Source organism: Bos indicus, chromosome 11 (genome assembly GCF_029378745.1).
Source record: "Bos indicus isolate NIAB-ARS_2022 breed Sahiwal x Tharparkar chromosome 11, NIAB-ARS_B.indTharparkar_mat_pri_1.0, whole genome shotgun sequence".
NCBI lineage: Eukaryota > Metazoa > Chordata > Mammalia > Artiodactyla > Bovidae > Bos > Bos indicus.
The window spans coordinates 103,933,858-104,204,641 of record NC_091770.1 but is presented as its reverse complement, the minus strand read 5'-3'; the positions used below and the strand labels follow the sequence as shown (position 1 = coordinate 104,204,641).

The following is a 270,784-nucleotide window of genomic DNA, read 5'->3' as shown; positions in this document are numbered from 1 at the left end:
CAAAGATTCTGGAACGGAAAAAAAACAGGCCAAGAAATGAGCAAGTGTAAGAAAGGATTCCCAGCCTTGCCAGCTGGCAGCCCAAGGCATAATCAACCAGTGAGATGCAATTTAACACCAAGAAATCAGAAGAAATCACCCCGTTTAATCACATCCAATATGGGTCCCAGTGTGGCTGGGAGAAGGGCATCAGGCAGGGTCCTGGAAGGAAAATGACAGATCACTCAGATAAAGGAGCTCAAGAAGGGTTTAGTAGTGGGGGATTTATGAAGACCTGGGTCCAGTGAGGGGCCCAGGTGAAGGGCAGTGATGAGCTGTTATTGCCACTGCTGGGGTGAAGAGATGAGACCCCAGAGGGAGACGGCTGGGTCCCAGGAGCTGGGACGCGATGTGGAGAGAGGAACCTGGCGGGGGGGGGGGCCCAGGGCGTGAAGACCCCCAGCCCTCCCCTCTTCTGCTTCAGCCACACCTGAGGAGACTGGAAGGTGCCTGTGGCTGGCGTCTACACAGGCAGAAGACATGTCTGCTTCCTACCTGCCCTTGTGAGTCTCACACCACCGCCACCCATACAAGGGAAGGACCTGACATTCAGGCTGAGTGGAGCCCACTCTGGCCTGAGCCCCCCGTGCTGGGGTGACAGCCCCCAAGGGAGGGCAGGCTCACTGACAGCAGAGTGCGTCCCTGGCTCCTCCGAGGGGAGACGCACAGCCCATAAAGTCTGCAGGGTCTTGGAGCATGCCAGGGCACCCGCCCACCCCAAACTTCTCATCAGAACAGAAAGAGCAAAGCAAGTGAGAAGAATGTGGTGGGAGACGCGGCTGGGGTCGGGAAGGTGTGCCCGGTCCTGCCCGATGATTCCAGTCCCATCACGAGAACCGGGGCCCTCCCCTCCCCGCGTGGGAGCCACACTGCACCCCGGCTCTGAGAAGGGGGCGTGGAGGGTGAGCTGGGACTCGAACCCCAGACCGACCCCGTTTCGGGTGGCAGTGGAGCAGCGAGGAGACACACCCGAGGTGGCCCTCGCCGCCCCCACCACGGGTCCAGTCGGCTGGTCCACCGGCCCTGCTTGGAGCCGAGGGTGGAATACCGGCCCCTCCAGGCTCCGTCAGAGGCAAGGAAGCTGCCCAGCCCCACCCCTCTCGAGGACGGGTGAAACTGGCAGGGCTGAGGCTCTGGAGACCAGCACCCAGGCCCCGGGGGGCCCACCGGGAGGAAGGGTGTGATTTCTGCCCAGTGCAGCCCTTTCTGCTGGGACGGCCACGGCCTCACCTCCAGCCCCTCCTCACAGAGCAGCCGTGCCAGGCAAGCTGCCTCACCCTCACCCGGGAGGTGAGCAGACCCACGTGGCTCAGAGCCCCACGTGGAGAAACCGAGCTCGGAGAGGCTGGGCTTGGGGCTCATGCTCACCCACTTAGGAAGCAGGGGCCGAGGTCCAAGCCCCTCCCCTCCTCCTGGGCTGCCCCAGGGCACTGTGGCCAGAGCTCCATGTCCAGGCCCAAATGTTGGACCCGCCCAGATGGCAGGCCTGACCCAGGGGTGGATTCTGAGAGGATGAGACTGGGCCTGTCCTGTTCCCCTCCCTCCCAGCATCATCCCCCTGCCTGCACACAGTAAGTGCTCAATAGAGGAGTTGGTCTGACGGCGTGGGCACTCAAATAGGTTAAACGACTGCAGAAAAAGTGTTGCTGTGATTTTGATCAAAGTGTTATATGACCCTCCTGGTATCCCGGAGGCGGCAACATTCAAGCTGGGCTTTGTAGGGCACATAGGAGTCCATGTGATGGTGCTGGGTAGACAGGGCATCTCTGGCAGAAGCACCAGCAAGGGCGATGGCAGTGGGGTGTGGCCTTGGGAAATGCCAATCCAGGGCCGGCGCTTGGCTGCGCCCCCGCCCCCAGGTTGCCCTCCATCCACAAGGCCCCTGGACGCAGCCAGGGGTTCCTGCTGGGGAGGGGCTCTGGCCTGTGTGGGTTCCTGTGGTGAGGGAGGCTCCAAGTACAGTGAGCCCAGGGCAGATGGGTGAGAGGGCTCTGCCTTTCCTCTCTGCAGAGCCTGGCCTGGGGAGCGGCTCTGGGCCAGGATCCCCTGGGCTGTGCATCAGCTCCGTATCCAGCCAGTCTCGCCCCTCACCACCTCAGTTTCCTCATCGGTCCCACAGGAAGGCTCACCATGGCCAGCAGTCTCAGTGGGACGTCGGGAGCAGAGGGAGGCTCTGCATTCTCACACAAAGGTCTTTCTTTCGTTCAACAAACAGTCGCTGTGGCTGGTGCTGGGATCCCGAGACGGAAAAAGCACAGCCTTCGCAGACCTTCCACTGTGAACAGAGCAGCAGAACCTGAAGGGACCACAGATGAGGCGGCGCCCGAGAATTGGGGCCACTAAGAAAAGGAGCAGGTGTCGACAGAGAAGAGCCGGGGCCCGGCAGGGGAGGGGGCGTTGCTGAGGGCGGATGAGCCCCTCTGTGTGGGTGTGTGTGTGTGTGGGTGTGTGTGTGTGTGCACACGCTCAGTCGTGTTCAACTCTTTGCAACACTGGACTATAACCTGCCAGGCTCCCCTGTCCACGGGATTTCCCAGGCAAGAATACTGGAGTGGGTTGCCATTTCCCTCTACAGGGGATCTTCCCAATTCTGGGTCTGAACCCCCATCTCTGGCATCGGCAGGCCAACTCTTAGTGCCACCAGGCTTCTTTAGTGGAATTCAAAAAACCACGTGTTTTTTTTTTCCCTTGCAGACACTGGCTCGGGAGCAGTGTCTTTCAGCACAGAACCATGGCCGAGGCTCTTCAGGTTACCCCAGGCCACCCAGGTGGGGAGGTGGGGGGCGAGGGAGCAAGTCCAGGGCGGGAAGGAGCCTTTGGTTGGCACAGCCCACCCCTCACCCCTGCACTCAGAGACCCCGAAACCGTGCTCAGCTCTGCTTCCCCTCATGGAACCCTGCTGGTCACCTCGCCTCTGAACCCCCCCCTCGTTTGTGACCCCCTTTAAGATCTGCCTCTGGGTGGTGGGGGGCGGGTGGCCGTGATGGGTCCTGACAGTGGGCAGGCCAAGCTCCTGTGTTCGGTTTCTGTGCCCCGGAGGAGGTCATCGCTGAGGGCCTGGGTGGCGGAGCTCCCCCGGCAGCACGGAGACCGTCCTGGTGGGGGAGGAACAGCTCCCTTGCTGTTACGATGAAAGGTCTCCCACCGCACGCAGACATTAATGTCATGTCCTGACGTGTAAGTGTCAGTCGCGGAAGGGCCGCCGGCTGCATCTTCTATTAGCAGGAGGAGCATTAGGCCTTCACTACAGCCTGCGCTAATGGAAGCTGACGGGTGACAGGAGAGGCCCTTGCTTCTGGGTGCGCGTCGTCCAAACGGGTAATCTCTGTTCTTATGTCCTTTTTCAAAGCAGGGTAGCGGGGGCCTGCTCGGTGTGCGCTTGGGAGCCGGCACGGTCCCGTCACCGCACAGCCCAGCAGGCACCCCCGTCCCCGAGCCTCAGGCTTTCTGCTGTCAAATGAGTCATGTAAAATGAGAGTTCTCGCCTCCCAGGACTGTCGGGAGGGCTCAGTGATAAGAAGACCCCGAACGTGGTAGCTCTTTGCAGCGCAGTCCTGGGTCCAGCTCCATCCAGTGAGAGGAGCTTGGTCTTCTTGGAAACCTCACCCAGCTCTGAGTTCCCAGATACCAGGGGCTTTGGCTGTGTCTCTGCCTCACCCTCCCAAGGGCACATGGATGGATGGACGGATGGATGGAGGGAGGTACCGCTCGGGTTTGCTCCTGCTGCAGAAAGGTTTGATTGGGAAACAGGATCACATCCCAAGAGCTCTTGTTAAAGCGTCTCAACAAGTAACAAACGTCTGAAATGGAGGAAACAAGACGCCTCCGGGGCCCCGCCTGGGCCCCCACCCTCGGGAGGACTTGTCCTGAGACCCATTTAAGGAGCCTTGAGGGAACCTTGTCAGAGCACCTCAGTCAGTGCCCAGGCTTCCTCGTTCAGCAGCCTTGAAGACTCCTAAAGAATGAATGATCAAGCTTGCTGTCACATTTTAAAACATTGCGGTAATTAAAAACCACCAGTCATGTCTGTTCAAACAGACGAGGCTGTCTGTTCCAACCAGGGCAACTGGGATCACCCACTCACCACGTGTGGGGAACGCTGGCATGCACACAGCACACCCGCCCACTCCCGACCCCCTGCACGCCTGGTCGCCTAGCCTTCTCGCTCTCACACACTTCGATGCCTCGTTATTCTCCTGGTCACGTCCAGACATCATCCAATCCAAAGTCCTTGATCTAGGATGGGAGTGCACTCTGCTAGCCCACATCACAAAATAATCCCAGTGTCACAGCATTGCCCATCACGGAAAAAAAATATATTTTTAATTATTTGTTCTCTGAATGGACTTGACCCGCAACCTAAATGTAGTGGCATCCGTGAACCTGCCACCAGCCCGTCAGGTAGAATCCGCCAGGAGTGCAGACCGAGGGAGCAAAGCAATTCAATGGGCAGACAGAGGCTAATGTGGCAACTGCCCGAAGGTATGGACAGTTTCCTTAAGGACTTCGGTCATTTGGCCCAAGGCCCGTAACCTTGGAGAACTCACCAGGGGGCCCTTCTTGGTGCCCAAGGTCCACCATCAGCCAAAACAGAGGCTGAGGGAAGTGGGATCCCCTCTGGGCGGCCGTCGGCTGCCCCTTCTGAAAGCTCATGGACTTCCAAGGCTGGAAGCATGCCCTGGGCCAGGTCAGCCAGTCTTCTCCTGCTGTAAGTGATGGCCAGCTGCTGCTCGGACACTTCTGGAGATGGCGAACTCACCCCCTCCTGAAGGTTTCCAAAGAGTTGGAAAGGCTTTGGGCCATTAGTCTCACATCCTGGCAGAAACTTCACTCCTCGAGCGCTCTGCTCCTCTGCAGGACCAAGTTCAGGCCAGAGATTGCAGCTGGGCAAATGCCCTCAGCTCCCAAGAACTTAATTCAGTCCACCCGAACTTGCATGTGCTGTGCGTGCGACGTGGCTGTGAGTAGAAGGCTGAGTCCCCACGGTGAGGTCATGGTCCCTCCCCAGCAGGCTGCCCGGACTTGCACCCAGGAATTGTGTGGCCATCAAGGTCCTGGCTTTACCGTGTCAGCCTCAACTGCCAAGAACCCCATTTGCTTTCAGTGGGAAACACACCTTTGTGAATTGCCACGCGTGATCAACGTGCTGGGATTTTTTTCGACCAACTTGGCCATCTGTTGGCTTTGAGTTCTATCCATGGAGCTCTGCGTCGCGGAAAGATGCTGGAGCCGGGGACATAGTAGCTGCCGTAGACTGAAGTTGCCATGCAACCGAAAAGCAGATTGTAGTGGAAGGAATGCCAGCGGGGTGGTGCCAGGCCGTTCCTCCCACCCCCGGGCCTGTTTTTGGCCGACCTGAGAGAACTGTGTGTAGCTCTAATCCTTTTTTTTTTTTTTTTTCATGCACGGGAGAAATTGCTATTTAAGGAAATCTGAAGGTGAATTGTTTCTATAAAGTCAGACCAATGAATCCTCATTTCCCCCTATTTTTATTTTTGGAAACGAGGTTTTTGCTTAAAATGAAGCCACGCGTTGGTCACACAAAGAACCAGTTTGGTGGTGATCACGAGGCATGGTTATCTAAATAAAATCCATTCAGTGCAGCCACCTCCTGGCCAGTCGTGTGACCATGGGTAATCCACTTCACCCTCTGCTACCATCTGCAGACTGAGGATAAGGTGCCTGCCTTACACGTCAGGGGGGATGTTCAGGCTGGTTTTAATAAAATGGGCTCGGACTGCAGCGTCACAAGCACTAGGAGTGCATCTCTCTGCTCAGCCTGTGAGGAGACCAGGGCTTCAGCAGGTCAAGAGCTCTAGAGCCTGAATCAGCCTCCGAGATTTGCAGCTGCCCAGACCCACGTCTGTGAAATTCCGTACAGTGAATGAAAAGCAGGCCTGCGGAGAAGTGGAAGGGCCTGCGAACGGGTTGGTAAGGAGGGTTTGGCACTGACGCTCCTTTTAAAATTCCTGGCACACAGTTGCTAGGATCCAAGAAATCTTGAAAAAAAAAAAAAGAAAGAAAAAGTTGCTCAGCAGTCAAAATGAGGATTTTGACTGGAAATGTTGATTTAAAGGATTCCTATGCCGACTGCTAGGGCGCTGAATGGCTGGCTACTTTGCATCTCTCTCCCGGTTTCCTCTTTCTCTCTCTTTCTCTAACTCCTTATATGGAATTTCTATTCATATTTCCACCTATTTTCCTAGTTTGGGGACAACGTGGAAAATCTGGAAGGAGACTGTTAGGAGCCCATGCTTGACAACTGGTCCAACCCAACACTAGCCTGCTGCTTTTAAAAGCCTCGATCTTCAGCTGCAAACTTAGGCACCAACAGTATCCATCTCGCTGGGCTGTTGAGAGGAGTAAATGCAGCGATTCAGGACAGGTGTGCAGCTTTTTGTCTAGAGCATAACGATGTTTGTCACGAGATAAGTGCCTGGTGGATGCAGGCACAGCTCACAGTCAATGAATGGATTAAGCACAGCCACTGGTCCCCTGGGAAATGAGGCAGGTGACACTTAATTACCCTGCTTGGAAGGGACAGAGATACTCGCAGGGCAGGCTCCAGCTCTTCTCGTTAGTTAAGAGGAACGAGCTACTTGCCTGGTTTGTTATAAGGAAGCACTCCAGAGTCAAAATTGCTTGAATAACTCTGGAAGATCAGACAGGCACCCCTGCCAGAGCGGCAGGGGCGGGCTGCAGTGGAGTCTGACGCTTGGTTTGTAAGCACTCTCCTCTCGGCCCTGTCTGGCTCCAAGCAAGCTGCATACCCTTCTGTCCTCAGCCCATTTGTAAGGTGGGAGTGGACTCCCTGGAGGTCGCTTTACCTCTCCTGTCTGTTTTCAGTATTCTCATCTCGAGAATGGGCTGAAGTTACATGTTCTTCCTACCAGCGTAGAGCTTCTTATAGAGAACATTAGGGTCAATAAGGGGCTTCCCTGGTAGCTCAGCTGTGAAGAATCTGCCTGCAATGAGGGAGACCTGGGTTGAGAAGACCCCCCTGGAGGAGGGCATGGCTACCCACTCCAGTATTCTGGAGAATTCCATGGACTTGTATAGTCCATGGGGTTGCAGAGTCGGACACGACTGAGCGACTTGCACTCTCTCTCTCTCTCTGAGGGTCAATAAGGGCTTCCCAGGCGGTGCTAGTGGTAAAGAACCCTCTGCCAATGCAGGAGACATAAGATGTGTGGGTTTGATCCCTGGGTCAGGAAGATCCCCTGCAGAAGGGAATGGCAACCCACTCCAGCATGCTGGCCTGTAGAATCCCATGGACAGAGGAGCCTGGTGGGCTACAGTCCATGGGGTCGCAGGGAGTCGGACACGACTGAGCGACTTAGAACACACGCAAGAGTCAATAAAGCAAGCATGCAAACAGTGCTTTCAATGAGCCTGGCATGGTTTTCCGTGCTTATACATTCTAACTCAAAGCCTTTGAAATTCCAGAACTTTCTCAGTTCAGGGTCTCTGTGGTTGCAGCCTCCTCTGGAGTGTCCATGGGGACAGAGGTCACAGAATATTCCGTTCAGGTCAAGAACCTTCCATCTGAAAGTTTTCTCTGGTACCCAGCCCAAAGCTGCCCCACTTTAACTTCTGACTGTTGGTCCTGAGTCTGTGTTTTGAGGTCCCGAGGAAGAAGTCCACTCCCTTCCCCTATGAATGCTCTGAGAGGTGCAAAGACAGCTATCAGGCCCCCAGCACCGGCCAGCCCAGTTCAGGACCAGCACTGCCCCCTTCTCTCACTTGCTCTGTACCTGCTAACCAAGAAAATGGGGGTGGGGGGAAGGGGGAGGAATTGTGATAAAGGCAAGCATTTACTACGCACTCATTGTGCGCCAGGCACCTGGACGAGGTTGAATTTCATTCTCAGACCAACCTTCTAGGCACTGCTCCCAGTCCCATTCTGAAGATAAGAGCCAGAGGGGCACCCCAGTAAGGGACTTGCCCCAAGGTTGCACTCTTGGTAAACAAGCAACTTCGGTCCCGGTCCGAATCTCAGCGCGGTGGAAACGGGGAGCGCAAGGAAAGCAGGCGAAGAGCCAGCGAGCCCCGCAAAGCGCGGCCAGAGTGTGGGGTCACCCCCAGGCCGGCGGGAGGTCGCGAACCCCCGGCCCGGAGCGCACCCGCCGTCAGCACCAGGGACAGCTCCCAGGCCGCTCCCCGCAGCCCCCGACGACGCCGCGCGCGGGGCCGGCGGCGCGCTTCTCGCCCGGCTCGGGCGCGCGCCCTCCCCGCCTGCGCGCGCGCCCCGCGCCCGGGACGCAGCCGGAGCAGCGCGCGTGCGGCTCGCCGGGAGCCAGCCTGGCGTCCGGAGCCGCGGCGCAGCCGGCGCTGGCGAGGGGCTGCCGCCTGGGCACGCAGCCGCTTGCCGCGGTCCTCTGGAGCCTCTCCCGCGCCCGCCTCGCCCGCCGGGCCCCAGCAGGCGCCGCAGCCGTGGCCTGGGCATGAGCGGCCGCTACTAGCTGCGCCTGGCCTGGGACGGACGCCGGACCGCCCCGTCACGTGCGCCCAAGTCCTCGGCCAGCCGGGGCCGCGCCGTTCCCATGGTTCAAGGTAAGGGCCGAGCGGGCGCGCGGGTCACGGGGCGCGTGGGCAGAGGAGGCAGGCGGGGAAGCCCAGGCGCAGTGCCTACTTGGTCTGGAGTGCCCACCGCAGCCTGCCCCGGGCTGCCTTGCGCCAGGCTCCTGTCCCGGGCAGCTGCAGGGCCGCTGACACCCGTCCCATCCCTGGCTGCCCTCAAAGTACGCGCCTGTCGAGGAGGTTGTGGACAGAACCGGAGGTGGGCAGCGAGGGCCTGAGGAACAGGCGGGGGTACCCACGGTGCCAAGGAATGCCTCGTCTCCCTCCTGGCGGGGGGATGAGGGATGCTGGAGAGGGAAACTTTCCCAGGGGAGCCTGGGCCCTGTTCTCTCTGCCGCCAGGGGCTGAGCCCTTTGTTTACCTAGATCCGCCTCCTGCGAGACACCCTGCTGGGGCCAGACGTGCGGTGTCACCCATTCAAGGCACTCAACACCCAGGAGAAGAGGGGCATTGGCCCTCCTTGACAGATAAGGAAACCGAGGCTCAGGGAAGTTCAGCCACTGCCCCAAGGTCACACAGCCAGTAAGGGGTAGAGCTGGCCTCAGACGCACCCGCCTGCTGCCCGCCTCACTCCCACCTTTGTCTGTCCGAAATCTCAGTTGAAGTGGGGGAGGGGAGACCAGTCTGGTATTTGGTTTCTCCAGTCGGGGATGGAAAGACGCTGCGAACACTAAAAATCCTGCCCACCCTTCCAGCTCTGTTGTTTCAACTCACTCCACGTCCCATACTCCCAAGGCCAAGGGCCACCTGGGCATGAGGAATCCTGCCAGTGGGCAGCCCCCCGCAGCTCTGAGACTAGGATCTTGAGGGTCAAGTTCAAGGACCCATCTGGAAAATGAGGGAGCATCCTGGAGGCCGTAGCCCCAGCATGCCCCCTCGCATGCCTGCAAGAAGCTGGCATGGGAGACAAGGAGGGACCCCCCCCCCAACGCTCTCCAACCAGGCCAGGCCAGGCTTTTGGGGAAGGATGGCTTCCAGGAGCACTGAGGACTTCCAACCCCCCAAAGTTCGGGCTTGCCAGGAAAACGCACGTGCCCATCTTCCCACCCTTCTCCTCCTCCTTGGGGGGCATTGGGTCTCGGTGACCAGGGCTCTTCTTATCTAAGCAGGTGGGTGTGAGTACCTCCTGTGCTGGTAGAGTTTGTTTAACCTCATGCATGCTGACCACTAGCTTTCTAAAGAGCTTGTGTGCTAGGGGCTTCTGAAACATGCGTCCTGCTCCTGAAGCTGGGGCTCAGGCAGTGTGGGGTTTTCTTCATCCTTTCTTTTATGTGGCAGCGGCCGGCTAGGCACCTGGAGAACAAGAAGAAAAAGACAAAGTAATCCCCATGCCCTGGACCCTGCAGAGCTTCTGTCTCCCCGTGGACTGCATTTCCAAAGGGGCTGAATCCCGGGGATTCACTGGGAAAGCTTGGAAATGGTTTCCTGAAGGGTTTGGGCTCCAAAAAGGACCTCCAGGCTCTCCCAGCCTCGGAGCTCCCAGGATGCACAAGAGTAGGGGTGGGGAGCTCCGGGGAGCCCTGCCGGCCTTCCTGGAGCAAGCGGATGCTCTGCTCCAGGCTCTTGCCCACAGAAGGATTGCCGTTGCTCCATCTTCGCCTCTCTAGCGTGGGGAGGGGAGAACATGCCCACCCCAGAGCTCCCGTCCAGCCTCCAAGGCTTTGAGCCCCCAGACACCACGATACGTCAGCACGACAAAGTGGATGAGGGCACTGGGCGGGGAAAGACAGCCACAGCTGGAGGAGCCGGGGTTTCTCTGCCCAGTTCTGTCCACCTTTCTGGGTGACCTTGGACAAGTCGCTCTCTCTCCAGACCTTGGTTTCCCATCTGTGAAATGATGGGGTGAATCACGTCACGTCCCCCGTGGGCCATTGCAAGTCTGTTCATCGCAGCCCCAAATGGAGCAGGTAAGGCTGGATGGGAGGAGTCGAAGTCTTAGAGGAGTTCAGTGGGGTTTTGAAATCTCAGGGCTGGCCTGGGGCCAATCCCACCAACGCCACTTCCCTCTCAAGTGAGGACCCCAGTCTTGTATGTCTGGGGGCTGGTTCAAAGTCACCGACTCCCGGCGCTGATTCTGGGCAAGCCAGGTGGTGTGTCCGGCCGGGAGGCTACAGAGCCCTGGGACTCATTCCTGCAGACAAGCCTCTGGGCTCCAGCCACACGGGCTGGCTCTACGGAGTGATGGCAGCGGGAGCCCAGAGGAGTGATTACAGCGGGAGAGGGGGCAGATGGGGCTGCAGGAGAGCTTCATTACATCTCAGTAAATCATCTCTGACTTGAGGCTTGCCAGGCGGGAGGCAAGGCAGAGTGGCAGCCGGCCCTTGTCCAGTCCTCCACGGCAGCCCCCAGCCTGTCTCTGTCCCTGGAGCAGCAGGTCCACATCTGTGCATCAGGGAAAAGGCAATTCCCATGGCAGAGAGAGTGGATTCCAGGCTGCTCTGGGCAAATCACTCGGACTCGTCATGTGCAAAAAAGGGGGTGCTCCTGCCTCCACCCCCACCCCAGCACATGGGGGGTAACTGAGAGTCCCGGCCGCGTCACTGGTGCCCGGAGCCTAGTCCAGGGTCGGCCCCGCTGAGGCCACGCGGCTGGGCTTCTCCGCCTGGCTCTGCTGCCCTCCTCGGCACTGGCTTTCTTTGCTGTATCTCAGTCCCTTTGGATTTGCTCCAGAGGGGATTTGACAAGCCCAGCATCTTCGGGTTGCCAGCTTCTCTCCTTGCACTGTGTAGCAGAAAGGCTCCTGGGTGCCCAGCTTGCGCCTGTTTGTCTTTGCAAAGCTCTTTGTTCCTTTGGGAATCAGGTCCCCTCCCCACAGAGGCTCACGGTGGCGAACCTCCCCGACCTGCTTCCTGGGGGAGTCCGAGGGTGGAGGTGGGGATGGAGGGACTGCAGGAGGAAACCCAGGTGGATGGGCCAGCCTGCCCTGGGCAGAGGGTGAGCAAGAGCCCCGAACTCAGACCGAGGCGTGAGTTCCAGGCCCAGTGCTGCTGCGCCCCCGTTGTGAAGTGGGGACTGTGGCCCCTAATTCCCTGGGAGCCTTGGAGGATTAAATAAACAGTCCTGGTGAGAGCCCTGGGATTGGAAGTGGGGAGCAGGTGGGAGGTCAGATCAGGCAAGGCTTGTGAGCCCAGCTCTGTGGGTGGGCTTTCTCCAAGGTCTCCAGGAACCACAGGTGGGAAGAGCCTTGGGAGGACCCCAGGCAGATCTGGCTCTCAGGGGCGCAGTGTGGAGGATTCCCAGGAGGGGGTGAGGCTGGAGGCAGGGAGGCTTGGGAGGAGACTGCAGCATTCAGCCAGAGGAAAGCAGTAGCAGCCTGGGCCAGGAGAGTGAGAGGCGGGCAGGCGCCAGGCTCAGCTTTCCCAGATGGCAGAGGTGAGAGAGGGCTGGACCAGCCCGGAGGCCCAAGTGGGGCTGATCAGGGGCCTGGGCAGTGGCTCAGCTCAAGCCAGGCTCTTGGAGCTGCAGCCTGGCCTGCCATGCCCCCCAGCCACGAGGACAGGTGGACAGTGTGGCCCGGTAGGCAGGAGCGCAGCCTTCGGGGCTGACTGGAACTGTGTCTTCAGTGGAGTTGCTTAGCCTCTCTGGACCCCAGGCTCTCCATTCACAAAACGGCAATAATAACGTCCAGTCCATACGCTGCTGTGTGCTAGCAAGAACCTTTCTCCCCAGCCGGGTCTACCCTGGGGCAGCTCCTGCTGGTGGTCACGTCCGGGCTTGGCCACAGGCTTACCTCGTGGCTGAGAAGCGGGCAGACCCCACACTGGGACCACATGGTTCCCTGACTGTCACCTGCGTCTTGATTCTACCCCCACACTGGGACCACATGGTTCCCTGACTGTCACCTGTGTCTTGATTCTACCCGACCAGGTGCGTGGTCTCTGCAGGCAGCCGTAATGGCAGAGGTGGCCCCTGGGGGCACTCCCAGGCCGGTTCTGTCTGGCAGCTGGGCCTCTGTGCGGGCCCTGGGTCCCTGGAGACTATTATTACCACTATTTGCAGTATTTAGTTCCACATACCATCCACAAGCATGGGCTTCCCGGGTGGCTCAGAGGCGAAGAGTCCACCTGCCAAGCAGGAGATGCAGGAGACCCAGGTTCGATCCCTGGCTTGGGAAGATCCCTTCTCTGGGAAGACCTAGTGACTAAGGAAGGACAACAGCAACCATCCAAGCATCAGCTGGAGCAGTGGTCCTCCGCAGACCAGCAGCTTCAGCATCCCTGGGGGCTGGTTGGGAAGTCAGGTCCTCAGGCCCCCTCCAGACCTGCTGTAGAACTCTGGTGCTCAGCAATGTTTGAGACACACTGTTGTGGAAAGCATACTCTACGCCAGAACAGAAAAAGGGCTGTGCCTGCAGAAAGCTCTTGTAGGTGATGGTCTACCTTATGCTCCTCACGTTATTAATGAACATATATTCATTGTAATCTACATTAAAGAGTTTTTTAAATAGAATAAATGCATGCCTGCTGTTAAAAAAATAAATCAAGCCATCCAGCTTTGTGACAAAGTAAAGGCACGGTTCCGGCTGCAGCCCGCACACCTGAGCTGGGCCGTCAGCGTCGCTGCAGCCACGCTGGCGTCCCCGGGGGCTCCTCTGCCTCCCTTGTCGTTTCATTGGCTGGTCTGGAACATCTTCCCACGCCAGCACCCCTTTCTCTCGTCGAGTTACCTGGATGCTTCTTAGTTAGCAGGCTTTCGTCTCTGTTGTGTAGTTTGTACAGATTGGTTCAGTAATGCCCACAGGGAGTGGCTTGGGGCGGGAGGGAGGCACGGCCTCAGGTGAGGGATGTGCATGCATTGAATGTCTGACAGGGCAAGGGCAGTTCCCGGTGGATTGTACCCTGGGCGGGCACTGCCCGGGTTCAGAGGAAGGCACCCTGCGAGCTGGGGCAGTCAGGGAAGGCTTCCTGGAGGTGGAATTCAAGCTAAGCCCTGAGAGATGAGCATGGAGTGGACAGGAGCACACACGCTGGAGAGATGGCGCGTTTCTGCCATCCCTCAGATGTGGGGGCACGTCTGTTGGTTTTGGCTGGTAACGGGGGACCCACTGAAGATGCTCTGGGTTTCCTCACCTCTCTGCTCCCCTTGAGAACCACCTGGGCTCCTTCCTGGGGGTCTCCCTGGCTCGAAGCACTTGAGAATGTGCTGTGATTGAAGTTGGTTTCCCCACCCACGGCCCCCTCTCTCATCCTCTGGTCTCTGCCGGGCTTGAAAAGGCGCACGCGCACACGCTCGCGCACACACACCCACACACACACACACACACACACCCTGCCCCTGGGCTGAGGGCACTCTGCTGCAGTAAATGAAGGACCCACTGCTGCGCCCCCGCCCCCGGCCCCGCTGCGGCAGCTGGGTTTGCAGTTGCTGCCGATGCACCCCGAGCGTTAATGCCTGTTGTTTTGCCAAGCGTGGGAGGAGGCAGGAAAGCCTGGGGCTGCGGTGGGGACCTTGGGGGTGTGTTTGACCCACCGGAGGAGCGGGGTGGCCCGGGAAGCATCGTTAGTTTATCTGGAACGCTGTCCTGGGCCTCACCTTGCAGGTGGAAAGGTCATATTTACATCCTGTTTTCCAAATTCTTCCACTTGGCTTTGGCAAATGTGCCCACACTCCGTCCATTCAGGGGCTCTCTTCAGACAAAATTAAAACGCTCACTTTTCCAGTTCAAAGGCGAGCCCTGGATCCTTTCTCCGCAGGGGGCCCTCCCCCCAACCACCGGCACCAGCCACTGCTCCCAGAACCCAGCAGAGCCGCTGGCTTAGAGAAGCACCCACATGGAGATCCAGGAACCACGTGTCTTTTCCTGTCGGGGGCTCCCCCTGAAACACCACAAAGCCAACCATGGCTCTGAGAGGGCCGACCCCAAGATGCGATGATCCAGTCCTGGCTTGAAGGAAGACAGTGAAAAGAGTCCGTTTCACCACAGAAAATGCAGCCACTCTTGTAACTTTGTGAGCGTCTGGTATTTACCTGTGTTTGGGGTTTGTTTGGTTAAAGTGCTCATTATGCAGAAGGCTCCTGGCTCAGTGCAAACCTGTTTACAAAATGAAAAACATAGTCAACTTTAATTGTCATGGAACTTCTTACACGAGAGAGTTCCCCCTAATTACTAAACAGATTTCTCTTCCCCAAAAATATTTTGTTTTACAACGCTGCATCTTGAACAATCACTTTCACGGTGGCTTTGGCTTCCCTGGTGTTTCAGACGGTAAGGAATCTGCCTGCAAGGCAGGAGACCCAGGTTCGATCCCTGGGTCGGGAAGATCCCCTGGAGGAGGGCACGGCAACCCACTCCAGTGTTCTTGCCTGGAGAATGCCACGGGCAGAGGGACCTGGCGGGCTACAGTCCACGGGGACTGAGCAGATGCGACTGAGCGACTAACAATTTACCACCGCTGGGCTGTGTCTGGTTTTGCTGTCTGCCCTCTGCGTCGGTGCATTTAGACATCAGGATGAGGGAAGGTGAGGCAAGGAGGAGGGCGTGGGGTGGGGATGGACGGGGACTGGCTGGGCCGCAGGTGCAGTGGGAAGCTCAGAACAGGCCCGGGCTTGGGACCCGGCCCACGCTCCTCCCGCTGGTGACCGCAGGTGTGTGATTGAACCTCTCTGGTCCCTACAGACGGGGCAGTCATCCGCCTCTCACAGTGAGGGCTCGTCGTCACCCACCTGAGACCCCGCGTGCCAGAGGAGCGTGACACATGCAGCCTGGTGCTGGACTCCGGGGTCTCTGGCTCTGGTGGGCGGGGCTGGAGCTCAGATTCTCTGTGGTCGCGTGTGTTGGTACCCCGTGTTTATGTTCATTCGTCTCTGACTGTTTGCAACCCCCGGGACTGGAGCCCACCAGGCTCCTCTGTCCACGGGATTCTCCAGGCAAGAACACTGGAGTGGGTTGCCATTCCCTTCTCCAGGGGATCTTCCCGACCCAGGGATTGAAATCGCGTCTCCTGTGTCTCCGGCATTGGCAGGTAGGTTCTTTACCACTGCGCCACCTTGAAAGCCGTCCTTGCTGAGGCCAGCTCCCAGACGCCTGGTACAGTCCAGGGGCCCTGCAGGGGACAGACCCTGCCAGCCACCACTCCCAGCCTCATCACTGACATCCCTTGCCGCACTTACTTCCATTCTGGAACGTTCGAGACCCTTGTCCCTAGGGGTCCTCCTGCCTCTTCGCCTCCCTGCCTGAAAGGTCCCTGATGGTTGGCACAGGTCTGCCTGTTAGGGAAGCGACCTTGACCTCATGCCACCTCCCGAGGAGGTCAGGTCCAGGACACGCTCTCGGCCGGTGAGCACCCGGCTCTGCAGCTTGTGGCCCCTGGCCTCCTTCCGTCTACAGCCCAGGAGCCCATCAAGAATGGTACCTGTCGGTCTGGCTCACCAGGGAGCCCAGAGCTGGCACCCAAGTGGGGCACTTACAGGTTTTGTTGGGTGGCTGGATGTTTCTGTGCCATTCTCAAGGTCAAGGTCAGCCGCACCTGCTGGGGACAGGAGGGAGCACTGGCCTCTGCCAACTTTCCCTGGACTGAGGACCACCCCCTCCCCCGACATCTCAAGTCAGAAGCAACACCATCCAAGCCTGTTCGGGGAAGCAAGGCTTCAGAACGTACAGAGATAGGAAGTCAGCCCACCTGGCAGGAGGTCAGCCAGCACCCGGGGTTGTTCCAAGCAGCGCCCACCGCCCTCCAGCGGCAGAAGCGTGATCGTCAGACGAGGTGCTGCTTGACGGCTCCAGACTCACGGCCTCACTAGGTGGGGCCTCGGCTCCTGGCCAGGCCTTGGGGGTTAATGCCACTCTTCACTGACAGCGACTCCTGATTTTGAAAAAAAAATCATTTAATCTGCAAGACGGGCCCTTTCAACAACACGCCTACACTCACTTAAAAATGGCTGAGCCCAATTTTTTTTTAAGGGAAAATGGATGTAAACAGATTGCTTCGAACAGAGTCTTCGCTGGTGCCTGGGCCAGGGAAGACTGCCCAGGGCATCTGAGTGGCCCCCAGAAGTGGAAAAGGGGGTTGCTGAGTTGACTGCGGTCGCCGAGGGTGGAAGACGGCTTGCGGCAAGTTTGCAGCTGTGGTGCCGGCAGGCCCGGTGGGCAGTGGAGCTTCATAAACCATCAGACGAATGAAGAGGCGAGTGAGTGGGCACGGGGTGAGGATGGACCGGGGGCTGACTGCTGCCCTATGAGGCCTCTGTCCCCAGGGTGGGGGCGCACAGGCCGGGGGGCCTTCTTCAGGGGCCCCCCTGGCTTGTACTTGGAGAGAACCAGCAGTGACTCCAGGTAGGAACAGAAAGCTTAGCATTTGACTGAGCATCAGAGGTGGTCCTGCCCTCCTCTGCCCCACTAGGGAGAATTGGAGATCCAACACCTCGGGTTGACCACCTTGGATGAATTGTGGTTTCAAGAGAAGAAAAGTTCCCGTACTGTTCACGGAGCAGGTGATTAGGCCAGGTAACGTCCAAAGGCCCTTCTGAACCTAGGAGGAGACGGGGGATTCCGCTTCTCGGCATCTGTGGCCCAGGCATTCTGATTTTCTAAGACCACAGGACATGGGTGCTTGGGTCCCGGGAGTCCCTGATGCCACCACCTCAGAGCAGCCTCTTTGCACCTGCTCCGCAGGTCCCCTGGCTGCCCACCCACCCTTCACCCTCTGCCCCCCCTTTCCCTTCCCCACACCCACTGCAGACCCTCCCTGAAGCCACAAGGCAGACGCTGAGCCTGACTTAAATGAGCTGCACTGGTCAGAGACAAGGGCCGGGGTCCAGGGGGCTTTCCGTGGCAGGTGCCAGGTCCCCTGAACTTAAGGGGTGTATCCAGACAGAGTGGTGGAGACACCGGCCCCCAGTGTGAGATGGTCCTGCCTGTGTCTTCGGAAAAACCCGGTGGCTTGATTTTCCTTTGCCTCTGCTCATCTGCTCTTCAATCGCATTAGCACCGCACACACAGACCTGCACAGATGTGCACACGAAACCTACACACACGTGTACGGCATACGCAGGCAGATACACACATGCACACACACATACAAACACATACACATGTGCCTGCCCCACCCCCCATACACACACACGCAGCTCCAGGGCAGGTGGCCCGGCCTGGGTTCAGCAGGAAGGGCTGGCCCTGGCCCCTCTGTCTGCTCTGGGTGGTCTCCAGTGGGGGTGGGAATTTCAGGGCCACGCCGGGTATGCCGGGCGGGAGTTCACAAGTGCACCAGCTGCCCAGGCCTTCATCTCACTGACTGTGGTTTCCTGGATGGCCCTGGTCCCCGGTCCTCAGTCCCCACCTGTAGGGAGGATGGCATGCTGTCTTCCGAGCCCACAGGGCTGCTGGTGCTTCAGGGATTCCCTGCCTGAAAAGCCAGCTTACACTGGAGAGAGCCGTAAAGTCACGGGTGCTGTTCTAAGTAGCCACCAGAAACCGTGCCGGCCGGTGGGCGGGCGGGGGTGGGGGGCACGGGGGAGGGACAGGGACCTCCTGGCTTGCTTTCTGCCCTCCTCGCTGCCTCCAGCCCAGCAGCCAGGCGCCTGGTTCCTGGGCCAAAATTAATTGTACAAGTGCCCTTATCAACTGGGTTAAAGGGAGCCCCACCTCCTCACCTCGGTGCGTACGGCTTTCAACGGTAGCCATGGAAACTGCCTGTAACCTTGTGAACAGCTAAAATTTATATATTTTTTGGTTGGTTGTTTTTAAAAACATTATGCAGATTTCCTTTGTGCTGTCACACACCTGTGGGGATAATGAGGGGAATGCAGAGCACAAGGTCGTCATGCCAGCATGCCTCCACCCACCTCCTCCTTGCTCACTTGGCAGGGCCCGGGTCCCAGAAGGCAGGGTCCCCAGTGGGGTGAGCCCCTGAAGGGCCACTGCTCCTTTCACCTGGGCCTCCCCCAAGACAAGCCACACTCCACCTGGCCTCCCCAAAAGCAGGGAACTTCCCACGTGGCTCCCCCCCACTGCTCAGGTAGGGTCACTGGGAACCCAAACCCAGCAAGAAAATGAGACTCCTCCAGCAGCAGGTCCAGACAGCGTGTGCAGTCTGGCAAGGAGCTGAGCTGTGGGCCCTGCCCTACAGGGCTTTCTAGTCAAGAAGAGGAGACAGTGCTCATACTGTCCTTTATTTCACCTTAACGTCAGAAGGGTGTTCTGCTGGGTAGAGCATTCTAGGTTGGTGTGCCTTCTTTGAAGATGCTACCCACTGTCTCCTGGCTTTCATCATTTCCAGCGCAAAGTCGGCCATCCTTCTTGCCTGTATCCCACGGCCTGTGCCCTTTCCTCTCAGATTTTGTCCTCATCCCTGGTTTTAAGGAGTTTGATGTTCCTGGTGCTGTTCTCTTCGTGGTTCTTCTGTTTGTGCTTCTGAGTGTTTGGATCTGTGGGTCCATAGGTTTTCACCCACTTTGGAAATGTTTCATCCAGGACTACTTCTGATCATCTTTTCTGCATCCTCCTTCCTTTAGGATTTCCAGTTACACATCGATGAGGTCACTTGAAGTTTCCCACGTCTCACTGAGGCTCTGTTCACTTATTTGCATTTTGTCTTTTCTCTCTCTGTGTTCATTCTGGATACGTTCTATCGCCGTCTCCAAGTTCACGGATCTTCTCTTCTGCACTAAGTGAACCAGTGTATTTCTCATCTTAGACGTCGTGTCTTTTTTTATCTCTAGAAATCTGATTTCGTTCTTTTTAACATCTTCTATGTTTCTACTTAACGTGTCCAATTTTTTCTCTAGTGTTTCAACATGTGGGCGACAGTTACGATAACTATTTTAATGTTCTTGTCTCCTAATTCTATCATCTGTGCCATTTCTGGGTTAGTTCCGGTTGATTTTTCCCTTCCGTGTGGATTGTATTTGTTTTTGTCTGCATGCCGAGGAATTTTTTACTGGATGCTAACCTTGTGTATTTTACCTTGTTGGGTGCTACATCCCCTGTATATGTTTGTGAGCTTTGTTCTGGGGTTTGGTTGTTACTTGAAAACAGCTGGTTTCAGCCCTAGCTGTTATGCTTTGGGAGGCAGGAACAAAGCACATTTAGTCAAAGCCCTCTGAATTTTCTAACCAATGCTCCAGGAATTATGAAGTTTTCCTCTCTGATAGGAGCAGGAACTATTCCCAGACCTGTGTGAGCTTCCAGTATTGTTCCCTAGAATCTTTTCAAATGGTTCTTTCTCTTAAAAAAAAAAGTTTCTTTCTCTGACCTCAGGGAGTTTCACCCACATAGCTGTGCTGACTGGTATGTACCTGAGTAATCAAGGGGACCCTCTGCACAGATTCATGGTTCTATGTAGCTCCTCCTGCCTAAGACCCTGCCGTGTGCAGTAGCATCACTCAGCTTCCTTGGAGTCAGCTCTCTCTCCCCAACTCAGGGGGACCACCAGGCCCCACCTGGATTCCCCTGCCCTGCAGCCTGGAGACTCACCAGGTGGGGAGCCTGGACACTCTCACCAGGTGGGGAGCCTGGACACTCTCACCAGGTGGGGAGCCTGGACACTCTCACCAGGTGGGGAGCCTGGACACTCTCACCAGGTGGGGACCCTGGACACTCACCAGGTGGGGAGCCTGGACACTCTCACCAGGTGGGGAGCCTGGACACTCTCACCAGGTGGGGAGCCTGGACACTCTCACCAGGTGGGGACCCTGGACACTCACCAGGTGGGGAGCCTGGACACTCACCAGGTGGGGAGCCTGGACACTCTCACCAGGTGGGGAGCCTGGACACTCTCACCAGGTGGGGAGCCTGTTCAGTCTGGACTGTCCTCATTCCTTGCCCATCTCTTGAGGATGGGCCTTCATCGCCTGATGCCAGTGCCTTGGGAACCATTGTTTCATAGATTTTGTCCTGGATACTTAGTTGTTTCAGGCCATAGGCTAAATCTCAGCCCAGTTCCTCCATCTTGGCCAGGACCCTGATTAGCCAAGGCTGCTCCTCAGGATGTAGGTTAGTGCTCCCAATTATGAGGGGAGTCTCAGTATCACCCCCACTTGGTCAGTGAGCACGCTGAGACACAGAGGAGTTAAGCAGCTTACCCAGGGTGATGCCGAGCCTGGAGGCAAGTCCTGGGCCGCACCATGCTGCCTCTCACAGGCAGGAGCACTGCAGACTCAGGGGTTCCCCATCATGCAGACACCCAGGCCTGAAGCCTCGGGGTCCCCAGGACTCCCCCCCACCGCCCCCCATCCTGCCTCCCAGTCACCCCCTTCTCTCTGTCTCCACCCCTCTTGTCATCTGAAGCCTATGCTAGCCTCCAGGTGGCCCCTCCCACCCTGCCTCTGTGCCCAGCCACCCACCCCACAGCCACAGAGTTTTTAAAAAGCAGAACTGACCTGGTGACTGTCCTTGTCAACACCCTCCCGAGCCTTCCTGCTGGATTCACTCATTCATTCATCACTTAACTGAGGTGATACGAGCCACTGTTCTGGGCACCAGGATACAGCAAGAAGCAGAACAGACAGAGCCCCTGTCCTCAGTGACTCAGATTCCTGGGAGAAGAGACAGACAATGAATGAATGTATCATGTGTAAAGGGGTAAGGGCTGTAAGGACGAGCCTCTTGGGGTACGGGAGCCATGGTGGGGAGGGAGGTTATTTTGGACAGATGGTCACAGAAGGTCTCTCAGGAGGAGAAATTTGAGCAGAGACCTGCGTGCAATGAGGGGAAGAGCCACACAGCCTATGAGAGCAGGGCATTGTAGGCAGAGAGGGCAGTGTGCAGAGGCTCCACGGCCACCGTGGGCCTGGCGCGAGACAGAGCAGGCCCGGGGAGCAGGCAAGCAGGAAACTCGGGCCCAGAGGGGTGGGTGGGGAGGCGGAGCCCCAGGGATGCAGCAAAAAAGCACTCAAAACACAGAGGGGATGCAGTCAGCAGGGCTCTGTCAAGAATCCCTGCATCTCAGGCCAGGCTCGGGGCTCCCCAGAAGTCCTGCTCCCTGAGGACCAGGAGGAGGCTGGCACCCTGGTCCTGTTCCCTGCCGTGACCTCCACACGGCACAGGCTGGCACACTGCCCACACCCACAGATGCTCGTGGAGACTGGCATGAACATCTTGTTCTGAAGATGAGGACACGATGCCCGTGGTCGCCCTGGCACTAGGGCGAGGAGCCTGGATTCACCCCCAGGTCTGTCTGACTCCCAGACAGACCAGGGCTGTCGCCTCCCCGGAAGTCTGCGCTGACCGTGACCTCTCTCTGAACCATCTCGCTCTCATCCCCAGGTGCCTCTGTTCCCCAGAGCACGAGGCAGCCCCTCCCGTCCTGGAGTCAGGACACGGGGACTGGCTGTCGATGCTGGGCTGGGTGTTTGTTCAATCACTGTGCGATGCCAGAGGCGGCCGGCGTTTCTATAAAAGTCTCGTCCCTCCAGCTTGGCCCCGAGTTCTGCCTGTCACTGACCTTAAGCGAGTGTCATTCTCTCCTTGAGCCTCAGTTTCCTCATCTGTAAAATGGAGTCAATTATTCTGACTCCAGGGACAACGTGTGTGTGTGCTCAGTCACTTGGGGCGTGGCCAACTCCTTGTGACCCCAGGGACTATATCCTACCAGAGTCCTCTGTCCATGAGATTTTTCCCAGCAAGAATAGTGGAGTGGGTTGCCACACCCTCCTCCAGGGGACCTTCCAGACCCAGGGATTGAACACATGTCCTCTGCATCTCCTGCACTGCAGGCAGATTCTTTCCCGCTGAGCCACCGGGGAAGCCAAGGATGATGGTGAGGCTTAAAGGATGTGACCTGCGCTGTCTCCCTGGAGCACCAGCAGCGCAGGCGCTGTCCCCGTATGCTTTCGCAGACGGTAAACTGAGGCTCTGGTGCAGTGAGGCTTTCCTGATGCCATAGAGCAGGCCAGGAGCGGAAGCAGATGTGGTCAGGGCCTCCTGGGCTCAGCAGCCTCAGTCTCCCTCCTCTGCTCACCCCTCTGGCATGAGCCCTTCACAGCCGGCTTGAGCCTCTTCCCGGAAATGCATCAATGGCTCCAAAGTTTCCATCTGCCTCCTCCAGTGCTTAGCTGCCAGGGGCTCTACTGTGGCCAGTGCACAGCGCACAGGGGCACAGACAGCGCCTGCTGTTTACTGGAGCCTGTGCATCAAGGGCAGGCTGACAGTGCGGGGGCTCCCAGGGCCTCGCGGGGACTGGCGGGAAGGCGGCGGCTCAGGACGAAAGCACAGGGTATGCAGAGCACAGCTGGGTGCACAGAGGGCCAGGCTTCCTGCAGATGGGGAGACCTGGGCATCAGCCGGCAGGGTCAGAAGGAATCGGCCGCCTGGAAGGAAGTGGGCAGCGGTCCCAGAGGCGTCCCAAGCCGAGGGGCCGTGGGGCAAAGACAGGCCTGTGCCCCCACAGCGCAGAGGCAGGGCATCCAGGCTGGCCCTAGGGAAGTGGCTTTATTCAGAGCCAACTGGGAGCCACTGCGAGTCCAGCCTTGCTCTGGGGCCCATCCTTCAGGACAGCAGTCCTCCAAGCGAGCTCCCTGGTCCAGCAGCAAAAGCAGCAGCCCCCGGGCATGCTCAGCCCACCTGGACCTCTGAGCACAAGCTTCCAGAGGAATCCCTGCAGCCCACAGCCCCCCAGGGGAAGCCAGTGCGGCCTAAGGTGAGAATCTCCAATTTGAGGGGAGCCCTCAAGGGGGCAGGCACTGGCTGGGGAGCCAGTCTGGCCCAGGGTCCAGGAGGCAGGAGGGAAGGGGGTGTGATGGAGCGCTGAAGCCTGGTGTTGTCTCAGGGCCATTCCTACCTCTGACTCACCCAGGCAGACAGTGCCCTGAGGTTAGGCCTGGGTTGTGGGGGGGGTCCCCAAGCCACAGTGGTATTGCTCTGTTGACCCTTGGACACCCATGGGCCCCTCACGGAGAGGGGAGGTCTCAGAAGTTGGGGTCGGCGCCAGTACATAATAGACAACAGACATGTCAAAGGAACTCAGGCAAGTGGCCAGGACCAGCCACAGTGTGGGTGGGAGGCTCATGCAGGTGGGGGTGGCCAGTTCACTTGGATGCCTTAGCGATCTGGTGGTGGTGGGGGGTCATGTCACTGTGGCCCCCTCAGGCCTGGGCAGTGGCCAGCTCTGTAGACAGGGGAAGGACCCCAGGCAGGCAGGCCCCCCAACCTTGGGCTCACGGTCACGCCTGGCCCCGAAACCCTGCCCTGCGGTGCCCAGGACAGCCGTGCGGCCGCGGGGTCGGAAGCCCAGCCTGCCACGGGTGGGCAGTCCTGGATCACCGGGGACAGGTGCCCTGCGGAGTCTCTGAGCCTCTGTTTGCCCCCCGGGGTCTGGCTGAGTCACGAGGGTTTTGTGGATCCCAGGGCTGAGCTGCAGTCCTGGGCCAGGGCCAAATTGGGTCCTGCTTGTGCCCTGGGCAGACCTGGACACGCCGTGTCTGTTCCTCGCCCGTGCTGAGAGCTCCTGTGAGGGCGAAGTGAAATGCGGCAGGCAGAGCCCTTGCCCAGCGCTTAGATTTCGTACATGCTTAGTGATCAGAGCTCTGGCGGTCCCAGGAGCCCTGGCCGGGGCCCCCTCCTGCACAGCCACCCAGCCCTGAGCTGGTTCTGGGGACTGTGCCCAGGTCTTCGACAAGGAAAGTAAAAACAAAGTTGTCTGGCAGCAGAACCCAGCTTCTGCACATGGTTACTTTAAGGGAGAGGAAAAGCCTGCCGCTGAGCTGGGGTTCCCTCGGGGGTCTCAAACCACCCTCCCAGGAAGCCCCTGAATGGGGCACCCCAGTGCCTTTCTCCTGACCGGGACCCCCACCCTCCGTGCCCTGACCTGGCCTGCAGTGCCCACCATGTCTACCATCCCCTCCACCTGCCCAGGACATGCTGGGGGCGGCCGTGCCAGAGCTGGGGGCCGCAGGGCTGAGAGCCCATCCCTCGCTTTCGCACATTCAGGGCCTGCTCAGCCAAGCCGTGCCAAACGGACCCTGACTCAATTCAGTCCGTCTGCCGCGCGGAGCCATCTCTGTGTCCTTGGGAGGCCCTGCCCCCCGGTGGCAGATGGACTGCCAGGTCCCTGCCTTCAAGAGGCTTCCATTCGGAGGGGGGCCGGGAGACACGTGTACCCCGCCACCCATAGGCAGGCAGGGGTGGGCTGGGCGAAGGGGGGACCAGACAAGACACTGACCTGGGGCAGTGCACGCAGGCTCAGCCCTGCTCCCTGCCTCAAACCGTGTGAGCTGTGTCTCGCTCTGTTTCCTTGTTGGCCAAGGGGACCATGACAACCCTGCTCAGACCCTCGTAGGGATTCAGGATGCTGGTCACGGATGTAGTGCCCGGCCTGGCACAGAGGAGGTTTTCAGGACAGGACCCTGTGCTTACTGCTACTGTGAGGCCCAGGGGAGCCACCCAGGGTGTCAGAGGGACGCCAGGACCTGCCCAGACTTAGGCTCAGGAGCCCCAAGGGGGTGGCATGGGCAGGAATGCCAGGTCCTGGGACGCCCCCGCAGCCTCTCTGCTGTGTTAGTGTCGCTGACATCAACAGCTGGGGGGCTCACCAGAGAGATGGGCCTGAACTGTGAGCATCTCCACAGCATGCAGACTCTCTCAGGCCACGAGAAGGGCAGGCCGGTGAGGTCTGGGTGCTGCTGAGCTCAATGTCCAGCTGGGGGCCTCACCCTCCTCCCCCCCACCCCCCGCCCGATTCCTGCTGCCACCTGGGGGCCCAGAGACACAGTTCAGGGTCGCTGGCCTGTGGTCCTCCCTCTGTGCAGATGTCAGGGTGACCCTGAGCCAGGCTCCCCCTCTGGGGGCACAGCCAGCCGTTGGCACGGTGAGCAGGCAGCGATGTGTTCACAGCCTTTCACACCCCCAGGCCGGCCCCCAGGGAGCCAGGGGTCCAGCTTCCTTTGACCGCAGTCCTCAGCACGTGCACCCTGAATTTCTGCTCCTCTGGATGAGCTGGGCAGTGGGGGGAGGCAGGGGCTCCGGGCTGGACAGCAGCAATCACAACTCAGGCTTTAATTTTGCAGTAGATTCTGAACGCCGGCCTCACAAGAGGACCCTCTAGGCCAGGCCTCCCACCAGGACGACTAGGCACCGCCCCCCCCCCCCCCCGGCACCACCCACTGTCCCAAAGGACAGGGAGACCCCGGGCAGTGTTGGCGCAGCTCCTTAACGGAGGCCAGGAGGGGCTCCTCCTGCTGCTCCCTGGGGACAGTGCCCACATGGGGACCATGCCAGAGGGGCCAGGAAGGCCACCCAGCTGGGGGTGCCCAGGCAGTGGGGAAGCCGGGCCACCCGGCCCACTCATGTGTGGCAAACCCCTGCTGCCCACAGTTCCCCAGCCACCAGGCCCTGGGGTCCACCCTGAAGGCTCTCCTCCTGGACTGCAGGGCCACCGGCTTCTTTCCTCAGCTCCAGCTGTATCCCCAGCAGGCGAGCAGGGCCACAAAAACGGGGTGTCCATCTGATTGGGTTTTCCTCTTTCACGGTGGGTTGACTCAGTCCTCCAGCCTCAGTGGACCTCTGGGAAACTCGAGTTGGGTGATTGTGCAGAGAGATGCATCTAAGCCCTGCTTCCCACGTGGTCCGGGAGTAGGGTGTGTCCTGCGGTCCACCCTGGGGGAGCCGGGGTGAGATCAATGCGCAGGTGCAATGGTCACCGATGTCCTCCTGAGCCCTGACGATGCTGAGCTGAGACCCGGAGGAGTGGCTCCCCATGGCACCCCAGTCTCCCTCCCCACCCCACTCTGGAGCTCTGCCGGGATCCCACTAGGAAATTCTGGTTCCTCCTGCAGAAGCTCGAGGAGCCTGGCAGATCTTTCATTCACAGTCAGAGCCCCTGAGTCCCTGCCGGGCACCCTGCTCTGGGCTGGGCAGCAGAGCCATGGACCGTGGGCAGGGCCCTGCTCTTGCATTGCTCACCCCAAGAGGCTCTTCAGCAGGGTTATGGGGAGAGCTTCTGGACATTCGTGAACCCCAGAAACGGCTGGCAAAATGGGACTGCCCTGTGCTCTTGGGCCCCTGGAGGAGTCCAGACCACAGAGCCAACCAGCCCGAGGCATCCACAGTATTTTCTGGACACCGGTAACCCGGCCCCAACCCACCTGGCAGTACCAAGGCCCGCTGCTGCAGGCATCCTCCAGCCTTGGGACCCAGGGTGGGCACAGGCCCGGCTCACTAGGTCCTGGTGCCCAGCTGGCCCGGGTGCTCTCCAGGCTGGGCTGATCTGGCTGAGGATGGAGCTTGGGGGTGGGGAGGGAGGCGCGGGGGGCCATTCCAGGTGCGGTTGGGCACAGCCTCTCCAGGCTCCAGGCCGCTCCAACCACCCACCCCCACCCCCAGCCAGGCTCTGGGTAAGATCTCCAAGACCGGCCGCAGCGATGCGGAGCGCTTCGCCGTCTATTTATTACCAAACGCAGGAATCTGGGAGCCCGCGGAGCGTGAAATTAGGGCCAAATGTGGAGGAGGTCTAGACAGGAACTCCGGCCACTCCCGGTCGCGGATGGCGGGGCCCTTGGGCTCCCAGGAACCAGACAGATGCTGCGGAGGGAAAGCCCTGGACCAGACATCAGGGCGGGGAGAGGCTGGCGGGGGGCGGCAGACCCGGGTCCCCAGCCATGCTCTGCCCTCTGCCCTCTGCCCTCTGCCCTCTGCCCTCCGCCCCAGCCTTGGCTCCCGGTCTAGAAAGGAGCAGCACCATCGCTGTTTGGTCTAAGGTGCTGCTAGCGAAACAGGCGGATTCCAGGGCCGCACTTAAACCCACTGAGGCCTGGGCCTCTGCAGGCTGCCCAGGGTCTGGTCCCAGAAGTGGCTGGACGGGTTGAGCCGGAGGCCCGGCCAGTGCGGGGGGTGCAGGGCTGGGCTTCTCCTTGGCTCCTGAAAGCGGCAGACTGAGCCTTCAGGAGGCACTGCTGTGTGCCCTGCAGCAGGCAGGGCCTGGCGGGCGGGGAGGGGGCGCTGCCTACAAGACAGACTGAGGAGGCTCAGTCCTTGGTCTTCAAGACAGGGAGGGGTGGGATGGAGCTAGGGGAACAGAGAAGAATCGGAGGGTCTGAAACGGGGCGGGCCATGTGGTCCAGATGGCAGCCACACGGGGGTCTTCTGCCAGGGGAGGGGCTCTGGGGCGGGTGGCGGGAGGCAGGTGGGGGCGTCTGGCTCTGCTGCCAGGCGTTTCCTGCTCCCACCCCCACTCCCTCATCGTCACACCTGCAGGAGACAACCAGAGCCCGCACAGCGGCGGCTCCCCGGAGACGGGCTGTGGGGAGGGGGCTGTGGCCCGCCCAGCCCCCCTCCACAGACTCCGGGGCTGCGGGTGCCCAGAGGGGGCCCCCCTCTCTCAGCTTGTCCCTGTAAAAGCCGGGGACGGGACCAGGAAGCAAAGCCGTTTATAAAGCTTTAAAACCGTTTATGGTCCCAGGGGGCAGATTAACAATTCAGCGCAATCCTGGCCAAATCGTCTTGGCGGGCAGGCAGGCGTTGCAAAGAGACTTGGGGTGGGGGCGGGGGCCGGAGGAGGCGTGGCAGCGGCGGGCGGCTCCCCCAGGCTGTCACTGGCCCCGTGGCCCCTCGCTGTCCCTCACCTTCCTCTCCCAGCCCGGACCATCAGATAGCCATCCTTCCGGGATGGCTCAGAAGCCTCCTCTTCCAGGAAGCCCCCCATGGTTCCCCGACACAATAGCACCCCCTGAGCCCCAAAGCTGTCTGCTGGTCTCTGGGGTACTCAGCCGTTCGCTGGGTTAGCCAGTTTCCCCCTAAGCTCCCAGGCGAGTGTGTCAAGCGTTTGCAGCCCTGCAGGGGTTTGCATCCTGATATGCTTGAATCAGCAGCTCCACGTTTTCACGTTCGTGATCCTGAAACTCGTACATCTCAGTTATCCGGACCCCTCACAGGCAGGGCCAGTTAAGGACGCACACCTAGATTCTTGAGGTCCAGAGCTGACCGGAGTCGGTTCTCTACCTCCTTCTGTACCCACACTACAGAGGAGCCTACGGAGGACTCCGAGGCCCAGAGGGCCGCCTGTGACCCAGGTTCCCTGTGGGCATATGGCAGGGTGCTCCCCAACCTGGCCGCCTGCCCTCGTGGGCTGGACAAGGGCCCCTCAGACTGCTCGGTGTCCCGCTGGGCAGAGTCCCCAGCGCAGGAAGAGAGTGGGAAAGTGACAGCTCAGCAAGGCCTGGGCCTTGGGGAAAGGGCCTCTGGCTGCTGTTCTTCCCCTGACTTGCTGCGGGAGGTCCCGAGTGTGCCCCCACCCCACCCCGCCACTACCCCTGCACTGGCCTTGGTCTCCTCCTACCTCACCCGTTAAACAGAGGTGTGGGACGTGGTCCTTGCAGCACTGGCATCTGAGGTTCTGTGAGTTGCTTTGAGAAGTCCAGGAAGGCTTCCTGGAGGAGGAGGCGTGTTCTGAGCACTGATGGCAGGGCAAAGCCTGCAGAGGCGGAGGGGAGAGCACCTTTGGGGTGGGGCCGGGTGAGGGTACAGGGGCAGCTGGAGGGTGGGGGTGAGGAAGCCACGTCACTCTCAGGGGCTGATGTCAGGCTGGGGCATAAGCAAAGCTGCCGGGGGTGCACGTGGGCGCCTGCTGCCGGGCCTGGTCCTGGGACCAGCGCCTGGCTCGGGCGTTGCTGCTCCTCGGCATGCCCATGTCTGCAGAGTGAGGCTGAGGCACTCTAGCTGGACGGGGCGGGGGTGTCGGAGCCGAGGCTGCTGACAGCCCTGGGCGCCTGGCCTGTGCCAGCACCCTCCCATCACGCCGCCAGGCTGCCCGCCGCTGGGGGCCCCCCACTCAGAGCCAGAAAGACCAAGGGGCCATCTGTGTCAGACCTGGGAGGGGGCTGTGTGGCCACGCCTTCGGGAACCCGGTCGAAAGTTTAGATGTGGAGAGGGAGGTGCGTCTAAGTGCAGCACACCTGCCGTCTGTAGGAATCCTCCATGCGCTCCCATTCTGCAGAGGAGGAGACTGAGGCCCAGAGAAAAGGAGGCATTTGGAGCCCTGTCCTTGCAACTGGCAGGAGACGGGGCCACGCGGGGAGCAGCTTACATGCCGGGGCGGGGTCTGGTTTCACGCCTGTCCTGCCTGCCAGACTTCTCTCCCACCCGGCGAGTCCCCTTGTCCACGAGGCAGGACCATGACGAGCTTTCTGGGATTCAAGTAGCAGAGACACACGCAAGGCAGCGTGTTCACAGCAAGTCACCCCATGGGCCCCAGGGAGGGCTGGGGGCCTGTACACCGGCCCACAGCTGGCTCACCGTCCTGTCTTCCCGCGGACCAGCTCCTCCGGCTCCACACTCAGGCCGCCCTGCTGCAGCCTGGGCACCCATGTCTCCACCCAGGGCCAAGGGAGTAGGGACTGGCCAGTCTCCAGGCCCCGGTTCTGTTTCCTGGGAGACAGAAGAGGGCCGGCCCAGCTGGGGTGGGGGGAGTCCTTTCCACCCCGTGCCTGGCAAGCGGTGTCCAGAGGGGCAGCAGCATTGGGCACAAGGCTGCGGGACCCTCTGGGCCCGGAAGGCCCTGGGTTCCCTGCGGCAGGGAGTGGGTCCCCCGTGGCCTTCAGCTGTGATGGGCCCATTAATCTGAAACAACACGCATGCTTCACGTGCGTGAACTGATGGGGGCTGGACTTTGGCTCAGCCAGCGGGACTGACTTTGGCCAACTCTGAACCTCAGTCTCTTCATCAGCAAATTTGGGGTCCCAGTGCCTCTGCTACCCCCCACGACCCCCCGGGAGGCCAGGGAGGGCCGCCGGGGCCCCTTCCACTGCCCGCTGTCTGGCCACCCCAGGGTCAGGCTGAGATGAGCTGTGCCCTGTGAGTCCCCGGAGGGCAGTGTGTGGGCACGTGGGGCCCGGTGCTTCGCCGGAAGCTGCCCGCTTCGCTTTGCCTCACCTCCATGAAGGGCGTGCAGCGCACATGGACAGCAGGCCTGGCCCCTGGCCCCATCCCCCACTGGCCCCCGCCTCTGCACACCCAGCTCCCCGGATCAGGCCCCGGTCGGCCTGCACCCTTGGCAGGGCTGGTGGGCCGGCTGGCCTCAGCCACCCTGGGGGCCAAGGGAGGTCGAGCTGCCCAGCAGGGTGCCCAGGGATGCAGGGGTCCCTGGGGCTGCTGCTTCATCTGTGTGGCCTGTGCTGTGTCTTCCTGACCGGGCCCCGTGGGCCCAGCTGTCTGGACCTGCCTGTCTACACTTCTGTCTGTCTGAATTTGGAGCTGTCTCTGAGTCTGGGTCTTGTCTTGCTGCTCTGGGCCTGTCTGGATCTACCTTTCTGTGCCTCTATCTGTCTGCTCGGGGTCTGGGGGCCCCTCCCCGCGTGGCCTCTGACACACAGCGCTGGCTGGGCCCGACCCCACGGACACGTCCACATCCTCCTCCGTCTGTGGACTGGGGTCCACGGCGCCCCTGCCCAGCTGCTCCCTGCCAGGCTACCTGACCCTGCAGATGAGCCTATGGGGAACCCCTGAGCCTTCAGCCTCGCCACGCGGGGCTCAGGTCCCCTCACCCCTGACCCTCCGACCGCCAGACCCCCTGAGTCTCCCGACGAAAGCCCCATCTGTCAGTTCTTCTCGCACATTCCTGGAAGAAGGAAAATCAGCCCAAATTCCAGCAAGTCTTTGGCAAGGCTTATCAGCAACTTTAGAAACGTGCACACCACGAAACTCTTCACTGCGCATTCCTAGGAACCTGGGGAGTAATGCAGCTCCTGGCTGAGTGAGCGGGGCCCCTCCACATGACGGGGCCCATGCCGGGGATCCCCGCAGACAGTCTCTTGTCTAGAAGAACCTGGGGCATCTGGGGAGAGACGTCTCCGTAACCAGCGAAGGTGCGGAGGGTGCAGACAGAGTGTCACTTTCGTTTAGGAGGGGGACGGAAATCTATATTTGCTTACCTTTTTGGAAAGAAGCCACAGACGGCAAACCCAGAACTCAGTGAAACCGTCAGTCTGGACAGAGCAGGGAGGAAGCAGGACCTCTCTGAATGCACCTGGTTTTATGCTTTTGACTTTGGAACCAAATGTTTTCTACACTGAAAAAAGCACACGGGCGACTCCCTGGAGGCCCAGTTAATGAGGATGTCCCCTTCCAAGGCGGGCAGGGCTCCCCGGTGGCTCAGACTCTGATGAAGTCACCTGCAGTGCGGGAGACCCGGGTTTGACCTCTGGGTCGGGAAGATCCCCCGGAGAAGGGAATGGCAACCCACTCCAGTGCTCTTGCCTGGAGAATCTCATGGACAGAGGAGCCTGGCGGGCTACAGTCCATGGGGGCTGCAAAGTGTCGGACACGACTGAGTGACTGACACTTTCACTTTCCAAGCAGGGGGTTGCAGTTCCATCCCTGGTCGGAGAGCTAAGACCCCACATGCCTCACAGCCGGAAAACCAAAAAACTAGGAGCAATATTGTAACAAATTCAGTAAAGACTTTAAAATACTAAAGCCACCTTTAAAAAAAAAAGCTAAGCTACTTTTAGGTCCCACATTAAATCAGTGTGTGTGTGTGTGTGTGTGTGTGTGTTTTAAGACAGTAAAAACTAACTGAAATAAATGACCCTAAATATTGAGGTGGTGGGGGGAAAAAAGAGCATACTAAGAATTATTTCAAGTGACTTTGAAACAGACTTTTTACTTCACACCCCTAAGGGCACAAAAACAAAAAGAATAAGAAATACCAGATTCCGTTCAGTAAGCTTGTTAGTAAAAACATTGGTAAGGATACTTTTAAATGGGAAAAAGCAAGTAAGTAATGAAGTGTATGTTATGAGGAAATAAAATTTGCACTGTAAAAGTCACATAGACATCACATTTTAACATGGGAAAACCCCCTTCATGTCTAATTTTAAGTGGAAATATCAGTATAACCTCATGTTCATTTTTCTCTCCCTTAAAAAAAAAAGTCTTTCCTAGATCTGGCCACTGAAAAACCCCAGAACCATTGCAAAGCCAGAAGCAACTAACACCTCTAGGGCCCAGACTGTGGGCTCTAGAACCACTTCCCCCAGCAAGAGAGCCAAGCGTCCCAGGACTGCAGCAAGAACTGGGACATCTTATGCCTAAAAGCAACGTGCCATGAAGGGTTAGCGGGGTCCCACAAAACTAACTTTGGGGCTTCGCTAGTGGCTCAGTCGGTAAAGAATCTGCCTACAACGCAGGAGACCCAGGTTTGATTCCTGAGTGGGGAAGAACCCATGGAGAAGGAAACAGCAACCCACTCTAGTATTCTTGCCTGGAGAATTCCATGGATAGAGGAGCCTGGCCGGCTACGGTCCACGGGGTCGCAAAGGAGTCGAACATGACTCAGCGACTACACCACCACCATCAAAATGACACTGGAGCCCACGTGGAGGCCAAGCCCGTGGTCCCAGTGAGATCATTTAAACGTCAAAAAGAATAACGACTGCAGGAGATTGAAACGCATCGAATACGTATAAACCAGTGGGAATAAGATGGCGAAACGGCCACGGCCCTCACGGGGTGCCAACTTGTTCTGAAAACTGAAAAATTTACAAGCTGAGCATCTATGCTTTTCCTCTGCAGACAGTCTGTTGATATTACCAGCTACGTAATAGGGAAGATTCTTTAGAGAAGAGTTGGAGCTGATACACGCAGGACAGGTGATAGCCTCTGAACAGTCTCTGTCTGCAACTCCTAACGAAACAACAGATCCCTCAGGGATTCCCAGCTGCTGCTGAAAGAATGAGGAGGAGCCGGCGGGGAGGCCTGGGCAGCTGAACGCCCAGGCTCATCCCAACATCGCGATGAGAGGAACAGCGGTCCTGGGGCCCTGAAGGTGGAGTGGTGGGAAGCCAATTTAGAGGGCAGAACCGTGACAGAGGAACACGGGAAATGCTGCTGGAGGAACTGCAAGCCCGTTCTCGTACATGGAGAATTCTGTGAGATAAATGACCCAGTTTCTTCTGTAAACAACCTGCAGGGAGCAGGAATGAAGGGGAGCAACAGTCAAAAGAGCCAAACACAACTGGATCTGGATTTGAACAAGCCGACTGTGGGAAAGCATCTTGGAGATGAGCGGAGGCTTTTTAAAGGTCCTCACCTGTCAGATTCTGCGCTGAAGTGTTTGTAAATAAACTGATGTGCTCTGGGATTTCCTTTAAGGAACTCAGTTGCTCCTTCCATGTTGTTCCCTGGGGTCAGGGGAATGGAAGGGATTGGGAGTTTGAGACAGGGTGTACTCGGCAAAGCCCCTTGTTAAACCTCGGTGACCTGGAATGGGCCACAGTGGGAATATTTACACGACCCACAGGTTAAGTTGCTTCAGTCGTGTCCGACTCTCTACCACCCCATGGACTGTAGCCCGCCAGGCTTCTCTGTCCTTGGGGATTCTCCAGGCAAGGATACTGGTGTGGGTTGCCACGTCCTTCTCCAGAGCTTCTTCCCGACCCAGGAATTGAAGCCAGAATCTCCAGCAAATTCTTTATCTACTGAGCCACCAGGGAAGCCCTTAATTCCCTGACCCGTGATCAAACCCTCGCCCCTGCACTGGCAGTGTGGAGTCTTAACCACTGGGCCACCGGGGAAGTCCCTTAAGAATTTTTTAATGTCAACAGCCTAAATATAAAAAGGGAGTTGTTTTTCAGTTTTGAAAGATGAAAAACTTTTGAAAATCGGTTGCAGACCATTTGAATACACTTAACACTACTGACCTGGACATTTAAAAATGGTTAAGGTGATAAATTTTATGTGATGTATAATTTGGATATTTTAAAGGAAAGGGATCGTTTATGTTATAAAATGGAATATGGTTCAAAGTTATGTTGGAGAAGAAATTTTAATGATAAAGAAAAATGAGGGTGAGCTGGTTAGGTGATAAAGCAGGTTACAAAGCCGTGCGTTCAGCCTGACTGCACTGGGGTCAGTTTTTAAACACGTGAGCTGGTCATCTAGGGTTCCCAGGTGATGAAGAACCTGCCTCCCAGGAGGAGATGTCAGAGACGCCAGTTCGATCCCTGGATTGGGAAGATGCCCTGAAGGAGGGCATGGCAACCCACTCCAGTATTCTTGCCTAGAGAATCCCATGGACAGAGGAGCCTGGCGGGCTGGAGCCTGGCGGGCTAGAGCCTGTGGGGTCACAAAGAGTGGGACAGGACTGAAGCGACTGAGCACGCACGCACACACATGTGCACGAGCCACTCGCCCGAGCTGCAAGTGTGCCAGGCTGAGCGCTCACGTAGAGGCCGAAAGCGAGGGTGTGTGCTGCCAGCTTCCCCTCCTGCAGACGCGGGAAGTGCTGGCACAGGCAGGGTCCCTCCTGCCCCGAGCCCCTGCCTCCCGCCGGCCCAGGGGTGCTTGTTTTCCCATTTAGAGCACTTGCTTGGCGTCCTAACCTAGGACAGGCTCCTGCGATGAGCTGGCGGTGAAGGTGGCGGGGTGTGTTGCAGGCCGCTGATGGAGAAGGGGGCGAATGACAGCCGGGACAGTGGTCATCACCGGCGGCATCTTGGCGACTGTGATTCTGCTCTGCATCATCGCGGTTCTGTGCTACTGCCGGCTCCAGGTACTCGGGGGCGTGGGGGTGGGGTGGGGAGGGAAGCCCAGAGCAGGGCCCTGCAGAGGGCGGGGGCCCCCACCAGGGCCAGGCCTCCAAGAAGGTGCAAGGCAGCCAGCCCTGCCCAGCCTCCACGTGTGAGGGCTCAGTGACAGCTTCCCAGACTCCCTGCGAGGCGAGGCTGCAGAGGTTCGGAGAGGGTGAGGGCCTTAGCGGACGTCACACAGCTGCCAGGAGGGGCGCAGTGGTGAGCCCTCGGGCCGCGCCTCCCTGCCCTGCCCACCCTCAACGACTGTGCTAGGCCCTGTGTCTTCACGGGAGGAGAAGCCACGTGTGCAGGGCAAGCCACATGTGCAGCCCGGCCCCCTTGAGCTAGACTGGGGCCAGCTCTGCCGCCTGCAGGCTGCCTGAACCCCGGCCCCCTGGGCCTCAGTGTCCCCACCTGCAGATGGGACTTGGTCCCTGCCCCTGCCCCGTAGTTGCTGTGGGGCGAAATGAGTGAAAGCCGCTCAGTCATGTCCGACTCTTCGCAACCCCATGGACTGTACAGTCCCCGGAATTCTCCAGGCCAGAATTCTAGAGTGGGTAGTCTTTCCCTTCTCCAGAGGATCATCCCAACCCAGGTCTCCTGCATCACAGGCGGATTCTTTAGCAGCTGAGCCACCAGGGAAGGGGTGAAATGAGAGAACCCCTCCTTTAGGGACGCCAGGAGTCCGGGGCACCTGGGCTCGAGCTCCCCTCCGTGGTCGAGATGGGGACATGGGTGTATGACGCGGGGGCATCCCGGCGCCCTCCCGGGCCCGCGCGGGGGCCGGGGGTCACTGTGGCCCTCTACCCACAGTACTACTGCTGCAAGAAAGACGAGTCGGAGGAGGACGAGGAGGAGCCGGACTTTGCGGTGCACTCGCGCCTGCCACCGCTGCACTCCAACCGGAACCTGGTGCTGAGCAACGGGCCGGCGCTCTGCCCGGCTGCCGCCTTCAGCCAGAGGTCCCCGCAGGCCCGCGCCCTCTGCCGCAGCTGCTCCCGCTCCGAGCCGCCCGCCTTCTTCCTGCAGGAGCCGGAGGACGAGGGCGTCAGCAACGGGGGGGAGCGCGTGGCCTACAGGAGCATCAGCCAGGAGGACGTGGGGCCGCCGCCCGGGGGCTTTGGGGGGCTGCAGGCGCTCAACCCCAACCGCCTGTCGGCCATGCGAGAGGCCTTCTCCCGCAGCCGCAGCGTCAGCACCGACGTCTGAGCGCACCCCCGGCCCCCAGCAGAGCCTGAGACCATGGTGGGGGGGTCCCCGCCTGGCCCCGGGCCCCGAACCCAGCGGTCCTCGTGTGCCTGTCATCACAGGCACTTCGGGGCTCCCTGCAGGGGTCAGACCCAGTGAAGGCCGGTGGGGCCGCCCCAGGCAGCAGCCTCCAGGGCCTGGGTCTGCAGGGAAGCAGGCGTGATGCAGGTGCGGGTGGGGCCCCCAGGTGCCCCAGCTGCAGAGTGAGGCAGGGCTCCGGGGTGCGGACACCAGGCTGCAGATGCCAGGGCTGCCGTCAGCAAGGGGCCAGGGGCCGGGGCCTCCGTCGCGGCCGCCTCTGCCGCTCGGCCTGGCCATGCCCCTCCGTCCCTGGGTCTCGGTCTACCTACGTGTCCAAGGATGAGGTGGTGGCCACCAGGCTTGGGGTCCTGCAGCTCAAGCCTTGGGGGCCAAGTCTCCTGTCTCCCCCCACCCCCAGACAGCCTGGCTTCCAGGGCAGCTGAGACCCTGCTTGAGCCCGCCTCCCCGCTGATGCCCGGAGAAAAGGGGGTTTCTCGGGAGGTGCAGCCCCAACTGGCTTTTTGGTGAAAATGGAGTGGGGAGGAGGCCCTGTGCCAATCCTCCCACTTCAGAAGTAAAACACGCAGCCCACTGCTCAGCCCTGATATGGTTGGGCAGACAGAGCCTCGCACCAGAGGCGGAAAGACCCACTGATGCCCCGTGGGACCTGAGACATGCCCTCGGGTCCACAGGGGGACAGGTGGGTCTCAGGAAGACCTGGGAGCAAGGCCTCAGGCTGCCCTTCCCTGCACCGGCCCCAAGCACCCCAGCCCCCCAGGCGAGGACAGCTGAGCTCAGCCCCCATCAGGCCCCCTCAGGCCTAGCGGCTCCTCCCTCCACCCACTGAGAGAGCTGCCCCAAGCCCAGGGGCACCTACCGTGGGGGACACAGCCCCCGACTCAGAGGCCCTGTCTCCTCTCTCTGCAGCCTGGCCCCCAGAGCCCCTGTCCTCTCCTGGGCCCGCTCTCGCGCGCTGTCTCTCTGCCTCTGGGCCCTGCCATGGAGCGCCCCCCAACACCCCCGTAGGGCAGCCCCCGTCTGCCCAAGAAGACAGACCAAGCTCCCCAGCCAAGCGGCCTTCCCGGAAGACAAGCTCTGGGGCCAGTGGCTTCCCCCCGGTGTGGGCACCACAGCTCTCGCTGTCTCTCGAAAGCGCTGCAGAGCTGTGACTCTGGACGTGAGCAGAGTGAGGAAGACTTACTATTTTGGGCATTCTCGATTTTTTTCCCCTCTTCTTCCCTTCGCTTCCTGCCTCAGTTTGGACTTGCTAATGGATTCGTGCCCAAGCTTCCCGTTCCTTTGTCAAACCCCAGAGTTCGTTTCTGATGTATTGGCTGAGGGTGGGGGTGGGGAGGGGGGGGTGGGGGAAGGGTCCGGAGGTGGCCCTTCCCGTGGCTGTTCTGCGTGGTCTCCTGTTTCCTTTTCTGGTCTCTGGCCTCTGTATAGATTCCTAGATCCATCTGACATCACCAACACGCACACACCCATCCAAGCTCTCCCTCAGCTCCGCCATGGAGACGGAGGGGAGCTGCCCGCTCCCCGACAGAATCGAGAGCCAATAAAACTCCTCTCTGACACCTCGCGTGCTGTCTTTAGTCCGCCTGGGATTCCAGACCGACCCAGACCCCTCTCCTGAGGTTCCTGGGAGGGGCCACATCCAGCCCAACCCAGACAGAGTGGGCCCTCCCTTCCCGTCCAGCCCCAGGGGTCAAGGCTCTGCCCAGAGGGGCTGGTCGTGGTCGCAGCCACGTTGGATTTTGACTTTCCTGGAGTGACTGTATCGATCTTTCAAGATTGGAAACCACTGGCCTAAAACCCTTGAGGTCCTGGAGAGTGGGTTGGGGGGTGAGTCGCTGTGGCTCCTGGGGCGAGTGACTGGCCTCTGTGGGCCTCGGTCTCACCATCCACACGATGGGCAGCAATGGCACTGGAGTCACAGAGCTCTTAGGAGGATTAGAGGAGGTGCTGGCGATGCTTTGTGCGCAGAACCTGACCCACGCGATGCACGCAATGAGTGCTGGGGTGGGGAGTTGTCAGGAGAGGAGGAGGGGGCAGTGGGCAGGAGGAGCAAGGCGGGGAGTGACTGGGCGTGACGGTGGGGTGTGTCAGGGAGCCCTGTGCCCCTGGACTGCCATGATCCCACCTCCGCTGGAACCGAGCTGCTGACCTTGAGGGAGCCCACTCCACAGGCCTCCACCTTCATGGCCACACACCCACCTGTGACGCTGTCCTAAACACTGCAGCCCACCCTGCTCTTATCCCGTTTTGGGAACAGAAGGCTCTGCACCCCAGCGAAACAGCCTGACAGCCACTCACCTCCCCAATCCCTGCCCCCGACGGAGACCCTCCCCGTGGCATACGCGCCCAGGGCCGGCTCACTGTCCCTCAGCCGGTGGACAGCCAGACCCTCCCTCCTCCGCTGCAGCCAAACCAAGGTGCTTTCAGCATCGTAAACACCCACCCCTCTCCCTGGAGGCTGTAGAGTCACTCCTGAGGCTGGACCAGCCGAAACATCACCTCCTCTGGGAAGCCCGCCGGTGTCCCAGCACCCGCCAGTCCAGATGAAGTGGCTCGTCTAAGAGGCCCGGCAGCAGTAATGAGGACCGTTTCCTGAGCCCCCGACGTGGGCCCACAAGGTGCCCCCCACCCTGCCTGCCTCGCCCCTTGTGTTCTTACCAGCGCACCCCAAGGTGGGACCATTCCCCCCAGGGTGGGGAGGTCCCTTGCGCCCTGCGGGCCCCCAGGCCCCGCAGCAGTCGGGAGGCACGAGACCGGCTCAGTTCTGACTCCAGCACTGAGTCCAAAGCCCCTGAGCCCCTCCCTGCAGGCGCTCACTCACCTGTCACCTTTTTCTGTCTGCTTTCCCCGAATGTCATTCCTCAGGGAAGACACTGCAGTCCAGCCCTAGCCGCCCTCAGCCCCAGCCCGACCCAGACCCGGCCCCGGCCCCAGACCCAGCCCCAACCCCAGTCCCGGACCCAGTCCCAGCCTCAGAACCAGACCCGACCCTGGACCCAGACCTGGTCCCGGACCCAGACCCGGCCCCGGCCCCAGACCCAGCCCCAACCCCAGTCCCGGACCCAGTCTCAGCCTCAGAACCAGACCCAGCCCTGGTCCCAGACCCGGTCCCGGATCCGAGGCTGCATCAGACCTTCCCGGGGCGGTGAGCCCAGAAGACACCCTGCCCCTTCTTTCAGAGCCCCGGATAGCCCACGATGCCGCCATAAATACGACCACTTTATTAACATACAGAGATTACTGACGGACAGCAGCACAGCCTCGGGGCCGTGAGAAAGACGCCCCTCCCGGGCATAAAGTGCGGTGGGTCCTTCCATGCCAGGAGCTTCGATGGGCAGGCGAGCGATGCTAAGTTGTGAGATTACAAGTACCCTGCAGGAGTCACCGGGAGGGTCAGGGCCTGAGGCTCCCCCTGCAGCCCCTGCCGTCTCCTGGGCCTGCAGCCCCGAAGGGAGACGGGGCGATCCCGGGCCTCTGGGGGGGCGGGGAGCCATCCTCGCAGCTCTGTCCCGGGGTGAGGGGGGCCGACGGGCGCGCCGGGGGTGGGGGGCTCTCCTGCCCAGGGAGAGCAGGGGCTCAGTGTCACGTCTTCACAGCTGGGCGCCCTGCAGGAAGGTGTCCATGGAGGGGCTGCTGTGCCCCAGGGACAGGGTGCTCAGTCTCTGAGGGGCAGCTGCCGGGCCTAGGAGGGGGGCGGCCGGCAGGAGTGGCAGCAGGCCTTGCTGTAGTACCAGTGGCCGCAGAGGTTCACCTTGATGGCCAGGGCGCAGTTGGTGCCCGGCTGGTCCTGGCAGCTGTCATCTGGGGAAGGGACCACAGCGCATCAGCAGGTGGTGGGGTGGTCGGGGGGATGACGCGGCAGGACCCCCGCCCCGCCCCATCCACCTCCTCTCCTGGAGCTCTCCCTTGTACCCCTCGCCAGGGACATCAGGACCCTACCGGTGATGTGAAGCGCTCACAGGGAAGGTGGATACCCAGGGACCAGGATTTGGAGGAGGCCCTGACCTCACCCCAGAGGTCTGAACATCCCCGGGAGGCCCACCAGTCCCCTCCACTCAGTGGGTCCAAAATAGAGCTCATGGCTGGGCCCTAGCGCCCACCCAGAGCCTAGGACGCGCCTGCATCTTCCAGGTGCCCAAGCCAGAGAGCCTGCTTCAGGCCCTTGCCACCCTGCCCCTGCGTGGCCAGCTTGAAGGTGCTCTGGATGAGTTTGTCCAGGCCCTGATCCTTTGCCCCACCACCGCATCTTCTGAAGCCAGATGCTCTTTGCAAAAGGGAGGGTCTCGGCCTGGCTCCTGGGGGCCACAGGCTCCAGTCAGATCTCACCTGCCGCCCTTCCCACCCACAGCTCCCAGCTGGACTTGGCCACTCCCAGAGAGTGACTTCGCTCTCCGCCCTGCCTTGGTCTCTGGAGCCAAGAGATGCTCCCAGGTGACTGCCTGTGCATCCCTCAGGCCCTGGCATGGCTTCAGAGTCTGCCTCCTCACCTGGGGGCTCCGTTGGGCAAGGCTGCAGGTCGCAGGCTTGTCTGCCAACAGGCTTCACCAGCGGGTCGCAGCCCCGGACAATGTCGGTGCCCTGGTAGCACTTCACGTCGCGCATCCGCACGCCCACCCCACACGTCTTGGTGCACTGAGCGGGGAGAGACGGCGTGACCACAGCCCCCGGTGGGGCAGGGGCCCAGCCAGAGGAGTGGTGGGACTCTCCTCCTCTTGCCAGGTTGCTGAGTCTCCATGGACGCGGGACACACGGATGCTCAGGGGCTCGGGCAACCAGATGCTGCTGCCCCCGCCCCCCTGCCACGTACTACTCAGCTTCCCCGTGAGGGTGTGGACCCCCCATCTCTCCCCCCAGGCAGGTCCTTTGGTTCCAGCTCTCCAGCGTCCTGTGCTGCGGGAGGCTCAGGACACAGAGGGCCACAGCCCAGGGAGAGACTGGCTTCCCGCTCCAGTTAAGAGCTGGGGGCCAATCAACTACATCTTCCAGAGCCAGCACCCCCACCCGCAGCTTCCTGTCCAGATGTTCCCCTCAGAAAACCCTGCCAAGCTGCCCAGAACACCAGGGCCATCTGCTGACCCCAGTTACCCCGCTGGCCTCCCACTGAGATCCTAAAGGCGCTGGCTCCCTCTGGCTCCCCCTGCTGTGGGTGACCCCATATCACCCAGGCTCAGCTGGGACCTGAGCCCTCGGTCTGTGGAGGTTGGGGGTGGGGCTCCAGTCCTGACCACCCCACTCCACCCCCCACCAGTTCTATTCACAGAGGCCCCGGGAGGGCTTCCAGCCTGATGCCTGCACCCAGCTTGAGGGAACCAGCCCAGCCTCGGGGACGGAGCCAGACAACAATCGGCCTTTGGGGGGATGCCCCAAGGCACCCGCAGCCATCCCCCACCCCCCAGAGAGAACGCACATCTGGCCTTTCCTAGCTCCCACTCCTCCACCCTGGGTGGATGGCTCAGAAGACACACTCTTACTAAGCCCCTGACCCAGGCAGAGGCAGCCACAGGGGGAAAAAACCCCACCGCAGCCAGGGACAAGGACGCAGAGGTCCTCCTGCCCACCGTCTGGTCACCCCTCGCCCACCCACTCATCAGGGTGATGGGTGCCCTGCCCCCGTGCCCCAGGATCCTGGGCGAAGACCCATCTGGGCCTCCCCGTCTGGCCCCCCTACCCCGGAAGCTGTGCATCCCCGGGTGGAGGGGGGCCTCCAGGTGGGGGCCGGTGATGCAGCCCAGGAGAGAGGGGGGTGCGTGGGAACCAGCAAAAACGGCCACCGAGACGCACCCCTGGGCTGTAAGAGTGGAGAGGCCCCGCTCCACGCCACCCTCCAGCCAGAGGCGGAGGAAGGAGCCCACAGGCCAGAGTCAGGCCGGCGGCTGCCACTCCTCCTGGCTTCCCTCTGCCCGGCGCGCACCGTCCTCCCACCCCCTCTGCCTCTCTGATTCTGTGTCCCTGCCTTGACTCCGGCTCCCCACCCTCCCAGTTCCCACTCGGGATCTGTCTGCCCCATGGTGAGTGTCAGGCACACAGGCCTTCAAGCGCGTGACTGAAAGGCTTCCACAGGCAAGGCCAAAGCGACCTGGGCCGATAAACGGGCCCCGGATGAGTGCGGCAGGGATCCCAGAGGTGAGACCCGGGAGGACTCGGAGGAGGCAGCCCTCGTGCTCGCCAACGTGGAAGCGCTGACCATCTCTCCAGGGAGGGAAAGCCCTGATGGAGGCTGAGCCGGGGGACGTGAGGGGCACTCGGGGTGGGAGAGGAGGTCTTTCGGCAGGACCAGAGATCAGGCCTGGCCTTAGGACGGCCAGTGGAGGGCTCACCTCCGACCAGGGGCTGGTGTACCACTTGAAGCAGGGCCTCTCGAAGCAAGTGCTCTCCTCGGGGGGCTTCTTGGCCAGGCCACACTCGGGGCCGCTGCGCGTCTGCGGCTTCCCGTTGGCCAGCTCCATGCACAGGACCAGCCTCTTCTTCACGCCTCTGCCACAGGTGGTGTTGCACTGGGGTGAAAGGGCAGACAGGTTAGGGGTCAGGGGCCAGAGGTCAGGAAGACCAGAACACGGGGCCCACAGCCATGCCCGTGAAAACGGCTCAGTCAACGGCAAGTGGGTAACAGCTAAGATCAATGACACGCTGGCTGGGAACCTGCTGGTCGATAACCGCATGGCCCCAGACAGATTTGATCAGAAACAATTTCACAGAAAAACCATCTGTTGTGAAATAAAGTGGTCAGTGACCATTTGCCTGGTGATGAATTAGCTGATAGCAATCTGCCTGAACCAAGCGTTTGAAAGCCATGTGGTTGGGAACCATGCGTCTGAAAACGGCAAGCTGGTGACCTTGACGGGTCACCAGAGGTCACGAGAACAGGCGGATGCACAGGGCCCGGGCCCAAGGGTGAGTATGGCCCAAGGACTCCCAACCCTGGGCTTCCACCTCGGGAACACGGGGTCGTGGGAAACGGATCGGCCGTGCACGCCTCACAGAACATTCACTATTTAGATCTGGGAAGTTTTAAGCGGTTTTCTTACCTTTCTTGGTTTTTTTCTATTTCAAGTTAGTGTTTGGCGGATTGTGGCATCATCATGTCCAATTAATTCCTCATTTAGCCAACCTGTCATTCTGGCCACCTGGCTCTCAGCCAGTTAAACGCTCTCCCAGACAGAGGGGCCCTGCTCGCCGGGCAGGGGGCACTCACCCGCTCCCAGTCCTGGGCCAGCCAGTGGGCGGGGCAGTTCTTGTCCCCACAGGGGTGGATGGCCAGGGGCTTGGTCTCCATCTGGCACTGAGACTCGGGCACGACCCGTCCATCGCTGGTCTTGCAGTACACGTGTCTGATCATGCGGCCCTGCCCACAGCTGCCGCTGCACTGCAGGGGGACACCCGGGGTCAGAGGCAGAGCCCCTCCCAGGGCCCCCGGGCCTCCTTCCCCAGAGAGAAGAGCAGCGGAGGGGAGGGGGGGTTGCCACGGTAACTGTTTTAAATACCACGCTCTGTTCTAATTATGGAAAGATGGCAGGCTCGATGAAAAACACACCTAAAACCCCAGAAGAGTCCCCTGTGCACCCAGCACCCAGAGGGGAGCGCAGTGGACATCTGAGCATCTCACCCAGGTGGGAGAAGAGAGAGAGGCAGGCAGGGAGCTTATAACGGGGGCATCGCAATGGGACTGCTTGTGTTGGTTCAAGGTTCTGATCCCCCATAGTCACACGGGTCAGCCCCCTGAGCACCCGGCCCTCACCGGCCCCCAGTCGGAGACAGTCCACTGGCGGTCGCAGGGGGGCCCTGTGCAGTCCTTCTCCCCCACGGGCCTGGTGTTGGGGTCACACAGCTTCTCGTCCTCCGAGCAGCGGATGTCCCGCGTCACCACGCTTCGCTCCCCACACTTGGCCGTGCACTGCGGGGAGACGGCGGGAGGGCGGGCTCGCGGCGGCCCTAGCTGCATGCAGACCCCTGCCCAGCTCTCACCCGGCTCGCCTGGCCCCCACCCAGGCCACGGCCCACGGCCCACGGCCCCCACACAGCCTGGCCCCCACCGGGCCCGCTCGGCTCCCACCAGGCCCGCTCGGCCCCCACCAGGCCCGCTCGGCCCCCACCCGGCCCGCTCGGCCCCCGCCCGCCCTGGCCTGCGCACCTCAGACCACTGGGACATCTCCCACTGCGGCCCGCAGGCCGGGCCCCGGCAGGTCTTGCGCTCTTCGGGCCGCACGGCCTCGGCAGCCTCACACAGGTCGCTGTAGACAGAGCTGTCGAAGCCGGGCGAGAGCATCTTCCAGCAGCGCACGATGCGGAACTGGTAGCCCTCACCGCAGGTGCGTGAGCACTCGCTCCAGCTGCTGGTCTCCCACCTGCCTCGGGAGGGCACGGCCTTCAGTGACCCCCACCCACTCCCAGCTGCGACCCCATGCGGTTCCCTCCAGCCAGAGCACCTTCCGCTCCTGCTAACTCCAACTTGGGGTCCTGCCTCAGTGTCCTGGGGCGCCCAGCCCCACTGAAGGGAAGAGGGGACCCCCATGACTGCACACCCAGCTTCTCAGAAAGGAGCAGATACATAGGGAGCAGAGGCCTGGATGGACCAGAGACCCCAGGATGGAGCAGAGACCCCAGGACGGAGCAGAGACCCCGGGACGGAGCAGAGACCCCAGGACAGAGCAGCCCCCTGGACACGGCATGGCAGAGCCCCAGCTCACCCGCCCCCCAGCACACACCCTGTCCGGGGCCTGGTGGCAGGTACCTGGGCTGGCACTCCCTGCCTGCGCAGAACTCCTGGACGGGCTCGGGCCGGGTCAGGGCGTCGCAGTAGCTGTCGTCCACCTCGATGCCGTCATAGCGGACGCACATGGCGTAGGTCGACAGGACCCCTGAGTTTAGGAAAGGGAAGGGCGCCTGAGCCCACTGTGAGCTCTGGAGGCCGGCAAGCGGGCCCCGGGGCCGCGGGCGATCCACCCGGCCTCTTGCGCTTCCTGGTTTCAGTCCAGAACAACGACAGGTAAGCTGAGCAGACTGTGGGCGGGTCCCAGCGAGGCCGGGTCTGTGCATCTGAGCTCCCTCCCTGCCTGAGCCCAACGGCCTGAGCTCCTCTCTGCACAGCCTATCCTGCCCAGGCTGGACACCCAGTGCTGCGTCACAAACCCTGAACTGAAACGAGGAGGTGATGTGTTGGTTGCTTCAAGCGTGTCCAACTCTGCAACCCCATGGACTGTAGCCCGCCAGGCTCCTCTGCCCATGGGATTCTCCAGGCAAGAATACTTGGGAGTGGGTAACCAGTCCCTTCTCCAGGGGATCTTCCTGATCCAAGGATCAAACACAGGTCTTTTGTATTGCAGGCAATTCTTTACCATCTGAGCCACCAGGGAAGCCCAAGAAGTCTCAGTCATTTGGGCTTTCAGTAAACTCAGAATGGCCCTCACAGAGGCTCAGAGGCAAACACAGCCAGGTGCCACTCATTTTCATTCATTCAATGACTGTTACGTGTGGGTAGATGGATGGATGGGTAGGTTGGTGGATAGGTGTATGGATGGATGATGGATGCATGGATGCGTAATCTAACCATTCCAGCCCCTTCCAGACTCCTCAGATATTATATTCGACCTTCAGGTCCTCCCTGCCCTCCCATGGCATGCCCTAGTCCTTATCAAGCTCCCTCTCAAACTTTCTTTTATCATTTTTGTGATTAAATACCTGCTACTCTATAAATCTCGGGCTTCCCTGATAGCTCAGTTGGTAAAGAATCCGCCTGCGATGCGGGAGACCCCTGTTCAATTCCCGGGTTGGGAAGACCCGCTAGAGAAGGGAAAGGCTACCCACTCCAGTATTCTGGCTTGGAGAACCCCATGGACAACGTCCATGGGGTCGCAAAGAGTCAGACACGACTGAGAGACTTTCACTTCACTTCATTTCACTCTATAAATCCCGTGGGGGGACCATATGTAAAGGGCCAGCCCTCAGCTAAAATTATTCACTCCTTGACCGCCACCTCCACCTTCTGCTTCTCTGGTCTTCCTGCCCCACACCCCCATGCCAGGCACCAGGCTGACACAGGGGCCAGGCTCGCTCCACAGTGCGTGGTTCCCTCCCTGCCAAGGAGCCAGGGCAACTCGGGTGAGCGTGAACACGGGTGGGGTCAGGGGCTGGGGTTGTCTTTATTACCAGCGCATGCATGCCGAGGGGCAGGGACCCAGCCTTGCCCGATGATCTCCCCTCGGGGGTTGCCCTGCCCTGTAAACCAAGAGCCCCTGCTAACTCGCGCTCCCTGCCCAGGGGCGCGTGTCTGAGAGCCGGCAGCTCCTGCCTCTCCAAGCCCCAGCCTTGGATGGAATGAAAACAGCCTGGGAGGCAGCCCACACGGGGATTTTTTCTTTTTTCCGTGAGGGACGAGCCAGGTTGCAATCATGGCTTCCCCTCTGCCAGCGCTGGGCTGTGTCGTCTTTAGCCGTCGCTGAGCGGGGGGCTGGCTTCCTGGCCAGGCCTGCTCAGAATGTTCCAGAGACACCACTTCTGGGGCCCAGAGAGGTCCAAGTCTGAGGACTCGCAGCCCCTCAGCAAGCATCTGCTCGTTCTCGCCTCGTCATCAGGGCAAACAGGAGGTCCTGATCAGGAGGGACGGGACTGCTGGTCTCAGCGCCGTCCCCGGCTGGGGGTGACGTGAGGGCGGTCAGACTCTCCAGGCCTCCACTTGCCACTCACCCGCTCCCGGGAACCCCCCAGGTGGGACGGGAGGCACAGCTCCGGTCTTCTGGACACCACCTCACGGCGTCAGTCCTGAGTGCGGGGCTTCTCAAACCTTCTTACCGAGCCCTTCCTCTAAAAGGAAGGAGCAGGAGGCCCCGACGCCGGACTGGGTGGGCCTGTTCTGCCCGCAGGCGGGGGGTCTCAGAGCCCGTCCACTCCACTCCCCTCGCTCTGGGCCAGGGGGATGCCGAGAACCATCGGGAATCATCCCGTGTGACTCAAGCGAGGGGTCCAAACTGATCCACCTGCCTTTCTCCCCCTCTCAAGAGCATCTTTAAGGAAAAGAAAGAATGCTTGCTGCTATGGCTGCGATGGCCGGGGCTCAGGACACAGGAGACCTGCTGATCACCAGTGACGTTTGCACAGGCCCCACAGGCCACAGAAGGTTTGTAAACCACTACCCTCTCCCCCGATCCCCCTAGGGTCGGCGACCCGAAAGGGGGATTTCAAGAGGAGCCCGCCACAGGGTGTGTGGAGGTGAGCCATCCTGCAGGGACCCCGGCTCACCACCTCTGTGGAGTGCCGCCTGGACCCCATTTGGTGCCTCCAGGCCGACGGGGAACCCACTCTAGGTCAGGGCCGCTCACTCCAGTCCCAGACGGGCTCGTCTGAAGGAGAGCGCATCCTTTCGGCAGAGCCAGAACCTGTCTTCCTCACTTCCTTTCTTCTTGCATCCTACTTCGCACCTCGGGCCGCCCAGGGCGGGCCAGCCCATCCCCTGCCCAGCACTCTGTGGGCGTCGAGACACAGTGCGGCGACCTCCCTGGGGACCACCTTCTGTCCAGGGCCAGGCTCAGCCGCTTGCCACCAGGGCGGCTTCGTCCAGGAGGGATCTCAAGCCTTGTCACCTCCCAGGCAGGGACATGTCCAAGGGGAACAGCAGACGCTCCCCACCGCATGTGCTGTGGCCCCCTCGGCACGCGTGGGGTCCGACGGATAACGTCGGGGCTCCCGATTCAGAATGGGACCCTGCCCTTCAGGAGCAGGCTCTCAAAGCGGGCTCCTCCAACACCCCGCCCCAGCACTCAGCCCCGACTTCATTCCCCGGACCAGCGCCGTGGCTGCTCCAGGCCCCGTTGGTGGCACGCAGCAGCAGCAGAGGTCCTGCTGATGGCAGCCAGCTGTCAAGCTTTGACCCTGATTGCTTTTTTTTCCTTTCCCATCTGCCCCTATAACCACGTTTGGATAGGTGGATGTCCCATCTTACAGGTAGAGAGCAGAGACTAAGAAATTAAGAGTGTGGGGTGTGGATGACCAAATAGTTCATCCCAAGCGCTTACCACACCCCGACAAAGCCCTCCTCGAACCCTCCAGAATATCAGGGGCAATCTCAGCCCGTCACCTGCCCTGCATGGGGGAGGAAGGACGGTGTAGCGGGAGCGGGCCTGGCTTCCCGCCCGAGACAGAGAGCCGGTGGCCCCCGCAGTGGCCCGCAGAGCCACGTCCCCAGCTCCTTCCCTGGCCACATCTCCTGAGATGCTGCACCCCCACAGGCCCCCGGCTGCCCAGGGCCCGGTCAGCCGCTTGCTTCTTCCGCCACACTGGCCAGAGCGGGCAGGGGCTCCCAGAGCTCTGGCCAGCTGGGGTGGCAGTGCAGGGGCAGGGGCAGGGACCTCGCACGTTTTGAGCAGCAGCAAGCCCAGTCTTGCACAAACACCACGTCCCAGGTACAGATACGGCAGCGCCTGGGGTCCCCCTGTACTTGCCACAGGCCGGCACCTGGGTCTAACGTCCAGCCTTACAGGGAGGGGACCACGCTGGCGGCAGGTGGGGTCCTAGCCTCCAGGCTGCCAGCCAGCGTCTTGGTGCAGCGGCGGCCGGCCAAGTGAGCAGACAGACATCGGCTCAAGCCCTGGCTTGACACCTACTGACCGCAAGTGTCTGTCCAGGCAACCCCAGGGCCTCCGATACCCGCCGCTGTTTCCTCCCCAGACGAGGCCCTAGAATCTGGAAAGTTTCCTCTGTCATAGTCCACACGGGCCTACTTTCCCCTTCTCCTCACCACCCGAGGTTTCCTACGTTTTAACCAAGAGGAGGCTTTTCCTAACAATGTACTGAATGCGGAAAGATGGACGAGGGAGCCTGGGGGTGCTGACTGACTCCCACCCGGCTGGACCCTTACGTGGTCCAGCGCGCGGACGCCCAGGCTGCCACCGCGTCCCGCCACATCCCGTGGGCCAGGAAACCGCTAGATGAGCTCACCGCGGGCAGTTCGGGGCTACAAGCAAGTGCACAGGCCCGACGCCCAGACTCGCGCCCGCCGTGGAGGTGGGCTCTGCGGGCGCCCCGGCCCGCCTCGGGTACCTGTGGTGCAGGTGGAGCTGCAGGGCTCGTGGGACGACAGCTTCCACCGGTACATGTCCGCGGGGCTCACGCCTTGCTTGCGGGACTTGGGCCTGGTCCTGAAAGCGGGTGAGGCAGAGAAGGGCTGAGTTCCGGGGAAGCACAGGTTCTCATCACTGGGGCAGGGGGCGCGGGTGTGTGTACCTGTCCTGAGCCCCTCCTCCGGGCAGAAGGGCAGAGCCTCGCTGCCCTTCCGGGGACCCCAGTGCCCACTGTCTAGAGGGAGCACCCCCGGGGTGGCAGGGCTAGGAGGGAGGGGGAGCTGGCATTTTCCATCTCAACAGCGGGCTGAGCACACGGCCCTGCGGCTGTCGGGGCCCTCCAGTGGCTCTGGGGGGCGTGGGTGAAGAACTTGGGGCTCCCCACCATCGTAGTTGCCCCTTCCACACCCACAGGCCTCTCACCACCCCCCCCAGCAGGAGCACGCCGATGACTCCTCCCCCATCCCCGGGAAGGGGCCTCAGAGGCACCTGGTGTGCGTGGAAGGCACCGGAATCCTCTCCTGCAGCCTTCCCCAGCCGGGATTCTGACTGAATGGGGGCCCCCTGGCCACCGGGCCTCCGGGGATCAAAACAGACCAGCCCCGGGGGCAGACGGGGGAGGGCCGTCCCCTGCAGACGCCTCTGCCCAGGTCTGAGAGGGCTGCTGAGCAAGGGAACGCCTGGCTGGGTCCCCGCCAGCGACGGGCTGGGATTCTTGGCCGGAACTCAGGCGGCCCGGCCAACTATTGTTAGGACTGTTTGCTTCTTTGAACCAGTCGGTGTGCTGGGCCCAACCTCGGGATCCAACGTGCCGGCTCGTTGTGGACTCGGCAGGAGCTGAGGGAGGTGACAGAGACATCTCCCCGAGCCCAGCATCTGCCCGGAGAGGCAGCCGCCCCCGGAGCCAGCCGGGGGGCACGGGGCGATGGGCCCACCGCCCAGCCCTGCTTCGCTTCCTATCCAGAGGGGCTGACGGAAGACCACCTGAAGCCGAGACCCTTGCACGGGGCACACCCACAGGGCCCTTCTGGGGACCTCTGTCACCCCGGAGGTCAGGCTTAGGGGAGGGTTTGCAGAGTGCACATTCTGAAAGGCTTTCCAGGGGCTTCACGGCGGTCCAGCAGCTAACACTTGGCCTTCCGCTGCAGAGGTTAAGGGTTTGGTCCCTGGTCGGGGAGCTAAGATTCCACATGCTTCATGGCCAAAATACCAAAAACCCATTAAAAACAGAACCAATATTGTAACAAATTCAGTAAAGACCTTTAAAAGATGGTCCAGAGCTACAACAGCAACAACAATAACAACAAAAAATTAAAAAAAAAAAAACCTTTAAAACTAAACAAATAAATAAAAGGCTTTCCCGTCAATTCTGTGAGAGAGACCTTGGTTTGGATTTGACCGGGAGTTTGCCTTCCAACTTCTGGAATTTCACAAGAATGGCTCTTACACTGCACTTGTGGCCTTGAAGGCACGTCCTGCTCTGAGAACCAGGAAATAATCTACCCACGGACGGACATTAAGTCATGAATTCACTGATGTGGTTCCATGAGCCCAGGAAGGAGGCGAGGCGATGGAGTGGATAGCCTACGGCAGTCTGTCGCTGGGTCACACCCGCCGAGACCCCTCGCCGGGTGGCCTCACCCTCCCCACGTCCAAGCCTGCCCCGGCCTTGCCGCACATACAGGGGGCATCGGAAGGTCCTCCCCTATGCTCCTGAAAAGTGAGGGGGCCCTTTCAGATGGGCCCCCACCCACCCGAGACCAGGCAACTCTGAACAAAGGGCCCACAGCGCCTCCTTGGGGAGGGAGAGCCGGATGCCCCGCACAGCGCAGTGACCCCCGCCCTCCTGTCAACGGCTTCCAAATCTCCCCAAGAACAAACAAGGACCAAGGACTTCAGCCCCCGCCCCGCCACCTCACCCGTGGAGGAGCCGCGCCATCTTTATCTAATTACACACTCCTGGGCCAGCAGGCAGCGTGACTCATGGTGGAGAGACAGCAAGCCGTTCAAAATAACCCTCTGGGTTTTCAGCACCAAAGATCTTTCTGGAGGGGCTGCCCGCCCCAGTTCACACCAGCGCAGCACAGGAGAGGCCCTCCTGCTCAGAACACGTCTTTGCACAACATCGCAAGCCTATAATGCTCTGCTCTCTGGGGAGAGGAGCACCCGGGAAGTCGCTGGACCAAGAGCCCGCCACCGCCTCCGTCTGGAGGGAAGCTAGCGCCCACTGATTGCCAGGCTGGGCCGGGCATCACGCAGGGACACTCCAAGTCCTTCATCTGGAACTTTCTCTGGATGGCCTGGATGGTTCCTAAGAGACTCGGAAAGAGCTTTGCTTCCCCACCCCCACCCAGGCTGCGAGAGAGACCCCATGTCTGCATCCCAGCCCTGGCGTCTGGAGTCAGGCCTCCCCTGGTTGTTCGAGGTGGTTCTAAGAAGGTGAAAATAACCTTGCTCTCTGGACCACGCCTGGATTGCGCCCTCCCTGAGCAGACGCGACTTCCTGTGTTTGGACAACTCGCAGCGCCGGGGCTATTTTGGCCTGGCGGTTTCCCCCGCCGCCTCCTCAGCCCTTTATCTCCAAAGACCATCTTTGGTCTCCGCCAGCGGTTCCTTTGAAGCTGCTGGCGGGCAGTGGCCCCATCTCACCCCGTCGGGACTTTCTGAGCCCTGATGGTCATTGTATTGGTTCCTGAATCCCAGACATTCCCCTAAGGGCCCAGGAGTGGGGGCGGGAACCCACAGGACCAGATGGAAGAGACTCTTTAAAATGTGACCTAAGGACCGGAAAGCTGCTACCGTGACCCGGGCTGGGGATCCTGGGGATCCTGGGGTGCCTGAGCTGATGGCCCTGACGAGCCTCCAACAAGCCCCTCACTCAGGGACAGGGCACTGAGGTCCACAGAGCATCATTGGTGTGTCCCAGTCCCGTGGGACTCAGGTGTGCGTGTGTGTGCGTGTGTGTGTTCGCGCGCGCGTGTAGGGGGGCCGAGCTAGGACGGTGACCCAGATCTCCACTGCACTTTCCGGGCCTCTAGCCACGTTAAACAGCAGCCTGTATGTCACCTCCGTAAACCCATTCAGGCAGGGACTGACCATCGGAGAGCTGGCCATCCTCACACCCATGTCCCAGGAGGGCCCATCCCCCAGCCCTGGAGGCTGAGTGCATTCGTGACCCTTCCTCTTTCCTGGTTCCTGGGTAGGTGCCCTGGATAGAATTCAGTCCTCTGGACACCCCTGAGGCTGAGAAGAGCCCCCCAGGCTCAGAGAATAAGTAATCGGCTCCAGGTCACACAGGCAAGTGCAGCTGATTCTGAATCCCACTCAGACTCAGAGCCTGTCCCCCTCCAGCCGCTGGGTCCCACACATCCCTGAGGCCCACTCTGCGAGCTTCTGGACCCATGTCGGGCCAGCAGATGGCCTCAATGGGCCTTGGGAGAGGAAGCAGAGCCTCAGGGACTCCGGACCTCCCACTCTGTCCACATTTGCAAAGTCTCCCCCTCAGAAGGGCCCAGATGTGCCGGGGAGTCTCACGGAGCCTCAGAAAAAAAAAAAACACCTTGAGAATAGGGCCAGAAGGGCACCTCCTGTGGGCTCAGGGGCCCAGCCCCCCTGCTCTTGTCCTCTGGGGATGAGTCGCCTCCAACCGTGCCACCTTGAGAGTGAACCCCAAATACTCCATCAAACTCAGTTCCCTAAGGATGCTCCCCCTCTGCACACCCAGCCCTGGCGAGGGTTCCGCTGGCTTGGTGTCTAAAGCCAACGGGTTTAGGTGGGTCCGCAGAAAACAGGACGAAACAAAACCCATTGGGCTTGTTCCGGCCTCCAGGCCCTGCCCACACTGGTGTCTGCTGGGCCGCCTCTGTCTGCTTAAACAGCCTCGCTGCCCTGCGAGCCTCTGGCCGACAGGGGCCTGGTCACCAGGATTGTCCTCTTGGAGGGACAGTGACAGCAGCAGGCCTGGAGACACCCTGCTCCCAGCTGGCCCCAGCCCCAGGAGGCTCCTGGCCTCAGACTCCTCCAGGGCCAGCTGTGACCATCCAGGCGTCCCCAGCCGTGACCGTCCAGCCGTCCCCAGCCATGACTGTCCAGCCGTCCCCAGCCGTGACCGTCCAGGCGTCCCCAGCTGTGACTTTTCAGGTGTCTGCAGTGTATCCTCACCGCTGGACCCTCCCACATCCCAAACCCAGAAGCAGCTCCAGCCAACGCCGCAGAAGGCCTTGTTCCCAGTGCCTGACCTGGGATCTGGCCCCTGGCTGGGGACCCCACTGGACCAACCCCAGGTCTCCTCCCTGGCCAGCAGGGAAGGTTGTCCTGAGCCATTCCACCTTCAGGGAATGTCCACCTCGTGCCTGATGGCCATGTGCGCAATGACCGTCCAGACAAAGAACCATAGGACGCCAAGCCTCCAGGCTCTGAGCCCCAAAGGCATCACTCACTTACCTCTCTGAGCCCTACCAGTCCCTAAAGACAAGGGGCTGGGATGAAAGCCTGCCTCTGTACGGGCGATGCTCAGCCCCAGGTGCACAGGACTGTCCACCTCCCCACTTCCCAGCCCCATTGCAGAGCAGGAACTTCAACCCATGGTACTAACTTGTGGGAAAGACGCTAAAACCCAGGCTTCTGGCTCCCCGAGGGGCCAGGCAGGGGCGGCCCCCTCCCCCTTACCTCTGCCCAGGCCCCCCCACCCCAACCAGCCCTGGCAGACAGGGCAGGGGAGGCCACCTACCTGGCCTTCTGCGTCCGGTTCCCGGCCAAGGCGGGGAGGCTGGCGCTGGCGTTGGGAAAGGGGGCCTCGGAGGAGGTGTTGGCCAGCCTGTCACTGCTCAGCTCCAGGTAGGACCCATTGAGCAGGTAAGCTCCGGCCCCCTCGCTCTCCTCGTAGTCCAGGTAGAGGCTCTCGGCTGGGGAGCCCCTCGGGGCACCCTGGGAGAAGATGCTGTTGACGGTCTCGTTGAGGGAGAGCTCCCTGGAGTCGGAGCCTGCGCCCAGCAGCTGATCAGAGATGGCGTTGGCCGACAGCAGCTCCTGGGAGGCGAAACGGGCGTCGGCCTCTCGGTCGTCCGGGTCTCCCACCAGAGCAGTCAGGGTGGCGTTACCGTCTACGGGGGAGACGAGTGCTCAACCTCCCATGATCCCTCATGGGGGGCAAGGGTTGCCCTGGTTGCAGGGGGTGGGGGGGGCAGGTAGTGCAGACCAGGGTCGGGGGGGCGGGGCTGCAGCAAAGACCCGATCCAGGAAGCACCCAGAGGCAGGTTTCCACCCCGTGAGAGGACCCAGATCGTCCAGCGGAGGCCCGCAAGCCAACCCAGACAAGCTCTCGTTGGGGAACCTGCTTGAGCTCAGCAGGGGCGTTGAATAGGGTCTCCCCAAATGCATGCCTGCCCCACAACCACAGAATGTGAGCTTCTGTAGAAATGAGATCTTTACAGACTACAGAGCTCCAGAGCACATCACTACAGGTTTAGAGTGGGTTCTAACAGCAATGCCCCTGTCCTTAGAAGAACACGGGGAGACACACGGACACAGAGGAGAAGCCGGCTGAAGACAGAATCTGTGCATTTCTGTGGCTTTATGGCCCCAGCTTGCAGTCGGTTGCCACCACAGCCCCGGGGAACTAACAGTCTCCGAAGTGTTTTCTACCTGAGGACTCCGAGGGTCTCGGAAACATGCCCCCAAGTTAGCAAGCACATTCTTCCCAAGCCCAGTCCACCCTCCGCCCTTGGCAGGAGTGATGGTCGCGGCCAGCCCCCCACAGCCCTCAGGAGCACAGCCCAGCTGCCAGCCTGGGGCTCGGGGACCCCAGTCCACCCCCCAAGTCTCCCCCTGCACCTACTGCCACTTCCCCTGGAGACCGCCCCACGCAGGTCCCCTGCCTGCCCCAAGCCCTCCCCTGGCTCACCCTTAACTCACTCCTGGGCCCTCAGTCCAGGGGTCCCCCCCACCAAGGGCTCGAGGTCCTCCCTGTACCCCTCAGTTGCCCATCACTCCCTTCCAGAGCTCTCGCCGCACCTTGCTGCATTGTCTGTCTGTCTGTCTCCACCAAGTGGTCAAGAGCACAGGCTATAGGGTCTGACCCTCTGGGATTTGCCCCCAGCAGATGGGGATGGCGTGACTTGGGCAAGACCCCTCCCTAGGGCTCAGTCCCCGCTTCCATCAAGTGGAGATAGCCTTACCCGCCTCGAAGGAGCTGTGTGGGGGGGCACCCCTGCCCCGCAGCCCGCGCGTGACCAGCACCGCCGCCGCCCTCTTCTGCGGGCTGCGGGCTCTGAAGACCCTTCACCCGAGGGCCCTCTCCCTAGGAGCCCCCCCGCCCCGCCCCTCCTCCTGGTTACCTCGGAAGCCCTTGCCCCTGGGGGGCCCCTCGCAGGCCCTGCCGCTGGCCTGCGCGCACACCTCGTTGCTCTCCTGGCCTCTGCTCAGACCCAGCTCGATCCCCGGGCCCCGGTGGCCAAACAGGCGGTTGTCCAGGCCCAGCCGCTCCGAGGAGGCCTGGCCGAAGAGGGAGGCGTTGTGCTGCAGGAAGCCTGCCAGCCCGGCCCCGTCCAGCTCCTGGCTCTCTGCGCTGTCAGAGGTGGGATCCGAGAAGCTGTAGTAGATGGGCTGGAGGCGGTGGGTGTGCGGCGGCTGCAGCAGCGTGTACTCGAAGGTGATGGAGGGGCTCTTGCCATTTTGATTCCACACCTGGGGGCGGCAGGAGAAGACGTGGGACCCAGGCCCCTCCCCACCCCAGCCCCTTCCCCACCAGCCTGGAGCAACTGCTCAGCCCGCCGCCCATGAGCCCCTTGAGGATAGGAGACTCTGGTCCCAGAGCTGCCGAGGGTTCCCAGCCACGCACAGGCCCACAGCTGAGTCTTTCCTGGGGACTCCTCCTTGCCTGGAGGACGCTGCCTCGCCCGCCCACTTAGCGCCACGAGCAGCCCGTGGCCAAAGACGGGTGAACACAGCCCGGGACCAGCGGACAAAGCCCAGGCACAGGCAGTCAAGGGCGCACGGGTAGCAGAAGTGTTTGTAAGGTAATAAAGCCAGTGAAAACCCAGCCTGCGTTTTACCGTCACCACGTGCCGGCGGTCCTAAGCAGTAAGACTGGATGTCCCCACCACCTGCCCCCTGGCCGCGCGGAAGGGCCAAGGCCCAGGCCCCGGAGGGCCCCCAGCATCACAGCTGGTGGGGGAGGTGCTGAGGCTTCTGTTGCGACTGCATCACCACCAGCATCTCCCCGGCCTGTCCAGCTCCCACCCCCACCCCCCGAGGGCTCGCCTGGTCTAAGTCAGCTGGTGTCAGAAGCCCCAGGAAGTGGGCTCTCAAATAGGAGTTTAGTGTGGGGTTCCCCGCCATCGGGGGTGATTCCCTGGCGGTGCACAGACCCCTAAGATCCCCCCCACATGGGGGGCTGGGGAGGATACAAGAGGAATGAAATGTGCTTTGGGTGCCATGTCTCAGGTGTTGGGAGTTGGCTTGAGAAAATATAAGAGTCCATGGAGAAAGACAGTGGAAGGCTAGGGTGACGTCACCACCTAACCCGCAACCTAAGGCCGAGCCAGAGGGCCTCCTCGGTGTCGCATGGAGACACGCACGTCCCCCGGTAGGACTAGAAAGTGTACCGGAGGCCAGAGAACCAGGCTGGCTTCTCCACCTCACCAAGAGCCCGACCCGGGGAAGACTTGGAGCATGGGGATCTCAGTGAATCTGCTTGAAAATTTTGAAATCTCAGATTCCCCTGAATCTCAGGGCCTGGAAAGCGGTCGTTCCACCCCTGCGACAGCCAGCCCCCAGCCCTCGCCAGAAGATGGCACAGAGGTCTCTGCCTTCAAAACCCCACCAGCCTCCCTCAGGGCCGTGCCCGCCTCCTCCCTGGACCACCCGGCTGGGGGCTCACGCTCAGACCCCTTTTCATCTGCTCAGGGTGGCCATGAGGCTGCTCAGGGGAGAGGGGCAATCTGTCACGGGCCTGCGGGACCAGCTGCCGGGGGCAGCAGAAGCTGAGGCCGAGTGAGGCCTCAGGAGGAGTCTCCCAGGGGAGCCCTCGTTCAGGATGAGGGAGGACCCACAGTGGCAAGAGCCCCAGGAGGAGGTCAGGCCGACACTGAGGGACGATCCACTCTGGGACCACTGCGGCAGACGGCGAAAGAGTGAGCGCCGGGCGACTATTTTCTGTAGGATCGCCTGGAGGACACGCCGTCTGCCGCCGTGAAAGGAAGTGTGACGGCGAAGAGCCACCTGCACCACTCAGAGGGGCACCCGAGGGCTGGTGTCGGGGGTCCTCGTGGGCCGCGGCTGGTGGCCAGAGGTGCTGCTGCGTCTGCTCTCCAGGACAGTCAGAACAAGGGGGCTCAAGTACCGTGATGAGCCGGAAGGTTGCCACGGTAGCCAGGGACACATCTGGACACAGCTGATAGAACAAAGAACGCCCTGGGGACAGATGCGTGGGCCCAGAAAGGTGCATCTCCATCCATCCGATCAGAAGAAATCGAGGGTGGATACGCATGGGGCAGAGGCAGCTGCCACATTAAAGTATCCACCCCTGCTCTATCTCCTGGATCACTTTTTAGACCCGGAATCCACTGAAGGATGGAACGGCCAAGTCCCCAGGAAGAAGGCTCCCCCAGTTCTTTCCCACAAAAACTCACAGCTATTTACGTGGTGAACTGCTCAGTGGAGAAACAGACACCGTGGAACCTGGGTCCACGTGGTCCTCGTTGACCAGGGACCCAAAGCATCATTACTACCTCCCGTTACTGTGAGAACACGTGGGTGACAGCTAATGGCCCCAAGATAACCCTGGTCTGATCCAGAGTCCGTCCACTGTATCCAAGGCTCACCCAGCCCCCAAACGCATACTTGGGAGTTGGCTGAACTCTCATGTTGGCTCCCTGACCTGGGAGCGAGTAGCTATACCATAATTGGGAAGCCTGTGAACCTGAGTCCCAACCTCATCCAAGAGGGTAAATCAGAAACCACATCACATCCTTGGGGAAAACAGAGAGATCGGTGCTGCTCAAAGACCTCAAGGATGCGCGGGTGCTGACCCCATCAAGGCCCCCATTTAATTCAACAGTTTGACCCCAACGGAAGCAAGACAGAGCCAGGAGGGTGAAGGTGGACTGCCACAAACTCAGCCCAGCAATAGCCTCACCTGCAGCTCTGGGACCGACATGGCGGCTTTTCTAGAGCAGATTAATGCTCCCTCTAGCTGACCGTGTGTGGCCATCCGTCTGGCACATTCTCGTCTGCCCCTTCGTGTGTGTGGCTCTGCTCCAGGGCCACCCTGACTCACCCACTCCCTGTCACAACACAGGACAAAGGGGTCTGAACCATCCCACTCTACATGACCTTGATCCTCTAGGTTGACAACATCATGTTTATCAGATGAGTACTCCAGATGCTCGGAGATTAACCACTGGGAAGACTGGCCCCAAGTCAGTGAAAATCTCCGGGTCCAATCATCAAGGGCAGGAAAGGACCTCTCCTTGAAAATAAAGGGGAAATGACCACATCTCACGCTCCCCCATCATGAAGAATTTTGGACACAACATATTCCATGTCTGGGAGTACTGGTCCAGTCCATACACAGGATTTGCTTTGAGTGGGGTCCTGAGGGGGAAGGGCTCTGCAGGAGATCCAGGTGGTGGTGCATACATCCTGCCACCTGGGCCATAGTACCCAGCAGCCCTTGCAGTAACAGAGGAGTCTGTAGTGGAGAAAGATGGACTGCGGAGTTCCTTCCAACCTTAGCTGAGAAAATGATGATGTAGACCCTAGCGTTCTAGAGAAAGGCCATATCACCTAAAACAAATAGATGTGCTTTGGGAAAAGCTCCTGGCAGGCTACAAGGCCCTTTGACCACAGACCATCAAGTGACCAGAGCTGGACAACGTAACACAAGGCCCCACAGCTCCGTTAAGTTCCGGGGTTGGGAGGGCCCAGCAGCAGTCCAGGCTAGAGCGACAGAAAGCTGGTCAGCAGGTGACCCAACTGCCATCATCCACGACTCTTGCACCAGCCTCCTGTCTTAGCTCATGGCTATGGCGGCGTAGGGTACCCTTCTGACAAAGTCAGAGAGGAGGACAACGGCCAGACTTGACGCGAAATCAGGTCAGCTTGGTCTGGGGGTGCAAGCTGAAAATGAGCTCTGCTCCGGAGCGACCCTGCAAAGTTGCTGTGAAAGAAAACCCTCCCAGTCAGCTTCAGGCAGTGCGTGCAAGGTGGTCACCCAATTTGTGAGGAAGGCAGGGTGGCCCTAGGTAAGAATAAATGCTGACTCATGGACAGTGCAATTGGCTTGGCTGTTGGTCAGGCGCCTGGATGGAAAAGATTTTAAGATCAGGGAGGAGGTGGTCTGGAGAAGGCGCGCCTGGGTGGATGCGGGGAAGAGGGTCTCTGGTTCATCTGTTAGTCCCCTCGGGGCAGCCCCCACCCCGGGAGGGCCCGAAACAACCAGGCAGGAGACAGAAGGGGTTTGCTGGCTGACACGGGCCAGCCTGTGGCATCAGCCAGGCGGGCGGGCTCCGTTCCCGCCATCTCCCTCAGTGTCCATGAAGGCCGGCAGGCCTCCGAGAGCCTCAGAACTGCCTCTGAGCACCCCCTGATCTCACTGACAGTTCCGCTACACTTCCAGAGCCGGGCACGAGGTGGCAGTGACCTTCATTTCCGGACAGGAGCCCTGGGGAGAGTCCTGGCAAGCTGGGCCTAAAGGCTGCACTCTCCTGCCCTCTGTTCGGGCCCCCACCCTGCTACCAAGCCGTGAGCATCCCGGGGCCAGCATCGGGGGATGGCTGTGACAAGCTCTGCCGTGTCCTTGGCGCTGAGGGTCTGGGGAGGGGAGGCGAGGACCACACAGGTGAGAGGGTGAGCGAGCGAATGGGCCAATGAATTCATAAGTCACTGGGAGGCCAGTGAAGGAACTCAAGTCTGAGTGAGGGCTGGGATGAGGGCGTGAATTAGCGAGTGACCGGGGGAGCGAAGGAACCACCCCAGGTGCGCACCATGACGTTCAGGCCCTGGTTGGTGGGCCCCTGTGCCACGATGTACTCGATGCCCGTCTCATACACGTCCATGGGCCGCCGGTACTTGACCACGGTTCCGGCGATGTTGAAGTTCTTGGGGCTGTCCACCTTGAAGTTGCCGTTGAAGAAGAAGTAGCCGGCTTCATCTGCAAGAGCTGAAACACCACAGCTGCCCAGTCACGTGTGCCGGGGTTGGGGGTGCAGGGAGGGGGCTGAAGGGCCAGGAGGAGCGGGACCCCACGCTCGGGCTCTCTGGTTAGCCTGGCCCTGTGACCCCCAAACCCTCAAAGCCGGGAACCTCCATGTGGTGTGGGAGTGGCAGGCTCCGTCTGCCACAGCATGTGGCCCTGGCCGGGGAGACGTGAGTCCTCATTCCTAACTAGCCTAAAATAAACAAGGGCTTGTCTAGATGACCCAAGGGTGGCTGGCCCAGGGCCCGCTTGGTCCTGCCATTCTGGTGGCCTCGGAAGGGCCTGGGGATGCAGGGCGATGAGGAGCGTCAGGACCGAGAGGCCAGATCTAGACACACGCTGGACCACAGGTGTCACCCAGGTTGGGGCCAGGCCACCAGCCCGGCTCTGCTAGAGATTCCCTGTGAGCCGGGGGGACTCACCACTCTCAGCTTCCCGCCCCGACGGGGCCCACGCTGAGAGACTGCAGCCCTGTCCCAGCGTCCCCTGCAGGCCCTACCAGACCACCCCAGGCAGACCGGCCCGGTGCTCTTGCTGGGAGCGTGAAACTCTGCCAGGCTGGGAGACCTGGCTGCCCCTTCTCCCAGGCAGAGCTCCCAGTCAGCCTCTCTCTGAGGCAGGGTGTGGTGGACACTTGGAACCGAGGACCTCGGAAGGACGTCTGCTCCTGGAACTGGAACCCCCACCCCCACCAAACACCCCTGGCAACAGGCTGGAACGTCTGCCCGGAGCCGGGCGGCTGGCCCTCCCCAGGGGCCTCGGGGCTGGCGGGGGTGGGGGGCTCCACCTCGGGGACACCGTCTCTTCCAGAGGATGTCCCGTTCCAGGAACTGGCCTGAGGCGGGGAAGAGCTTAGTTTCCAAAGCTCCTGATGCAACACGCACGGCGGAGCCCGGCAGTTAATTTATTATCAGACAGACACAGCGAGCAGCCTCCGCCCGCTGGAAGAGCACCCTCCGTGCAGCACCATCAAAAACAACGGGGCAAGAGCATGGGCCAGGCGAGGGGACCCGCGGGGCCGGGCTTGCGCACGGGGTTAAATCCCCGGCCCGCGTCCAAAACCCGCTTCCTGACAGTAATGACCTTCCTTCCTGCGGCTTCCCCGGCGCTCCGGGCCGCCCTCGGTATTTCCACGCGTCTGTTTCAAGAACGATGTCTTTGCAGCCAGCTCTGGGAACACGGTGTTTCCTGGCCTCGCCGCCCTCCCCCGCGGGCCACAGAGCAACCGGCCTGGCAGAGGCCGGGCTCCCGCTCGGGTCCGGGGCTGGGGCCTGGAGCCTGCAGACCTGCCGGGTCAGCGGCTGGCGCTCAGGGGCCCAGACCCTGGGGCTGACAGCCTGTGCAGGGTTCAACCCGGGGACCTTTAGCAAACAGCCCACCCCCATGCCAGCACTCCCTAGGAAGGGTGGCTGCACCCTGCCAGCCCTGGCCCCCGAGAAGATGCCTCCAGAGGCAGGGAGGTGCATCAGGCTTCGGGGACAGCTTGCCTGCCTGGGTCCCTGGCCTGCCTGGCTGAGATCAGTTGTCAATAACTATCCTCCTCGGCCAGAAAGGGCTCCCCAGGGGTACAGACAAGGTGCATGGCCCCACCAACCTCCAGCCGCACAGGGAGCCCTTCCAGACATGGTCACCCAGGTGGGCCTCACTGCCTTGGCCACCACGCAACTTACTCCAGAATCCTCAAGTCAGAGACCCCACCTGAGTCCGGCTCCCCACCAGAATGGCCAGTGGCCAGAACATCAACTCCAGGCCCCAGATGGGAGCTTGCATCCCACCCCTGCTTCTTGTCACCCTTGGCTTCCGACTGGCTGCCCACTTCCATCCTGCTCTGCCTCAACCTTCTCACCCCCGGACTGTCAGTCCTCAGACCCTGGGGCAGGACGGGGGTTCAGAGATGCCGCCTCTGGCACCTCCAGTTCTCTCCCATGCCAGGCTGCCCGGAGACGGGGCGCTCACTACCTGAGTCACAGCCCCCTCTTGAGTCAAGCTGCCCGGAGTGTGAGGTCTTTCCACACCTGGGACGAGGTCAGCCTCCGATGACTCCCCAGCCCCCACCCCATAGACACTTACACACAGGCAGAGTTGCGGCTTCCAGGGCCACCGCTCTCCTGCAAGGTCAAACGCCCCCCATTCACCCACCACCCCTACATCTCACCCCCTGTAAATCCGCAAGCCCGGCGAGCCTCCCGGGCCCCACATACACACCCAGCACGTCCGCAGACTTCTTCCGCTCCACGATCTGGATGTCTCGGGCGCCAGCCGGGATGTGGGTGACCAGAGAGTAACCTGGGGGAGAGGACAGCGGTGAGCCACGGGTCGGCCGTGACCGGTGCCTCTCGAGAGGAAAGCAGCTCTGGATGGCGGTCACCACCCTCTTGCACTCCTGGTGGGCGAGAGGCAGTGTCTCAGGGCAGCCTCGTCCCCACCCAAGAGCTGCACCCAGGCCCCCAAGGGGCGAGTGCACAGCGCTGTGGGAACCCCCTATGAGTCTGGAGAGCTGACCAGCCTCCCCAGCACGGCCTGAGCGGTACTGGATTCCAAGACACTTTCCTATCGAGGCCATGGGTGCCACGCCCAAGTACCTGCCCTGTTCCTCCCGAGGGATGCCACAGGCCCCGCAGGTCATAGATCGGCCAGAGTCAAATGTCCTCGGTCCTGCTCTACCGCTATCACCAACGTGGCTCTGGGCAAGCTGCTGGAGCCTCGGGCCTCCATGTTCTCATCCGCACACAGGGATGACGGCCCCCACGCTCGGTGATGGAGGAGATTCTGGGTAGCTCAGAGTCTGACCCTGAGGATGCTCTCATTATTATTATTTTAGAAACCCACACTGTCATAACATCGCACTGATTTTACAGGCTTGCTACATTAGAAATGTAGGTGAGGGAGCACGCGGCCCCAGCTCGGGGCCTGTCATCAAAGGCCCCAGCAGGTGAGGAGGCAACCACGGAGATTCCCACAGAGCCCCCTACAAAGGGACCAAGGGTTTTGGGGGCAGGGTCTGAGGAAGGGGGTGCTGCTGGAAGGTGGTAGAGGGTTCGCTGGGGAGAAGGAGGGGAGATTTTTAAAGCCTTAAGAATGAAAAGCCTTCCAGGAGAAGATGGTGAGAAAGTTCTGGAATCAGGTTTGCTGGGGCCGACCCTCAGGTCACCTGAGGAACATGTGGGCCCCCCGGCAGATGAGACGCTTCTACAGGCTGCTTCCCTTCACGGGCACCTGAAGACCCTGAGCTTGTCCTTCCAGCCAGCAGGGTGCCCCTAAACGCTTCACTACTGGCCCTCTTGGTGGGGGCGCAGGTGCTGTGACCTGCAGTGCTGGCCTGATTCCGGGGTGCAAACACTTCCTGTCGCAGTGGCCAATTTCAAACTGCCAACCGGTGTCGCTGGGTGCAGGGCTGGGGAAAGGGACACAGTCATCTACCTGCTGCCCTAGTACTTCCGGCTGCCACAGACTCAGCAATAACTCTCGAGGTAAAACGATTAGGAAGTGAGGACCGCGCTTGTTCAGTCGCTCAGTCGTGTCTGACTCTTTGCAACCCCATGGACTGCAGCATGCCAGGCTTCCCTGTCCTTCACCATCTCCTGGAGTTTGCTTAAATTCACATCCACTGAGTCAGGGACACCATCCAACCATCTCATCCTCTGCTGTCGCCTTCCCCCCGACCCTCAATCTTTCCCAGCATCAGGGTCTTCTTCCAGTGACTTGGCTTTTTGCATCAGGAGACCAACATATTAGAGCTTTAGCTCAGCATCAGTCCTTCCAGTGAATACTTAGGGTTGATTTTCTTTAGGATTAACTGGTTGACTTTGCTTAAATATCTCTTATTTAAATGAAGGTTTGTGCATCGTTGCTTAGTCGTGTCTGACTCTCTGTGACCTGTAGCCTGCCAGGCTCCTCTGTCCATGGGATTCTTCAGGCAAGAATACTGGAGTGGCTAGCCATTGAAAGTCTACATATCAGTTCAGTCAGTTCAGTCACTCAGTCGTGTCTGACTCTTTGTGACCCCATGGACTGCAGCACACCAGGCCTCCCTGTCCATCACCAACTCCCAGACTTTACTCAAACTCATGTCCATCGAGTCAGTGAGGCCATCCAACCATCTCATCTTCTGTCATCCCCTTTTCTGCTGCCTTCAATCTTTCCCAGCATCAGGGTCTTTTCCAATGAGTCAGCTCTTTGCATCCAGTGGCCAAAAAATTTGGAGTTTCAGCTTCATCATCAGTCCTTCCAATTAATATTCAGGACTGATCTCCTTTAGGATGGACTGGTTGGATCTCCCTGCAGTCCAAGGGACTCTCAAGAATCTTCTCCAACACCACAGTTCAAAAGCATCAATTCTTCGGTGTTCAGCTTTCTCTACAGTCCAACTTTCACATCCATACATGACCACTGGAAAAAACCATAGCCTTGACTAGACGGACCTTTGTTGTCAAAGTAATGCTTCTGCTTTTTAATATGCTGTCTAGGTTGCTCATAACTTTTCTTCCAAGGAGTAAGCGTCTTTTAATTTCATAGCTGAAATCACCATCTGCAGTGATTTTGGAGCCCCAAAAAATAAAGTCTGCCACTGTTTCCACTGTTTCTCCATCTATTTACCATGAAGTGATGGGACCGGACTCCATGATCTTCATTTACATATACTTATTTTTAAATTAGCGACCAGCTCACAAGATTCTTCCCCGTGGTTACCATGCACACGTCTACCAGGGGACCATGTGCGTCAGTTCTTAGGACCTCAGACCCGGGATCACGCTGTCTGGGTTCAGACCCAAGTCTGCTCTTTTGGCTGGGTGGCCTTAACCTGGTTTCGTAGCCTCTCTGCTTCCACACCTGTAACATGACAGCAGTGTGGGCCTGCCCAGAGGAGCTGCTGTGAGGTGGGAGCGGGGCAGGCTTGCTGCGCGTGGCTCTGTGCACAGAAGGCACTTGGAAGAAATGTGTGGGACTGGCTCCGTGTCAGCCCCCAGGCCCCCAGGCTGAGAGCTCCGTGCAGGCACGGGCCCCCGTACCCTCTAGCTCCCGGCACACAGGTGGTGCTCAGATGAGACCACTGCCCGAATGCTGCCTCTGCTGTGTCCACACCCCGGGACCTGGCAGAAGGTCCTGCAGGCAGGTGTGTGCAAGGAAGGGAGGAAGCACACGACGTCTTTGCCCACACTCCTTCCAAAGTGAGCCCTGCAGAGAAAGTGGCCTGTGCTCACTGTACCTGTCAGGCATTATTCAGAGCCCTGTCCAGCTGGGCCTCCGCTAAGACACCTCTCCTTTTCTTACCCTGACCCTCCTCAGTCGGCGTGTTCATCCCTGGGTCCCACATCCAAGCTCTAACACTAACTCCGAAATTATACATCTGCTCCGCCTCCAGGAGAGGCACGGTCCCAACAGCCAGGTCCTTGGGGGCTCTCCAGGGGTTGGTTCCAGTCCAGACGTGCCTTGCCTCTGTGGGGGACTTCAAGTAGGCAGTTCCCACCCTGCACCTCAGTTTCCCCATCTGCTAAATGGGTTTTGAGCTGCCCTGCCTCTCCCAGTCCAGAGGCTGTGATAACCCAGTTTAATCCCACAGCATTAACCGAGACCCAAGAATGCCTCCAGTTTAACCCCGAATATTATAAGCGACATCCCTCCAAAAGCGTCAAGTCCCAGCACATGCACGGACCCCCTGTCGGCCCAGCCCGTAGACCCCAGAGCTGGGTGCTCCGGTGAGGCCGCTGACAAGCCGCGGCCTGGGAAAGAGAGGGGCCGGCTCTGCGCTGGGTCGGCCAGGCCGGTGGGACCCAGTGCGTCCTTTCAGCCCTGGAGACTTGGGTCTGAGAGCTCAGCCCCCAGAATCCATGTGCCCAGGCCCCACCCTCAGGTCAGCAGCGAGGACTGAACGCGTGCCTCAGTTTCCCCCTGTTACGAGCGGGGCTAATACCTCCTTGTAGGCTGTGCTGAGTTGGAGGGGGTTCCCCAGCCCCGTGCGTACCAGGGCACCTGGGATCCAGGGGTGCGAACACAGAGCTGCTCTCAGTCCTGTCCCCAAGGGGTCCTTCCAGAGCTGCTGGGCCAGCCCCGCCAGGCCTGGGCAGAGGATCGGGGGGGCGGGGGCCAGGAGGGGAAGAACCCTGCACGGTCACTCGGCGGCCACAGGCAGGCTGCCGCAGGCCCTGGACCCTGGGCGCCAGAGGCTCTTACCCAGGTGGGTGTTTCCTTTGCGGTAGTTGCCCGTCACGTGGGTGCAGCTGCTCCCGTCGCCCTGGCAGACGCCGCACTTGTCCAGCGTGTGCGTGGAGAAGAGAACCCCGTCACAGCCGATGGGCTGCAGGAAGGGAGGCGGAGAGGCTGCTGGGAGGGCGCCGAGGTGAGACCCCGGGGCCGCCACTGCCTGGGCGACGGGGTGGGCGGCGGGCGCGAGGGCACCGGTGCTTGCTTCTGCTACAGTGTTGAACAACCTCACATTTTCCAGACACGCAGACCCCGCGCAGGTCGGCGAGCTTGCAGGACGTGCCGTCGCGGGCGGGCACCATGAGCTGCCGCTGGCCATCCACGGTGGTGCAGTGCAGGTCACATGGCTTGCTGGAGATGTGCACGTAGTCGTCTGCGGGGAGACGGGGGTCTCAGGGCGCTGCAGGGCCGGAGTCAGGGACCCGATGGAGACAGCCCTCTGTCCACGGCACAGAGGGGGACACTGAGACCTGGAGAGTGGAAGGGACTTTGCCCAGGGCCTCAGGGGTAGAAATGGGGACTGAGATGCACGTGATCTGGCCCAGAGTCCAGCCTCTGCTGCCCTGTGAGTAGTGGGCAGCATTCCCTCTGCAGGAGGTCTGAGCCGACTTGGTGGCCCCAGGCTGCTAGTCCTGGGGACCCTGCACCTCCTCCGTGAGCAGGAGAAGCCAAGTCCGGTACACTGTTGCCTAAACTCCTGGGAACCTTCGACAAGATCCCCCACTCCCTCTCGGCCTGTTTCCCCAACTGCCCACCCGCTGGACAAGGGCACTCCCTCCCGTGGTCCCCAGGGGCTGGCCACAGGGCTGGATCCCTGCGGAACAGGCCCCTGCTGGGTGGCCCAGGGCTGAGGTACCCGGATAGAGTGGCTTCCACTGGTGCCTGCGCCCGTTGTACACGCGGGAGTTGAAGGAGATGCACTGCTCCTCGCGGAAGCTCCTCCCGTCCGGCGGACACTCCTGGGAGCAAGAGGCAGGGAAGGCGGCTCTGGGAGGAACTCGGCCCGACAAAGGCATTTTTGTCCAGGCTGGGCAGGAAGTGGCTGCAGCCGGCACGGCTGTGCCAGGGCCGAGGCCCGCGGGGTGGCCTCTCCTCCCCACTCTCAATCTGTCAGGCTCTCTGGAAGGAGGGCGGGGGCACCGGGCCTCCAGGCCCACGTGTGCTGACCCTCCCGCTGCTGCGGGCTGGATCCCGTCACCCCCCACCACCCTGGCCGTCTCCCCCGCTGCCCATGGAGCTGCGGGGACACCAGCCTGGCCTGTGCTCTCCCTGCCTCCTGTGGAAAGGGGCCCATCTGCGTGTCTGCAGCCACAGCCACGGGGCCCGGGACATGGGCATTGACTGAATGGGCTTGACTTCGTGGAAGAGGAGCCCAAGGAGGCCAGAAGCCCAACTGGCCAAGTGTCCCTCCTGTGCTCGAGTCTGGAGGGCAGCTGACCCACGAGGCTGACCCAGAAGCCAGTCTGCTCACTTCCACCGACCCCTGAACTCCCACACGTGCACACAGACACAAGGACACACAAGGTCACCTGTCTGCCCCCCCCACCCCGCCCTGGGGGTGGGGTTCAGACTGGCTCGGGCCCCATCATCGTGAAATGCCTGGAGGCCAAGCCAGAGTGGTTGCTTCCAGCCAGCCCGGCCCGGCCACCTTGCTGCAGAGCGAGGTTAACAGAGAAGGTTCGGGGGCTGAGTGCGTGGGCACGGAGGGGGTACGTGGGGGCTGCAGCCGGAACGGGGCCGCCTATGACATCAAGCCTCCCTGGGAACACGGTTCACCCTGGGTGTAGGGGGGCACAGGTGGCCAGAGATCTCAAACCCTGAGGTCACATGAGAGCTCTGCCAGCAGAAGCGGGTCCTTCCCGCTCAGATGCCCGCAGCCCGTAGTGGGCACCAGGGACTTGACTTGAGGCAGGGAGTGGAATTCTGAGCCTGGGGACCCCCACCCCCACTTCTGTTCCTTGGGATGCAGGGGGCAGGCCCAGGACAGAGTATCCACAGGGCTGGGGCCACCGGGAAGCCGTCTGGAGTCCTGCCTGTGACGGGTTGTGGGGGGTGGGCGGTGGTCCAGCCAGGTGGGCCTCACCTGCACTCTGCATAGCTGGTACCTCTTGGACGTGCCCGTGCAGGTCCGGTTCCCGGCACCTGTGACGGACGTCTTCCTGGAGGGAGGACCCGGGCTGTGAGCTCAGGTCAGGAGTGGCCAGCTGCCATCCTGACCCTGCTCCCAGCCCTCCCCTGGACCGCGCCCCCCAGCCCCGAGCCTCTGCGGGCTCCTCTGACCGAGGCCTCCTTCTGCCCCACTCCATCCCCGCTGCTCCAGCAAAGCCTGCTCCTGTCACAGGCACCCCCATAGTTTCAGGGTGCGTCTCAGCCTCTTCCTGGGGGAGGGGCAAGGTCCCGTTCACATCTGAGTCCTCAGCACACAGTGCACAGTCTTAGGCCACAGAATTAGTGATGGCAGAACAGCGTTCACCATGGGCCTGGCCCTCTGCTAAAGAGCGCGCGCACGCGCGCACACACACACGGTCTCGCATTCTCAGAAACGTCAGGTGGGCGCGAGCATAATCTCCGCTCCACAAAGAGGAAACTGATACTCAGAGAGGTTAAGTGACTTCCCCAAGGTCACACAGCTAGGAAGTTGCAGACGCAAGATGTGAACACAGGTCTGGCCAGCAGTAACCACCGCACCGTAGGCTTACCCGGTGTTTATTCACCTCGGGTCTTCAGGAGAGAGAAGGCCAGGGTGGGCCTGACCACTCCTGAAAGAGCCCTAGGCAGGTCCTCTTTCCCCAGTGCCCCAGAGAGGGATGAACTGCAGGACACTCTTGCCTGGGACCCGACAGAAGCCGTGTCCCCAAGGGAGGCCAGTGAAAAGACTGACTGGCTCAGCTGGCCTGTGCAGCCTCAACCTGAAGGCCACGTTCAACCCGGGCCCCCCACCCAGCAGCTGCTGCCCGCCTCCCCACCCCGCTCCAGTCCGGGCGGCCACCCCACGGGCCCCGCCTCCCCGCCCCCTGCAGTCCGGGCGGCCAGCCCCACGGGGCCCCGCTTCACACCAGCACCTCTGCTGTAGGCAGTGCCGCTCCTGGGACGTCACCCCAGCCCCGCAGCTGCGGGAACACGCCGTCCATTTGGTCCACTCTCCCCACCAGTAGGCGGTGGCGTCGGGGCCCACCTCCAGGCTGTTGGACGTTGGGCTGTTGTCCTGGGTGAGAGGCCCCACGACGGTTAAAAGGAGGCTGGAGCACCTGGCCAGACGGGCCTGCCGACCCCGTGCCCTGGACGGGAGGACACAGCTCCCTGGGTGGGTTGCTCGAAGCCCCGGCTCAGACCTCCAGGGGGGTCTCCGAGGGACCTCCCAGAGAGCTGAGCACCTCAAGTGCTGCCTAATCTTGAGATCTGGAACCTTCTGGGGGCTTCGTGGGATCCTGATGCCAAACCTAACCATCCTCTCTGGCTCCCAAGTGGCCTGTGGAAAGGTGCCAGCCAGCCTGGGCTCTGCAGGACCCAAATCCACCTGTCCACACGCTACACCCCGGGCCTTCATGCTGAAGGGGAGCACCCCATCCCCACAGCCCCCAGCCTGCCAGACTGGCAAGGTTGCCGGAGTGGCCAGAGCCCCCGCCACCACCCACCCAGGGGCTGGCCTGACCGGCATGTAAAGCGTGCTCCTGGGAGCAGAGGGTGCCCCCAGGCCCCTGCCCTGCATCTTGCCATGCAGCTCTCGGCGTCAGCCCATCTGGGTGAGGGCCTGTGCTCCCCACTCACCGTGGTCCCTGTGGACGACACGCTCCCAGTCACTAGGGCCACAGCCAGCAGGGGCCAGGCCCATCGTGAAGACTGCCATTTGCCCTCCATCCTAGGAAGCAAGGCCACAGTCACTGCCAGGCCAGGCCCAGCTCCCCTTGCAGGCGGCCAGAGTCTGCTTTGGTGAAAAACCCCCCAGGGGCACCCCCAGTGAGGCCTGAGATTATCTGGGATCTGTTGGTAGTGGCTGCCTGCCAGCCCTGTTGGGTGGGCTCCGTGAGTGATTGGAGATGCCTGCCATGGGCTTGAGACCCTAGAATGATGGTGTGCGTGCTAAGCCCATTCCACCAGATCTGAGGGCATTTGGGGACATGGGCCAAGCTTTGACTTGGAATACCTGAGCTCCTTGGAGGATGCCTGGGGAGAAACCCAGGGACACAGATAGGCCCAGGCTTCACCCCCTGGATGAAGGAGCTAAGGATCAGTCTATTACCTCGGCCGCTGGACCTGGCCCGAGCAAGAGCACCCTGGGGTTTTTGTCTGCTTAGCACTTGCTGACCTACACGGGAGAACGATCCTTCCCACCGGCCATGTGGAGCTGCTGGAGTGGGTGTGGGTGTGGACTGTGCCAGGCCCTCCCTGGACACAGCTGCTCCCTGCCTCGGAGGGACCCCAGGCTGCGCAGAGCCCAGGCACCTCTGTCCCCTCCCTCCCAAGAGAAGACACGCAGCTCGCACCTCTGGGTTCTTGGCGTGAGGGTGACCCAGGGCCACCCTGGGGCTGTTCCCTTCCCGAGAAGTCCAGCACCCCCAGCCCAAAACATGGCTTGACCTCCCTGCTACGGTTTAGTCACTCAGTCGTGTCTGACTCCTTGCGGCCCCATGGACTGTAGCCTGCCAGGCTCCTCTGTCCATGGGATTTCCCAGGCAAGAATCCTGGCATGGGTTGCCATTTCCTTCCCCAGGGGATCTTCCCAGACCCAGGATCGAACCCGCGTCTCCTGCACTGGCAGAAGGATCCTTTACCACTGAACCACCGGGAAGCCCATACTTGTCCTCCCTGCCAGGGTTCAAATCAAGGGCTGCCTCCAGCCTCCTGGGCCCTCAGCCTCCCTTCTGTGCCCCTGAGATAGAAGTACCAGCTGGGGGCCCACAGTGACCTCTGGCCAGGGTCTGTCTCAGGTCCTGAGTGTCGCTTGCCAACGGGTTGGAGGAGTTTCGGAAACCCCCAAGCCCACCCCCTCTAGCCCGGAACCAGAGAAGGGAGCCCGTTTGCCCAGAGCCACACAGCATCTATGTGGCCAACTAGCCCCCAGACCCCAGAGCAAACAGGGATAAGTTCCAGGGAAAGATAGCAGAAAGCCCCCGCCACCGGACGCCTGCCAGCCCTGAAAACAGCTCCTCATCTGCCCCCTCTCCTCCATCAAACCCTCACCTCCTCGTGGGCTCAAGCACCTGCAAGTGTCCAGGAGCTACGCCAATGCCAGCCTCGCACCCCAAGAATGTCTCTCTGCCCCAGATGGGGCAGCAGTCCACCCCGGAATTTGGAGCTGAGACCTCGAGATCCGCGACTGCCCAGCCGCCTGCCTGCCTGCCTGCCCGCCCACCACCCGGGGGCTGCCCCTCCCCCGCAGGCCCCCACCTGCACCCCCACCAGCCCCCCTGCCAGCACGGACCCCCGTCGGCAGTCCCATTGGCTTGTCTGTGGCCCCGGCTCCTGCCGGCAGGCTGAAGACAGGTGCTGAGCCGGCCGCACACTTGGTTTTCATTAAGGCTCCCAGACAGCCGTGGCTGCAGGCCAGGCCCGGCTCACGCGGGATCCAGCCCTCCCTGGGGTCCAAAAACAGCCGCCACCGGCCAGCGGGAGAGGCTTGCCCTGCAAGCGAGGGCTTCGGGCTCAGGGAAGCTACAAGCTGAGGGACCCCCACCCACTGCCCCGGGCTGGGCTCAGAGGGTCTGGACCCCTCCCCAGGAGCCCCTGCTCCTGTTATATAACGGCTCCCCGAGGGGCCAGGGGCTGACCTGCAGACACTGGGGCTGCACCTTCATCCTGGGCGGGCAGCCATGGGAAGGGAAGCCAGAGGCGGGGAGGTGGCCTACCTGGCCGGGCTCGGCAGGGTGTCCTCGCGGGGGAAGGGGCCGCGGCCGCGGGCAGGCTAGCCAGGTGCGCGGTGCAGGGGGAGGCTGGGACGCTGAGGGCCGCAGGCTGTGCCTCTCTCCCTCCTGTCTGCTCCCCCGCCCCCTGGCCGCCTCCCTCCTCCACTTCAAAGCGCACCCACGAGAGGGGGTTCCCAGGGAGGCGCAGCCCAGCGGCGGCCGGGCGGGCGGGCGCGGCGGCCTTTATAGCTGTCAGGCAGACGGGGAGGAACTCACACTTCCCACCAGGCTGCTCCCCCGCCCGCCGCCCCGCCGGCCGGCCCGGCGCACACTTTAACCCGCTCCGCGCCTCTGGAGCACAGCCAGGCCGGCCCAGCTGCCTGCCGCCCGCCGCCGCTGTGAGTGGAGAGGCCGCCGGCCCGGGGACACCACGCGGGACCGTGTGTCTAGGTGTCCAGACAGAGTGGCCGCTGGCCCAGGGTCACAGGGGAGCTCGGTGGGGAGGGTGGGGGAGCAGAACTGAGCCCCAGGCTCTGTCCGTTGGATGCCTGCCTCCCTGGGGGGCGGGGTGGGGGGGGCGATGCCGTCTCTGCCCCTCCCCAGAATGGATCCTAGGTGTGTGATACGGCCATCTGATGGCTGGCGCTTACAGATGGTGAGGCTGGGGTCGGGAGGGGACACCAGGCTCTGTGGTCACCCAGCCAGGCTTGGAGATGTTTCTCCTGAGCAGCGGAGGGACTGACCGAGACCCAGCGCAGGCCCCAGCCAAGGGTCCGGGGACGGGACAGGAGGGCCCACGGCCCGCGGACCAGACAGCTAGCATGGCCGGAGCCAGCGGTGGGGGGGAGGAGCGCAGAGCTTTACAGATGTTCACACCAGCTTGGCAGGGCACACGGCCTGGCTGGGCGCGCGCCAGCTGGGCAGCCCCTGGCAGGCCGGCGTGGGGCTCCAGCCTGCGTTCCTGCTGAGTCAGAGCGTGGAGCAGAGCATGGAGCCAGCAGCACGCACTCCGGCCGCACCCCCCTCCCTCCCCGGCACCCAGGGGCCACCCCAGACACTGCAAGTCGCCCCGGAAGCAGGCCAGGCCCCCGCCCCACACACCAGGCCCTCCGGAGCCCGGCACACAGGGGCACCTCCACACACGGTGGGCGTGGAAGGGGGCGACCCCGGACACTGCAGCCATCCCCGGCCTCTGTGCTGCAGATGGCTCACAGTGGCGCCTGGAGGGCCCTCCCCCTCCTGCGTCCTCCCTGCCGGAAGGAACTGCAGCGAGCTCCTCCAGGCCGAGAACCATTCCACCCCTGGGGAAGCTCTGCCACCAGCAGGAGCGGCGGGGGAGGAGAGCCAGCAACCTCGCCCGCTGCCCTGCCACCGTCCTGTCCCTCCTGCCTGAGTCCTTTCTGCCTGCCGAGAGCTAAGAGCTCCCCATTTTACAGACGGAGAAACTGAGGCTCCGAGACCGCCCAGGGACGCCCAGGCTCGCATGTCTGGTAAGCAGCACAGCCCAGCCCCCTGGTGAGCACATCCCCGCCACGGCAGGCTCTTGGATCGGGTTCATCCTCTCCAGACTCTGGGAAGGCAGGTCTTATCCATCTCTGGTTTTTTTCCCCTGGGGCCCCTGGGATGTTCAGTGGAACCCAGGCCCACACTGCCCCCTGTTGGCACACTGGATAGCAGACACAATGGGACCCGTCACACAGCACTGGTGAGCGTGCACACGCACATACACATCCATGCACACGTATGTGCACACACATACAGGGGCACACACTCACCGACCCCCTCACAGGCACCCTGCTGATCACTCTCGCGCGCTGGGGCCTCTGCCGGCCCCACCCCGTCCCTCCAGCCAAGCACCAGTGCTTTGCATCCCCAGTCAGAGTCCCCAGCTCTCCGGACATAGCTGGATTCGCGTCCAGCCAGAGCCAGAGTGACTAATGGTTTCCCGTGGGAGGGACCCTACAGCCAGCCGGCGCAAACACCCCAGCACCTTCTCTTTGCTCAGTGGGACAGCGCCCGGGAGGCAGGATGCCACCCTGGCTCTGGGACCTCCAGCAGGTGTGTGACCTGGGCTGGCCCCCCATCCATCCCCACCCCACCCTCAACCTCCAGGAGCTGGCCAGGGCTCCCCCTCCCGAAGGGACACCAGCATTCCCCCAGACTCCAGACCCACAGGGAGCTATGACCACGGCTTGGTCCGCTGGTGGTCTGGGGGAAGGCCCGGGGCCCTAAAAACCCTAAGAATTGCGGGGGGTGTTTGGTGATAAAGAATCAAGCACAGCCAGGAAGCACGACCGAAGGCCTTGTCCTGTGCCCAGCGCAGAGCTGCCATCAGTTCCGCAGAACCGGTCAGGCCGGGCTTCCTGGTCCTCACGTGCCCTCTGGGCCCACCTCGTGGGGCTGCAGCCAGACCTGGACGGCAGATCCAGAGGATCTAAGTGTTGGCGACCAGAGCAGCAGCCCAGGCTCAGAAGAGGCCACGCCTGGGATCCATACTCTGCCATCACCATTGCTAAAGGTTTAATCACATCATCTTAGAATTTGTGCTCTGGGGGTGACATTGCATGGGGCGATGGAGCCTCTGCTGGGGGGCCGCCCACCCCTCGTACCTCTCAGGTCTGCCTCGTGCCCCCTGGGGAGCCAGGCTCAGGCGGAGTCTCTGGTGGAGTCCCAGGCGCTCACGCCACGACCTCCCCGGGCCCAGCGGAGCGCAATGTTAAGAGGGAACGGCCCTGGAAGAAAGAGGAAGCTTTGACCTGTTGGTGAATGAGGGGCTGCCCGTTTCGCACTGAGCCCCAGGTCACCCTCAGCTCACCCCAAGCTCACCCGGGGGCCCTTGGAATTGCTGTTTCCCAGCCCTGACGATGCCCAGGGCTCCCTGGGGTGTCACAGAAAGAAGTGGCTTGGAGCCCCCATCCTGGTTCCTGCCATCCCCTCCCTGGAGTCCTTGTTCACACCCATCTGGATGTTCCTGGCCCTCCAGATGATCTCCTGAGCACACCTCCTCCAGGAAGCCCACCCGGCAGCAGCCCAGCACTTTGATCAGGCTTCCCGACCCATGGCTGGGACTCAGTGCATCCCTGGCACCTACCAGGGCCCAGCATACAGAAGGTGCTCAGCGCGTGGAAGGGCAGATTTGTCTGGCAGCCCCTGACGTTTGGGGTGAGGGGGAGGTGTCCCTACCACTCTCTGTGTAGCCCTGGTTGAGATGCTCTGGACACCTGGGTTTTTTTTAGAGATTTTTCACCAGACCTGGATTTCTGAAGAACTTGGAAACAGGAAAACGTGCACATTTCTGTGGGAAGGTGAGGTGAAGCGTGGAACAAGGCGGAAGGAGAGGAGCCTGCTCAGGGAAGGGATGGGTCAGGGAGGAGGAGGGGCACAGTGGGCCAGGGGTGACCGGCTTGGCGGTCCTGGTGGTTGGACAGTCACGCTGGGAGCTGGGCCCTGTCCTGTACAGCCAAGTGTCCAAAACAGAGCTCTGAAGGTGGGGGACCAGGGCCAGAGATCCTGCGAGGGGGTCCTCAACTCTGGCACCCAGAGGCCCGCCAACGTGGCCTGGAGGACCCCCACCCTTCCCCGCCACGTCCTGCTGCCCACCCAGAGCCTGGAGCACCCTGGGCCACTTCTGGCAGCGGAGCCCTTCTTCCCAACGGGGACCGGGCCACCAAGGGCCGCTGTGGCCAGTTTGGAAGTGGTGGGCCAGGGCCGGAAGAGGACCAGGCCCCAGCAGAGGCCCCAGCGGCCGACCCCACCCCCAGAGCTCTCCGCCCAGCCCAAGGCAGGCCCAGCTTTCTCTGCTCTGGATCTTCCCGCTCCGGGAGGACCCTCCTCCACAGACCACTGCGGGTCAGCAGCGCACGTGTGTGTCAGTCGCTCAGTCGCGTCCGACTCTTCGCGACCCCACGGACTCTATTCCGCCAGGCTCCTCTGTCCATGGGGTTCTCCAAGCAAGAATACCGGAGTGGGTTGCCATGCCCTACTCCAGAAGGTCTGCTCCCACCCAGGGATCGAACCCGGGTCTCCCACCTTGCAGGCGGATTCTTTACCATCTGAGCCACCGGGGAAGCCCCGGGGATCAGTGGGCTGGACCAGAGCTCTCCTCCTCCCTCCTTCCCAGCACTGACGTTTTCTGTTAGGCCAATCCTGACGTTCAACCGGGAGCCTCTATATGTAGGCCTCCTCGCTCTTAAAATCCACAAGAAAGAGGCTCCCTTGTCCCCAGATCTGAGAGAAGGATGGGGCCCTGGGGGGCCCTGGCACGACTGGGGCGTTAGCTCTCCACTGCAGCTCCAGGGACAGCCCACCGCCAGGCCAAGGGGCTGGGCGGGACCTGCGTCCTTGGGCTCCTGGCTTACACAGCCCGCCCCGATGTGCAGGAGCCCCCCAGGAAGGCCAGGTGCCCAGGAGCTCCGTCCCATCTCAGCCTCACTCTCCCCTCTGCACAGAGAGGCGGACCCAGTGAGCAGCCACAGTGGGGGGTGGGGGCAGGGGATGACAAGCCTGTGTCCCCGTCCCAGCCCTGCTCCCAGCCCCCAGGTCCCTTGGGCAGCTGTCTCCGTGCATGGGTGCTGAGGTCCACCTTTCAGAAGAGAATCCCCCTGTAATGACCCACATCGGCTCTTCGCTGCTTCTCGTGAACAGACACACAGTGCTTCCTGGGCCAGCTGCTCCCAGAGCCCAGCGCACCTGCCCGTGATCACAGCGACCCTGTGGGACAGCAACGGGCGTCCCTTGCGTCGGTGAGGAGACCGAGGCTCCGGGCCAGAGGGCACAGCAAGGCTGTGGAGCAAGGAGGGCAGAGCCCTCGCCTGGCTCACCCGGCAGCTGTGCAGGAGCTGGGGGCAGCACGAGCGGCTCGCGTCCGGCCATCAGCCGGACACAGCGTGCCTGCTGTCACGGCGCCGGTTGTGGAGGTCTGGGCTGGCACTCCAGCCTGGGGGCCCCAACAAAGGGGTCAGGAGCGTCAGTGCCCAGGGACGGGGCGGGGGGCGCCTCGGGGGATCCCTGCACCCAGAGCCAAGGCCTGCCGTGCTCAGAGGTGACCGGAGCTCTAGGCTGGGGCTTCAAATCGTGGAGGACGCGAGTGCAGCAGCTGACCCTGCTCTGCAGGCCCAGCTGGGCAGACAGGCAGCTGTCCGGGAGGCGGGGGCCGTGTGGCATTCCGGGCATTTCAGCACCTCTATAAAACCTGAGCGGGGGGGGGGGGGCGGGTCGGCTCCCCCTCCCCGCTCCCCAGGCTGTTGCTGCCCAGTAAAATGGCCCACCCCACCCAGACCCTGCTGGGTCTCACTGGCACCATCTGCTGGGAAGAGGGGGCATGCTGCCTGCGGTAGGGGTTGGGGGCCTCGGCCAGGATCAATGCCAGCCTCCCCTCCTCTCTGAGCCTCAGTCTTCTCCTCTGTAAAATGGGGAGAGAGAGAGAGACGTCCAGCCACTGACACAGCCCAGAGGGACAAAATAGGAAGAGAGCTTGGCACACACCAGCGCTGAATGAATGTCTGTGTGCGTAAATGGTTTTCAAGATACACAGGGTGGCAGGGCTGAAAATGTGAGAGCTCCCCACCCCATCTCCAGGGGTCAGGCAGGACAGAGAGCTACACTGTGAATTCGGACACAACCCCCGGGGGCGGGCACCCTGGCAGGAGGATCCAGGCGTGCTGCCTCTGGGGTCTGCGTTGACCCCAGCACCAGCAGGTGAGGGTGGGGTGGTGGGGGCCGTATCAGAGGCCAGCTGGCAGGCAGAGCCCCGGGCAGCGGGGAGGACGGGGTGCCAGCTCACGTCTCTGCTGGCTCCGAGCCTGCCCAGCCTGAGCTGGGCTCCCAGCCCTGTGCCTCCAAGGGCAGTGCCACCCCCAAGCAACCAGCCTGCTTCTTCTGCTCTGCACCCCCTCCCAGCTCCCCAGGCGGATTGCTGCCCCCGCACCAGTGAGAACGGAGGGTCATTCCAGCCCTGTTCAGAGCAGGAGGCCTTCCCCCAGGCCAGCTGGTCTGTCTCCAGCCACCAGGTCTCGGCTGGGAGCACACGCAGGCTGCACCCCGACCTCCATTCTGTGCTCCGCCCCTCTCCTCAGAGGTGGTGAGGGGGTGGTCTTCCGCCCCAGCCCCTTGCCCCAGCCTGGCCACCTGTCTCCCTTCTTCAGGGCGGGCCCCTCCTCAGCCCCCTTCCTCCTTAATCGCTACAACACATGTGCAACTCCCCTGCCCCCCAGCCCCTCCCCCCTTCTCTTTTTCCCTTCCCCAAGCTCTCAGCCCTGGCCCTGGTTTACAGCTGCAAAAAAACACACACACACTCATGCACAAAACCAACTGTGGAATGTTTTCCCGCTTCCGAGTGGGGGGTTGTGGCCCCACAGAGCTCTGTCCTCGCACCCGACAACCAATCCATGTCCACACCGTGCGGGTTCTGCTTCTCCTGGAAGCCGGGGCTGGGGGGCAGAGGTGGTGACCAGCTCGCCGGGAGTCGCCTGCCTCTCACCCAGAGCCGCACACACGCACGCACGGCGGGCCTGGTTCTCCCATTTGGAGCGGCACGGGGCTCCTAGGCGCCAGGCTGAAGCACGCTGCCTGCCTCCCCCAACTTTGATTCATTCCTTTCACAGAGTCATTCATCCAGCCAGTGTCTGCTGACCACCCACCACGTGCCAGGCTCTGCCCGGGGCTTGGGCGGGGAGCCGGCCAACCATGCCCCGGGCACACAATCCAAGCAGCTCCGCACAGAGGCGCGGGTGCTCGGATGGGAGAGAGCAGCGTGCTGGGGCCCAGTGCAGAGCACTTCGGCTTACCTGTGCCGCGTGGCGAGCCTTCCCCACAGACTCAGAGGTGGAGGAAGTGTGCTCTTTCCAGGAGGGCAGGGAGGCCAGGAGGAGGTTCTGGGCGCACAAGGGCGGCTGGGGGTGCTGAGGGGAGATGGCCCCGGGTTCTCCTGGAGACCTTGGACTTCACACTGAGGGTGTGGGTGCAGCTGAGCAGAAAAAGATGAGACCACATGTCCCAGGTAGGACTTTTCACTGCAGGCAGCAGAAACGGGCTCCAGCCAGCGTACCGCAAAACAGAGTTTTCTGGAAAGGTGTGAGGGAGCTCCCAGGTGGAAGGAAAGGCGGAGCAAGTGCACCCCGAAGGCCAGGAACAAGCCGGCAGCCTCTCCTCCAGGCGCCGACTGGCGAGTGTGGGCACCCCTCAGCCTCGCCCCCCACCCACCTCCTGTTTTTCCCATTCTCCAAATTCCAGTTCCCAGGAGAACAAAATCCAGAGTAGCCACCCAGCGACCACAGGAACAAGCCACGTGACACAGGTGGGCGACTCCCAGGGACATTTCGGGACCGTGAAAGAACGCACCCGGCGTGCGTCCGTTTATCCAGGCCGAGACAGGTGTCCACAGAAGCCAGAACAGAGGCTGCCCCTGCTGGGGACTCAAGGACCGCGCTGGAGTGAAGGGGGCACTGGAGCCGTCGCACGGCACTTGGCAAATCCCACCAGCCTGCGCGTTCTGAATCTGTGTGTTTTGCTGCGGTGACATCCTTACACCATGATGAAACGCAAAACGTGTAACGAAAGCTGTCCTTTTGCTGACAACAAGTAAATCAATCCAGCAGTCCTTCCAGGGAGAGAGTCAGCCTGGGTAACTCACACAGAGTTACCCAGGGGTAACTTGGCCAGAGGATGGGGGCCCTCTGCCAGGCAGTTCCCCCCAGGCCTCTTCAAAAAGGGAAGAGTATCTCCTGAAGGCAGGGGAGCACTGAGAGGCCTGGCGGCGGCCTCGCCTCCGGGACCCTGATAGAGAAGTTCCTGGTCTGTGCACTTCAGGCTTGGATCAATGTAACCAAACAGAAAGGAATGTTAGTTTCATTCATTTAGTTACCAAGGAAACCTGTCTGGGGCGAGAGCAGGCGAGCAAGACCTGGACAGGGGCTGGTAAAACGTGAGACTTCGCTACAAGGCCCTTGTAGCGATTGGTGGTGTGGTTTGGCCACTGAGCTGTGTCCAGTTCTTACAACCCCGTGGACTGTAGCCCGCCAGGTTCCTCTGTCCGTGGGATTTCCCAGGCAAGAGTACTGGAGTGGGCTGCCATTTCCTTCTCCAGGAGAACCGGCTAACCCTTGGGTTCTCCCACCTCTTGCCCCCCTGTGGACACGTGACTCAAGAAACAGAGTCTGTTCTTTCTCATTCTGGGCTCCCCAGAGCCCTGGGGAGGGGCCAGGGTGGAAAGTGGCTGGATGTTGGGGACTGTGCTCACGGGGGACTTTTCTCCAGAGCTGCTGCCTCAGAGAAGAGAAGTATGGTCTCCCTGAATCAACAGCTCTGACCTATCCCCCAAAAAAACCAGAGACGAGTGCTGATCACATGGTCCGTCAGCTGTTGGACCCTCCCCACGAGCTTCTCGACATGTGCGCGCCCATCCCTGCCTCCTTCAGGCCATTTAAGCCGCAGCTGCCACTGGGGCCCCCACTGGAAGGAGCAGTCCGTCTCCCTCTCTTCTCCCTGCCCTGGGGACCCCGGCAGCCGGCACCCCGCCCCTCCTCCCCAGCCCATGGGGACGCTCATGGCCAAACTGCTCCTGCCCACCATCAGCAGCCTGGCCTTCCTCCCCACGGTCAGCATCGCCGCCAAAAGGCGGTTCCACATGGAGGCCATGGTCTACCTCTTCACCACGTTCTTTCTGGCGGTAAGTCTGCGGGAGAGGACCCCCATCCCCCCAGAGCACCTTCCCAGGGACAGAGGACAGGGGCTGCCTTTTTACCACTTTCCTGTGCTGGGTGATGAAGAAAAGTGATGGGGGGTGAAAGAGCCCAGGAGAGAGGGCTGGGGGACCCCTTCGCCTCCCTGGACCCCAGCTTTCCCGTCTGGGCCAGGAGGGCCCTCCAGGGCTGGTGTGAGTGAGACCAAGCCCACAGGGGCCAGGGACAGTCGGTCCAGGCCCGGCCCCTCCAAGCTTCCCCTTCTCTTGTCACTGGCCGACCCCTCCAGGCGGCTCCGGGTCCGGCTCCCCACCCTGCTCCCTGGTACCCCGGGCCCCACAGGGGAGCTAGCAGGGCCCGGGGAGCGTGAGGAGCCAAGGAATCTGCCTCCAGGACGCTGCAGCTGGCCTCGGCTCGGGACGGCCTGCTCACGTGCGCGCGTCTCCCCTTCGTGGGGCCTGCGCTCCTCTCTGGGCCCTTCTCGCTCTATTTATGCTTCTGGCTGCTGGCTCTCGGCTCCCGCTCCCTGCCCCCGCCCCCACCTCCCCGTGGGTCTCCCTCTGTTTCTCTTGCTGACTCCCTCTGGGCCTGCTTCTCTTTGTTTCTCCGCCTGTGTCTGGCTCCCTCTTGATTTCTGGAGCTGTACGCCCATGGAACAGACTCTCTAAGTCTCTGGGTCTCTCCCTCCCTGGCCTCGTCCCCCCCCAGCCTCCATGTGTCTCTCTGGCTCTATGGATCCCTCCCGCTGGCTTCTGTCTAGCTGTCTGTCCACCTCCCTACCTATGTACTCTCTCTGTGATCCATCCTCCATACAGATATGTGATCAGTCGCCTCTCCACCTGCCTGCTCAGCCATCCACACACCCACCCATCATCTCTCTATGCCTTACCCCCGTCCTGACCCCTTACCCCCGTCCCTCTGAAGCTCCTTCCACCACCCTCCCCAGTGGACCCCCGCGAGTGGCCCCGCTCTGACTCCCCAGCATACTCCATCAGTCCCAGCCTTGACTGAAGCCCAGCTCCCTGAGGCAGCATGCTCGGGGGAGGTGAGTGACCCCGAGCTCTGTGCGAGAGGTGGCCTGCCCCCTGCCCCAGGCAGCTCGCTTCCCCAGCAGCAGCCCCTTCCTGCTTGTTCGCAGCATCTTGTCAACAGCCACTTCCCTCCCCCTTCTCAGGACCCCGGCTTGGGTGAGGGCCAGGAGGTCTGTCCCGCAGGTGGGAGACTGGGGCCAGGCAGGCAGGGGGCTTCTCTGCAGGGACAAGGGCCTGCAGCCAGGGAGAGGAGCCGAGGTCTTGTCCTCCAAGAGCCCACGATAGACCCGGCCCAGGAAACCATGGTCACCGCCGGGCCCCCCCGCCTCCCTGCCGGGGTGAGCTGGCCCTGCAGCTGCCTCCTAGGCCCGCTTCAGAGGCCAGCCCCACCTGCCCCGCCCGCCCCGCCCCGCCCCGCCCCGCCAGAGGGACAGGGCCAGCTGCCTCCGTGACGAATGTCCTCTGGCCACAAAGCCTCGCTCAGCCCCTTTCTCTGGAGCCCCGGAGGCACCATCGCTTCCTTTGAATTCTGTGCTGGTGTACAGCCATCACTGTCTCCGCTCCTGCCTCCCACGTGGCATCTTCTGTGTCCCAACCAGAAGCCGGACAGCGCGCTGTGTACTCAGCCGCGTGGGCTCCCCGGCCCACGCCACCCTGCGGGGCAGGGGCTCTGACCCCACTTGACAGAAGCCCCCGCCCTGGCCCCAGGGGCCATCAGCCACCCCTCCGAGCTCAAGGCCAGGACCTGAGGCCATGCGTTCCCTGCCAGGCCCCCAGCCCCAAGCCCCACCCCCACCCCACCAGTGACACACGGAGCCACGTCCTGGCAGACGCAGAGGCCGAGTGCCCGCTGCCACACCTCCCTGCTCCTTGGCACGTGGTCCCTCCCCGAAGCTGACCTGCCCCACCTGTCCCGCAGCAGTGAACCACGGGCCCGGGGGGCAGGTCCCTTCCTGGGCCAGCTCTCCTCCAAACCGCTCCAAACCCCGCCTCCTTGACTCTGCATTCACAGGCAAGCCTTTGGCCGAGGGCAAGCCAGCTCTGCTGCGAGCTGGGGTCACGGCTGGGACAAGGCAGACGGGAGCGAGGGCACAGCCCGCATCCAGAATTTCACAGCGATGAGGTCTTCCGCCCTACACAGTGACCCGTGCTATTACGGGTGCATTGAATACAAAAGAGATAGCCAACGTTGGGCCTGGGTAGAGCTGGGGGAGAAGGGGACCCGTGTCACTCTCAGAGTCTGGCCCTGCCTGCCAGAGCCGTGCGGAGGAGCAAGCGTTCTCCTTCCTCTACCCTGGAGGGGTGAGCACCTTGATCAGGACCCACCTGAAGCTTCTTCTCTTTCCTGCGCCCAACAGTCATATCCATCACCTGGCTCCTCCCCTTCAACCTTTTCTTTCCCTGTGTCTCTTCAAAGGGCACGGCACCCAAAGCTCAGCATGGTCCTGTGGTTAGGTCTGACCGGACAGACAGGAGCAGCACTCTCTCCTCCCCTGCTCTGGACACTATATCTCTGTTAATGCCGCCTCGATGCCCCGCAGCTTCAGGTTGCGGACAGCTGCAACCGGTGGAGGCTCTAAGCTGCCCTCACCTTGGCTCGATGCACAGCTGACCCAGGGCTCCCCCGACCGCAGCGCCCCTGGCGTCTCCAGACGCGGACTGCTCTCCTGCACACCTCCCCATCCTGCTGAGCCGGGTTAACCAAGAGTGCGTTGTGCTGCTCCCCAAGCCTGTTTATGCCCTTGAGCTTGTCAAAATAATTACATCACGTAATTAAATATTGCTGAAAATGATGAAACGGGTACGCCAAAGGAGAGAGTTGTCCAGAAGTAAGTGGACGGCTTTGAGAATACCGGCACTCTGCTTTCGAAGCCGATGTTGAGAGACGACCATAGGAGTCAGGCCAGGGGCTGAGAGGAGGACGCCGAGTTGGGTGGGTGTGGGGTTGGGGGGGGGCATCTCTGCCATCGGCCCTCACTTCAGACAGAACCTGAGAGCCACCAGCCGGCCATTCTCAAAATGGGTTCCCTTCTGGCAGCAGCCTGGGACCAGCCCGGGAGCCTCTTAAGAAAGCAAGCCTCCAGCCTCCACCCTGCCCTGCTGACAGGCCAACTCGCAGGCCAGGTCTGCGCCTGCGTCTTCACCAGCCCCCCCAACCCCGCCCCCAGGGCTCCAGAGACTCGGTGGTCAGAGGGGTCACTTGTGAGAGAGGAGGTCCCCACTCTGACCTGGGCAGAGCAGACTGGTACCCAAGGGAATAGGCTCTGGCCTCTGCTGAGCAGATGCTGAGGGAACGTGTAGATCATGTGGGACTCCCCACCTCAGTGGGGCTTTGGGGGACTCTATGGGAGAGCGGTTCAGAGCGCCCCCATCTTTCAGGTGGGGAGACAGAGGCCTGGGGCCGTTCAGCGGCCCGCCCAAGGTGCTGGCTCGCAGGGCCTGGGGCCCCGGCGTCCTCGCCTCCCTGCTGACCCTCCGCCGTGGCTCCCGCAGCTCCACCACGCCTGCACTGGGCCCGGCCTATCGCTGCTCTGCCTCCTGCGTCACGACATCCTGGAGTACTTCAGCGTCTACGGGACGGCCCTCAGCATGTGGGTCTCACTGATGGGTGAGTGGCCGCCGCCCGCAGCCCAGCCCTGCACGTGGGGGTCAGGATGCCCCACTGCCCGCCGTCCACCCAGGCCGGCCGCTGACAGCCCACCCCTCCGCTCCCCTGTGAGAAAGCACATGCAGGGCGTCAATGCCTCGACTCCCATCTTTCATAACCTTTTGAAACTGTGCGTCTAGAAAAGTCCCCTCACCTCACCCCGCTCTCTCCCCCGCAGCGCTGGCCGACTTCGATGAGCCCAAGCGGTCGACTTTCGTGATGTTTGGCGTCCTGACCATCGCCGTGCGGATCTACCACGACCGCTGGGGCTATGGGGTGTACTCTGGCCCCATCGGCTCGGCCATCCTCATCATTGCAGCCAAGTGGGTGCGTACGTGCGAGCCTCAACGCTCGGGCCGCCTCCCCTGGTGGAGGCTCTTCCCTCTCGGGGTCTCAACCCACCTCCCATCTCACGGGTCGGCAGGCTGGACACGGGGCCTCAGCTAACACGCAGGAAGTGACCGTCGGCCGCCCCCGCCTTGTGGACCCAGTTTGTATCATGTCTGGACTCACCAGCTCTGGATCTGACCCGAGTTACTTAATCTCTCTGCCTCATTTTCCGTATCTGTAAAACGGGTGTTACAGTTCAGTACCTGCTTCACAGGGGTTGGTTCAAAGATTAACTGAGATAATGCACCTTAAGGACTGGCACAGAGCCTGGCTTCTAGTATGCTCAACAAATAGGAGCTGCTATTATAGTCATTGTTATCATTATTATTATTGAAGAGAATGGCTGGTTTAGAGATGCAATGTCAATTGGAAATGGCCTGGGTTAATCTGGGAAGACTTCCTGGAGGGGGTGAGCCTCGAGCCTGGTTCCAGTGAAAAGGGAGGCTGTAGTGTGAGGTCGACAGGAAGACGGGACCACTCGTGAGCGCCCAAGAGGCCTGAGCCACAGTTTCCAACACCTATGGCCCTTCGCTGGGCACACAGGGATCTAGCGCTCACAAGGCCTTTTACATACAGTCCCCAGGCCTCCCCACCCCAAGGCCCTCCTGGCTGCAAGGGCCGAAACCCACTCAAACTAGTCCAAGTGAAAGAGGGATGCTTGGCAGAGTAGACCCAGGGTACTTCCTGGGCCACCAGGGCAGGGTGGAGGAACTGCACCTCGAGGGGACCAGAACGCAGACCTGGGAAAGAGGTGGGGCTGGGCAGGAGGTGGGAAGCTGCCCACCGACCCACTGTGCAGTCTGGGGAGGGAAAATGAAGTCCTGGGGGTGAGCTTTCCAAACGCCGCCCTCCTCTCTGTGCCCAGAGAGTAGAGGATTTAGTTTGCCGTCTGGTTAGTGAAGAAAGCAAGGCTGGGAGGTCAGCGACTTAACAAGAAGTCACAGCAGGACAAGCGAGGCCAGGCTGTGACTCCTCACATCTCGGGGAAGCCAAGCTGGCCCCACGCTGACCCAGGAGGCCCTCGGAGAGGCAAGGGGAGGAAGCGCGCTGGGGTCTGACTTGTCTGGACCCGAGGAAGGGCCGCGTTAATTAACATTCTGGAATTCGTAAACACAGCTCCCCTCACTGATAATTCACTCCCTCCCTGGCAGGAAGTGGGATAAAGGCTCCTCGTTCTGCCCTGAAGGGTTGTCCCTCCTGCAGAATCTTGACCCGTCTGGCTCGGGGCTGGATTCTAATTAGCCGGGAGTGCGGTCCCTTGCCCATGTCCCTGTGAAGCCCCACGGGAACCCAGGCTGCCTGCCGCCCTCCATCTGGGGCTCAAATTGTGTTTTCTAGACCATTGAATGTGGAGTTTATTTTGGCTTTTCCAGGGCAGTTGTTTCCTGGAATGAGGGTGCATTTTTCTCCCGGAGCCTCGTCCCTTCTTGAGCAACGGTCAGGGAGAGGAAGTGCAGAGATGGGTGACCAGGCTTGGGGAGGGGCCAGGCCGGGCGCCCCCTGGGGCAGGGGCCTGGAGTCCAAAGGTGCTGGGCGGGCGGAAGGAGGCCTCCTGGGTCCCCAGGCGCCTACGCCCAGAGTCACACTGTCTAGCTGTGTCCACACACCACCTGCGACTTTGCAGGTCCTGAGTCCTCACCAGTGGTGGAAAATTCCAGAAAACTGAACACCGGATATCGGTGCGGAATTTATTTAGTGGCAAAACCAGCCCTGACCCAGCAGGAAGCTACTCACAGTCTCTGTGTGAGCCACTGGAGGTGGGGTGTCCACCACCCAGAGCGTGTGTAACGGCGGGTTCCCTTGCTGGAATCCGAAACGCCCTGCCGGCTGTAGCACTCGCGGTTCGGGTTCTCAGGATGCGGACCTGCTTCTTCTTCATCTGTTTAGCAAATGTGAACCCGTGTCTCTAATTCCTACTTGAGTCTTACTCTAGGCAGCCCAGCTGAGGCATGGCCGTCTCACGTGCTGGGCAGGTTTGTCTAAGAAATGCTACGATGAGTCGGTCCACTCTGAAAGTGGCTAGAGGTCTCGCAGGGTCGGCCACACGCGCCCCACGCTTTCCTGCGGTCACGCTGGAGGGCGGGTCCCACACTGCCGACACCCCTTTGCTCGAGGACACCGCGCCACTGGTCTCCTCGGGTTGGGCACTTGCGAGGGTTTCTCCAAGAGGCAGACGGGGCAGGGGGTCCTTCTGGGGTCAAGGGCCCGAGGGCAGCCCCAGTCTGCCCACCCAGGCAGGGTCTCCTGTGGGTCCTGCAGCTACGGAGCCCAATGTGCCTGGGCCCCTCCCCGAGCCCTGTTCCCCGCCCCACCGAGGTTGCCCGGGGTGCGAGTGCCAGCAGCTGGGGCCTAAGAATCTCCCTCTGGCCCCCGTCCCCGCAGCTGCAGCAGATGAAGGAGACGAGGCGCCTGTTTCCAGACAAGAGCGTGTACACCCACCAGATAGGCCCTGGCCTCTGCTTCGGGGCCCTGGCCCTCATGTTGCGCTTCTTCTTCGAGGTACTCTGGGAGGGGTGGGGAAGGAGCCCCCCACAAAGGCCATGGTCAGCCCCAGCCTGCTTGGCCTGAGGCTGGATGGGGCCGCACCCCTCCAGGAGGCTCCAGCAGCACCCGACTCTTGCTGACGCCAGCACCCCCGTTCAATCACAGCCTGGTCCTTCCCTGGCACCACCAGCATCTCCAGGGGCGGGGGGTACAGACAGCTTGCATTTGGTTGGTGCACAGCCCTGAAGGAGCCACACCTGGAGGAGGGGGGAAGAGGGGAAAGAGGGGAAGGCATGGCGGGAGGAGCCCCACCCCACCGGCAAAGCCCTGTGAGTCAGCACAGACCTGCGGTGGTCTAGGCGTGGAGGGCAAGACCACCGTGGGCTGGACAGTGACAGGAAGCCTCTTGGAGGGGACACTTGGCCAGACTCCCAGGGACGAGCTGGACGGCTGGGGAGGGGCCCGCTGACCCCGGCAGGTGCCAGGTCTCACCAGGCCCGAAGCCGAGGGCCCAGGGCAGGCAGGAACGGGTGGAGGAAGACGGGCCTCGGGGCGGGGGCCGAGCGCAGACGGTCCCGTTCCGCCCCCGCAGGACTGGGACTACACGTACGTTCACAGCTTCTACCACTGTGCCCTGGCCATGTCCTTCACCCTGCTGCTGCCCAAGGTCAACAAGAAGGCCGGAAGTGCAGGGCCCCCCGCCAAGCTGGACTGCTCCACCCTCTGCTGTGCCTGCATCTGACCGTGCGTCCCGGCTCTGAGCCCCGCCCTGCCCTGTCCCCGGCCTGCCGAGAGCGCCCCATCCTGCCCGACCTGAAGGAACATCCCTCCTCGGAGCCTGAGGCCTCTCCAGGGCTTCGGGAAGCACAGGCCGGGCGCTTCTTGAAAATCCACGTATTAGGTTTGTACTGGGTGCTAAGCACCACACTGGAAAGAAAAGAATTTTCTCCCTTCTCCTAGGCCAAGGTCCTGGCAGATGGGAGTATCTGCAGAGCCCCGGAGCCAGCGTCTGTCCACCCCTCACCCTGCCCAGTCCCAGCGACAAGGGGCCTGCCCGCCGCCCCCGGCCAGGTGCTTCCCACGTCACCTGCCACCTGCTTTCTCTTGGCAACCAGTCTCCCCATTCCTGACCCGTGCCCTCAGGCTCGGCGCGCCAGGGTCAGCCAGGCTCCTCGTCCCTGGCCCAGGCCTGCCTTTCCCTTGCTGCCCTCCCTGCCAGGCCCCTGAATCAAGCCGTCTCCATGTCCTGTTCACCCTCATCATTTCATCAAAGCAAGTCTGAATAGATGACAAGTTCAAGGCCCAGATGTACCCTACTTTGATGGGGAGAGAAGGTTGGAAAGTGATGTAGGGTTAAGATTATAGTATGAAAGTCACTCAGTCATGTCCGACTCCGCAACCCCACGGACTGTAGCCTGCCCGGCTCCTCTGTCCATGGGACTCTTCGGGCCCAGAGCCCGAGATGGCAGCGCTGACCTCAGCCCATGGTCCCCGGGGCCTGGCACCACTCCAGGCACCTCGCTCTGGAGTGCCCTCAGGGCTTTCGAGATCCCACCCAGGTTGGGAAGGTGGGCCCGGGTCCGGAACCCCAAGCGAGACCGCCAGGCCCCCAGGCTGGTCCCACGGGGCAGGGCTCGCCCCCGTGTGCGGAGGTCAGCCGGCTCCCGTCCAGGGCCCGCGGGCACCACCCGGCAGTGGGGGCGGGAGCCGGCTGCCCAGACATCACCTCACAAAGCTGAGGCTCCCAGCTTCCCGAATGATCTGGGCACATCCGTCAGGCAGGAAGTTACCTACACCTGTCTGGGGCCTGTTTGTGTTTCCAGACGTGCAGCTACCCACGTCTGCGCCCACCACATGGGGCAGCCCCTGGCGTGTCCTCAAGTCACCCCGGCCATGCTTCAGGGGCCGGGAGAGAGCTGGCACTGAGGGCGGGGGACCAGGCGGACCCCGCAGCCCGGCCCCTGTGTGTCTGCAGACCCCCTTGACTGCCCAGGGGTCCCGCATCCTGGGGGCCTGGACACCCGCAGCCCGGCCCTGGCCCCACCCCTTTCTGTCTCCACAGTCCGCTAGCGACAAAGCAGCCCGCCCGCACTCAGGGTCCTCGCCAAGCCTCGTGGGGCGAGAGCTAGCTCATCGCAGCTCCAGGGCCATCAGCCAGACGCGTCCCCACAGGCGGGCACAGATACATCAGGACCCCGGCCCAGGGTCGGGCAGGTAACACCTTGATCAGCCTCGGGCCTTGTTGTGGGGGTGTGAGCACACGTGTGCACACACAGACACACACACACACCTGAAGAGACTTCAGGTGTGCCCCTCGGGTCCCGTCTCCCAGTTCCACAGTGGGAGACTCACGGCTCAGCACCAGGTGGTGAGGACAGACTCTGGGGGCTGCACGGGTGGAGGGCAGCCGGGCGGCATCACTCCATAAATCTGCAAGGTGGCTGGCCTCTGCCCACCGCCTCCCGCCATCCCCCAACCATCCCCCCAACCCATCACCTCCCACCCAGCCCCCCCGCAGGCCTCCCCAGCGAGCACGCCCCGGCTCCCAGCCCCGCGGCAGTGCAGTGCCTGGAAAGTTGGAGGCCCCAGCCTGCTCCCGAGCAGGGAGGAGGCAGGGGCCTGCCAGGCGCGTAGGGGCTGCACCCACAGGCTGCTCACTGCGGCTGCCCTGATTTATGAGGCCGTCTGGGAGCCCGGCCAAGTCTGTAAGTCATGGACAATTAGGAGGCGCGCTCCAGGCCTCAGCCCTGTCTGCCTCTCGGGCTCCAGGCCCGACTGCACCCCTCCTGCGCCCCGCTGGCCCCCATGGAGACCCCCTCGGAGGGTCCCAGGGGCGGGTCCTGAGCCCACTTTGCAGATGAGGACCCTGACGGCTGGGGAGGTGGCAGCTGGCCCTCATCCCTTGGGCACGGACCACTGATCTGGTGGCAGTGCCCAGGGTCTTGCCAGACGTCCCAGAGGCGTCTTCCTCTGGCTTGAAGGAACACTTTGGCATCTTGTGGGGCGGAGGGGTCTACCCAAGGGTCAGAGGGGAGTGCCCAGGAAGGGGACCTGGAAGAGAGGCAGCCCCCCCAACACCCCAAGACTGACAAGGACCAAGTGCAATGGCCTTCAGGCTCCAGCACCTCCAGTCGCAGTGTCAGGGAGTCCTGGGGTCTTCAGGTCCCTGGAATCTGAGACTCGGGTCCCTGGTGCAGGGAGCGCCCCCACCCCAGGCCATCCCGGGCCACCCTGGGCTCCAGACAGGACTGCCCCTCCCACCCAGCCCCGAGGCAGGGAGGACTGGGGTCCCCAAGTTCTGGGATATCCAACAGTGAGTGCCTGAAAATGTCCTCCGAGATGTCACTGGACGCCTCGAGCGGTGGCGTGCCACGGAACTCGCTTTGACGGTGGAGATGTTCACCCAGCCCGGGCAGCGTCCGCCTGACGCACAGGCCCGTGAGCCTCTCAAACGTGCCTGGCAGAGCTGGCTCTTTAAATGTCAGCTGAGTCTAATTGATCTGAATGTCAATAACCACATGGGTAGGGTTGCAGATAAAATACAGGATGCCTGGTTCTATTTGAATTTCAGATAACAGATAATTATCTTGCCTCAGTGTGTCTTAAATTTGGAGCACGCTTGCGGGAGACCTACTTAAAAATGATTCTATTCCTCTGAAATTTAAATGTAACCCAATGTCCTGTGTTTTATCCAGCCCCCATGGCTAGCAGCTCCCCACAGGGTAAGGCATCTGCAAAAAACAAAAGGATAGGCATCTCCCTGGACACGTGGGTTTGGGTGCCCAGGGTTCAACCAGGCGACACAGGCAGGGAGGCTGCAGTGCCCAGCGCAGGCGAGGCGGGGGCTGGGCGGGGCAGGGGCTGGGCGGGTACAGGCCCACACTGGCCTCTCGGGGCCTGGGCTCGGCTTCCAGACCCTGCAGAGTAGTCGATGCCCTGGCCGAGCACACGCGTGCCCCAGGCCCATGCACACAGCCCCCTTTCCCCAGCACACTCGGAGCCCCGTTGCGGGAGGAGGAGGGGGGCACGGCGCACACCTCCGTCGGCCCAAACGGAGAAGAATTATAAACATTCGCAACAACGTAGACAAAACAGTCTATTGTAGTGGCCCCTCCGCCTCCCCCCAAGCTGGGGCGAGGTGGGCATGGTGTGGGGAGGGCTCGGGCCCCCGCCAGGGCGTCCTCTGTTTGCACAAGCGGAGGTGTTTTCGTCTGAGGGCAGTCTGCACGCTGTGGCCTTTGTCGCGTCTGCTACTGAGATTTCCTGTCTCTGCTCTTCTCTTCCCCAGCAAGACCATCTGAAACCCAAAACTTTTATTGCCCCTTTTAAAAAAGGGCTTTACGCCATCTCCTGCATCCCGGTCTGTTCCTCCTCCTCCTGCTCGGGCTGCTGTGATTGTAGTTAGGGGAGGCCTGCTGGGTGCCGGTGCTGTGGCAGGAATTCGCCCTGGTCTTCCCTGCAGGGTCTTGGCGGCAGGAGCTGCAGGGAGGAGGGCCAGGTATGTGGGCAGGACGATTCTGCAGAGTCGGCAGGAAGCCCCGGGGTATAAAACTCAGGCCTGCAGCTTAGCTGGTTAGCACAGCGGCGAGCTGAGAGCCGCGGTCCGCAGAGACGCCCGGCACATGCCCCCCGGGGACCTGGCCACCCCCCTCGCGGCTCTGTGCTCTTCCCATCCCTGCACCCGCTGTCCCCACCACTGGGAGCGGCAGCCTCTCCCCGCCCGGCTCTCGGGCCCATGAGGGTGAATTAGGTCAGAGGCTGGCTGGACTGAAGAAGTCTCGGGAATAAAGGGAAGGAGGCAGGAGCAGGAGGCGGGAGGTGGGAGCTGGGGGTGTGGGGAGGCAGCCAGGGTCCCCCCTGTAGTTTCCCCACTGCGTCCCCACGCAGGCTCGCCGAGTCCCCTGGGTCCTCTCCCCCTCAATTTGTCCATTGTAGTAGCCCTCACTCCTCTGGGTTTTGCTGAGATTAAACGAGATCGTTGAATACAGAGCAGTGGCGAGCATCTCTTTAAACGTCATCGTTTAGTGGTCATCGTCACTTTCATCATCCGTGGTCCTGTCAAGCAAAGGAGTCTCTAGAATGTAAGTGAAGGATCCTGACCCTCAGGGGACGTCCACCCCCACACACTCCCATTTGACAAGGAAACAAAATGCTCAAAACAAGCGTTTATTATGCATGAAGGGATTAAGCAAGGCAGGCTGCTCGGAAGAGGCAGGTTTGAGACCGAAACTAGAAAAGCAAGTGGATGGGACCACGTGGGCCTGCACACAACTGGCTCTCGGACCTCTCCGGTGATGGCTTCACAGTTCCTCACTCCGAGTCTAAGCATCTCCCTGAGCTCCTGCACCCTTCCTGAGAGCGGTGAGAAAACCACTGCTGACTGGAAGGACAGACGGTGCCAACAGCTGAGAGGGGAACGGTCCCTGCTCCCGTCGCTGGCGTGGGTGCCACGGAAATCGCTGAGACGCGTCCCGGGGTCTCCAAGGAGCGCCGGCTCGTTACGTCTCAGCACAGGAAGAATTCAGTGAGAGGCAAAGCGAGAGATCAGTGATTTAGAACAGGACGCTTAGGAGGCTTCCTAGTGGGTGGGTGAGAGGGGGCCGCACTCCGAGAACTTAGTGGGCTGCAGTTTTATAATCAAAGGCAAAATGTGGAGGGGAGAAGACCGCCTTCTTCGTCTCTCTTGAGGAGACATCACGCTTGCGTCATCAGCTCCTCCTCCACGTCAGGCAGCAGGGTTTCCTTGTCCCCACATGGTCAAGCCAGGACCGTCACGGCACTGTGGAAATGAGCAGAAGGTGGTAACATGCGCTAAAAATGGCAGATGGCCTGAGGTTTCAGTGGGATGCCACCTTTCCCTTATACCCTTGTTCCCAGTGTGCCCCGCGGAGATGTCCTAGGAATCATTAACTCGCTGAGCTCCGGGGGCCGGATGTGGGGCTCACGCCACCATGGTTTTATGGTCCCGGGGCACGTCTCGTGCTTCCGCCGCACAGCTTCGTCGCTCAGCCAGCCAGCTTGGTTTTGTGGTCACGCGAACCTGCTTTCTTGAGTGATCATTAACTTCCACGGGTCTCCAGTACTTTTTTTCCTTTACTTGAAATCCCCTAGTGGGATTAACTATTTAACCACCCTCTACTCTGTCCCTAACACCAGGACTGGGCTTCCCTGGTGGCTTAGTAGTAAAGGATCCGCCTGCCAAGGCAGGAGACACAGGGCATGCGGTTCGATCCCTGGGTCGGAAAGATCCCCTGGAGAAGGAAACGGCAACCCACTCCGGTATTCTCGCCCGGAGGATCCCATGGACAGAGGAGCCTGGCGGGCTACAGTCCATGGGGTCGCAAAGAGTCGGACACAACTGAGCGCAAATCACCAGGACAAGAGAGGTGATTTCGTCTGGCGACTCAGGGTCCAGAGTTGGAGGAGGAAGCCGCTGCCCCGCATGGGCACCGAGTGGTCCCCCAGCCCCTCGCTTCCCCAGGAACCAGGCAACCTTCCAACTCCCGCGTTCTAGCAGGGGCAGCAGAGCCAGGAATGAGAGGCCAGGGCTGGGGTCAGGAGCGTCGCTGCAGAGGGTGTGCTGTTCACTGACTTCAGGGAGACGGGGCAGAGCTCCAGGAAGAGGGTGAAAGGTCAAACAGGTACATCTGGGAACCGCAGGGTCTGAGTGGCCGTGGACGGCCGTGGGCAGGGCGAGGAGGAGAGTAGACGGGCTGGCTCCCAAGGGCCCAAAAGGCTCTGTGGGAGGACTTTAGGGGGTCAGGTCCCACTGCTGCAAGAAGGGGGGCAAAGCCCAGGGAAAACAACAGAGGCAACCGCCCAGCAGGAGGCCCCGGTGGGCCTGGCGAGGGCAGAGGAAGGGGGCGTGGGGGAGAGGGCAGTCCCTGAAAGAGGGCAGGCAGTGCGTGCGCCAGGCTGGCCAACGCCCGCTGGCTCCCTGGCTGCCCCCAGGGAGGTGGGTCTGCATGCTCTGAGAGTCCGGGGAAGCCATCGGAAGCTTCTGGATGGCCTGGTTTTGTCAGGGAGCGTAGAGTCTCGGTCAGCCCCAGAGTCCTTGGCCCCTCGCCCTCCTGCATGATTGTGGGGAGGCAGGGAGAGAGGTGAGGACCGGCTGGCCCAGCGGGCAGCGGGTACCACCCATGCCAACGTCATGCCCGGAGGGGCCAGGAGGCATCTGAGACCCTCTGAAGTCTGAGAGCTCAGTTGGAGGGTCTGAATCCGCACCCAGCTCACACTTACCCAATGTGGGTCAGACCAGTAAACGGGCACCTCTTTCCATATCTGCTGTGGTGAGGGCTGGCTCACAGCTCCTGAAGAGCCCACGCTTGATAAACGGCTGGCCTGTGACCTCAGAGGCTTTAGCCTTGACCCCTTGCTGACTTGTCCTCGCCAAAGCAAGAGAAAGGGGAAGGGGCTGGCTTGGAGTGCCCACTCCCAGGGGCCATGCAACCTTAGGCAACCTTCAGCTCCCAGTACCTCCAGAAACAGGGGCCCCTGCTCATCCTGCTGGGGCTGTCCAGTGGCACCTCCCCTGTGCCCCCCCGGCTCAGGAGGGCCTGCAGAGGCACACAAGAGCCCCTTCCACCAGCAAAGCGGAGCCATGCTGTGGAGTGCCACCCACCTCAACGCATAGCGGAGAGGCAGAGCCGAGCGGTTCCACCCAGCCCTCTGGGAGCCAGGCCACAGCTGGAGAGACTCAGGGCCCAGGCCAGGAGGCAGCCAGAGGCAGCTGTGACCACCCCACGTTCAGGGCCAGTCTGGGGGAGCCGCGGAGAAGGAAGTGGCCGGCGTGTGCCTGCAGCCACACACCCAGCCTGCCTGCCGCCTTGTCTCCCATCAGAGCAGCCAGGCCCCCGGCTCCTTCACCGGGAGCCTTTCGTTCTCCTCACGGGAGCCTGTTGGCCGAGAGCCCCAGGCGGAGCCAGGCGAGCGGGCAGCCATGGCCACATCTGGAAGAGGTTTGGCAGAGCCCCGGGCCCCCCGCGCCACAGCCGCCAGCCTCAGAGCTGCAGCTGATAAGCGCCCGCCGCCGGCTGGGACTCCAGGAACCTGCTAGGCCCAGACTCACAGCCCTGAGTCCAAGGGTGGGCGAGGGGGGCAGGGGCACGGGGCACTGTCTGCGCCAGTGCCAGAAATCGCATCACGGCAGGGCCCAAACAGCGACCAAGGTGGCTCCACGGGCCAGCTCATCCCCGCTGCAAACGCCTGCTTTTCTGCATGAGGTTCCCAACGCCTGTGTCCTCAGGATGGGCGTCGTCACCCCCCGCATCAGACTCCAAGGCCTGGAAGGGGCTTGCATACCTGTGATCGCCCCTTCGTCCCCACACATCTTGGCCATCCCCCTGCACAGACTGGCAGATGCGGATGGCTGTGTGTGGGTGTATCTGGGATCTCAGACCAAGAGGTCTGAGACTTAACCCCATCTGGCGTGGGGTTTCCCCATCCAGCCCGGACATCCCTGGGCTTCCTGTCGCCACGGAAGCCTCACTGAGAACCAACCAGCCAGGCCACTGGGCGCTGCACTCTGCCGTGAGTGCTCAGGGCACTTGGCTGCTGGGTTCGTGGCCACATCTGTGCAGCAGTGACCCTCTCCAGCTTCCCGGGGGTCCCAGGGAGCCTCCTCCCTCCCCCCACCCCCGCCCACCGCCAAGTCTGGGGCATAACTGATCAAACTGGCAACCCTGGCAAACAAACCAGGGCAAGAATCAGAAAAGGAGCAGGAAGCGAAGGAGGCGGAAGGAGCTGAAGGACGAACGCAGCCCACACCTCGCCTGCCGGACGCTTGCCCGCACGGCTTTGTGTTAATACGAACTGACTCCTGGCCCCTCAAGCTCCGAGACAAGCCCTGAGATCTGCCTTGCTTTGATTGCCAGGAAGATGTGTTCTTGATTCATTTGTGGACAAGGGGAGTCTCAGGCTGTTTTATCGTTGTCATTACTGATTTCTGACTGGTCCTGAGTTCAGCCGATGCTTCAAAATGGGCTGTGGTCACTTTACGACCGAGGGTGTGTGGTCAGTTGCCCTGGGGGCCCTGGGGGAGCCTGGTCACACTCTGGAGGGTCCACAGGAGCTGGCGAACCCAGTGTTTCGCTCAGACCGCCTACGTCCTGACTCAGTGGTCGATGTCACTTGCTTGTGTCTGGCGGTCACTCCGTTGTGTCTGACTCTTTATGACCCTACGGCCTTTGTACCCGCCAGGCTCCTTTGTCCATGGGATTCTCCAGGGACGAATACTGGAGTGGGCTGCCATTCCTTCCCCAGGGGATCTTCCCAATCCAGGGACTGAGCTCGGGTGTCCTGCATTGCAGGCAGATTCTTTACTGCTGAGCCGCCGTTTAGAGGGTTTGTAAATCTCACGATCTGGGACACACAGCCTTTAGAACAAAGGATGCCAGAGCAGCTGGATGTCCACAGTCAGAAGCCTCACACCCTGTCCCAAAAATTAACCCAAAGAACCAGAAAGCTTCCAGCAGAAAACATAAGAGAAAGTCTTTGTGATCTTGGGTGAGGCAGAGATTTCTAAGATAGGACACCAAATGTGCAATCCATCCAAAAAACATCAATAAACTAGACTGTACAAAATTTAAAGCTTTTGCCCTTCAAAAGACATCATTTAGTCAGTTCAGTTTAGTTGCTCAGTCGTGTCTGACTCCTTGTGACCCCATGGACTGCAGCACGCCAGGGTTCCCTGTCCATCACCAACTTCCAGAGTGTACTCAAACTCATGTCCATTGAGTCAGTGATGCCATCCAACCATCTCATCCTCTGTCATCCCCTTCTCCTCCTGCCCTCAGTCTTTCCCAGCATCAGGGTCCTTTCAAATGAGTCAGCTCTTTGCATCAGGTGGCCAAAGTATTGGAGTTTCAGCTTCAACATCAGTCCTTCCAATGAACACCCAGGACTGATCTCCTTTAGGATGGACGGGTTAGACCTCCTTGCAGTCCCAGGGACTCTCAAGAGTCTTCTACAACATATTTGAAGGACATATACAGAATGAGGGCTTCCCTGGTGGCTCAGATGGTAAAGTGTCTGCCTGCAATGCAGGAGACCCAGGTTCAATTCCTGGGTTGGGAAGATGCCCTGAGAAGGAAATGCAACCCACTCCAGTACTCTTGCCTGGAAAATTCCATGGACAGAGGAGCCTGGTAGGCTACAGTCCATGGGGTCATAAAGAGTCGGACACAGCTGAGCGACTTCACTCACTTCACTTTGTACACAATGAAGACCTTGTATCCAGAACACACAAATAAGCTTTTAAAACTCAGTGAGAAGACAGACAGCTGAAGAAAAAAAATGGGCAAAAGATTTTGACACTTCACCAAAGATTTATGAATGGCCCACAAGCATATGGAAAGATGCTCAACATCGAAAGTCAACAGGGAAACGCAAATCAAGCAACAGTGAGATACCACTGCACACGCACTAGGGTGGCTGTGATCACAATGACGGCACTTCATGTGGACAGGGTCATCCGGTTCCACAAGAGAGAGCCCGAGCACAACCACGAAGACCCGGTGCAACCAAAAATAAACTGGACTGTCGTGAGGGTTCCATTCACAAAAGCACTGGGTTTAATGTGGGTGGATTTATGGCGTGGAACCTGCACGTCTAAACCCGTTTTTTGTGGCCTCTCCCTCTAGTTCTGCTGAATTTCGCTCCATAATGTATCTTGAGGTTTTGTCAGTAGGCACACTCAAAAGAAGAACAGTTCGATCTTCCCAATAAATTGATTTCTGTTTATTATTAAGCAAGGAATGAACGACTCTTTCTTTTTGACTTACAGGGTGTTTTTCTTTTTTTCCCCCAAGCCTTAAACTGTTTATGTTGCATCGGGGTATAGCTCATTTTAGTTAAATAGTCATCGGAAGGACTGATGCTGACACTGAAACTCTAGTATTTTGGTCATCTGATGTGAACAGCCAACTCATTGCAAAAGTCTCTGATGCTGGGAGAGACTGAGGGCAGAAGGGGAAGAGGGCATCAGAGGATGAGATAGCTGGATGACATCATCAGTGCAATGGACATGAACTTGGGCAAACTGCGGAAGATGGCGATGGACAGGGAGGCCTGGCGTGCTGCCGTCCACGGGGTCGCAAAGAGTCGGACACACGGGGCGGCTGAACAACAGCAGCACAGCCGGGTAACAACGCTGTGGTTATTTCAGGTGGGATAAAGCGTGTTTTCCTGATGTGAAGACAGCCTTTCCAACATTCTCTGGCTTAGTATTTGCATAAATGCTTCCTGCTATCTTCTTGTATCTTTATGTCTTAGGTAAGTTTCTTACAAAGATCAGCTGGGTTTTGTCCTTTTTATCTGGCCTGAAATCATAAAGAGTCATCACTATAACTTTTAACTGTTCTATTAGTTTCTATGTATTGTGATTGCCAATATAGGTGGGCTGATTTCTGCCACCTTATCAATAGTCTGTCTTTTTTATGTCTTGCTCTCTCTCTCTCTTTGCCTTCTTCTGGATTCTCGAGCGTCTTTGTCCCGCCTCCCTCTCCACTGGTTTAGAATTTATGCACTCTATTTCCATTCTTTTGGTGATTGTTTATTGAAGTCGATTCTAAATTAACACTTTTTCTTCTCTTTCAGAGCCTTTTCGTTCCAACTGACCACACACACCCCGTCCCTGCAGCTTAAGGCCGGCCTAGCCTTGCGTTTCGCACTGTCCCCGTTTAAATCCCGCACGGCACTTTTGCCGTCCACGCTTGTCCGGATGTGCCCACGCGCGTCACAGCGGCTTGGACTTCCGTCCTCTCTAGCATTCCCGTTGTCCATCTGGGGTCACTTTCCTTCCTCCTCAAGTGTTAAAGCTTCCTCAAGCGCAGTTGCTCGTGGGACACTTTCTTGGTTTTCCTTTGCCTGTTGCCGCTTTTCTCTGTTGACTTCTAGGCCAGGAGCCTTCCGCTTGTGGAGTTTTGACGATACCACTTCTCTGTTTTCAAGCTCCCGTTGTTGCTACTGAGAAGTTGGCTCTCAACATCAGAGTCCTTGAAGGCGACCTGTGCCTCCTCTCTGACTGTCTCAGGGCTTCTTCTGGCCTTGGTGCCCTGCATGTCCTGAAGTGAAGAGGTGTGGATCCCGTGTTCTCATGGTGCTTGATATTCCTTGGGCCTCTTGTGCTCGACATTCCTTGGGCCTCTTGTGCTCGTGGTCAGCTCTCTTCCATTAAATTTGGAACCGTTTCAGCCTTAATCCTCTACAAACCCTGCCTCTGTCCCTGTCTGCTTCTCTCTTCATTCTCTGGAGCTCCAGCTAGCAATATATTTACCCTCTCACTCCAGCCTCTGTGATTTTTTTTTTTCATATTTCCCAGGTGAAATTTTCCTAGTTCCTTTGACTTTATCCTTCAGGTCACTAATTTCTCGCCAGTTGTGTCTAAGCTGTTGTTACATTTATCCTCTGATTTTTAATTTCAAGAGTTAAGTATTTTGTACTTCTAGGAGTCGGCTTGCTATTTACTGACATATTCAGGTCTCTTTTATTTCTTCTATAAAACATATTCACTTTGTTTTCTGGGTCTGATAGTTTTAATATCTGAATTTTCTGCCAATCTGACTCTGCATGCATACTCAGTCACTCAGTCGTGTCCAATTCTTTGTGACCCCATGGACTGCAGCCCACCAGGCTCCTCTGTCCATGGAATTTCCCAGGCAAGGATACTGGAGTGGGTTGCCATTTCCTCCTCCAGGGGATCTTCCTTTCCCAGGGATTGAACCTGCATCTCCCGTGTCTCCTGCGTTGGCGGTTGATTCCTGACCACCAGCGCCGCCTGGGACTCTGCCTCTGCCTCCTATTTCCGTCCGCTTTCACTCACGGCGCTTCGTTTACCTGTGTATGTGAAAGTGAAAGTGTTAGTCGCTCAGTCGTGTCTGACTCCTTGTGACCCCCATGGGCTGTAGCCCGCCAGGTTCCTCTGTCCATGGGAATCTCCGGGCAAGAATACTGGAGTGGGCAGCCTTTCCCTTCTCCAGGGGATCTTCCCAACCCAAGGATCAAACCCAGGTCTCCTGCATCGCAGGCGGATTCTTCACCAGCTGAGCCACCAGGAAGCTTTGTACTTAGTGAATATTTACTGAGTTGCTCATTGGCTCTGGGACTCTGTGAAATGTCTCTGAGGCTTGAGATGAAGGTGAATTCCTTTAGAAAGTGCTTGCAGGACTTCCCTGGGGGTCCAGTGGCTATGACTTCACACTCCCAATGCAGGGGGCCCGGGTTCGATCCCTGGTCAGGGAACAAGAGCCCCGCACCACACCTGAGTGTTCCATGCCGCCACTAAGAGCGCCCACACGCCGCAGTGCAGCTAAGACGGGGGCGGCCAAGCAAACACACGGCTCTTTTTAAAAAAGAAAGCTCTGGCGGTCTGAGAAGCCTTTAAACTAAAACCTCTCGTTTGAAGTTTGGGGATAACTGAGAGGGGATGGATTCAGGCTGCACAGACCCCGAGGGTGAGTCTGGATGATGGATTCTTAGAGCCCAGTTCCTCCTCTCCTCAGTACCAAGGCCTGAGGCACCAGAGCCGAGGTGCTACCTGGAGGCCAGGTGGGGTCCCAGCATAGCTGGACGTGAGGTTGAGCCTCGGGAACCCTGGATGCATCGAGGTGGTCCTCCCTTGGGCCCCCAGTACGCCCTCTCTGTGCTTTGTTTTCTGACCCTGAGATCAAAGGGAGTCAGAAAACAAGAACAGCAACAATAAAACAAAACAAACAGACAAACGACGCTCTGGTTTACCCACCGGGTCGGAGACGCTGCAATTCTTCCAATTCAACATGAGAAGACAGGTTGTTCCTCGGCCGTCACAGACAGTGAACAACAGAACCAGCTGCGCCTGCTGGTGACCACCAGCTGCCATCCGCCAGTCAGCGGGGTCACACCCCAGGAACGGCACGCCCTCGCTGAAGACCACCCAGCGCCCACCCGCTCCCCTCTGACAGTCCTCCTGGCCGACACCGCACTTAACTGACACTCCATGCCAGGCCGGCAGGAGGGGTGCCTGGGCTCATGACCGTGGCTCTCTCCTTCCTAACGATCAATCCATTCAGCACTTTTGCTTGTACGTGGGGGCAGCAGCCTCGTGTTCCCCGCTCAAAGCAGAGCCAGTTTTGGCTTGGCTGCTCCTCTCTGGGCCCCCACTTTTGCCACCCTTCCCTGAGGACTCCACACCTCAGTCAGCTCAAAGGGTCTCCCAAGTGGCTCAAAGGTAAAGAATCCACTTGCTGATGCAGAAGCCACAGGAGACACAGGTTCAATCCCTGGGTCTGGAAGATCCCCTGGAGGAGGGCATGGCGACGCTCTCCAGTATCCATGCCTGGATAACTCCATGGACAGAGGGACCTGGTGAGCTACAGTCCATGGGGTCACAAAGAGTCAGACACGACTGAGCGACTGCTCACACACACACGCGCACACACGCACGCAGCCATCTCAAGGCAGTGTTCAAGAAGCCCCTCCCTGGTGGTCCAGTGGTGAGGACTCTGCTCGTTCACTGCTTAGGGCCAGGATTCAATCCCTGATCAGGAACTAAGATCTCACAAGCTGTGCAGCGTGGCCAAAAAAAAAAGATAGCTTTCAAGATGAATATCTTATTTTACTCAGAATGTGTAGCTGCTTTTAGTGAGAGGGCGTGTACAGGTTCTTAACTGGCTGTCGTGATGGGAACAGATATCTTTTGCCTTTATTTTACAGATGGGGAGACTGAGGCTTAGTATGTGCGTGCATGCACAGTCCTGTCTGACTCTTTGTAACCCCCATGGACTGTAGCCCGCCAGACTCCTCTGTCTGTTGGATTCTCCAGGCAAGAATACCAGCATGCTTTGCCATTTCCTCCTCCAGGGGATCTTCCTGAGGTAGGGATCGAACCTGAGTCTCCTGAATTGGCAGGTGGATCCTTTATCACTGAGCCATCTGGGAAGCCCAACTGAGACTTGGGGACACTCATAATTCACAGACTCTAACCTCGGAACCCAGACACCCTGCCTCCCGGGTCTGTGCACTTAACCTCTGCCATTGGCTTGCAGAGGCTCCGGCAAGTGCTCAACAAATGAGTCAGTAACTGGTGAGTTCATTCATTCATACCTCAAATATTCACTGAGCTTCTTCAGTTTGCCGCACGGTCTGAGGCCCTGAAGATACCGCAAAGGCCAAGGGTGACATCACTGCCCCAGAGAGTTCACATTCCAGAGGCCGTCGGGGATGGTCAGAGGCTCTGCATCTCCGCAGGGACCTCCGCCCGCACTGGCCACTCCAGCGGGGCCTCAAGTCTGGGACCCCTCCTCTAAGTGGGACCCCATTAAGAGGAGTGGGGGGACCCCCCCCAAGCGCTTGTGCCTCTGGGAGGCCGCGGAGGTGACCCTGCTGACCATGGGAACCCTGGGGTCAGGCCAGCTCTGTGATTTCCCAAGGTTCATGGCCAAGCTGGCCTTGAACCCAAGCCTGTGGTTTTCCACCCCGTCTCCATCAAGGTGAGAGTTCCAACAAGGATTCAGATGAGCGATTCCAGGCTGACATCTCTGGGCCCAGGAAGGGCACAGCGGTCGACTGGCCTCCCTCTGCTGGTGACCCTGGTGGTCACGATGTGGGAGTTGCCAGCCATTCCATCAGAAGCTGGCGCCACCCCTAATTTAACTAGAGTGACGCCTTTGCCTGCAGGCGAAGGGCACCCCAGAGACTGGGCTGTAGACAAACCTCAGCTCTGACGTTCCCCAGAGAACTTGGGGGTCGGCACTTGCCCACAGTTCAGCCAGCCAAGCAGGCCTCGGCCTCCACCCTGTTACCCCCTAGACTCTTGGGTCCCCAAAAGGGCCCCCACACCTGTGTTCCTTGGTCAGCCGAGTGGCAGGGGCGGATGGTGGTGCTCCGCAAACAGCTGGGCACAGCTGCCTCCCGAGGACACTGCCCCCGGCATGCCTGGAACACAGGGTCAGACTCCATTCATTCCCCGCACGGGCCCCGCTCCAGCAGGCCTGGCCAAGGGACGGCGTGTCCTGGGGGAGGGCTGGCCCCCGGCTCAGCCTGACAAAGCAGCGGCGGGGGGACAGAGCTCCAAACCCGAGGAACTCGGGCCTCCTCTCTGCAGCTGCCGCCCCGAGCTGGGCGCTGTCTGTGGGGCAGGGTGGCATGCTGGCCCTGGAGTGGGGAGGTGGGGGACGGGGAGGTGACCCGAGCTTCCAGAGCCTGGGGCTGTGGCTCCCACTCGCCTGCTCCAGAGCCAGCACTGGGATCCGGGGACCTGGTGCAGCTTGTCCCGGAACCCTGCACACAGGCCACCGCGGGCCATGGGGCACTGCCCTCCCAGCCCCCACCCAGCCAGCCAGGGGCTGGGACCAGGTCATCGTCTGTCTCCAGCTAGAATCCCCATGTCAAACCCACCTTGCCCGTCAGATCTGCAGCCTCGGGTGGGAGTGGCGGGGGCGGGGGCTAGCCTCAGTGGCTCCCTGGCTCTGTCCTGTCACACGCCCACCCTCACCCTCAGAGCACTTTATGCCTCCATCGGGAAGTGGGGGGAGGTGAGTGGATGTTCGTGTGTAGTTATGATGTGTGTTGGGGGAAGGGGTGAGGGATGGGCAGCAAGGTGAGTAGGTGGGGGGTGAGTGGGGGAGTGAGGGGGGTGGACGTCATCTTCCCAGCACCTGGCCGGCCCATGTGCTCCTCTGAGCCCCCCACCACCTGCTCTCATCCTGCCTGCTTCCAAGACCAGGCTCAGCGCCTGCCTCTCCCCTGAAGGCCTCCCAACCCGCACCGTCCCCCGCCCCCCTCCCCTCTGCCGCTCGCCCCTCGGTTGCCAAGGCAGCTCTTGCATCCAGGTGTGCATCACCCCCGAGACCCCTACACCCGCCGCCCCACCCCCGCTGACCTGGCCTGCCCTCAGCTTCCAGGCCTGAAGCAGCTGCCGCCGTCAGCCTGCCACAGACAAGAGCTTCCTGGTGTTTTCAGTTTCACTTTACTTTTTTTTTTTAACCACATAAGCAACACACAGGTAGGCACAGGTTTGGTCAAAGCAGCCATTTAACTCTCTTACAAAATGGGAATTCCCCGGCGGTCCAGTGGTTAGGACTCTGCGCTTTCACCAAGGCCCAAGGTCACTTCCTGGTCAGAGAGCTAAGATTTCACAAGACGTGAGGCCAAAAAAGTATAAATAAATAATGACTCCAGTCGTTGTAGAAAAATTCAAACGTGGTGAACAAAAAGACCGTCCAAAGCACCTGAGGCCGCTGGCACTTTTCTCTGCAAATGGGGGGCTGGAGAAGTGCCGAGGCGCCAGGTCTGCTCCAGAGAGCTCTCTCCATCCCCAGACGACCCTAAGCGGGGGGGGGGGGGGGGGGGGGGGGCCTCTCCTCACCACTTACAGTGAGGGGACAGAAGTGCTAGGTCAAGGGTCAAGGGCGCCGATGGCTGGGAACCCGTGGGAACATCACCGGCTGTCTCTCCTGTGACCACGCCCCGTCCCTCTGACCACGCCCCGTCCCTCTGGCCACACCCCCACCTATCTGACCACGCCCCCGTCCCTCTGACCGCGCCCCCATATCTCTGACCACGCCCCGTCCCTCTGGCCACACCCCCATCTCTCTTAAACACCTTCTAGGTTCGCCGCTGAGTCCTTTCTCAAGTCTATCACCTCACAGGGTGGACAGATGCTCTGGGTTGGGGGGCCCTGTGGGGACAGCCCGGCCCCAGGACCCCTTCCTCGAGGCCAGGCTTGCTGCCCCCACCCCTGGCTGAGGCAAGAAGTCCGGCTCCTGACAGAGGAGAGGCCAAGTCCACTCAGCTCAGTCTCCCAGAGGCCAGGGGCTGGTTCCAGGTCTCTGAGGCTGAAATCCAGGTCCGCCAGCATCGAGGGAGCAATGGAGGGGTCCGCCCGGCAAGGACGCTTCCCCGACCTCAGGTTGAGACGGGGAGGGCTCCAGCCGCAGGACACGCCCCTGCCCTCGCTAGGAGGGGCACAGGTGAGCTGGACTTCCCACTTGGCAAGTCCTGTCCAATGGACAATATGAGCATCATGAGACTGTTGCCCCAGCAGAGTCCAGGGGGACCAGTGCGCTCAGCACACACAGAGAAAGCCAGGGCCATGTCCTGGAACCAAGCCACGTCTGGACCCTGAAGAGCACATCTGCAGGCAGAGAGGGGGCCACGGGGCAACGGTCAGAGGACATGCCTGGACCATGTCAGTCTCCAGCCTCGGTGGGCGAGCTGCTCCGGGGCCATCCTGCTGTTAATACACTCATGCAGGGAGCACATCGCTTCTGCCGATGGCGTGTTCATACGGACCTCATTCCCAGGAGATGGTCACCGCGGCCTCTGGCGAGCTGAACTGGAGGAAGGCCAGTCAGCCACACACGTAGGCCGCTCACCTGGTGGATGCTGGGGAGGCCTGGGCCTGGCCAGGATCCCGGGCCGTCCAGCCCACTCTCATCCCCTCCCACAGCCAGGCCTGCTCCTGGGGAATGTTCCAGAAAGAGTGGGAATCCAACCCCAACAACCAGCGGCCCCCTCCTCCTCTGCCACCACCGGACTCCAGATCTTCCACTGCAAGCAAGCTCGTGGCGCCGTCCCTTTAAGGACCACGGGGACCCAGGCTCCATCCTTCAGGCCTCAGAAAGCAAACCCAGCTCCTCACCTGAGTCAGAGCCGGGCTTCTCCAAGAGCCCTCTCCTGGGGCGGCTACTCTGTCAGCCCCGAGACCTCAGTCTTGCACACCGGACAGCCCCTGAGACCCTGGCCTCCGCCGGGCTCCCGTTTCACAGACCTGCCAGGAGCTGCACTCCCCAGGGTCTGCATCTGCCCAGATGGAGCCTCCAAAGGCTGGGGGTGGCGGAGGGCAGGCCCCTCGGCTGCTTCTTTCCCTGAGATCGCAGCCACGATTCCAAACACACAGGGCTGTCCAGGCCGACAGACCAGCTGGGAGCCAGGCCCCAGCTGGGGAGACAGCGGACACACTCCACGAGGTCACTCCACTCCTGGCTCAGCCCCAATGTCCAAGGCTGCCCCTCGACAGCCCGCTCAGCCTCAGGCTCCAGATGCCCCGGATCCCGCCCTGGGGCCTCAGGAGCACCCAGCCTGTCCCCGCAAGCCAGCACCCAGACCCCCACACGGGCGTTTACATTAAGCTCAGGCGCCCTCGGTCAGTGCCAGGTGTGGGTGGCCCCCATCCAGGCCGGGTCCCGGGCCCCCTCCCACGTGCCCTCTTGCCGAGCTTCTGTCTCCCCCAGCAGACCCCGAGCGCCCGCAGGGCAGGGCCGGTCCGACCCCACCGCTCAGCTGGGAGCTGGGCACGAGCAGTCCCAGAGGAGGGTGTGGCCGGTGTCCCAAAGCCCAGGGCCCCCAGCCGGCCCGTCCTCTAGGAGGCGGGAGCACGCACACACATGCACAAACACACATGCGCACGTGTGTCCAGCCACCCGTGCATGTGCAGTGGGCTTGGCCTCCTGGCCTCCCTTGCGGGGGGGGGCAGTGAGCATTCTGGGCCCCCTGAGAAGAAGAGCCAGTGGGAAAACAGGGTCGACCACCAGCTCGAGCAGGGAAGACCCCTGCTCCGGGGGTGCCGCCCACGGCATGCACAGGACCCCGGTCCCCAGACATTGGGGTGCTCAGCCTCCAGAGCCTGCTCAGCTTCCACCCCAGCTCCTCCCCGCAGAGTCTCCCGGCCCTTCTCCCTGGTGGTGGTGCTGAGGCTGGTAGAGAGGTCGGGGTCAGAAGCTCGCCCAAGCCCAGGAGGTGCGCCCGCCCACCCGGTCAGGGCCGCCGGGCTCCCAGCACCAGGGCCGCAGCCTTCCTCCATCTTTCTGCCTGTGGCCAGTGGACGTTCCTGAGGGCTGGGCAGGGGGCGGAGGGCGGCCTGGGCCCGGGATGAAGCCCACCAGGTGGAATCCAGCCTCCCACAACCCCGAGGTCCTCCCTGGGACAGCGTGGTGTTCCTGGTGGAGACACTGGAGTTGAGGGGCTGGGGTGCAGACCCCAGGGCCACACAACGGAGCCCCTCAGAGAAGATGGCCCGGCCTGGGCTGCTGTCGTGGCCTCTGGTCCGTGGCGCTGAGCGCAGCCTGGGGGGAGGGGGAGACCCCTGGGGGCAGATCCGGCCTGTTCTTTGGAGCCCCCGAGCCCTGCCCACTGCAGAACAGGGTGAGCCCACCGCCCACAAACAGGGGGCAGAGCCTGGGCACAGAGCCCTGCAGCCACCTCCCAGCACGGGACGTCAGCTGGTCGCAGGGCAGCTCTGAGCCTCAGAAGACAGACTCCCCCCGCCCCTGCGTTGCCAGGAGCGGGTTTTAAGTGTCTCCACACAGACCAGTGCTCCAGGGCGCCAACGGACAGCAGCTGCGAGGGACGCCCTCTCTGACGCCTCCTCCTCCTCTGCCTCGCCAGGGACTCCAGCGGTCCAGTCCTGGGGGACCCCCGCTGGGCGCCCAAGCCCCCTCCCCACCCCCGATCTCGAGGTGCCCTCGGGTCTCCCCGGCGGAACATTGTTGACATATTCTAAGCCGTCAGCAAAACAAGATGAAAATTCAGTAATTGCTTTTGGCAGGGAGTCCCTGGGCCAGCACAGGGGCCAAAAGTAACCGAGGAGAGGGTCCCAGGCCACCCACAGCCTCAGTGTGGGCTTCGTCTGAGCTCTGGAGAGGGGCCCCGCCGTGGGCAGGGTGTGCGCAGGGTGGGCTGGAGGGACACGGGAGTGGCAGGGACAGAGCGAGGCTGTCGCTTCCAACACTGCAAAGCAGGGAGCGTCCAGCCGTCCAAAAAAATGTAATGTCATACTCGAGCAGGAGGAGCAGCTGCTGGGCCACTCGGCGGCCCACAAATAGTTGGCCGTGTCCCGGGAGAGGGTGTTGGCTGAGGCCGTGAAAAGGCGGAAAAAACGCCAGGCTGGCCGGCCACGCTCGGCCCCAGCCCCGCCCTTCCCAGGCCCGGCCAGTGCTGGTCACAGGGGAGGGGCGTGAACCCCAGGGTGGTGGGAACCAGGGTCGTGGCGCACCTGGCCAGGGCAGAGGGTGGGGTGGCTGGGGGGCCCTGGGTCTGACCCTTCCCAGCGCAAAGGCCAGAGCAGGAAGGAACGCGCTTCACCGGTCAGGCCTGACCCAAGTCCACATCACAGGACCAAGCAGGGGCAGGAAGCCAGCACAGAGACTGGTCAGCCTCACCCTGGCCTTTGCTGTTGCCTCTTGGTGCCCCAAGCAAGACACACCTGCCCATGAGGCGTGCCCAGCTGGAACCCCAAGAACGTCCCCAGAAGCATCTGCTGGGGGCTGTCTGGCTAGCTCTGTGGTGAGGAGGAGAGCAGAGGGGTCCAGCCAGGGCCGGGCTCTGGGGACTGGCCACCCCGCACCATGGAGAAGGCTTGGTGCCAGCCCCTCCGCCCCCACCCCTTGCGGGGCGGGTTTCCAGCATCACCTCCCTCCTGCCTCTCTCACTCTCACCTTGCCAAGGATGCAGGGCAGGAGCAGGTCTCAGACACGGGCCCTGGAGGCCCCCGGTCCCAGTGGGAGGCCAGGCCAGCTGTCCGGGTCCCCTCGTCCTTCTCCCCCCAGGAGATGCCTGAAGGCCTCTGAGGACCATTCCCCAGTGCCCCGGTGCCCTGGGGCCCCAGCACAGAGGGAAGAGTGGGCAGGGTCTGGAGCACACCCATGAGCCCGCCCCTTCAGGCTCCAGGCCACTTCCACAGGGAAGGAGGAGCTGATGGCCAGTAGCCGTTAGCAGCGCTTAAGGCTGCGACACCCAGAAAACCAGCTCGCACAACAAGGTGCCCAGCCTCCAGTCCCCAAAGAACCAGCTCCTGCTTCATCCCTGCTCATCATCCTAGCCTGGGCTCCCACCTCCTGGTTGCAAGAGGGCTGCTGCATCGCCGGGCAACACAACTGAATTCCAGGCAGGAAGAAGGGGATAGGACCCGAAGCCTTGCTAATCAGGAAGGTGGCCCTCCCTGGACACTCTGGACTAACCACACCCCTGGCCAGAAGGGACTCACATGGCCACCCAGCTACAGGGCAGCTGGAGGACCTGTGAGTCTAGTAGGCACGCTGCCACCCCAGGCACCATCAGGGCCCTCCTGGGAAGGAGGCAGAATGGAGTAGAGGAGCAGTGTGGTCCCACTGACCCGCGGACTGATGAGGAAAGGAGACTCGGTCTGGGGCTCGCCCACCGCCACAGAGCTGGAGAGAGGCCGGCGGAGAGGAAACCACGGGAAAGTCTCTCCCCCAGGACGGGGCCTCCAGGCTCTGGGGGCTGTTTGAACCCTGCCTGGCAAACGCCCACAAGCTCACACCCAGGCTGCGAGGAAAGAGGCCAGCTCCATGCCATCCCCAGGCTCCTATAGCAGGGCCAGACAGAGCAAACACACACACACACGTGTGCGTGCATACATGCCTGCTTGTATACACACAAGTACATGCATGCGTGTATGCTAAGTTGCTTCAGTCGTGTCTGATTCTTTGCTGCCCTGAGGACTGTAGCCCACCAGGCTCCTCCATCCATGGGGATTCCCCAGGCAAGAACACTAGAATGGGTTGCCAGGCCCTCCTCCAGGGGATCTTCCCGACCCGGGGATCAGACCTGGATCTCCTGCATTGCAGGCACCAGGAAAGCCCACACAAGTACACGCATGCGTGCAAACACAAACGTTCATGGTGCACATGCATTCACATACATACACGGGTGTGCATACGTACACTCACGCACGCATACAGGCACACACGCGAGCACGTGTACGGAGACTGAAGTCCATGGGTTCACGTGCGTTACGTGCTTGTACATGTGCGGTGCACACGCGTGCAGCCTGTGGGCACAGGTGTGTACACGCAGACACACATGTACACACACATAGTCACACACGAGCTGCCAGCTCCCAGCCCCTTCCCTGCCAAGGGGTTCGTTCCAGGAGCAGGCCTCCAGCCCCGGCCTGGCCCTTCCTGTCATCCTTGGCAACGTCCAGCCCGCCAAAAGCCTAGACTTCCCCGATCTCAGGCATCTGGCTGCCCCAGCACCGCTGGAAGAGAGGGGAGACGGGGCGGCAAAACCCCAAAGGGAGCCACAGGGTTTATGAAATGGTCAGTGAGTCACACAGAGCAGTGCTTCTCCACAGGTGCAGTTCCTTCTGGACCAGCTTCGGACAGACGCCCATGCCAGCCTCGGGTTGGGCGCGGGGAGTGCAGAGGGGGCTCCGTGGCCGGGAAGAACCACAGGGGCAGGCCGGATGCCCTGCAGCAGCCGCTGAAACCGCAATGAAGCCACGCGGCGTTTTCTGGGGCGCTGGACAGAAATGCAAACAGGAGGCTGCACACAATCTGCCCTCCCCCTGAGCGGGGCAGCAGGCAAGGCTGAGGCCTCGGACAAGGTCCGGAGGGGCCGCTTTTCCCTGGAGAATGGAGGATTCCGCCTCAGGAGGGGTCCTGACAAGTGCTTATTCAGTGAGTCAGGAGGGTCCCAGGGCCTCCAGCCCCGACCTGAAGGTCTCCACGGCCCGCCCATCTTCCCCACCAAGGCCCAAGGAGGACCGCTGTGGGGCAGAAAGGCCCCGGCCCCTGGGCAGACGCCCCTTTCCCCGCCCCACCCCCCCGCGACCTCCCCCCACCAGGCCTTGCAAGCAGTTCTTCCCCACCCCCTCTGCCTCCTTCCCGATGCTTTTTCAGGAGATCATAGATATGCAAACAGGAAAAGAACGCAAATAGAAAATGGCAAAAGAGGTTCTCTCTGGGTAATGAAATGTATGTATGCTTGTCCATAGTCTCAAATTTTAAAAAATAGAACACCTTCACCTCCCAGGCCCTGATGGAAACCCCAGAGGGCTCTCAAATCAAATGGCGTGATTCTCAACTTCAGCCACCAGGTGGCGGCCAAGACCAGCGCATCCCGCCTCGGACCCGTCTCAGCGCGGGGGAGGGCGTGGGGCTTCCTCCCAGGGTTCTCTGGGTCCCAGGAGGTAGGAGAGGGCGACACCCGGAGGGAGACTGTCAGCTGCGGAGGGGCCACAGAATACCTCCCTACCGGTGGGCCCTCCCGACAGTGCCGAGGGGCAGGGACTGCCGCCCTCATTGGATGACTGGGGAGCTGAGATTTGGGGCGGGGCAGGGCCTTGTCCACCCTCCAACTGGCCAGCGTGGACAGAGCCTAAGCTACAACTCTCCTCTCCCAGCTCGATCTAACCCACTCCGCAGATACCCAGGGGTCACCTGGCTTCTCCTGCCGCGCTCAGGACGGCAGGGCCGGGGTGCGCACCCACCTGTGGCCTGCAGCAAACCAGGATGAGCCGGTTTTGAGCCCAGTCGGCCTGCGCACTCGCAGCCACCCCGGACCTTGTAGTCCACCTTCCGCGGCCAACCCCAGGGGTGAGGCTCCAGCAGCGGCCTTCTGCAGCCGAGTCCAGGACTCATCGGGCTTCCTGCGCTCCAGTGTTCCAGTGGTGGGGGGCCCTTGGGGGCCTCCTGGGGTCCCCCTGGGGCTGCCACAGGCAAGGGCTGAGCCGCTGGGTGCAGGGTATGGCCCAGGGCGCAGCTGGGAGGCTGTGCCATGCCCAGCCCAGGGATACCCTGCCCCAGCTCGGGAACCCACGTCAGCAGGAGTCTCGAGGGGGCCGGTCCCATACCAGCCAGACAGAAAGCAGCAGGAACAAGAGTACCAGGGCTGCAGCCAGGGTGAGAGAGGGCACCAGGTCCGAGTCCTCGGGGCCGGGAATGACGTCAGCCGGGGCATGGTGGGGGGCGGCCGGGGCACCAGACAGCTGGGTGTCAGAGACCTTCTCCCCGGGGGGCCCAGGCTGGCCCATCTGTGAGGAGGAGATGAGGGGCAGGACTTCCTCTGGGAGGGGCCCACCTCACACCCACCACCCCTCCCATCCGTCCCCCCATCACACCAGGAGCCAGGGGCCAAGAGGTGCCCCCGGACAGTGACTCCCTGAGCCTCGATGTTTTCCTCTGTGAAATGGGGATGCGGAGGACCACGGAGGGAGGGCAAGGACAGCCCCGGGGGCTGCCAGCGGCCCCGCCAAGCTTCCCACCTTCCCCCTCGAGATGACCGGGCCGGAGGCCAGGTTCAGCCCCACAGCTCCCTTCCTCGGAGACCTTTCCCCCTGTGCCAGGGAGTCTGGAATGCAGCTGGGTTAGTTTCCTGGGCAACTGGAAGCCAGCAGACTCGTCTGGAAAGGCCCTCCTCACACTGCAGAAGCATTCGCAACAAGACTACCAGCTGCTCTGCACCCGCACGGCAGTGAAGGACGGGAGCACCAGGCTGTGTCCATCCGGCAGATAAGAAAAGTGAGGCTCGCTAAAGGGAGAGCCTCCTGGAGCAGGTTCCCAAGAAGCCAGAGTCTGGCAGAGAGGGTCGCGGCGGCCTGAGACCCTACCCTCAGCCTCCAGCACAGGGAGGGCTAGGTTTGGACTAGGTCGGTCGCTTGTTAAGCTCCAGGCCCTCGATCAGCCAGCGAGGTCCAGGAGACACGGAGTGTCTCTGCCCAGCCCCTGCCAACCCCCAGCCCCACAGTTCTGCAGGATGGTTACCTTCAGGCCATCAGGGCTCCCGCGTCCTGGGAGAAGCCTACCCCAGAGCTGCCATGTTCCCAGGGACAGGGGCCAGTGGGTGGCGGCCTGAATGATCACCTCAGCGGCCTCCTCTCTCCTCTAAGGAAACCACCCACTCTGGGGCTTCCCCCAGGGCGTGGCTACAGCTGGAGGCCGCCTGAGGCCCCCCGCCCCACCGCCAGGTGGGTGTGTCCAGGGCCCTCCCACCTGCGGAGCCAGGTGCCTCCTCCCCAGACAGCGCTTTCTGCTTCTTCTAAGCTGAGGCTTCCACGTGGGGGCTGAGGGAAGAGGGGATCCTCCTTCCAACTCTGCGACCCCATGGACTGTTGCCTGCCAGGCTCCTCCATCCATGGGATTCTCCAGGCAGGAATACTGGAGTGGGTAACCACTTCCTCCTCCAAGGAGAAGGGGCAGACTCTAAATTCCAGTTAGCAAGGGGCTTCTAGGCACTGGCTGTGTGCCCATGCTGTGCCAGGCAGGGGGGTGGGTGGAAGATGGGGCATAGGCCCACCCCAGCGCCAGGGCCAGGTTCTGGAGCAGCCCATCTGGGGCAGACTCAAGTGGGAGGGTTTGGAGGCCGGAGGACCACAGAAGTGATCTTTGCTGAAGGAAGTTATCCCTTACTGGCAAAGATGTTCATCCCATTGCTAATTTTAAAAGCGAAAAAAGGTAAGGACTTCCCTCGTGATCCAGTAGCTAAGACTCCATTTTCCCACTGCAGGGGGCCTGGGTTTGAACCCGGGTCAAGGAACTAGCTCCCACGTGCCAGAACTAAAGATCCCACATGCACAACTCAGATCCAGTCATTCAAATAAATAAACACTTTTATAAATATATTAGTTTAGGGGGGAAAAGGCAAAAAGGTGTGAAATAACCTTAATACCCATGAAAAAAGACTCCTGAGCAATTCCAGCTTCATCCACTTAAGAACCTTAAAAATCCCCTAAGAAGGGGCTGTGAACAAGGAGAATCATACAAGATTCATCCTTTTGCCCAAAACTGAAAGTGGCCTGTCCAGGAGGGGACCCTCTCCCCCTGCCCTTCTTCGCTATTTCAGCTGGCCTAATAATTAAATGGACACAAGACAGATCAACAGGAGGAAAACTAAACAAACTGAATTTCATGCATACGGCGCTCTCGTAGACACAGAACCCAAAGAAACGACCGAAGGCGGGAAGCCTTCAAGTTATTTAGACAAAGAAACAACAAATCTGTCAAGAACTGACAAGACAAAGACCCTTAGGCTTGGATACTAGTTACTGAAGACACCGAGTAGGGCTTGTTACCAGTTTTCTTGCCCTGATCCCCGTCTCTGGGGATAAGCCTGTCTCTGCCTCCTGGTCAGGAAGCATAGCTTCCACATGGGAAATCTATTCCCGACTTTCACGGGGACAGAGAGTAGGGTCAGAGTCTCCTTCTTGCGTCCACTGCTTTTCTCAAGTAGCTTAAATTCAGAGTCATCAGTCTGCCACTTTGGCGTATTTTAGGGTGACTTGCCCTGAGCCCCGTGAAACCCAACCGCCCGTAAGAGAATGGCAGTCACACACACAGCAGCAAGAAGGGAGTAAGCCACCGGAGCGCACAGCACAGATGCATGTTGCAGACGTGCCATATAAAAGCAGCAGAAAGGAAGCGCCACTCTGCAGGCCTCTTTCTATGAAACTCGAGGAAAGACTAGTGTAATCGGCAGTCAGAGACAGACGCTCAGCAGTGGCTTAGGGGTGGGTGGGGGGACGCACTGACTGGGAAGGGGGATTCTGGAGGATGGCTGTCTGTCTTGATTGGGGCCCCAGGGTGACACAGTTGTCAACTCATCGACCTACACACTTAAAATGAGTTCATTTTCCTGTGTGTAGATTGTCCTTCAATAAAGCTGATTTTAAAAGAAAAGGAAAAAAAAAAAAACCTGGGGGCTTCCCTGGTGGTCTGGTGGTTAAGAATCCACCTGCCAATGCAGGAAACATGGGTTCAATCCCTGATCTGGGAAAATCCCACATAGAAAAAAAAAATTAATGGGAAAAAACTGGGGGGGAAAAGAGCCAAAAACAAGAGCAGGGGTCATTTCAAGAGGTTCAAGAGGAGGGAAATCCAATCCATGAGGACAGAAGTCAGTGATGGGACCTCAGGAGGGCGCACATGACTGGAAAGAGGTGCCTGGGGCTTTCTGGAGGTGGTCAGAAGCTTCTTTTTTAATATGTATTTATTTGGCTGTGCTGGGTCTTGGTTGCCACATGCAGGATCTTCAATCTTCGTTGAAGCATGTGGGATCTAGTCCCCCAACGAGGGACTGAACCCGGGCCTCCTGCATTGGGAGCCCAGAGTCTCAGCCACCGGACACCAAGGAAGCCCCAGAAGCCTCTTTCGTGATCTGAGCTGCAATTCCTGGGAGGCACACAGAAGTTTATTCATTGTGCCGTATGTCTGAGATGTTGCTACTGGGCTCAGATTTGACTGCTTGAAGCTTGCAATCCGATACTCAAGAAACCAGGATTGTCAGGAAAGGAAAGCTTGCTTTGTGTACAAGGCCAGAAACCTGGGGGAGAAGGCCAACTCGGGTCCAAAAGCCCACTCCGCTTGCTACTCAAGGATTTTCAGGATTTTCATAGGTGATGGAGGGCTTCCCAAGTGCTGGCTGCGTTGTTCTCGGTCACTCAGTCCTGTCTGACTCTTTGCGGCCCAATGGACTATAGCCCGCCAGGCTCCTCTGTTCATGGGGATCCTCCAGGCAAGAATACTGGAGTGGGTTGCCATGCCCTCCTCCAGGGGATCTTCCCAACCCAGGGATCAAACTCAGGTCTCCTGAATTGCCAGTGGATTCTGTACCATCTGAGCTACCAGGGGAGCCCAAGTGGTAAAGAACTGGCCTGCCAATGAAGGAAGCATACGAGACACAGATTTGATTCACATGTCACCACTCCAGTATTCTTGCCTGGAGAATCCAATGGACAGAGGAGCCTGGTGGGTTACAGTCCATAAGGTCACAAAGATTCGGACACAACTGAAGCGACTTAGCACGCACACATAGGTGGAGGGAGGGGGCTACATACCGAAACAGCACAGTCAGCTCCAACAATCATCTTGAAATCGGTCACACAGTGGTCTCATCAGCGTCATCCTCAGTTCAGTTCAGTCAGTTGCTCAGTTGTGTCCGACTCTTTGCGACCCCATGAATTGCAGCACGCCAGGCCTCCCTGTCCATCACCAACTCCCGGAGTTCACTCAGACTCATGTCCATCGAGTCAGTGATGCCATCCAGCCATCTCATCCTCTGTCGTCCCCTTCTCCTCCTGCCCCCACTCCCTCCCAGCATCAGAGTCCTTTCCAATGAGTCAACTCTTTGTATCTGGTGGCCAAAGGACTGGAGTTTCAGCTTTAGCATCATTCCTTCCAAAGAAATCCCAGGGCTGATCTCCTTCAGAATGGACTGGTTGGATCTCCTTGCAGTCCAAGGGACCCTCAAGAGTCTTCTTCAACACCACAGTTCAAAAGCATCAATTCTTCGGTGCTCAGCTTTCTTCACAGTCCAACTCTCACATCCATACATAACCACTGGAAAAACCATAGCCTTGACTAGACGGACCTTTGTTGGCAAAGTAATGTCTCTGCTTTTGAATATGCTATCTAGGTTGGTCATAACTTTCCTTCCAAGGAGTAAGCGTCTTTTAATTTCATGGCTGCAATCACCATCTGCAGTGATTTTGGAGTCCAGAAAAATAAAGTCTGACACTGTTTCCACTGTTTCCCCATCTATTTCCCATGAACTGATGGAACCAGATGCCATGATCTTCATTTTCTGAATGTTGAGCTTTATGCCAACTTTTTCACTCTCCTCTTTCACTTTCATCAAGAGGCTTTTGTGTTCCTCTTCACTTTCTGCCATAAGGGTGGTGTCATCTGTATATCTGAGGTTATTGATGTTTCTCCCGGCAATCTTGATTCCAGCTTGTGCTTCTTCCAGCCCAGTGTTTCTCATGATGTACCCTGCATATAAGTTAAATAAGCAGGGTGACAATATACAGCCTTGACACACTCCTTTTCCTATTTGGAACCAGTCTGTTGTTCCATGTCCAGCCCAATATGCTACTGGAGATCAGTGGAGAAATATGAAGAATGAAGGGATGGAGCCAAAGCAAAAACAATACCCAGTTGTGGATGGGACTGGTGATAGAAGCAAGGTCCGATGCTGTAAAGACCAATATTGCATAGGAACCTGGAATGTCAGGTCCATGAATCAAGGCAAATTGGAAGTGGTCAGACAGGAGATGGCAAGAGTGAATGTCGACATTCTAGGAATCAGCGAACTAAAATGGACTGGAATGGGTGAATTTAACTCAGATGACCATTATGTCTACTCCTGTGGGCAGGAATCCCTTAGAAGAAATGGAGTAGCCATTGTGGTCAACAAAAGAGTCTGAAATGCACTACTTGGATGCAATCTCAAAAATGACAGAATGATCTCTGTTCGTTTCCAAGGCAAACCATTCAATATCACAGTGATCCAAGTCTATGCCCCAACCAGTAATGCTAAAGAAGCTTAAGTTGAACGGTTCTATGAAGACCTACAAGACCTTTTAGAACTAACACCCAAAAAAGATGTCCTTTTCATTATAGGGGACTGGAATGCACAAGTAGGAAGTCAAGAAACACCTGGAGTAACAGGCAAATTTGGCCTTGGAATATGGAATGAAGCAGGGCAAAGGCTAATAGAGTTTTGCCAAGAAAATGCACTGGTCATAGCAAACACCCTCTTCCAACAACACAAGAGAAGACTCTATACATGGACATCACCAGATGGTCAACACCGAAATCAGATTGATTATATTCTTTGCAGCCAAAGATGGAGAAGCTCTATACAGTCAGCAAAAACAAGACCAGGAGCTGACTGTGGCTCAGATCATGAACTCCTTATGGCCAAATTCAGACTTAAATTGAAGAAAGTAAGGAAAACTGCTACACCATTCAGGTATGACCTAAATCAAATCCCTTATGATTATATAGTGGAAGTGAGAAATAGATTTAAGGGACTAGATCTGATAGAGTGCCTGATGAACTATGGAATGAGGTTCGTGACATTGTACAGGAGACAGGGATCAAGACCATCCCCATGGAAAAGAAATGCAAAAAAAGCAGCGTCATCTTAAGTACAGTTAATTTTCAGTTCCATTCTTGGCTTGGGTCCATTTCTTTGAGGCCAGTTCTTGGAACTATGCAAGATGCAGCACCTTATGTCATGGCTACGGTCTGGTCATCAAGGAGTTAACTCCTTCCACCTGATGGGGGTTTCAGAATCAGCCAACAGCTCACAGGAGATGACTCAGAGTATTATCTATAGCCTTTGAGGAGGAACTAAGAGGTCCTTGACTTTGTTTAATGACTAAACTTTATTATTTTTCCTGTTTGCTTTTCTTTGCTTCTGTATTTTTTTTCCCTTTCTCTGAATAAGTTCACTCTATGGCTAACGTTTTTCTATAGACAAAAGGCAGGTGAAGGACATCAGGGTGGTGTTCTGTCCTGGGAAAGCCCCATCGGGTCCTGCGCAGGGTCAATGTCTTTTATCTCAGTTTTCAAACTACAGTCATGAGGACCACACAGTGTTGTAGCAGGAGTCACCACTTATTGGGTATGCTGAGTCCAGAGACTATGTCCTTGATAGCAAGAAGAAAATGCTTAAAAGACAGTGTGAAGTGTCACACGATCTGATGCACATTCAGTGTGCAAATATGCAAACAGGTACGTGGAGAAAAGAGGGGAAGGTGAGGCTGTTGGCAGAGCGTGTGGTTTTCCCACGTCTGTTTTCTCTATTCTAATATATATGGTTATACTTTGATGAGTATAAACGAGAATTGTAACAACTTTTTAAAACTCTTTGCTATTTTGACAGATAAAATTTGGAAATAACCCAAATGCTCAACAACAAAGGATCGGTTTTAAAATATGTGTGGACATCCATTCAGTACAATAGGGTCTGATTCATCTTCCTCTCTCCTCTCTGGAAAAGTCCAAAGGGAGAGTTGACACTAGTAACTCAAGACTTTTTGTCACTGCTGTGTGGTGTGTGCGTTTGTGTGTGGGTTGGGTTGGTTTTTTTGTTTGGTTGGTTGGGGAGGTTTTTTAGGTTGGACTTCCAGGGAATTTTCAGTTTCTGCTTTTTCTATTTGTAAATTGTATCTTATTACCTGGATGATTTGCTACAAGCCCAGGTTACTCCCCCGTCAGAAATGGGAAAATATACAAGTCTCGCCCACGGGAACCACCACTCCCTCCTCCTTCTGCGTTCACGCCACACCCCCTGGCTGAGGTGGCCCTAGATCTGGCGAGCCTGCCGGGTCTCACCGCGTTAGGGGACTGCGGTGACTCCAGACGCATTGTGGCAGGCCGAGAGGGAGTGGAGCGCAAGGCGGAGCCCACGGCCTTCCTTGGAAGGGGCACAAATATCCCCTGGGTGACCCTGACGCCTTGCGGCCCCTCTCTGGGTTTCAGCTTCCTCCCTCTTATACCAACTGGGCCCCGGGTGGGATGCAGGGATGCAGTCTATGCCCCCAGGGCTGGTACCCAGCTTGAACCAGGCCCCCCACGACTTCCAAGTGTCTCCCCCCCTCGAAGGGCTCCTATCTGCCTAGAGAGCCCTGCCACCTCCAGGGGCGCACGAGGGGCCTGCGGCATCCAGGGAAAACCCTGCCTCCCGGTTTCGGTTACTCCGGCCGGGACGCGAGTCGGCTCCCGGGGAAAGCCCGGCCGCCCCACCCAGCTCGGCGCCGGCATCCTCAGCATCCGCACCACTCGCGGCCGCCCCATTGGCCGACGCCCGCTCTGCAGGGCCGTCCCGCAGCCAATCGCGGCCGGGGGGCGGAGCTCCGGGCTCCGCCGGATGCTCCCATCCGCTGCGGCCCGACGCGCCTCTGGACAGAGCTGCCCCGGCCACTCGCGGCGCGCCCGGGCGGGAGGAGCCGGTCATGCAGGAGCCGCTGCTGGGAGCCGAAGGCCGGGACTATGACACATTCCCCGAGAAGCCGCCCCCGTCACCAGGGGAGAGGACGCGGGTCGGGTGAGAGTCGGGCGTAGGGTCTGCGGGTGGAGGATGCGGATGGCCTGGTAACCTTCAGTGGGCAGCGGGCTCCCCGACCTTGGGCCTCCACTGACTGTCTGGGAGTGGCCACCAAGGGGCCGCCTCGTTCAGACACACTAGTCCGGGTGCCCCCGCCGAGTACTAGGCCCAGGCCCCAGCTGGCAGAGACAGGGCCATGGACGCCCAGAGAAGGTGAGGTGTTTGCCTAGTCAAGCAGCAAGCTTTCTTGCATGGCAAAGCTGGGCGCAGACGCCAGGGCTCCTGTTCTGGGAACGGCGCCCTGCACCGGTGTCCCAGCCCCAGCGATGGGCTATCCTCATGCCCCGGGGGCTTCCCCAGGGAGCTGGGGCTCAGCCCCGGGAGGTGCCAGTCTGACCAGCTCTTGACCTAGCTGTCCCAGCACAGCCATTGTGCTCAGGCCAGGCAGCAGTCAGAGGTGGGGGGACTCAAAGATCCTGACGGCTCTGCACTGCCCCCACACACACTAGGGTCCTGCAGAACAAGAGAGTGTTCCTGGCTACCTTCGCTGCTGTGCTGGGCAATTTCAGCTTCGGGTATGCCCTGGTCTACACGTCCCCCGTCATCCCCGCCCTGGAGCACTCCTCGGATCCAAACCTGAATCTGACCAAAACCCAGGCATCCTGGTTCGGGGTAAGAGCCATGCTCTGAGCTGACAAGGGATAGGGCAGGGGGACCGGGGACCCACTAAGTTCTGTCCCCAGCTAGGAAACCAACCCCCGCCCCCCAGACAAAGCCACAGGACCCCCTCCAGGGCCCTGGTCTGCCCCTCCCCCATCCACTCGGGTCGGCAGTAGAGGTGGGGGGTAGTGAGGCCAGACAGTGGCTCCGAAATGAAAGAGGGAAGTGAAAGCTGATGGAGAAGGCGTGGGAAGGAGCAGGTGGGGAGGTGTTCCTTAAGACCTCTACCCAGCAGGGCTGAGGGTTCCCCAGACCACCCCCCCAAAACAGAGCAGGCACCTCCCTGGACGAGGAGAGGCAGGACACTCTGGTACTAATGGAAGAGCACTGCTGGGCCAAAGGGTGTCAGGAGAGATGGTGGGCATGTGGGTGGGACGAGCACGGGTCCTCGGAGTCCCAGGATTCTGCAACTGCCGTCTTAGTAGGCTTGGATTTGCAACCTCAGCGTATCAGCTAAAATAATAACACCCAACGCGCGCCGTGTACCTAGTCTGTGCCAGGCCCCTGCTCGGCACTTCCCATGAGAGCTTTTTCACTCCGGGGCCAACCCTATGAGGTGGGTGCTGCTGCTCGCCCCATAATGTAGCTGCAGAAACTGAGGCTCAGACAGGCTCAGCAGGATGCCCAGGTCACTAACTGGATCCAACTCCCTGTATACTCAACAGGGAGTCTGAGAACCCCCAAACCTTAAAATCCCAAGGGCTTCGAGTCACAGAACCCTCCTGTCTGCTATATGACAGTACTGGGCGTTTAAACATCGGTCTGGACAGAACTCCGGCAGACACCTGTTGTGGCTTCCCTCACAGACAGCTGTCCATGTGCTGCTTGTACTCCTCTGGGGACAGGAGGCTCACCACCATCCAGAGTCCCAGTCCTGCAGCCCAGGCTCCCGGGACAGCCTGGGAGAGCAGCTGTCTCTAGGCTCTGATGGGGTGGGGGTGGGGGGTGCTGGGTGCCCAGAGCGCCCAGACATGCCTGCCCCGCACCCTCCTCTGCAGTCCGTGTTCACCCTGGGTGCGGCGGCCGGGGGACTCAGTGCCATGGTCCTCAATGACCTCCTGGGCCGGAAACTCAGCATCATGTTCTCAGCTGTGCCCTCGGCAGCCGGCTATGCGCTGATGGCAGGCGCCCACGGCCTCTGGATGCTGCTTCTGGGAAGGATGCTGACAGGCTTCGCAGGGGGGCTCACAGCTGCCTGCATCCCGGTAAGACCAGGACTGCCCAGGCCGGTCCCCTCACTGCCTCAGTATTTGCACTGACCACCATGAGCTGAGGGCACCTGGCTTCGGGCCCCCCCACTACAATCCATGGGGATATGTTTGCCAGGGAGCCTCAGCTCAGCACCCCCAGGGCAGCTAACTTGGGGGAAATGTGGCATTATGCCCCAAGGTGCCCCCAGTCTGGACTCCCCAAACTTCCTGTCTCAAGGCCTGGCAGAGTCGTTGCTCAATCAGAGAAAATCCATATTGAGCAACGTAATGGGGAGGAAAAGGAAGTCCTTGCCCTGCACCCCTCCTGGGACCTTGCATGTTACCCACCACTCCCACATCGGGGCTGGGCAGGCCCAGCTGGGCACAAAGCCCTGGGTTGGGGGAGTGGAGGCCAGAGTCTGGGTGCCCTCGGGCCTCCACCCCCATGTCAGAGCTGAGTGGTGCTGCCCACTTGACCGTTCAGGCAGCTGAGGTCCTGCTGAGATCACGACCAGGGCGAGAACCCACGGAAGCCCCCACTCCCTTGGTTCTCGGGGCTCACTGGGCCACCCCGCTCATCCCAGCCAGGCCCGGCGTGTGTGCTCAGCAGAGACTGGGTGGGCTGTGTCTTGCAGGTGTACGTGTCTGAGATTGCCCCGCCCAGCGTTCGCGGGGCCCTGGGTGCCACACCCCAGCTCATGGCGGTGTTCGGGTCACTATCCCTCTATGCCCTTGGCAAGTATCATCCGGACGCACACGGAACACCTCTTGTGTGCAGTCTGGGGGATGGGGGACGGGGCCGCTGAGCAGCAGGGGCCGGAAGGGACAAGAGAAAGTGAAAGTGAGTCACAGTCGTGTCCGACTCTGCGACCCCGTGGACTGTAGCCCACCAGGCTCCTCTGTCCATGGGATTCTCCAGGCAAGAATACTGGGGTGGGTTGCCATTCCCTTCTCCACGGGGTTTTCCAGGCCCAGGGATCAAACCCAGGTGTCCTACATTGTAGGCAAACTACTTTACTGTCTGAGCCACCCAGGGAAGCCCGACCCAAGAGAGGAAGGGACAAACCTGCCCACGAATGAACCCCCTGCCGGGAGATGGTCAGTGTTTGCTGGTGGAGGCCCCCAGGGCCTTGCTGCTCAGGCTACTCCCCCGTCACTCCACTATGACCCCTGAGGCCCTCCAAGGACCTGGGCCCTGTGATCTAAGTGCAGCCCGGCTTGGAGCAACCAGGGGAGGCTTCCTGTAGGAGGCGGCCCTGGGACTAACCCTTGAAGGCGAGTGAGGCTGCTCAGAGGCCCCCGATGGGAAGGGCTGTGTTCAGCCCCGCCCCAGCCCCTCACAGCTCCTGTCCGCAGGCCTGCTGCTGCCCTGGCGCTGGCTGGCCGTGGCCGGGGAGGGGCCGGTGCTCGTCATGGTCCTGCTGCTCAGCTGCATGCCCAACTCCCCTCGCTTCCTGCTCTCCAAGGGCAGGGACGCGGAGGCGCTGCAGGCACTGGCCTGGCTGCGAGGGCCCGATGCCGACACCCGCTGGGAGTTCGAGCAGATCCAGGACACCGTCCGGAGACAGGTGTGTGCGGGGTGCGTGCCCCGCAGCGCTGTGGGACACGGGCCTTTCACGCCGCTGGCATGAGCCTCGGTTGCTTTTCCTGGGAAGCAGGGATGAGAGCAGTTCCCACCTCCAGGAGCGGGGGTAGGGGCAGGACGTCTCGGGGTGTGTATGCGTCGCGCCATGGATGCCCAGGGACCCGGCCGTGTTGCCAAGCAGGGGGTCTGCCTCAACCCACCCACTGACCCGGGAGCCTGGGTCCCTTGGGGGAGTCCCCAGAGCTGGGGCTGCCCCAGTGACAGGGACCTTTCCTGGAAGAGGGAAGAAGGGAGCCTCCTACCTAGCCCCAGGCAGCCCAGGCCAGGGTGGCTCCAGCCGGAGGGGCCGGCACAGCCCCCCGCAGCGGCAGCCTCGTGTCTCCAGAGCAGCCACCTGTCGTGGGCCGAGGCCCGGGACCCGCACATGTACCGCCCGATTGTCATCGCCCTGCTGATGCGCTTCCTGCAGCAGCTGACAGGCATCACGCCCATCCTCGTCTACCTGCAGTCCATCTTCGACAGCACCGCGGTCCTGCTGGTGAGAGCGCGCCCCTGCCCCGGCCCTCTGTCCCCAGGCCCAGGGAGGCCGTGCCCGCTGAGCGCCTGCCCTGCCCGGGGCCGCAGGCACACCCACGTCTCATAACTGTTTCTGTGCACCTGCCTGTCCTGAGTAATGTTTGTAAGGCTTCCATGTTTTAAGCAAGATACTCGGAATTACAAGGGAGACCAGTCTTCTAGAAAAACGACCCCCTGGGAACCACAGATCCCAGGTTCAGAGCATCTGTCACTCGCTGAGGAAGTCAGGTCCCCCCCGCCAAAACCTCAGCTTCCTCCTCTGCGAACTGGAGATAATAGCCAGCAGGCCTTCACATGCCTGTCCTGGGCTCAGAGATGAGATGAGGTGTGAAGATTAGGGGCAGTGGTGCCAGGATCCAGTACTAGCCCGGGGCTTAGTGGTGGGCATGACGGTTGTGCCCCCTGCCAGCAAGGCCCCGCGGGCTGGGCTGGGTGACTGGCAGAAAGCCACTGAGCCCAGGGCCTGACCCTGCAGAGCCTTGGGGGTGGGGGAGAGGCCCAATGGGCTAGGGTCGCTCAGCCTCACGGCTCCCTCCTCGCAGCCTCCCAAGGTTGACGCCGCCATCGTGGGCGCCGTGAGGCTCCTGTCCGTGCTGATCGCTGCCCTCACCATGGACTTGGCCGGCCGCAAGGCCCTGCTCTTCGTCTCGGGTGAGTGCGGGCGGTCACCTGTGCTTCCTTCTTTTGCTCCTCCAGCTGCTGCCCTTGTGGTGGGAGCACCAGGGGGGCCTGGGTCACAGCTGCCCTGCCGGGTGGACTCGGTCTGCCCGGCACCTGGTGCAGGGCTGGACATCCAGAAAGGCCGGCTGGGGCTTGCGAGAGTGAATGAGCCGGCTGTGACACACGCACACTGGGCGTGACACACGCATGCTGGGTGTGACAGCCCAAATGCCAGCGGGGTGGGAGCGGCCTGATGGGGAGCGGGCGGTGCAGGGCGCTGAGGGGCTCGGGCTCACGGGGTCCCGGCCCCCTGAGGGCCTCTGGTCTGTCCACAGCGGCCGGCATGTTTGCTGCCAACCTGACCCTGGGGCTATACGTGCATTTTGGTCCGAAGTCTCTGGCCCCCAACAGCACCATGGGCCTGGAACGCGAGGCCCTGGCGGGCACAGAGCAGCCCCTGGCCACGCCCACCAGCTACCTCACCCTGGTGCCCCTGCTGGCCACCATGCTCTTCATCATGGGTAGGGGTGCCCGTGGAGGGGTGGGGGCAGGCCAGCGTCACGCTCAGATGGGCTGGGGTGCTGCCGTCTCGGTGGTTGGGGAGGGTCTCCCAGCAGCTCCAGGGAGATACCAATGGCCCCCAGACGGGGTCTGAGCACACCCTCTTGCCCCCCACCCCCGCAGGCTATGCCATGGGCTGGGGCCCCATCACCTGGCTCCTCATGTCGGAGATCCTGCCGCTGCGGGCCCGTGGCGTGGCCTCAGGGCTCTGCGTGCTGGTCAGCTGGCTCACCGCCTTTGCCCTCACCAAGTCCTTCCTGCTGGTGACGGTGAGTGCTCGGCCGGCGGGCCCCTCTGGCCGGTGCCGGGGGCCCGTGCAAAGGCGTCTCCATGAGTCCCCTCAGCCTCAGCACACACTCCCTTCGCACCGGGCCAGGGACCGTGAAGTGAGAGCCTGACGAGGGCTCCTTCAGTTCAGCAAACGCTCGGCTCGGGGAACTGTTGGGAGGTCAGGCAGCTGACCCCCAGACCGGGGTGAAACCACAGAGCCGGGCCTGCCCGCCCTGCCGCACCCTCCCGGGCAGTGAGCGCGGTCTTCCCTCTGGTGGGCAGCTTGGGTCTCAGCCGAGCGCGTCCCCGTCCTGACTTCACTCTTGGTTCAGCTTCCCAGCAGGCCTTGAAGCCAACCAGAGTCCCCAGTCCCCGGGTGGGAGGGGGTAACGCGGACAGCTTGGGCAGGGCCTGTCCTGGTGCAGTCAGTGCGGCAGGGCAGGGTGGGGGCACCCAGAGCCAGTGCCAGCAGGAGGCAGAGCGATGGTGGAGAGGGGAGTGTTGCGGGCAGAGTAGGAGCCCACCCCTGGCCGCGCCGTGGTGGTGAACCTGCTGCAGGGAGGCGCGTGGGAAGGCTGAGAGTGAAGGTGGGCGTTGGGACCAGGGAGAGAGAGGCTGGTGTCTGGGGCCAGGGTGGTGGTCAGTCCCAGGGCCCAGCACCAGAGGAGGGCTGCCTGCAGCCCTGGGGGGCCTCGAACACCCTGCTGAAACGGCTGGATTTCCTGCCGATGGTGGGGAGCCCCGGGGTGTCTGACCGGGTGATGTGATGGAGCCCCGCCACCCCGGCTGGCTGGCACAAGCCGGGCCAGAAGCTGGCACTGGGCTCCCCGTGACCCGTGCACTCTCCCCCCCAGAACGCCTTCGGCCTGCAGGCCCCCTTCTTCTTCTTCGCCGCCGTGTGCCTGGTGAACCTGGCCTTCACCGGCTGCTGCGTGCCTGAGACCAAGGGCCGGTCGCTGGAGCAGATCGAGTCCTTCTTCCGCACCGGGAGGAGGTCCTTCCTGCACTAGAGAGCGGCCCCGCCGGAGGGGCCTGCCGGAGTGGGCGGCGGAGCTGGGCTCTGGCCCCAAACTGCACCCTGCACCCAGGAGGCGGCAGCAACCCGCTGTCGACGGCCCAGGCACAGGAGGGCGGCCCAGAGGCCTGACAGCCCCCGGAACACGCACGGGCCCTGGGCGGGCCCTGGGCAGGCAGCACCGCCGTCCAGTGGCGTCACACACTTATCCGCCGGACCTGCTGGCAGAGGCGGCCATCACACGGCCTCAGGCCAGGGACAAGGCCTCGCTGGGAGACTTCGTGCTGAGGACAGACGGGGCCGGTGCTGGTGGACTGGCTCTGCACAGGGACGCCGCCACCCCGTCTGGTGCTCCCATCGCCTGGTGGCCGCGCGGGGACCAGGACAGGAAGCTGCACCAGTGAGGCCTGTGGGCGCCACAGGGGATGCGCTGGATGCCCACCGGCCAGGGCACAGGACCCAGCATGGACTCTGCCTCCTACACCCGCCCTGCTTCCGGGAATAGGAAGCGCTTGAGGGTGAGCTGTGTTCACACTATTTATACCAATAAACGAGAAGAGGGAGTGGGGAGTACTCCCTGTGGGGGAGCCCCGCCCAGCAGCCAGGCCGGACCCAAGATTCAGCCAAGGTCACCAGGGCCTGCTACCCCAGGCCACCCCAGTCTGCCCGCTGCGAGGCAGAAGGAAGGGGTGAGGGCTGGGTGCCCCCGGCCGTGAGGTTCCAGCTCCTCCGAGCTGTGTGCCGTCTGAGATGCTGGGGGCAGGCTGCACGGCGCCCGTGACACAGCAGGTTCCCCTGGGGCTGGGGCCCCACTCGGCTGCTCTGGGGTCGGGGCGTCCCTTTTGGACCAGAGGCAAAAGTTAACAAGCAGAGCGTGGGAGCAAGCGTACAGACCATCACCAGGCTTTATTGCTCAAAACGCAAGCCAGACACGGAGAGTCGACAAGGAGCACAGGAGGACAGAGCCCAGACCCCCAGGGTGGGTGAGCCCTGGCCACCTCGGCGGGTGACCTGCCCACTCTAGCCTGTGACCCGGGGGCTGGAGGGCCTGCCCAACACCCGCCCAGCTTCCTCACAGGCCAGAGCCACAACCCTGCTCCACACACAGCCAGCTCTTCCTTCCTGCAGCAAGGAGACACCCATCAGCAGGAAGGACCCCGTGAGCAGGGAGACCCCATGAGCAGGGAGACCCAGCAGAGGCAGGAGTGACCCCAGAGCCCCACTTCCTGGGGAAGGATGATCCAGGAGGTGGGCAGGGCCCTTGCTGCTCCAGGGAGGTAGACAGTCTGATCCACGGCACACGTAGGAGACACACGCACGCACACACACGCACACCCGGCCGGCCTGCGGAGGCCCACAGCCCTTTGACCCCGGCGCTGGCCTAAGGAAGGTAGTCCCAGAGGACCCCTGAAGGCACGTGCCACGCCGGGCCGGCCGCACGGTAGACCCTGCCACCCCAGAGCTCAGCCCAGCTGAGGGCTGGGGGCATGCTGCTATCCTCAGGACAGGGCCTGCCCCCCAGCCGCCAACCCTAGCAACCCCCAGAGGTGAAGGTCCACCTGGAAGCAAAGACTGGGTGCAGCCCTGGGGCTGGCTCCAGAAGGCGGGAGCGGCCCCCAGGCTCCTGGGAGGAGCAGGGGCAGAGCCCCAGAGCCGCGCACGCTGGCCCGGCCGGCCAGGCCCAGGGAAGAGACCTGCTTCCACGCTCGTCCACGGTGCTGCGACCAGAGGCCAGAGCACGCCCAGCCGGTGGTCAGGCTGCCAGGGCTGCCGGCGGGCGCACTGGAGGGGCATCTCTGGGCTCCATGGAGGAGACTGGCGGGGCCTGGGCGGTGGTGGGAGGCCGGACAGAAGCAGCCCAGGCAGCTCAGCTCACGGGGTACCCTCGTGCCTGGGAGGCCAGGAGGCCCGAGCGGATGTGCCCACGCGTGGAGACGGGACCCACATCCCCAGGAGCAGCTCCTCCCAGGCCTCTGGCCGGTCACAGTGGGTGGTCCCGCCAGCCACCCGAGGTCTCGAAATCTACCCCGTGGCCTGCGGCCAGCCAAACCAGGCCAGCTGGGAACAGTGGGGCCAGGAGGGTGTCTGTGCGGAGCCCTGCAGCTGGTCACCCCGAGGCTCCCCCTGCTCGCCCTGCTGCTGCTGGTGAGGCCCTCCGAGCCCTCACCCTGCCCCTCGGCACTTGGCTCAGGGTGATGCCAAGGGCGGGGTGCAGGGGCGCAGAGAGAGGATGACTCTGGGCGTGGGGACAGGTGAGCGGGATTAAGAGAACCAGACACCGGCTCCTCCCCAGACCCCTCAAGGTCCACGCTCCTCGGCACACGCTCACACAGACCAGGAGGTGAGCGGGGGCAGGAGGGCCCCCGACCCCTCACAGCTCCCCCTCCAGGGTGTCCGTGAGCTTCTCCTCGTCCACCTGCTGCCTCTGCTGCTGGATCCTGGCGTAGGAGATCGCGTCGCCCCTGGGGAGACAGGGCAGTCAGCACCAGACGGGCGACAGACCCCAGAAACGCAGCCGCCCGGCCTCTGCCCCATTCCTGGCCTAGGGCCCTGGGCAGGGAGGCCCTGCCTAGTGCCTGACGCACCCCCTGGTTTCCCCAGATGAGACCCCGTCACTGAGGATGGCAAAGACCCATCCTGTCGCCTCTAAGAGTGGCCTGGGCTGCCGGGGACGTGAGTTGAGGAGGACTGGGACCCTCAGGCTGGGCTCTGCGGGACTAGGGGGCGGGGGGCATCAGAACACCGAGCTGGGAGCGGGCCCGATGGGCAGAGGCTCTCCAGGAGTTGTGGCCCTGCGTCCCTGCCATCTCTACGCCCCAGGGGTCCCGTGAGTTCTCCTGCCTCCACCCCTTAGAGCTCAGATGCCTGAGAGGCACTGACAAGGGTCACCGACAGCGGTAAACAGGGCCACTCCAGACCCGCGTCCCCGAGAGGCTCCAGAAGGGAGAGACCACCCCCACTCCCACTGCAGCCGGGCCGGGACCAGTAAACGCACTTTTTGCCTAGTGCTGATAGTCCATACAGCACTCCGGTGGCGAAGGCGATGGCGTTGCCCAGCAGTGTGGTCAGGGTCAGGCTGATGACGATGGGAACGACCGCCATCCTGGGGGAGGAGCAGAGGTCATGGGGCAGGCCCGCCCACCCATGGCCACGACCCCTTCCCCCACAGCGGGCACAGGAAGGGTCCCCCGGCATCAGCTGGGACACAGGCTCACAATCGAGCTTCATAGAATCCTCAAACGCCCATAAGCCTGTCTGCAAAATTCTGTGCATTGGGGAGAGAATCCAAAGCTTTCATCGGATTTTGGGGAGACCTCCCTGGTGGCTCAGTGGTAAAGAACCCCCCTGCCAATGCAGCAGACACAGGTTTGATCCCTAATCCAAGAAGATCCCCCGTGCCACTGAGCAACGAAACCCGTGGGCCACAGCTACTGAGCTCTCGCTCCACAGAGCCCGTGCTCTGCAGCGAGAAGCCGGCAGACCGCGACTGAAGCGCAGCCCCTGAGGCTGCAGCTAGCGAAGGCCTAGACAAAGCAACAAGGGCCTGGCACAACCAGAACACAAGCAAAATTATTTAAAAAAAAAAAAAAAAGATTTTTGAAAGGGTCCATGATCCAAAAAGGTGGAAACAGCGCTGAGACGGTCCAAGCCTTCAATGTGCATAGAGACAGAAAGAGGAGGAAATTCCGGTGTCCGTTCAGGCCTGTGCTGGCCTTGTGACTCAGGACAAGTTATTCAACTGAGGCTCAATCTCGCTAGGGTGAGGTGGGATCAAATCTCAGAGGTTGTGAGATGGAGCAGGTAAGGCGTGTTAACTACCTAACACGATGCCTGGAACAGCATAGACAGTAAAGAAACCAAGGCTCTGACTGGCGCAGTAAAATCAGCCACATCTCAACAAGGAAGATTCCAAAGGTGAAACTGCATGGGACTCGCCCGCGGTGAGGCGCACGCGGAGCGCGTCACCGGTGAGGCATCACCCCGCTCCGTCTGGTCCCGCTGGCACCACCTGGAGGAAGGTGGGCACTCTGGCTCACGTGTCCACAGGGTCAGTGCCTGGTCCTGGTTGGGACGTCCAGACCAGCGTCAGTGATCTGGGTTAACACACACACCCTGTACGCAATGAAGACAAGACTGTATACCCTCTTCTTGGGCACGACCAACTGAATTCTACCTGCATGTCCATTCTGGCGGGATGTGCGATCATGAGGTTTTACTGGAGTTATAAAATTTCCCAGTAATAAAATAATAATAGGAACTGTGAAGGAAAAAAGAGACCGTGGGAAAAAAATCTTCTGTCAAAACAAAATTAAAGGCAAACAACAGGCTGGAAATATATTCACAGGAAACACAATAAAAGATGATGAAATCTTTAATACAGAAAACACATGCAACTTACCAAGTAAGACATGATGATGCCAATGGGTAAAAAGGAAACGAGACCATTGATTACCAAAGAAGAAAATGCAATTAGTAAAAGCGTAGAGAAAAAGACGTCACCTCTTAGCTAACAGATAGAAACGTGAAAATAGCACAGCGCCCAGGGCCAGGGACAAGGAGGAAGAAACCAGGGGAGCCCCTGCAAATTGTGGCACCCAGGGCCAGGGACAAGGAGGAAGAAACCCGGGGAGCCCCTGCAAATTGTGGCACCCAGGGCCAGGGACAAGGAGGAAGAAACCCGGGGAGCCCCTGCAAATTGTGGAAACAATTTAGCCACACATTGGAATCATCTGAACGACCATCATCCTTGACCTAGTCACTCCACACCTGGAAACAGATCCTGAGGAAATCATCAGAAACACAGAAATTTTTAGCACCAAGATGCTCATCGCAGCCTGACCTGTACTTCAGTTGGCAAACGAAGAAAAGCGTGACACAGCCCGTGGGGTAAGTATTTCTGTCACTAACCGTCATCTTATGAAGCCTTTGTGGTAAAACTGAAAACATTTGTACCATGATGTTAAGGGGGAAAAACCAGGACACAAATTTACTTGCAATGGTTAAAACTGGGTGAGAAGGGGGTTTTTAATATGCCTGCAGACAGACTGAAAGAACTCATATCACAATGTAACAGGCAGTGGGGCTTTGAGTAACAACTTTCTCTTCTCCAGGTTATCTTTAACAAACATACGTTACTGTTAGCATTTTAAAATACATTTTAAAAATAAAGATCAAGGCACAGGACATGCATTTCATATTCCTCTGTGATCAGACACGGGGGAAGCAGCTCTAGAACCGAACACGCATCTTATGCTCAGACTGTCACAACCAGTGGCCTCCAGGAAGGGAAGAAACCTTTGAAATAAAAACCTCTGTGTTGACGCCTAAGGATAATCCAGATAACCACTCCTCCTGCTGCTGCCTGGAGCTCTTAACAGCCTCCCAGACACCAGGCGCTATTCTAGAAGCTGCATTAGACACATCCTGAAGTTAGTTCAACCTCAGGGTTCAGACGCGAGGACTCGGATGCGGACCTTGTTGCTAGGGGTGGGACAATCCGAGAAAAGCACGTTTGGAGGCCCTATTTCCTGTTCTTCCCCCTTCCGTGTCAGGACACCTAGGTGGGCCACTCTCCTGAAAGGCTTTCCAGAGGGACACAAGGATCTACCAGAATCCGCCCAACAACTCCAAACGGATGGGCCAACAGCCGAGGGGAGCCTCCCTTCCCTTATCACCCTCGATGCTGCAAGGCGCATGGGCCTCGCATCTGAAGCCTGTGTGCCCGGAGCTGCGGGCGGGGGCAGAGCCCTGGGCGCAGAACCACTGGATCACGTGGTACAGCAGGTCCATCGTGCAACTCAGCACAAAGGCCGTCCCCGTTTAACCTCCCCGGGGAGTACACAGGAGTGGTCAGCCGTCCCCTCCCCGCTCCCGGCCAACACCGCTGCGTGGGGCAGAGGCAGGGTCTGGGGGAGCCGAGTCACGCCCGGCCCGCAGCACCTCACCCGCAGTAGAAGACGGCCTTCTGCCAGGAGCGCAGCCGGTCTGCCTTGGCTGCCACGGCGTTCGCAAACTCCATGAACTGGCAGCAGAAGGGCGCCTCGCACAGCAGCAGGACAGAGGCGTTCATGCTGGAGGGCCGGGGAGAGGAGCAGACTGACACCGGGCCAGGCTGGCGGGTCCCGGCGCCCGTGTCCCCGGGAAGCCACCCCTCCCGCTGCTGCCTCGAGGAACCCCTATCTGGGCTGCTCACCCCACCAGGCTCCGAGACAAGCCAGAACAGGGTGGCTGGAGCAGGGTGCCCAGGGCAGAGCCAAGGCTGGGGGCTGCCACGGCCCACCTAGGGGAGCTCCCATGGAGGAGCCCAGGTCCCAGTCGCAGTGACCAGACCCTGGGCCCTTCCAGCGGGCCGGGCCCTTTCATCCCCGCCCCCCCCAGCCTGGAGGGAAAGAGCCCCCGTTTGCCCCAAGAACCCCCCGAGCCTCGGAGCAGGAACTGTTCTGCACAACTCACACCCCTCCCAGGTCCCTGAGCCCCCCGCACACCACCAGCATCCGGCATGCCTCACAGACCAGCGCTCCCAACTCGACCCCCATGGGCTCCCCCCAGCCCTCCTGGAAGGTGAGGCTCTACACACACCCCCAACCCCCTAGGCAGGACCGTCGCACGCTTACTCACACCATCCACACGCCGGCCGCGATGTTCAGAGGATGGATGGTGATGCAGTTGAAGAGGCCCGAGATCGCACAAGCTGGAAAGAGAAACACACGAGCGGGAGTCGGCCAGGGGAGGCCACCCAGGGAGACAGCTCCAGACGGTGCGAGAAGCCCTTCCGACTAAGCCCCAGGCTCTCCTCACAGCACCCAGACGTCTGCCCTCGGATAGCTGACCCAAGCGATGCCAGCACATGGCTCCACAGACCGGTGAGGACAGACTCAGGCAGGTGAAGTGCTTGCCCAGACCCCATGGCCAGGGCGCAGCTGGATCCCGGAGCCGGCTTGCTTGAGGGCTCAGTGAGGGCATCCCGCCCTCTCTCTGTTCCAGGCCTGGGGGAGCCCACCCTCTGAGCCCCAGCTGTCCCGACACCCACCTTGCAAAGTGAGCAGCATCAAAGACAGACTGTCTCTCAAGGGCTCGGGGCAGGGAGGCGGCGCCACGCACGGCGCGGGCCGCGAGAGAGGCCCTTTGGGTGTAGGTGCAGACAGGAATGCCCCTCTTGGAACAGAAATCGGGATCAGGTCAGCCTGGGTCACAATCCCCGCTCTGACCACAACCCAGCCCAGTGACTCTGGGTACGGTCTTTTCACCTTTCCAGGCCCGTTTCCTCTCCTGCAGCCCAGCCCACCCACCTGGAAACACCCAGGGCCTGCGGTGTGGAGGGGGCATCCTCTGCTACCCGGGAAAGTGGCTTCCCTGGGGCCCCAAACGTGGAGCCCGCTCACGCCCCCGATGGCCTCCCGTGGCAGGGTCTGTGCACTCGCCTCCCTCCGTCCCCAGGGCCCCAGCCCGCTTCACCAAGAACTCCGGGAGCCTGCCAGGCAGGGCCAGGAAGCCAGTTGCTGGGCAGGAAGCTGCCCCCCCGCCCCAAGGCAACAATGAGCAACCAGTTCATTAAATTTGCAGCAGCTCCCTCCATACCTGATCCCTGAGAAGGCCTGGAGCCCTCCTGGTGTGTTCCCGTGTAACCCTACACAGACAGCAAGCGATGCAAGACGAAACCACGTGCAGGAAGGAGCCTGCCCTGTGTGACCCCCAAGGTCTCCCACAGCAACAGACGCGCTCCGCCCTACTAAAGGTGGCACCTGTCCCGGACCAACCGTCACCTTCATTCAGGCAGCAGGCTCCCCAGGCCACAGGTGTGAGTGCCCAAGACATGGCACTGCTTCTGCCCGACAGTCCGCTGTGCCCGTCTCGCCTGACAGAGGCCCATACGTCCTGCCTTCCACCTCCACCCCTGTGTCTACCAACAGCCAACCTTCCAGGAGGACCAGGTTTCAACCCAGACAAGCAGGCTCCAGCCAGGAGCCCTTTAACCATCAAGGGCTGGAAGATGTCCCCTCAGGGGCCTCCAATGCTCGTCCCAAGTGAGGGGGGTGTCCAGGGCCAGCCTGTCTTCTCCAGATGACAATCAAGACCCCGAGGAAATGCCTCTCCAAGGCCCCCTACCTGAGGAAGGTGGTGCTCCCGCACAGCGACCAGACAGAAGCAGGAGCTCTATCTGAACTCTAGTCTCATCTCTAAAACTCCTATGTGCTTTGCAATCGACCCTGTGTTACATGCTGTTGGGAATCCACATGACAATCACGTTCCCAAATCTGCAGGTGAAAGTGACATTTCAGGGTGAAGCCACAGGTCTCTCTTCATCTTCATGGGTCAGCACCCCAACACTATGAACTCCTGCAGCGGCCCAGGTATCCCGCTTCAAAAGCACAGAGCTGGCTGGGATGCCAGAGTTAACAAGGGACTCAGCCTCATGGCTCAGCTGGTAAAGCACCTGCCTGCGATGAGGAGACCCGGGTTCGATTCCTGGGTCGGAAAGATCCCCTGGAGAAGGAAATGGCAGCCCACTCCAGTATTCTTGCCTGGAGAATCCCATGGACAGAGGAGCCTGGCAGGCTACAGTCCACAGTCCATAGGGTCGCAAGAGTTGGACAAGACTTAGTGACTAAACCCCCACCACCGGCAGGGCTGAGGACCCCAAGACAGAGGGAGGAGGGTGATAGCCCACAGGACACAGTCAGGCCCTCCACTCCCCTCCCCATGCCTCATCAATGTCAGTCCCACAGCAGCCTCACTGATCTGCCAGGGAAACAGCTACCCAGACTCTGAAGGATCATATCTAAGACCCGACCAGTCTCTCCTACAAAGTCAAAAGCATGCTTCCTCTGAATAGCAGTGACAGAGACTCAGAGGCCCTTTGGTGACTGGCAGAGGGCCTGTCCCACTCTGGCCTCTGGACAGGGGCACACCCTGCCAGAGTAGCACACTCCTAACCTGCACTCCTGGCTTTCTTCTGGCCTCCACCCACCTGGGAGGGCCCCTAAAGAGGTGCTCCTTCTGGCATATCTGATCAGGGTCTGCCTGGCCCCGGCCCTCTGTGCCAGGCAGTCACTGTTCAAATCCTGAGAATGCCTAGACAGACACTCCCTTTTTAAGACCTCGGGCTGTGCCCGCCTGAGTCCAGTAATTCTCAAGGTTGTGGGTAGCAGCACCATTCAGCTAGACTGACGCTTGCCTCGGAAGACCTCCAGATCTTTATTTCACTGAGTAGCAGATCCGCCTTCCTATACCTGATCTTTTGAGGGTGATTGCGCTAAAAGAGCCTGGCTTCCCGGAAAACTTGAGGTTGGGGGTGTGTCCAGGACGAGCCTGCATCCCGGGAACAGGAGGATGCGAGGCGCTGCTGCGGCTGAGTTGACAGCCGGAGGCAGAGCTGACATCAGAGGAAGCGCACCGTCTCCAGATGGACCCCGAGGACCCAGAGGAGGGGCCACCTCCCTTCCTCGGGGATCACCTGCTCCCCGACACCACCTGCCCCTTGGGAAACCTGGCCAGACCTGCACCCGCCCCACGTGTAAACAACCTTCGCCGGAGGATAAGGCGGTCGCTGTCCGCACGCGCAGCAGAGTCAGCAGGCGGGGCTGCCCTCCGGCCAGGCGCGTCGGGGGGAGGGGGGAGCAGCAGTGAGGCCACGTCGGGCCCGCGGCTCCCCGGGCGGTCACGCTCCACCTCCCCCGCGGCGGAACGCGCCTGGAGTCCCGGCCGCCAGCCGGTAACCATGGCAACCACAGAAGCGCCCGCTTCCCGCGCGCCCAGTGCATCCAGCAGACTGCATCCCGAGCGGGTACCTTCCCGGGGGCACGCGGGGTGGGGGGCGCGGGGCCGGGCCGAGTACTCACAGACTGCCCCTAACACCCCCGACAGGCGACACAGCCAGCGGTACCACCACGTCATGCCCTCCTCCTGCGCGGGCTGCGCCGAGCTCCCGGGCGCCACCGCCGCCCCGCCCGCGCCGCTCATGGTGCCGCCGTCCGGCGCTGCCCGCCGCGCGCACAAAGGGCCGCGGAACCGGCCGCGTCGTCCCGGCGCGCGGCCTTGTGGGAGAGGCGGCCGCTTATTAGCATAGGGGGCGGGGCTGGCGGGGAAGGGGCTGGCGGGGCCGAGCGGAGGGAGGGCGCCCGAGAGGCCCGGGCTTATTAGCATAGGGGCGGTGCGTCGTGTCTTTAGCATGGGGGCGTCTTTAGCCCTCGGATACCTGGACGGAGAGCGCCCGGGGGCCTCGCGCTTATTAGCATAGAGGCGGGGCTTCGTGTTATTAGCATACGGGGCGGGACCCGCTGGAGAGCCCGGGGGCCTCGCGTTTATTAGCGTAGGGGGCGGGGCCGCGGCGAGGTGCGCCCGAGAGGCCCGGGCTTATTACTGTACTAGCACAGGGCCGGGCCCGGCCCCGCCGAACTCTCCGACGGTCTGCCTTCCCACCCAGACTAGCCTCCCACCCAGACTAGCAAAGGGGCGGGGCGTCGCAGGGAAGCGACAGGAGCGCGGGCATCAGGGCCTCGGTACTCCAGCCTCCCTCCTTGGGTAGACGGACGTCCGCTGGCAGTGGCCAGGGGTTTTCTGGAATCGGGTGTGGATGTGGAGCCCGACTGCGGCCAGGGAATCCCCGTCGTGCGGTGGGCTGGGTTTTCAAGCCGTGTTCGGACACTTTGGATAAAGAAAACGCCACTCAGCCGGAACGCTCCATTTATTGGTATCCGAGGGCTGGGAGAGTCCCGCCTCCCACCCTCTAGTGTTCTGTCTGTTGGAGGAGGCACTCAGACACCAGAGTCAGCTCACCGGGGCTGGACGGACACCTGCCAGGTGTTCATAAATGTCAGGCACCTTCCTTTCCCTACCGGGACTGGGAGGAGGCATTCCACTGTGTCCACTGGGCAGCTTAAGGATGCGCTTGGAGAGGAAGCTGAGGCAGGGGATCGGCTGGCTAACCAGCTCTCGTGTGGAGGGTCCAGTACTGGCCCCGAAGGCTGGCGTGTGCTTCCAGGAAGCCCTGGCTAAACTCCATCTCTGCCTGGCTGCCCTCTGACTCCCAGTAGAGCGTCTTCTGCCCACGAAATGCTGTTGTCCTCAGGCTGTGGATGTCCCGGATCTGGGAGAAAAGAGGCAGCCCAAAGGACCGACCACAAATAATAATTAGCATAAGCATTTTATGTGTAAAGTATCGTACACCCAGGTCACACAACAGCCCATCACAAAGACGCTGTTATTCTACCTGAGCAACTGAGGCTCAGAGAAGCTGCACTCCTTCCTCAAGGACACACAGCCAGAATGCCAGAGCTGGGATCTGAGCCCAGATTTGTACAGAGGCCAGACAGCCTCCTGCAGGGAGCTGATACCTTACAGAGGCCAGTTCGCCCAGAACACACCAAAGCTCATCGAGGGAGGGCTTGGCCTACTCTTCCAGTAAAATTATCTGATGTGCTAAAATTATGCTTCAGTCCTGGGTGAACCGGCTGCCTACATCAGCCAGTTCTGTATTTCATTCTTGTAGGGAGCTCAAGAAACATTTGTTGGTGAATAAATGGAAGAAACTTATCTCCCATTCATTCATTGATTTTGAGGATTTTGGTCTGAAGTAGACTCAGTGGCCCAGTCCAGTCCCTGCCCCCTGTCCCCAGGGACGGCTGTCCAGAATGATAGCAGAAGTCAGCCCTTCCTGTCCCCATCCCAGCAGCCTCACCAAGATGTAACTGGCATCAGTTCCCTCGGCTCTGGTGCCGCTGTCCACGGTCAGGGCATGGATGGCAATCCGGGCCCACGGGGCCACGTCGATGAAGATGCGACAGCCCCCCACGTTCCTCCCATCTGGACTCATCGATGGGCTCGAGATTTCGCCCCGGGGTCCGAAGAGCTGCATGTCACATCCTGCAGGGGAGAGCAGGTGGACAAACTGGGAGAGGACCATCTCACACACAGAGGATGCCCCAGGGATGGTTGCTCCTGCCAGAGGCCAGGACAGCTTACGGCCAGGCAGCAGTGGGGGTCGGTGCGGCACCACGGTCAGGATCAGGGCCCCCTGGCAGAAGTCCCCACTGAACCCCACCTCTACCACTTCCTGGCTGGGTGACCCTAATGAAGGCTTTAAATGCTCCGGGCTTCAGTTCCTTCTGTAAAGTGAAGGGAACAGCAGCACACACTGGGCAGGGCAGACTTTTTAAGATACCTCAGGGAAGCCACACGTGCAAAAGAGCTTCATACCAAACCCGGCCCGGGGGCAGCCCTCCTGAGTCTCCCCCGAGGTAGGTGCCTGTGCGTGGGGAGCCTGGGAAGTGAGGAGCGATGACCAGGCCAGCAGCCAGGGCCTGTGCTCCATGCTGAGGGGCCAAGGAAGAAGGGTCCCAGGATCCCACTTCCCACCTGAGCTCTGGGGGGCCCAGAAGTGCCTGGAACCCCGGGGGAAGCCACCTTCCAGCAGCTTGGGATGCAGAAAAAGGGCAAGACCCCCAAAGCAAGCCAGAGGGCTATCCACGGGTCTGCTGGGGCCCCAGGCTTGCAGGGCTCCCGGCCACTGTCCTGCACATGAGGTGCGTGTGCACACACACCCTGCTCTGCAGAGGATGAGCCAAGAGGACAGTGCACTCAGGGGGGCTGGGCAAGGCAGCTTGCAGAAGGCCCTTAAAGGATCCTGAAGGACCTGAGTGCCAGGCCAGGGTGTGGGGCCATGGTGGCCTGAGGGAGGGTGTGCGCCCTTGTGCCATGGGGCCCCAAGAGGAAGGGAGGCCACACAGCTCGGGACCCCATCCTGGCCACACGCGCAGGGGTGGGGTGTCAGGGGGTCCAGGAAGGCCATGCATTTCATTCGCAGTCAGCTCATTACTTTGCCGACAAAGGTCCGTCTGGTCAAAGCTACGGTTTTTCCAGTGGTCATGTACAGATGTGAGAGTTGGACCACAAAGAAAGCTGAGCACCGAAGAATTGATGCTTTTGAACTGTGGTGTTGGAGAAGACTCTTGAGAGTCCCTTGAACTGCAAGGAGATCAAACCAGTGAATCCTGAAGGAAATCAACCCTGAATATTCATTGGAAGGACTGATACTGAAGCTGAAGCTCCAATACTCTGGCCACCTGATGCGAAGAGCAGACTCACTGGAAAAGACCCTGATGCTGGGAAAGATTGAGGGCAGGAGGAGAAGGGGGTGACAGAGGATGGATGGTTGGATGGCAGCACTGACTCAGTGGACATGGGTTATGAGCGCACTCAGGGAAACAGTGAAGCACGAGGAAGCCTGGTGTGCTGCAGCCCCTGGGGTCTCAGAGAGTGGGGCACAACGGAGCAACTGAACAGCAATGGCTCAGTCCTCTGTCTGCCTGGCCCGCCAGCCCATCAGCACTGGCCCCGCTGGCAGGTTCTGGGCGGGTGGGGAGGCTCCACTGCCTCGCCGTACCTCGGTGGAAGGCTCCCAGGGCAGGCTGGCTTGAATACCGCAGCAGCACTCCGCCTCCGGGCCGCACAAGACGCTGCCTCACCAGCAGCGTGTTGGCTTGGGAGCTGAAAACCATGCCGGCCGGCTTCCCGCACATCTTCCTCCACACGAGCCTGCCCCAAAGCAGCAGCATCTCCCCTGGGAAGGGGCAGTGCAGTGAGGACCCGGCACCCCCAGTCCAGCGGCAGCCCAGTGGCCTGGGGCAGACTCAGCTGAGTTCAGGTCCCGATGCTCCCACTTACTGGCCATGCAACACTAAGGAACTCCATGTGTAAATTAATCTCTTCTAGCCTCAGTTTCCTCATCTGTGAAATGGGGACAGCCACACCCCAGTCCTCAGCTGGCTGTAGTGATTACACATGGGGAGGCACTTGGAGCATGCTCCCAGGCATGGGGCACCCTCGAGTTACCCTCACTGGCACCCCCAGACCCTGGGACTGGCAACAGCTGCTCCCGTGGCCCCAGACATACCAGCACTGCAGTTGAGAGAACCCTCCAGAAACCGGAGAGTCACCACTTCACCCAGGGGCCGCCCGATGGCCACCGCACAGTCTGGCCGCGCCGTGCCTCGCATGTCGATGATTCCCGTTGGCCCAAGGTGCTGCCGGCCACAGACACCTAGCAAGCAAGCAGCAGGACGGCGGGTGAGCAGCACTCCCAGGTGGCGCGTCCCCCGCAGGGCAGGGCCAGGGGAGGAGCCTGGGAGCTGGGGTGGCTCATGTCCTCCCAGGCCCCACCAGAAGCCTTCTCGGGTGAGCAGGGCACTGCGTGGGTCAGCGCATCACCACCCCAGGCACAGAGCCACGCCTGATGCGCCAGTGGGTCACACGGGCAGGGCTTCTGACTCTTCTCAACCTTCGGGTTCTTCTCCCCGATGGTAGTAAAAGTGAGCTTGCACTTTCCCAGTGAGGCAGAGGGCCCAGCCTCCCAAGCCCACCCCTCCAGTTCAGCCGTGCTCAGCCCAGTGTCCAGAGTGCTGCAGTCACAGGTCCACCCCCTTCTCTGGGAGGTCCCCATGAGGAGCTCGGTCTTACTCTCCCCGGTGAAGATGCCTTTGCCCCCCCTCCTGCAGCCCCCCCGCACAGAAAGAAGGAATGAAACTAACTGGTCTCCACTGGGCTTTCCTGGGGCCCGGGCAGGCGTCCTTGAGCTGGGGAGAGGAGGCGGGTGTGGGGCTGGGGCCACTCCAGGGACGCAGCTGTGGCAGCTGTGGTCTGGCCTGGAGCAGTGGCTTCCTCACGGGGCGCCGGGCTGGCCATCCCCTGCCCCACGCAGGGCCCAGCCTGGCAGCCCCGCACGGTCACTGGCTTGGGCAGGTGCTGGCAGAAGTCGGCGGGCACAGGCACCTGGGCCCCAGGTCCTAGGCAGGCGTCGTGCCGATGCTGGATGCCCTCCCCACAGGAGACGGAGCACTGCCAGGGAAGAGGGACAGAGTGAGGCTGACCCTGCCAGGGCAAGACAAGCACAGTGGTTGACCAGTGGCCAGGCAGGATCTGATATAATCTCTGCCCAACGCAGGAGGCGAGCATACGTGCCCATTCTCCAGATGAGAAGACTGAGGCTCAGAGAAGTCACCCTTCAAGGGTCACAGAGGGAGGAGGAGCATGGATTCAAACCCGGGTCTCTCACTGTGGCCCTCCAGGCCTCGCTGCCTCCAGGCCGCAGAGTGAGGACCTGTGGCTTCCTCCTTCCGCCCTCCGTCACTCACTCAGTGCAGTGTCCGCCCTGCCTTCCCGCCCCGCACCGCCCCTTCCAAGCGATCATCTCTCCACCCCGGATGCCCAGGCTCCTCCTGACGCTGGCGGCCATGTGCTCCGCCTCTTCTTCCCTCCATGCTGTGAGCGAGCCCCTCCAGGGGGAGGGACCCAGCCCTGTCTACCTTCATCTCTCCAGGGCCTTGCAAGGTGCTGGGCGTGGGATGGCAGCTGCTCACCTTCCGGAGTTATCAGCCCTTCATCTTCGGGCGTCTCCAGACCTTGGGGCCTCTGAAGGCCTACCTGTCCCCTGACACCTCTAGGTCTTCCGTCCCTGGGTGCCCTAACAGGCCTGGCTCTCCCCCTCCTTTCAGGGGATCACGACCCCCTGCCCACGTCCCCATGCGTGAGGACCCTCGGCTGACACACTGGCCGGCCGGCCCCAGCTGCAGCGCTTACCTGTGTCCAGGCGCTGACGTGCCACCGGTAGGCACAGTCAGCGACGATGCAAGGGATGCTGGCCTGTGGCTGCACAAGACCTGCGCAGGCTGCCCCGTCCACCTCTGTGTCCTGGCCGTGGTCCAGCCGCACACAGGCCAGCGAGCGTGTGGCTGTGCCTAGCCCACAGCTGGCCGAGCACGGGCCGAGGGACGTGACTTTCCACCTGCAGCAAGAGAAGACCCCAGAGAGGGGCTCGGCTCCCCCAGAGGTGGCACTGCCCAGGGGGGCTTCTCGGACGGCCAGCCAGGACCAGTTCCGAGGCCCCTGGGGGCTTCCAGCAGCACAGCCCCTGGGCCCCTCCTGGCTGATCACCGGGCTGAGTGGCATGGGGGAGGCTCTGCAGGAAAGAGAGCTCTGTTTCCTTAAGAAGGTCCCCCCTTCCGTCCCCTTTGTCACAGAACACCCGTGGCACCAGCTGCTGGCTGGGTCAAGAACAGGGCCGGGGCAGCGGTGCCCTGGGATGATGGACAGCTGATTTCCGTCCCCATCATTCACTCCTGACCATGGTGGTTTATCATCTTTCAGCAAATGATGACGACTGGTGCATTTCAGAGCCGAGGCTGAAGCCAGGCAGGCTGCCCTGGGGCCTGGAGTCCTTATCATCACACTAGGCTGCCCCAGCCCTGAGACCCGAGATGCCGCCTCCCGATTGCATGCCTTCTGTGGGCTTGGTGCTGTTCTAGATGCCAAGATACGGCCGGGAACCAGACCAAGTCCTCCCCACGCGCCTCGGAGCACACACAGGTCTCTGCCTCGTGCCACTTGGGGCCGGATGGGTCTTTGTCGCGGGGCCATCTGAACGGTGGAGGGTGTGTTTAGGGGCACCCCCGGCCTCCACCCACCATATGCCAGCAGCAGCACGCCCCCCGCCCACCCGCGTTGTAACGGTGTCCCGGGGGGACCCCCTGCCTCCCTGTGATGGCACTTTGAGCAGAGCCTGGGGAGGGATTTCTGAGGAGACACATACGAGAGCAGCGGGAAGGCAGGCGCACAAGCATCCCCTGGAATGTTCCAGAACATCAAGGGAGGCCAGGGTGGCCACAGGGACATTCCAGGGGTAAGCAGAGCTCCTGTGTGCACGAAATGCCCATTTGAAAAATCCCAGATCATCTCAAATATGATGCGCAAAAATAAATGGAGTGCACGTTTTAGCGTGAGCAAGGAAATCAAGGGACACGGGTGTGGATAGCAAATGGATCATAAAGTTACAGCGATTAAAACAGTTTGACTTGGGGGTGGCGGTAGGTGGGGGAATAAGCCAATAGAGCCTGGTAGGAGGCCCCACACAGATCCGACACACAGGAGAAGTGAGGTGCAATACAGGGGGCGCGTGGCAGGGGCGGGGGGTGCAGCCAGTGCTGCCGCGAGCTGGTGATGTGGAGAAACAGCTTGCTCCCCTACTTTGCACGCGTGCTGAGTTGCTTCAGTCGTGTCCGACTCTTTGTGACCCTATAGACTGTCGCCCTCCAAGTTCCTCTGTCCATGGGATTCTCCAGGTAAGAATACTGGAATGGGTTGCCATGCCCTCCTCCAGGAGATCTTCCCAGCCCAGGGGTCGAACCTGAGTCTCTTATGTCTTCTGCATTGGCAGGCGGGCTCTTTACCACTAGCACCCCCTGGAAGCCCCCTACTTTGCAACAGACCCCCAAATAAATCACAGATGAGTTTAAAGGTTTCAATGTAAGTGAAGTCGTCCTGTGGTGGCGTACTTCTTTAAAATGAAGGAGACAGAGGAAACAGAGATACAGAAGCATCTGTGAAGCCTGGCGGTAGGATGTGGGTGACTTACACTCTTTTCTGGATGTTTGAGTGACACAGAGGAGCACTGTGTTATTTAAAGTGCAAAATACAAAGAGGAAGCCGCAGGAGCACTGGGAGCTTCCCCATCGGGCTCCCATCCATCTCTGGACCCCCCTGGCAGGACCTGCGCTGTCCCCGTGGCTTCAGCAGTGCTGAGCCCCAGGTGGACTGCCCTCGGGCCCCGCTCAGATGCTGCCTCCTCCACTGGGAAGCCCCCAGCCCACCCCCATTAGAGCTGACAGCGACTGAGTTTGCCAGAATGGCACCAGGTGCAGCCTGCCAGGAGGAAGGTGGGGGTCCTGTTTCCGTTGCCCCCACGACGCCCTGTTACCCCCATGGGCCCAGCCCCACATCAGCACACGCCAGGCACTCAGGCTGCCTACTGCCCACGCTGGGGCTGCTGACCTGGGCGGGCAGGGCTCCGGGCTGCAGGCCTCCTGTTGCTCCGGGCGGGGCAGCCCCTGGCACTGGGTGTCCGGCAGGATCTCCTCGTCCGTGTCCTCGCCGTGGGCCCGGGCACAGTACAGGATCCTCTGCGCCACCCCTCCCCCACAGCTCAGGCTGCAAGCGGCCAGCTTGTACCGCCACCTGGGGCAAACGGGAGTCAGGGGGCGCCCCGGGGGACCCGGCTTCCCCTCACGTCCACCCCAGACCGGAAAGGGCCTGGAAAAGGTTCTCTTTCCGGGGAGTCACTTTTACGTCTCCCCTGGGAGGCTCAGCGCAGTGGACAGAGAACATTCAGAAGACCCCACTTTGCAGAAGGGGAAGTTGAAGGCTGACGTGTCCAGAAAAGCAATGGGGGAAGGGGCAGGGCACCCAAGGGGCCCTGCAGAGACATCGGTCTCCAACAGGAATCCCACACCCATCGTCACCCGGGCCCGCTCCCCCAGGACTCCCAACCTTCTTTCCCGCTGTGTTTCCACATCACACCAACACCGTCCATCAAATTATACATATACACACATACATCAATCTTCTTTGTCATGCGTCCCCCCCCAGCCCCCAACGTCTGCTCCATGAGACGGGGATGCCTCTGTCTTATTAGCGGTAGGGTCCCTTTGTGACAGCACAGCAGCTGGGCACAGTAGGTGCCCAGTAAAGAGCAACTGATGAAAAATGAGCCACCAACCGCATGTGCCCACAGCATTCCAAACCCTGTGTGATAAACGCCCTACCCCCCAGTCTTCTGTGCACCAGTATGACCCACTCCTGCGGGTGAGGATGCCAAGACTTAGGAGCTAATGGGAGGTGATGATGCCACCCTGCAAGGATGCTCGCCTAGGACCACCTGCCTCCTTAGGGAGGGGCCCACCTGGCAGGGCAGGGCTCCAGGCTGCAGTCCTCCAGGGTCCTAGGCCGGGGCATGGGCCAGCACTTGGAGTGAGGCAGGGAGACGAGGCGGCCTTGGTCCATCCTCACACAGCGAACAGCCAGTGGCACCTGCCCGCCTCCACAGGTCACCGGGCACGGTGCCAAGGCTCGGGTCTCCCACCTGCAGGGAGGGAAGGCCAGTGTTCCGTAGGGAGCCGCAGCCAGGGTGGAGCGCCTTCCTCCCGGGGGCACCCAGACTGCTGCAGCTCTGCACGGCCTCCCTCCCTCAGACTCACCTGGCCGGGCACGGGGCAGCCTGGCAGGCCTCCCGCCGGCTCCCAGGCTTGCTTGCCAGGTCACACAGCTCTTCCCGGACGGGTGTCCTGAGGGCAGTGTCCATGCACACAAAACGCAGTTCCACCAGGCCTGCGGGGAGGAAGGAGGAACCCCCCACCCCGAGAAGGGGGTCAGCGAGGACCATGGGAGCCCCAGTCTCTGGACAGCTCTAGCAGATGAGGCCTCCCTGGATTTGAGTCCCGGCTTCCCTCAGAGCTCAGTTGGTAAAGAATCTGCCTGCAATGCAGGAGACCCCGGTTCTATCCCTGAGTTGGGAAGATCCCCTGGAGAAGGGATAGGCTACCCACTCCAGTGTTCTTGGGCTTCCCTCGTGGTTCAGCTGGTAAAGAATCCGCCTGCGATGCGGGAGACCGGGGTTCTATCCCTGGGTTGGGAAGGTCCCCTGGAGAAGGGAAAGGCTACCCACTCCAGTATTCTGCCTAGAGAATTCCATGGACTGTATAGTCCATGGGGTCGCAAAGAGTCAGACACGACTGAGCGACTTTCACTTTCTGCCACCTACCAGCTGTGTGACCTTGGACAAGTGACTTAACCTCTCTGAGGCTCAGTTTTTTCATCTAATGGTGCCTGATGTGGAGGGATATTTATCAAGATTTTTCCAGGAGACTAGACAGTGCTTGATGGGCTTCCCAGGTGGCTCAGTGGTAAAGAATCTGCCTGCCAATGCAGGAGTCACAAGAGACACGGGTTCGTTCCCTGGGTCAGGAAGATCCCAGGGAGAAGGAAATGCTAACCCACTCCAGGATTCTTAACCTGGGAAATTCCATGGACAGAGGAGCCTGGTGGGCTACAGTCCATGGGGTCACAAAGGGTTGGACATGACGGAGCGAATGAGCATGCACGCACACACAGAAAGTGCTTGGCACATAGTAGGCACTCAGAAATGGTGGCTGATCTTTTTATTGAGGGACATTGTAAGAGTTGCTACGTTAAAACCCCTTACTGTGTCTACCGCCAAGATGTTATTAGGGCCGTGTCCTTGAATCTCTCCTTTAGGAGTATCCACAAAAGAAATCTCTGGCCTCAATTCTAAGTACGCTGGGGTTTAGCTGAGCAAGTGATTAGGGTTTTAGGTTAGTTAGATATTTTCAGCCTTGCCTCGCAGCTTGCAGGATCTTAGTTCCCTGACCAGGGGTTGAACTCGGGCCACAGCAGTGAGTCCTACCCAATGGCCCACCAGGGAATTCCCAGGGTTTTTAGTTTAAAACACTCTGTATCTTAACATTAATTTTTGCTTCTCTGGATTGGCCACCAGAAAGCTCAGAGCTAAGTTTGGGGCCTTCCTTAGACCTGAAGAATACGCTCCTGGGTCCCAGCACGGCTGGGTTTTATGGTCACTTCCTACCTTCCAGCCAATCAACAAGCACGTTCGCATGGTTGCTGTGCTTGGCTGGCCCCAGTCTCCTTGCTTATAACGTCATGTCCTTGTGTATGCCACCTCAAACGCTACTCTCGAGTTAGCCGACCCTCAGGAGCACCAGGGCCTCACCTTGACCACAGGAGACAGAGCAGGGCCCCGCCAGGGGTGTCCACACGTGCGCGGCAAGTGCCTCCAGCCCGGGGCCGCCCGCTGGGGACGCAGCCTCCCGCCCCGGGGGCCGGACGTCCAGCTGCAGGGGCCAGGCACCGAGCTGGTGGGTCTGGGCCTCCCACCTCCAGACCCCCGGGCACCTGGCCCTCCACTCCCACCCAGCACACCCCTTCAGGAGAGAAAGGAAGTGGTCACCAGTACCCAAAGGCCACCCACCCACGGCTGCTTTCCCGGGAAGCTGGCTTCCTGGCTCCGGCAGTGACTTCATGCCCCACACTGGCCTCTACACCAGCCTGAGCAGTCACCGTGGGGCAGGCGGTGCTGGGCCTTGGGAGCCAGATCAGCAGGCACGCCTGGCCCTGAAGTCCCCTCCCCACTGCCACAGCCCAGGGAAGTCGGGGGCATGGGCTGGCATGCTTGTCTGAAAGCAACGCCTCCCAGCTTGAGCCCATGGACGCCGGTGGGAGCCTGGCAGCAAAGTGCCACCATCTTATCAGGCTCTGGACGCTTCAGGCTGCTCGCCAGTGGGGAGGGGACGTCCCAGCACCCTGAGCTCTGCATCGAAGTCTGCCCTCTGCCCAGGGGCCTCCCGGGGACAGCAGCCCTGCACGAGGGAGGTCTTCCAGCTCTGGCCAGGAGGCCAGTGTAACCAGAGCTCCCCCTTCTCCCAGGACGCTCACCTGGTCCCAGCCGGGAGGACATGTCGCCTCGACACAGGGCTCCGGGGCAGGCGGCTTCTCGTCTGCAGAGCAGGGCCCAGCAGTCACCAACAGCCCCGTGCCATCTGACCCCAGCACACACGTCGTGTTCTGCACGGCCGGGTCTGTGCCACAGGCCGACGAGCACGCGTCTGTTTCCCTGAGGACAGGACACGACAGCCGTCAGGCTCTGCCTCTGCCTTCGGGCGGTCGTGCAATCCAGGTCCTGGCATAGAGAGGCGGTGAACCTGCTCCCCAGTCTCCAAGAGCCCACAGAGGGTCCCCCACAAAGAGGCAAGGCCAGGAGCCTTTCCCTGAAGCCTGGCTGAACAGCTGCGGGCCTCCACTTGGCACCCAGGGTGCAGAGACTAGCCCTGATGCTCCCGCCTTCCAGAGGCAAAGGCGGGTCCCCAACCAGAGAAGAGCGTGGCTCCGCGCGACCTAGACCCAGCGGTGCTGGGAGGCACGTGCCAGATGCAGGCAGCTCGCCAGCTCAGGGGCAGCAAATGCGCCTCCTACTCCGGCCCTGAGAGCTAGAGGCGGCCTGGAGTGCTGTGTGGAGAGGATCCCAGGGCAGGCTCAGCCCTCAGCAGGAGAGAGCAGTGACTGCTGTGTCTGCCACAGTCACACGGCATGCGGGGGACAGGGAGGGTGCCCAGGGCCACCCGCGGACCACCAGCGCCCAGGCCACCCCCCTCCCCGCTACCCAGGTGACAAATCTGGGACCCAGAGAGGGAGGGGACTGGCTTGGGTGCCCCAGACGGCTAGCGGCAAATCAGACTGATAAGTCTCTGTCAGCTGGAACGCTGCAGGGTGGACAACGGCAGTGACAGAGTGACGTCTGTGGCTGGACATCTGTGGGTTTGCTCTGTCCTCACGAGTTCGAAAAAAAGTTCAAAGAGAGGGGACTGGCCAGTCCAGGGCCTCCTGGGTGGGAGGGTGGCAGGGGCTGGCCAGAGGCCTCGGGAAGAGGGGACACCCCAAAAGGGAAGGGCTCAGTGCAGGGACGAGCCCCGCCAGGGAGGCTCTGCCCGGATCTGGCCTTGGGGGGCCCTGCCCACCCCGTGCTCACCTCTGGGGGCAGGGCTGGGAATTGCAGGTGTCCATGGCCGCCGGCTGCGGGGCCAGCGCTCTGCACCGGGAGCGGGGAACGGTCCTCAGCAGGCCGCCCCGGGCCTCCACGCAGCGCACCTCTCGCTCCCGCAGGCCACCCCCACACGAGGCGCTGCAGGGGCCGAAGTCTCCAGCCTCCCAGCTGAGGAGAGGAACAGGGCATCAGAACAGATCCGTCTGACCCGTCAGATCACTTCCCTGGCCAGGGCAGGGCTCAGGGTCCCTTCAGGGACCTAGACGCTCTCCAGGTGTCCCTGAGCCACACCTGAGCCTAAGGACATCTGTTTGAAAGCGCCAGCAGCTGGCTGCCCCCTCCCCCCACTCAACACGGACCACCTTGCTCCTAGCATCGTGCTCCCACCGGGCTGTGGTCCCTCCCCAAGCCAATACCACAACTCTCGCAGGCAGGGCGGTCCTCTCCCCGAGCAGTGGGCGCCTGAGCTCAGAGAGGGAGCGAGCTACCCATAGACGGGGGCAGCAGGTCACACCAAGCTGACCAGCCACTCGGGTCTGCCCGAGTCTCGGTGTCTTCACCTGCCACCTGGGGACACTGCCAGGGCCGATCAAGGACTCGCCCAGACCCTGCCAGCTGTGCTGCGAGGGCCCCTGAGCCACCCCACCCCCAGGCGGGCCACGGCCAGCACTCACTGCGGGGGGCAGGGCCCAGGGGTGCAGGTCTCTGACCACGCCGCGGGGGGCCGGCTCCCTGCACAGCGGGCAGCCTCCACCCACTCACTCCTGGACTGGTCCCGACAGCTGTAGGTCACCTGGCGCAGCCCTGGAGGGGAACAAGGGGCTGGGCCACCTCCACAGGGCAGGCGGCATGCCAGGCTTCCAGGCGAGCCCCGCCCTGGGCCCCACCTGCCCCGCAGCTCACGGAGCAGGGCCCCCGCACCGGGGCCCACGCCCAGGCCCGCCGCTGCTCCGGCTGGAAGTAGGTGAAGGTGATGTCGGGGCGGGCGGGGCTGCCGTACTCCTCGCCGTAGCGCCTGTAAACCTGCCGGGAGAGGGGGGCTGTCACGGCCGCCTCCTTCAGGAAGCCTCCCGCCCTGCCCTCCTCCCGCTTACGTTCTTTCACTCAGCAAACCACCGCTGATGCGGAGCCCAAGCCACACGTAGCAGCCAGGACACTGCCCCCGGCTCCGGGAGCTCATGGTGGCTGGGGGAGGGTGGGCTGCAGCCAGGCACAGCGACGGGTGTGCACAGGGGGCCAGGGAGCACCGAGAAGGGCCCCGAGGAGGCTGAGCAGGGTGGACAGCTGGAGGAGGCCGCGGAAGGGGCCTTCCAGGCCCAGCCCGGGGTGAGAAGCCCACAGCTCTGGCTTCTGCAGCATGAGTGAGGCCGTGGGAAGGGCAGGGACGGGCCGCATCTGGGGCTCTGGAGGGGGCCTGGCAGCCTGGGCTCGGCCCTGAGGACACAGCGGGTTAAGGAAGAGGGTCCCAGGGAGGCTGGGCTTGTCTGTACTGCAGAAAGGTCCCTAGGTCCCGGGAGGGGCCAGCCTGGTGGGCAGAGGCCAGGAGGAGGCTCCTGGTCCCAGCACCTGCCCCCACCCGTCACAGCCCTCTGCTAACACGCGTGTTCTCGGCACACACACCACCCCCACTGTCACCAGCAGGTCCTAGGTCAGAGGCCCTGAATGCAGCCTGGGAATCTGTGTTTCTATCCGCGCTGCAAAGGATGCCAAGAGAACTGCTCGACAGCCAGCGTTTGGAAGTAGGCTCCTGGGGTGGGGAGGGGGCTGAGCTAGGCAGGCCACATGGGGAGGCAGGGAAGGGGTTAACCGCTCCCCAGGGGCTCGCTCTGGCCTGGCCTTCTGGGGGGAGCCCCGCTGTCTCCCCAGCTGTGGGAGCAGGGGGTGGGCTGCTAGACCAAGTCAGGGGCCGTCGACACTCGGCCCACCCCCAGAGGCTCTCCGGGGCTACTTCACCCTCCACTGCTTTCTGTCCAGCCCCATAAGCACCTTCCTCAGCAAAGCACACAGGGGCCGCTCGCAGGCCAGGTCCCAGCGGGAAGGACCCGCACAGACACAGCCTGGGCTCCGTCCACCCCAGAGAGACAGCAAGACCCACACCCACGCCGAGCTGCCCCGGGCGGGGCCTGCGGCCAACAATGCCTGGCGCACGCTCGCGTCCACTCCCCGGCCTGCCTGTGACCCCAGGAGGTAGGACTGCTATCCACGTGCGCGTGGGGGGTGCCGACGTTCGGCCAAGCCCCTACTGTGCAGGATTTTGGGGAAAAAATAGACGAATCTTCACAATCACTTTATCTCGGCGTGCTTAGTTTCGTTTCGCAGATGGGGGAAACCGAGGCTTGGAAAGGTTAAGCGTCCGCCCCAAGTTTCTGTGGAGCCAGGGCTGAACCCTGGGCTGAGCCCCTAACCGGGCTCTTGGCCCCTGTGTCACCATGCTCCCCTGTGTCACCCTGTGTCACCCTGCTCCCCTTTCTTAGGCTGATTCTGCTCCGCCTGTTGGGACGACAGACCCCACGGGGGCCTCTAACCCGGGCGTCGGCCCGGCCCCCCCAGCTGTCTAGAGGCCCACGGCCTCCGTCGGTGGGTCTGACACAGCCCAACCCCCACTGCACCTGCACAGGGACCCCCAGCAGCTCCCCAGGCCCCCAGGAGGGAGCTCAAACCCCTCACGCGGCCAGCAAGGCCCCTCAAGGTCTGCCCAGGCCTCCAGCAGCCTCCTCACCGGAGGGCCCCCTTGCTCCCCGCCCCTGAGCGCCTCTCCACTGCAGGCCCTGGTCCCCCAAGACTCTCCCCGCCCTGCTTGCCCGCAGCCTCAGCCGCAAGGCCCCTTCCTGGAAGCCCCCGGTCCCTCTGCAGGGCTCTCCCTCTGAGCCGCTCTCAGGACTCCAGGGGCTCCGGTGGGCTCTGAGTGGGACCCCAGCCCTGCAGTGGCTGCTGAAGGAGCAGGTGTGGGTCTGAGCTGATGGACAGGCCGACCCCGGCAGAAGCCCTGTGGTCACCTGGATCTCCATGTCGTCCCGGGTGGGGCCCCGGATGCGGATCTCCTCCCGGCGGGGCAGCCGGTCCTCGCTCAGGGTGACCCTGTACTCCACGCGGTTGTCCTCCAGGAGGGAGGGGTAGCTGGTGCTGGCAGACGCGCTCCCGTTTCCGGCCACGACGTAGCGGCCACGCACCCTCACCGCTGTGGGCGAGGGGCCGTCAGCACTGCAGGGCCCCCCACCCTGGGAGCCAGAACCTCCCCCTCCCACAGACGGCCCTGTTAGGGAGAGGGGACAAATGTGCCGGCAGGATGCACCGTCCAGGGCTTCACCTGCCACGCCCGCCCCAGGGCCCCCCGCTCTCCCGGGAGCAGACCTTCCTGGCGCCCCACGCACAGGGTGTCTGACCGACGGAGGCTTCCCCACACCGTTACTCTGTGCCTCTTCCCGGAGCCCGGGGAGCACTGTGGACCTGCTCCCTCACCAAGGGCAGGCACAAAGACCTCAGGGTGAGCACCCCAACCCAGATTCAAAGGGCACCCACGGTGTAGAGAGGTCGGCCTTCCCCAGAGACGGGTCTGACCAGCGCCCTGTGCCTGACCTGATCCGTCTTTGTTTAGGGTGAAAGGTCAAATATGTGATTTAGGGTGGGGGCTTTGAGTCACCAAGCCTCAGCCAAGCTGGAGACTGAGATCGGAATGGTCCGGGTAGCGATCAATCAGTCCCTCAACCTCATCGACATAAGGAAGTCCCCATGACACCCGGGCACTGAGCTCAGGAGAGCTCCCAGGGTTGGCAGCACACTGCATGTGTGGTTGCTCTCGAGGCTGGACACAGAGCCCTCCCTGACACCACCCTAAGCATCTCTTCCTTTGGCTGCCCCCTTGTAATAAGCCGTAACCGTGAGTTTAACAGCTCTCAGAGTTCTGGGGGTCCACCTGGTGAATCCCCCAACTGAGGGCATTTGAGGGACCCTCAGACTTGCAGGTGGCATCGGAAGGGAGGACACCTCGGGGCTGTGCCCTCAGACTTCTCGGTCTGGCCAGCTCACCCAGGTGTGTGAAGAGAGGCCTGCGGTTGATGATGTAGATGCTGGTGAGGTTGGGGGTGACGGTCAGGAACGTGACGTACTCTAGGAGGAAGCAGAGGAGCTTACATGACTTGCCCCAGGTCACGGCAGAGGTGGTCTCAGGTCGCTGAGGTCACAGTCAGAGGGAGGACGTGTTGGCGCCAGAGGGAGGTGGGACTTAGCTCCTCGACCGACTTTGCAAGAGACCTGACTTCTTACATAAATAGATCAAAGTCAAGGATTTTCCAAGCATAGCATCCCTCATGCTCAGATGCCTCCAGCAGGAGAGGCGAGAACAGCCCACCTCAGCCATCCCACGTCTGTGTTCTTCTGCGTCACAGGTGCTGAGAGCAACCGTGAGTGATGGGCCACCTCATCACCGACCTGAGCCTCCTGGGGAGGCTGAGACCCACTGGGAGGGCCGAGGACCAAGACAGCACGCAGCCCCACCACCTAGGCAGCGGGCACCCGGGCTCTGGGCTGGCGCGCTCTCCTGGAGGCTGGGGGGAGCCGGGCCCTTCGCCCCAGGGAGGCCCTACCTCTGGCCCTTCCGGCCGTGAAGGAGCCGCTCTGTGGCTGGCACGTGCTGTTGTCCCCGCCGCACACCTGGCACACGTCCCGCACCTGCCCGGAGTCCATCCTGCCATCACAGCCAAACGTCTGTGCAAAGGAGAGTGGCAGGTGAGGCCCCGGCGGTGTCTTCGGACAGGGCTGGCCTTTGAGGTTCGCACAACCAAACTGGCTGTTTCTGCCGTTTCTGGTGTAGGAGGTGAGCTTACATGACTTGCCCCAGGTCACGGCAAGGCTCTTGACTCCAAGCTCGACCTGTTCCCCAGCATCACCCAGCACAGACTCTGCTGCAGCTTCGTGGGAGCTGCACCCCCAGACTTGACCCCCTCGAAGGCCCCTTCATGGCCTGGCTTCTCTGGGGAGAACCCTCGGGGCCACAGAGGGTAGAAGGGCACTCCACCGCGCACACACGCCTACCCTGCAGCTGCCTGACACGCACAGCCTCAGGGCCCCGTCCTCCTGAGGGTCGCCCGGCACACAGCGCGTGCCGTCCAGGAAACGGTCCCCACGCCGCACCATGAAACTCTCGCCGACGGCCCGGCACACGTGTCTGCACAGGGCGTTCCCTGGGGAGAAGCAAAAGACAAGGAGCCCGGAGGGAGGGTGCAGGGAGCCGGGGACAGAGACTCTGCGAAGCTGGATCCAAGTGGGCTCTCACTGACCCCCAAGCGCCATCTCACTGGGCTCTTTGCATTTGGGGTCGGCGCGGGTTTTACTTCCCACCTGCCCCGCCTCCCGAGGCAGTAATCACATCACCATGTGATGAGTGGGCCGACTTGTGAGCCGAGTGCTTTTCCAGCATCACGCTACGCCTCCTATCTCCGTTTGACAGACGGGAGATGGAGACTCAGGGAGGAGAGGTCAGGGCTGACCTGCCGGCAAGGGGCTGAGCCGGGGCAGGTGGGATGCTTGGTGAGACACAGAGCCTGAGCCTGCTCGCAACAGCATCAGAGTGATGCCGGGCCTCCCCTAGTGACGCTCCCCGCCCAGGGTCTTGGGCCTGGCCCCCCAACCTGGGCCCACCTTCGCTGTACTGCTCTGCGGTCCCCCAGCGGTAGAAGGCGGTGCTGCCCCCTGGGGAGAGGCGCAGGGGCTCGCTGTCCGTCTGCGCACACTGCTCAGACATGAACTCCAGCTGGGTCTTCTCGCAGGCCTGGATGGAGGAGGTGGAGGACGGGCACAGGAGGGGCCAGGGCAGGGGGCTCGGGGAGGGAACCCTCGCCCCCGGGAGACAGCAAGGGCCCCTGCAGCGGGAAGATGAAAACTCGGGTTTGAGCCTGGCTCCTGGCTGCACCTCAGTTCCCTGCCCTGGAGAGTGCGGTGTCGAGAACCTTCCTCTGCTGACAGGAGGATTCTACAAGAGTCTGAGAGGACACAGGGCAGGGCCTGCCCCAGGCAACAAAGAGGAAAGAAAGCCAGGCAGAGAGCTCAGCAGAAGGAAGGCCCCGTTTATGTGGATCCACTACATCTGTGCTACGTCTAGCCAGAGCTGTGGTTTTTCCAGCGGTCATGTATGGATGTGAGAGTTGGACTATAAAGAAAGGTGAGCACTAAAGAATTGATGCTTTTGAACTGTGGTGTTGGAGAAGACTCTTGAGAGTCCCTTGGACTGCAAGGAGATCCAACCAGTCCATCCTAAAGGAGATCAGTCCTGGGTGTTCATTGGAAGGACTGATGTTGAAGTGAAACTCCAATACTTTGGCCACCTGATGCGAAGAGCTGACTCATTGGAAAAGACCCTGATGCTGGGAAAGATTGAAGGAGGAGGGGAGACAGAGGATGAGATGGTTGGATGGCATCACTGACTCAATGGAGATGAGTCTGAGTGAACTCTGGGAGTTGGTGATGGACAGGGAGGCCTGGCGTGCTACAGTCCAAGGGGTCGCAAGAGTCGGACACGACTGAGCAACTGAACTGAACTGAACTATGTCTGTGCAGGTATCAGTATTGGAAAAGTCACAGGAGTCGAGAGCAAAGGGCCTTTGCACGAGAAGCTGGTGCTGAGGCGGGCTGCGTCCTGGCCTGCTCTGCACTGGAGTCTGAGGAAAACAATCGGAGTGGGCCTGCTGAGTCCGCCTGGGAAAGGCGGGCAGGGAAGGTCTCACCACGTGCAGATCTTAAGTCAAGGCCAGGGGAGTCTCTCCACACCCTCTATGATGGCCTCGTGGGAAACACAAGTAAGTGCTGGAGGGGATGTGGAGACCTCAGAACCCTCGCACATTCCTGGTGGGAAGGCCAAACGGTTCAGCTGCCGTGGGAAATGGCTTGGAGGTTCTCAAGGAGTTAAATGTAGAACTACTGTGTGATCCAGCAATTTGGCTTTTAGGTGTACACCCCAAAGAGTGAAAAACTGGTGCTCAAATAAGGCCACGTACACACACACTCGTAGCAGTGCTATTCGCAACAACCGAAGACAGAAACAGCCCAAATGTATCGACAAATGGACGACGGATGAAGGCGCGAGCAAAATGCGGTCCCGTGGAAGATTACTGGATAATATTCCATCCCGTGGAGCATTATTCAGCCACGAGAAGGAGTGGAGTTCTAAGGCATGCTACACATGAAAATACCACACACCGAGTGGAAGACGCCAGATGCAGAAAGCCACGCGCGGTATGATTCCCCTTAGATGAGATGTCCAGCGCAGGTAAACCCCCAGAGCTAGAAAGTGGATTGGTGACTGGCAGGGACCAGGGGGAGGCGGCAGGGGAGTGGCTGTTTAATGAGCTGGGGTTTGCTCTGGGGTGACGGGAACCGCTTGGAACCAGAAAAAGGTGGTGGTCGCACGGTGCTGTGAAGGTGCGAGATAACACTGAACCGCAGAATTTCACATGGTTGACTTTATGGGTGTCAAAGTCACCTGAACTCATAACTAAAACAAATCACCCATGCTCTCCCCGTATCCGGCTTGGCTGTGGGAAGGAGAGGTGTTCTCAGTGCAGGGCAGTGCCATCCGGGTAAGGAGGGGGACACTCTGGGGGCGGGGGCTGCTTTCAGTGGTCGGACAGGCCTGGGCTGTGTGCTGTGGTCCAGAAAGTGAAAGTCGCTCAGTCGTGTCCGACTCTTTGCGACCCCATGGACTATACGGTCCATGGAATTCTCCAGGCCAGAGTACTGGAGTGGGTTGCCATGCCCTCCTCCATGGGATCTTCCCAACCCAGGGATCAAACCCAGGTCTGCCGCATTGCAGGCAGATTCTTTACCAGCTGAGCCACAAGGGAAGCCCAAGAATGCTGGAGAGGGTAGCCTATCCCTTCTCCAGCAGATCTTCCCAACCCAGGAATCGAACCGGGCTCTCCTGCATTGCAGGCAGATTCTTTACCAACTGAGCTATAAGGGGAAGGTATCAATAAAACCACTTTTGCTCTTGAAAGTGCCCCGTGCGAACCACAGATCACAGCCGTCCTGACCCTTGGGCTCCTCCAGGCCAATGCCACCTCTGACCACAGCCCCTCCCCTGCCCAGGGAAGCAGGCATACCTGGGTGTTGCACATCTCGGCCTGCAGGTCCGAACCTACGCACGTGCGCCCCCCAAAGGCAGGTCTGAAAATGCCCACAAGACGACGGGGTGAGAGGGGACCCAGGGCCCTGAGCCAGGGAGCACGGAGCGGCCACCTCCACGCAGTACCTGGGGTTGTTGCACCGCCGTCTCCTGGTAATCACGCCGCCTCCGCAGGAGCGGGAGCAAGGACTGGCGGGCCCCCAGCCAGACCAGTGCCCGTGCACCACCCCCACGGGGGCCAGCTCCGCCAGCGAGCGGCAGTGACCCTTGGAGCACCACTGCAAGAGACGGATGGGACCGTGTTCTGCACCCAGGGCCCCCCACAGCCACAGGCACCCACACTCACACGTACCCCACACCCAGAGCATCCTACACCCACAGGTGCCCTACACCCAGGGCCCCCCACACCCACAGGCACCCATACCCAGGGCATGCCCGCACGCACAAGGTAACCCCCATACACACACACACACACACACACACGCTTGCAACCTCCACCAATGCTAGACAGGACAGCCGACACCTGCCCGAAGTGCAGGGACTGCAGGAGGGTTCTGGCCACACAAGGCAGAGGGGACACGCAGGGGAGCCGCAGGACAGGTGACCAGGGCAGGGCACACGGAGGCCCACTGCCGAGCGGTCACGAGAAGCCCTGCCCCTCTGTGAGGCCGCTGACAACACACCCCTGTCCACAGGCCACCACACCGGGCCTGGGAGCAGGCATCCCCAAGTATACTGTGCTCTCTGGGGGCAGTGAGGAGGTCAAGAGGGGGACCCTGGACCCTCGCCTGCTCCAGCAGAGTCGCAAGGGTCCCGTAAGCCTGGAATAAAGCCACCTGCAGAGGGGGTGGGGCAAGCACTGGGCTGCCTACCACTCCTGACCAGCACACTCAGGACAGCGCCAGGGCCCTCTGCCCCCTTTTACTGAGGTCCTGCTGTCTCCCACCCCAGGAGGAGGGCTGCAGGGTGCAGGTCTGGGTGAGCACGTGTGAGTACGCATGTGTGTGTCCACACACACACACACATGCACGCACATGCCCTGCTGACTCCCCACTGACCTTCCCCACGCCACACTCTGTCCCATCCAGGAGAGGAATAAGCAGGCGGCTACAGCTGCTTGGGTCCAGGGGGTCTGTGTGGCAGGAGAGAGCCTGGCACATGTCCTAAGAGGGGGGACAGATGGCCAGCTGAGGGGCCCCCAGGGCCCGTGGGGTCAGTGCCCAGCTGCACCTGTCCCTCCCAGACCACAGGACAGTGACACAGCCAGCACCCCGGACAGTGGAGCGTGGAGAGTGGGGCCTGGCTGACCCCTTTATCGGGAACAGGAACAGTGGCCAGGGCCCACAAAAGTGTCTTCATTTGTTTTAAAATTGGAAGAAAAAAAAGATGGTCTTTTAGATCAAATAGAAGGTCCTAATATATAGCATTAATATACTTGTGTTTATAACAACACCTGTAATATCACATATTTTATGAAAACACTAAGCTGTAATTCCAAGTATTTTGTAAGCAGGAAGGGGCTCACAGAGGCAAAAGTGCCTGCAAGTCCTCTGCAGCCCAGGGAGGAAGTCTGTCTTTAGGGTACCTGCCCCCCGCCAGCTCCCCTCCCACTGCACTTTGGGCTTGGAGGTCACTTCCTCCAGGAAGCCCTCCAGCTCCCATAGGGTTGGAAGCTGTTGGTAACCACCTGTGCAGGATCAAGGTCCATGGGCTCAGGGGCTCTATCAGAGGCAGCTCTACATAATTTGTGGGGCTTCCTCAGAAGGAAAACCTGAGGGCCCTTGTTCAGAAATTGAGAATTTCCAGAGGCATCTGAGGGTCTGGGCCAGTGGGCAGGAGGGCGGAGAAGGGCGGTGGGGGCATGAGCGGGCAGAGGGAGGCCCTGGTGCGGAGGGGCGGGTGGCGGGGCGCGTCCCCCACGGCCGGACTCACCAGGTGCTCCCCGCGGAAGGTGCAGGCGACCGCCGCGGGGCCGAAGGCGACGCGGCACTGCTCGTCTGCGCCGTAGTAGAGGCCGGGCTGCACCTCGGGAGGCTGCCCCGCGGGCCCGGACAGCGGCCCCGGAGGGTCCCACAAGCAGCGCGCCCGTCCTGCGCTGCGACAAGGCCGCGGTTCAGGCCGGGGGTGGACCCCGGGTGGGGGACCCCGGGAGGGGGCGGGATGGACGGGTGGGCACCGGAGGTGAGGGCGAGCAAGGCCGAGATGGAGGGGTGCCCCCCGAGACGGGCCGCGAGCCCAAGGAGAGGTGGACTGGGGCCGCGACGGGAGCGGACACGAGCGGAGGGCCGCTGGAGGGCGGGGCCGGGGCGGAGGAGCGGGGCGCGCTGAGCCAGATGCGGGCGTAGGGAGGGGCGGGGCGGGGGCGCGGCTACCTGAGCAGACTCAGCAGCTGCCGGCGGCTGCAGGGGGACCACGCCGGGCCCCCGAGGGCGAGGGCGGGCGCCGCGCCGTCCGAGGCCATCACGTGGCCGCTGGGCCCGCAGCCGCTGCCCGGCACGCCATCGTGCTCCAGGCCGAAGCTGCGGAGGAGGCGGCTCTGAGGGCGGCGTTGACCCTGAGTAACCCACCCACCCTCGACTCCCTCGGCCCAGCGCTCTCGTCGCCCAGGTGGCTCTGGCCTCTTTTAGCCGATACACATCTAAAGGCTTTAGAAACGTGCCGGCCACACTCTTCACGGGGTTTGAAATCTGGGAGGACGGCGCTCCAGGGAGGGCCGTTGAGGCCCTGGTGCTGTTTGCCTTCTTGACCTGGGGTGCATCGGTGGGGTGAACACAGGAAAAACACTGCATTCTGGAGAAGTGGAAAGGTGGGCCTCTGGCCAGGGTTTCTGCTCCCAATGGAAGGCAACGGTTTTCAATTCCTGTTTGTTTCTCCCAACAAGATAGATGGAGGAGGGACTGCCCTGGCAGTCCAGTGGTTGAGAATTATTCATTTTCCAATGCAGTGGAGGGTTGGTCCCCAGCACAGGGGAACTGAGGTTACACATGGTGGGGGGTGGGGGGCACCTAAGAGCCCATGCAACTGAATAAATGAATAAATAAATATTTTTTACAAAAAAGATAGATGGAGGAATTGTGATGGCTGGGCTGGGGGAGAAGTCAGGCAGAGATGCAGAGAACTGGGGTAAAAGTGGCGGCTGTGGGTAGGAGCCCAGCCTTGTCCTGGGGGGGGGCGGGGATGGGAACTCCTCCACTCTGGCAGGAGGCTAACAGGCAGCATGTGGGAGCTGGGGGCTGGTGGGTGAGGAAGTTAGGCACTCACTTTCCACTTTAGGAGTCTCCGGTACTATTTGAATTTTCATAGGAAGCAGGTATTTGCTTTCATAATGAAAAGACTAAAAATCAAAAAAGCAAGACGCCCCCCACTCTTGGTAGACAACACAGAGGAGCGCGCTGCTGCTGCTGCGTCGCTCAGTCGTGTCTGACTCAGCGACCCCGCGCACGGCGGCCCCCAGGCTCCCCTTCAGTCATGTCCAACTCTGTGCGGCCCCACAGACAGCAGCCCGCCAGGCTCCCCCGTCCCTGGGACTCTCCAGGCAAGAACACTGGAGTGGGCTGCCATTGCCTTCTCCAGTGCGTGACAGTGAAAAGTGAGAGTGAAGTCGCTCAGTCATGTCTGACCCTGTGTGGCCCCACAGACGGCGCCCACCAGGCTTCCCCGTCCCTGGGACTCTCCAGGCAAGAACACTGGGGTGGGTTGCCACTGCCTTCTCCAATGCGTGACAGTGAAAAGTGAGAGTGAAGTCGCTTCGTTGTGTCCAAGTCTTAGCGACCCCCATGGACTGCAGCCCACCAGGCTCCTCCGTCCATGGGATTCTCCAGGCAAGAGTACTGGAGTGGGGTGCCATTGCCTTCTCTGACAGAGGAGCACAGAGTTGCCCAAAGAGCGTGTAACAGTCATACGAGGAAAAGTCTGAAAATAACCTAAGTCTAACACTGGGGAATGGATTGAGTAAAATACGTGCATACCAAAAAAAAAAAAAAAATCAATATATGTTGTAAAAGAACATTTGAGAGAAACGTTTGGGATATATTCTTATATAAAAAGGTTAACTTGGCTGCCCTGGTGGTCCAGCGACTAGAAATCCGCCTGCTGGTACATGGGGCAAAGGTTCAGCCCCTGGTCCAGGAAGATCCCCCGCGCCTCGGAGCAACTAAGCCCGTGCACCACAGCTACTGAAGCCCAGGACCCCCGGAGTGGGCGCTCCGCAGCAAGAAGCCGCCAAAGCGAGAAGCCCACACGCCACTCCCAGAGCAGAGCCCCCACTCGTAGAAACTAGAGAAAGCCCGAGAGTAGCCATGAAGACCCAGTGCAGCCGAAGATAATTAATTAAAAAAATGGTTACGTGGAAAAAAATTTTTTAAAGGCAGTTAACCAACGTACAGCATAATCCCAATTTTGTGGATGAAAATGATGTGTGTGCGTGTGTAAAGAAAAGATGGATGTTTTCTCCAAGTGGTGGGATTTGGGGTGATTTTTACAGCCTTGTTTTCCTTTACATGAATTTCCTACAATAATCACTTTTTAACTCCTAAGTTTGTTTTGCTTATATTTGGGGGGGGGGGAATGTTTTAATTATTAGGTAATAAAGAAGTATCAGATTTCCAAGCCCTTGCCCCTCACCCTCCCGAGTCCACTGGGTCAAGAGTAGAGGCCCCTCCCACCTGGCTCTTCCTGATACCCCCACCAGCCATGACCTCCCCTCCCCAGGTCGTGTCCTTGCCTGGAGCTTGGGGCCAGGGCATGGGGCCCCTTACCTGTGCCCAATCTCATGGGCGATGGTGAGCCCCAGGTCAAAGCCAGTATCCTCAGTGATAAGGCAGCTCCAGGAGGAGGAGCAGGCGCCCCCCAGCTGGGTGACCCCCCGAACCTGCCGGTTACCATCGGGCAATTCCAGGTCAAACCTCAGGAAGAGAGAACAGACACCCAGGGGGCGCTGAGGTGCCTGCCCGCCAGCCGGCCACCTTGGCAGAGAACGGGAGCAGCTCCCGGGCAGGTTGGCATGCCTGCGGGGGCTTGGCTACCTGGTGATGTACAGGACCAGGTCAGCATGCCCGGGGTCCGTGTCGTCCTCGGGGTTCACTGTCCTGCTCCATTCACAGACGCTCAGCAGCGACGCGGTGATGTTAGCTGTGATCTCTGGAGCATCCTGGGAGGCCGGCAACAGAGCACACTTTTAGGGGCTCCACCCCAAGCCGGGTGCTGACTGCTGCTGCAGCCTCAGTCCTCATGACAACGCTACTACCATCCCAGGGCACAGAGGAGGGGCCTGGGGCTCAGCAGGGCAGAGCTGGAGCTCGGGGCCAGGGCTGGCGGGCAGGAAGACATCACCCCTGCTGTGCACCCGCTGGAGAAGTGAAGTGCAAGTCGCTCGGCGGTGTCCGACTCTCTGCGACCCCATGGACAATACAGTCCATGGGATTCTCCAGGCCAGAATACTGGAGTGAGTGGCCTTTCCCTTCTCCGGGGGAATCTTCCCGACCCAGGGATCGAACCCAGGTCTCCTGCATTGCAGGCAGATTCTTTACCAGCTGAGCCACCAGGGAAGCCCAAGAATACTGGAGTGGGTAGCCTATCTCTTCTCCAGCAGATCTTATGGACAGAGGTTAAAGACTGCAGAAACAGGTTTACCAGGGACTGGGCTCCCGGCTCAGCACCTACCTCAGGCTGGGTCAGGATGACCATCTTCACCAGGTGAACTCGGAACTGAGCCCCCAGGGATGGGTCCCTCAGCAGCTCTGACCCCTGTGGAAGGGCGGGCAGGAGAGGTGACACATGAGGGCGGCCGCGGCTGACGTCAGGGATCCAGGGGTGGGGGCGGGGTGCCTGGAGAGGATGCTCCATCAGCCTGGGGGGAACCTGAGGTGCTAGTCCTCCAGCTGGAAGCCAGCCATAGAGACAGTCGGTCCTCCGGCCCTCGCTTTGCTCACGGCTCAGGAAGGCCAGCCAACACAGAGAACCCTTGAAACAACAGGATGCAAATAACTGCCATCCACCTAGAATGTTCCTTTCAAACACGGGCTTCCCTGGTGGCTGAGATGGTAAAGAGTCTGCCTGCAATAAGAGACCCAGGTCGCTCCTGGGGTTGGGAAGATCTCCTGAAGAAGGAAATGGCTACCCACTCCAGTATTCTTGCCTGGAAAATCCCATGGCCAGAGGCGCCTGGCAGGTTATAGTCCATGGGGTTGCAAAGAGTTGGAACAACTGAGCGACTTCACTTTCACTCCTCTCGGCCTGGAGCCACCCTGTCCATTCTCATCTCCGTCCAATACCTCTCTTATCTCTGCTCATCTCCACGAGGCAGCTGAGGACCTCCTCCCCCTGCCCTGTGTCTCCTCCCTGGGTACCCCAATGAGAAGGCTCCCCTCCAGGTTCCCGGGCTTCCCATGTGGTACTAGTGGTAAAGAATCCACTTGCCAACACAGGAGACACAAGAGACGCAGGTTTGATCCCTGGGTGGAGAAGATCCCCTGGAGGAGGAAAGGGCAACCCACTCCAGTATGCTTGCCAGGAAAATTCCATGGGCAGAGGAGCCTAGTGGGCTACAGTCCATGGGGTTGCAAAGAGTTGGGCACAACTGAGCAACTGAGCACTCCTGCACCCAGCTCCCGCTCTTCCAGTGCATCTGCCAAGATGCCAGCAAGGCTGTCACTTTGCACAGCGGTTGTTCACGTGAGCTTGTCCTCTAGAGACGTGGCGTCTGGCAGAGGATGTGGCCACCGCTGGCCTCGGCTGACCTGAGTCTGAGCCAGGCTCTCCCCCTACCTGCCTGTGTCCTCAGGATCCTGTTAACTAACCTCAGGGCCCCAGTTCCCTCCTCTGTAAGAGGGAGAGAAAGACTTCCATGGCTGTTGGCAGACTTAGCAACAATGCAGCCGGCACACAGTGGGTGCCCGGCCGTGACGCGGGCCGTTACCACGACCGGCACCCCCTGGGAAGGAGCCAGTCTGCGGTACTACCTGACCATCGCTGGGCCTCATAAAACACGTTGAATGGCCAGAGGGAGCGTGGTTTGATGATCAAATTTCAGTATATTAGACGTAGAGGCACCCCCAAAGCTTGGAAACAAGAGCTTTCAAGTGACTTAGAGGGAATATTTTCCTTCTTGGGGGCTGGGAGCTGGAAACCCAAGATGGCTTGTCCTGGACTTGAGCCAGCTTCTCCAGGGATTGGGACCTTCCTTTTCTCCAAGATAGCTGGGCACACCTGACGCTGGGAACAAGGTGATGCCAAGGACCCCACCTTCTGACGCTGCCCCGACTCCAGGGTCCACTCACCAGGGGAGCAGCTCAGGCCCTGGTGCTGCCAGCAGGGGCATTGCTTTCCCAAGGTTTGTGGAAACTTACCTGGCTGCCTAGGACACATGTGTCTCTGTGTATTTACAAGCGAACGCGCTCTGGTGTGGCCCGGCTCCAGTGGGAGCGCAATCACCAGCTTTGGGGCCGCCTGTGTCTGTGCTGCGTCTTTGTCTCTGAGATAATAATCAGTTGGAACTGTGCGTCCTGCCCCCGCTGTTACCCCAGAAGTCAAGTAAGGGGGAGCCCCTCCCACACGGGGGTGCAAGAAGGGCGCCGAGAGAGCCCAGCGTGGGGGAGCCCACTACAAGCCAGTGTGAGCTGAGGGGCCCCCAGGTCAAAGGGACACTGGGGGAACGGCCAGGCTTACGGGTCCGGAGCACAGGGACCCAGGAGCAAGAAGCTGGGGGTTGCACTCCCCAGTTGAGTGGAGGATAAGAACAGATCGCATCTCTCCCCACCCCAGGACCCTGAGCCTCAAATGTGACCCCAGCCTCAGGCTTACACTGAGTTCGACCCACCAGATAAGTGAGCCCACTGATGCTGTGCACAAGCCCTGGGTACGGGGAGCTGTGTCCACAGGCTCCCAAGGATGGGCCAGCGGTGGCCTCCAAGGACCGCCGCCGCCCCCAGACCCCCGAGCCCGCCCCCGGTCCGCACTGCCCACAGAGCCTGTTGCCCCGGCCCGCTCTCACCATGTTGAGGTTGGTGAGCACGTAGCGCTCCGTCTCCTCCCCGTGGGTCCGGTGGACGTCAGGACCCACGGCCACCAGCAGCTCCAGGTGCAGGACGTGCCCGGCGGCCCGTCTCCGGAGGCGAGGGGCAGGGGGGCGGCCTGGTGAGGGGGCAGGCAGGGCTGAGAGCCGGGGTCCTGCAAAGCAGGTGAAACGGGGCTCTGGCCACCGGGTCGGCTGACCTCAGGGCCCGCATGACCAGGCCTCACCATCCCCTATGCTCGTGGGCTTGGAGACGCGGTGGTGGGAAGCCCCCCATGCCATCCACTGTGGGGAGGGGGTAGTTGGCGGGCCCCAGCCTCAGCTTCCTTGCAGGGAACTGCCTCTGGCACCGGGAGACTGAGAGAGCCGTTGCTAGTTCTTTTCTAATTATTAATCTGCTAAGCATTTATTTAGTTAATTAACTGATGTATAGTAACTTACAATGTGTTAGTTTCAGATGTACAGCACCGTGACGCAGTTACGCGTGTGTGTGAGCGTGTGTGTGCATACGTGTGCATACGTGTATGTGCACGCGTGTGTGCATACGTGTGTGTGCGTGTGTGTGTGTGTTCAGTTGTTAAGTCATGTCTGACTCTGCAGCCCCATGGACTGTAGCCTGCCAGGCTCCTCTGTCCATGGGATTCTCCAGGCAAGAACACAGGAGAGGGTTGCTATGCCCTTCTCCAGGGGATCTTCCCGACCCAGTGATCGAACTGGAGTGTCCTGCTTGGCAGGAGGATTTCTTACCACTGCGCCACCTGGAAGCCCTTATATAAACACACACACATGTATGTGCGCTTTTTTCAGGTTCTTTTCCCTTTTAGGTTATTATAAAAAAAGTTAGCAGTTGAGTACAGTTCCCTGTGCTATAAGTAGGACCTTGTTCATCTATTGTGTGTGTGTGTGTGTGTGTGTGTATTCAGTCGTGTCTGACCCTTTGCAACCCCACAGACTGTAGCCTGCCTGGCTCCTCTGTCCATGAGATTTTCCAGGCAAGAATACTGGAGTGAGTTGCCATTTCCTCCTCCAGGAGATCTTCCCGACCAATACATAGAACCCAAATCTCTTGTATCTCCTGCGCTGACGGGCAGATTCTTCACCACTGTACCATTTCATAGATCAGTTCAGTTCAGTTCAGTCGCTCAGTCGTGTCCGACTCTTTGCGACCCCATGAACTGCAGCACGCCAGGCCTCCCTGTCCATCACCAACTCCCAGAGTTCACCCAGACTCACGTCCATCGAGTCGGTGATGCCATCCAGCCATCTCATCCTCTGTCGTCCCCTTCTCCTCCTGCCCCCAATCCCTCCCAGCATCAGAGTCTTTTCCAATGAGTCAACTCTTTGCATGAGGTGGCCAAAGTATTGGAGTTTCAGCTTTAGCATCATTCCTTCCAAAGAAAACCCAGGGCTGATCTCCTTCAGAATGGACTGGTTGGATCTCCTTGCAGTCCAAGGGACTCTCAAGAGTCTTCTCCAACACCACAGTTCAAAAGCATCCATTCTTCTGCACTCAGCTTTCTTCACAGTCCAACTCTCACATCCATACATGACCACAGGAAAAACCAGAGCCTTGACTAGACGGACCTTTCTTGGCAAAGTAATGTCTCTGCTTTTCAATGTGCTATCTAGTTTGGTCATAACTTTCCTTCCAAGGAGTAAGTGTCTTTTAATTTCATGGCTGCAATCACCATCTGCAGTGATTTTGGAGCCCAAAAAAATAAAGTCTGACACTGCTTCCACTCTTTCCCCATCTATTTGCCAGGAAGTGATGGGACCAGATGCCATGATCTTTGTTTTCTGAATGTTGAGCTTTAAGCCAACTTTTTTACTCTCCACTTTCACTTTCATCAAGAGGCTTTTGAGTTCCTCTTCACTTTCTGCCATAAGGGTGGTGTCATCTGCATATCTGAGGGTATTGATATTTCTCCCAGCAATCTTGATTCCAGCTTGTGCTTCCTCCAGCCTAAAGGATGTACTCTGCATATAAATTAAATAAGCAGGGTGACAATATACAGCCCTGACGGACTCCTTTTCATATATAGTACTGTGTATATGGCACCCCACTCCAGTACTCTTGCCTGGAAAATCCCATGGACGGCAAAGCATGGTGGGCTGCAGTCCATGGGGTCACTAAGAGTCCGGTACCACTGAGCGACTTCACTTTCACTTTTCACTTTGATGCATTGGAGAAGGAAATGGCAACCCACTCCAGTGTTCTTGCCTGGAGAATCCCAGGGACGGCGGAGCCTGGTGGGCTGCCGTCTATGGGGCCACACAGAGTCGGACACGACTGAAGCAACTTAGCAGCAGCAGCAGTGTGCATATGTTAATCCCAAACTCCTAATCTACTCGTCCCCTCTGCTCCTTTCCTAACTATAAGCTTGTTTCCGGTGTTGAGCGAGCAGTTCCACGCTGGCCCTCCTGGAGCTGGCTTCTCAGCGCCCGTGGTTTTGAGCCCTCGGACAGCCACCACCTGAGTTAGGACATCTCTGCCCTCCTCGGGTGGGGAGTGGGAGGTGCCAAGCTCTTGCATGTCACTCACGCTATGACATTTAGAACAGACGGCTCGCCTGGCTCACAGGAGAGAGGTGGCCAGGTCTTGGGAGGATGGCTGTCTCAGGTGGAGATACTTCATTCCACCCTCTGGGCTGGCTAGGCATGCAGGGCAGTGCAAGGCCCAGAAGTCAGCTACTGTGTGGAGTTTACATCCTCTGGCTACCCCAAAGCCCCACTGTGGGCACACTGGAGAACGACGTCGCCCCAGGATGGTAAGAAAAGCCCAGGGCCCCACCGTGCTTGCAGCAGACGCAGCCTGGGGAAGGCATGAGCAGGCCTGCGGGCGACAGGGCCGACTCCCACCCTGGCTGTGCCTGGGAGTCCTTGAGCAGGCTTGCAGCGGGCACGGCTCATCTTTGGGCCCCTGGGTTCCCATCTGCTGCATGGGAACTCTCAGCGACCTCTGACCTAGGGCCCAAGGCTCCAAGGCCCACATCAGTGAACGTGCTTTGTAGACGGTGAATGGCTGTTCAGAGGCGGGAGGTCTGCATGTCCGAGCAGACAGTCTGAGGGCACAGCTGGTGGCCATGTGCCCCCCGGCCTGCCCCGTGGGCTGGCACACCCTGCATGCTCACGAAGGCGGCTCGAGGAGCTCGGCTGTTCTGCATGGCCCCAGGCATCAGGAGAGCTGGGCCCTCCCCCAGAGCCGTCCCTGCCCACAGCCCCCTACCCCTCCCAGGAGCTGTACCTGGAACGGTGGGGGCCCCAGGGGTGGGCCTGTGGGTCAGGTGGGGCTGTGCGCCCCCCAGGGATGCACCAGTGCCCGGTGCTGCCTCTTCAATGGCTGGATGTAGAACCTGTCTGCACCCACCAAGATGTCGCCCTCCTGGAGGACAGAGAGCCATCTGGTCTACCAGCCCTTCCCCCTGTGCAGGGAAGGGCCTCAGTGGGCCGTCACAGCACCAGGCACGGACGGGCCCTGGGTCTCTCCCAGGGCTCCTCCCCGAGTCCAAGGCCCAAGAGCCCATCTGTGGGAGACAGCAAGGGACCCATGCCCTCTGGGGCTGCACCCACTGACTGCCACCTGCCGCCAGCTCCCACGGCCGGCTTCCCATTCCCCATCACGTGCTCAGGCTTCAGCCCCCAGATTGCAGGGCCTAGTGAAGACCACAGACAAGGATGGAGGGGTTCTCAAGGGCCGCGCTCGGCCTGCGCTAATGGACAGTGCTGCCTGTCACCAGGTGGACCGCCAGTGCCCTGTCTCGGCCCGGGCTGGACTGTCCAACCCGGGAACCTGGCGGCAGGCGGCGGGGGGGCGGGGGGTTGTATGACATAAATGGCTCTGCTCACTGGGTGACACCGCGTGACGACACGTGACACCAGTCCCCACAGCCCCCAGGAGGCCGGGGCCGCCTTCACCACGCCTCAGGGACAGCACAGGTCAGCCGAGGGGCTGGCCCTGGGTCAGCTGGACGAAGGGGTTCAGCTGAGCCCGAGCTCAGCTCTGACTGCAAAGCCCACCCTCTTCCCGTCCCCACGCCCCGGGCCTGCACTCAGCTCTGCCCCTGCTAGCTGGGTGGCCCTAGGGAACTCAGCGGCTCCTCTGAGCCTCCAAGGAGCAGGCCCTCACTGGGTCAGAGTCTGGCAAAGATCCAAGCGGTCTTGCTCTCGCATCTGGGGGCTGGGGGACACATCTGCCCCATGGTGTCCCCCCAGCCAGCCCGGGCGCCCACTCACCATGAGGCCCGAGCAGTAGGTGAGCCTGGCTGCTGTGTCCGGGGGCAGCAGGGCCCAGCCTCCTGTGAGGCAGGGGTGGGGAGGCCCCCTCAGCAGCCGCAGGGAGGCACTGACTGTGCGCTCGCTGGCGAAGGAGGCGGCCAGCAGGCCCAGCTCAGGCTGGAAGCGGAAGGAGAGGAGCCAGCCCAGGGCTGCCAGGGAGCAGCGTGGGGCCCTGCATGGCCCGGCCTCGTCCTTGTCCTCACAGGCGCAGGCCAGGGGGGCCACATCGAACGGGGGCACCACGGGAGACAGGAGGCCCCGTGCTCACCCCTGCTCAGCCCTCCGGGTCCTCTCGGGGGTCCGCGCTGGCCCACAAGCCCGGCCCCATGCACCTGACCCCGACCCCAGAGCAGTCACGAGTGGGACACCCCTCACTCTCTGCTTGCCCTGCCCCTGGCCCCTACCAGCTCTGGATCAAAGTCCCCAGTGGTCCTCGTCAGAAAGGGGGCTGGCACCACAGAGAGGCCCCCAGAGGTGGCCCAGGAACAGCGGGAAGAGGCTCTGGCTGGAGCGCGACCCAGTGCCCGTCTTGCTTCTCACAGAAAACATAAATGTTTACATCCTGGCCAGAAACCCACAAGACTTCCTGAGCTGGTCGGCCCAGGCGAGGCGCCGGGCCGGGAGAGACCAGCTAATGAGTGACCATTGCCTTGAGCGAGATACCGAGGAGACTCCCAGGGTCAGAACCCCAGCTCGCCTGGAACACCCGGGCCAGTCTTTATCAACTTGGCAGAGAGGACCAGAATTAATTAAGAGCGACAGCGGCACCTCTGACCTCCTCCCAGCAGAGCCTCCAAAAAGCCGGGCCCCCTGACTCAATGGTGAGACACCCCTGCCTCCCCGGACCCCCGTGGGCTCTGAGAAACCCCCCTTGCAAGGGGGCCCGCCAGGACGTGTACCTTCAAAGGCAGCATCAGGGCCAAAGTAAGAGGTCACGTCCGCTGGCTCCAGGGCCTGCAGAAACTGCTGTGAGACAGAGAGACAGCGCTGAGGAGTGAGGAGACACGGGGTGGGGGGGGTGGGGGGTCGCGGAGCAGGCCGAGGGGCGAGAGAGGGGCCCTGGATGGAGCGGGGTGGGGGGACGGCGTCTGCCCTCACCATCGGGTGTGCAGCACTGAGGCCAACTCCATCTCCAGGGAGCCCACTTTTCCCCTGAACCCTGAGTTCAGACTTCCTCCCCCTCTGCCCAAACGCTGTTGGGCGCCCCCTCGCCCCCCAGGGAACCCAGCCCTGAGCCCCAGAAGAGTCTGGATTCCCAGCTCCCAGGTTCCCCAGCACCGCGGCCTCATGGGCCCACCCACCTGCCGGGGATCAGGGAGTGCCCAGCAGCTCAGGAAGAAGAGCGCAGAAGTGAGGGTCCCCCGCACGCCTCTCCCCTGTGCAGAGGGAGCCATGCTGCCTGCGATGATCTGCAGGAATCCTGGAGTGCCGGCAGGCGGGCCGCGGGGCTGGACCAGGAGGCTGGGTTTACTCGCGGGCGCTTCCTCCCAGGGCAGGCGCTGGGGGACTGGGCGGCCTGCTGGCTCCTCCTGGCCGTGCGCAGGGCTGGCTCTGACTCAGAGGACTGCCACCCAGCCTGCCCCTGGGAGCCTGGGGCTGGGGTTGGGGATTGGGGAGGGGTGGGATTCATCTCCCAGTGGTGACACACGGGGAGATGAATCCCAGGGACACCCTGCTTTCCGGGACCTATCCCTGCGCTCCCATCATCACCTCATTCCCTCCCTCTCGGCCACTGCCTGGCCTGTGTCTGTACCCGGCGGGCACTCACAGCACTGGGCTGGGGGCACCGGGCACACTCAGCGTCCCAGGCTCCCTGGTCCCCTCCGTTTGCTGGGAGGTTCTCAGGGACGTGTGCCCCACTCCATTCCGCCTCCAGGAGGCCTTCCCCAGCAGGAGGCCAACGAGGGAGGGGTACCCCCTGGTCCATGCCCACCTCAACCCCCTTCGAGTCCCATTACGCTGGAGGCACCTGCCCGTCCATCTGGGCTGGTCCGCTTCCCCTTACAGATGTCAGTAGCGGTCTGAGCCTCTGCCTTTTATCTGCCGCGGGCATCCCAACCCAGTGGGTGGTGTTCATGCCCGACTCCACCTCTGGCAGCGCTTCTGAGACCCAAACTGACAACCCATGCTCATCCAGCCATCTCATCAACCTGGGCTGGGATCTGGACTGGGCTCCCCACCTGGCCCCTTGGCTCTCCCTCTCCACTCCCATCCGATGTCCTCACGCCCCAGCTCTGCCCTTAGGATGGCATGTCCACTGAGCCTCCAGGCCTTGTGATTCGCAATCTGGCCCCTGTCAGCCCCCTGCCTGCCTCCCTAGCCTGCCCCCTGTGCTCACAGACCTTTAGCTACCACCACCCCAGCTTGCCTTCCATCCCTCAGACACTTCCAGGGTTCTGTCCCTCCCTCTCACCCTGGGTCTTCACAGTCCAGTTTCAGCCCAAACATCACCTTCTTCATGGCGCCATCTAAATACCCCTGCCCCCAAGAGGGGTGCCACATTTAGAAGAAAAAGTCAGGACAGCAGTGGAATTTGACTTTCAGATAAACAATGGAATTTTTTTTTTCTTCTTCTGGTGTAAGGGTGAAAGTAAATGCAAGAAGGCAAAGTAGTTGTCCTGGGATGTCTGACAATTAGCTGAGAAAAGAGAAGCAAAAGACAAAGGAGAAAGGGAAAGATCTATCCAAATGAATGCAGAGTTCCAGAGAAGAGCAAGGAGAGATGAGAAATCTTCCTAAGTGAACAATGCAAAGTAATGAAAGAAAACGGTAGAAACGGAAAGACTAGAGATCTCCTCAAGAAAATGAGAGATACCAAGGGGACATTTCATGCAAAGATGGACACAATAAAGGACAGAAACAGCAAGGACCTAACAAAAGCAGAAGAGATTAAGAAGACGTGACAAGAATACACAGAAGAACTATATAAAAAAGGTCTTCAGTTCAGTGGCTCAGTTGTGTCCGACTCTTTGCAATCCCATGACTGCAGCACACCAGGCCTCCCTGTCCATCACCAACTCCCGGAGTTTACTTAAACTCATGTCCGTTGAGTCATGATGCCATCCAACCATCTCATGCTCTATTGTCCCCTTCTCCTCCCATCTTCAATCTTTCCCAGAATCAGGGTCTTTTCAAATGAGTCAGTTCTTAACATCAGGTGGCCAAAGGATTGGACTTTAGCTTCAACATCAGTCCTTCCAATGAACACTCAGGACTGATCTCCTTTAGGATGGACTGGTTGGATCTCCTTGCAGTCCAAGGGACTCTCAAGAGTCTTCTCCAACACCACAGTTCAAAAACATCAATTCTTTGGTGCTCAGCTTTCTTTAGTCCAGCTCTCACATCCATACATGACTACTGGAAAAACCATACATAGCCTTGACTAGACGGACCTTTGTTGGCAAAGTAATGTCTCTGCTTTTCAATATTCTATCTAGGTTGCTCATAACTTTCCTTCCAAGGAACAAGCATCTTTTAATTTCATGGCTGCAGTCACCATCTGCAGTGATTTTGAAGCCCAAAAAATAAAGTTTGACACTGTTTCCACTGTTTCCCCATCTATTTGCCAGGAAGTGATGGGACTGGATGCCACGATCTTAGTTTTCTGAATGTTGAGCTTTAAGCCAACTTTTTCACTCTCCTCTTTCACTTTAATCAAGAGGCTATTTAGTTCTTCTTCACTTTCTGTCATAAGGGTGGTGTCATCTACATATCTGAGGTTATTGATACTTCTCCCAGCAACCTTGATTCCAGCTTGTGTTTCATCCAGCCCAGTATTTCTCATGATGTGCTCTGCATATAAGTTAAATAAGCGGGGTGACAATATACAGCCTTGACACACTCCTTTTCCTATTTGGAACCAGTCTGTTGTTCCATGTCCAGTTCTAACTGTTGCTTCCTGACCTGCATACAAATTTCTCAAGAGGCAGGTCAGGTGGTCTGGTATTCCCATCTCTTTCAGAATTTTCCACAGTTTATTGTGATCCACACAGTCAAAGGCTTTGGTATAGTCAATAAAGCAGAAATAGATGTTTTTCCGGAACTCTCTTGCTTTTTCGATGATCCAGCGGATGTTGGCAATTTGGTCTCTGGTTCCTCTGTTTTTTCTAATACCAGCTTGAACATCTGGAAGTTCATGGTTCACATATTGCTGAAGCCTGGCTTGGAGAATTTTGAGCATTACTTTGGTAGCGTGTGAGATGAGTGCAACTGTGAGGTAGTTTGAGCATTCTTTGGCATTGCCTTTTTTTGGGATTGGAATGAAAACTGAGCTTTTCCAGTCCTGTGGCCACTGCTGAGTTTTCCAAATGTGCTGGCATATAGAGTGCAGCACTTTCACAGCATCATCTTTCAGGGTTTGGAATAGCTCCACTGGAATCCCACCACCTCCACTACATCATGGAAAATGCTGGGTTGTATGAGTCACAACCTGGAATCAAGGTTGCCAGGAGAAACATCAAGAACCTCAGGTATGCAGATGACAGCACTCTAACAGCAGAAAATTACGAGGAACTGAGGGACCTGTTGATGAGGGTGAATGAGGAGAGTGCAAAAGCTGACTTGAAATTCAACGTTCAAAAAACTAAGATTAAAAACACACGTGTACCTCATTGCAGCACTATTTCCAACAGCTAGAACATGGAAGCAAGCTCCATGCCCACGGACAGATGGATGGGCAAGGAAGCTGTGGGTATGTACACAGTGGAATACTACTCAGCCAGCAAAAGGAACACATTTGAGTCAGTTCTGATGAGGTGGATGAAACTAGAACCTGTTAAACGGCTGAAGTGACTCAGAGAAAGATGAATGTTGTATTCTAACGCACATATACGGAATCTAGAAAAATGGTTCTGAATAATTTATTTGCAGGGCAGCAATGGAGAAATAGACATAGAGAACAGATCTATGGACATGGGGAGAGGGGAGGAGAGGGTGCGATGCATGGAGAGAGTAACAGGGAAACTTACATTACCATATGGAAAATGGGGAGCCAACGGGGATTTGCTGTCTGGCTCAGGAAACTCAAACAGGGGCTCTATGTCAACCCAGAGGGGTGGGGTGGGGAGGGGGATGGGAGGGAGGGTCAAAAGGGAGAGGAGAGATGTGTACCTATGGCTGATTCGTGTTGGAGTTTGACAGAAAACAGAAAAATCCTGTAAAGCAATTATTCTTCAATAAAAAATTAATTAAAAAATAAAACTAAGATTATGGCATCCAGTCCCATCACCCCATGGCAAATAGAAGGGGAAAAAGTGGAAGCAGTGACAGATTTTATTTTCTTCGGCTCCAAAATCACTGTGGATGGTAACTGCAGTCATGAAATTAAAAGACGCTTGTCCTTGGAAGGAAAGCTATGACAAACCTAGATGCTGTATTAAAAAGCAGACACATCACTTTGCTGACAAAGGTCCATATAGTCAAAGCTATGGTTTTTCCAGTAATCACATACAGGATGTGAGAGTTGGACCATAAAGAAGTCTGAGCACCAAAGAATTGATGGTTTCAAACTGCGGTGTTGGAGAAGACTCTTGAGAGTCCTTTGGACAGCAAGAAGATCAAACCAGTCAATCCTAAAGGAAATTAACCCTGAATATTCATTGGAAAGACTGATGCTGAAGCTGAAGCTCCAATAATTTGGCAACCTGATGCAAAGAGATGACTCCTTGGAAAAGACCCTGATGTTGGGAAAGATTGAGGGCAAGAGGAGAAGGGGATGACAGAGGATGAGATAGACAGATGGCATCATCAACTCAACAGATATGAGTTTGAGCAAACTCTGGGAGATGGTGTCGGACAGGGTAGCCTGGTGTGCTGTAGTCCATGGGGTTGCAAAAAGCTGGACACGACTTAGCAACTGAACAGTAACAACGATGCTCTCAGGGCTTCCCAGGTGGCTCAGTGACAAAGAATCTGCCTGCCAGGCGGGAGATGTTGTTGGATCCCTGGGTCGAAAGATCCTCTGGAGAAAGAAATGGCAACCCACTCCAGTATTCTTGCCTTGGGAAAGCCCATGGACAAGAGAAACCTGGCGGGCTACCGTCTACGGGGTCACAAGAGTTGGGACACAACCTAGCAACTAAACAAGAAGTATGCCCTCATATTGTAGCTATTATATGGAACATATTATGGTAAAAATTATCCTTTATCTGAAATTCCTGTTTCTCTGGGCGTCCTGCGTGTTCTCTGGCAGCCTTAACCTTCCTCGGTCTCTACCACAGCATTTCATCTTCTCATCTTGGTGGCAGTTGCTAGGATACAAAACTGCTGATTTGGTATCTGAATTTCCCTGAAGGCCCCCCAGCACAGGTCCAGAGGCTGGGATGGGAGCTTTGGGGAAACGCAGGCCTGGCCTCCAGGTGTTGTCAGAGCCAGGCAGGAGGTGCGAGTGACATCTCTGTTGTCACATAACATACAACACGCTCACTCCTTGGAAGAAAAGTCATGACCAACCTAGACAGCATATTCAAAAGCAGAGATATTACTTTGCCAAAAAAGGTCCGTCTAGTCAAGGCTATGGTTTTTCTAGTAGTCATGTATGGATGTGAGATTTGGACCATAAAGAAAGCTGAGCGGCGAAGAATGGATGCTTTTGAACTGTGGTGTTGGAGAAAACTCTTGAGAGTCCCTTGGACTGCAAGGAGATCCAACCAGTCCATCCTAAAGGAGATCAGTCTTGAGTGTTCATTGGAAGGACTGATGCTGAGGCTGAAACTCCAATACTTTGGCCACCTGATGCCAAGAGCTGACTCATTTGAAAAGACCCTGATGCTGGGAAAGATTGAAGGCGGGAGGAGAAGGGGACGACAGAGGACGACATGGTTGGATGGCATCACCGACTCAACGGACATGAGTCTGAGTACACTCCAGGAGTTGGTGATGGACAGGGAGGCCTGGCGTGCTGCAGTCCATGGGGTCGCAAGAGTTGGACACGACTGAGCGACTGAACTGAACTGAACAGACAACACTTGTCCCAGCGCTTTATCCTTGTTATCGGATGCTGCTGGACCGCGGAGAGCCACCTGGGGTCCTCCCTCCCGGCCCTGTGCCTGAGTGTCCCCGCCGCGTAGGCAAGACGGCCAGGGTGGGGACAGCGGCCGGGGGACAGCGGCTCCGCGCCCGCCGCTCCCCGGTCCGGCCGCCCAGCGCTCCCTGGCGGCCGCCTGCAGCTCTCCCCTCCGGCCAGGCCTCGGTGCTACACCAACAGCGGTCCCCCTCGCTCCCCTTCCGGCGCTCGCCTTTCTCGGCCCCGGGCCGACCCTCAGAGACATCCCGGGCTTCTTCCAACCCGACCCGTGGCCTCCAACCGCGGACGCCGCTCACTAGGGCGGCGGCCCTTCGCCTTAGCAGCCGAGGAGGCCCGCCCTTCTCCCGGCTGTGTGGAACCAGAGGCGAAGGCCCGGTTTCCAGCCCGATTGGGGAGAGAGCGAGCACTTCCCGGAAACCGGCGCCCACGTGAGGGGGACGCGTGCCGGGCGGCTTCCGGGGTCCCGGAGGGCAGTGAGCCGGGCTCCGGGGCCGGAATGGTGAAGGCGAGGGGGCCGGCCGTCGGGCGCGCCCCGCGTGGCCCCGCGCCGGACGCCGGGCCCGTCAGGAAGCCAAGGCGGAAGAAAAGACTCTGGAAGAACAAAGCGCGAGAAGCCGGCGGGACGCCGGGGGTCGACCCCGGAGTGGTCGCGGTGCGGCCCCCAAAGGCCCCGGAGGACTTTTCCCCGAACTGGAAGGCGCTGCAGGAGGCAAGTCCGCAGGGGCCCTACGGGCGGAGAGGGGGACGGTGTGTGGGTCACGCGGGGCGCGCGGGCTGGTGTGGACTCGGGGAGCAGAGCCGATCGCAGGGGCTGGAGCGCGTGGGCTGCTGAACAGCAGAGGCTCGATGCAGAGGGTCCTGCTAACCGTTCAGGGTAGTCGCTCAGTCGTGTCCGACTCTTCGCGACCCCATGGACTGCAGCACACCGGGCCTCCGTGTCCATCACCAACTCCTGGAGTTCACTCAAACTCATGTCCATCGAGTCAGTGATGCCGTCCAGCCATCTCATCCTCTGTCGTCCCCTTCTCCCGCCTTCAGTCTTTCCCAGCATCAGGGTCTTTTCCGATGAGTCAGTTCTTCGCATCAGGTGGCCAAAGTATTGGAGCTTCAGTCAGTCTCAGCATCAGTCCTTCCAATGAACACCCAGGGCTGATCTCCTTCAGGATGGACTGGTTGGATCTCCTTGCAGTCCAAGGGACTCTCAAGAGTCTTCTCCAACACCACAGTTCAAAAGCTTCCATTCTTTGGCGCTCAGCTTTCTTTATGGTCCAACTCTCACATCCATACGTGACTACTGGAAAAACCATGGCCTTGACTAGACGGACCTTTGTTGACAAAGCAATGTCGCTGCTTTTCAATATTCTATCTAGGTTGCTCATAACTTTCCTTCCAAGGAACAAGCATCTTTTAATTTCATGGCTGCAGTCACCATCTGCAGTGATTTTGGAGCCCAGAAAAATAAAGTCTGTCACTGTTGCCACTATTTCCCCATCTATTTGCCATGAAGTTCTGGTAACACTGGGCTTTTAATCGGTGACCACTGCCACTGATCACTGAGCGCTTCAAATGTGCTTTAGACACTGCTGGATGAGATGAGGTGACGTGTTCATATTTAACCTGAGACTGACTCTCAGATGTTTTATCTTCTGCATTTTACAGATGAGGAAATGGGCCCGAAAGTTTAAGTAGATTGCAACCAGGTCAGCAGAACCAGGAGTCAGACCCCTCCGCTCCGCCCAACTCCCTGCTCGTAATGTCACGTTATACCTCCTTGCTTTTCTGGCCCATCAGTGGGCCAAGGCTCACTTGCAGATTACTTACTGGTCACTATCTCCTGAGTGCTGTTTGTTGGCTGTGCTTCACTCGTAAATTGTCTCCAGCTCCACCGGAGCTGGCTGCTGCTGTACCGCTTATTTCTGGATGAGGAGACTGGGAGGGGCTGAGGGATGAGGCCCAGGGTCACACAGCCAGCACCTGGGGTGCAGCTGCACAGGGCTGGGTGGGAGATTGCACTCTTTGCTGCTGCCGACCCTCGTGGTGTCTCTGCAGCCTCTTCTGAGCTCCTGAGATCTCTCCCGGAGCCTCAGAGTGGGTGAGGGGGAGAGCAGAGAAGGGCTTCTGAGACTGTTAACCTGCGCCTTAAGGGGGAAGTCCAGATCCTTCTCCTGTCCTGACACACAGACCGTGAAATTCCCTCGGGCAACCCCAGGGGTCTTGGACTTCCTGAGCTGTGACTCTGCCTCTTTCTCACAAGAAAGTAAAGCAAAAAGAAGTGAGCAGAAGGATGGATATTTATTGTGGGAAGAAACTTCACGTTTTCTCTAATTCATACAAGAAAGGCAGTTCTCCTGTTCCTTAAACATCATGGGAACAGGTAGGTAGGATCCGCCTCCTCACTCAGCTGGTTGCTGCACAGCAGGGTCTTAACCCAGGGCGCTGGGCTGGGAGACCTCAGCCCTCCCTGGAGGGGAGCAGGGGTGTGGTGGTCCACCCCATGTCATTGGACGTGACCGTCTCTTCCTGAGACCCTCACAGCAGGAGCAAACCAAGAAATCTCACTGAGAAAGTGGCTACCGCGTGCCAGCTGTGAAGGAGTCAACTCTAAAATAACTGAGCATGGGAACAGGCTGCTTTTAGACACAGACACACTTTTTTTTCAGTCTCTAGTGTGTCATTTCCAAATTACAACGTGTTGTGTATTTTGTTTTGGGTTCTGTTAGCTGCTGAAACAAAGATCACGGACTCCACAAGATCCTCCACTTCTGTCTCAAACGGATTCCAAAAAGCAGCCCCAGCGTGTCCAACAAAATAGAAACTCCATCTCAGATAAAGCAAAGACAGATGCGATGGGGACGGAAAACACAGACCCCGAGGTCACAGGGGCCTCCGGGCCCTCGGGATCGCTGATGAGCAGGAAGATACAGGCGCAGCCCAAGGAGAAAGGGGCCCAGAAAAGGACCAATGGAGACATTTCCCCGCAACAAGGCGACATCAAACATAAGAAGCGGAAAGCGAGGGAGCCGACCGCCCCCTCGCCTCCAGCCCCGCCCACCAAGTAAGTACCGCGGGACGTGGTGACGGACACGTCTCCCTGGCCGCCCCGTGCCTCAGCCTCCTCCCCGGTCACAGCGACTGAGGCCTCTCTCCCTAAGGAGGCCGAGGCTGGTGGCCCCTCTGTCCCCTTATCCTGGGGTTGTGGGTTTCTTTGTTGGTAATTCAGGGTAATTCAGGTAATTTAGAATTAACCTGCTGCTACTGCCGTCACTTCAGTCTTGTCCAACTCTGTGTGACCCCATAGATGGCAGCCCACCAGGCCTGTGCGGGCAGAGGCCAGGGGGCCTGTCCTGTCGTCCAGTGCGTCTCGGAGGAGAGGACCCGGCTGCTGAGCATCGCAGCCTGAGCGTCCCCGTCTGCGGGCTCGGCACGGGGACGCCACGGGCACCAAGGGGTGTCTGAGTCTCCGTTCTCCTGGTAGCGTGTTTATCTGTGGTTCCTAAATCCCAGGCTCTGCCGTCCCTGGGATTCTCCAGGCAAGAACACTGGAGTGGGTTGCCATTTCCTTCTCCAGTGCATGAAAGTGAAAAGTGAAAGTGAAGTCGCTCAGTTGTGTCTGACTCTTTGCGACCCCATGGACTGCAGCCTACCTGGCTCCTCCATCCATGGGATTTTCCAGGCAAGAGTACTGGAGTGGGGTGCCATTGCCTTCTCCAAGAATTAACCTAGGGTAGGTCTATTCCCCTAGAACGTAGGCATAGCGGAGGCTGACCCTGTCCCATAGCTGCTGTATCTCCAGGGCCCAGAACAGGGCTTGGCACCTCGTGGGCCCCCAGGAAAGACTTGTGGAATGAATGAACACCAAAGCCAGAAAGACTTGAGTTCAAAACCGATTCCCACGTCCTGCCAGTGGGTGGTTTGGGGCAAGTTCCTGAGGAGCCCTGAGCCGCAGCCTGGTCACCAGTGCGGGTCTGTGAGGTGCCTGTGCCGCCCCAGTGCCTGGTGGTTACTCAACAAAGCCTGGGTGTCGCCCACACAGGGGACCGGCCAGCAGCTGCCTGTCCATGGCTCGGCAGGGGTTGGTGTGTCTGTAAGTCTGCCTGGCTGTGTGTTGCCGGGGGTTGAGGACACAATGGCTGGAGGTTTTGGGAAGCAGCGTTTGAGGGTCTGCGTGTGTCCCGGTGCCGGGTGCCCTCTTGGGAAAGAGTGGTCCCAGCTGGGCCCTGCGTGGAGAAGGGGCCGCCGGGGGGCGGGGACAGACGACAGGCTGGTTCGTTTCAGTGACTCCCGCGGTGTCGTCGGGATCAGCCCCGCGAGGGAGGGGCCTGTGCGGGCAGAGGCCAGGGGACCTGTCCGGTCGGCCAGTGCGTCTCGGAGGAGAGGACCCGGCTGCTGAGCATCGCAGCCTGGGCATCCCCGTCTGCGGGTTCGGCACAGGGACGCCGCGGGCACCAAGGGGTGTCTGAGTCTCCCTTCTGGCAGCATGTTTATCGGTGGTTCCTAAATGTCTGGTAGCTGTTCATTCTGTCATTGAGAAGAAAATGTCAGCAGCCGTCACACCCGGGTAGGGGTGGAGGTGTATTTCTGTTTCGTGTTCTTTGTGTTGCTCTGTGGTTCCTCCATTTTAGCTAAAGGTCGTATTTTTTAATTAAATGGGAAAGTGCCAAGGTGATCACCGTGGCCGGCGGCCAGGCACACGGGCCTGAGCACCCTGAGAGCAGGCCACGCTCGCCACCACTCTCAGCCCGTTCTCCCCTCTGTCTCTTAGAGACGACATCTGGTTTGACGATGTTGACCCAGCGGACATCGAAGCGGCCATTGGCCCGGAGGCAGCGAGCATAGCGAGGCAGCAGCTGGGCCAGAGCGAGAGCAGCGGCTCGCTGGTGAAGGAGCGGCCCTTCGGCGGGTACGCGGGGCACACTCAGCCTTGGGAGGCCGGGGGGTCTTCAGGAAAGGGCTGCTTCCCTCCCCTCCCGTCATGTGGGCAGGCGCCTTGGCGTCTGGCCGAGCCCGGTCCTCGGCACGTCGCTGAGCGGTGGAGCCGGTCCCGGGTCCCGCGGGGTTAACCTGGAGCCTCGGTCCCCCAGGCTGACTAAAGCCCTAGCCATGGACTGCGAGATGGTGGGCGTGGGCCCCGAGGGGGAGGAGAGCGTCGTGGCCCGCGTGTCCCTGGTGAACCAGCACGGGAGGTGCGTGTACGACAAGCACGTGAAGCCGACCCAGCCGGTGACTGACTACAGGACCGCGGTCAGCGGGGTCCGGCCTGCGGACCTGGCGCAGGGTGGGTGGCTCAGCCGGGCACGGCCGCCGCGGGGGCCCGGCGGTCTCTCCTCCCTCCCGGGTGGGTGGGCTTTGTGTCGGCCTGGCTGCCTCTTGGCCACCTGACTGTCAGCCAGGCCAGTGTTCCTGAGCTGCGGTGTCGCTGGGCAGTGGGATGGAGTGGGGTGTCGGAGGAAGGCCGCTGGGAGGTAAAGATGGGCCCGGGGAGGCGGGACAGGTGGCAGGGTCTTCTAGATTATTCGGAAGCCGTGGGGATGGGGTGAGCAGCGGGAGGCCTGGCCTGGGGTGGGTTCTTGAAGGTTCCCTCAGGATCCCTATGGCTGCGGCATTGGGAATGAGGTTGGGGGGCGGGCGGAGGTGTCCCACCTTGGGACACACCCGGGTGCCTGGTCTGTAGACTTTGCCCTTGGGTGAGCTGTGCTCGGGGCCCTGAGATCGGGCCTGGAGGCATCCTGAGGGCGGGGGCTTGAGGCAGCTGCCCCCCTCCTCCGGCCGCGTGGTCTCTGCCGTCCACGCCTCTCGGGTCCTCGAGCACGGCCCATGCTGCAGCCCGGCCGCTCCTCGGTCCCAGGCTCTTCCAGTGCTGCCTGGGCCGGGCGGGCAGCCCGAGGGCACGAGCATGGTTGGCGCAGCCTCCCCTTGGCCCCCCGCTCCTGAGGGCCTCACCCACCCCGGGTCTGACGGGGCAGGAGCGCTCGCTCTCAGCGCGGCCCTGAAACCCCTCCTGTGTATGGCTTCCAGGAGAAGAGTTTGAAGTTGTTCAGAGGGAAGTCGCGGAGCTGCTCAAGGGCCGGATTCTGGTCGGACACGCGCTGCACAACGACCTCAAGGTGCCGGCCGCGCCTCTGTGTCCCCGGCGTCGGGGGTGCCCCGCATGCGCGCGCCTGTGTGCCCCACGGCGTCGGGGGTGCCCCACGTGCGCGCACCTCTGTGTCCCGCGGCGTCGGGGGTGTCGGCCCACGCCTCCTGATGTGGGTGATGCACCTGCAGGGAGAGCCGGGGCAGGGGGCGGCTCCTCACGCACCCGGGTAGACGGAGCCACGGCTGACGCTGCCTCCCCGCCCAGCGACGGCCCCACTCCTCAGGGCAGAGCCCCCTCCCCAGGTGGGGGCACCCCCAGTGCCTGTTGCCTCGAAACCCCGGGCAGGCCGTCTCACAGGCTGGCCCCTGAAGGCCAGCACGCCGGGTGGCAGGCCAGCTCCGAGGGCCTCTTCCTGTGTTCCCGAGGGTGGGGCTCGGCCTGTGCCCGCTAGGGTCTCTGCCCCGGGCCGCACTGGCTTGCCTCAGGCTCCCCCTTCAGCCCCTGTGCCCTCCCCACCCTGGTAACCTGGGCAGACTTGCTTTCCACCTTCTCCTGGGCCTGTCTCAAGATCATGGGGGGACCCGTTTCATCCCCGACATCCTGTGTGTATATGTGTGTGTGTGTGATGCAAACTCAAGTACGGGACAAATGGTCGCTGGTTCCTTCGTGACTGAGTCTCCACCTTCCCCGCTTTTAAGGCTGCAGCATGTTCTTCCTGCTGAGCATCACCTGTCCCGCGATAATCGCCCCTGGAAGTTCAGGCTCTCATCAGTGCCTTGTCCTGTCTGCATGCTCGGTATGGGATTCTGAGAAGGGGGTGCACCTTTCTGCAGACAGACACCAAAACGCCTGTCGTGCCTGCCTTCTCCAGGCGCTGTTTCTGGGCCACCCGAAGAAGAAGATCCGGGACACTCAGAAGTACAAGCCTTTCAGGACCCAAGTGAAGGTACCTGAAGCCATGCGGCTCTGAAGGCGTGGTTCACATGATTATGGGTTCTGGTCCCCGGAAGCTGGCTTCCTGGTTAGAGGTGTTTGGGTTTGCTTTGGTTTTCCCTTTTAACCTTTAAAACTAAGAGGAGGGACTTCCCTACTTGTCCAGTGGCTGGGACTTGGCGCTTCCATTGCCAGGGGCCCAGGGTCAGTCCCTGCTCAGGAAACTGAGGTCCTGCATGCTGCGTGGTTCAGCCAAAAAAAACCAGTGAATAAATAAACGAGAATCACAAGGAGAATTAGACGTTTTTAAAAAAAGTAATCTTAGAGAAAAAAGACTTGGCCAACCCAAAGTTTGTGCCGCTGAGGGCAGTGGGTCCGCTCTTGTCTGTGATCACACCCCCAGCCGAGGGCCAGAAGGCACGTTGTGTGTGCTCCAGAAGCAGGCCGCCCCATGACGAGCAGGGCTGCTCCCCACCCCGCCACGAGCAGGGCCGCCCGGGGCCAACGATGCACCGTCCCTCCCTGGTCCTCCGCAGGCTGAGCGGGCAGTCACCAGCCCACACGGCCACTTTGCGTGGGAGGGACACTCACAGTCCCTTGGGTCAGTGCTCAGCGGGCCACCCCCTGCCCAGGCCCCACCCGAATGTGGCAACGTGCTCCCCTCTCCTCGGCAGAGTGGACGGCCGTCTCTGAAGTTGCTTGCAGAGAGAATCCTGGGGATCCAGGTGCAGCAGGCGGAGCACTGTTCGGTAAGCGTGTCCCAGGTGATGGGGGCAATGGGCCTCTGGGTGATGGGGTGAGGGGCCTCCGGGTCCCGTCTAGATCGCAGGCCCCCAAGGGCTGAGGGTGAGGCTGCGGGCCCACAGAGCCTGGCCCTCTGGGTGTTGGGCTGGGCCCGTGGGACGTGGGAGCACGTCGCCACGATCGGGTGGGGCCTGGGCAGGGGCTGGCCTTCCGCGTCGTGTGGCGTCCGGGGCCCCTCATGAGCCAGCACGCCCATCCCTCCCCTGAGCGGGGGCCACGTCAGTGGTCGTCATCGCCCCACGTCTGGCGGCGGGACTCTGGAGCTGTGGGATGGACAGAGGGGTGTGGCCACACCGGTCACCGGCAGGATGACCATGGTGATGCCCCATGTCCCCCAGGTCCAGGACGCACAGGTGGCGATGAGGCTGTATGTCCTGGTGAAGAGGGACTGGGAGAGCCTCGCTGGAGACAGGCGGCCCCCCGCTCCCGAGGCCCACAGCCAGGACGCCTAGCAGGGCCCCGCCCCCGGTGACCCTCGCGCCCGCGGGAGCCGCAGCCACATCAGACGACGGACGGAGCCCCGGAGTCCCCAGAGCCGGGATGCTGCGGGCGGGTTTCAGAATCATGATGGCAGAGGCGCGCGGCATGCGTGCTGCTGAGCTGAGCGTCTCTGTCTGGTTGTAGCATCCAGGCCTCTCCCACACGGGGGCCCGGGCGGGAAGCGTCCGGTTGTCTGCTGGGTGTTCGTCACCTTCCTCTGAGGGGGGCCCTTTCCCTTACTGCCGTCGGCAACGGGAAGAAAGAAACTCCGTGGACTCGGGCGTGGACTGCGTGGCTGCCCCGTCGCACCCTTGTTGAGGGATTTTCTCTGCCACTCGGGGGCTTGGGGGGATCTCCTGAGGCTGGGGTTCCGCTCGCCCCCCCTTCCCGTGCACACCCACTATATTTGAGTTCCAGGTTAGAGCCTGCAGCAGGCAGGGGGCCTCGGGCTGCCCAGCACGGTTTTCCCGGAGGTGGGCGCCCCCTGACCTGAATGGACGTGTGAGCGCGAGTGTCTGCAGCGCCCCGCCTGGCCCGGGGTGCAGACTCTCTCAGGACAGGAACAGCCTGCTGCACTGAGAGGGGCGTGCAGCGCCCGAGGCTATGCTGAGCCCCCGCTGGCCGTGTGAAAAGCCTGTAGCCACTATGAAGGTCATGTGACATAAACACATGTTTTTATTTGAGTTGCGCCTTGTGGAGGCCCCATGTCTGAGAGGACGGCTGGCTCCCACCTCTTCTGACCCCCTGCCCCCCAGGAGACGCCCGTGGCACTGGGCGCCCCTTCAGGTACAAGTCGAGGGGGAGAGGAGGGCCGGGCGGCCCCAGGGTGCATCTACAGGCTGCCCTTGGAGCTGGGCTGGGCGGCCGCCTCCAGTCTGTGGAGCACGCTGGCTGTGTAAGAAACGAGCTCCTGCAAGGAGAAGAGGGTTGGCTGTCCTGGACTGTGTCTGGGCGCTGCCCCTGCCCCGTGGGGTGTCCCACAGCCCTGGTGGGGCCGTGCGATGAAGCAGGGAGTGCCCACCGGCGCTCACCAGGCTGGAGGTGAAGCGACCATGGATCTCCGCAACCAGGGGCTGGATGCCGCTGGACGCCAGCTCAGACAGGATCTCCTCTGCAGGCAGAGGATGGTCCTGAGGCCGGCGCGAGAGGGCTGGGCCCCCACCCTTCAGGGCTCAGTGAGAATCCCAGGGACTCAGGAGCACAGTCCTGGCCCAGCGCGTTCCCGCCCACCCCCAGTCGGTGGCGGCCACGAGCCGGGGTCCTCACTGTAGGTGCCCAAGTGGGCCAGCAGCAGGCACACGCTCTCCACCACCTCTGGGTCATCACGGTGCAGCTGGTACGTCTCCTGGATGAGGTCCAGGCCGCTGCCGCTCTCCCTGGGCAGCACCACCTGCAGGGCGGCCAGCTCTGGGCGGGGGTGGGGGGGGGTCGTTCCCTGATGGGTGGGCCTCAGGGTCCCCCAGGAGATGGGGAACGGCCATACTGAGTTTGTGGGGTTGTCGAGAGCCCAGAGTGCTGTGGGCAGCAAGCCTCAGCCGGCTGAGGACACCACAGTGGCCTCGGGAACCACAGCAGTCAGGCCTTGACCACTGCGCACCTTGGGGGTGTTTTCCGGCAGAGGGCACCTGTCTCTCCACCCCAGCAGTCTCCCAGGCCGGAGGGGCGAGGGAGCGCCCCCACGTGAGAAGGCCCATCAGGGCAGGTTAGACCCGGCTCCTGATGCCATGTGTCATCAGGTCCCCTGGAGTCCCGGGGGAGGTGGACACCCCAAGGTGTCAATAGATCCTCTAACCCTAACCCAGACTCTGACTCGGGTGTGGCTCACTGGGTTCTGACGACCCAGCTCCTGTGCGCTGAGCCACGAGCCTTTTGCTCTCAGGGCTCCAGGCCCTGTCCCCGCCCGGTTTGCTGGGATCCCAGACGGAGTGGGGGCAGGCCTGCAGCTTAGGTTATCTGCATCAGAAAGGGGCGATCCTGCCCCACTCCAGAGCTGTTCCAGGAGCGAGGGTCACCCCATCTAGCCTGCGCATCCAAGCGGACCAGACGTCACAGGCTGAACCACCCTGACGCTGGTGGCAGCCTTGGCCAGACTCCAGGCCCCAAGCATCTCTAGAGTCTAGAGGGCTGTGGTCCTGAGTCGGGCGCAGCCAGGGTTCCCATGGCGGTGGGGTTCAGACCCAGTCTGCTGTGCTGACTTCACAGCCACAACTGGAGGAGCACCTCTGCTCACACCAAGTGTGCTTGGGCAGGGGAGGTGGTCATGATACAGGGTCACACCAGCGAGTGTGACTGGGTGCAGAGGACGCCTGCGTGCTGGGACTACGGGTGTTTCTTTTCCCTGCTTTGAGTGTGTGTGTGATTTTGGTCTGTGGGCCACCAGCAGGCTTCACTGGGAAGCCCGCCCCGCCCCCGCCTCAGAGTGGCAGCCCCGTTGGGTCCAGGCTCACCGGACACCTTGGCGAGGCTGGCCAGCCCGCGGTAGGCGTTGTTCACCAGCAGGACTCGGTCCTGGTACAGCCGTACGCTCTGCAGGAGCAGGTCCACCACCTCCGCACACTCCTGCTCCCGGATGCAGCCTGTGGAGGGGCCAGCACGCCTGTGTCCAGGGCCCGGCCAGCTCTCCAGCCCTGGGCCCCCAGCTGCTCACCCAGCAAGGACAGCAGCCACAGAACCGCACAGCCAGCTTCAGCCACCTCCGCGTCCCTGGGGAACGTGACCAGTATCTCGGTGACGAGAGCCGGGGCTCTCTCCAAGGGGGCCTTGTTCACAATGATAGCTGCAACGGGATGGGGTGAGAAGGAGGGGTCGCCCACTTCCTGGCGAGGGGAGAAGTGTCTTCTGTGTGCATGGCCCCTGGCCCCACCTGCCACAGGGATAGCAGGAGCTTTGGGGTTCCAGGTCCGCTGTCCTCCGAGATGGGGAAATGGGAGGGCCGATTCCAGCCTGCTAAGCAAGTCTGGGCAGGCATCAGACCCCAAGGGGAGGCTTGGGGTATCTTGCACCCAGCTGTGCTCAGGGCCCTCCAAGGCTGGGAGACCTCTTCTCCTTGGGAAAATGACTGTCCAGGTGCTGGAGGGCCCAGTGGGACCTGGAGAGGAAGCCATTTGGCCGGCGGGGGTCCCCCTTTCTGAATCAAAAGTCAAGAGAGGTCGCCCAGTGCTAGAGCCAACCTGTGAGACCAGGGAAGCCTCTGATGTGTGCGAGCAGAGGGCCTCCTGGGGTGGGCGGGTGGGGGGCCTAGGGTCAGGGTCTGCCCCTTCCCTTCTCCCAGCTCTCGGGTGGTCAGGGAGCAGCGGGGAGGGGTACCAACCTCGGGCCCACTCACCATCCACCAGCAGGGCCCAGAGCAGGCTCAGGCCGTGGATACAGATGTCCCTGCTCCTGGGGAGGCTGTCCAGGCGCTTCAGGATGTCCTCAAACAGCCGGGCCCTCTGCAGCTCATCTGTGGCCAGTCCTGTGGGTGGGCCCTGGAGTGAGGCCACAGAGAGCCCCTCCTCAGGAGGCCTTCCCTGGGGCCCCTCCCTCCTCTCCTGACCTCGGACACCACGATCTCACGCATGCTTAGTCACTAGAGTGTGTTCTGAGCCAGCCTCTGCCCAGCATGGGGCTCAGAAACAAAGGGGTGCTCTTGGTCCATCCCCTGGGCCACCATCCCAGCATCTCGCGTCCTGTCACTGGGCTGGGACCAGCCTCCAGGGCTTCTCTTCCAAGGTGTTTTGTCTCGGGTGGTAAGCGGACATTGCCAAGTGGCCCTGACTTATGCCTGTCATCCCAGCATGAAGGCGCATGGCAGCCCTTTTCAGTCCCCGCCATGAGGTCAGTGGACTGTGGTGGGCCCGTTAGTGCGGGCGGGCTCCAGGTGAGGGCCTGGGCTCTCTGGCGCCCCAGCTTCCCTTTGCAGAGGTGAGTAATCAGACGGGAGTCAACTTGGGTAAGGCCCTAGGGGGTGACCCTCTCCCCCACGCCGCCCCTCGGCCAGGACTTGCTGGTGGCCATTGTGAGGTGGGGCGGAGGGGCCGGAGGGGGAGCAAGGGCAGGAACCTGAAGCCCACAGTGATGTCGCCGCCTGGCAGGGCCCATGCCTGTAGGCAGAGGGACGCATGTGGGCGCAGGACAGCCAGAGGCGGTGTCTGTGCCCCTGTGGAGGGGCTGGGTGCCGCCCGCTCTGTGCCCAGCGCCCGAGGACGGCCCAGGCGGCACCCACCTTGGCTGGCCACGATGGTAAGCAGGCTGTAGACCATGGCCAGGAGCTGCTCCTCCGCGGGGTGGCTCTGCAGGATGCTCAGCAGCACAGCGGCGATGGTGCCGGTGTCCGCTACTGTGGCCGCCGGGTCCTGGGCCAGTGCTGTGTGGGCCACGGGAGAGGAGGGTTTACCCCAGGCTGAGGGCTTCGGGGAGGGGGCCTCCGTGATTGCAGGGAGGACGCTGAGGACGGGGCACAGAGCGGGTCCCCACAAGTGCTTGTGTGACCGAGTCAAGGACCACGGGGCTGGGGGCCCTGCTGGGCGGGCCTGGGAGCCCACGCCAGGGTAGACGTTAATCACAGTGGACATGTAAAGCGTTGCATGGGAATTCAACCTAAATAATAAAGTTCAGAAAAGTAGTGAAATAATTCCAGTTTAAAAACCAGGTATTTAAAGCTTTGTTTAAAGACTCCAGGAGGAGCCCAGACCGTTGGCTCCAGCCTCTCGCTTACCCCCTCAGCTGACCCCCCTGGAAGCCCATGTCTAGGACCCCGCCCAGCCTGCTTGCGGGGGGCGGGTGGTCACACCCCGAGTCCAGCTCCTCCTCTCGTGCCTGGAGACCAGCCAGAGCAGGGAGGAGCTGGCCCAGGGCCCCAGAGCAGGTCACAGGCAGGCCCCGGGTGCTGCCCCAGTCTCCTGGCCACACCGTGCCGTCATCCTGGGGTGAGGTTGGCTGGCAGAACGCCCAAAGGGTCCAGACACCAAGGCCAGACCTGGTGAGGGGGGCAGGGAGCCCACTCGGGCCCAGGGTGGGTGTCAGGGGGTAGGGGGAGCTCACCCGGGCCCAGGGTGGGCGTCGGAGGGTAGGGGGAGCCCACCCGGGCCCAGGGTGGGTGTCAGGGGGTAGAGGGAGCCCACCCGGGCCCAGGGTGGGCGTCGGGGGGTAGGGGGAGCCCACCCGGGCCCAGGGTGGGTGTGGGGGGCCGGGGAAGCCACCTTGGCCCAGGGTGCGCAGCAGCAGGGCGCAGGCACACAGCTGTATGTCCAGGATCCTCTGGTGCTGCTTCATGACGGTGAGCAACACGTCCACCAGCTCCTCTGGCCACGGCAGACCTGAGTGGGTGGACAGGAGCAGGTGGGGGGAGGGGTGTGGACCAGACCAGGGACCAGCCCCGCCGGGAGTTGGGGGCATCGCACGTGGGCCCTGGGTGGCCAGACAGCATTCGTCAGGTATGCGGAGTGCCTGCCACTGGTCTACTGTAGCCGGCTTCCTATCCCAACGGCTCTACAAGGTCAACCCTCCGCTGACAGAAGAACCCAGCTGGTGTGACTCCAGAGCGCAGGTGCCCTTGGCTGCGGCTGCCCTCAGAGGGGACGTCTGCGGGCCCCTTAGACTGTCGGTTTGGCGGCCCGGGACCTGTGCCGAGCACGGGGAGGGGAGCAGGCCGTGGCGGCAGGGTCCAGGCCCAGCTGTGCCTCTTCCCACTGCCGTCCCCTCTCCCAGCCTGTGTCCCTGTGGTGAGAGTGACAAGGTCAGAGCTGCTGGCGCCAAGGAGGCCGAGTCGTGGCCGGCCCATCTCCAGACAAGGTGCCTGAGGCTGGGGTGGCCACCAAGGCCCCCTTCGGAAGGGACCCGGCACCGCCCTCGCCTTCCCTGGGAGCAGACTCTCTTTGCCCATGGACTCTGTCCTGGCCACAGCCGAGCTCCATGGGATCGCGGGGAGGGAGAAGGAAAGGGAAATGGCCAAGGGGAGGTCTCCGCGGCCTCATGAGGGGGCTAGGGTTTGGCCTGTGTGATCTGTGCAGTCCAGCCACTGGGACAGCCTGCTATGGAAGGATGGACGATGGACAAATGGACGGTGGGTGGATGGAGGAGGAGGATGGACAGTGGACGGAGGGGACAGGTGGTGGGTGGATGGAGGGGGATACTGGATGATGGACACTGAGTGGAGGAGATGGATGGTGGGTGGATGGATGGATGATGGACAAATGGACAGCGGATGGAAGGGACCGATGGTGGGTGGATGGGTGCATGCATGTAATATTCAGGCTGGTGAGACAGGTTGAGTGCAGATCTTCCAAAACCCATCTTTTGGTAGAATTAACGGTATTAGTATTAACACTCAACGGAGATGCACTCTTGAGAGGTGAGTAGGTTGGTGCGTCTGCGCAGGCAGTGAGCAGCGTCTGTGAAAACATCAAGTACTCAGACCTGCACATTTGGGGTCTTACTATGCAGAAGCGGACGGAGCTCACAAACGCCCCGAGGTGGTCCATGTGAACTCGGTTATGACCCTGGGAAATCAGCAGCCACTCAGATGCCTGACCAGAGGGACGGTGGAGAGGTGGGGTGTCTGTGTAGCATCCAGGAAAAGCAGGTGGAATGAGGCCACAGGAGATGGTTCTGACCCCGAGCCATCCACCACCCGCCACCCTCGGCTCAGTAAGAGAAGTCCAGGCTCCTGCTCCCAGCAGGCAGTGGGGCCGCGCATGCTGACGGATCAGGCCTCACAGGAGTCCAGCGAGGAGCGCTGGAGCAGGTAGGGCTCCCCAGGAAGCGCGCAGGGGCGGAGTGGAGCTGGGGCCGGGGGCTCTACCCAGCTGGTCTTCAGGCATCCTCAGGAGCCTCTTCAGGGCCCTGTGCTGGACTTCAGGGCGGCTGGAGAAGTTCTGCATGACCTCTGCAGAGGACAGGGCAGGGTGGGGAGGTCTCAGCTCAGGGCCCATCTGTGAGCCCCCCACCACACAGACACACGTGACCAGGCGTGAGGCCATGCCCTTATCCCCACCTCCTGGGCAGAGCCACCGGGCCAAAGTCCAAGGTCAGCCTCAGCGCCCACCCAGGGGGTTCAACTCAGGTGACTCCCTCGAGGCCACTCAGTTAGCGGGTGATGGGCTTCAACTGGACCCAGCTGTCTGCCTCCAAAGCCCATGACCAAGAGATGGGGAGACTGGGCCGCAAGGACCCAGGGGGTGCCCCTTGCCCACAAAGGGAGGCAGCGGTGGCCCACTGGGGGCAGGTGGGTGGGAGGGAGTCCCTTGTAGCCCAGGCAGGGGGCCGCTGAAGGGGAGAAGGGAGTGAAGGGCCCACCCACACCAGGGGCAGCGGGGTGGGAGGGCGGAGCCAGGCCTGAACTGAAGGTGACCTCCAGACCCAACGTCCACCCAAGAGCAGAGGTGTGGCCCCGGCCGGCGCAGGTGGAGGGGTCTACTGAGCAGGGCATGCTTGGGAAGGATGAGGGGCAAGCCCACCGGCCGCACGGGAGGAGCAGTCCAGGGACCCCCAGCTTTATAAAGAGGCCACGGGGCCCCCCTGCGCTGGCCTCTGGGGCCCCCACGGTCACCGAAGATGCTGGCCACGTTGCTCTCGAGCAGCATGTCAATGATGAACTCGGGCACCACCTGCCGGCGCAGAACCAGGGCGAGGCTGGAGGACCGGAAGTTGCTGCGCATGAAGGTGAAGTGAATCACGTCCCTGGGGAGGGGCAGAGAGCCGCCGCCTGTGCCCGCGCCCCACTTGCCGGCAGCCGCGTGGCCCCCACCTTCTGTGGGTGCCCACTTCTCAAGCACCTCTCACAGCAGGCGCCCCGGCACGTCCCGTCCAGGAGGGACCCAGCGCTCGCACCCGCGTGGACCCCTCCCTCCATAATGTAGACTGAAAAAAAAAAAGAATTCCCGGCTGTGTTGCAGTAAAGGTGAACAGAACGCAGAATGGATCGTGTTGTTCTTCTGACTTTAAAATACCTTAGAATTCAAACACGCTCCTGCGCCCAGGGCCGTGGCCCCTGTCGGGCCAGGGCTCAGAGACGCGGCCGCAGCTTGGGACGGCCCAGCTCAGAGGAGCCATTGTCCGTGGATGGAGCACTTTGTGGCATTGAAACCCCAAGTGGCCGCTGAGAGATTGAGAGGGGAAGACGGTGGCAGACAAGAGTGAGATGGGACCCCGGAACCTGAGCTCACCTGACAGTGACTCGCTCTGCGGGGTCGGCCTGGAGCATCAGAGGCAAGAGGGCCTGGAAGGTTTTCGCGTCGGGGACCTTCTTCTCCTCCATGGTCCGCAGGACGCCGCTCAGGCTGGCGGGGGAGCTCCGAATGGACTTGCGCAGGTGCATGGCTTCCAGCGTCTAGGAGGAGAGAGGACCGTGTATACTCTCCCTGCGGGAGGGAGGCGGCCTGACCCCAGGCAGAGGGAGCTGCAGTGGCGGCCGCTGTCAGGAAGGCATGGAGGCCACCTGTGCCCCGGAGTTCTGGTCCAAAGAAGAAATACAGGTTTGGAGAAGAGCCAGTGGCCATCTCACTGGCCTGAGGGAGTGGGGACAACCTCCCTCCATGGCTGGGACCCCATGGTGGGCCGGGTAGCGCACCTGAACTCGGCAGATCTCGTCCCCGAGGGGCTGCTGTGAGGGCCAGGTCGGCGTGTTACCAGCATCACCCCCACACGAGGGCCCAGTGGGGTGGAGCACAGGGGGCTTCACACAGGCACACCCGCTGCGGGAGGATGCCATGGGGGCGTGTGCCCCTCTCAGGGCCAAGGTGGGCTCCCGGGGGCTGAGGGGCGGGGGCGGGCGGGAGGCCCTCACGTCCAGGAAGGAGCAGCTGGCCATGTCCAAGACGATGCACCCCAGGGACCAGATGTCAGATTTCCGGCTGAAGGAGAAGCTGAGGGCTTCGGGCGCCATCCAGGACTTCTGGAGGGGGTCTGTTGGCAGGAGCGAAGCGGGCCATACGTAAGTCCTGTGCTCCTCAGGGAAGCAAGCAGCTTGAAAATGGGCCCTTGGTCACTCTCCTCGGGGGAGGGAGAGACACGCTGTCTGAGGCCCCAGGCCAGTAAGATCCTGGCCCGCGAGGCTGGGGCCCACCAGGCTGGCTGTGTGCGCCCCTGAGTCCCACGGTGGCTGCCGGAACGTTCGGACGGGGCGTCTCCAGGAAGGCTGAGACCGTGCGCTCACTCACCATCGCCTCTGCATGTCAGGACCTCGAGGCAAAGCTCTAGGTCCCTTTCCAGTTTCTCAACTGGAAGCCCAAACGGGGTCCCCGTCTGGCTCAGGGCCTGACCCACCTTGGGCACCCCTGCCTTTCTGGACCCCCACTGCCCAGACAAAGGGGGGCTCCAAGGACCCCTGCCATTTACACTGCCAGCAGACCAGCCCATCCACGCACCTGCCCGCCCACCCACCCGTCCATCCACCTGTCCACTTGTCTGCATGTCCATCCACCCACCCACCAATTCACCCGTCCACCATGGGCAGTATGCCACCAGCACCTGCCAGCCCAGGACTCTGCCGTTCTCCCATGGAGAGCCGCCCTCTCCTCTCACCGCCCTGATGGCTGTTAGGCTTGAAGCCCAGCTCCCTTTGCCCTGTGGTCTTTTCAGAGGATGGAAACGTCTCTCTGACTCCTCACCTCTACCATCTCCTGGGTTACTCTGAGGCTCAGTAAAGAAATCCAACCCGAGGGGCTTCCCTGGTGGTGCAGTGGATAAGAACTCGCCTGCCAGTGCAGGGGATACCGGTTCAATTTCTGGTCCGGGAAGACCCCACAGGCTGCAGAGCAACCACGCCTGGGTACCACAGCTACGGAGCCTGAGTTCCGGAGCCTGCGAGTTGCAGCTCGTGAAGCCTGCGTGCTCCAGGGCCCGCAGGCCACAACAGCTGAAGCCCGTGTGCCTAGAGCCCATGCTCCACAACAAGAGAAGCCCCCGCAGTGAGAAGCCGGCGCACCGCATCTAGAGAGCAGCACCCCCGTCTGGAACTAGAGGAAGCCTGTGCAGCGATGAAGACCCCGCACGGCCACATATAAATAAACACAACCCAAGCTAGTGCCCGGCGTCCACCAGCCCTCCCCGCGCTTCCCTCCCCTTCCTTCCTTTGGAGACCTCCCTCCCCCTCCGTGAAGGGGAGCATTTTCTGAGTGTCTTCTGGACCCTGCGTGTGCACCACCCCCCTGTGGTTGCACCCTGCTCGGTTACAGCCCAGGCAAGGGGGTCTCTGTGGAGTCCACAGAAGTCTGGGGTGGGGGGGCGGTCTCTGGGGACCTTCTGAGCAAGGGGAGGTTTGCTGTTGCCCTGTTCCAGCTGCTAGAGCGGCCCCTGCCCTTGGACCCCCCTCGAGGGGACGGCCCCCACTGCTCCCAGCCACCGCTGCCCCCGGCCGGGGTGGCCAGCCACCTTCCTCCGCCCGGACGTTCCACTTGGCCTTGTCGGTCATGAGCGTGTTGGAGCTCAGGTCCTGCAGTTTGCAGTGGGCGTTGCTGACGAGGGCGATGTTGGAGGGCTTGAGGTTCCTGCAACCGAGAGGCGCGCCCTTCCACCCGCTGCCCGGCGGGGCCACATCTGCAAACCCTCCACTCCCTCCACACCTAGGGCCCCCACCCCTTCTCCCCCCCGCCTCAGTAAACGCCTTTTGGGACCACTTCTCGTAAGTGTAAGTACACTCAGTCACTTCAAATGGGGAAAATGGGGCGACTACGAGCAGGGAAACGGGCGATCCACCCGCGGTCCCTCCACTGGCAGCCTTCTAGAGCTCAGCCGAGAGCTTGTTTGGGGCCTGGCTTCCCATCCGTGACTTTAACAGGATCGCAAGCGCTCCCTGCCTGTATTGGTTCACATGGTTTTCTCTCCTTCACCCACAGGCGGGTCCTTCCAATGGTGACTAGAGCGTGCAGCTGCACTGCCGCTGCGACTCCCAGGGTCGAAAGCTCGGCCTGGGAGGGCCCGGAGCCCACGGGTGCTGCCATCTGCTGCTTGCCTTGCACTTGAGAACCTCCCGCCCCTTGTGTGCCTGGGGAGGGTCGCAGAGGGGGTGGCACTCCCTCTGAGTCTGGGAGGTGCTCCGGGAGGAGCAGGGCCCACCCTCGTCCGGCTGCCCCTCCCTCCCATGGGCCTGCCCGGCCACCCGCTCACCTGTGGATGACGTCCAAGTGGTGCAGGAAATCCAGTGCGTCCAGCACCTGGCCTAGCATGTTCTGCAGCCACTGGGGAGAAAGAGATGCCGGGATGGGGGGCCAGGAAGTGCCCGCCCTTCACAGGCAGTTCGGGGGCTGCTCAGTGCAGCCCGTGAGGTCATGGCCTGTTCCCACCCTGTGGGTCGAGATGGGCCTGAAGCCAGTGGCCAGCAGCTCAGAGCCAGCGCGGGAGCTTCTGCTGAGGGCTGCGTGGGGGCTTTCAGGACAGCAAGACCTCGTCAGTTGCAAGGCCCTGGGTTCCATCCCCAAGCTCTTGTCCCTGGGTTCCAGCTCTACCTGCACCCCACCCCTCGAGGTACCATAGATGCTGAGTGTTCAGCTCTCACTTGGGACTTCCATGTCCAGGTCATTAGTGTGCAAAGAGCCCTGAAAACATTCTGGAAGCAGTTTGTGTCAGCAACAAGATCCATGTGGTTTCTAGGGCAGTGGTTTTCACACCGTGTTCTTGAGATCCTGGACCCCACCCAGGGTGCCCGAGAGGGGCTGAGGGGCAGGACCTCGGACTTCCTGACCCCAGGCCCCTGAGTAGAGTGCCTCTGATCTCCTTACTGGGGTTCTGAGAACATCCTGTGTTTGACAGGGTTCTACAAACAGAAAGTTTGAAACCCACTCTGAGCCTGTCTCGAGGCCCACCTTGGGAGAGGAGCCGGGTGCCCCTTGGAACACCCCACCACCACTCACCCACCATCAGCAGGGAGACAGTTCCCAGAGGCCCACAGAACAGAGGTGTGTCCAGAGCAAATGTCATGTGGTGTGGGTCACAGGCCTTAAATGTGAAAACGAGATAGATCCAGTCTGAGGACAATGGAGCAAAATATTATCCTAATCCTGGGCCAAGAACAGCTGCCCCAAAGGCTCAGAAGGCACCAACCAGAGAAACACTGATGAACCGCAGCTCGTGACAACAAAGAAAGTGAGCCGGCGGCCGCAGACTAGGAGACACTTGGGCACCGTGTCCAGGATACAGACACCATTTGTCCGTTTGTATGGATCAGTAAGACGGACGGCCCCATGTTTAAACGGGCCAGGGCCTGAACAGACACCAAAGAAGACATCCAAATGGCCACAAAGTGCTCACTGACCACGCTCAAAGTCAGTAAGGCTGAAACGTGATTCTTAATTGAAACTAACAAGTCTGGGATTTCCCTGGCGTCCTGTGGTTAGGACTCTGGGCACCCAATGCCGGGGGCATGGGTTTGATCCCTGGTCGGAAATGAGCTCCCATAGACCACAAGCGAGAGTTCACACGGCACAGCTAGAGATTGCGCGTGCCCCGGCGAGGACCGAAGATCCCGCGTGCCCCGGCGAGGACCGAAGATCCCGCGTGCCCCGGCGAGGACCGAAGATCCCGCGAGCCCCGGCGAAGACCGAAGATCCCACCAGCCGCTACTAAGACCCTGTGCAGCCCTGTGAAGAGACACTAAAAAGAAGAAGACTGACATGGAGCAGGGTGGGCCGGGATGCAGAGCCCAAGGGCCACAACTTGAGGGTCAACACCAAGTCGACTAGCCATCCCGGAGACTGGGGACGCTGGCCACAGCAGCACACGCAGCCACTCTGTGACCCGGCAACTCCACGCTGAGGGACTCCCCCAGGAAACGGATATTTCGGTCCATCAGACACATGCCCTGCAGTGTTCGTGGCGGCCCTCGCTCGCAACAGCCCCAAGCTGGAAGCAATGCAGGTGCTCACAGCCCTGGACCAGGTGTGCGATGGAGATGTGGCCATCCGATGGAGCCGCGCCTGGCCGTGGACAGGCGTGCTCTCATGACACACTCAATTCAGTTCAGTCGCTCATTCGTGTCCGACTCTTTGCGACCCCATGGACTGCAGCATGCCAGGCCTCCTTGTCCATCACTAACTCCTGGAGTTTATGCAAACTCAATGTCCATCGAGTTGGTGATGCCATCCAGCCATCTCATCCTCTGTCATCCCCTTTTCCTCCTGCCTCCAATCTTTCCCAGCATCAGGTCAGTTCTTTGCATCAGGCGGCCAAAGTATTGGAGCTTCAGTTTCAGTGTCAGTCCTTCCAATAGATATTCGGGACTGATTTCCCTAAGGATTGACTGGTTTGATCTCCAAGGCTCTCTCAAGAGCCTTCAGCACCACACTTCAGAAGCATCACCTGGTGTGAGTCAGGCGTGAGTCACCTGACACCCTCACAGGTGAGTGAATCTAAGCACCAGGACAAACAGGAGAAACCAGACACAGGCGAATGTCATGCTGTCCGAGCCCATCTGTGGGAACTTCAGGGACAGGCAGAGGATCTCCGGAGGCGGCAGTCGGGCCCTGGGCACCAGCTGGGGGCATCTGGAGGGCCAGGAGCACTCTGACCTCATGTGAGGCGGGGACGGAGTGTCCACCCATGCAAAACTCAGCCCGCTCTACACTTAAGATCTGTGCGAATTACTGCTGCTACTGCTAAGTCACTTCAGTCATGTCCGACTCTGTGCGACCCCATAGACGGCAGCCCACCAGGCTCGCCTGTCCCTGGGACTCTCCAGGCAAGAACACTGGAGTGGGTTGCCATTTCCTTCTCCAACGCATGAAAGTGAAAAGTGAAAGTGAATTCGCTCAGTCGTGTCCGACTCCTAGCGACCCCATGGACTGCAGCCCACCAGGCTCCTCTGCCCATGGGATTTTCCAGGCAAGAGCACTGGAGTGGGTGCCATCGCCTTCTCCTGTGTACATTACGGTAGGCAAATACCTTCATTCATAAGCGTCAGAAGAAATGAGCCTGGGCTCCAGTGGTGCTTGCCCCCCGCTCTGCCGGTGCCCCTCTGCCCCCGCTGTGGGGCCTCACAAGGTCCAGGTGGGCCCCAGCCCTGGCATCCCCGACAGTCTGTCTTACCTCGGAGTCTATGGCTGTCTTTGCCGCCCTGTTCTTCTCAATGACATTCTGGAAGCTTTCCTTGTGGTACTCCATCACCAGGCAGAGGAACAGAGAGGAGATCTGCTGGGGACACAGCCCCTTAGCCGGGTCCTGCCCAGACCCCTTAGCCAGGTGCCAAGTTCAGGCCCCCAGCAGCCCAGGCCGGGGACCTCCTGGGCCATCAGCGCTCCAGGACCTTCCTCCCCCGGGCCAGCACCGGCGGTGGCTACGGCAGCACTGCCCTCGTCCCCCAGGGGGTGGACACGGCCCATCCCGAGTGGCTCCCCGCTCCTGCCCCACTTGGGCTTTTCTTAAAGGTGCATGAGTCCACCACAGCACACGCAGGCCACGGCGCCTGCGGCCCTGGCACCTTCATCCCTTAGGGCTCAGCTGAGACCCACTCCTCCTTCTGAGGGGCCTAGCCTGATGGGACCCAGCAGCCCCTGGCTCAACCCCATCTGGAGTAACCAGCAGGCAGGCCTCGGGGTCCCTGGAAAGACGAGGAGTCAGATGGCCACCGGGACCCAGCGCAGGGCTTAGGGGCTGCCAGGCCCAGACTTGAGAGACACTGCGTTGTTGCCAGCTGGTTTCTCCCAGCCTTCTCCTGGAAAGTGGGATAATGAGCCCCACGCAGAGGCTGTAGGGTCCCAGGTAAGATGCTGCCTAGAAGCCCCGCATGGCCCGGAGGGTGCAGAGCCAGGGGGCGCCTCGCAGAGGTCCTGCCATTGGCGCTCACAGGGTTACAATCGGCGGGGTGGGGGGCCCTCTGTGCCCGCCGAGTCCACGGGACCGGCTCTGACCCACCTCACTGTCCCACATGATGAAGAGCTCCTGGTAGATGGAGATGTGGGCGTGCTGAAGCTTCAGCAGCGGCATCAGCTGTGAACAAGGGCAGACGAGGTGGAAGTGTGGGGAGGACTGCATCTCAGCCAGCTCCTCCGCCCAGGGCAGGGGCGGGGTCCCGGGAGGGTGGGCGGCCGGAGGTTAGGAGCAAGATGGCCCGGGGTAAGTCCTGTCTCCAGGATGTGCTGGCTGTGCTGTGTGACTGGGGACAGGCTCCTCAACCTCTCTGAGCCGCCCAGCCCCATCTGGAAAGAGCAGTACCCATGTTATCTGCCTTGTGGGGTGTCAGGAGGACCAGGTGAGCCGATGCCGGCAGAATGCCTGGCCCGCCGGAAACAAGCAGAGTCCGGGATGTCTGGAGGAGCGGGTGTGGCCGAAGGGAGGAGGGTACTACTGTGCCCTGGCCCCCTGGCCCCCTGGCCTCCTGGCTGTGGGCACTAGAGGTCCCAGGCCCTGCCCTCAGCTCCAAGTGCTTTGAGAACGATCGCAGTGAGGCGGCAGAAGTGGCTCCCTTAGCAACTTGGAGCCAGATGGACAGCTGCTCATGATGGCGGGTTGGGTGTGAAAGGCAGTGGCCTAGCAGGATGTGGGAGGGAGTTGGGCAGGGGGGCTGTGATGCTTGGTGGGGTACGGGATGGCCCCCCACTTCTTCCTTCCGTGAATGTGGCCTGGGCCCACCACTGTGCCTCAGACACATTGTGGATGGACCAGCTGCTGGTAAAGCTCAAAAGCTGGTGATTCCAGAAAGAAGAGAAACGGGTGGCCACTAGATGGAAGGGGAGACATTTAGCTTCGTGTAAAATCCAAGAAGAGCAGAGAAAACAACTCAGAGCCTTTGCCCAGCAAACTGAAGCATACGCAGCTGTTTCTGCTCTTACTATAAACCAGGACGTTACCGTCAGTGCCGACAGGCAGATCTAAGGAATGTAAACGAATTTACGTGTTCTTTGTTAAACATTCTCTATTTTCCAAATTTTCTGTTGTAACTGATACTTTCATAATTAAAGAAAAAGATCCTTTAAAAGATGGTTATTGGTAGGACAGCCTAGGGACCCAGCCAACATTTAAAGGTAATCTTCTCTGAGAATGTATATTCTAAGTTGTCGGCACCTGGATTTAGAAATAAATGTTTGGGGCACAGACTCCCTTCGTGACATGGGGGATCTGGCTCCACAGCACCGGCCAAGAGCTGGTCCTGACTCTCCAAGCCCCCAGCAGCCCCCACTCTTCACTCCACAGGCGGGTACAGAACAGGCTCTGTGCGTCCTCCATCACACCCTCTGGAGAGGTGATCCCCCAGAGAGTTACCTCCTCCAGGGACTCATTGGCCTGATGCTCATCAATGCACTCCACCTAGAGCAGCACAAGAGAGCTCGGTCAGTCTACACGCAGTGAACACCCCTATCAAGACTGCCACCACTGCCATCACCACCACCAGCATCAAAATCCCAGTCACTACCATCGTCACTGCCACCACCACCAGCATCATTCACCAGGGGTGCCAAGCTCCTGTCATTCGTAACCCACCACACAGCACCAGATGGGCCTGGAGAGGTTCTAAGGGATGGATCCAGAAATACTTTAAGCAGTGAGATCATCTTTGCTCCTATTGCAAGGATAAGTTTAGGACAGCATAACATAAACTTCAAAGCATCATTAACCATTTTCAGACCATCTCGAAAGCCGGGAGGAAAACAGTGTGTCGCCCCTAGAGCCAAGGAGCTTGGCAAAGTGTCAGCCTTATCCTGCATTTCTCACTTGGGCCGGGAGGGTTGTCCCCGGTGCTGGACGTGGCTGCTGGGGAACGTGTGCAGAGAGAGGCAGGTGCTGGGCAGAGCAGCACCAGCTTCGACTCTGCACCATCTCTGGTGGCAGCAACTGTGGGTGCACGCTGTCCCCACATCTTACCAGATCCTCACCCAGAACTTCCGCTCGTAAGATTTACCAGTGGAGAACTCCTGTAATCAGCTGACCACAGGTGAAACTGCAGTTGGAGAGTGGTTCTCAGACCCGTGTGAAGACCCTGAAACAGGCGCCCTGTGCGTCCCTTTCTTCTGCTCAGGGGCTCGTGCTTAAGTCATTTTGGCCAAAAACATACTGAGAGCTTTAAAATTATCACCTCTTTTTGACCTGGAAATCCCACCTCTAGGAATTTGTCCCAAGGAGACCATGGATCCTCAAAAAAAAAAAAATTAACTAAGATTGTTTATCAGGGTTGCTTATTGTTGTTTGGTCACTAAGTTGTTTGTGACCCTATAGACCCCATGGAGCCCGCCAGGCTCCTCTGTCCATGGGATTTCCCAGGAAAGAATACTGGAGTGGGTTGCCATTTCCTCCCCCAGGGGATCTTCCCAACTCAGGGATTGAACTCGAGTCTCTGTAAAGGTGGATTCTTTACCACTGAGTCACCAGGGAAGCCCCATCAGAGTTGCTTATAGAGTGAAAAATCAAGAAAATTTTAGCGCTTGTCCTGAGTGGATAGCTGGGGGGTCAGTCCTGGAAGCCAGCCCACAAAGGAGCAGGAGGCTTGTACGCATTCCCGGCCTGCCTGCCTGCCTCAGGGGAACTGCTGCAGAGACAGGAGGCCTGGCAGAGCCGAAGGGCGTTGGCAGCAGCCCGCAGCCAAGCTCTGGCCTAGACCCTCCACTCTTCCAGACCACCTGGGCTTGGACATGCCAAGGTGCACACTACACAACCCCCTGCAGTGCGCACTCCACCCTGCCGTGCCAGCCCTGATGAGGAGGTAGGGGAAGGGCCCAGGGTTGGTGACCTGCCCTTAAACTTGTGTGACCTTGGGCAAGTCCCTGCCCCTACTCCCCAGCCAGCCTCCTTCAGTTCAGTTCAGCTCAGTCGCTCAGTCATGTCCGACTCTTTGCGACCCCATGGGCTGTAGCACGCTGGGCCTCCCTGTCCATCGCCAACTCCCGGAGCTTACTCAATGTCCATTGAGTCGGTGATGCCAACCAGCTCCTTATCCTTGGCTAAGGATAAGGGGTCATCGGTCCCACTTTGTTGAGTTGGTGGGCGGTTAAATAAGATGACAAGGATGCCTGGCACCATGCCCACGTAAATGGGGAGTGTGGTGATGGTTGCTGCTGGAATAAACATGAGCATTCCTTCCCCATCAAGGTGGAAGAGTTCAGTCTCCAGGGAACCCCAAGGAGCCTCATACCACCCCCACGGCTCCCCCCGCAGCCCCTGGCCACCCCTGGATTGCCTCCAGGACTGCTGGCAGACAGGAACCCGGCTGTCGTATGAGGAAGCCTTCCTCTAGGGTGGGGGAGGTCCGTGTGTGTCTGGGGCGCTGGCCCCACTGGAGTGCCTTAGGCACGGCCTCTTACCTGCTTTATCACGCGTTTTACTTTGGTTTTTGTCTCCTCTACCACGAGGTTCACCCCCAAAGCCCCAGGATTCAGCCACTCCAAAATCTGCCAGCAAAAGAGAAGCTTTCAGGAAAACGTACCCGTCTTTGCACTTCCCAAAGTGTGCCCACCTCCAGGGTCTGTTCCGGTCTTCCTAACGTTCTTCGTGGGCTGGCAAAGAAGGCAATGACCCAGAAGGCTGAGGAGGCCCGCAAAGGCAGAACCTGAGCCCGTCTCTCAGGGGCCGATTCTGGAGCTCCGTCCACCACCCCAGGCCCCTTCTCCAATCTGTGGTTAGGACCAGCCAGGCGTCCGAGAGCCGGCACCTCCCTGGGGCAGAGGGTTTCTTCACTCGCTGTAGCCCCTTAGGGTCCCAGCTTCCAGCAGCCACCTCCAAACTGGGCCACCAAACAAGAAAGTAACTGCTGCATAATTGGTGCAATCATAAGCCGTGGCTCCATGTGAGCCTGGATGTGCCAAGCGCTTCACAGCCGCCCACACAGTTGGCACTGTTTCTCATGTCCTCGTTTAGACGAGGAAACTGAGGCACCAGGAGCTGGGTCCTTGCCCAAGGGTGCAGCACCAGCACCTCAGAGGGCCTGGCCTGGACTGGAAGTCGGGAGTCTGACTCCAGAGATGGTGCATGGACGCACGAGGCTGGGTGGCCTGAGCACATTCCTCAGAGGATGAAGGAAAAGGCGCTGCAGGAGGCAGAGGAGTCCGTCCAGGTGGTGGGGCCCTCAGTCTGTGGACCCTCAGAGTCCAGAGAAGTTTTAGGGCTCTGTAACCCAGCACCCGCAGCCTAAAGCCTGCTGAGAGGGTGACGGGGCGGAGACCTGAGCAACTCATACCCCTGTAAGAAGGCTACACTCAGGCACTCAACAGGCAAATGAAACAGTAAAATGCACACGCGTCTCAGATCAAGGCTTTTTTTTTCCTCTTAAAAAAGTAACTTTGTTTTTAAAATTCTCTGGTCACCCAGAAACTCGTCTGCTTTACCACCGGCTCACTCCCCACCCCCGACCACCCCCACCCCTGTTGCTCCAACACAAAAGGGGATTCTCACAAAGTGAGCAAAACCTAACTTAACGAATCAGTCAGATTAACGAATCTTTTTACAAAGACTGACTCTAACATTTAATAAAGTGGACATCTTATGCATTTGGTAAACATTCAAATGCACTCATCTCACACACTACTAAAGTAATGCTCAAAATTCTCCAAGCCAGGCTTCAGCAGTATGTGACCCGTGAACTTCCAGATGTTCAAGCTGGTTTTAGAAAAGGCAGAGGAACCAGAGATCAAATTGCGAAAATCCACTGGATCATCGAAAAACCAAGAGAGTTCCAGAAAAACATCTATTTCTGCTTTATTGACTATGCCAAAGCCTTTGACTGTGTGGATCACAATAAACTGTGGAAAATTCTGAAAGAGATGGGAATATCAGACCACCTGACCTGTCTCTTGAGAAACCTATATACAGGTCAGGAAGCAACAGTTAGAACTGGACATGGAACAACAGACTGGTTCCAAATAGGAAAAGGAGTACGTCAAGGCTGTATATTGTTACCCTGCTTATTTAACTTATATGCAGAGCACATCATGAGAAACACTGGACTGGAAGAAGCACAAGCTGGAATCAAGATTGCCGGGAGAAATATCAGTAACCTCAGATATGCAGATGACACCACCCTTATGGCAGAAAGTGAAGAACTAAAGAGCCTCTTGATGAAAGTGAAAGAGGAGAGTGAAAAAGTTGGCTTAAAGCTCAACATTCAGAAAACGAAGATCATGGCATCCAGTCCTATCACTTCATGGGAAATAGATGGGGAAACAGTGGAAACAGTGTCAGACTTTATTTTTCTGGGCTCCAAAATCACTGCAGATGGTGACTGCAGCCATGAAATTAAAAGACGCTTACTCCTTGGAAGGAAAGTTATGACCAACCTAGATAGCATATTCAAAAGCAGAGACATTACTTTGCCAACAAAGGTCTGTCTAGTCAAGGCTATGGTTTTTCCTGTGGTCATGTATGGATGTGAGAGTTGGACTGTGAAGAAGGCTGAGCACCGAAGCATTGATGCTTTTGAACTGTGGTGTTGGAGAAGACTCTTGAGAGTCCCTTGGACTGCAAGGAGATCCAACCAGTCCATTCTGAAGGAGATCAGCCCTGGGTGTTCTTTGGAAGGAATGATGCTAAAGCTGAAACTCCAGTACTTTGGCCACCTCCTGCAAAGAGTTGACTCATTGGCAAAGACTTTGATGCTGGGAGGGATTGGGGGCAGGAGGAGAAGGGGACGACAGAGGATGAGATGGCTGGATGGCATCACTGACTCGATGGACATGAGTTTGAGTGAACTCCGGGAGTTGGTGATGGACAGGGAGGCCTGGCGTGCTGTGATTCATGGGGTCGCAAAGAGTCGGACACGATTGAGCGACTGAACTGAACTGAACTGAACTGAAACATTCAAATGGCTGTCTGAGGAGGCTTTACAAATAGCTGCGAAAAGAAGAGAAGCAAAAGGGAAAGGAGAAAAGGAAAGATACAGCCATCAGAATGCAGAGTTCCAAAGACTAGTAAGGAGGGGGAAGAAAGCCTTCCCAACTGATAAATACGAGGAAATAAAGGAAAACAATAGAATGGGAAAGACTGGAAATCTCTTCAAGAAAGTGAGAGATACTGAGGGGACATTTCATGCAAAGGTGGGCACAATATAGGACAGAAACAGTGTGGACCTAACAGAAGCAGAAGATATTAAGGAGACAAGAATACACAGAAGAACTAAAGAAAAAAGATCTTCATGACCCAGATAACCATGATGGTGCGATCACTCACCTAGAGCCAGACATGCTGGAATGCAAAGTCAAGTGGGTCTTAGGTAGCATCACTACAAACAAAGCTAGTAGAGGTGATAGAATTCCAGCTGAGCTATTTCAAATCCTAAAACATGATGCTGTGAAAGTGCTGCACTCAATATGCCAACAAATTTGGAAAACTCAGCAGTGGCCACAGGACTGGAAAAGGTCAGTTCTCGTTCCAATCCCAAAGACAGGTAATGCCAAAGAATGTTCAGACTACCACACAATTGCACTTATCTCACATGCTAGCAAAGTGATGTTCAAAATTCTCCAAGCTAGGCTTTGACAGTATGTGAACTGAGAACTTTCAGATGTTCAAGCTGGATTTAGAAAAGGCAGAGGAACCAGAGATCAAATTGCTAACATTCGTCAGATCACCGAAAAAGCCAGAGAATTCCAGAAAAACATATACTTCTGTTTCATTGACTACACTAAAGCCTTTAACTGTGTGGATCAAAACAAACTGAAAAATTACTCAAGAGACGGGAATACCAGACCACCTGACCTGCCTCCTGAGAAACCTGTGTGCAGGTCGAGAAGCAATGGTTAGAACCGGATTGGAACAATGAACTAGAACCAAATTGAGAAAGGAGTACGTCAAGGCTGCATATTGTCACCCTGCTTATTTAACTTCTACGCAGAGTACTTCATGTGAAATGCTGGGCTGGAAGAAGCACAAGCTGGAATCAAGTTTGCCAGGAGAAATATCAACAACCTCAGATATGCAGATGACACCACCCTTATGGCAGAAAGCAAAGAGGAACTAAAGAGCCTCCTGATGAAAGTGAAAGAGGAGAGTGAAAAAACTGGTTTAAAATTCAACATTCAGAAAACTAAGATTATGGCGTCCGTCCCATCAGTTCATGGCAAACAGATGGGGAAACAATAGAAACAGTGAGAGACTTTATTTTGGGGGGCTCCAATATCACTGCAGATGGTGACTGCAGCCATGAAATTAAAAGACACTTGCTCCTTGGAAGAAAAACTATGACAAACCTAGGCAGCATATTAAAAAGCAGAGACATTACTTTGCCAACAAAGGTCCATCTAGTCAAAGTGAAAGTGGCTCAGTCATGTCTGACTCTTTGCAATCCAATGGACTATACCGTCCATGGAATTCTCCAGGCCAGAACACTGGAGTGGGGGGCCTTTCCCTTCTCCAGGCAATCTTCCCGACCCAGGGATCAAACCCAGATCTCCTGAATTCCAGGTGGATTCTTTACCAGCTGAGCCACCAGGGAAGCCCAAGAACACTGGAATGGGTAGCCCATTTCTTCTCCAGCAGATCTTCCCGACCCAGGGATCAAACCCAGATCTCCTGAATTCCAGGTGGCTTCTTCACCAGCTGAGCCACCAGGGAAGCCCAAGAACACTGGAATGGGTAGCCCATTGCTTCTCCAGCAGATCTTCCCGACCCAGGAATCGAACTGGGGTCTCATGCCGTTGCAGGAAGATTCTTTACCAGCTGAGCTACAGGGAATCACCCATCTAGTCAAAGATATGGTTTTTCCAGTAGTCATGTATGGATGTGAGAGTTGGACCATAAAGAAAGCTGAGCACGGAATTGATGCTTTTGAACTGTGGTGCTGGAGAAGACTCTTGAGAGTCCCTTGGACTGCAAGCTGATCCAACCAGTCCATCCTAAAGGAAATCAGTCCTGAATATTTATTGGAAGGACTGATGCTGAAGCTGAAGCTCGTATACTTTGGGCACCTGATGTGAAGAACTGACCTGATGCTGGGAAAGATTGAAGGCAGGAGGAGAAGGGGACGACAGAGGATGAATTGTTTGGATGGCATCACCGACTCGATGGACATGAGTCTGAACAAGCTCCGGGAGTTGGTGATGGACAGGCAGGCCTGGCAGGCTGCAGTCCATGGGGCTGCAAAGAGTTGGACACAACTGAGCGACTGAACTGAACTGAAACATTCATTTCTCTTTATTTTCCAACTTTCCTTTTGTGAATTTTTTAGGCCCTAAACATTTTCACAAGCCCTGAAAAAGGCCCAGTCTCCCCCAGCTAGGGACTACTGATGGGGTGTCTTAGGAGCCTGAGGGCTGCAGATGTTGAATTCTGAATGTTCTAGGGTTTGCAGGAGCTGAAGCGCATGGACCTGTGGGGAAAAAAGGATGAGGTTGTTTTCTAGCATGGAAAAAGCAAGAGAGTTCCAGAAAAACATCTATTTCTGCTTTATTGACTATGCCAAAGCTTTTGACTGTGTGGATCACAATAAACTGTGGAAAATTCTGAAAGAGATGGGAATACCAGACCACCTGACCTGCCTCTTGAGAAACCTATATGCAGGTCAGGAAGCAACAGTTAGAACTGGACATGGAACAACAGACTGGTTCCAAATAGGAAAAGGAGTGTGTCAAGGCTGTATATTGTTACCCTGCTTATTTAACTTATGTGCAGAGTACATCATGAGAAACGCTGGACTGGAAGAAGCACAAGCTGGAATCAAGATTGCCGGGAGAAATATCAGTAACCTCAGATATGCAGATGACACCACCCTTATGGCAGAAGGTGAAGAGGAACTAAAAGGCCTCTTGATGAAAGTGAAAGTGGAGAGTGAAAAAGTTGGTTTAAAGCTCAACATTCAGAAAATGAAGATCATGGCATCCAGTCCCATCACTTCATGGGAAATAGATGGGGAAACAGTGGAAACAGTGTCAGACTTTATTTTTCTGGGCTCCAAAATCACTGCAGATGGTGACTGCAGCCATGAAATTAAAAGACGCTTACTCCTTGGAAGGAAAGTTATGACCAACCTAGATAGCATATTCAAAAGCAGAGACACTACTTTGCCAACAAAAGTTCGTCTAGTCAAGGCTATGGTTTTTCCTGTGGTCATGTATGGATGTGAGAGTTGGACTGTGAAGAAGGCTGAGTGCCGAAGCATTGATGCTTTTGAACGGTGGTGTTGGAGAAGACTCTTGAGAGTCCCTTGGACTGCAAGGAGATCCAACCAAGACTGCAAGGAGATCCAACCAAGTCCATTCTGAAGATCAGCCCTGGGATTTCTTTGGAAGGAATGATGCTAAAGCTGAAACTCCAGTACTTTGGCCACCTCCTGCAAAGAGTTGACTCATTGGAAAAAGACTCTGATGCTGGGAGGGATTGGGGGCAGGAGGAGAAGGGGACGACAGAGGATGAGATGGCTGGATGGCATCACTGACTCGATGGACGTGAGTCTGGGTGAACTCTGGCAGTTGGTGATGGACAGGGAGGCCTGGCGTGCTGCGATTCATGGGGTTGCAAAGAGTTAGACACGACTGACCGACTGAACTGAACTGAATTGATATTCAGACTGGAGAGGCCTTAATTTCATCCGTCATTTTAGAGAGGGGGAAACCCAGTGTAGAGGGGCAAGGGACACCCAGGAGGTCCCCTATGAGCTAGAGGCAAACACTGGCTAACATGGGCGCCTTGGCTCCTTGGGGTCAGACGTGGAAGCAGGGCGGCTTTTCAGGTGTGCTGTGCTTAGTTGCTCAGTCGTGTCCAGCACTTTGCAGCCCCCGTGGACGGTAGCCCACCAGGCTCCTCTGTCCATGGGATTCTCCAGCCAAGAATACTGGAGTGGATTGCCGAGCCCTCCTCCAGGGGATCTTCCCCACCCACCGATCGAGCTGGGGTCCCTCGCATTGCGGGGCGGATTCTTGACCAGCTGAGCCACCAGGGAAGCCCTGGGGGCCACAGGGACTGTGACCGTTAAACCGGTAGGAGCTGGGGGTAATGGCCACATGGCCGGGTCCTGGGCTCGGGCCTGACCATCGGCCCCTCGTCGTCCCCGCCTATTCGCCAGGGACCGCTCGGCACCTGGTACTTTTCCATGGGGTCTTCAGGGAAAGACTCGGCCTCCCTGTCTCTCCGCGGGGCACTGGGGTGCACCTCTGGCCCGAGCCGCAGTCGGACCCCGGACTGAGCATGCGCAGTGTGGTCCGCGTCCGGTGTGCGCCCATCCCCCACCCGGGGGGCTCCCATCAGCCCCCGGGCGCTCGTTTGCCGACCCGGGCCCTCTCTGCCTGAACCGCGCTGGCTGCTGCGTCCTTTCAGCCGGCCGGCCCTCAGGGGCGGGGCCTCGCGCGGGGAGGGCGGGGCCTGAACGCGGCGGGGAGGGCGGGGTCTGGGTGCGGTGGGCCGCGCGCGGCCCCTTTAAGGCGCGGCCGGGGCGGGCCCCGCGGCGCGGCCCCTTTAAGGCTTGGCCTACGTGGCAGCCGCTGGAGCCGCGGACGCGGAGCGAGGCCGGCCGCTGGGTACTTCCTGTGGAGGCCGCAGCGGGCGCGGGCGCCGACGGGCCGAGCGCCGAGGGAGTGAGCGAGCGAGCGAGGGAGCGAGGGAGCGAGCGAGCCGAGCCTCCCGCCGCCGCCATGGGCCAGAACGACCTGATGGGCACGGCCGAGGACTTCGCCGACCAGGTGCGGCCTGCGGGCCCGTCCGCCCGGGGCGGCCCCCACCACCGGCCCTCCTGTCGGGCCCCCGGCCTGGGTGTCTCCGGGGCCCCGCCCGTGCCCCGCGGAGCCGGCCCCCGGCCCCCGGGCCGCCCCGAGGCCTGGCCGGGCCCCTCCCGATGCCGGGCTCGCTCCCCCCTCCCCCAGCCGGGCCCTGCCTCCCGGCCTCGCCGCCTGCCCGGGCCGGGGCACCCCCAAACTCGGCCTCGGGGGCCCAGCCCGCCCTTGCGCCGTCTGCGCGCCGGGGCGCCCTGGGTGTGTTCCCCGGGCCCGGGCTTCGGGCGCCCGGCTCTGTGGGCCTGTCCTCCCTTCCTGATCCGGCCCGGCTCGTTCTAGACGCCGAGGGGCGCCAGCGGCTGTCTCCCCGCCTCCCGAGAAGGGGTCTGAGGCCCCGGGGTGGGATGGGGGATGCTTGGGGAGCGTCCTCGCCTTTCTGCACCGCTGGGTGGTCTCTGCACGCTTGTCCTTCCACTGGGCACTCTTAGGGGGCGGGTCCTGAACAGGGGGGTTGGTCAGACCGAGGCCTGAGGGGATCCTCCCGGTGGAAAGGGGGGCGCCCTGGTAGGCACCCCCGCTGCAGAAAGCCACGGCACTGATTCTTTGCTCTGTCCCAGACGTCTTGGGTCACGGGGTCCCTTTGACCCTTCCCTTCCATCTTCCTTCCCTGTCTGGACTCTGCCCCGCGATGAAATGAATGGATATCTGTCTGTACATACAGCTGGGGGGAGGGGGACGCCTACCTTCCTGTTCGGGAGTCCAGGAGTGTCCAGGTGGCATTCCTAGCAACAGGGAAGCGGCCCTTGAAACAGGCCACTGAGTCACTGCTAAAGGTGTTCGGAAACTAGACGGACTGAACCAGGTCCTGCCAAGGGGACAAAGCTCTCCCGCCGTCTCCTTCGACCAAGCGTGGCCCGGAGACCATGGTGGTGATTCTTCAGACGTGTGCCTTCTGCTTCTGAAAGTGTCCCGTTATGTCTACAGACTATAGGAGGAGCTGCGGCTGGCCCAGCCACCATGCTCTCTTTGGTTTACTTAATGGGTGTGTGGCTTTGTCAGAGTTAAAAGTAGTGAGCTTTAGGTTTCTGTTTTTATGGGGGTGGTTATAATTCATCATACTCCAAGGCTGGGCTCTCTGGAAGGTGTGTGTGTGAGAGAGAGAGATTTTTAAACAATAGTTAAGTGAGCTGTTTTCTAATCAGTTATTGGTGAACAAGATTTCCTGTTGTTCCCCTGACGGATGAGATCTCTCTAGTGTGGCCTCCCCATTGGGTTCTCCCAGCCCCACTTTCCTGTGAGCTGCTTATGTTATAAAACTGTGGGGCTAAAACAGTCAACTTGAAGAAATGTTTTTCCCTCAGGTCACGATTTTGTTTACAATCTAAAAATTGTATCCCTTGCAAAAACAATTTGTATAGAAAGCGCTCAAAAACCAAGCCAGCCGACATTGTCCGCTTTCGCTGACATGATTTTAGTGACCCAGTTTTGTTTCCCCAAGTAGCCGCTATCTAAGAAGACAGCTCGATTCAGCCATGGTAGCTGTGAGAGCCTCGTACACTCTCTGCAGCCCGGAAAAACCCCAGTTTTGCAAGTGAATTTCATAACTGAATCTAGATAAAATGTCTCCACTCAAGTTGCTGCCAACTATCAAATGATAAACCCTCCTCCTGCCAAAAAAAAAAAAAAAGACTATCTTTACGTAATCCTTTCTTTTTTTTTTTCTCCATGCATTTTGTTTGCTTTAAATGAAAGAAGCAGAGTCTTGGAACTGGAAAGGCCCTCGAGGGGCACACAGGATCAGCCTGTACTGGTTTCACTGCTGAGGCTCCTGGGGCCACAGCCCCGGGCAAAGCCCACAGGCAACACGCTTCTCAGGCCTGCTGTTTTTCTGTAAGAGAGCACACTGCCTAAGATCTGGAAAAACAAGGTCACATCTACCGGGCAGGGCAGGTTCCTGCAGTCAGTTTTTGAGGGCCAGAGCCCACCTTGGTGGTGACAGCTGTCCACAGACACCTCCGTGCCCTTCCGTAGGAGGGTGGGGCAGGAGCTGCTTCTGCCACCTGGCCTGGTGTGAGAGAAAGGCATGGACAGGTGACGGGGTGCAGAGCAAAAGTGATGGCTTCCTGTGGACAGAATCTGGCCAGGCTGGGCTGGTGCTTTTGTTTTTTGACATCGATCCACGTAGTGTTAAAACAGCTGCCAACAGTAAAGCTGCAGAGAGTCCGGGCTTTTAAGATGAAAATGATCTCACTTGCAGGGATTGGGGAAGTGTCACGACAGTCACTGGTGTGACCAATAAATAGAAACATGACATGCGTGGCTTTTCCAACCTCATTTTCAGAAAACAAAAGCAAAAATGAGGGACAGAAGGTCAGCCAGAAGTCAGCAGGGTCTCAGAAGGGCCGTGTGTCCCCTGAGAGCTATGACGGTAATCTGGAATCTTCGATGCTCCGGCATAGGGCCAGGCCATCCGTGCACACTGCTTGTGTCGCTCGAGGGTCCCGGGAGCTTGGGCCACAGCACTTGCATCCAGATGCAGAGAGGGAGGTCTGTGTGGCCTTGCGCGGCATGTGGTGGCCCACCACGCTGGGTCGGCGAGCTGCGACCTTCCTCCGGGCCTGCAGAGACACTAGTGCGGGTGAGTGGTCTGGCGCCCTGCGGCCAGCAGGCTCAGCTGCCTCTTTGGCATCAGGCTCCTTGCCCTGGGTGGCAGGGACAGCGTCCTCCTGCTGGAGAAAGTGCTGAGAGGGCTGTCTGCGGAAGCTGGCATTCGGAAGCCATCTGAGCCTGGGTCTGAAGGGGCCAGAGACTAATGAACTCAGCAATCCAGAATGACGCCCGTCCCCTGCAGCTGGGACTCAGGGCCAGGCTGCAGGCTATGACTCCTAAGCACATTTGCCCCAGTAAATAGGAGTGTTAGCACTTAATGGGCTGTGTCACCAAGGTGACAGATAAGCCGCATGAGGCCTTGCTTTCCGTGTGGCCTTTGGTATTTCCACCTGTCCCCTGGCAGGACAGAGCCAGTCCTGGGAGCTCACACCTCCAGGAGCTCCCTTTGGCCTCGGGTCAAGTGCTGGGGAGCAGGGCATGGCTCTGGTGGGACACTGAGCCGGGCCTCCGTAGCCCCCAGGTCTCGGGGCTGTGCCTTAACCCCGCGTGGAGCCACTGGTGTGGGTAGGGTTTGGGACAGCGCTGGGTGGCTTCTCTGTGTTCTCCGCCTGTTCCTTTGTCATCCCTCCCCCACAAGGGCTTCCGGCCTTACACCAAAAAGGAGCAGGGAGAGGGCAGAGAGGAGCCGGCTGACTCACTGCTGTCCTCTGCTCTGACCTCAGACAGGAGGTTCTGAGAAGGCACCCTGCCTCCCTACCTCTTGGGGAGCGGGGTGGAGGCGCGGGCGTGGGGGCAGGGGCAGCGGGGCTTATCCCGGAAGGCCATGAGCAGCCTGGCACTGCTCCTGTCTCAGTGGCGCTGTGTCCCACTGGCTTCGGTAGGGAAGCCAGGCCATCTCTCCAGCCCAGGGCTGATCGACACCTCTTCCTGGACATCCAGGCGCTGCGTGGCCTTACAGAGCACTCAGGGAGACTCACTGGGGGTCTGGGGGCCCTGGTGGATGTGCCCCTGTGAGTCACCGGGCTCAGGTACCAGCCCTGACTCAGCCTGATTGGCCGGAGGTCACTGGCCACAGGCTCTAATCTTCTGGGGCGTGCAGGCTCGGAGTGGCCCTGGAGAAGGGCAGCCCCAGTTCTCAGGGTGCACGGAAGCCTGACCTGCCTCTGCCTGCAAGTTCTCATAAACCAAGAGTTGCAGCCTGCTTTCCTCAAGTCCCTTTTGTCCTGAACACCCAGAGAGAGTGGGTTTCCCTGTGTTCTGTGGGAGCTGCAGATGGCTGTGTGACGTGATGGCCGTGTCCCAGAGCCACGTCCCAGGTTGGGTACAACTGCTGCTTAAATCCCTGCTGCTCGGAAACCACAGCCCCGTGTATGGAAACCTTAGCTCTGTAGGTGAGTCCTCAGATGGGGTCTTGCTTAGGACCCATATGTCACGCTGGACCGTAAGATTCCTGTGAAAGGCCTGCCCCCCAGAGGGTGACAGACCCTGTCCCTTGCCCTGCAGGCCCTGCCCACTCAGCATCTCCTTCCGGCCTTCCCATCGTGATCCTCTGTCTGGGCACAGCGTGCACTGCCCGTGACCACTGGGTGCGTGGGCCACAGTCAGCCCCTGCCCTCGGGGCCCATGGTGTGTGCAGGAGGCCAGCTTAGCGTGAGCACCGGCCGGGTGGCCTCTGGGGGCCTGCTTCAGGGGCTCCTCGGCCGTGCCAGGGGGACGCTGTCTGCAGCAGCACAGCGTGGGCCCAGGGACCGGGCGCCGAGAGCGTAGTGTGTGCAGGCGAGGCGCACATCGGGTCTGCTCTCACTCTGTCCCCCCGGCTGCCTTCCTCCGTGTTCAGTCCAAACAGGTGCTCACTAGAGGGTGGCTGGTCTCAGAGAGGCCCTGGATCGGCCTGACATATAAAACAGCCCCAAACCTAGCCCACGCCGTTGTTTAGCTGCTAAGTCACGTCCAGCTCTTTGCGACCCCATGGCTGTAGCCCACCGGGCTCCTCTGACCATGGGATTTCCCAGGCAAGAATACTGGGGTGGGTGGGTTGTCATTTCCTTCTCCAGGGGATCTTTCTAACCCAGGAATTGAACCCACGTCTCCTGCATTGGCAGGTGGATTCTTTATCACTGAGATGTGCTTAGTTGAGAGCACAGATACCTGAATTTTTGCAGTGTTTTCTAACTCAGAGATGTCTGTCTTGGCATGTCTGCACTCTGAGGAAGGAGTGAATTACCTGTCCAAAGAGAACTTCTCTCCGCCGCTCTCTAATCCCCATGACCCAGACACTCAAATTAAGAGCGCAGACGTGTCATGGAGGCTTTAAACACCGCCTCCGTCTTGAGGTTTAGGGGCCAGTGGAGGCGAGTCGGCCCCCGCCTGGGATTCACAGTCCACACTGCCCTCCCGGCAGGCTGTGCCAGCCTCATATGGCTTTCCCCAGGTTTCAACACTCTGCTGAGGCCTGTGTTGTTGCCAGGGCTCCTTGGCTGGTGGCTGGGCCTACCAGGCTGGGTGATTACCCCGTTGCTGGGTGTTTTGATTCAGGCCCTGAGGCAGAAACGGGCGGGTGTGTGGCCTCCGCTGTTCCCACAGCTCCTGATCTGAAGTGCTTCTACCCTACGTGGACTCCAGAGTTCATGTAGGTGTATTTGGGATCTCTTTTTTTTTTTTTCCTTTTAAAGACAAGGTCCATTGTCCTCTTTTTTCCTCTGCTTATTAAAGTTGGAAAGAATCTTCACGACTGTTAACCCAGTGGTCCTCACTTTGTAGGATAGTAGAGACCCCCGCCCCCACCAGAGCATTCACTCAGCTTGTCCACAGCGCGTGGCCATCGGGGTCAGAGCCAGGGTGAGAGCACCGGCCGTCAGCCTCAACCCCGGGCCCGCCTGCTCGCCTGTCTGCGCATCTCCCTCTCCCACTGGGACTCTGGTGCGATTCCGTGGGGGTCAGGGGCCAAGCAGATGCGGGCAGAAGTGACGCCTTGGGGCCCAGGCTCTGGGACCTGGAGAGGGTGGACACCTGGCTTGTCACCCCTCTGTCCTCAGGCCAGGCTGCTGTGGCCCAGAGCCCGGGGGAGGGGAGGCGTCTCTGTGCTGACTAAGCCAGAACAGACAACTAAAGGTTGGTCTACACAGCTGGCGGCTTGCTAACCATGGTGGACGGCTTTAGCAGCGCCTAGGACTTTCAGTCAGCTTTTCAAAACACCAAAGCGGAAGAAACGCTCCCAGGCACACCGTCTTCTATCTCAGCAGCAGGTTGGCAGCCTCAGAGGTTGTGACACTCAGTGTCCCTTCGAGGGGTCAGATTCATGGGTGCCCTTCGGACTCTGGCTGCTGACACACAAGTCACGTGGGCGGGCACCCGATCTTTCTCCCCAGTTCCTGCTGTTACCGGGTATCACAGGGCGTCTTTTCCTTTGTCTCTCCGCTTTGAGCGCTTGGTAAGAGAAGGTGCGTGTGGTTCACCCGAATGACACTCGCGCCTCGGTTTCGAGTTGCGTGTGTGTTTCTTAGTCAGCCATCGTAAACGGCCTGGCTGGCACGGGGCAGGAGGAAGCTGTGTCTGCAGGCATTGCTGGCTGTCACCGTGGGAGCAGGGCTGTCCCAGCAGCTCGAGGGTAGCGAGGCCAGGCAGGTTCTCACTTCGTGGATGCCCCGAGACGGACCCTGGGCACATGCCGGGGCAGCAGTTCTGCAGTGGAGAGACCCTGGGCCAGCGCGCCGCCGAGGCCCACCGAGTCTGTCATGGGCCAGCCTGGCTTCCCACGCCCTTGACTGAGGTGGGCGTGCTGTCGTGCAGCAGTTGCACATGCGATGACAGTAGTTGACACGCACACGCCGGCTGAAACGACAGAGGAGGAGGTCGGGGGCCGGATGGAGGTCTCCCTCACCTCCAGGCAGGGTGCCCGGACCGCGCCCCCGCCCCCTGGGCAGTGCTGGGAGCGGGCGACAGGCCTCCCCCCACCCCGTCCCGCCGCCCTCACTGTGGCTTTCCCGGCCTGCAGTTCCTGCGCGTCACGAAGCAGTACCTGCCGCACGTGGCACGCCTCTGCCTCATCAGCACGTTCCTGGAGGACGGCATCCGCATGTGGTTCCAGTGGAGCGAGCAGCGGGACTACATCGACACCACCTGGAACTGCGGCTACCTGCTGGCCTCCTCCTTCGTCTTCCTCAACCTGCTCGGACAGCTGAGTGAGTGGCGCCCGTGCCCCCGCGGGTCTCCCCGGCAGCGGGGTCTCCCGGGCAGCGGCCTGCGACCCGCTCCCCCCAGCAGGGCGCCAGGTGGGCCTGGGAGCAGGCCCTGCCGGCCCTCGGCTGGCTGCCCTGTTTAGTCCTGGCCGCATCGCTTTGCGGCCCTGGGCTCAGTGACCGGAGCAGGAGGTGCAGGGCACTGGGGGGCGGCCAGTGAGGAGCCGAGGCACCCCGAACCCGGGGTCTAGGAGGGTGACAGCGGCAAACAGAGAAGGGCGGGCCTGGGTCACCGGTGCGGCCACGTGGCTTCGGGCCCGGCTCCCGCGACCGTCCCGTGTCCTCGGGGCACAGGGCAGGACTGCAGCTCCCTGCAGAGCTCCTGTAACACGCCGACTCTAGCCAGGAGGGCGCGTTCTGGACCAGGGCTTTGGATAGGTAGAGGCCATCCCCGCCAGAGGCTGCTTTTGGCTTGGGGTGGGTGGCTGGGTTGCCGCGGCGCCAGCAGCCAGTGCAGGGCTGCAGCCCTGACCTCAGCCCCCTTGCAGCCGGCTGCATCCTGGTGCTGAGCAGGAACTTCGTGCAGTACGCCTGCTTTGGGCTCTTTGGCATCATCGCGCTGCAGGTGAGTGGTCTCCCTCCTCTCTCCCTGCTTAGAGCCGAGCCCCTGGGGCAGAGGCCGTGAGGACTCGGCCCCACTCCCCTTCAGCCCGCTTGTGTCTGCCTGGAACTGCTTGGGGCCGAGCTCCGGGCTTCCACCGTTGTCCACTTCCCCAAGTTCCTTGTGACAAGGCAGCAGGTCAAAGGATTCTCTACTTCACAGAGAACGCGTAGCTACTCATGAAATGTTTAGCTCACATTTCACCCGGATTGGGTTTGTCCTCCAGAACCATCTGGGCCCAGCTCTGAGGAAGCAAGGGCTTGTTGACAGGTCCGGGCCACCACCCACCCCAAGGGACGCTGAGCCCGTTGCTGAGTTTGGGGCTGTTGATGTCCCGAAAGGGTTTTGTCTGTCTGGTTATTTAGATTTCTCATGTGTGTTGGAAGAATTGCCTGATGCTGTTAATTCTGTAGAAACAAATTTGTCTGGAAACGCTGAGACTGCAGTTTGTCTTTCCTCTTCCCTCAGACGATCGCCTACAGTATTTTATGGGACTTGAAGTTTCTGATGAGGTAGGCAGCTTCTGCTTGGTGGCTAGTGTATCTCTTCGTGTCTCTAAAGTCAGTAGCTGTTGGTGGAAGTGAGTTTCTCTGGGTCAAAACCATGCTTCTTAGACTCTGTAGCGAACGTTGGTGAGGCCTTTTCCTCCCCATCCCCGAACCCCGAGAACACAGGTGAGAACCCCACGTCTCACGAGGGCTCACGGGTCCAGGGGGAGTGCTGGTCAGCAGGAGAGCCCGGTGCAGGCCCCGCAATGGGTGCAGATGTCCATGGGGGTCAGCGGGGTCCCCTTCCTGCTGGGGCCTCTGGCCCTGTCCGCCCGGCACTGGTGGGGCCGGGGGGCCTGAGCGACTGCTGTGGGGGTGTGTCCCGCAGGAACCTGGCCCTGGGAGGAGGCTTGCTGCTGCTGCTGGCTGAGTCCCGATCCGAAGGCAAGAGCATGTTCGCGGGCGTCCCCACCATGCGTGAGAGCTCCCCCAAGCAGTACATGCAGCTCGGAGGCCGAGTCCTGCTGGTCCTGATGTTCATGACGCTGCTCCACTTTGACGCCAGCTTTTTCTCGGTACGTCTCCCCGGTTGAGTCCCGACCTTCTGGAAGGGCGCTGCCCCCTCCTCTGCATGCTGCACACCGCCGAGGGGCCGTCAGATGGGACCTTGACACTGCCGAGTTCTTGGGGCCAGGAAGCTGCCCTGGCCTTGCCGCAGGGCCCCTCCAGCTGGGGATGCAGGCTCCCAGCGCGCACACCTGCAGCTTCCAGGCACGCCCGCCTGCAGCGGGCACTGTCTGCACACGGGGGGTCGGGGCTGCAGAGTCGAAGGCTTCATCCTTGGCCCTAGGAGCTCATAGAGCCGGGGCCCTGGCTGGGCAGGGTCCCCAGGAGGGCTCTTGGCACTGGGGGCAGGGAGTGGTTGGTCCTGAGCAGCTCCGGGGAGTGTGGTCCCAGGGTCAGCCGTGAGTGAGTCCCGCTAATAACCCTGCCTGTGAACTGCAGACCTCTCTCCGTCCCGAGTTACTCCACCCTGGCGCGAGGCCCGCAGGGACGCGGGCAGCTGGAACCGGCCTGCACATCAAACAGGACACGTCTCTTCTTCACGTTCATTCTCATTCCATACCTTTCGACCTATGCAGATCCTCCAGAACATCGTGGGCACGGCTCTGATGATTTTGGTGGCCATCGGCTTTAAAACCAAGCTGGCCGCCTTGACTCTTGTCGTCTGGCTGTTTGCCATCAACGTGTACTTCAATGCCTTCTGGACCATTCCCGTCTATAAGCCCATGCACGACTTTCTCAAGTACGACTTCTTCCAGACCATGTCGGTGATCGGAGGCTTGCTCCTGGTGGTGGCCCTGGGCCCCGGGGGTGTGTCCATGGACGAGAAGAAGAAAGAATGGTAACGGAGTCCTCCCTGCCTGGCTGGGACCCGCGGCCGTCGAGGACTGGTTCAGGGTGGATTTGAGTAACTGCCAGCATCTCCTGTACCCTCTTTCCTTCCCTCCCTTGGTAAAGGCACAGATGTTTTGAGAACTTTATTTGCAGACACCTGATCGTTAATGGCTAAACCTGCTAAGGACCCACAGCCTGGCACCTGACTATGTGGAGCCGGCCGGCCCAGGCCAGCGCCCCCGCCCCAGGGCAGGGCCTGGCTTGTTGGAGTGAGCATCTTGCTTGGCTGTGGCCTGTCAGCCCAACTTTTTTTTTTTCTTTTTTGGGGTGGGGGACCTTGAAGCTGTACTGTGAGCAGATACATTTGTGTATCATTCAAAGCAGTCTCCCTTTTTTTTTTTTTTTTGAAGTTTACCTTTTTAGCTAACTACTCAATGATCTGGGGTGGCCCAGCCCAACATCACACTGGTTCAGGCCCGCACCAGTGCCTTCCCCGTGGGCTCCGCCCTGCGCTGTGATCCTCTTATAGGGCCGGTGAGAGCGTGTAGAGAAACCCCAGACCCCAAGAATAAGGCAGTATTAGAGCAGCAGCCAAAACTGCGGTTTACGGCCAGGGCGTTCCTCAGAGAAGTGGCTGGGGTCGGTGCGGTTTCCGCAGGGTGCTGCCTGGGAGCGCAAGGGGCTCACAGTTGGGGACGAGGCCCTCAAAGGCCGCCTGGAGCCCGCAGGGGCCGGAACCCAGGCCTGGCAGCATGTGTGGGCCTTATTGGTGCCCGCATGCCCAGATGGGGAGCAGCCGCCACTGCAGGCAGGGCTGGACCGGAGCAGGTGCTCAGACCAGTTACCTCAGGCCGACCTGTCCCAGAGCCGCAGCCGGCGCCCACTGCCCAGCGCCCCTGGCCCACTCGCTCCCTGCCCTCACGAGGCCGCTGCTTGCTCAGATTGTCTATTTGCTATGCTGAATGCAGCCCCAGTTACTTTTTACGATCTGTGATGCCTTACCGATTGGATCTTGATCCTGTATTTAAAGTTTTCTAACATTGCCTTATACTGTGTTTCTCTTCTTGGGGGTGGGGCCGTGAGCTCTTCTCGCTGTTCTTCACTCGTCCACCTGGTAGCAGAGGCCATGAGGTGACGGCAACCCCTATGCCGCCCCGGGTCCTCCTGGGGCCAGGCCCTCCGAGGTCTCACAAGACTTGCCTTGGAGCGGGCCCCATCTTCTCTGGATTCATCTGCTAGGGGTGCGAGCCTGACCCAAGGGCCTTTCCTGGGGCTTCTGGGGCCCATCCTGAACCCAGATCCACATGGACCTTCGTGTTGAGCCAGGGTGAGGGGAGCAACCCCCACCCCGACCCACTCAAGCCCCTGGCCAGCTTCACAGGGCAGGGGGAGGCTGGCTCTTACTCACTGGAGCTGCTAGAACCTTCCCTACAGTCTGGACCCAGCTAACCTGAGGGGAGCCATTGCCACCTTTCCAGCACCACCCATGTGCCCCCACCCACCCCTAGGCCCCCACTACAGAGGTTCCTTATAGCCCACCCCCAGGAGCCCACTTCCCTACTCCCCAAGTATTTACAAGGATGGAGGGCTTTCTACTTCCGTCCCTGGGGTGCTCCCACGTGAAGGGGGTTCTGACTCTGTCTCAGTCTAGGCAGGGTGGTCTCTCTCAGCGCACCCCCACCCAATTACCCCAGCCTCCCGGCCCCAGGGAACAGCCCACTTGGCTAGGCCGCAGCTGCTCTGTGGCTGTTTTTGGCAGAGTACAGTTTCTGGTTTGTACAAACTGAGACTGACCCCTGGTGGTCCCCAGTCCACCTCCCCTGTCCCTGAGTGGGCTAGTGCTCGGGGCAGGGGTAGACGCTTATGTAAGAAGAAAAGGACCTATTAAATTGGTTTTAGCAAAAAGAATTTCTGAAAAAAAAAACAAACTTTTTTTTGCTCTCTGTGGGAAATAGGTATAAATCTCATGCTGTATTTTATATCTTAGTTGTGTTTGAAAACATTTTGATTTTTGGAGACACGTCAAAATAAATAATGGCATTTGTTGTATGCAGTGTGGTCCTCTGGTGTCCTCCAGCCAGGTGGGGCCTGGCCAGGGCTCTTCGCCAGAGACCACGTCCAGACGGAGGTCTTCCTTCGGGGTCCCTGCTGCTCCCTGGGTGTGGGGTCAGACCCTAGCCGTGCAGGCAGGGGCAGCAAACGAGGAGTGCGTGGAGCAGGTCTTGGGAACTGGATCAGCGGGGACCCTGGCGGGCAGCTTCCGAAGACTTTCAGAATTCTCTCAAGATGTGTTTTACCCCAGCGACCTTTCATCAACCTGACTGTTTAAAAGAGCTGAAGCTCTTAGGTTTGCGGTGGTGATTTTTGAACTTCTTTTTCAAGGAGCTGGACCGCTTCTGTGGCACAAACGGAGAATTCCCGTCAGCGGGAGCATTCGGACGCAATACCGGGGTGCTGTGAGCCTGCCTCCCAACCCCAGCCTGCAGGGAGGAAGGGGCTTTGGTGGGAACCCCTTGGCAGCTTTCTGCCTGCGGCTTCCGTGACGACTTGGCCGGAGTTAAAAGGCAGCACTCGGACCCCAACCGCACAGCCCTGCCCCGCCCTCTACCAGCCCAGTGCTACGTCACTGACGGAACTTCTTTCCTGCCCCAGTCTCAGAGGTTCCGGGGGCTGTGATCGAGTCCCTTCCTCGAGGTTCCTGCGCAGCGCTCTGGCCGCCCTGCCTTAGACCGCGGGCCCTGAGCCTGCTCCCTGCAGCCCCTTCTGCGTAGGCGCAAACCAGGAAGCAGCCCCGCCCCGACCGGGTAGCCCCGCCAGCGCGTCTTGTATACTGCTGGCTTGAAATTTCAGCTTTTAAAAAAAAGGTATCTGATTTTTTTCTAAAGAAGCTGAAACCCACGGCTATAGGAAGCTGCTGCTGCGCCCGCAGCCCGAGGGCCAGAACTACCTTCCTGCGCTTGAGGACGCGCTCCTGGCCCGCTTCCAGGGCCCTGCTGTCTTCAGGGCCCGGCTCTCGGGGGCACCTCGGCTTCTCATCCTCGTCCTCGGTCAGAAAGTCGTCAGTACTATCCCCAGGCCCAGTCGCTTCTGGGTCCTTCTTGGCGAACAGCTCTGCTGCAGGGGTAGAGGTTGGGGCTGTCTGAGGTCAAGTGCACCACCTGTGCCCAGGGGTCAGCCAGGCGTAGGACCAGAGGCGGACACGCAGCGGGAGGGAGCTGCTTGTGGATGGAACCCGCGGGGGCAGCTGTGACCGAATCCCAAGGACGGGTGGGCGGCGCTTACGTGGGTACAGGTCTGTCATGCTGTCGTCACTGTCGCTCGGGGCGGCGCCGTCATCACTGGACGGGGGCTCCCAAAAGGCTTCTCTAGGACGTGGCGGCCCGTCACCGTCCTGCTGGTCTTCCCTCCTCCTCCTCTTGTGCAGGAGGCAGGCCGGCACGAACTCCACGCCCCGCTCCTGACACTCCTCATCTGCGAGACAGTAAGCTGCCTGGCTCCCTCGCACCTCCCCACCGTCCTCCGGCACACAGCTGGGCTCAGCCAGGCCCTGCCACCCTCCTCCCCAGGGAAACATCAGGAGAGCCTTCAGCTCGGCTCCTCCTGGGAGAGCAGCCAGGTACGTGGGGGTGCAGGCCAGGGACAGGACAGTGGAGACCGAACGGGCCTGGAGCGCCCATTCCATCGGCTCCAGCCAGTTTCCAGGAAGCTGTGCCTGGGAGAGTGCCAAGCAGGCACAGGAAGCCACGCCAGCCTGCCACCCGGAGACTGAAGTCCCCTTGAGCACAGCAGCTAGGACCCCTCCCTGGATGGTGCGCTCCATAAAGTCCCGGCTCTAAGCCTCCAGCGCACTCCCATCCAAAGCTGCCAAGACCCTCTGTGGTCTTGTCCCCACCTGCCTTTCTAAGCCCACCTTGCCTGGTGGCACAGTGTCCTACAGAACCACCCCCCCCAGCCAAGCCGAGCACTCTCCCCACAGCCCCTCAAGTCCTGTCTGAAGAGAAACCCTCAGAGAGCCGCCTGTGTCAGGCAGGCCCACTGGGCTCAGCACCACCTTCTTCAGAGCACTTGACCTCACCTGCGCCGCTCTGGAGTCCGCTGCCCGCCCTGCGCTGCCTCTACCATCGCCCTCTCCTCACCGTGCTGGGACTGGGCCTGGTGCACCCACCAAGGGCCACCAAAGGCTGACCGGGCTGCCGTTTCTGCCTTCTAGGGCTGCTGGCCTGGGGAGAGCACACAAGCACCCAGACACCCACGTCCCCCGAGGCTACTTACACTTCCGCAGCGCCCTCTGGTACCGCTGGCCCTGGGTGTGCCTCAGCACGTGCTCCGGGGACTTGTTGATGTGTCTCAGGGTGAGTTTGCAGAACAGCTGGTGCCTAAGGGAGAGTTCACAAGCCAGAGTCTAGACCCACAGCTCTCTACCATGACCACGTCTTAGAATCACCACCAGAGAGTATGATGGGGGAGGTCTGCCATGTGGCTTAGGCATCAGGATTCTTCCAAGCTTCCAAGCAACTGCAGCCTGCCACTCCTCCAGACAGCCTCACCGTCCACCCAGCAAACAGGTGCAGACAGCCTGGCCAGCCTTCCCAAACTGCTCCGGCAGGAGAGGCATGTGGACCACTGCTTCACAAAGCGCTGGACAGTGGGACTGTCTGCCACCCCCTTCATCTTGACTACTACTGTCAACCGTGCCCTCTCGGCTAAATCAAAGCTCTCCTTTAAACGAAAGAAGGAAAACGAACACTTTCAGAACCTCAGATGACAAACCACAAGTGTGCCAACCCTCTACGAAGCACACAGGCCCGGGTGGCAAACCTCGTGTTTCCAAAAAGAAAACGAAATATCAACTTCAGATATGCAGATGGTACCACTGTAATGCACTACCACCCAGCAGTCATGTATGAATGTGAGACTTGGACCATAAAGAAAGCTGAGTGTGGAGGAACTGATGCTTTTGAATTGTGATGCTCAAGAAGACCTTTGAGAGTCCCTTCTACAGCACAATCAAACCAGTCACTTCTAAAGGAAATCAACCCTGAATATTCACTGGAAGGGCTGATGCTGAAGCTGAAGTTCCAATACTTTGGCCACCTGATGCAAAGAGCCGACTCAGTGGAAAAGACCCTTAAATTGGGAAAGATTCAGAGCAAGGGGAGAAGGGGATGACAGAGGATGAGATGGTTAGCTAGCATCACCGATTCCATGGACATGAATTTGAGCAAACTCCAGGAGATGGTGAAGGACAGAAAAGCCCGGTGCACTGCAGCTCACGGGGTCGCAAAGAGTCGGACACGACTGAGCGACTGAACACACACACATACAGACATGAGCGAGACGGGGGCCTCACTTGGGGTCCTAGGTGACTCACAGCTCCAGAACTCCCACCTGCATCTCAGGTCTCCTATCAGACGGGAGGGTGGGCGCTGCCAGACTGGCCGCATCTCTGAGGAGCGCTCACTCTGCGCAGAGGGGTCGGGGCTCCGGAGTCTACCCAGTCCCGGCCAGACTCAGCACTAGGAACTGTCCCTCCCCGGGCCTCCCCGGCAGTGCCCGGCCGCCCCGCCCCGGTCTGGCCACGTACGGGTTCTTGGTGCTGGGCACGATGTGCGGCTCAAACTCGGCGTAGTCGAAAGCCGGGGAGGCGCGGACCAGCCGCTGGTACTTCTTGCCGCGGGTGTAGACCTGGAGCTCGGGCAGGCGACACGGCAGCTCGTGGCCGGTCAGAGCGCACCGCACCTGCGGGCGGGAGCGCGGCGCGGTCACGGGGTCCGGGCGCTGGGGGTCTCGGGGCCCGCCGTGGGGTTCCCGCACCCCACCCCCGCCCCGCTCCCACCTTGCAGGCGCCGGGCTCCAGCCGCAGGCTCGGGTGCTCGCGCAGAAAGGCGCGCACGTCTGCCGGCAGCTCGCTCATGGCTCGGCGCGCGGAGCTGGGCACCGACCTTCGCCGGAACCACGTGGGCCGGGGGCGGGGCCGGGGGCGGGGCCGAACGGCGCCCGGGAAGCACACGCCTCCAGGGCCCGGAAGTGAGCGGGCCGGGCGATGGCGGCGGCGCGGCAACTGGGGCTGCGCGCTGCGGGTCTGCGGCCGCTCCTGTGCGCGGCGGGCGCGGGGCCGGTGAGCGGGCCGGGGCGGTGCGGCCGGGCGAGGGTGCGGCCGGCCGGGCGCGCCCTCGGAGTGGGCGCGCTCAGCCGGCCCCTCGCGTCTCCGCAGGCCCCGGCCAGCGTCGTCTGGAGGAGCGTCCTGGGGATCGCCCCGCGCGCAGGTGAGTTCTCGGGCAGGGACGCCCCAGGCGCCCCGGGGAACCGTTTCAGTCCGTGCGTCCACTTTGCTGGGGGCGAGGGCGTCGCGATAAGCTCTGAAACTGCCGCCCCAGCCTCGGGAGTCAGACCCTGGGTGCGCGCGCGCTGTTCTCGGTGCTGCCGCCCTCCCACCGCACCCGGCCAAGTGCAGCCACTGCCTGAGGGCCCCTGAGGCTGAGGCGGGGCCGACCCGAGACCGAAGCCGTCTGGGATCCTAAAGGAAAGCATGGCTTATCTGTACAGTTTGCATGTGGTCCCCGAGGTTCAGCAAAGGATGTTTGTGTATAGAGCGCTGTGCACCCTGGAAAGGCGGCTGTAAGTCTACTCCAGGCCTGCCTTTTTTTAACCATCCCTAAGACCTAGGATGCTTTCCGTTGATGGAACTCACGCTCTGAGAGCTTAAAGGTATCTCTTGTGTACGTTTTTCCAACTTTAAATTTATGAGCGATTATCGTTCTGAGAGCTCTGTAAAGCACTCTCCTGAAGTGTATCACGTTCTCTCTCTGCAGAGCATGGGCAAGTCCTTGAGTCTAAGTGACAGGATACGTCTCAGCATGTCCTTGCAGGAAAGCCATGAGGTGGTTCCATGAGTTACCCAGGGTCATATGGGTGGCAGAGCCAGGCCCTAGTCGCTGGATCTCATTCAGTCGGTGACTGTCCGCTGAATGCGCCGGGCGCTGGGTTTGGAGCGGGCTGGACGCAGGTGCTGCTGGTTGGCTGCGACTGCCCGTGGTGGCCCGGCCCTCCTCCTGTTCCACGTTCTCTCAGGCAGCCAGGGCAGCTTCGAGGAACTGGCCACTCCAGTTTTTCGTTCCAGGGCTTCTGGCCCCATGCCCATGCTGTGACATCTCCTAGGGTTGGCCTGGAGGCCCCGCAGGTGTGGCAGCTCTTCAGCCGAAGCAACTGCCACAAAAACCGAAGATGAGTCCTTCCTCCGCTGGTTTCTGCTTCTCATTCCTGTGACTGCCTTTGGCCTGGGGACGTGGCAGGTAAAGGCTGATGTGGCTCTCCTGGCCCTGAGCCCTTGACCGTGCTGCCGCCCACTTGGGCTTACGCCCTGTGCCCACAGGTCCAGCGTCGGAAGTGGAAGCTACAGCTGATCGCAGAGCTAGAGTCCAGAGTTATGGCCGAGCCCATCCCACTGCCCGCAGAGTGAGTTTGTGTGACTGCCCAGCTGGGGCTGGTCTTGCTCGAGGTCAGCAGCGGGGCCTGGCTGCGGCTTGCCTGGTCCTGCTAGGCTTCTTGTTGACATCCAGCTGCTGCCTGACACACAGGTGTAGAAAGGCCTTTGGGCTTCACCCGTTTCCAGGCCCAGTGTACTGAGGGCTCGCGCAGTGCTGACAGCCTTCCGTAGCAGTAGTTCTTAGGTGGCGGGGTGCAGGCGTCTGTTGCATCTGGACATGAGTGGTGTTTTGAAAATGTGCCTAGTGATTCTCCTGCCTTCCCTCCTTTAAAAGCACTCACCTACAAGGACAGCTGTCATCATGACGCTTCCCATTCAGAGGAGCAGACAGTGGGTCATATTTGCCTTGCAGATGGTTGCTTTGGCCCCTGTTTTACTGAGTTCACACAAGAGTCCACAGCTTTGTTATTCTTGAAAACGAGAACCTTTTGGCAGCATAGATCCTTGTTCCCACGTGGCTTCCAAGGACTCAGCCCCGCCTAGAGGGCACAGCATGCAGCCCTGCAACCCCCACGGTGCTTGAGCATCGTCTTCTGCTCAGGCCATGGTGGGCGTCGTGGTCTGCAGACCCTCAAGTGGGTCTCGGCTCCCCTTCTCCCACCCCATGTAGCCCAATGGAACTGAAGAACCTGGAGTACAGGCCCGTGAAGGTCAGGGGGCACTTTGACCACTCCCAGGAGCTGTACATGATGCCGCGGACAATGGTGGACCCGGCCCGGGAGGCCCGGGAGGCCGGCCGGCTCTCATCAGCGGCCGAGAGCGGGGCCTACGTGGTCACTCCCTTCCACTGCACTGAGCTGGGGTGAGTGGTGTGGCAGAGGTACTGGTTCCCACGTTCCTTCTCAGCCCCCAGCCCCGGGGAATCCAAGCTACCCAGACAGCTCAACTCCTTGGAGAGTTTGAAATATCATCCTGGTGTCATTAAGACAACTAATTACTGAACTTCGTCTGCGTTGTCAAGCTCCAAAGGGGAAGGAGAATGAAACAGGCCCCTTTGGAGAAAACTGTTTAGTGGCTGACATATTTAGTGATTATGGGGCGACAAGAGGGGCCAGCAGAGGAGCCCCGGCCTTGCGTGGAGGGTTTCGGGTCGGGAGCCTTCCCAGGAGTGTTTGAGTAGGAAGTGGTATGTACTCGGCACCACCCCCACAGCACCGCTTCCCCCCCACCCCCCCAAGATCCAAAACTAGAGCATCAGCCCAAGAAGGAAAACCCAGGGCCTCAGCCTCCGCCTTCTGGTTTTAGGTGCAGGATGGGCCCCAGTGCTGCAGCTAGGGACAGGACAGGGAACTGAGGGCAGGAGTTGAAGGGAGAGGCAGTGGGGAGACGTCCGTCGCTGGCTGTGTCGCAGCAGGCCAAACAGCAGAGGTTGGCGGTGGGGAGGGCGTTACCCAGCTTCCCCCCAACCAGCTCGCTCTGCTTCAGTCTTCCCTGGGGCACCCAGTGACCACTGGTCATCACCTGCATTCAGAACCTCTTCCCTGCCTGAAACAGTGTTCTTACTACTCTAGGATCACCATTCTGGTAAACAGAGGGTTTGTGCCCAGGAGGAAGGTGAATCCAGACACACGGCGTAAAGGCCAGGTGAGGGGCTGGACTGTCCTCTCCCAGAGGAGCCGTCCCAGCTCTGCAGAGACGGCATTTCGCACCTTTCCTCACAGGTTGAGGGAGAAGTCGATCTGGTGGGGATGGTGAGGCTCACAGAGACCAGGAAGCCTTTTGTCCCCGAGAATAACCCAGAGCGGAACCACTGGCATTACCGGGACCTGGAGGCCATGGCCAGGCTCACAGGCGCAGAACCCATCTTTATCGATGCTGACTTCAGTACGTCATGACCAGCACACCCCAATCCCTCCCTCCTCCCCTCCTGTCCTCTACACCCCAGCGTGTGTCGGTGGTGGGAGTGAGCCCGCCTTGGCTGAGTGTCCCACAGCCACCGTGAGGACACCCTTGTGTTCCTGCAGAGAGCACAGTCCCTGGAGGGCCCATCGGAGGGCAGACCAGAGTCACCCTGCGGAACGAGCACCTGCAGTACATCATCACCTGGTGAGCCAGGGTCTGGCCTTGCCCCCCACCCCCACCCCCCACCCCCCACCCCAGACCGCGACAGTATGCCCTGCTTTTCAACCCAAGGTACGGACTCTGTGCGGCCACATCATACCTCTGGTGCAAGAAGTTCCTAAGTTGGACTCCTGGTGTGTGAGGAGGTTCGCAGAAGTCAGCCTGTCCCTGAACAACTGAAGCCACTTCAAGAGATTTGGTTTTATGCTGATCACATGCTCTTGGTATAAATAAATCTCCACCACACAAAGTGCCTTTCTTTCCACCCAAACTCCAGTGTACCACCTAAGACAGCTGGAGACACAGACAGGGCCTCCGTGGTGGCGCAGTGGGGAACCCCTGCCATGAGAAGCCCGCGCACAGCTGGAGTGGCCCCTGCTCGCCAGATAGAGGGCAAAGCGCCACGCAGCAAACGAAAGCAAAACTGATCAAAGCATTGCCACTATCCCCAAACTCATTCCAGAATGCTTGACACCAGCTGAAGGAGAATCTTTATTACTTTTATGTACAGAAAACTCCCTAGTGCGCTCAGCCCAGCTTGGTGGCCAGCTCTTTGGCCTTCGCCTTTTCCAGCTTGGCGATGCGCGCCACCGACTTCGGCCCCAGGACGTTGCCTCCCCAGTGACGACGGATCTGTGGGAGCAGAGAGGCAGTCGTTTTCTGAGGCTTTCAAACCACAACAGTTCATGCAGTTCTATTTCACTGTTCGCAGCTGACTGGCATGTACAACTGCTCAGAGTCGAGAGCGGCCAGTCTTTGACTAAAGGCTCTGCTCAAAGACAACGTCTCGTATGAATACGTTTCTTACCTCATCGTATCTGTCGTTGTAATTGGTCCTGATGGCTTCCACCAGCTTAGCCAGGGCACTCTTGTCCTCCCTGACAAAGCAGAGGGGGAAAGTCAGGTCACTGGCCTTCACAGGTTACCCCCCTCCCTCAAAGCAGACATGACATCAATTTAGCTCCAACACAAGTCTCTTGCCTCAGATATAGCATGACCACATGGCTTATTCAGGTGAAGAAATTCATAACCATCATTGGCAAAGATTCAGAAAATGTTTTTTTTAAAGCTTGGTCTTTAAGGTAAGATCCTGAGAAATTACGGGAACCTGGAGTGGGGGTAGGGTGGTCCCCCAGTGACGGGAATGCTGGGCCCTGTGCACTTACGAGTTGACTTGTGTGAAGGCTACGGTGGTGCACGTCTTCCTGTGCACCAGGCGCCCCAGCCGGGCCTTGCCCTTGATGATGCAGTAGGGCACCCCCATCTTGCGGCACAGGGCAGGCAGGAAGACCACGAGCTGGAAGACAGTGTTAGCGCTACAGTTATCTGAAGCAAAAGCAGTAATATGAAAGGGCTAACGTGGTAGCAATTGCTCAGGGTTAAAAAGCTCATGTGTTTGCACTTCAAGGTTTAATTCAGTAAGAAGTTCACATCATTGCAAAAGCCAGGAACTGCATCCCTTGTCAGGACTTCCTTACGTGAAAAGCTGACCACCCCTGCCATTCCACCAGGGCCTGCCAGACCCAGCGTCTAGCTGGCGCTCTTCCTGGGACAGACAAGCACCCACCCATCTAAGCCCAGCAGTCGACACAGGAGCAGCAGCCACACATACCTCAATGGGATCCACGTCGTGAGCGATCACCACCAGCTGAGCCTTCTTGTTCTCCACCAGGGTGGTGACCGTGTTGACCCCTAGAACACACAGCCAGTTTGCATGAGGGCGGCGTGGGGCTGCTGTTCCCAAGAGCAGTTCCACTGCAGCCTGGCTGTGACTCAGGGTTAAAAAGCTCGGATTTTACTCTCCACAGTGATTCCAGGTGAAGAAATTCATGCATCATTGCCAACAGCCTGCCCCACAACTCACCCTCTTCAAGGAGAGGTTCCCTCACCTGCTCGAAGGACAGGTGGCCTCTTGGTGGGGACATCGCCTTTGCCCGCGGCTTTCTTCTCAGCTCGGGCCAGCAGCCTCTGCTTCTTCTCTTGCTTTGTCTCTGGTCTGTACTTGTGGGCCAGCTTAAGCAGTTGAGTAGCTGACAAAAAAAAAAAAAGACCACCGTTCAGATGTGAAGTTGCGATATTTGTCACTTAAATGCTAGATCACTGTCCTGAGTACAACCACAATCCAAGACATCTCAGACCCAGTTCATTATCCCATCAGTATATCATGTTGTGGAACTAGACAAGGAAAACCAGCCTATTAAAAATACCTACTGCCCCTTCAAACGCCTGAGTTCTAGCAGGTCCAAGAAAGGGTGGCAACCGTGCCCAAGAAATACCCCCCAACAGTGTTTCTAGGCCACAGAGCCGCACCTGTTTGTCGGTCCAAGGCCTGCGTGAACTGGTTAATTGCAGGAGGCACTTTCAGCCGCTTATAGAGAATAGCCCTTTGCCGCTGCAGCCGGATGTAGCGGGGCCATTTGACAAAGCGGGTGAGGTCCCTCTTGGGTTGGATGTCCTGTCCTGTGAGGTAAAAAGTAACTAGGTGAGGCTCAAGCTCCTTGCCGAGTTCGGGTATAGACATACACTTATGATGTAGTGCATCAGCGATCTTGGTGGTTTAAAGTGTCATCACCATCTTCCAGGTAACATACTTTTGCATCACTTGCACACAGACACCAAAGAACACAGAGGAGACGACAGCGCCACCTCTTGTTCAACAAGCAGCCAAGGTGCAGCCAGCCCCATCACCTCTGCTCTGGGAACGCCAGTTTTTGATGGCCAGCACCCGGGCTCCGTGTTGACGCAAGTTCGGGCCACCGAAAAACGACCATCACTGTGCCCCCTCTTAAGGCAAGAGACTAAAAGCCAGGCACAATTTAGTTAGAAAGTGGCAAAAACGTGAGAATTCCAACCCAAGTAAGCCTCGACTCCAAACCCAGTGAAATCTAGGATAGGACACGACCTTCTGTTCAACCATTTTCTCCATCGAGGACTACGTGAAAACACATCTCCTCCCGTTTCTTACCAATGCCAAAATTCTTGGGCCTCTTCTCGAACAGGGGGTTGACCACCTTCTTGGCCTCCTGCTTCTTCACCACGGCCGGGGCCGGGGCCACCTTCTTCCCCTTGGCCTTCTTTCCCTTCGGCTGGGTGAGAACAAACACCAGCTTTCGCCGCCGCCTCTGCCGGTTTCTCTGCAGAGGGGCGGGTGCGGGGGCCTGGCCCCCCGAAGACGAGTGCGGACGGCGGGCGACCCCGCCACCCGCGAGGGCAAGCCCGACCCCTGTGTCGGCGCCGCGCAGGCCCGGAGGCCGCGCCCGGCTCGTACATCAGCGATCTTGGTGGTCAGGACAGTCCTCACCATCACTCAGATAGCAAATATTCTTTCACATCATCTGCACAAGCCCGGCGGGCCCGCGAACCCGCGGCGCCGCCCCTTCCCCGCGACGGGGCAGCGGGCCCCCTCTTCGGGGACCGGCAGGCTCCAAACAGCAGAAGCGAGCGAAGACACCGCGCGGGCCAAGACGCCCTGAGCGGGCCCCCAAGAAATGGAGGAGCCCCCCACCCCCGGGGCACCGGCGCGCTTCGGCCCCGTCCGTCCCCGAGCCCCGCACTGCGGCGCTGCTCTCCTCGGATCCTCATCCCCCACTGCCGGGCGAAGTGGGGGAGTGTTATCCAGCCCCAAGGCCGCTGAGCGAGGTCCTGCGGGGCGCCCCTCGCTCTGGGCAGTGGAGGCACCCTGGCGAGGTCGCGCTCCGAGGAGGATGGCGGCGGATAGAGCTCAGACGGCAGAGCCGGCACCACGAGAGAAAAGCAAACTCACCATCTTGAGGGGCTGGCGTAGAGAGAAAGGACGGGGTATTGTGGGTAATTTGTAGGCGTCCTCGGAGATCGCGAGAATTGGCGCCGGCGCGGGATTTCGGATTTAAAGAGAAAACTCCCTTTTCCCCGCTGCGCGGTCGGGGGCGGTGCCTAAAGCAGGAAGAGCCGTGGGAGACCCGGGGAAGGGCCGCGGAGACTGACCCGCAGGGGTACGCGCTTGTTCCCCGACTCCGCCCCTAGCGAGGTACCCAGCGGGCCCTGGCTCTGCGGGCCCACTGAGGGAGCTGGGGCGTCGTGGCTCGGTCGGCGTCCTTCTGGTGGGGTTTACTCCCCCGCGAATTCGGTCGGGGGCCTCGCCGGGCGGGAGCGCGCGTAGCCCGGAGGAACCTGGCGCGGGGCGGGAGGGCGGGCGGTCCCGGGACTGAGGAGCCCCGACGCCTCCTGGGGCCGCCCTCTAGGGGCCCCGGCGTGGAGACGGGGGCGGCAGAGTCGGGATAGGACCCGAGCGGCTCGGCGGGGACGTGCGTGAGCCTGGCCTCCGAGAGGGCTGCGCCGGCGCCGGCCCGGTAGTCGTCGGGGTCCGGCCAAGGGGGCGCGGACCAGAGGAGAGCCCATAGCGCGTTTGGCAGAAAGGGCATCTCCGGAGAGCCTGCCCGAGGGTCCTACCCAGGCTGGCGCCTGCAGCGGGGAGAAAGGCCGGAGCTGGCCTGCTCACACCCAGACTCGGTTCCAGGTGTCCCGCTCCCCGTCCTGCGCTGCCTGAGGCCCCGCCATGGCCCAGCAGAGAGCCCTGCCGCAGAGCAAGGAGACGCTGCTGCAGTCTTACAACAAGCGGCTTAAGGACGATGTCAAGTCCATCATGGACAACTTCACTGAGATCATCAAGACCGCCAAGGTGGGTGGGGGCCACCGGTCTCCGGCTCCCTTGGAGACCAATACAGTGGTGAGCAGAGCTGAGTCGGGGAGTCCGCTTTCAACCTCCCAGCCAGGTGGTGGACATACTGCAGTGAGCCCATAGGCAGGGCCCTCGTCCCCATGGGGAGAAGTTTGGGAGGGCCGGGGATGGGGGGGCGGTGACCGCAGCAAACAGGGAGGCAGGTGAGTCATCTGGCTAATTACAGGCCCTGGGGAGGCATTTGTAGGGGGCTCCAGTCACAATGCCGGGATCCAGCATTACTTACTAGCAGCAAGGGGTTGGATGACGTCTTGACGTCTCAGTGCCTCAGTGTCCCCTGCAGCATGGCATCCTTGTATGGCTGGATGAGTTTATCCACGTAAAGCGGTCACTGTGGGGACTATTGTGAGCACATGTGGTCGCTGAGAAAAGCTGGGGAAAGCTCCTCACGTGGTCAGAGAGAGGGTCAGCGGCCGGTTCCGGGCAGGCAAGCCCACTGACTGGAGTGGGCCAGAACTCTGCATGACTGTTCCAGTCCTGTAACTTGTTTGAGCCTTAATAGTGACGATGACCGCTAGTGCTGTCGGTTGGGCTTCCCTAGGGGCTTAGAGGTTAAAGCGTCTGCCTGCATTGTGGGAGACCTGGGTTTGATCCCTGGTTCAGGAAGATCCCCTGGAGAAGGAAATGGCAACCTACTCCAGTATTCTTGCCTGGAGAATCCCACGGATGGAGGAGCCTGGTGGGCTACGGTCCACGGGGTCACAAAGAGTTGGACTCGACTGAGCGACTTCACTTTCACTAACTTTCAGTGTCAGGCTGAGCTGTGAGGGCCCTTTGTGTGCCGTCCCATTTAATGGTCACAAGAATGTTGTAGGGCAGGTCATTGCTCTCCAGTTCCTTTTCAGAGGAGGGAACAGGGACTCAGAAGCTTTAGCATCCTGCCCCAAGTCAGGATATTCTGCGAATATCCAGCAGGGCTGGGATTAGGACCTGGGAGATCTGGGTCCCCACCACTCAGGGTGCCCTGACCCCTGCCCATATCGTGGCCTGGTGGGTGGGTTGGGACAGTTGGTAGCCCGGACCTTGCACAGGACAGGCAGGCAGGACTCCCGGCCCCTCCACTGACTGTCTGAGGCACCTGGAGTGCACTCAGGTCTGTCCCGGCTTCAGGTTTGCCCACGAGGGAGAATGGTCCAGGCTTCAGTGAGGTTCCTAAGACGATGGTCAAGTGCTTAACACAGTACCTGGCACCCAGAAAGTGCTCAGTAAATGGTCACTTAAAAAAGTACATTGTCCTTTTATTCATCCATTCAGCAGGTCACTGACTGCCCAAGCTAAAAAGATGGGGCCAACCCCTCCTTGCACCTGGCACAGCAGCCCTCGTACTTAGGCATCTGTTGGCCCTGTGAGGGTGCCCATTACCCCTTAGAATGGGGCGGGGGGTGCCGGTACACACAGCCCGATGTCTGGGGGCGGCGCCTGGGGCAGAGGGCACGGTAGGCCACGGTGTGGCGAGTGTGGGTGCACTGCTGTCGCCGCCAGGCGCTGCGGGCCAGGGCACCTGCCCACGCTGGACTTTCTCGTTTGCCCCCCAGATTGAGGACGAGACGCAGGTGTCAAGGGCTACTCAGGGCGAGCAGGACAACTACGAGATGCACGTGAGAGCTGCCAACATCGTGAGTCACCAGGTGGAGGGGACAGTCTGGGCTCCAGAAGCCTTTGGCCCCTACTGGGTTCCCGGGGGGCAGAGGGGCAAACCACTTCTCAGGAGACTCCCTTTGAGAGGAGGGCTTTCCTCAGCAGCTGAGGGAGGGGCTGGCAGGTAGTGGGTACGGTCACGATGTCGAGTGCTGGGCAGGGGTTACAAAGAGGTCAGCCTTTCCTCTCTGAAAGTCCTCTATAAGTGCAGGCTCTCTATTAACTAAGGTTCCTTGTAAGTGAAGGTTCTGTAAATGCAGGAAGCAAACGGCTAGATGAAACAGGACAGGCGTCTTGATCCCTTTCAATGCCACAGAATAAGCCTAGCTACCAAGCGTTTCCATGGGTCCACACCCATGATGGAAATCCATAGCATGGGGTCCTAAATGAGTCCCCGCCAACTGGCAGGTATGCTGGCCCTAAGGAAGAACAGGGCAGGTTAAATGGACGGCAGTTTTGTCTGGGGTTTGAGGTTTTCAGAAGCAGAATACGTGATTGAATAAAGTGTGCGATTGGCCATCACACCTGCAGGAGTGGGAGCCAGAGGCCCGACAGAACCTGCCTTGGCAACAACTCACGTGCCTGCAGTGGCTGCCAGGGACCCTGCCCTCCCCTCGCTCACCTTCTAGTCCCTCACTTCTGACAATGACCCTGTGTGAGTGCCGTGGCCCCACTTCGAGGATGAGGCCACCGCTGCCATTGCCTACCCAGCATCAGGCGCACGGAGGCAGGCAGTCCCTCACCACGCCCCCCGATCCCCACGGCCGCAGGTCCGAGCCGGCGAGTCCCTGATGAAGCTGGTGTCTGACCTCAAGCAGTTTCTCATCCTCAACGACTTCCCATCGGTGAACGAGGCCATCGACCAGCGTAACCAGCAGCTGCGAGCCCTGCAGGAGGAGTGTGACCGGAAGCTCATCGCACTGCGGGACGAGGTTTCCATCGACCTGTACGAGCTGGAAGAGGAGTATTACTCGTCCAGGTACAAATAGGGCTGGACCCCTTGCACGGCGGACCTGCAGATCCTGGCCCGGCCAGCAGGAGTGCCCAGCCCCACCCGGCAGCCTCGTTTCCAAATCCTTCGTGGTCTCAGCAACAGAACCCTTTGTCTGGGTTTCACAGCAGACCTCAGGGTCAGAGCATCTGATCAACAGACAGCTGATGCTGCCTCCTGGGGCCCAGGCGTCAGAATGAAAATCAGAACCTCGAGGGTTGGAGGGCCAGGCCAGCGTTTCTGTCTGGGGGCGCGTCTGTCCGGAATAACCGTCTCATCCAGATCTGAATGTCCTAGCCGGGCGGGGCCAGCGCTCTTGGCTACCGGCCCCTGTCCAGGACCCCAGTGCTTGCCCAGGTTGTGACTCACCGTGGGTGACACCGTGGGCGTCACTGAACGCCCACGCTGTGTGTCTCGGGGTGGGGGTTCCTGGGAAGGACGGGGAGAAAATCCAAGCGGAGTGTGGCCTTGAACGCCAGGCCCGGGCACTCATACCACTGAGTTCTCATTCAGTTCAGCGTCACAGACCACAGCCCTCCTGCACGCTGGACCCAGCTACAGCAGTGGGCAAGGCCCATGACACCAGCGCTTGTGGCCTGCTTAGAATCCTGAAACCCAAGGCAGTTTGAGCTGGAGGGGCCCCAGGAATCAGAATCCAGGTGTAATTTACTCACGGGGAAGCTGAGGCTGGAGAGGCCCCCCACGTCCATCCTTGTTAGCTTGGAAAAATCAAGACTCAGTCCAGCGGACACTGGGTTGGCAGCCCCTCGCCCTCGCTGGACAAATGTGTCTTTCCCGTCATGGATTTTCACTGCTCCTTTCTGTCCGGTGGCGGCCAGGCTGGAGCCACAGAAGCCCAGAGCCAGCGTGTCTGTGGTCTGAGGCTGGATTTCTCTGTGTGCGTTCCAGTGCCACCCCTCACGGTCCCTCCCACCTTTACCTCCGTGGGAAGGGACAAACGTCGCTGCCCAGTGGGAGTGGTTTAAACGCTTCCGGAGGGTTCTGGGGCCACCTCCATCCCTGATGCCTGTTGGCTCAGCAGGCATGGAGCAAGTGCCTCCTACGTACCAGCCTTCAGGGAGGGGTCCAGAGTGGTCCCTGGGGGTTTCAGATCCTGCTGGGGACATGGCTCCTTATGGCCTTGTTTGTCCCCCTGTGGCCCCCATGGGCCCGGGCCATGGACTGAATGTCTGCAGGAGAGCAGCTTGGGCCTGCCTTTTGAGGCTGAGGGCAGAGAGGGCTGCAGGGGAATGCCTGAGAGCCAGGCTCCTCCTGTCCTGGCTCCGGGCCATCAGTCTGGCCCAGAGGGGTTTCTAGTCCAGCCTGGGGTCTTCGAGAGGCTGAGGCCCTCCATCTGTAAATGCCTGTGGTGGCCGGGGCTCAGCTGAGTCAGGGCCAGCCAGCTGTGGGCCCCTCTCTGCTTGTTCCCTACACAGGCGGCGTGTCCCGCCCCCCCCACCAAGCCACCGGCGCTCAGCCCGTTCTCCGTGTGTGTCCCCGCTGCCCACAGGCTCGCTCCCCCGCTTTCTGCTCACGATTTGCTCTTTCTCTCCCTCTCGCCTTCCACTCTCCTCGAAACTCTGCTCTGTGTCCAGGATGGTTCTGAGGCTGGATGCTGGGGGCGGGAGCAAGGGAGGGAGCTCGAGGCAGGACTCGGGAGGAAGCCAGCGAGACATGTGGGGAGGGGCAGGCCCCACTCGCCCCCTCAACGCCCTCCGCGAGCCATGCTCTGTCCACGTGCATCCTTGCTGAGAGGCCAGCCATGCTCTCCCCACACTGGACGAGATCTGGTGCGTTCAGTGTGGCGTGGCTGCAGATTGTCCCCGTGTTAGAGATGGGAGCCTGAATTCAAGGCGCTGGAGTCCTGTTTGAGGTCACACAGCTGGTGCAGGGCTGCAGGACAGAACGCCAGGGCCTCTGCTCCTAACCGCCACCCCATTCAAGCTGAGTCCCAGGCCCAGAGAGGAGACAGCATCTCTGTCCCCAGGGGCCTTGAGAAGCGCAGGGACTGTGGAGACCACTTCTAGATGCTGGTTCTTGCAACTGCAGAATGGAGCGTGTGTTCAGGCTGGCAGCTCCCTGCTAGAGGAAGGCAGCTGGAGCCAGGACAGGAGGGGGTGGCAGGAGGGACGTGGATGGGTCAGTGGAACGGACCTGCCGCGGTCACACAGCCTGCCAGTGGCTGGTCCCAAATGGGTCCCTGTGGAGCCCCTGGAGGGCCCAGAAGCAGGGGCCGCGCCCATGCCTCCCCCTCAGCCAAGCCTACTTGGTGGAGGGGCCCGCACACAGGGGAGGAGGGGAATGCAGGTCTGTGGTGTGCTCTGTGTTTCCTTAACTGCTTCTATCTTGCTTTCCTTCCCTGGCTTCATCTCTGCCTGCTCCTGTCTCTCCCTGGGTTTCTGGTGGTGGAAAAGCTCAAGTCTATGCGAAGCTAATGATCTGCCTCTGTGCGAAGCTTACTGGAGGCTGGACCCGGACACAGACTCCACTGACTGCCTCTCAGCCCCTCTGCTCGCGTCCCCGGAGCCCAGTGCTGGCGGCCCCCTGCAGGCTGCAGCCCCCACCCACTCCCACGCTGGTGGCCCTGGGCCCACGGAGCACGCCTGAGCCCCCCAGGGCTCCCCCACCCCCGGGCCCCGGGATCTTCGGAACGACATCCAGTTCTCACCCCAGGCTCAACTCCCTGCAGCCCTGGTTCCCACTTGGGGAGCCACTGTGGCTTCTTTGGGAACCTTGTCAGCCCAGGGACAGCCCACCTAGGAGTGCTGGGGGGAGGAGTGCCCCCACCATCCCAGGGTGGCCTATCCTTCCGATTTGCTACTTTCTGGGCTGGCCAGGAGGGTGTTTCCAGGAGAGTTTGTCCCGTTGAGGACCTAGCAGCAGGGCAGGAGGATGCCCAGTGTTGGGAAACCTGACCTGTGCATACTGTTTACCATGGGGGGAGGGGGAGGTGCTCAGAGTGGACAGTACTAGCCAAGGCCCAGCCTCCACGCACAGCTCTGCACACTACCTCATGCTGAGGCTCCTCTGATAGCTGACTGCCCCTGCAGGGCTGTGGGGAAAGGGGGCTGCCCACTCATGGAAGTCAGGCAGGGTCCTTCCTAATTCTGCTGCTGCATATGCTTGGTTGTTTTTGTAATAAGAGACTGTTGAATAAAACCACCTCTGCCCTTTGGCATCGCTTGGTTCCCTTTCTTGCTTTTGGACCACTCGGTCTCCCAGTGGCTGTCAGGAAAGAGCCCCTGGGCTCTGCCTAGTCAACCTCGGCCTTCAGGTCAGCTTTCTGGCCCTGGGGGGCTCTATCAGCATAGGGTTCATGGCTGCATTTCCACTGCCTGGAGAGAGCTGGCTAGGACCTAGAAGGGCCTTGATAGTAGTACTTCGTGAATGTATGAGAAACTGCTACCGTTACTGCATGTCACGTGGCCCGGGCATCTGAACCTCCGGTTGCCCCCAGGTCGGGGCTGTGGTTACCGGCATCTCAGAGAGAGAAGCTCCGAAGGGGCCGAAGTGTTGTGCCCCGTGGTCTGCGAGCTGGGGAGTGCAGTGAGAGGGGCAGGACTCAGCCCAGGTGGAACACGAGGCCCTGTGCCCGGTCTCCTTCCCAGAGGGAGGTCAGCGTCCCAGTGTACGGAGGAAGCGGCAGCCCTCGACCCGACACCTGCGATACTCAGAGTTTATCACTAGTCACCAAGGAGCCACACACTCGACGGGAACACCACCACGTGTTTTCTTCATCGCTCGCATCCCCGGGGCTTGGAACCTGCCTGGCGCGCAAGTCCTTTCCAGACGAACGCGGTCTCGCCAGCTTCCCCTTGGGGGCTGAGCTCTAAACAGGCCTCAATTACTACGGTCTGTATGCAGGTCAGGAAGCAACAGTTAGAACTGGACATGGAACAACACACTGGTTCCAAATAGGAAAAGGAGTACGTCAAGGCTGTATATTGTCACCCTGCTTATTTAATTTATATGCAGAGTACACTGTGAGAAACGCTGGACTGGAAGAAACACAAGCTGGAATCAAGATTGCCGGGAGAAATATCAATAACCTCAGCTACGCAGATGACACCACCCTCATGGCAGAAAGTGAAGAGGAACTAAAAAGCCTCTTGATGAAAGTAAAAGTGGAGAGTGAAAAAGTTGGCTTAAAGCTCAACATTCAGAAAACGAAGATCATGGCATCTGGTCCCATCACTTCATGGGAAATAGATGGGGAAACAGTGGAAACAGTGTCAGACTTTATTTTTCTGGGCTCCAAAATCACTTCGGATGGTGACTGCAGCCATGAAATTAAAAGACGCTTACTCCTTGGAAGGAAAGTTATGACCAACCTAGACAGCATATTCCAGAGAAGGCAATGGCACCCCACTCCAGTACTTTTGCCTGGAAAATCCCATGGGCGGAGGAGCCTGGTAGGCTGCAGTCCATGGGGTCGCTAAGAGTCGCACAGTACTGAGCAACTTCACTTTCACTTTTTCTCTTTCATGCATTGGAGAAGGAAATGGCAACCCACTCCAGTGTTCTTGCCTGGAGAATCCCAGGGGCAGGAGAGCCTGGCGGGCTGATGTCTACGGGGTCACACAGAGTCGGACACGACTGAAGTGACTTAGCAGCAGTAGCAGCAGCAGACAGCATATTCAAAAGCAGAGACATTACTTTGCCAACAAAGGTCCGTCTAGTCAAGGCTATGGTTTTTCCTGTGGTCATGTATGGATGTGAGAGTTGGACTGTGAAGAAGGCTGAGCACCAAAGAATGGATGCTTTTGAACTGTGGTGTTGGAGAAGACTCTTGAGAGTCCCTTGGACTGCAAGGAGATCCAACCAGTCCATTCTAAAGATCAGTCCTGGGTGTTCTTTGGAAGGAATGATGGTAAAGCTGAAACTCCAGTACTCTGGCCACCTCATGCGAAGAGTTGACTCATTGGAAAAGACTCTGATGCTGGGAGGGATTGGGGGCAGGAGGAGAAGGGGACGACAGAGGATGAGATGGCTGGATGGCATCACCGACTCGATGGATGTGAGTCTGGGTGAACTCTGGCAGTTGGTGATGGACAGGGAGGCCTGGCGTGCTGCGATTCAGGGGGTCGCAAAGAGTCGGACGCGACTGAACTGAACTGAAGTGATTCCAGTCGCCCCCATAGGTTACCGGGCGCCCGCCGCGTACTGGGAGCCGCCTCTGCCCACAATGCTTTGCGTCCCGCCCCACAGTGCTTTGCGTTTCCCGCCCCAAAGTCTTCCGGCGGCAGCGAGGCCCGGTTAATCGATCGCCGCGCGCTGGCGGCTCGGCGCTCGGCCAGCCGCGCCTGCGCACGTGGTGATTTCCAGCGAGCGCCGCTGGGCGGGTGAGGGTCTTGGCTCGTGCTGAGGGCCCTGTGGGCCTGGTGGCGGCCCGGAACGCTGCACCCCGGTCCTCCTCGCTCCGAGCAGGACGGTGAGCGAGCCCCGGCCGACCCCCGAGCCTCCGGCTATGACATCCCTGCTGGCGAAGGACGCTTACCTGCAGGGCCTGGCCAAGAAGATCTGCTCCCAGCCCAGCGCCGAGCCGCAGAAGCGGAAATCGGGTAAAGGCGCAGCCCGGGGGGCCAGGGCGGTGAGGGCTTCGGACAGGGTACCCCGTCCGCCCTCGCGGCGCTCGCGTCCCCACTCCCCTGCAGCGCCCCTGAGCCGTCTTCAGGCGGAGCAGACCCTCAGACGCGTGAAGCGGGCCTGCGAAGTTCCAGAGGGAGACACCGTGAGAGACGCTCAGGGCCGCGCCGCCGCCCCGGCCCGTTGGGGGCTGTCTCGGGGTCCGAGGGGGCTCAGCCGTGCGCCCCACCAGGCGGGAAGCTCGGCCGGGGTTTGGAGGACGTGACTCTGCGGAACAGGCTCGGCCAGCTCTCCACATTGAGTGGCAAGGCTGGTGTGAGCGTTGATGAGAAAGATGATTTATTCAGCCCATTACTGTGGGCAGTGTGGGGAGAAGGGAGGAAGAAGGTGGCCCTGCCAATGGTAGTGTACGTGGCAGGGGCGACAGGGCCCCCTCATACACACAAACAGGCGAAGCAGACAAAAGCTGCCCTGTGGGGAGCCGGGGCTCGAAAGTCCTGTCCAGCCTGGGAGGAGAGGGAGAGCGGCAGGGACGGGCGTGGACCTACCAGAGGAGAAACGGACTTTCGTTACACCCGGAAACCTGTTCACTCTAGGGGTTAAGTGAGTTCCCATCACTCAGTGAAAAGTTAGATCTGTGTCTTTCTAGTTCCTTTCCTGTGTATTTCTCCCTGAACCAATCGGGTCCCTACTTGGTGCACTCATTTCTCATTTTCCTTTTAAAATATAAACATTTTCTCCACCTTTTCTTTGCCACATCACTTATGGGATCTTAGTTCCCCAACCACACATTGAACTCAGCCCTTGGCAGTGAGAGTGTGGGGTCCTAACCACTGATTCAGTTCAGCTGCTCAGTCGTGTCTGAGTCTTTTCCACCCCATGGACTGCAGCACCCCAGGCTTCCCTGTCCATCACCAATTCCCAGAGTTTGCTCAAACTCATGTCCATCGAGTCCATGATGCCATCCACCCATCCCACCATGTGTCAGTCCTCCCACCGCATCCTGACGCCTTCTACTCCTGCCTTCACTCTTTCCCAGAATCAGGATCTCCAATGAATATTAGGTGTTGATTTCCTTTAGGATTGACTGGTTTGATCTTGCAGTCCAAGGGACACCAACTCCCAGAGCTTGCTCAAACTTCTGTCCATCGAATTGGTGATACCATTCAACCATCTCATCCTCTGTCATCCCCTTCTCCTGCCTTCAATCTTTCCCAGCATCAGGGTCTTTTTCAGTGAGTCAGTTCTTCACATCAGGTGGCCAAAGTATTGGCGCTTCAGCATCAGTCCTTCCAATGAATAGTCAGGACTGATTTCCTTTAGGATGGATTGGTTTGATCTCTTTGCAGTCCAAGGGACTCTCAGGAGTCTTCTCCAACACCACAGTTCAAAAGCATCAATTCTTTGGTGCTCAGCTTTCTTTATGGTCCAACTCTCACATCCACACGTGACCACTGGAAAAACCACAGCTTTGACTAGCGGACCTTTGCTGGCAAAGTGATGTCTCTGCTTTTTAGTATGTTGTCTAGGTTAGTCATAGCTTTTCTTCCAAGAAGTAAGTGTCTTTTAATTTCATGGCTGCAGTCATTTTGGAGCCCAAGAAAATAAAATCTGTCACTGTTTGTACTGTTTCCCCATCTGTTTGCTATGAAGTGATGAGACTGGAGCCATGGTCTTCATTTTTTTTTTTTTTTTCCATTTTTTGAATGTTGAGTTTTAAGCCAGCTTTTTCACTCTCCTCTTTCACTTTCATCAAGAAGCTCTTTAGTTCCTCTTTGCTTTCTGCCATAAGGATGGTATCATCTGCATATCTCAGGTTATTGATATTTCTGCTGGCAATCTTGATTCCAGCTTGTGCTTCATCCAGTCTGGCATTTTGCATGATGTACTCTGCATATAAGTTAAATAAGCGGAGTGACGATATACTGCCTTGACGTATCCCAATTTTGAACCAGTTCATTTTTCCATGTCTGGTTCTAACTGTTGCTTCTTGATCTGCATACAGATTTCTCAGGAGGCAGGTAAGGTGGTCTGGTATTCCCATCTCTTTAAAAATTTTCCACAGTTTGTTGTGATCCACACAGTCAAAGACTTTAGTGTAGTCAATGAAGCAGATGTAGGTGTTTTCCTGGAAATCCCCTTGCTTTTTCGATGATCCAGTGGATGTTGGCAATTTGATCTCTGGTTCCTCTGTCTTTTCTAAATCCAGCTTGAACATCTGAAACTTGTCAGTTTATGTACTGTTGAAGCCTAGCTTGGAGAATTTTGAGCATTACTTTGCTAGCAGGTGAGATGAGTGCAATTGTGCGGTAGTTTGAACATTCTTTGGCACTGCCTTTCTTTGAGATTGGAATGAAAACTGACCTTTTCCAGTCCTGTGGCCACTGCTGTTTTCCAAATTTGCTGACATATTGAATGCAGCACTTTTACAGCATCATCTTTTAGGATTTGAAGTAGCTCAGCTGGAATTCCATCACCTCCGCTAGCTTTGTTTGTAGTGATGCTTTCTAAGGCCCACTTGACTTCACACTCCAGGATGTCTGGCTCTAGGTGAGTGATCACACCATCGTGGTTATCTGGATCATGAAGATCTTTTTTTGTATAGTTCTGTGTATCCTTGCCACCTTTTCTTAATATGTTCTGCTTCTGTTAGGTCCATGCTGTTTCTGTCCTTTATTGTGCCCATCTTGCATGAAATGTTTCCATGGTGTCTCTTAATTTTCTTGAAGAGATCTCTAGTCTTTCCCATTCTGTTGTTTTCCTCTATTTCTTTGCATTGATCACTTAGGAAGGCTTTCTCTGCTGTTCTTTGGAACTCTGCGTTCAAGTGGGTATATCTTTTTCTCCTTTGCCTTTTGCTTCTCTTCTTTTCTCAGCTATTTGTAAGGCCTCCCCAGACAGCCATTTTGCCTGGACTGTCAGGGAATTCCCTTTCCACCTTTTAATTTGAAAGCGTGTGTGTGTGTGTTCAGTCAGCTCAGTGTGTCCAGCAGTTTGCGGACCCCGTGTACTGTAGCCTGCCAGGCTTCCCTGTCCGTGGGGTTTTTCCAGGCAAGAGTTCTGGAGCAGGTTGCCATTTCCTCCTCCAGGGCACCTTGCTGACACAAGGATCGAACCCGCATCTCTTTGCCAAGTGGATTCTTTCCCACTAGCGCCACCTGGGAAGCCCAAAACGATATAACCCATTCTGGGGTACACAGTTTGTTGTGGGACGTGCCTTCATTGTCCCTGAGGATGGATACAAGGAGACTGCTGGGTCAGTGTGTGGATGTTGACGGTGGGTCAGCATATTACACTCATCAGGGATTGATGAGTGTGACCAGTCTGCTTTCCAGGAGGTGTGTGGTTCTGAGCTCAGTGGATGAGGGTCCCCACAACTCCCATCTCAACTGGCTTTTGGCATCCTTCTGAAATCAAAACCTTTGCAGGACCTTCTTACCTACTGACTGGGTCACGGGGATTGAAGTTGCAGCCCTTCATCGTTTCTTGTTTCAGCTGGAAAAACTCAAGTCTCAGAAGCTGCTGCGCCCCCCAGGAAGAAGAGGAAGAAAGCGCAGAAGAAATCCCGGGAGCGGGAGAGGAAGACTGCAAAGCCCAAGGCCCAGGCCTCTGCGGAGAAGTCTGAGGCCAGGAAGCCAGAGGTGGCCAAGGAGGAGGAGGGAGCCACCAGCTCCACCAGGGTCCCAGCAGGTGAGGGGGGCAGGCAGGCAGGCAGAGCCTGCTGGGATCTGGGGTAGGTGTGGATGTGGCCCTCTCTGGTTATAACAGCAAGATCAGGTACACTGGGATGGTATGAGGCTTTGTAGAGGACAGATCGCAGGGTCTATGGGTGGATGGGCAGCTCAGGAAGGGCACAGAAGCCCCAGGTCATATAGTAACTGGGACAGAGAGGGGCATGGCTGTGTCCTCTAAAATCCTCAGCGACCTGGCATGCCGAGCTTCACTGCCCTCAAGTTTCTGAAGTGATGTCCTGAGAGCTGCCTCTGGGTGTGGGTGGGTGCCGCAGGAGTTGGAAGAATCCAGAGATGGGTTTGGCCCGTGCTACACAAGCAAGCCCTACCCCGGAGGCCAATCCAGCTTGAAGAGGCCCTGCAGTTCCACCAGTGGCCACTGGGCGGGAGTGGGGGTGTGGGGCGCACACGGAGGCTCAGGCTTTGAATCCGGCCCCTGTTGGGGGGGGGGGGGGGCGGGGCACAGGAAGGTTGGGAGGGGCTCTCCTTTCGGATTTCTGATCCTTCTTTGCAGATGGCCTGGCCGCAGAGCCTGACTCTTTGTTTGCCTTGGACGTTCTGCGGCAGCGCCTGCATGAGAAGATTCAGGAGGCACGGGGCCAGGTAGGTGTGGGGTGGGGGCGGGCAAGGGTCTCTGGGTGCTGCAGGGCTTTCCCCACCCCACCTGGAGGAGACACCCTGGTGCTCTCCGAGGTTGGCTCCCTGCTCTGCCAGCCGTCGTGGGCCTGGGCAGGAGGGTCTCGGCAGCTCTGTTCTGCGGGAGGTCAGGTGCCGTTCTCGTCATCTAGGGGGGCGGTGCAGGCTCAGCCCCCATGTTGAGCTGCTGCCTCTTCTCTGCTGCGGCCTTTGAGAGGCTTGGGCTCCTCTCTTAGCAGCACTTCCTGGGCGTTCGTTCTTTTGATTGTCCTGACGGCCCCTGAGGTAAGCCAGGGCCTGAGGTGAGGCAACCTGCTCGAGGGGACCGCCACGGGACTGTTGCTCCGGGATGTGAACCAGCCTCAGTGCCGAGTGCTTAGTGGGGTCGCCTCCCCCTCCTTTCCCTGGGGACCTCCCCAGGCCTCTGCCGTGGGGGACAGGCCCGAGGGCCGTGCCTTCCTGCGGTGGTCCAGAGTGCTCTTGTCTGCCGGGCGGGGTCTGCACCAGCAACACTGCCTTGTCCTGACCGAACCTCCCCATCTGGTGGTGGCGGGGCCTCAGCCCCCTGCCCTCACCCCGTCTGACCGGATGGAGGCCAGTGTGCCCCTTGTTGGGTCATCAGGTAGACTTAGTGGCCCCCTTTTGGGAAGTGCCCTGGCAGGTGGTCTGTGCCTGGAATCTGGAAGGTGTGGTTCTCAGAGGGTCCCCTCGTCCTTGTTTTGGGCGCACTCTGGGGCCAGGTCATCTCGGGGTGGGACGCCGCACCCCGCCGGCCCTGGTCCTGACCTGACTGCACGTGCTAAGCTGGGGGCCCCATTATGAGAACCTTATGAGTGAGCGCGGGATCACCCCACAGGGCAGCGCCAAGGAGCTGTCCGCCGCTGTTTTGGAGAAAAGACGCCGGAGGAAGCAGGAGCGCGACCGGAAAAAGAGGAAACGGAGGGAGCTGAGAGCAAAGGAGAAGGCGGCCAAGGCACTGGAGGGGGCAGAGGCCACCGAGCCGGACCTTCAGGTGCCCAGGGAGGAGGCGCAGGCCCAGCCGGGGCTGCTCTTCAACAAGGTGAGCGCTGGGCTGAGTGCCCGCCCTGTGCTGCCGTGGGGCGGGCGGAAGTGGGCCCCCGGGGTGGGCGGAAGTGGGCCCCGGGGCGGGCGGGCAGCGGCCCTAAGCTCGAGTCGCCCTCTCCCACGAGGTGGAGGTGACCGAGGAGGAGCCGGCCAACAAGGCCCAGCGCCGGAAGGAGAAGAGGCAGAAGCTGAAGGGGAACCTGACACCGCTGACGGGCAGGAACTACCGGCAGCTGCTGGAGCGCCTGCAGGCGCGGCAGGCCCGGCTGGAGGATCTGCGGGACCGGGACGCGGGGCAGGCCCAGGAGCTCGAGGCCAAGATGCGCTGGACCAACCTGCTGTACAAGGCCGAGGGCGTGAGGATCCGCGACGATGAGCGCCTGCTGCAGGAGGCCCTGAAGCGCAAGGAGAAGCGGCGCGCGCAGCGCCAACGCGCCTGGGAGAAGCGCACGGCGCACGTGGTGGGCAAGATGCAGCAGAGGCAGGACCAGCGGCGGCAGAACCTGCGCAAGAAGAAGGCGGCCAAGGCCGAGCGCCGCCTGGAGAAGGCTCGCAAGAAGGGCCGCATCCTGCCCCAAGACCTGGAGCGCGCCGGCCTGGCCTGAGGCCCCGGCTGCCCAGCCCCCATCTCGGGTCATGCAGGCTCCGGCGGAAAGTGGACTCTGCCACGTACCTCTCACCGGTTTGTCCGGGGCTCAGTACCCCCGTGCAGAAGAGCCTTCAGATCCGGGGAAGGGGCTGACCCGGATCCAGCTCCAACCTCTTATTAGACCAGAGGCTCTCTGCAGGTTGTGGGGTAGCGGCCCAGGGAGCTGTGAGGAGGGAGTGGGCACCTGGGGGGGCTTTGCTGGCCGCCCCTTCCTCTCACTGTCGCAGGAGCAGGAAGGGCATGGCCTTTGTGACTGCGGTGTTGGCCCCAGGCGCGCTTGGTAAGGGAATAAGCAGCTCCTGCAGCAGAGCTACGGTGGAGGTGATGGGCTTGGTAACGGAGCAGGAGGGCGTCCTCAGGCGCCTGTGATTGAGTTACACGAGTTGATGTGGAAAGAGGGTAGAGAGGAGAATTTAAGGTGAAGATGGTTATTAAAAATTCTGACTACTAAAAGATAGTGTTATTGGAGTAGGAGGGAAAAGAAATTGGAGCTGGCTGGATAGTATCAGTCTAGGGGGAAGTGGGAGAGAAGGGGTAAAACCTGGAGAACTACGTGGATGGATGGAGGGTCCGCAGTGACGGACAGGTGAGTGCAAGCCCACAGGCAGGCAGCGTTGACACGCGCGGGTGAAGTGTGTGGTACGTGGGTTGTGTTTCAGGAAGACTTCGTAACATTCTTTAGACTAAATTCCAGTTAAGAAACAGATGGTAACCAAAAGGAAACTGGTGTGACTGTCATTAGATGACGATGTGTTACTAGAGTTTTAAAGGTATTGCTAGAGAGAAAGGATGTCACTGAATAGTGAAACAGGTTCAGATCACCTGGAAGGTAAACAGCCTTGCCCCAGAAACAGCTTCAGATCTGCCTAACAGAAGCTGACACTCTGCAAGGAGAAGTCAGTTCACAAACCAAGTGGGAGATGCTTAACATCTGCTCTAGGGACTGATGGTCAAGTAGACAAAATCAGATGGATCCGGAAGATTCAGATGAGAGTGTTTATAAGCTTGATCTAATGGACACACAGACCTGTGTACCTGAAAACTGTGTGTACTGGGATTTCCCTAGTGGCCCAGTGCTTTAGTTCAGTCACTCAGTCACGTCCAACTCTTTGCTCCCCCTTGGACTACAGCATAACACCAGGCTTTCCTGTCCATCACCGACTCCTGGAGCTTGCTCACACTCGTGTCCATCAAGTTGGTGATGGACTCTGTTCCAGTGCAGGGGTATGGGTTCAGTCCCTGGTTGGGAAACTAAGATCCTGGATTCCGCAGGGTGTGGCCACATTTTTTTTAAGAAATTAAAAAGAAAACCTCAAGCACACACGGAACAGTGGTGAAAACTGACCATCACCTGGTCCACAAAGCAAGTCATATTTCAAAGCTTCGGCATCGTACAAAGTGTGTTATTGGGCCATAAAACAGTTTTAAAGTTCCAGAGGTAACTGTTAAAGTTACATGTTTGGAAGTTTAAAAACACACTTCTAAATTACCTGTCAAAGAATCCTCATAGATGTGAGAGACTGTTTAGGATTGGAAGATAACGGAAGTGGTGTGCATTAACATTTGTGGGCCTCAGCTGAGACAGTGCCAAAAGCACTTTATAGCCGCAAAGCTGTGCTTATGTGTATCCTTGGTTTTAAGTGTTAGCAGGTGAGTCCATCATGCGGCACAATTTTCTGCTTGACCTAGAGCCTCACTCCTGGGCTCTGTTGACCCGCTCTGCCCCAGGCAGTTGCTCCCAAATTAATGTCCACACGTTGCAGTCAGGAGAGTTGGGAGAGTGTAGCCCCCTGTGGGAGTTGAAGGAGCATCTCCCAAGGCCTGGTGGGTATGTGTCATTGGGTATTCCGCTCCTTCCTCTGAAGCCTGGAAGGCCAGGAACCACGCCCCTCCACCCTAGAGTGCTGCTGTGGCCTAGTGTCATGTAGCTCGTGTGCAAAGCGAGCAAATGGTGCGCTTTGGCGGCAGGTAGCATCAAGCAGCCCTGGACAATAGGAGTTAGAGGGAAGGAAGGGTGAGGAGGTATGGAGCATCCACCTGGTGGGAGACCGTCTGTGTCCAAGTATAGAACAACGCTGCAGCTGCCCTGGGCTGGGCCGCCACGCTCCTGTCTGACCCAGGGCTGGGAGCTGGTGGTGCACAGAAGCAAGGACGTGCCACACAGGACTCAGGGCAACAGAAGTATCTCACTTGCAGGGAAGAGAACATTACTGGTTGAGTCTACGAAGCTTGATGCCAACTTCTTGGGTGCTGTGTGCCTCGAGTGCAGAAAGTGAAATGCAGAAAACTTCCAACAGGCCTCACATCTCATATTTTCAGGACCAAATGACAAGAGTCTCAGAAGGCCCCCTTCCTGGTCTATCCAGTGAGTAGGATAAAAGTAACCCCTAACAGGACACATTCATGGACTGTGGCTCACGAGGATCTGGGTTCCAACAGTCCCGCAAAGATGGTACTCTTAGTCCACTGGCCCTCCTCGGGTGAAGCTGGGAAGAAGGCTCCCAGCCAGCCTTTCCTTCTGCTTGGGTGCTCCAGGACTTGAGTGAACTCGTGGTTAGAAATTCAGTGAGGGGCTGTAAGCAATTGAGTAGCTCAGTGAAGCCTTGTTCACCAGAGCTGCCGTCCAGGTGCAGAGGGCAGAGACCTGTCTCCAGACCCCCATGGGCTGGCTCGTTTGGGTCATTGCACTGAGCACTAGCTTGGCCAACAGTTGAGGAACCTCACACGACCATGTCACAACATGTTCCCTGCTGCCCTCAGGTCCCCGGTCTGCACTGGCCCGGGAGCTTGGTTCTACCCCTGTGTCTCCCAGGCATTCCATCCAGCCTTCAAAGAGCCACTGTGGTGCCTCTCTGGTGCTTTTCCCAGGACCTTGGGAGAGGAGGAGTCTTCTGTAGGCTCCCCAGCCTATGAGGTGGATGAGCAGGTAACACAGTTAAGACCCTCCAACAAGCCTGGCCCTCTACTGAGAGTTCTTAGCTCTTGTAAGTTATTCCTAGGGATTTCTGTAAAGTTCACTTAACCTTAGCTTGGGCCACTGTGGGTTCCAGGTTTTGGCTGAGCACCAAAGGAAGTAATGGGAACTTTTCCGGTTCCCTAGTCAGCCCACTAGACCTTGCTTCTGAAAGGAACCATATCTGGAACTGCACCACTCCTTTCTTGGCCAAGCACTTCTAGAATTAGTTCCCACATAGTTACGTGATTTTTTTTTCTCCAAACTTTCTTTTCTTTTCTTTTTTTTAAGGGAGTGCTTCTCCTTTTAAAAAAAAAAAAAGTTTATTTCTTTTTGGCTGTGTTGGCTCTTCATTACTGCTCAGGCTTTTCTCTAGTTGTGAATGGGGGCTCCTCTCTCAATAAATGGGCTTTATCTCAGTGGCCTCTCGTGCAGCACAGGCTCAGTAGTTGGGAGACGCTGACTTAGTTGCTCTTGCCATGTGGGATCCTCCCGGATCAGGGATCGAACCCATGTCGTCTGCATTGGCTGGCAGATTACCACTGAGCCACCAGGGAAGCCCCTCAGACTCTTCTGACTTTGACTATGTAATTGACCACGTGGGTCCTGCTGAGATGTGTCTCATATATCAGTCCTGAGACAAGGTGAGATGGGGGTGAAATGGAGGAGACTGGTTTCACCTTGGAAGTGACGCCTCAGATGAGTTTTTAGATATGGCAGGGACTGATTTCTCAAGGTGGTCCTCGGTAGGTTGGATATTCAGGGTACCCGAGGTACCCAAAATTGTCCAAATACCCCCGTCTCAATTCCCGGGACTGATGAGTGCTCCAGCTCTCCCATGAGAGATCTGGTAAGGTTGTGAATTCACCTGTTGGTAGGATTTGCTAGTGAACTAGCAAAACTTCAGTTTTCTGTTAATTCAGTCTTGGCAGTTGCAAACTCAGAGATTCTTCTACAAAGTAAGAGAAAGTTCCTGATTCTCAGCTCTTGCCTTGACCTAAAACTTTAGGACTTTGAGCCTGTCGTTGTCTATTGACTACCCAGCACTGTTAAGGGAGACCTCCCCATCCCCAGTCGCCTTGAGTAGTCCTTGAGTTTCTCAAGTCTTACTGTTTTTAAGGTGGTGTCAGCTAGTCTCAAAGTCTTGCCTTCAAAAGATATTTGTCTCTGGTGTCCACATCTCCAGATAAGGTGTTTTGTAGCTGTGTGCCAGTACACCCAGGGTCCCCTCCCTTGGTGCTGTCTAGATGGCTACCCTCTGCTAAAATCATAGGCTTCCCAGGTGGCGCTAGTGGTAAGGAACCCACATGCCAATGCAGAAGACGTAAGAAATGTGGCTTCAGTCCCTGGGTCGGGAAGATCCCCTGTAGAGGGCATGGCAACCCACTCCAGTATTCTTGCCTGGAGAATCCCACGGACAGAGGAGCCTGGTGGGCTACAGCCCATAGGGTTGCTAAGGGTCAGTACGACAGAAGCGCCTTAGCATACACAGCTAAAATCCAGCCAGATAACAAATCCCAGGTTTTCCCTGACTCATTCATGACAGGTCATGTTGTGTTGTGTTCACAAAAGTGCTTTTTAACAAAACGTAGTTAAAAGCCACGCTGATGACTGGATATGTCTTAGCAACTAGGAATAGAGGAAAGTGTCCTCAACTGGGTACAAGTTTACCAAAAGTGTAAAAATACCATCATACTTAATACCGTCATCAGAGTTTTCTTGCTAAGATGAAGAACAAGGCAAGAATGTCTCTTCTCATAGCTGCTTTTCAGTGTCACACTAGAAGTCCTAGCACATGCAATAAGACAAGAAAAATAAAACATGCAGATTGGGAAGGAAGAAGTCAAACTGTCTTTGCAAATTACATGATCATCTATATAAACATCCAAAAGATGACAAAACCTGAAACGCATAAGTGACTATATCAGGGTTGTGGGGTACAAAGTAAACATGTAAAAGTCAGCCGCTTTCCTGTATACCAGTAATGAACAAGTGGACTTTAAAATCAATAACATTATCATTTACACTGTGAAAATCAATATAAGCATACCTCAGATATATTGCCATTTATTGCAATATCCAGATATTGCAGATAGACCACCACAATAAAGTGAATATTGCAATAAAGTCATACCTTTTTCTTTTGTTTCCCAGAGCATATAAAAGTTACGTTTACACTATATTGTAGTCAGTTATTAAGTGTGCAATAACATTATGTCTAAAAAAAATGCACATACCCACACCTTAATTTTTAAAATATTAGCAAAAAATGCTACCCGTCATCTGAACCTGCAGTGAGTTGTATTAAAATCAAAGATCACAGATCACTGTAACATACAATAACAGTATAAAGTTTTCTTTCAAGATTGTGAGAGGTGCAAAACGGGACATAGAGGTGTGAAGTAAGGGAACGCTGCTGGGAACATGGTGCTGACGGACGCTTGATGCGCCAGCCTTCAGTTTTTAAGGAAGCAGTGTCCTTGACGTGCAGTAAGGCAAAGTGCAGGAAGAGGTGTGCCTGTAAAGGGCGATCTTGCTGAAACGGAGCTGAAAGGACAGAAGCAGGAGCTCTCATGCACATATCACTCAATACAGTGTCAGTAGGAGCTGGGCCTTGCCTCTCAGGCAGGAATGACCCCACTGCTGCCAACAGGAGGGAGAGAGAATTTCTCCTTGCCTGGTGGTAGCTCAATGTCAGGCTGTCACAACTCGGCTGATGAAAATCCACTGTACGTCAAGTCCCAGTTTACTCCAATGGACATTTAATTTTTAGTAGCCCTTTACAACTTCCCCTTCTGCTCTATAAAAGAGTTTTCTTGCAACTTCCATGGTGGCCTGGTGGTAAAGAGTCTACCTTGCAATGCAGGGTATGTGGGTTCAAACATTGGTCAGGGAACTAAGATCCCATATGCCATAGGGCACCCTAGTCCACAAGGAAGAGCTGCTGAGCCCGTGCACCACAACTAGAGAGTCCATGCACTGCCAGGAGAAGGTCCCATATGACACAGGACCCTACATGCTGCAGCGAAGACCTGATGCAGCCAATAACTGTTTGAAAAGTCTCCTTTACTGGACTTGCATGCGGTCCACCATAGTTGCATGTCCTGAATTGCAATTATTTGCTGCTCCTGAATAGGCCTTTTTTTTGTTGGTGGTGGTGGTGAAATAACTGATTGTCACTAACACACCTGTTAAAGTGAAGTCGCTCAGTCATGTCTGACTCTTTGTGACCCCATGGACTGTAGCCTATCAGGCTCCTCTGTCCATGGGATTTTCCAGGCAAGAGTGCTGGAGTGGACTGTCATTTCCTTCTCCAGGGGATCTTCCTGACCCAGGGATCGAACCTGGGTCTCCTGGATTGCAGGCAGATGCTTTACCGTCTGAGCCACCAGGGGAGCCCTGACACACCTGTTAGAAATGGCCAGAATGCAGAACACTTGACAACATTGAATTCTGGTGAAGATATGTAGCAGTACAGTTTCATTCACTGCCAGAATGCAAAATGATATAGCTGTGTTAAAAAAAAAAAAAAAAAACACTGGCAGTTTCTTACAAAATGAAACAAATTCTTACCGTATGACCCAGCAATCATACTCCTCAGTATTCACCCAAATAAAGTGAAAATTTATGTCCATACAAAATCCTGCAGAAGGATGTTTATAACAGCCTTATTTACAATTGCCAAAACTTAGAAGCAATCAAGATGTCCTTCAGAGCAACCTAGATGTCCATTGACAGATGAGTAGAGAAAAAAATTGTGGTACATATATATAATGGAATATTACTCAACTATAAAAAAGAGTATATTCGAGTCAATCCTAAAGAGGTGGATGAACCTAGAGCCTATTATGCAGAATGAAGTAGGTCAGAAGTTCAGTCACTTAGTCGTGTCTGACTCTTGGGACCCCATGGACTGCAGCACTCCAGGCTTCCCTGTCCATCACCAACTCCCAGAGCTTGCTCAAATTCATGTCCACTGAGTCAGTAATGCCATCCAAACATCTTATCCTCTGTCGGCCCCTTCTCTTCCTGCCTTCAATGTTTCCCAGCATCAGGGTCTTTTCCAATGAATCAGTTCTTCGCATCAGGTGGCCAAAGCATTGTGGCTTCAGCATCAGTCCTTCCAATGATTATTCAGGACTGATTTCCTTTATGATGGACTGGTTTGATCTCCTTGCAGTCCAAGGGACTCTCAAGAGTCTTCTCCAACACCACAGTTCAAAAGCCTCAATTCTTTGGTGGTCAGCTTTCTTTATAGTCCAACTCTCACATCCATACATGACTACTGGAAAAACCATAGCTTTGAGTAGACGGACCTTTGTTGGCAAAGTAATGTCTCCGCTTTTGAATATGCTGTCTAGGTTGGTCATAGCTTTTCTTCCAAGGAGCAAGCATCTTTTAATTTCATGGCTGCAGTCACCATCTGCAGTGATTTTGGAGCTCCAAAAATAAAGTCTCTCACTGTTTCCCCGTCTATTTGCTGTGAAGTGATGGACCAGATGCCATGATCTTAGTTTTCTGAATGTTGAGTTTTAAGCCAACTTTTTCACTCTCCTCTTTCACTTTCATCAAGAGGCTCTTTAGTTCTTCCTCACTTTCTGTCATAGGGTGGTGTCATCTGTATATCTGAGGTTATTGGTATTTCTCCTGGCAATCTTGATCCCAGCTTGTGCTTCATCCAGCCCAGCATTTCTCATGATGCACTCTGTGAAAGTTAAATAAATTAAATAAGCAGGGTGACAATATACAGCCTTGATGTGCTCCTTTCCAGATTTGGAACCAGTCTATTGTTCCATTTCCAGTTCTAACTGTTGCTTCTTGACCAGCATACAGATTTCTCAGGAGGCAGGTAAGGTGGTCTGATATTCCCAAGTCTTTAAGAATTTTCCACAGTTTGTTGTGATTCACACAACTATAAAAAAGAATGTATTCAAGTCAGTCCTAATGAGGTGGATGAACGTAGAGCCTATTACACAGCGTGAAGTAAGTCAGAAAGAGAAAGACAAATACTGTGTATTAACACATGTGTATGGAATCTAGAAAGATGGTATTGAGGAACCTATTTGCAGGGCAGCAATGGGGATGCAGACATAGAGAGCAGACTTGTGGACACAGTAGGGGAAGGAGGCGGGGATGAGCTGAGAGAGTAGCATTGAAACATATACATTACCATATGGAAGACAGATAGCAAGTGGGAGTTTGCTGTGTGACCCAGGGAGGTCAACTTGACACCCTGTGGCAACCTAGAGGAGCAGGGTGGGGTGTGCAATGGGAGGGGCGTTCACAAGGGAGGGGACATATGTATACTTGTGACTGATTCATGTCGATGTATGGCAGAAAGCAACACAATATTGGAAAGCAATTATCGTCCAAAAAAAAAAAGACATCCTTCAGGAGACCAATAAATAAATGTTGGTCCATTCAGACCAACATGAATACATAATATTAAGTGAAAGAACCCAATCTGAAAAGGCTACAAAGTGATTGATTCCAGCTGTTTATGACAGTCTGGAAAAGGCAAAACCATGCAGACAGTAGAAAGATCAGTGGTTGCCAGGGAGTAAGGGGAGGTGGAGGGGCGAAAAGGTGGAGCACAGAGGATGTTTAGGGCACTGAAACGATTCTGCACAATGCTGTGATGGAGGGCACACGCCATTATACATGTGTCAAAACCCATCGGATGCACAGGGGCTTCCCTGGCAGCTCAGATGGCCAAGAGTCGACCTGCAATGTGTGAGGCCAGGGTTTGATCCCTGGGTCAGGAAGAGCCCCTGGAAGAGGGAATGGATACCCATTCCAGAATTCTTGACTGGAGAATGCCATGGGCAGAGGAGCCTGGCAGGCTACAGTCCTTGGGGTCACAAAGAGTCAGGCACGACTGAGTGACTAATGCTTTCACTTTTCACTTTTGAAGAATGTACAGCACCAAGAGTGAATCCTAATGTGAACTGGACCTTGGGTGATAATGACGTGTCAGTGTAGGCTCATTGATCCTCACCTGTGGTGCAGGATGTTGGTAGTGGGGAAGGCCGTGTGTGGGAGACAAGAGGTTTTATGGGAACTGTTTGCACTCAATTTTGCCGTGAACCTAAAACTGCTCTTAAAAATTTAGGGACTTCCCTGGCAGTCCAGTGGTTAAGCCTTCATGCCTCCACTGCAAGGGGTGTGGTTTCAGTCCCTGGTCAGTGAACTAAGATCCCACATGTTGCTTGCCATGGCCAAAAAAGTAGTAATAATAAAGTTTATTAGTTGAAAAAACAGAGTGATCATTGAAACTGAACGCTTTTCCCTGGAAGTGTGGTGTATCACTTCTGGTCACACTTCACTGCCCAAAGCAAGTCACATGGCTACAGTTCTTCCCAGGGCCTGGAAAGAGAGAGCAAGGATGTTCTTAGGAGCTCTGATGCCTCCTGAGCAAGTGTCACCTGCCGCCACTCTTGGCACAAATGTTTATGTCAATCAGGACTCTTAGGTGCAATTAATTGTATTAATTTAAGCAGAAAGGGGATTTATTAAAAAAGATATTAGGGCATGTCCAACTTGAAGATTCCTCTAGTCTCCTTTCAGAAAGTACCACAGAGCAACTCGGAGAGGAAAAAAAAAAAACAGAAACCACCTCCTAGAGTTAACTAACGATGCATTTAATGTCTTGGACCATACAGAAGTGGACAAGGCGTGGGAAATAGTAGAGGGGCGTCAGGAGAGCCAAATGAAGGGAGCAGGGGTTGTGCTTGGCTCCAAAGCTCTGGAAGCACTGGTGAGCCCCCTTCTCCAAGGTGCAAACCCAAAATCCTGCTCTGGCAATGAGGACAGCATGGGCGATGCAGCAGCCAGAGCCTGCGTGGAGCTCTGCTTCTGAGAAGCAGAGGGCCGGGCGTTGAATGAAGACCTACATGATGAGGTTTATTTGCAGGACTGTGTTGGAGGCTGGGGTTAGAGAGTCGATGCACTGGGAACAGCCTTAAAGCTTCCTTTTCTCTCTGACTCAGCGAAGTAAAGGCTAAAGGAACTGACACATCACGGAAATCCTTATTGCCCTTAATTATGATCTTGTTCCCTCCCACAAGGACACTTGTGCAACTGTCTATGCCAGGAAATACCTTACGTGTGGATGAGTTTCAAAATGGGGAATAGCAGAGGATCTATGTAATAACCTTACAGGATTAAAAGGAAGAAAGGAAAAGGTGAAACTTGTGGAAAATGAAGAAGCCACACCAAAAAAATTTGTAAAACAGATGGACTTCTGTCTGATATTTCTCCATGAATTTTCAAAAAATTAAGCAATCTCCTTAAAGCACAAAACAGAAAAATATGAGCTTATGGAGGAAATAGTCAACAGAAGGGTTTAAAAATCTAAGTGAGACAAACTCAGTGGAAAAAATTCATCACAGAAATTAAGTAAAATTAGAATTAGCATATGAAAGGATGGCTGGCTGTGTTGTGTTCGTTGCTCAGTCGTGTCTGACTCTTTGTGACCCCAGCAGCTCTAGCCCACCAGGCTCCTCTGTCCATGGGATTCTCCAGGCAAGAACACTGGAGTGTGTAGCCATTCCCTTCTCCAGAGGTTCTTCCTGACCCAGGGATAGAACCCGGGTCTCCCACATCACAGGCAGATTCTTCACCATCTGAGCCACCAGGGAAGCCCATATGAAAGAATGCTGCTGCTAAGTCGCTTCAGTCATGTCCAACTCTGCGACCCCAGAGATGGCAGCCCACCAGGATCCCCCGTCCCTGGGATTCTCCAGGCAAGAGTACTGGAGTGGGGTGCCATTGCCTTCTCCATATGAAAGAATAAACCCTCCTAAAAACACTGTAAGGGACATGGGGGGGGAAAGTCATGATTATAGGAGTCCCAGAAGAAGCAGGCAGGAAGAAAGAGGCTGAGAGCATATTTGAAGACATAATAGCTGAAAATTCCCCTAACCTGGGAATGGAGGCAGACATCCCGTCCAGGAAGCAAAGGCAATCTCAAAGGGAATCAACCCAAAGAGGGTCACACCAAGACACACTGTAATTAAAAGGGCAAAGATTAAAGATAAGGAGAGAATGCTGTAATCAACAGGGAAAAGTAACATACAAGGTAACTCCCATTAAGCAAACTTTTCAGCAGAAACTCTAAGCCAGAAGAGAGTGAGTGGCATGATTTACCTCAAGTGATGAAAAGGAATAACCTACAACCAAGAAGACTCAGCAAGGCTTTTATTCACATTCATGGAAAGATCGAAAGTTTTACAGACAAAAACTAAAAGAGGTCAGCACCATCAAACCAGCTTTACAAGAAGTGTTAAAAGAACCTGTCCAAGTTGAAAAGAGAAGGCCACAGCTAGAGCTCCTTGGTAAAGGCAAACATGTCAACCATAGTAGGGAGGTTAAAAGGTCATCTATATCCAAAATAAGTAGTTAAGGGATACACACACACACACACACAGATGTCAAAAACTAAATGTCGAGGGTGGTGTGGTAAAAACGAAGGGTTGTTAAAATGCTGGGAAGGTCATGTTCAACATCCCTTAAGCTAGGCTTCAGCAGTATGTGAACCAAGAACTTACAGATGTTCAAGCTGGTTTAGAAAAGGCAGGGGAACCAGAGATCAAATTGCCAACATCTGTTGGATCATAGAGAAAGCAAGGGGATTTCCAGGAAAACACTTACTTCTGCTTCACTGACTACATGAAAGCCTTTGACTGTGTGGATCACAAGAAACTGTGGAAAATTCTTAAAGTGGTGGGAATACCAGACCACCTTACCTGCCTCCTGAGAAACCTGTATGCAGAACAAGAAGCAACAATTAGAACTGGATATGGAACAACAACTGGTTCAAAATTGGGAAAGGATTACATCAAGGCTGTATATTGGAACCCTGCCTGTTTAACTTATATGCAGGGTACATCATGCAAAATGCCAGACTAGACCACTCACAAGCTGGAATCAAGATTGCCGGGAGAAATCAACAACCTCAGATATGCAGATGATACCACTCTAATGGCAAAAAGCAAAGAGGAACTAAAGAGCTTCTTGATGAGAATTAAAGAGGAGAGTGAAAAAGCTGGCTTAAAATTCAACATTCAAAAAACTAAGATCATGACATCCAGCCCCATCACTTCATGGCAAACAGAAAGAGAAAACATGGAGCAGTCACAGACTTCCTTCTCCTGGCTCCAGAATCGCTGAGACAGTGACTGCAGCCATGAAATTAAAAGCGCTTGCTCCTTGGAAGGAAAGCTGTGACAAACCTAGACAGGGTATTAAAAGACAGAGGTGTCACTTTGCCAACAAAAGTCTATATAGACAAAGCTATGTTCTTTCCAGTAGTCACATACAGATATGCGAGTTGGATCACAAAGAAGGCTGAGCCCTGACAGATTGATGCTTTTGAACTGTGGTGCTGGAGGAGACTCTTGAGTGTCCCTTGGACAGCGAGAAGATCAAATCAGTCAATCCTAAAGGAAAGCAACCCTGAATATTCACTGGAAGGATTGATGCTGAAGCTCCAATACTTTGCCCACCTGATGCAAAGAGCTGACTGATTGGAAAAGACCCTGATGCTGGGAAAGACTGAAGGCAGGAGGAGAAGGGGACGACAGAGGATGAGATGGTTAGATGGCATCACCGACTCAACAGACATGAGTTTGCGCAAGCTCTGGGAGATAGTGAAGGACAGGGGAGCCTGGTGTGCTGCAGTCCATGGGGCACAAAGAATTGGACAGGACTTAGTCACTGAACAACAACTGCAAGAACAAACGCGTGTGTGTGTGCGTGTGTGTGTGTGTGTGTGTGTGTAAATGGGGGAATGTAGTAAATAACTCTGAATACCTTTTGATGGTGGCGTGTTGATGAGACTACAAAATGGCGAAGCAGGACGTGCTCTCATCTTCTGCGAGAATTCCAAAATTACAACTCGCTGCTGAACAACCGTTGACAGGAGAATGTTAGATCCCATCAAAAAAAGATACCCCACGTCCAAGGGCAAAGGAGAAGCCCCAGCAAGACAGTAGGAGGGGCAAAATCGCATTTAGAATCAAACCCCATACCTGCCAGAGATGCTCAGAGGGCTTAGACAAACCTTGTGGGCACCAGGAGCCCACAGAGACTGAGCCAGAACTGTGTTTGAGTATCTCCTGTGGGGGTACAGGCCAGCAGTGGCCTGCCACACGGGCAGGGGCTCTGGGTGCAGCAGACCTGGGTATGGCACAAGCCCTCTTGGAGGAGGTCGCCATTAACCTCACCACAGAGCCATCAGAACTTACCCAGGACTGGGAAACAGACTCTGGGAGGGCACAAACAGAACCCTGCACACCAGGACCCAAGAGAAAGGAGCTGTGACCCCACAAGAGACTGCCCCAGACTTGCCCGGGAGTGTCCTGGAGTCTCTGGCGGAGGCGTGGGTTGGCGGTGGCCTGCTGCAGGGTCGGGGGCACTGACTGTAGCAGTGCATCATGGACCTTCTGAAGGAGGTCGCCATTATCTTCATCACCTCCACCATAGTTTGGCCTCAGGTCAAACAACAGGGAGGGAACACAGCCCCTTCCATCAACAGATCAGATCAGATCAGTCACTCAATCGTGTCCGACTCTTTTCGATCCCATGAATTGTAGCACGCCAGGCCACCCTGCCCATCACCAACTCCCGGAGTTCACTCAGACTCACGTCCATCGAGTCAGTGATGCCATCCAGCCATCTCATCCTCTGTCGTCCCCTTCTCCTCCTGCCCCCAATCCCTCCCAGCATCAGAGTCTTTTCCAATGAGTCAACTTTTCACATGAGGTGGCCGAAGGACTGGAGTTTGAACTTTAGCATCATTCCTTCCAAAGAAATCCCAGGGCTGATCTCCTTCCAAATGCACTGGTTGGATCTCCTTGCAGTCCAAGGGACTCTCAAGAGTCTTCTCCAACACCACAGTTCAAAAGCATCAATTCTTTAGCACTCAGCCTTCTTCACAGACTCTCACATCCATACATGACCACAGGAAAAACCATAGCCTTGACTAGACGGACCTTTGTTGGCAAAGTAATGTCTCTGCTTTTCAATATGCTATCTAGGTTGGTCATAACTTTCCTGCCAAGGAGTAAGCGTCTTTTAATTTCATGGCTGCAGTCACCATCTGCAGTGATTTTCGAGCCCAGAAAAATAAACTCTGACACTGTTTCCACTGTTTCCCCATCTATTTGCCATGAAGTGATGGGACCAGATGCCATGATCTTCGTTTTCTGAATGTTGAGCTTTAAGCCAACTTTTTCACTCTCCACTTTCACTTTCATCAAGAGGCTTGTGAATTCCTCTTCAATTTCTGCCATAAGGGTGGTGTCATCTGCATATCTGAGGTTATTGATATTTCTCCCGGCAATCTTGATTCCAGCTTGTGTTTCTTCCAGTCCAGCATGTCTCATGATGTACTCTGCATAGAAGTTAAACAAGCAGGGTGACAATATACAGCCTTGATGTATTCCTTTTCCTATTTGGAACCAGTCTGTTGTTCCATGTCCAGTTCTAACTGTTGCTTCCTGACCTGCATACACATTTCTCAAGAGACAGATCAGGTGGTCTGGTATTCCCATCTCTTTCAGAATTTTCCACAGTTTATTGTGATCCACACAGTCAAAGGCTTTGGCATAGTCAATAAAGCAGAAATAGATGCTTTTCTGGAACTCTCTTGCTTTTTCCATGATCCAGCGGATGTTGGCAATTTGATCTCTGGTTCCTCTGCCTTTTCCAAAACCAGCTTGAACATCAGGAAGTTCACGGATCACATATTGCTGAAGCCTGGTTTGGAGAATTTTGAGCATTACTTTACTAGCATGTGAGATAAGTGCAATTGTGCAGTAGTTTGAGCATTCTTTGGCATTGCCTTTCTTTGGGATTGGAATGAAAACTGACCTTTTCCAGTCCTGTGGCCACTGCTGAATTTTCCAAATTTGCTGGCATATTGAGTGCAGCACTTTCACAGCATCACCTTTCAGGATTTGAAGTAGCTCCACTGGAATTCCATCACCTCCACTAGCTTTGTTTGTAGTGATGCTTTCTAAGGCCCACTTGACTTCACATTCCAGGATGTCTGGCTCTAGGTCAGTGATCACACCATCGTGATTATCTGGGTTGTGAAGATCTTTTTTGTTCAGTTCTTCTGTGTATTCTTGCCATCTCTTCTTAATATCTTCTGCTTCTGTTAGGTCCATACCATTTCTGTCCTTTATCGAGCCCATCTTTGCATGAAATGTTCCTTTGGTATCTCTGATTTTCTTGAAGAGATCCCTAGTCTTTCCCATTCTGTTGTTTTCCTCTATTTCTTTGCATTGATCGATGAAAAAGGCTTTCTTATCTCTTCTTGCTATTCTTTGGAACTTTGCATTCAGATGTTTATATCTTTCCTTTTCTCCTTTGCTTTTCACTTCTCTTCTTTTCACAGCTATTTGTAAGGCCTCGCCAGACAGCCATTTTGCTTTTTTGCATTTCTTTTCCATGGGGATGGTCTTGATTCCTGTCTCCTGTACAATGTCACGAACCTCATTCCATAGTTCATCAGGCACTCTATCTATCAGATCTAGGCCCTTAAATCTATTTCTCACTTCCACTGTATAATCATTAGGGATTTGATTTAGGTCATACCTGAATGGTCTAGTGGTTTTCCCTACTTTCTTCAATTTCAGTCTGAATTTGGCAATAAGGAGTTCATGGTCTGAGCCACAGTCAGCTTCTGGTCTTGTTTTTGCTGACTGTATAGAGCTTCTCCATCTTTGGCTGCAAAGAATATAACCAATCTGATTTCAATATTGACCATCTGGTGATGTCCATGTGTAGAGTCTTCTCTTGTGTTGTTGGGAGAGGATGTTTGTTATGACCAGTGCATTTTCTTGGCAAAACTCTATTAGTCTTTGCCCTGCTTCATTCCATATTCCAAGGCCAAATTTGCCTGTTACCCCAGGTGTTTCTTGACTTCCTACTTTTGCATTCCAGTCCCCTATAATGAAAAGGACATCTTTTTTGGGTGTTAGTTCTAAAAGGTCTTGTAGGTCTTCATAGAACCGTTCAGCTTCTTTAGCATTACTGGTTGGGGCATAGAATTGGATTACTGTGATATTGAATGGTTTGCCTTGGAAACGAACAGAGATCATTCTGTCGTTTTTGAGATTGCACCCAAGTACTGCATTTCGGACTCTTTTGTTGACCATGATGGCTACTCCATTTCTTCTGAGGGATTCCTGCCCGCAGTAGTAGATATAATGGTCATCTGAGTTAAATCCACCCATTCCAGTCCATTTCAGTTCTCTGATTCCTAGAATGTCGACATTCACTCTTGCCATCTCTTGTTTGAGCGCTTCCAATTTGCCTTGATTCATGGACCTGACATTCCAGGTTCCTATGCAATATTGCTCTTTACAGCATCGGACCTTGCTTCTATCACCAGTCACATCCACAGCTGGGTATTCTTTTTGCTTTGGCTCCATCCCTTCATTCTTTCTGGAGTTATTTCTCCACTGATCCCCAGTAGCATATTGGGCACCTACTGACCTTGGGGAGTTGTTCTTTCAGTATCCTATCATTTTGCTTTTTCATACTGTTCATGGGGTTCTCAAGGCAAGAATACTGAAGTGGTTTGCCAGTCCCTTCTCCAGTGGACCACATTCTGTCAACAGAAAACCAGATTAAAGATTTACTGAGCATGGCCCGGCCCATTAGAACAAGACCCAGTTTCCCCCTCAGTCAGTCTCTCCCATCAGGAAGCTTCCATAAGCCTCTTATCCTTCTCCATCAGAGGGCAGACAGACTGAAAACCACAATCACAGAAAACTAACCAAACTGATCACATGAACCACAGCCTTGTGATTTCATTGAAACTGGGCCATGCCGTGTAGGGCCACCCAAGACAGACGGGTCACGGTGGAGAATTCTGACAAAATATGGTCCACTGGAGAAGGGAATGGCAAACCACTCCACTATTCTTGCCTTGAGAACCCCATGAACAGTATGAAAAGGCGAAAAGACAGGACACTGAAAGATAAACTCGTCACATCGGGAGGTGCCCAATATGCTCCTGGAGATCAGTGGAGAAATAACTCCAGAAAGAATGAAGAGACAGAGCCAAAGCAAAAACAATACCCAGCTGTGGATGTGACTTGATGGAAGTAAAGTCTGATGCTGTAAAGAGCAATATTGCATAGGAACCTGGAATGTTAGATCCATGAATCAAGATAAATTGGAAGTGGTCAAACAAGAGATGGCAAGAGTGAATATCGACATTCTAGGAATCAGCAAACTAAAATGGACTGGAATGGGTGAATTTAACTCAAATGATCATTATATCTACTACTGTGGGCAAGAATCCCTTACAAGAAATGGAGTAGCCATCATAGTCAACAAAAGAGTCCAAAATGCAGTACTTGGATGCAATCTCAAAAACGACAGAATGATCTCTGTTCATTTCCAAGGCAAACCATTCAATATCACAGTAATCCAAGTCTGTGCCCTGACCAGTAATGCTGAAGAAGCTGAAGTCGAACAGTTCTATGAAGACCTACAAGACTTTCTAGAACTAACACCCCCCAAAAATGTCCTTTTCATTATGGGGGACTGGAATGCAAAAGTAGGAAGTCAAGAGATACCTGGAGTAACAGGCAAATTTGACCTTGGAGTACAAAATGAAGCAGGGCAAAGGCTAACAGAGTTTTGCCAAGGAACGCACTGGTCATAGCAAACACCCTCTTCCAACAACACAAGAGAAGACTCTACACATGGACATCACCAGATGGTCAATATTGAAATCAGATTGATTATATTCTTTGCAGCCAAAGATGGAGAAGCTCTGTACAGTCAGCAAAAACAAGACCGAGAGCTGACTGTGGCTCAAATCATGAACCCCTTATTGACAAATTCAGACTTAAATTGAAGAAAGTAGGGAAAACCACCAGACCATTCAGGTATGATCTAAATCAAATCCCTTATGATTGTACAGTGGAAGTGACAAATAGATTCAAGGGATTACATCTGATAGTGCCTGAAGAACTATGGCCGGAGGTTTGTGACACTATACAGGAGGCAGTGATCAAGACCATCCCCAAGAAAAAGAAATGCAAAAAGGCAAAATGCTTGTCTGATGAGGCCTTACAAATAGCTGAGAAAAGAAGAGAAGCAAAGGCAAAGGAGAAAAGGAAAGATATAACCATCTGAATGCAGAGTTCCAAAGAAGAGCAAGGAGAGATAAGAAAGCGTTCCTCAGTGATCAGTGCAAAGATAATAGAGAAAAAAAAATAGAATGGGAAAGACTAAAGATCTCTTCAAGAAAATTAAAGATACCAAGGGAACATTTCATGCATAGATGGGCATAATTAAGGACAGAAACGGTATGGACCCAACAGAAGCAGAAGATAGTAAGAAAAGGTGGCAAGAATACACAGAAGAACTATACAAAAAAAAGATCCAGATAACCACAATGGTGTGTGTGATCACTCACCTAGAGCCACACATCCTGGAGTGAGAAGTCAAGTGGGCCTTAGGAAGCATCACTACGAACAAAGCTAGTGGAGGTGATGGAATTCCAGTTGAGCTATTTCAAATCCTAAAAGATGATGCTGTGAAAGTGCTGCACTCAATATGCCAGCAAATTTGAAAAACAGCAGTGGCCACAGGACTGGAAAAGGTCAGTTTTCATTCCAATCCCAAAGAAAGGCAATGCCAAAGAATACTCAAACTACCACACAATTGCACTCATCTCACACACTAGCAAAGTAATGCTCAAAATTCTCCAAGCCAGGCTTCAGCAGTACATAAACTGACAAGTCACAGATGTTCAAGCTGGATTTAGAAAAGGCAGAGGAACCAGAGATCAAATTGACAACATGGATCATAGAAAAAGCAAGAGAATTTCAGAAAAACATATACTTCTGCTTCATTGACTATACTAAAGTCTTTAACTGTGTGGATCACAACAAACTGTGGAAAATTCTGAAAGAGATGGGAATATCAGACCACCTGACCTGCCTTCTGAGAAATCTGTATGCACGTCAAGAAGCCACAATTAGAACTGGACATGGAACAACAGACTGGTTCCAAACTGGGAAAGGAGTTCAGCAAGGCTGCATATTGTCACCCTGCTTATTTAACTTCTATGCAGAGTACATCATGAGAAATGCTGGGCTGGATGAAGCACAAGCTGGAATCAAGATTGCTGGGAGAAATATCAATAACCTCAGATATGCAGATGACATCACCCTTATGGCAGAAAGAGAAGAGGAACTAAAGACCCTCCTGATGGAAGTCTATCCTAAAGGAAATCAGTCCTGAATATTCGTTGGAAGGACTGATGCTGAAACTGAAACTCCAATACTTTGGACCCCTGATGCGAAGAACTGACTCACTAGAAAAGACCCTGATGCTGGGAAAGATTGAAGGCAGAGGATTGATGGTTGGATGGCATCACAGACTTGATGCACATGAGTTTGAGTAAACCTCTGGAGTTGGTGATGGACAGGGCGGCCTGGCGTGCTGCAGTCCATGGGGTCACAAAGAGTCGGACACGACCGAGCGACTGCCGGAACTGATGCTGTAACTAGACTCATGGCGATCACTTTGAAACTCATAGAGATTCCAAAGCACTGTGTTGTGTAATAGGAACTAACTGCGCTGGACGTCGGTTATATGTCAAAAACAAAGAAGCTAATAGAAGGAGAGATCAGACTTGGGTTTGCCGAAGGAAGAGGATGGAGGGCGGCGGGGAAGTGGAGGAAGGCATTGAAAAGGTACAGAGTTCCAGTTCTAAGATAAATACTGGAGATCTGATGCACAACATAATAAATACAATTAACACGGCTGTACGTTATATATGAAAATTGTTACGAGTAAACCCTAATCGTTCTCATCACAAGGAACAATTTTTTCTACTTCTTTAATATTGTATTTATATAAGATGATGGACGTTCATGAAACTTACTGTAATGATCAGGTCATTATGCTGCACACCTTGGAGTTACACAGTGCTGTGTGTCGATTATATCTCCATTAAACTGGAAGAGAAAATAAAAAAACACCCCAAAATAGATTCATAAAGAAATACGTAGATGCAAGTTATTAAAATATGGATGCAAATTCCAGAAAAATCAGGAACAACATGGAAATGGCCTCTGGGGGGTGGGGGGCTTGGGGGTGGAGAACTTTGGAGCAGAATCTGACTATTATTGCTTCTTAACACCGTGAACCTGTTTCAGGCATTTCCCTTATTTAAAAAACATCGAGCAGATCACTAGGTGCAGGGGCGCACGGCGGAGAGCTTGTGTCCAGCCAAGGGAGGGGAGGGAGCGAGGCTCGGGCGGGACGTGGGCGGCAAGAGCGGGGGGCAGCGGAGCAGAGGGTGGGGGTCACTGGCTGGAGTGGAGGAGACAAGACAGGGAGTCATGGTGAGCCTGGGGTGCACCAGGAGAAGGGATCGTCCGCTGGGCACAAAGAGAGCGGCACAGATGAAGGCAGCTGGGGAGGGAGGCAGGGACAGGGACAGGCCTGTGAGCAGGCCCTGAGGCTCCTCGGAGGGCGGACGCCTGTGCTGAGGCCCCATGGTCCAAGCGGGTGATTCCACGTGCCCACAGCGCTCCTGGAGGCAGGGACGGAGGAGGCAGACATCTGGGGGGACCTAGCTTATGGTGGGGGGAACGGGTCGAGGCCACAACGCCGGGTGGAGGCTGCGGTGCTGGGGAGAGAGAGGGGTGGGGGTCCTTACCCTCCTTTCTCCACCAGGCCTCCGAACCTCCTCCCTCCAACAGCACCTGCCGTGCAGCCAGCTGCAACCCCAGTCGGCTACTACGTGAACCTTTATGCGACATCTTGTGGACACGGCGACAGAATGTGTGCCAGCCTGCCCTCAGGCTCGCATTCTGCAGGGGACACGAAGCGCTTCAGTGGTGTGGGCAGGCCTTCCATGGAGCAGTGCCCGATGCCCGCAGGCCTGGGGAGTCAGGGAGAACCCCGGGGGAGCTGTTCCTAAGGGTGGCCTGGAGGCCAGTCAGAGGGGAGGGGTGCCGGGGCAGGTGTGGAGGTAGGGGAGAGATGAAGGGTTTCTGGGGGGCCACAGGGAGTTTTCTCTGGTGGGCTTCAGGCAGCAGGGGAGCCAAGGTGGGTGAGTGGGGCACGTGGGCGGCACGCCGGATCTGTGGGCCTGTGTTCAAAGCCTTTTCCTCTAAGGTGACCTGGCCGCGTAGGTGCTGGGTGGCTGAGGGGTGTGGAGAGAAAGGAGCGAATGCTGTTTATTCGGCTGAGAAGGAAATGGTCCTGGGTATCGAGACTCTGGAAATAAGGTGCCAGGAGCCCTGGCCAGGGGAGATTGGATTGACCAGACCAGCTTGGGACAAGGCTGGGGCCAACCCCGGGGAGCACGGCCACAGAGCCCAGGGGCAGGGGCCCGGCAGGCCGGGCACAGAGGCAGAGAAGACCCGCAGGATGCCCCCTTTGGTAAGGCAAGGGCGGAAGAAAGTTTGAGGAAAGAGCCAGAGCTGTAGGGAGGTTGTAGCCTGTCTGGATGGGCTCCTTGCCAGCCGGGCTTGAGCAACATCAGCTTTATTTTTCCTTAATTTCCATTGAGTTAGGCTCTGCCCTAACTGCCCTAACCTGTGTGTTAGCATTTGGAACTTCGACCCAATTTGAGTCATTGCCCCATGAGCGTGCCTCGTTCCTATCTCTCCTGGCTGCGTGGTGACCACTGCTCCTTCAGCCACATGGTCGTCCTCGGCCCTGACCTCAGGCTGGGCCTCTGGGGTCCCACGCTCTGTTCCCCAGGCCTCGATCTCAGTGTCCAGCCCCACGGGTACTCTTGCACATGCCCCCAGCAGATGTCCAGCCATCCCAGGCTTGGCGAGCACTGGAGACCCTCCCTCTGCCTCTCCCCACATCCCCCGCCAGACCCATCAAAGCCCAAACTTCTCCTGGTAAGAAAAACCCAGTCCCAGGAACTGGGAGACGTGGTTTCTGGGAAAGCAAATATCCTTATTTATTCATCACGAGCCTGTGGTAGAAAATACAACACAGTCGATTTTTTTAAAAATGTTAAGAGGAAGTTCACATACAACATTAAAAATTTTAAAGTATGCAATTGAGTGGCGCCTAGTCGATTCACAATCCTATGGAGCCATCGTCTGAATTTTGTCCAGAACATTTTCATCGTGCCCTAAAAAGATCCAGGACCCAGCGAACAGTCACTCCCCGTTCCCTCCTAGTCCTCGCCCACCAACCACCAGTCTGGGTTCATCTCTACAGACTCCCCTCTTCTGAGTACTTCTTATAAGTGGAATTACGTGATTGATCTGGGCCCTTGTGTCTCCTTTCTTTA

General features: G+C 58.9%; 14 protein-coding genes, 2 long non-coding RNA genes and 6 other non-coding genes across 45 annotated transcripts; 9 read left to right on the top strand and 13 right to left on the bottom strand.

Annotated features, from left to right (window-relative positions):
• Nucleotides 1-8,324: 8,324 nt before the first annotated feature.
• Nucleotides 8,325-37,660, top strand: FAM163B (family with sequence similarity 163 member B). Its single transcript, XM_070799644.1, has 3 exons — nt 8,325-8,592; nt 34,918-35,033; nt 35,866-37,660. Exons 2-3 carry the CDS (start codon nt 34,941-34,943, stop codon nt 36,259-36,261), a joined length of 489 nt encoding a protein of 162 aa, XP_070655745.1. The 5' UTR covers nt 8,325-8,592; nt 34,918-34,940; the 3' UTR covers nt 36,262-37,660.
• A 1,885-nt stretch (nt 37,661-39,545) lies between these two features.
• ADAMTSL2 (ADAMTS like 2) lies at nt 39,546-72,819 on the bottom strand. 2 transcript variants are annotated; one of them, XM_019971137.2, is made up of 19 exons: nt 72,633-72,819; nt 70,555-70,645; nt 69,849-69,991; nt 68,870-68,945; nt 67,643-67,745; nt 67,014-67,159; nt 66,757-66,880; nt 62,791-62,871; nt 60,374-60,549; nt 55,724-56,072; nt 54,118-54,490; nt 49,369-49,466; nt 45,068-45,194; nt 44,468-44,681; nt 44,075-44,230; nt 43,532-43,702; nt 42,657-42,833; nt 40,827-40,971; nt 39,546-40,140 (listed from the first exon to the last, which is right to left on the bottom strand). In XM_019971137.2, the coding sequence occupies exons 2-19, from the start codon at nt 70,642-70,644 to the stop codon at nt 40,022-40,024; spliced, it is 2,868 nt and encodes a 955-aa protein (XP_019826696.2). In that variant the 5' UTR covers nt 70,645; nt 72,633-72,819; the 3' UTR covers nt 39,546-40,021. The 2 variants fall into 2 exon arrangements, with proteins under 2 accessions (XP_019826696.2, XP_070655742.1); XM_070799641.1 differs by lacking the exon at nt 72,633-72,819 and adding an exon at nt 72,209-72,281.
• Nucleotides 72,820-72,886: 67 nt separating this feature from the next.
• On the top strand, nt 72,887-92,848 carry MYMK (myomaker, myoblast fusion factor). The gene is made up of 8 exons (XM_070799642.1): nt 72,887-73,027; nt 74,066-74,119; nt 74,948-75,740; nt 75,866-81,294; nt 84,832-84,946; nt 85,164-85,312; nt 87,758-87,874; nt 88,452-92,848. Exons 4-8 carry the CDS (start codon nt 81,160-81,162, stop codon nt 88,599-88,601), a joined length of 666 nt encoding a protein of 221 aa, XP_070655743.1. The 5' UTR covers nt 72,887-73,027; nt 74,066-74,119; nt 74,948-75,740; nt 75,866-81,159; the 3' UTR covers nt 88,602-92,848.
• A 5,013-nt stretch (nt 92,849-97,861) lies between these two features.
• On the top strand, nt 97,862-97,933 carry TRNAC-GCA (transfer RNA cysteine (anticodon GCA)). The gene has a single exon. It is a non-coding gene; the product is annotated as a tRNA-Cys (tRNA).
• Nucleotides 97,934-98,574: 641 nt separating this feature from the next.
• On the bottom strand, nt 98,575-104,559 carry LOC139185888 (uncharacterized). Its single transcript, XR_011569514.1, has 2 exons — nt 101,598-104,559; nt 98,575-100,693 (listed from the first exon to the last, which is right to left on the bottom strand). It is a non-coding gene; the product is annotated as an uncharacterized lncRNA (long non-coding RNA).
• Nucleotides 104,560-111,520: 6,961 nt separating this feature from the next.
• LOC139185887 (uncharacterized) lies at nt 111,521-113,464 on the bottom strand. The gene is made up of 2 exons (XR_011569513.1): nt 113,341-113,464; nt 111,521-112,610 (listed from the first exon to the last, which is right to left on the bottom strand). It is a non-coding gene; the product is annotated as an uncharacterized lncRNA (long non-coding RNA).
• A 6,767-nt stretch (nt 113,465-120,231) lies between these two features.
• SLC2A6 (solute carrier family 2 member 6) lies at nt 120,232-127,588 on the top strand. Of its 9 annotated transcripts, none has more exons than XM_070799632.1 (10): nt 120,237-120,406; nt 120,916-121,078; nt 122,125-122,331; nt 122,901-123,051; nt 123,673-123,884; nt 124,182-124,439; nt 125,020-125,128; nt 125,473-125,658; nt 125,822-125,967; nt 126,823-127,588. In XM_070799632.1, exons 1-10 carry the CDS (start codon nt 120,315-120,317, stop codon nt 126,976-126,978), a joined length of 1,680 nt encoding a protein of 559 aa, XP_070655733.1. In that variant the 5' UTR covers nt 120,237-120,314; the 3' UTR covers nt 126,979-127,588. The 9 variants fall into 9 exon arrangements, with proteins under 9 accessions (XP_070655736.1, XP_070655740.1, XP_070655733.1 ...); XM_070799633.1 differs by having other exon boundaries at nt 120,239-120,406; nt 122,952-123,051; XM_070799634.1 differs by having other exon boundaries at nt 120,239-120,406; nt 124,287-124,439.
• Nucleotides 127,589-127,870: 282 nt separating this feature from the next.
• Nucleotides 127,871-136,997, bottom strand: CACFD1 (calcium channel flower domain containing 1). Of its 2 annotated transcripts, none has more exons than XM_019971148.2 (5): nt 136,823-136,997; nt 133,602-133,674; nt 132,929-133,054; nt 129,979-130,086; nt 127,871-129,445 (listed from the first exon to the last, which is right to left on the bottom strand). In XM_019971148.2, exons 1-5 carry the CDS (start codon nt 136,941-136,943, stop codon nt 129,355-129,357), a joined length of 519 nt encoding a protein of 172 aa, XP_019826707.1. In that variant the 5' UTR covers nt 136,944-136,997; the 3' UTR covers nt 127,871-129,354. The 2 variants fall into 2 exon arrangements, with proteins under 2 accessions (XP_019826707.1, XP_019826708.1); XM_019971149.2 differs by lacking the exon at nt 136,823-136,997 and adding an exon at nt 134,014-134,277.
• Nucleotides 136,998-137,649: 652 nt separating this feature from the next.
• Nucleotides 137,650-171,331, bottom strand: ADAMTS13 (ADAM metallopeptidase with thrombospondin type 1 motif 13). Of its 3 annotated transcripts, none has more exons than XM_070799631.1 (30): nt 171,086-171,331; nt 170,684-170,750; nt 165,489-165,664; nt 163,160-163,243; nt 162,523-162,647; nt 162,256-162,402; nt 159,871-160,017; nt 159,431-159,593; nt 158,557-158,661; nt 157,625-157,776; nt 157,476-157,539; nt 155,020-155,149; nt 154,414-154,562; nt 153,966-154,086; nt 153,409-153,489; nt 152,379-152,560; nt 150,270-150,405; nt 150,057-150,186; nt 149,368-149,550; nt 148,278-148,455; nt 147,556-147,676; nt 146,006-146,135; nt 145,711-145,890; nt 144,804-144,986; nt 142,557-142,761; nt 141,509-141,815; nt 140,875-141,021; nt 140,365-140,541; nt 138,661-138,845; nt 137,650-138,069 (listed from the first exon to the last, which is right to left on the bottom strand). In XM_070799631.1, exons 1-30 carry the CDS (start codon nt 171,176-171,178, stop codon nt 137,905-137,907), a joined length of 4,413 nt encoding a protein of 1,470 aa, XP_070655732.1. In that variant the 5' UTR covers nt 171,179-171,331; the 3' UTR covers nt 137,650-137,904. The 3 variants fall into 3 exon arrangements, with proteins under 3 accessions (XP_070655732.1, XP_070655730.1, XP_070655731.1); XM_070799629.1 differs by having other exon boundaries at nt 170,684-170,747; nt 171,086-171,288; XM_070799630.1 differs by lacking the exon at nt 163,160-163,243 and having other exon boundaries at nt 171,086-171,288.
• Nucleotides 171,332-176,900: 5,569 nt separating this feature from the next.
• REXO4 (REX4 homolog, 3'-5' exonuclease) lies at nt 176,901-185,784 on the top strand. 3 transcript variants are annotated; one of them, XM_070799621.1, is made up of 8 exons: nt 176,901-177,517; nt 179,529-179,863; nt 181,571-181,708; nt 181,890-182,083; nt 182,824-182,912; nt 183,756-183,830; nt 184,492-184,566; nt 184,960-185,784. In XM_070799621.1, the coding sequence occupies exons 1-8, from the start codon at nt 177,305-177,307 to the stop codon at nt 185,071-185,073; spliced, it is 1,233 nt and encodes a 410-aa protein (XP_070655722.1). In that variant the 5' UTR covers nt 176,901-177,304; the 3' UTR covers nt 185,074-185,784. The 3 variants fall into 3 exon arrangements, 2 of the variants coding, with proteins under 2 accessions (XP_070655722.1, XP_070655723.1); XM_070799622.1 differs by lacking the exons at nt 181,571-181,708; nt 181,890-182,083 and adding an exon at nt 178,247-178,271 and having other exon boundaries at nt 177,195-177,557; nt 179,733-179,863; XR_011569512.1 differs by lacking the exons at nt 184,492-184,566; nt 184,960-185,784 and adding an exon at nt 183,583-183,680 and having other exon boundaries at nt 177,233-177,517; nt 183,756-183,818.
• Nucleotides 185,785-185,876: 92 nt separating this feature from the next.
• Nucleotides 185,877-210,236, bottom strand: STKLD1 (serine/threonine kinase like domain containing 1). Of its 5 annotated transcripts, XM_070799620.1 has the most exons (19): nt 210,005-210,236; nt 203,305-203,391; nt 201,272-201,316; nt 199,925-199,999; nt 199,100-199,201; nt 196,187-196,257; nt 195,452-195,567; nt 193,866-193,984; nt 193,246-193,409; nt 192,630-192,760; nt 191,883-191,966; nt 190,282-190,398; nt 189,306-189,446; nt 188,412-188,555; nt 187,749-187,877; nt 187,549-187,677; nt 186,368-186,508; nt 186,133-186,212; nt 185,877-186,011 (listed from the first exon to the last, which is right to left on the bottom strand). In XM_070799620.1, the coding sequence occupies exons 1-19, from the start codon at nt 210,167-210,169 to the stop codon at nt 185,934-185,936; spliced, it is 2,118 nt and encodes a 705-aa protein (XP_070655721.1). In that variant the 5' UTR covers nt 210,170-210,236; the 3' UTR covers nt 185,877-185,933. The 5 variants fall into 5 exon arrangements, 4 of the variants coding, with proteins under 4 accessions (XP_070655721.1, XP_070655718.1, XP_070655719.1 ...); XM_070799617.1 differs by having other exon boundaries at nt 185,884-186,212; XM_070799618.1 differs by having other exon boundaries at nt 185,884-186,212; nt 188,427-188,555.
• A 164-nt stretch (nt 210,237-210,400) lies between these two features.
• Nucleotides 210,401-222,017, top strand: SURF4 (surfeit 4). 2 transcript variants are annotated; one of them, XM_070799623.1, is made up of 6 exons: nt 210,401-210,603; nt 217,238-217,424; nt 217,970-218,046; nt 218,551-218,594; nt 218,959-219,145; nt 219,713-222,017. In XM_070799623.1, the coding sequence occupies exons 1-6, from the start codon at nt 210,556-210,558 to the stop codon at nt 219,977-219,979; spliced, it is 810 nt and encodes a 269-aa protein (XP_070655724.1). In that variant the 5' UTR covers nt 210,401-210,555; the 3' UTR covers nt 219,980-222,017. The 2 variants fall into 2 exon arrangements, with proteins under 2 accessions (XP_070655724.1, XP_070655725.1); XM_070799624.1 differs by lacking the exon at nt 210,401-210,603 and adding an exon at nt 214,100-216,683.
• Nucleotides 221,921-225,954, bottom strand: SURF2 (surfeit 2). Its single transcript, XM_019969588.2, has 6 exons — nt 225,805-225,954; nt 225,553-225,707; nt 224,241-224,344; nt 223,251-223,439; nt 222,916-223,082; nt 221,921-222,364 (listed from the first exon to the last, which is right to left on the bottom strand). The coding sequence occupies exons 1-6, from the start codon at nt 225,880-225,882 to the stop codon at nt 222,281-222,283; spliced, it is 777 nt and encodes a 258-aa protein (XP_019825147.2). The 5' UTR covers nt 225,883-225,954; the 3' UTR covers nt 221,921-222,280.
• Nucleotides 225,955-225,981: 27 nt separating this feature from the next.
• On the top strand, nt 225,982-229,765 carry SURF1 (SURF1 cytochrome c oxidase assembly factor). Of its 2 annotated transcripts, none has more exons than XM_019971130.2 (9): nt 225,982-226,086; nt 226,183-226,234; nt 227,127-227,260; nt 227,341-227,423; nt 228,065-228,256; nt 228,966-229,038; nt 229,116-229,278; nt 229,419-229,500; nt 229,588-229,765. In XM_019971130.2, the coding sequence occupies exons 1-9, from the start codon at nt 226,012-226,014 to the stop codon at nt 229,655-229,657; spliced, it is 924 nt and encodes a 307-aa protein (XP_019826689.2). In that variant the 5' UTR covers nt 225,982-226,011; the 3' UTR covers nt 229,658-229,765. The 2 variants fall into 2 exon arrangements, with proteins under 2 accessions (XP_019826689.2, XP_019826690.2); XM_019971131.2 differs by having other exon boundaries at nt 225,983-226,086; nt 229,631-229,765.
• A 224-nt stretch (nt 229,766-229,989) lies between these two features.
• Nucleotides 229,990-233,407, bottom strand: RPL7A (ribosomal protein L7a). The gene is made up of 8 exons (XM_019971123.2): nt 233,279-233,407; nt 232,481-232,601; nt 231,826-231,975; nt 231,405-231,545; nt 231,128-231,207; nt 230,682-230,812; nt 230,324-230,393; nt 229,990-230,148 (listed from the first exon to the last, which is right to left on the bottom strand). The coding sequence occupies exons 1-8, from the start codon at nt 233,279-233,281 to the stop codon at nt 230,044-230,046; spliced, it is 801 nt and encodes a 266-aa protein (XP_019826682.1). The 5' UTR covers nt 233,282-233,407; the 3' UTR covers nt 229,990-230,043.
• On the bottom strand, nt 230,493-230,557 carry LOC139185984 (small nucleolar RNA SNORD36). The gene has a single exon (XR_011569563.1). It is a non-coding gene; the product is annotated as a small nucleolar RNA SNORD36 (small nucleolar RNA).
• Nucleotides 230,884-230,956, bottom strand: LOC139185982 (small nucleolar RNA SNORD36). Its single transcript, XR_011569561.1, has one exon. It is a non-coding gene; the product is annotated as a small nucleolar RNA SNORD36 (small nucleolar RNA).
• Nucleotides 231,284-231,358, bottom strand: LOC139185983 (small nucleolar RNA SNORD36). Its single transcript, XR_011569562.1, has one exon. It is a non-coding gene; the product is annotated as a small nucleolar RNA SNORD36 (small nucleolar RNA).
• On the bottom strand, nt 232,052-232,122 carry LOC139185987 (small nucleolar RNA SNORD24). The gene has a single exon (XR_011569566.1). It is a non-coding gene; the product is annotated as a small nucleolar RNA SNORD24 (small nucleolar RNA).
• LOC139185986 (small nucleolar RNA SNORD24) lies at nt 232,781-232,855 on the bottom strand. The gene has a single exon (XR_011569565.1). It is a non-coding gene; the product is annotated as a small nucleolar RNA SNORD24 (small nucleolar RNA).
• A 2-nt stretch (nt 233,408-233,409) lies between the features above and the next one.
• On the top strand, nt 233,410-240,039 carry MED22 (mediator complex subunit 22). 4 transcript variants are annotated; one of them, XM_070799627.1, is made up of 5 exons: nt 233,416-233,486; nt 234,011-234,172; nt 235,768-235,848; nt 236,641-236,849; nt 239,276-240,039. In XM_070799627.1, exons 2-5 carry the CDS (start codon nt 234,050-234,052, stop codon nt 239,466-239,468), a joined length of 606 nt encoding a protein of 201 aa, XP_070655728.1. In that variant the 5' UTR covers nt 233,416-233,486; nt 234,011-234,049; the 3' UTR covers nt 239,469-240,039. The 4 variants fall into 4 exon arrangements, with proteins under 4 accessions (XP_070655729.1, XP_070655728.1, XP_019826687.1 ...); XM_019971128.2 differs by having other exon boundaries at nt 233,417-233,521; XM_070799626.1 differs by having other exon boundaries at nt 233,467-233,594.
• A 2,124-nt stretch (nt 240,040-242,163) lies between these two features.
• SURF6 (surfeit 6) lies at nt 242,164-257,588 on the top strand. The gene is made up of 5 exons (XM_019971122.2): nt 242,164-242,422; nt 245,943-246,137; nt 246,693-246,781; nt 247,671-247,874; nt 248,005-257,588. Exons 1-5 carry the CDS (start codon nt 242,329-242,331, stop codon nt 248,482-248,484), a joined length of 1,062 nt encoding a protein of 353 aa, XP_019826681.2. The 5' UTR covers nt 242,164-242,328; the 3' UTR covers nt 248,485-257,588.
• The last annotated feature ends 13,196 nt before the right edge of the window (nt 257,589-270,784 follow it).

Coding starts and splice junctions, on each gene's coding strand:
- FAM163B (XM_070799644.1), top strand. CDS start 34,941: ATGACAGCCGGGACAGTGGTCATCACCGGCGGCATCTTGGCGACTGTG. Junction 35,034..35,865: donor TGTGCTACTGCCGGCTCCAG/GTACTCGGGGGC, acceptor CTCTACCCACAG/TACTACTGCTGCAAGAAAGA.
- ADAMTSL2 (XM_019971137.2), bottom strand. CDS start 70,644: ATGGAGGGCAAATGGCAGTCTTCACGATGGGCCTGGCCCCTGCTGGCT. Junction 56,073..60,373: donor ACCAGGGCCTGAACGTCATG/GTGCGCACCTGG, acceptor TGCCGCCCCCAG/GTGTGGAATCAAAATGGCAA. Junction 43,703..44,074: donor CTGTCTCCGACTGGGGGCCG/GTGAGGGCCGGG, acceptor GTCCCCCTGCAG/TGCAGCGGCAGCTGTGGGCA.
- MYMK (XM_070799642.1), top strand. CDS start 81,160: ATGGGGACGCTCATGGCCAAACTGCTCCTGCCCACCATCAGCAGCCTG. Junction 84,947..85,163: donor CATGTGGGTCTCACTGATGG/GTGAGTGGCCGC, acceptor TCTCCCCCGCAG/CGCTGGCCGACTTCGATGAG. Junction 85,313..87,757: donor TCATCATTGCAGCCAAGTGG/GTGCGTACGTGC, acceptor CCGTCCCCGCAG/CTGCAGCAGATGAAGGAGAC.
- SLC2A6 (XM_070799632.1), top strand. CDS start 120,315: ATGCAGGAGCCGCTGCTGGGAGCCGAAGGCCGGGACTATGACACATTC. Junction 122,332..122,900: donor TCACAGCTGCCTGCATCCCG/GTAAGACCAGGA, acceptor CGCTCATCCCAG/CCAGGCCCGGCGTGTGTGCT. Junction 125,129..125,472: donor GGCCCTGCTCTTCGTCTCGG/GTGAGTGCGGGC, acceptor GTCTGTCCACAG/CGGCCGGCATGTTTGCTGCC.
- CACFD1 (XM_019971148.2), bottom strand. CDS start 136,943: ATGAGCGGCGCGGGCGGGGCGGCGGTGGCGCCCGGGAGCTCGGCGCAG. Junction 133,055..133,601: donor GCGGCCGGCGTGTGGATGGT/GTGAGTAAGCGT, acceptor CCGGCCCTCCAG/CATGAACGCCTCTGTCCTGC. Junction 130,087..132,928: donor AAGGCCGTCTTCTACTGCGG/GTGAGGTGCTGC, acceptor CTCCTCCCCCAG/GATGGCGGTCGTTCCCATCG.
- ADAMTS13 (XM_070799631.1), bottom strand. CDS start 171,178: ATGGCTCCCTCTGCACAGGGGAGAGGCGTGCGGGGGACCCTCACTTCT. Junction 160,018..162,255: donor GCCCATGAGATTGGGCACAG/GTAAGGGGCCCC, acceptor CCTCCTCCGCAG/CTTCGGCCTGGAGCACGATG. Junction 154,563..155,019: donor CGCAGAGCAGTACAGCGAAG/GTGGGCCCAGGT, acceptor GCTTCTCCCCAG/GGAACGCCCTGTGCAGACAC.
- REXO4 (XM_070799621.1), top strand. CDS start 177,305: ATGGTGAAGGCGAGGGGGCCGGCCGTCGGGCGCGCCCCGCGTGGCCCC. Junction 177,518..179,528: donor ACTGGAAGGCGCTGCAGGAG/GCAAGTCCGCAG, acceptor GGGTTCTGTTAG/CTGCTGAAACAAAGATCACG. Junction 182,084..182,823: donor GCCTGCGGACCTGGCGCAGG/GTGGGTGGCTCA, acceptor TATGGCTTCCAG/GAGAAGAGTTTGAAGTTGTT.
- STKLD1 (XM_070799617.1), bottom strand. CDS start 210,169: ATGGGAGCCCCCCGGGTGGGGGATGGGCGCACACCGGACGCGGACCAC. Junction 196,258..199,099: donor AGACAGCCATAGACTCCGAG/GTAAGACAGACT, acceptor CTTTCTCCCCAG/TGGCTGCAGAACATGCTAGG. Junction 189,447..190,281: donor GCTGCGCACCCTGGGCCAAG/GTGGCTTCCCCG, acceptor TGGCCCACACAG/CACTGGCCCAGGACCCGGCG.
- SURF4 (XM_070799623.1), top strand. CDS start 210,556: ATGGGCCAGAACGACCTGATGGGCACGGCCGAGGACTTCGCCGACCAG. Junction 210,604..217,237: donor CCGAGGACTTCGCCGACCAG/GTGCGGCCTGCG, acceptor CCCGGCCTGCAG/TTCCTGCGCGTCACGAAGCA. Junction 218,047..218,550: donor TTGGCATCATCGCGCTGCAG/GTGAGTGGTCTC, acceptor CTCTTCCCTCAG/ACGATCGCCTACAGTATTTT.
- SURF2 (XM_019969588.2), bottom strand. CDS start 225,882: ATGAGCGAGCTGCCGGCAGACGTGCGCGCCTTTCTGCGCGAGCACCCG. Junction 225,708..225,804: donor TGGAGCCCGGCGCCTGCAAG/GTGGGAGCGGGG, acceptor TCCCGCCCGCAG/GTGCGGTGCGCTCTGACCGG. Junction 222,365..222,915: donor GCGTCCTCAAGCGCAGGAAG/GTAGTTCTGGCC, acceptor TTTGTGCCACAG/AAGCGGTCCAGCTCCTTGAA.
- SURF1 (XM_019971130.2), top strand. CDS start 226,012: ATGGCGGCGGCGCGGCAACTGGGGCTGCGCGCTGCGGGTCTGCGGCCG. Junction 229,039..229,115: donor ACACACGGCGTAAAGGCCAG/GTGAGGGGCTGG, acceptor CTTTCCTCACAG/GTTGAGGGAGAAGTCGATCT. Junction 229,279..229,418: donor CTTTATCGATGCTGACTTCA/GTACGTCATGAC, acceptor GTGTTCCTGCAG/AGAGCACAGTCCCTGGAGGG.
- RPL7A (XM_019971123.2), bottom strand. Junction 230,394..230,681: donor GCCTTCACACAAGTCAACTC/GTAAGTGCACAG, acceptor CTGCTTTGTCAG/GGAGGACAAGAGTGCCCTGG. Junction 230,149..230,323: donor ACAACGACAGATACGATGAG/GTAAGAAACGTA, acceptor CTGCTCCCACAG/ATCCGTCGTCACTGGGGAGG.
- MED22 (XM_070799627.1), top strand. CDS start 234,050: ATGGCCCAGCAGAGAGCCCTGCCGCAGAGCAAGGAGACGCTGCTGCAG. Junction 235,849..236,640: donor ACGTGAGAGCTGCCAACATC/GTGAGTCACCAG, acceptor CCACGGCCGCAG/GTCCGAGCCGGCGAGTCCCT. Junction 236,850..239,275: donor GAGGAGTATTACTCGTCCAG/GTACAAATAGGG, acceptor GTGGTGGAAAAG/CTCAAGTCTATGCGAAGCTA.
- SURF6 (XM_019971122.2), top strand. CDS start 242,329: ATGACATCCCTGCTGGCGAAGGACGCTTACCTGCAGGGCCTGGCCAAG. Junction 246,138..246,692: donor CTCCACCAGGGTCCCAGCAG/GTGAGGGGGGCA, acceptor CCTTCTTTGCAG/ATGGCCTGGCCGCAGAGCCT. Junction 247,875..248,004: donor CGGGGCTGCTCTTCAACAAG/GTGAGCGCTGGG, acceptor CTCTCCCACGAG/GTGGAGGTGACCGAGGAGGA.